General features: G+C 38.6%; 1 protein-coding gene, 3 long non-coding RNA genes and 1 pseudogene across 12 annotated transcripts in view; 2 read left to right on the top strand and 3 right to left on the bottom strand.

Annotated features, from left to right (window-relative positions):
• Positions 1–98,347: 98,347 nt before the first annotated feature.
• On the top strand, positions 98,348–99,761 carry LOC144320633 (uncharacterized). The gene is made up of 2 exons (XR_013386240.1): positions 98,348–98,619; positions 99,432–99,761. It is a non-coding gene; the product is annotated as an uncharacterized LOC144320633 (long non-coding RNA).
• An 8,701-nt stretch (positions 99,762–108,462) lies between these two features.
• On the top strand, positions 108,463–111,648 carry LOC144320632 (3-beta-hydroxysteroid-Delta(8),Delta(7)-isomerase pseudogene; annotated as a pseudogene).
• A 13,885-nt stretch (positions 111,649–125,533) lies between these two features.
• Positions 125,534–237,416, bottom strand: KTN1 (kinectin 1). Of its 9 annotated transcripts, none has more exons than XM_077909397.1 (44): positions 237,262–237,416; positions 194,512–195,064; positions 190,704–190,841; positions 189,153–189,323; positions 187,869–187,999; positions 182,103–182,219; positions 179,423–179,563; positions 176,299–176,405; positions 175,138–175,270; positions 173,678–173,765; positions 170,917–171,083; positions 170,435–170,503; positions 169,181–169,218; positions 168,409–168,499; positions 167,974–168,042; positions 167,428–167,465; positions 167,192–167,273; positions 166,348–166,416; positions 161,438–161,472; positions 160,945–161,035; positions 160,303–160,371; positions 159,676–159,713; positions 158,774–158,864; positions 158,538–158,606; positions 157,434–157,471; positions 156,435–156,525; positions 156,290–156,358; positions 155,813–155,850; positions 153,320–153,410; positions 151,319–151,387; positions 150,297–150,334; positions 148,181–148,271; positions 145,842–145,928; positions 142,299–142,388; positions 137,734–137,814; positions 136,861–136,950; positions 136,638–136,730; positions 135,668–135,739; positions 135,340–135,423; positions 135,102–135,185; positions 132,634–132,717; positions 130,697–130,789; positions 129,729–129,849; positions 125,534–126,011 (listed from the first exon to the last, which is right to left on the bottom strand). In XM_077909397.1, the coding sequence occupies exons 2-44, from the start codon at positions 195,032–195,034 to the stop codon at positions 126,007–126,009; spliced, it is 4,074 nt and encodes a 1,357-aa protein (XP_077765523.1). In that variant the 5' UTR covers positions 195,035–195,064; positions 237,262–237,416; the 3' UTR covers positions 125,534–126,006. The 9 variants fall into 9 exon arrangements, with proteins under 9 accessions (XP_077765523.1, XP_077765515.1, XP_077765518.1 ...); XM_077909389.1 differs by lacking the exon at positions 237,262–237,416 and adding an exon at positions 236,357–236,492; XM_077909392.1 differs by lacking the exons at positions 142,299–142,388; positions 237,262–237,416 and adding an exon at positions 236,357–236,494.
• A 37,821-nt stretch (positions 237,417–275,237) lies between these two features.
• Positions 275,238–278,140, bottom strand: LOC144320097 (uncharacterized). The gene is made up of 2 exons (XR_013385679.1): positions 277,934–278,140; positions 275,238–275,455 (listed from the first exon to the last, which is right to left on the bottom strand). It is a non-coding gene; the product is annotated as an uncharacterized LOC144320097 (long non-coding RNA).
• A 10,076-nt stretch (positions 278,141–288,216) lies between these two features.
• Positions 288,217–288,358, bottom strand: part of LOC144320096 (uncharacterized) — a 19,387-nt gene continuing 19,245 nt past the window's right edge. The window contains exon 3 of the long non-coding RNA XR_013385678.1: positions 288,217–288,358. This exon is cut by the window's right edge and continues 666 nt beyond it. This is a non-coding gene — a long non-coding RNA (uncharacterized LOC144320096).

Raw genomic sequence — 288,358 nt, 5'->3', positions numbered from 1 at the left:
ATAGAGAACCCAGAAATGAACCCTCAACTCTGTGGTCAACTAATCTTTGAAAAAGAAAGAATATCCATCCAATGGAAAACAGTCTCTTCAACAAATGGTGTTGGGAAAAATAGACAACTACATGCAGAAGAATGAAACTGGACCACTTTCTTATACTATACGCAAAAAAAATTCAAAATGGATGAAAGACCTAAATGTGAGGCAGGAACCCATCAAAATCATAGAGGAGAACACAGGTAGCAACTTCTTTGATGTTGGCCATAGCAACTTCCTGCTAGACATATCTTCAGAGGCAAGGGAAACAAAAGCAAAACTGAACTATTGGGACACCATCAAGAAAAAAAGGTTTTGTACAGTAAAGGAAACAGTCAACAAAACTAAAAGGCAATCTATGGAATAGAAGAAGATATTTGCAAATGACGTATCAGATAACCAGTGAAGATCCAAAATTTATACAGAACTTATCAAACTCAACACCCCAAAAATAAAAAATTCAGTCAAGAAATGGGCAGAAAACATGAACAGACATTTCTCCAAAGACATATAGATGGCTAACAGACACATGAGAAAGTACTCAACATCACTCATCATCAGGGAAATACAAATCAAAACCACAATGAGATACCACCTCACACTGATCAGGATGGCTAAAATTAACCACTTAGGAAACAACACATGTTGGCAAGGATGTGAAGGAAGGGGAACCCTCTTACAATGTTGGTGGGAATGAAAACTGGTGTACTCACTCTGGATAAGATATAAGGTTCCTCAAAAAATTAAAAACAGAACTACCTTATGACCCAACAATTGTATTACTAGATATCTATCCAAAGGATACAAAAATAATTATTCAAAGGGGGACATGCACTCCAGTGTTTATAGCAGCAACATCCACAATAGCTAAAATATTTAAAGAGCCCAAATGTCCATTGACAAATGAATGGATAAAGAAGATGTGGTGTGTGTGTGTACAAACACACACACAAACACAATGGAATATTACTCAGCCATTAAAGAGAACAAAACCTTGCCATTTACGATGACATGGATGGAACTAGAGGATATTACCCTAAGTGAAATAAGTCAATCAGAGAAAGACAAATACATATGACTGCACTCATATGTGTAACTTAAGAAATAAGAATAAGAAACAAACTAATGAACACAAGAGAAGGGAAGGAAAAATAAAACAAGATAAAAACAGAGAGAGAAGCAAGCCATAAGAGACTTTTAACTATAGGGGAACAAACTGAGGGTTGCTGGAGGGGAGAGGAGTAGGGGAATGGGCTAAAATAAAATAAAATGATGAAAACAGAAATTTTTTAGCAAAAGACTTCAATATTAAATCAGCACTAAAAACTGAGGGAATAACATAAAACACAATGACAAAACTACCACCAAACCCATCTATTGGATCAGCAACTGTGAATTGGCTAAACTCATCTATTAAAAGATGGGCAAAGAATTTCAATTTTGCAAGATGAAAAAGTTTTAGAGGTATGTTGCACAACAATATGCATGTAGTTAACACTACCATACTGTACACTTCAAAGTGGTTAAGATGAAGAGGGAGGTAAACCACAAGAGAGACTGAACCATAGAGAACAAACTGAGGATTACTGGAGGGGAGGTGGGGGAATGTTACAGTGTGATGGGCATTAAGGAGGGCACTTGCTGTGATGAGCACTAGTGTTGTATGTAAGCGATGAGTCACTCAATTCTCCTGAAACCAATATTACACTATATGTTAATTAGAATTTAAATAAAAACTTAAATTTTTTTTTAATTTATAAAAGGAATGGGCTAAATGGATGACAGACATTAAAGAGAGCACTTGACATAATGAGCACTGGATATTATATGTAACTGATGAATCACTAAATTCTACCCCTAAGAATACACTGTATGTTAACTAACTTGAATTTAAATAAAAATTTTTAAAAAGGTGCAGGCTCTTTCTCATTACCATCTTCCTTGAAAGAAACTTTAAAGAATCTTATTAGGAATCTCAGAGGTCATCTGGAATGTGCATTCCTTCTGATACTTGATAAATATGAGTTGTCACTTTGCCTGGTTTGTTTTAAGCTGAATAAATGACTGTTTGGGAGTTGTGTTAAGTGACTGACTATCACTGAGAATATTTAGACAGGTCTGGGAATTAGAAAAGGCCTCAATGAGTTTTCTGTCTGGAACTCTCTGACTTGGCTCTGCTAGCAAGAACACAAACCAGGTCCTACATTTCTCTAAAGCTTTTAATCCATATGATAAGGACAGAATCTGAATAACATAAACTGGGTTTAGTTAAACAGGATTTCAAAAAATCTCAGGTCAAACATAAATGTATTAAGTGCCTGGTTTTGTGCCCTCTGGTGGACACAATGGTTTTACAAAATGAGAAGGTCATAGTCATTTACCTTCACAATTCTTTTAATTTGATAAAGTTGGCATACTAATAAGGACTACATAACTGTGGTAATCATTTATATGTTCAAAAGTATCCATACACAAGGAAGGATTGCACTTCTCCATCCCCTGAAGAGATATAGCCATTCCATACAGGCAATGGAATGTGAGGAAGAGATAGGTGTCATGTTTTTTTTCCATGAAGGCATTTAATTAGTGGCATTCAGCTCCAACGTCCCTCCCCAGGGGCATTCATCATGAAAGTGCATGTCAAGGTAAGGCCTCTACTAGCCTGGTTCCCTCAGTGATAAGATACAAAAAAGGTTCCCTGTTGACCTACAAGGGAGATTTTGTATGAATGAGAAATAGTTATTTTTGTTATGCAAAACCACAGATATTTGGAGGTTGCTTGTTACTCAAGAGTAACTTTGCCTATCCTGACTGATACGAGAGTTAACTTCTAAAATTTTGGAACCTTAATTATAAGCATAAGGAGGACACAGAGATCAGCATGAAAAGATCAGCAGTCTGAAAAGATAGTTATGCCATAAAAGGTAATGAAAGGGATAGAAAAGAGTGGGAAGAGAACTAAAGGCAGAAAAACCTCAAAAGCATAAAAATAAGAATGTGTTTTTGTCTGTATTAGGGGACTTAATACCACCACTGTATACTTGGGTGGGCTCCTTGAGGGGAAAGAATTCAGCTTCTCATCTTGGTTCCCCCAGGTCCTGGCAACAGTGGGTTCTCAAGTAATGTCCGTTGAATGAATTAGTTAAGGGTATCGAGGTCAAAGGGATGATGAAGCCAAATCAATCAAAAAGGTAAAAGAAAATGAATTTGATTGGTAAAAGCCAATACTTTATCTTGGAAAGACTTTGGCTTCTCCATCCATAAAATGGGGGTTGATGACACCAAAGATTTGCTCTAGTTCTCACAGGCTAGATGTTATTTGTGTCTTTTTGACTTCAGAGTCCGATTTCTTTCTTCATTTAAACTTTAATCACTTCAGTGGTCTAACCATGTCATTGGATTTCTCATAACATTATTTTTGAAAGCTATTCTTTTGAAAGCTTCAAGGTCTTATACAAATAAATCTATGCCAACTTTAAGCCAGGGGTTCTTTACAATGGAATAATATGAATTTTTTAGAAAAATATTCAGTTCATGGTAAGTTCAAGCCAGGCCCAAATTCCTTCAATGCATATTAAGTAAGGTATAGACAATTTCATTTTTGTTTAGGAAAACTGTTTTTAGTGAAGTTATTGGGGTGGCACAGGGGTGGGGGGAGTAAAGGATGACCACTTTGGTAGTTGATACAAATAATTAGCTACAGACAACCTAAATTTTCATAATTATGATTTATTCATGCATGACTTAGGTCATTAAAAAAAAAAACTCAAAGAAAAAATAGATTTTCTCTAAAATTTCCCAAACTTTCCAAACCTTGAAAATCCTTCTCCTATCATTTTTTTTTTCTTAAATATATTTAGGTTTCACTGCTGGTTTTTCTAGCTCATTCTACTGTGTGACTGTTACCACACCTTATACTACTTTTTAACATACATGTAAGGATAGAAATCAGAAGCATCCCACCATGTACATTTCCATCTACCAGAGACAGATACTAGTGCCCTTGGGAATGTCAGTCCTTGGGCCAAGAGCAAAGTGCTTTCTTTACAAGCAAAAGAGAACCAAAGAACTGAAGACACATATCCACTTAACACTCTATTCCCCTAAGCATTGTCCTGCTCCCCATGGCCAGCTAGGGTTTACTATCTGAACTGTCTTTAACTAGGCCTGGGCCAGCCTTTGTTCTGGGTAATATAATTAAGCTATTAAGCAACAATGATGGAGGCTACACTTATTAGAGAGAACTATAACTATACAGGGCACCTGGGTGGCTCAGTGATTTGAGTGTCTGTCTTCCGCTTGGGTCATGATTTCAGGATCCTGGGACCGAGCCCTGTGTCAGGCTCCCTAATCAGGGGTAGTCTGCTTCTTCCTCTGCCTCTACCTCTGCCTTCTCCCTCCTGCTCATGCTCTGTTTCTAACTCTCTCTCAAATGTATAGATAAAATCTTTTAAAAAAGAAAAAAGATAGTTGTACATTCAGCATGGTATGAGAAGCAAGACTCACCCAGAGGGCCTTCAATCTCACAGGACAGAGATTAATTCATGATAAAAATAACCACTGGGACTCTTCTTACTTTGGAGATGTTTTTAAAATAACAATATTTGTTAAGGAGAAAGATGATAAGATAGGGAGGGGAAAAAAGACTTCCAAAAAAGATTAATGAGCTCTGCTAAATTGTTCCATGGCCAGTCAATGCCCCATTAATCTATTTTTACAATAATAACAGAAGATTCTTAGGACAAGCATCTACTATTGTGGAAACTAGATATATGTCCCCAAAGCTAATCTTGGAGAGGTTTAATATGGGGATGAGGGAGAAAGAGAATACCCTTAGACTAATTATATATGGTCAGTTTGAATCATTTCCTTTAATTTGTACTTTCTTGAGGGTGCTCAGGGAAAGCATGCCATAGATTTTTCCCTCTGGTTTCAAAAAGCTTATTGACTTCTCTGTACCAACTACACATCAAAGCATATGCTGTTAGCCTCCTTGGGGGTGTGATGTGACCATCCAGGGTTGGATGGTATCTCTAATATATCTGTTCATCACTTCCAGAAAGATTTCTCAAACGCAATAAGATGCTAGAAAAGTGACCAATACACAAGCTTCCAAGTATTTTCTCCCACAAAGCCTAAAATTTTCTGTTATGGCATAGCTGCACAATGGTAGTTGATATGAAATATTTTACTCTATTTATACCTATAAAATCAAAGAGTTCTAAGCATCTAATGTAAGAAATTCAACTAGAGCCCCCAAGAAGAATTCCTCTAATTTCCCCCCGCTTTTTTTTTTTCTTTGACACCATCAGAGGGACTCCTGTGATGTGATGAATGGTCATTAGGTTTTTTACTATTACCTCTAAATATCTCTTGGATCCACCTATTCCTTTCTACCTTCAAAGCACCACCTTGGTCCATGCTATCAGAATTTCTCACCTGGATTATTACAATAGTTTTGAAGTCTGTTCTTCTAACCCAGCCTCCACATTGCATTCAGAGACATCTGATTTTCATTTTTACTGAGGCGAAATTCATGTAACACAAAATTAACCATTTTAAAGTTTACAAGACTTGGCATTTAATTCGTAATGTTGTGTATGCACCACCTATATCAAGTTCCAAAACCTTTCATCATCCCAAAAGGAAAATCCATACCCATTAAGTAATCACTTCCCATCTTTTCTCCCTCCCTGACTCATAACAATCAGCAATCTGCCTTCTTCTATCTCTATGGATTTACCTATCCTGGATACTTCTTATAAATGCAAAAATGAAATATTTGTCCTTTTGTGTCTGGCCTCTTTCACTTAGTATAATGTTTTCATGATTCACCTATGTTGTAGCATGTCAGTATTTCATTCCAGTTTATGGCTCAGTAATACTCCACTATGTAGATATATCATAATTTTTTTATCCATTCATGGATAGAGGGTGGTTTCCCCTTTGAGCTACTGTGAATAGTGCTGCTATGAATATTCATGTACAAATTCACAGTAATCTTGGACACACATACACACACACACACATCTGAGAGTGACCTCACTATCTTAACAGAAGATGGAGGGAAAAATTGGGAAGGCCAAAGAGACCTGACGCTGAAACAACCTGTCAGTACTGGAGGTGGGCAGAAGTCAATCAAAGCAGCTGGGCAGCATTATGAAAATAAACCTTTCATTTCCAAACAATCCTGTGAAGCTTGCAGAAGACTGTCCAGCCTAGAGCCATTGGGCCCGCACATTTCAAGGGGGTGGGAGGGAGAAACTTAATCCTACCTAAACCAGGATCTTCCAGCCAACATCACCATAAGCTGATGTTGTAGCACTGGGGATTTCTCTTCTCACTCTCCAAAGCTCTCACCAATCAAACAAATATAACCAACCAATAGAATAATGTCAAACATTGATCTTTAATCAGATTCTTGTTTCTGCTTTCAGGCCTACCAAAATACCTATAGAGTACTTAGAAACCAAAAATGGAGACAGATCTCTGATTTAGTGAACTTTTAAAGGAAAATTTACACAGTCTTCTGACTGTATGCCAATGTGATGAACACTTTTATGCTAATATTAAGCCAGACCAGTTACAGGCATTTTGTTCATTAGAAGGCATCATTTTTCAACTCTTATCAGTATGTAAATTAGATTTTGACTCTCTAGTTGCTCACTCCAAAGGCTCACAGCCCCAAAATTCAATTAACATAATTTTCATTCCAGTGTGACACTTCAGGTACTGAGGGCTAGATAGGTAGGGCCCCAGTTAAGGACTGGGCTGGGGTTCCTCCACTTACGGTGAAAGCAAAAATGCTCAGTCTTCCCAAGGTAAAAGCTACCAGAAATCAAACCACAAGGACATGAACCAGATGAGGCAAGTATTTTCTTGCTAAAAGTTCTTTAGCAATCTTTAATGCCAATCCTCTTCTTTGACAAATTAGGAAACCAAGGTCTAGGTGCGGAGACAAGTGGGATCTAAAGCAGAGGTTCAGCATTGGCTATCTGAATAGTGGGTAAAGCTTGCAGTGAATGCCAGAGGCAGCTTCCCAGCTAGGTAAAATCAGAGAAACATATTTTCCATCTACTCTTACTTCCTTTTTTTTTTTTTTTTCACTCTTTCCTTTCTCTGGTGCCACCACTTCCCAGCTGCTCAGCATCTACACCAAGATCCCATCTCTACTCTCTCAAACAATGCCTTAGAACCAAATTTCTCCTTTCCTTCCTTCTCCTTCTCTCCATATAAGATTATTTACACTCTGATGATCTGTTTAATCCAATGAACTTCTCTCAGGAAAAAAAAATGCATGCAACCACACAATTTTGCATTCAATTTGAGAGAGTTCTCAGACTTCCTAAAATCTGATCCATCTATCCCAATTTTAGAACTCTTCTTCTTTTCTGCCTTTCTCCCACTAAGCAATTTTGGGGGAAAGCAGTCAGAAAACTTAAACTTTACACTGAAAAGGATTGCCTAACCCAGGCTCCTTACAAAAGAGACTAAGACAAAGCCTTAAATAAAAGCCAGCACTTGATTAGAAAGTGTGATCCCAGGGACCGTTTGGGAGAAGGGTAAAGAATGCATTATGGAGCCTGCCAACCTAAAAAGTGTAGAGAAACATAAACTGCCTTGGATGGTACAATCTGTAAGCCTAGTAAATACCTGAGGAATCCCCAGCCGAGGCATCAATAAAGAAGCTCTAGGGTGAATGTTGAGAGATACAAAATGTGGGCCTGGGATCCCTGGGTGGCGCAGCCGTTTGGCTCCTGCCTTTGGCCCAGGGCGCGATCCTGGAGACCCGGGATCGAATCCCACATCGGGCTCCCGGTGCATGGAGCCTGCTTCTCCCTCTGCCTATGTCTCTGCCTCTCTCTCTCTCTCTCTCTCTCTGTGGCTATCATAAAAAATAAATAAGAATAAAAAATAAAAATTAAAAAAAAAAGTCTTTAAAATGTGGGCCTGAGGTGAGGCACAGCTCACTGCACCAGCATGAAGTTGGCCTGAGCTCTCCCCAAACTGGTTCCCATAGCAGTAGCCAGAACACGACAAAGGTGAGGCTAAGAGTCTGTCCTTTTTCTTTCTTCCTCCATCTGGCTGCACTGTCCTGTTTATTTCTTGCTGAAAAGCCTTGAGCAAATATGCCAAGATGGTAACCATACAGGGGTAGAGCCAGCAGCAGACAGTAATCTGTCTCCACCATCACCCTCTGGGCAACCCTTTCAGCTGTGAGGTTTCTAGTCACATCCTCCAAATGATTCTCAAGGGAGGCCTCCTTCAGAGTAGGGAAAGGAACCCTGGGCCAGGAAATTGTTGACTTCTGACACCTTCCACCAATTTGTTTAGAGACAGGATTGTTCATTCATTTGATTCACCCAACAAATATTTATTCAGCACCTGTTATGTGCCAAACACTATGCTAGGTACTTGGGATACATCAGTGAACAAAACAAAGATTTCTAAACTGGAGGAGCTTACATTCCAGATGAGAAGACATATAATAAACTGATCAATAAGCAAAGTGTGTAATATGTTAGAAGATAAGAGACATGAAAAATGAAAGTGAAGCACAGAGTGGGACAGGAAGTGCAGTGGCAGGGATGTGAGCTTGTCATAGGGATATGTGGGCAGTCAGAAAAGGCCTCATTGAGATGGGGAGTTTGAAACACAGACTGGAAGACAAGGAGGAGAAGGAGGAGAAAGAGGAAAGGAGGGAGGGAGGGAGGGAGGGAATGTGAGCCATACTTTATCTGGGGAAAGAGTTCCAGGGAGACAATCAGTTTGGATCAGATCCTTGTTCCCCTAATATCTGGTACAGAGCCTCTGGTACCTCACTCAGTGGAATCTGATATGGGGAAGGGAAGTGGAACAAATGGGCGTTTTACAGAAAACCTATTACAAAGACATTATAATCCAGGCCTCCCAACCGTAATAATGCAGGCACTCAGTGGTAACATCTATGATTCACTGGGAAAGGTTTAACAACCAGCACTCCAAAAGGGTCTGTGATGTGTGTCCATCTCCATGGTGTAAATACTTTCCTCATGGCTAGTTTTAAGCTACCAAAATGAGATCACTGAACTTGGATTTGGAGCTGGCTCCAACATACTGATGCTCATCCTCTTCTAGGGAAAATGCCAAAAATGACCCCCAGTGTTTCAGGATTTCTCATCACTACCCTTTCCTTAGTATTTCTTTATTCTGAAGTGAGACCTTCTGTCCTCTGCCTTCACACCCAGTACCAAAGTCAAATTAAGAACATCTCTTTTCCTTTCTGCTCTATGGGGAATTTTCTGGAGATAGGCCTAAATGGAGAAAGAAAAATCTAGGAGACGGAGATGCAAAATAAGGAATCAAGAGGCATATGCTGAGATGAGGGGAGAGGAAAATCTAGCCCCCAATACACAGTTCAACTAGGTGAAATATCAAGAACTTATCTAACTTATCTAAGTCAGAAGCTTGAGAGCTGCAGAACCAGGGAAAAAAAGAAAAAAGAAACAAGAAAACACACTTGAAAGCAAATGTACTTTTTCACTTGACTCTATCCAAAATATGGATAGGGTACAGCTGTTCTCCTGAGCTGATTTTACAAAGAGAGAGAAGGAAAAGGAGAAGGAGGGGAAGGAGGAGAGGAAGAAGAAGGAGGGGAGGAAGAAGAAGGGGGGGAGGAAGAAGAAAGGGGAGAGGAAGAAGAAGGAGTGGAGGAAGAAGGGGGAGAGGAAGAAGGAGGGGAGGAAGAAGGGGGAGAGGAAGAAGAAAGAGGAGGAGGAGAATTTTTTTCTTTTCTACAAAGGACAGTGTGGGGTTAAAACTAGGTTTGCAAATTTGTTTTAATTACAGCCTTTCATAGTAACAAAGGCAACTACATTGCATGAAGCTACCTGCTTTTCTTGGTTTCTTCAGAAAAATCAACCAGAACAAAGGATAAGATTAATGTCCAATTAAAACTGGTAAGAAGATTTTGAGTCTGCCCCTGGCCTCACCCAAAAAAGCTCTGAGTACCAGGGACAGAAAGCTCAGGCATGCAGACAGGTACAGTTTGACTCTTAATACATGGGCAAGGGCCTACACCCTTTGGTTAGACTGTCCAAAACCATTCAGTGTAATAATCCCTTTCCATTTCAGTCAACTTTGTATCCACTTGGAATGTTGAATTGAATCTATCTTGGAAAGCTATTGTGGGATACAGCCATTAGAAGTATTCATAAGTTTGTCTCTGAAATTCCATTCCAATTTGGTTCAAACAGAACCAACTCTGCCCAGCCTTCTGGATCCAATATTCAAGGTGTTCTTTCTGTGCACTTTATGAAGGAGAGAAACAAGAGAAACCATGCAAATGTTTCAGAGGCTTTCTTCAAAGGGATGCCGCTTTTCCTTATTTTCTGTATGAAACATTTTTTACCTAACTACCTCATTGAGTTCCTGTGAAGATCAAGATTTAAATAAAAGTTAAAACACTCTGAGCTTTGGATCAAAGAAGTTTTGATAAATGCATTATTAGTGGCTGTCTTAATGGACATCTACTGTTTGACTTCTAGGAACCTTTAGTACCTTTCACTAAACTCTAAATATGATTAAATGTCAGCACCTGTCGTTTTATAAACATGCCATGCTTCCCTGGCCGCCATGATTGTCTAGAGATGGCTCCTGACCCAAATACGAACAGTCATGGCAGACTGCTCCCTGGGCCATAAAGGAAAGAGTCTAAGTTTTGAGGCTCCATATTTCAGAAAGGCCTTCACAAATAAAAGAAGTCTTAGCTGCATAGCATGTTCTACCTGTGCAGGTTTGAGTTCTAGTCTGAATAAATACTTTTTGTACACAACTCCAAATCTCCTCCTCACCTCTTATCCATCCACAGCTGCTGTCACCAATTCTGCATAGGTTCTGAACAGCTCATACAGGTACTGCCTGATAGGTGCACCTCTATACAAGCTCCTCACATTCTACATGAGGTCTGTCTGACCAGGAACCACAGGTTCACACAAGAACAACCAGATATGCAGGAGAATTAATACCTACAGAGCACCGCCTGACCACAGGCAAGTATAGCAACATATAGATGTTTCCTCCTTCCTTCTCCAGGCAGATAGTCCTGTATCTCTGATGGGCTTCCGAGCTAGAACACACAGTTACCCCTAGGAGTGGCCAGTCAGCTCTGTGATCTTGAAGAAGTTACTTGATGTCTCTAGGCCTCTATTATCCCTTCAAAAATAGGGAGACTATTACTTAACTTGAAGATCTTTAAAGCCACTGACCTCACACATGGTTAGCTATCGTATCAGCTATAACCCTTTGAAACCCACTTACCAACAATAAGCAAATATTATCTTTTGATCTAGTTCTTCCGTTAGTATGCCTAACAGGTCATGCTCACTTTATATTAGTACTTCAAACTCTTAACAATGATCATAATCACTCATACTTTGTTTTTCTCTTGTCTAGATAATTTCTGCTTTTGTCTTCCCTCCAAGCTCTCACTTTCCAACCTCTCTACATAAGCACTGTAAGTAAAATTTTTCCAAATACATCACATTTTTCTAAAAATTCAAGATTGTTTACTGGAAGAGTAGGAAAAGCCTGGACAAAGAACCAGGAATTCTGGGCTCTGGGCCTGACCTGCCAGTGTAAGCCTCAGTGACCTTGGGCAAAAACCTCCACTTTTGGAAAACAAAAGCATAGGCGCCTGGAGGCTCAGTTGGTTGAGCATCCAACTCTTGGTTGTAGCTCAGGTCATGATCTCAGGGTCATGAGATCAAACCCGGAGTCGGGCTCTGTGCTAGGCTACTTAGGATTCTCTCTCTTCCTTTCCCTCTGCACCTCCCCCTGCTTGTGTTCTTACTCTCTCACTCTAAAATAAATAAATCTTTAGAAACAAACTACAAAAAAAGAACCTTCACTTTTTGGTTCAGTGCCCCCAAATGTAAAAGGAGGTGGGCCAGTGAAGTCATTTCTGAAGTTCTTTCTTGCCCTAATTTATAGTATCTGAGCCAGATGTAGTAGGTTGATGAGGTAGTCTCAGGTCAGCCATTTAAACCTGGGTGCCACCATTTGCCTCCTCAACCCCATCTTGCCCATTCATTTCTAAACCATGGGATGCCACACCAAAACAACATCAGATAAATGTTCACATGACCATTATGAATGCATGCAAATGGTGTGGAGCAAGACTGTTCAATAACATGAAAGATATATATTAGAACTTTACAGAGTATGATCTTATTTTTATAGAAGAAAAAGTGGGTTGGGGAGAGGTGTATGTATAGAAAAACATTTTAAAGTACATATACCATGAAAGGATTAAAAGTGACATTTTTTCCTTATGATTGCCTAATTTTTTAGTTTTTGAGATAAAATTTAAATAGGATTATGAATGGAACCTGCTTTGCCCAGACCAGAGCTGGTAGTCTCTGACACTGCCTGAGCCTCCTAACATCCCCAAATATCTCTCTGAGCTGCAGCTCTCTTATAACCTTAAACCCTCACCCCCAATTCCCATCATTCATATCACCCTGTCTGTGCTGAACAACAAACAAAATAGTGTCCCCAGGAGATCCACTGTTAAATGCCTCTGTGTGCTTTTGGAGGAAAGCAGGAGACCTGAGAGCCTTGTCTGGATCATTCCACTGGTACACAAATTTCCTTCTCAGATTAGTTCATTCCCACCTTGGACAGTAATAACTCTTTAATGGTTTGAGGGTGCTGGGGGCTACCTGGGGTTGGGATAGGGGGTCATGAATCAGAAAGGCTAGGCCCTACTGGTGGGCTGTTCAGAATCAGCCTCTGGGTCGAGATAAGGAGGAGAAGGAATAAGAGAGATCAGGGATGGTGAGGAAGAAATGTGATCCCAAAAAATCATTAGGAGGGAAAAGTTGCCTCCAAACGAAGTTAGAAAAGACTGTGAATTCTAAAATCAAATACAGCTGGTTCTAATCCTATCTACTAGCTCTTAGGAAAAGTTACTTAACCACTTTCAACCTTAGCTTTCTTAATCATAAAATGACTAGAAAAAAACATAACTTGATAGGTTATTTTTAAGATTAAAGAAGAAAATGCCTCCTGAAGGGCCTATAATAATATTAAATAAAGCAGGTCCTCCACAACTTTTACTATTAATAATTTGAATTTATTGTTATAATTTATAATATTAAAAATAAGCAAGCTTGCCCTGGGCATTCCAGATGGAATTTGTAGGTAACCACAAATAGTCACAAACCACCACTCACAGTATCTTTCATGGATTTAGTCAACAAAAATTTATTGAACATCTGCTAAGTACCAGGCTCTGGGGAAATAAGTCCATCCCCTTAAAAAGTGACCAGCACAGAGAAGGATCACTGAGTGATAAGTGGGTGAAAGGTGTGAAGAGACAGATGCAGGAGCACTGCAAAGGAGGGGATTCAGTGCCTCGGAGAATCAGGGAAGGCTTTACAAAGGAGGCAAGGCTTTATCTCAGTGTCTGAGGAGGCTGGTTTTGGGCGGAAAAAGAGCGGAAAGGGCATTTTAGTGTGCTCAGTCTGTGCAGAGTTAGAGTTATAGAAGGGTCATGGTATATTTGGGAGATGGAATGACTTTCAGTATGACTGAGGGCATCTGTTCAGGAGAGGTGAGAATTTAAACAGGAAAACAGAACCAGACTGTGATGGCCTTACATAGCATGGTAAGGGGTTTGGCAAGGTGGTGCCAGCACAAATCTTTCAGCAGATAAATAACAATATCAGGTTTACATTTTCACTCTAATAGGAGACTGGAGGCTGGACTGAAGTAAGGAAAGCCTTGAGACAGGATGACCAGAAAGGAAGCCATTGTAATAATCCAGAAAAAGAGACTCACAAAGACCCTAATAAAGAGAAGACTGTGGCAATTAGAAGTGGGATTGGATGTAAAAACTATTTCAGTGATAGAATTGAAAAGATCTGGAGACCAATGGGGGAAATATGAGAAAGGGATGAGTTCCAGATAGAGATGAATTTCAGATTATAGCTCAAAAGGCTAAATAGCTAACTTTACTGGGAAACAAGCAAGGAGAACCCGTTTATAAAGGGAAACTGAATCCAACTTGAGTTTGAGATGACTGTGGGGCACATGGATGAATGTCAGACATAGGGCTGGAAATACAAATCAAGAACTAAAGAGAAGCTGGGTGCACATTTGGGAATCATTAACATGTGGACTGTAGCTGATACACTGACAATATATAAGATCACAGAGGAGAAAAAATTATAAATTGGAAAGGGACCAATGACTAGGGAGACCATATATCCCAGATTGTCCAGGACAGTCCTGGTTTACACCTGTTGTCCTAGCACAATTATTCATAGCAATTTGTTTAATTTCAAAAGTGTCCCAGTTTAAACAATAAATTCATAGTCCCACTAACCAATAACCCAACTCTGGGGACCATCAAACAAGAGTAAAGGAGACAAAGAGGAATATCAAGAAGTATAGGGAAACCAAAAAAGAGGGCATCTTTAACCATATAGGGAATAGGCTCCTAATAAAATTTGTAAATTTCATACTATCAAATAAACAACAAATTTTTTATTGGAACTTGACCATTTTTTAAAGATTTTATTTATTTATTCATGAGAGACATAGAGAGGCAGAGACATAGGCAGAGGGAGAATCATGGCACTCAATTCCAGGATCCTGGGATCACAACCTGACCCAAAGGCAGATGCTTAACCACTGAGCCACCTAGGTGCCCCAGAAACTTGATTATTTAAGCTAAAGACACCTATTAAAAAAAATAAATGTAAGAGACAAGCCATGAAAATTCCCAAATAAAAGCAAAAGGAACAAGAACTTTACCATGTTTTAAATTGATTATAAAGTTACAATAATAAAAGAGTTTGATGAATGAACTGACAGAAACATCAGTGAAACAGAATAAAAGTTAGAGAACCAAATACATATGGAAATTTAACACATGATAGAAATGACTGTCTTATAAATGAAGCTAAGATATATTAATCATTAAATGATGGTGGGACAGTTGGCCAACAATCTGGAAGAAAATAAACTAAATTCTTACACTCTATTTCCATTCCAAATGGATAAAACATTAAACATTTTTAAAATAAATCATATACTAGAAGAAAGCATGGATTTTTTTTTAAATAATCTTGAAGCTGATGACAGGTAAACATAACATATAACATAAAACACCAAACACATAAAAAATTGAAAAATTTATCTCAATAAAAGTTAGCATTTTCTGATGGACAAGAAAACACAAAGTCAAAAGTCAAATAGCAACATAGACTATTTGCAACATATATGATAGATCAACCTTGACCTCTTATGAATCAGTGGGTAAAAACCAACAACCCCATTTTTAAGTGAATGAAAGATATGAAAAGAAAAAGAAAAATTTCTACTATGCAAAAGAAAAGATGTTTAACCTCATTCATAATTTTAAACACTTGCACCTCAGATTGGTTAAAAAAACAGCTTTACTGAGATATAATTCAAATACTATAAAATTCCTCCATTTAAAATGTATAATTCTGTGGTTTATAGTGTATTCATAGACTTGTGAAACCCTCATAGGATACTTTTCTGAATCTCAGTAAGTCTGGGGGTGATTATGGTCCTGTTCTAATGAAGCTGTTGTAAGAGATAATTAGCAATGTGTTTATAGAGGGCTTGGCATAATGCCTGGCCAATGGGAAACCCTTGGGACAGCAGGTATAGTTATGGTTATTAACTAAAGTCACACAATGAATCAAAGGTGAAGCTCAAGGTGGCATGAGACCCACCTCCCCAGAAGGACCTGTCTCCCAATGCCATATAGATACTTCTGGGCAGTCACTTAAGGAAGTACAGGTAGAAGAGAAGCAAGAGAAGCAATGACTGTAACTGTTTAAAAAGCTCGGAGTAGCTAATAATTGAGTCAGGCACAACTCCTCCCCATCAGCCAAGCCACTGATTCTCAAGTTAAGACTGAATGCCATTTGGTACACTTTTAGGAATATTATCCTACATGTACATTTTCATAAATACTCAAAGAGATTTCCAAATCAGTATTAAAATAAATACTTTTATTTTATTTGGCTCACTTGGTTAAGCATCCTGCCCTTGATATCAGCTCAGGTCATGATCTCAGGGTCATGAGATCAGCCCCATGTCAGGCTCTGTGCTCAGTGGGGAATCTGCTTCTCTCCCTCTCCCCTCACTCTCTCTCTCCTTTACTCTCTCTCTAAAAATGAATAAATAAATCTTTAAAATATATATTAAAATAAATATTTTGGTAAAGACAACAAGATTCAATTAGACATTGCTTTTCAAAAATAGGATACTAAACAGGATACAGCAATTTTCAAAGTAGGTGCCTGATAACCAGTTAATCAACTCATGAATATTGAGTATAAAAGGATAGAACTGGAAGATCCCACTGAAAGATTTCAAGAAAGAGCTGTCAGTATGCCAAGTCTCCTTTCCTACTAAGGACTGGGATATACACTGCTTGCCCTTTGACTCAGAAAATTCAGTTTGTATCCCCTGCAGCAGAGGGACATGGTGGACTGACTTCTGGCACGTCTCCCTCAGTACACAAATCCTAAAGTTAGCCATCTCACTGAGGGAAAGGATCTGTTGAGGAAACTTTCCTAGACAACTACAAAGGAAGTTAACATCACCCCCTTTTATTTTTTTTTCATCACCTCCTTTTATTAATCAGGCTAGTTCTTCATTCATAAATGAAAGTAACCTGCAAAAAGCTAGAACTTTTTAGGACAATAAGCCATATGAAACAGAAGGACCAAAATAACTAAACCATAATCAACAAAACCAAAAGGCAACTTTCAGAATGGGAGAAGATATTTGTAAATGACATATCTGATAAAGGGTTAGTACCCAAAATCTATTAAAAAAAAAAAAACCCTCAACACCCAAAACCCAAATAATCCAGTTAAGAAATGGGCAGAAGACATGAGCACACATTTTTCCAAAGAAGACATACAGATGGAAACAGACACATGAAAAGATACTCAATAACACTCATCATCAAAGAAATGCAAACAAAACTACAATGAGATATCACCTTATGCTAGTCAGAATGACTAAAATTAACAACACAGAAAACAACAGATGTTGGCAAGGATGTAGAGAAAAGGGAACCCTCTTACACTGTTGGTAGGACTACAAACTAGTGCAGCCACTCTGGAAAACAGTGTGGAACTTCCTCAAAAAGTTAAAAATAAAAATAAATAAATAAATAAAGTTAAAAATAGAACTACCTTACGATTGAGCAATCACACCATTAGGTATTTACCCAAAGAATACAAAAACACTAACTCAAAGAGGCACATGCACCCCGAGGTTGATAGCAGCATTATCAACAATAACCAAACCATGGAGAGAGCCCAAATGTCCATCGACTGACGAATGAATAAGGAAGATGTGTACACACACACACACACACACACACAGTAATATTAATCATCAAAAGGAATGAAATCTTGCCCTTTGCAATGACACGGATGGAGCTAGAGTGTATTATGCTAAGTAAAATAAGTCAGTCAGAGAAAGGCAAATACTATATGATTTCATTTATATGTGGAATTTAAGAAACTAAACAGATGAACATGGAAGGAAAAAGAGAGAGAGGCAAACCATAAAACAAACTCTTAGCTATAAAGAACAAACTGAGGGTTGATGGAGGGGAGGTGGGCTGAGGATGGGCTAAACGGGTGATGGGCATTAAGGAGGACACTTGTGATGTGCACTGGGTGTTATATGTAAGTGATGAATCACTAAATTCTACTCCTGAAACCAGTGTTAACTAATCAGAATTTAAATAAAAACTTGAAACAAACAAACAAAAAACTAGAACTTTTTAGGGAAATCAGCCATATAAAATGGAGAGACCAAAACAAAGTAATTGAACCCTTCAGGAAACAGAAAATTCAAGGAATAGAAAAAAAAAAAAAAAACTAAGAGAAAAATTCTAAATTAGTATCCTAAGATTCAAGAGGATATTGCATTCATAAAATAAGAACACTGTTACAAAAAGGCAGTATCAGAAAAAAGAGATTACTGGAAACTTAAAATATTACTAGTAATGTAGAATTATTTAACAGAGAGTGTGAAATATTAACACAGACACAGCCAAGCCTGAAATGGTAATGTATAATATAAAGCAAAGAAAATTCCCCAGAACTTCAACCAAAAGACAGGGAAAGTTTGAGGAGAAAGTTGCAAAGACAGAAAGGACCAATACAAGAGGTACAACATTTGCTTAGCAACAGTTCAAAACAGAACAGAAATTGTCATGAGGGAATAATAATAAGATAATCAAATACAAGAATTTCCTGAGCTGAAGACTCAGGTCTTTAGATTAGAGGATCCACAGAGTCTCAAGCAGGTAAATTGGGAAAAAAGTTGACATCCGGACACACACTGATGAAATTTTCAGAATCCTAAGGAGAAAGAGAATTCTAAAACCTTGTAGAAAGGAAAAAACAGGTCACCCACAAAGGAATAAATAATAGGATAACATTACACTTCTCATGTGTATCACAAGCTATCAGAAGGCAATAAAGTCTTCAATATCCCAATGACATGCTTCTGAACCTAGATGTGCCAGTTATTGATTTATTGCCTCTTTGCTCCAAATTTTCCTTTTTTGCTTACTCTATAAAAATTGACCTAGGCCCTTTATTTTTCTTTGACAGCCACCAAAGCTTTGCCAGCAGATGAGGCTGAAGCAACCTCACAGGGCTTTGTGTCCTGCTTTGGGTACTATCACTCAGCAGATGCTGCAGCACCAGCAGCTTCTCTAGCAACCACCTCCCAAAGTGCAAAGCTGGCAGCAGCACCCAGTGGCCAGAAGTACTCTTGGAGTCATTGTTGGAGCTGTTTCATGGTGCAGCATCATCCCTGGTGAGAGACCCTTGAACAGACACATGAACAATTTTCCCTAACAATTCTCCTTACAGGGCAGATTTCTAGCAAGTTCCAGAGGGTAGATTTCCAACTAGCATGGCACCACAGCATCCTCTCTGCTATCCAATGAGCCAAGGCTGTCCTTTCTCCAAAAAGATCTGGATTTCAGCTCTGGGCTCAGGGTGGCTCTTCCTGCGAATTCTCTCAGCAGAGGGGGTAGAACTGTTATTTATATCTATTATTCCTATATTCTTTAGAGAGTTCTCTTTACTTCTTACTAGATAATTTCTCATTGTTCCAGTCCTCCATTAGAGTTAATAATTCTTTACATTATTTACCTTTAAACTACTGTGTGGCTTCTGTCTCCTGATTGGACCCAGAGTGATGCACTAGATTGGGATCTTGATGAGCACCAATTGTGTATGAGGGTGAAAGAAAGACATTTTCAAAAATCCAGCAATACAAAAAGTTATTCTGTACATTATTTGAAAATGGCCTTCAGCAAAACAACAAAAAATATTTAAGAAAGAATAATAAATGGTTTCTGAGAGGGAAAGGAACTATTACAAGAACCCAATAAATAGAAAATTGAAGATGACAACTTTGCAATTGACTTAGAAAGCAATTGATCCAAATTAAAACAAGAGGTTAGAGCTTTCTGTGAAAGTCTTTAAGAACAAGATGGTTCCATTTATGATTAAAAACCTGGAGGCTCTGGGGCACCTGGGTGGTTCAGTTGGTTAAGCATCTAACTCTTGATTTTGGCTCAGGTCATGATCTCATCTCAGGGTCATGAGAAATTAAGCCCTACCTGGGGCTCTGTGCTCAGTGGGGAGTCTGCTTGGGATTCTTCCTCCCTATACCTCTACCCCTGTGCATGCATATGCATACTTGCTCTCTCTCTAAAACAAATCTTAAAAAAAAAAAGAAGAAGAAGAACATGGAGGCTCTTAAGGACATGTCTTTCAGTTAACAAGTGAAAAGAAAAATAGTAACTCCAAAGGAGGAAATAACAAACAAAGCAAGCCTGTGGGGGGAAAAAGTACTTCAGATATAATTGAAAATAAAACAAAACAAAAACCCTGAGTAATTATGACAAGGTAAAAAAGGTAATCCATTTGAGTTGAAACATTGTCTTGATTATGGCATAGGATGGATATACTTCTCTAAAGGTTCATTCATGGGACATCTGGGTGATTCAGCGGTTAAGCGTCTGCCTTCAGCTCAGGGCATGATCCTGGGGTCCTGGGATTGAGTCCCGTGTCAGGCTCCCACAAGGAGCCTGCTTCTCTCTCTGCCTAGGTCTCTGCCTCTCTGTCGCTGTGTCTCTCATAAATAAATAAAATCTTTAAAAAATATATAAAAAAATAAAGGTTCATTCATGTTACTTGATTCTACTGGGAATAATAATTATATAAGTATGATATTATAAATATTTTTCACTGCATTTCAACTTTCAGAATCCACCTACAGGCACAACAGAAAGTTGTTGCATAACACAACAGAATATACATGTTACTAACAAATGTAAATCTTGACAATGTGAAAGTAATATAATGACTGACCAAAGCTAGGAGGGAGCAAGGGTGATGAGAGTGGAGGAAATGCTATATGTGGATGATGTTCCATTTGTATCATTTTACATTTTATGCAGTAGAGAATTAATACATACTGTCTAAAGTTAATAACTTAAAAAATAAATGTATATGTGTGTATACAAAATGTGTTTATTATTTAAATGATGGTGTAGCCAAAATGATTTAAAAGGGGAGATTTACCAACTGTGGTATTTCTTCTACCTACCCACTTCTCCCACTCATGAGTAGAGAAACCATGTAATTTATCATCCAAATAGGACACTTAGGAGAGTGAAATTGGGAGCTAAAAATAATGAACAATCATTAATCCATCAACAAGCATTAACCAGGACTGTCTGGGCAAACCAAAACGTAAGGTCATTCTACTCATAAATCTGTAGAACTTCTTCTATGAGGCTAGCTCAGGGTACAAGAAGGGAAATTACTTTTAAAGCTCTCCAAGTTCTTCATTATCTGGCTGGCAAACACAATGAGGATAGATGTGAGTAAAATCTGGAAAGACAAATAGAGTCAAATTTAAACGAGTATTCAAATTGTTATAATGTACACCTTCTCTAATCCCACATGTAGGCAAGGGGATTTGCATTTGAATTCATCTGCGTTTCCAATCAGTGTAAGAAATCTCCCCTTCTCCAAGCACTAAAGCAGAAATAACGACTCACTGGTGTGCCTGATTATTATGATTCTGTGATGTCCTTTAAATTTTAGGGCTAGTTCCAGATCCATATACGACAAACCAAAATAATACTTTCAGCAAAAACAATAGTAGTTGCTTTTTTTTTTTTTTTTTTTTTTTGGTGATTTTCTGTGTCAAGATGTTTCCAGTTTGCATGAATCACAGAGCTGGATAAACAAAATAAACCAATCTAGATTTAGAGGGGATAATCCATGGGACCTCAATATGTGGGTGAGTGGGAGGCTTAACAGCACCCTTCCTGACCTAGAGACTCCTGGAAGATCTCATTTTCAGCTTTCTAGGTGCAGTAACTGTGCCTACAAAATACATTCTCAAATTCCACTCTGAGCTGGACTCTACTGACTGGCTTCCTACCTGCTACAGTCAGCGAGGACAGGATTGACTTGGGAGCCAGACCCTTTCCATCCCTAGGGCTACAAGGAGATTTGTAGTCCCCTGGTCTGAATAGAAACTCTTTAGTCCCTCATAAACTTCTCTTGGTCTTATAGAGACTCTAGTAAGGTACAAGGGAAAGCAATAGAGACACAGAAAATATCCTTTTTGCTTGTTTGTTCACTTGCTTCTTGGGGTGGGTGGGGGAGATAGACATTTCTCCATATTTCGAAGACTCATGTCAAAGTCATCAGATATTTTCTGCATGATTCCTTATTGCAAGCAAACTTAAAACTTGTGGGTCTTTAAGAATAAATTCCTTATTCTGCTATCACTTTCTATTCTTTATTTTGAATGATAGCATAAAAAAATTCTTGGCCCCCTAGGAATTGGTTTTGGTTGTTGATGCTTGAAGAATCCCATTTATGTAGGATTATAAGAATAAGTGACTGTTAAACCCCAATCACCCATCCAAGAAGATGTCCTCCCACATGCTAAATGCTTTGTGCACCCTTGAATATTTCAGCAGTGCTTGTAGAAAAGCATGCTGTCTCCTTCACCAAGGAGGCCATGACTCCACTAGGAAATTAAGGCAGTTGGTTGACATTTACCCTAGGTTCCCAATTGACAAAACAATGACAGGCTTCCAGAGCAATATTCTCCTGACTAAAAATCTAAGGGATGCAACCTGGATCATTTAAAACAGTATTATATAGGGGTGAATGGGTGACGGGCACTGAGGGGGGCACTTGACAGGATGAGCACTGGGTGTTATTCTGTATGTTGGCAAATTGAACACCAATAAAAAAATTTATTATTAAAAAAATGAAATAAAAATAAAACAGTATTATATGTGTCACACATATGGTCAACTAATCTTTAACAAAGCAAGAAAGAACATCCAATGGAAAAAAGAGTCTCTTCAACAAATGCTGTTGGGAAAATTGGACAGCTATATGCAGAAGAATGAAATTGGACCACTTTCTTACACCATACACAAAAATAAATTCAAAAAGGGTGAAAGACCTAAATGTGAGACAGGAATCCATCAAAATTCTGAAGAAGGACACAGGCAGCAACCTCTTTGACATCAGCTGCAGCAACTTATTACTAGTCATGTTTCCAAGAGGCAAGGGAAACAAGGGCAAAAAACAACTGGGATTTCATCAAGATAAAAATGTTCTGCATAGTGAAGGAACTAATCAACAAAACTAAAAGACAATCTACAGAATGGGAGAAGATATACACAAATGACATATATCTGATAAAGGGTTAGTATCCAAAATCTATACAGAATTTATCAAATCCAACACCCAAAAACAAATAATACAGTTAAGAAATGGGCAGAAGAAATGGACAGACATTTTTCCAAAGAATACATGCAGATAGATAACAGACACATGAAAAGATGCCCAATAACACTCATCATTAGGGAAATGCAAATCAAAACTACAATGAGATAACCACTCCATATCTGTCAGAATGGCTAAAACAACTCAGGAAACAACAGATGTTGGTGAGGATGCAGAGAAAGGGGAACCCTCTTATGTTGTTGGTAGGGATGCAAACTGGTGCATCCACTCTGGAAAACAGTGTGGAACCTTCTCAAAAAGTTAAAAATAGAACTATCTTATGATTGAGCAATTACACAAATACAAAAACAGTGATTCAAAGGGGCACATACACCCCGACGTTGATAGCAGCATTATCAACAATAACCAAACCATGGAGAGAGCCCAAATGTCCATTGACTGACGAATGGATAAGGAAGATGTGTACATACATATACACACACAGGAATATTGGTCATCAAAAGGAATAAAATCTTGCCCTTTGTAATGATGCGGATGGAGCAAGAGTATATTATACTAAGCAAATTAAGTCAGAGAAAGACAAATACCATATGATTTCATTCATATGTGGAATTTAAGAGACAAAACAGATGAATACGTAGGGGAAGCGGGGAGAAAAGAGAAGGAGGCAAATCATAAGAGACTCTTAACTATAGGGTACTAACTGAGGATTGCTGGAGGGGAGGTAGGTGTTGGGATGGGCTAGATGGGTGATAGGCATTAAGAAAAGCCCTTGCTGGGTGTTACACATAAGTGATGAATCACTAAATTCTACTCCTGAAACCAATATTACACTCTATGTTAACTAACTAGAATTTAAATAAAAACTTGAAACCAAAAACAAGACAAAAAAACAGTACTACATATGTTCACAGAACATTAGTTCTCCAAGATGCTTCCACGGCTGTATACATTTGGGGAATTCTACTCACCACAGCATGTCTCAAAGATTCATAATACAGGTCACATATGAAATGTTCTTAGAAATCCTACTACTCAAATAAATCTGTGGTTAAACTAGCATTTCCCAAACTTATTTTAACACTGAACCTTTGTTTTATATATCACATATCATTTTCCCAGAAGACATTTGGGGAAGTGTTCTAAGAGAGGAAAAAAAAAAAAGAAGGAAGAGAGAAAAGGTATATAGAAGGGAAATATGAGAAACATTTTCTTCAGTGACAAAGACTTACACAATAACACCTTTCTGGGAATTAGGAACCAATATCCTGCTAGAAGAACCAGTTTTTAAAATGTGTCCCCTTCTTTGGGCTGACACAACTGCATGGCAAGCAAATAGCTTTGACAATACTGCTAGCTGAATTTTGGCCCCCACATGTACCCCTTACCCAAACATGAAGGCCCTACTTGACCCTATACCAATCTGTGACACATTATCTGTCCTTTCTATCACCAAAACATGGAGACTAAGAGAGCCCATTCCACTGAAAACTCTAACTCCAGCCTAGACTGCAGTGGTTTTGTCAGAACATCAAGTCTTCCTTAAGCATAAAGGAAAATCTAGGCTTATACTGGGACTGGTGTGAACATAACAATTTTCTGGACCCACTGCGAAAGTACCCAAGGCAGATGAGGTTTGATTAACAGCTCTTCATATCCCCTTTACCCCCAGGTAAGTCCTTTGTTTATCTTGGGGCATTTGTTTTTCAAAATAACTCACAGTCCTCTCTCTGTCTCTTTTGGGGTAGGTGTTCCATCTAAGCACCTGGGATATTGATGACTTAACACACCACACATTCCCACCCTCCACAGCAAGGTATTCTATCTCAGGACCTAGAAAGTGAGCTTGGCCTTGGCTATGCAATCTATACATGCCACCAGGAGTATCCTTCTTAACGTGTGAAATGTGCTGCTGGCAGGCGGCTGCAAATCCCCTTTCTCCAGCTACTTGCCTCTCTATGACTGATACCTCAGCAATTCAGCAGGATTGGTCCCAAAGATCACTGGGACAAAAAGGGTTAGAGAATGGGAAGAAACTGTATACGGAATTCGTCCAGAACTAATCAGATCCAGTTACAGTGTTGGAGCTCTCTTGCTCACCCATGCTCTCTCACAAGCAGGATTCATTTGCCCTTCTGTTATTATTATTATTTGTTCTGGGACGTTTTCCTTTCTCTAGAACAGTTTCATACCCTGAAGTTTCCTGGAAACACTCTCTGGGAGGAGTCTGATCCTTCATTATTGAAACTGGCCCAGGCCTGAAATGTTGTGAGCTGTAATCTCAGCCAACGTCACTTTCTCTTCCTTGTTTCCTTTGCAAAACATCACTGCAATCAGTCCCACTGTTTTTCAATACAAGGTGCTGGCACTGAGCCCAGAGGTGGCTGCCCAGGCCTCGTCCTGTCAGGGAGTGGAGATAGTGCCAACCTGACACAAAGCCCTCCCACCAAATCTCTGGGTGGCTCCTAGCCTGCAGCACTGCCCAGCTTCCGGGATGAGGTCAGAGTGCAGCAAGCCAGGGAGCCAGCCAGCTGGGTGTGCCCTAGCCTCCCACCCTGGTCCCTAATCACATTGTTACCCATATGGCTGGTATTATAAGCTTAATAGGACCCCTTGGCCTAATTCCCACTGGGGAGCCCCAGAGCCCCTTTGAGTTTTGAAAAGCCTGATCAAATGAAGAATGGCAACTGGGAGGCTCCAGAAGGGACCCTCCTGCCTTTCCCTCCTCTCACAGAAATCATTCTTCCTCTCTTTTCTGTTTTTGCCTTGACTCTTTGGTTGCCCCAGCTGTTCATCTGCAGAATTTTTCTTCCCCATTATCTTTGGAGTCTGGCTCCTTGTCCTTCAGATAGCAGCTTTAATGTCACCTCCTCCAAGAAGCCTTCCCTGACTTCCCAGGTTGAAGTGGCCACCTTGCAACTCCACCATATCAGCTTATTTTAATTCTCTGCATGGCATTAGTGACTGAGAGACTGTAGAACAGGAAACAAGGGTGTTACCCGTCTTTTTCGCCTGACACACAGGTGTTAAATATTTATTGAAAAATAGGAGTTTGTGCATTGTATGTTCTCATTCATTTGGGGAATATAAATAATAGTGAAAGGGAATGTAAGGGAAGGGAGAAGTAATGTATGGGAAATATCAGAAAGGGAGACAGAACATAAAGACTCCTAACTCTGGGAAACGAACAAGGGGTGATGGAAGGGGAGGAGGGCGGGGGGTGGGGGTGAATGGGTGACGGGCACTGAGAGGGGCACTTGATGGGATGAGCACTGGGTGTTATTCTGTATGTTGGTAAATTGAACACCAATAAAAAATAAATTTATTATTTAAAAAAAAAAGAAAAATAGGAGTTTGTGTACTGGCCCCAGTACTTACTGATTGTGTAACCTTGGGAAGATTACTTAAACTCTTTGTGCCTTGGTTTCTTATCTTTAAAACAGGGATAATTATAGCACCTAATTTCTGGGATTATTAAAGGATTAGACAAATAATCCTTATATAGTCCTTAGCAGGGTGCCTGACACAGAGTGGACACTCAAGAAGCACTAGCTATTATCATCATCAACATGTTAGCCCATTAGCTCTCTGGTCATCTCCCAATATTCACTAGCCTCCCAGCCTAGCAGAGCTGTGAAAGAATGCAGAGGAATCCAGACCACAGAGAAGGACAGCGGAGGCACTGTAGGGAAGTATGCTAGAGGAAAAAAGGTCACAGAAGAGCTCATGAAATCAGACCAGGAAAGTAACACCTTCTATTTCCCAAATAAGGACTACTTCTTTCAAGATTTTATTTATTTACTTGAAAGAGAATGCATGGGGAGGAGCAGAGGGAGAGGGAGAAGCAGTCTCCCTTGAGTGCAGAGCCTGACATAGGGCTTGATCCCAGGCTCCAGGATCATGACCGGAGCCAAAGGCAATTGCTTAACTGACTGAACCACCCAGGTGCTCCTCCAAAGTGACTCTTCCTTTGTTTACATTGTGGTGCTGTGTCTCCCACCCTGGATAAGACAACCCCTCAGGTGGACAAACATACCTGCCAACAGAGGAGAGCGGAGAAGGCTAAGGCTTCAAGAAGTTCTCCCAGCTTGGCCAGAATAACCAGAAACAGGCACCTGATTTCCATGACAAATATGGTAATGCTGTATTAGCTAGTGGAGCCACTTTCTGTATTGCTGTATGGTCATATACAGCAACACAAACTGGAATAGAATGGAACCTGTCCTCTGTTGGCAGAGTCACCCCAAAGGAATGGAGGGATCAGTAATCCCAGCTGGTGTAGTAATGGATTGTTTCAAAACCAACTCATAATTGATGCCAAGTGAAAGCACTGTGCACCCACTAAAATATGGCATGATTTAAGAAGTAAAGTACATTTGAAACCTTCAGAAAAAAAAAAAAAAACCCACCCTTTCTACAATCTAGATATTCCAGCTCAGGCAGAAAAAGATACAGAGGTCTGTCTGTCAAGTCTTATTTGGGTTTCCTCATAAGCCTGACACCAGGATCTGGGTACAAGTTTTATTTGGAGGTGACAAGAACTCATGGTGACAAAACTGGAAACTGAGACAGTGAAGGGAGGCAAGTCAGTTAAGGGGCATAAATGAGAAACTTCTGGCTGCAGATAGCTGGGCTTTATCTCACTGAGACCTCTTAGAGACCCACCTCAGAACTCATTACTGTGGGGGTGAGGAAGCTGGAGGATTTACCCACCGAGTCCTGTCCCTTATTTACTAAGGGTTGCTCCTCGGGTGTTAACTCCCCAACATTGTGTCCAGAAAGCACTGCCAGGGAACATTCTCAGGCAGAGAGCCAGGGAAGCCAATGGACTCATACAGGATCTGTTTGTGGGCAATGTTTGAGTGGGCCAAAATGATCTGAGCTGGGCCAGACAAATCCTGCTATATCAGTCTTTCTAATGACCAGTAGTAAGCTTCTTAAAAATAATGCCCTCATGGATAGAGGCATTTTAGAACATCTATTTCAGATTTGTCTTAACTTCCCTAGAAATCCTTTCAACAACCCTTAAATAGATATGGTTATATAAATTAGCTTATGATTTCTTTGAAAGAAAGATTCACGGGCAAGCAAAGCCTTCTCCACTAGTGGCCAGAATTCTGTCCTCCCTGGAATTGTAGTAAGAGCCCACAGAGTTCTGAGTAGACACTTTGCTTTAAACACTTTGGGAGGAGGTCAGATCTCACCAGTTTTCCATGGCGACGAAGCAGGAAAAGAGATAGAGTAGCCTGTTTTGCAAAGGTTTGAAGTTCAGATTGAAATCATAGCAGGGAGGCACACACCCTTTCCCTAACTACAGGGTAGAGTGAGCTCAGGAACTGGTGAAATAAACTGGATCCTAATGAGAAAAAATAATCTCTCTTCCCAAGTGACTCTCCACCCACCCATCTGGACATGCCTACTCTCACAAGCCCTGGGCAGGAACGGGCTTACTTTGAACAACAGAAGCATATCAGGGATCATTTTCCTGGAATTTAGCCATGGAAAAATTCACCCAACTGCCATTTGACACTTTGATCCCCGGAGCTTCCCCCTCCCCTCCCCAGGCACTCTGTAACCTCCATAGGGTCTTTGGATAATATCCTGCTTTAACTAAATCCACATTGATATTTGCCAACAAAGAATTTTCCACAGGCACTGCTGCCTGTGTTACATTCTCAAAGGGGGCAGGTAATTCAGCATGGAAGGCTCCAAGAAAGAAGGAAAAGTCTCCTTATTCCTGGATTACAGCCCAACTTGAGGGTCAAACCTTTATGAAAGACACACAAGAAGGTCAAGAATTTTTCTACAACTATTAAGTTGCCTAGAATAAAAATGCTTATAATCAGTTCACCAGGTAATAGTGAGAGGGTCATAGGATGGACAATTAGGAAGTCAAGAGTCCTTTGTTTCTGGTTGACACTCTTCTGACTAGTTATGTGGCCTCAGATGAATCATTTGACCTATCTAGACCTGTAAAATAATGAGTCAGTCAGGAGTAACAAAGAGTCAGCTCCTACAACAGTGCCCCTGCACCTACGATAGAGACTAGGGCAACAAAATGCCCTCTCCCCTAGAATAGTGCCATGCATGTAACAAGCACTCCATATTTAGTGGCTAAATGAATGGACATGACAAATATGTCACTGTGTCTGACTTCTACTCCTCTGGCAGGTGCTGCTAATCAATGGTGCAAGTTTTTCATACTGAAATTGGATGCAGAATCATTATTCTTCTCAGCATAAGTCTCCAGACAGGAATAACTATTGGCACTCACATGTGAAATACCTATTGCCATACCAAGACAAATAGGAATTTCCCAATAGTCAACTTTTATCATAAGGAAAATGCTAAAAAGTAGACTGTCAGTCAGAAAAGATAAATACAAACATGACTGAATCTTTCAATCTAGTCTACATAAGAATCTAGATTTTTGTCATCTTGACTAGGGCAAGAAATACATTTGATCAGTGATAAGATCAGACCACTTGGGAGTCTTTACAAGCATATACACATTTTGATACCCTATGGAAGTCATTAAATTTCTAATCCCAACCATGTAGAAGAAAACCAGCTCTGATGCATATCCCCAGCAAGTAGACATATTTACTCAGTGCTAACTCTAGAAGTATCCAGTGTCTGGGATCTGGTACCTCGTCTGGGGAATCATACTTTCCCATCGACTTCACACAGGTGAAATATGAGAATGGGTTCCCCAGAGAAACAGAACCAACAGGAGATTAAATATAAAGAGAGATTTATTGGGGTACCTGGTTGGCTCAGTCATTTAAGCATCTGTTGATCTCAGCTCAGGTCTTGATCTCAGGGTTATGGGTTCAAACCCTCCCTTGAGCTCCATGCCCAGCATGGAGCCTACTTGAAAGAGAAAGAGAAAGAAAGAGAAAGAGAAAAAGAGATTTTTTGGAACTGGCTCCCATGATTATAGTCTGAGAAATCCCATGATCTCCACCTGCAGGCTGGAGACCGAGCAGAGCCATTCAAATAGCTGAGAGTAGATAGTGTAGATTCCAGTCAGAACCTGAACACCTGAGAACCAGGAGCACCACAACAGAAAACTGAAGTCCCAGCTCAGACAGGCAGGGTCAGTTCAACCTTCCTCTATCTTTTTGTTCTATGTAGGCCCTCAGTGGATTGAATGAAGCCCACCCATATTGGGGAGGGTAATCCACTTTATTCAGTCTACTGATTCAGATGCTAACCTCTGCCAGAAACAGCCTCACAGACACATCCAGAAATAATGTTTAACCAGATAACTGAGCATCTTGTGATCTAATCAAGTTGACATAAAATTAATATTACAAATATCAAGGACAACATGGAAAGAAATTTAAAAATAAGAAGAACAAGAAGCCACAGAAAGACAACAGAGAGTGGGACAGGAACAGGAAGGATAGGCCTTCTAGCACAGAAACCCTCAACATTTTAAGCCCTCACTGCCTGAGCTGCCTGCAAATACTTGGTAGCACTAAGCTAAAATACCCTTTGGGAAGCCTAAAAGACTATCTCAAGGCACAAAGATTAAAGCTCACCAAATGGCTTTTGGAACACCATCAAAAGGGCCCTTAGGGTGTGAAGTCACTGATCTTCACATTTGAATACAGAGCTGTTGACATTCTTGGGGGCAGCTGAAGGGTCATATCTACCCTGACTGTCCCATGCTAAATTATCTATCTGCTTTTCTGCAAAAGTAAACAAATGAAGTGGATCCCTTTCCACTATATATGCAAAGCATTAAGGCACAGATGTTCCCTCTGGCCAGAAAAGCCAGTTTTCAATGTGTTCATCTACTGTTCATTATCTCTTAAGGCATGAACCTGGAGAAATAAATCTTCTAGAAATCTCTGGGTATGAAAAGAAATGGATAAGGTTTGAATTCTTAGTAAGTAGCTTTAGTTATTGGAAGGGGTTATTTTATTTGCCCCAATAATTGCCATGAGACCTTAACTGTTACTCATGCTGGCTTCAATTAAAATCCCCAGGGCTGTGAATTAGTAAATTAGTGGATTTAACAAGAGCCCAGGGATCAAAGAAGCAGAGAAGTTGCTAAGGCAAAAAGCGCAGGGGGCCTTCAGTTAATGGCTCCCCCAGGGCTGAAAGGCCACACCTTCAAGAATGGCCCCACTGAGGGAACATAGACCAAATGCAATTCTTGGCTTTAACACAGTACCATGCTTTGTTGACTAATGTTAAGTTTCCTCCTGAAAGGAAACAAAAATGAGACAAAAATGCTAACACGCCCAATCTGTAAGTAAAGATACTCTTAACAAAAGGACACTCTTGGTCAGCACCCATTTTGACCACAGAATTGTTTCTGCCTCTGGAAAACACAGCTTGCTGCCCACCAAAGATTTTGCTCCCCTCCCTAGTACACATTTGTTCTTGGGAAGTAGCAGCCCAGCCAGGGCCTACTCAATGATCTAAAAATCGAAGAGCTTGTCGTAAAGACAGGTCTTCAATAAATGCTCATCTTGTTCTAGAAATTTTTCCTCATGCAAAAGGGGGCCCATCAAGGAATGTAAGTGGAATGGATGTAGTTGAAAGCAAACATGTTTCTTCTATTTGTCCTTCTCCCATTCACTAGCTGGGAATTGATAGGAAGAAAATAAGGGAGCCATGCACTGAAGATAACAGAGCCTCTATCAACCTGAATCCCTGAAAGCCTAGGGAAAGTGGAGCCACCTCACTTTCAGCCAACCAGAAGAAAGTCCTAAGAAACAGGGTATTTATATTAAATCACTGGAGTATGCTATAAAAGCTAGGTTGCTCTAACTAACCCATTGTCCTTGATTAGAAAAGAATTTGAGCCCAGCCATTACTCTCATGGCAAAAAAACAAGACAAACCAACAAACAAAAACAACCAATACACTCCCACACCAATACACAGCATTGCAAATTCTAAACAGTTCCAGAATTCAAGATTATTTCCGTAATCACCTTCATCAATATGGCTTTGCTTCCAGGTATATTATATCTGTAACCTACTACCCAAAAGGAAATGGGTCAGCCCCCTGGAGAAGTGGAGGTTGCATTAGTTGGTTTGCATAGCTTCTCTTTGTAGGGCTGCCAACTTGCCAGACACCTTTGCCTCTCACCTTAACATGCATCCTATAATTCTTAGACATTAGTTCTGTGATTCTGACCTTGTCAAATATGCATGCACTCAATTCCATCAGGCTATAGTGTATGAGGCTTTTTGAGTGGTCTGAATGTGCTGACTCCAATACACCCTCACATATGGTCAAAAAGTCATCTTTCAAACAGATTTAGCTTAAACTCTTAACCATCCTAACCCCCACTCTCCAGTAAGTCCCTGTACAGATTCCTAACCCTACCTCCAAGTTCAGAGTTTTGTGCCTTCCATACTCTCAGGGAAGCATGGGCTCTCAGGAGGCAGAAGACACATGAGAGGTCTCATGCTCTGAAAATCTGTGTGAGGAAACTCCTTCCTGCCTAAGTGGTCATGTCTATAGGCTGATTGGCAGCTCTACTGATCCATGGTGGTATAATTACCTCATAAAGGCAGTGATTGCTGGAGCCCATTCCCCCAACTTGAGAAAACTGATCAGGGGATCCCTGGGTGGCGCAGCAGTTTAGCGCCTGCCTTTGGCCCAGGGCGCGATCCTGGAGACCTGGGATCGAATCCCATGTCGGGCTCCCGGTGCATGGAGCCTGCTTCTCCCTCTGCCTGTGTCTCTGCCTCTCTCTCTCTCTGTGACTATCATAAATAAATTAAAAAAAAAAAAGTAAAAAAAAAAAAACTGATCAGGTGCTTCTTTTCCCAATTCCACAGTCAGTGATATTACATTGGTAGCTTGAAGTCAGCCCGGAGAAAAGATTTAAACCATAGAAACTGGCACGCACTACAAATCAGGACTTTTTTATGTCCCAGAGAATGGACTGTTAACATTTACCAGCATGCCACTGTCTGAAGCAGAAATGCTGCCGAACCACTTAGCAAACAAGAATTAGTGGAATGAGTTCTGTTTGCCTACCTCTTTCCTTCTCAGAAAGAAGGACTGCACTAATCTCCAGAGCAGTGACAAGACCTGTTGGGCATGCTCAGTGATACTGTTAGAACATCTGTTCTGATTATGATGAGAAAAAGAGATGGGACAGTGACTTTCTACGGCAAATAATGCACACAACAAAGCTGCACCACTGCAGACTTCAAGAAGCAGATTCATCATTTTGGATACAACAAAATGTATCCTACCTCAAGTAATCAGATTCTAATTACTTGCTCTGCCACTCACCTGGGCACTGTGCAGGTCTTCCGAGGTAGGAGGAAGAAGGAAAAGGACCAAGCTCATTGTCAGGCTGTCAAGCCCAGAGCTGGGCATTTTTCATGGGCTAATGCAATTGACCTTCACACAGTCCTCTGCCTTAGGTATTAGTATACTCACTTTTCAAAAAAGGGAAATGAGACTTCCGAGGTCAGAAGAGAAACTTGCCTAAGGTTACACAGTGGTAAGGGGCTGGATACTAATCTGGGTGTGTCGGACTCCAACACCACACTATTTGTATCACACCGCACTACTAAAAGGCCTTGTCTTACTTATCTGTGGAACTGCAATAAAAGACAGACCCCCACCCTGCCTTGTGAGAAATTAATGACAAATGTGTATTTTTAGAATAACAGCTTTGTTGAGATATAATTCCCATACCATTCCTAAAGGGTACAATTTAAGCCTCCTGTAGTGGGCTTAGTATATTCACAAAGCTGTACAGCTATAATACTCTCTAATTCACCCCAAAGAAGAAACCCCACACCCATTAGAACTTGGTCCCTGTTCCTTCCTCCCTGCAGGCCTTGGCAACCATGAATCTGCTCTCTATTGCTCGGGATTTGCCCATCCTGGACACTTCATATAAATGAAATCATATATAACGTGTGGCCTTTTCTGTCTGGCTTCTTTCACTTAGTATAATATTGGCAAATCTTCTTTAAAGTTCACGCAGTTCAGCAGATGAAATCCACTAAGTTGAAAGGCAAATATAGGCAGTTTTGATTTAAATAACCACTAGGCAACAGAAGCAAGGCAAAAAAACATGAAGTACTGGTATCGATGTGTTTTTAAATTCAATTCTACTACATTTATTGAGTGCCTCTAATATGCCAGACACAAAACAGAGAAAATCCTTGCCCTCAAAGAGCTAACATTATGGTGGGGAGAAATATACCAAAATAATTAATAATAATAATAATATCATATTAGAATATCTTAATTAACGTGTAGAAAAGAGCAGATTTGGGGAATCATGAATGATGGAGGAGGCCTCTGAGTAGCCTCTAGACTACATGTATACATTCATGTCTCTCTCTCTCTCTCCTTCTCTCTCTCTCTCACTAAATGCCTGTTTGCTACCCAGGTGCTGTCCTAGTGCCCTTTGGGTCTCCAGATGCCTGACAGCAGTGGGCCCCCACGTGACTGCCCTCATCAGATTATCAGGCATCTTTTCCACCAAGGGTAACTCCAACTTCCCTTAGGCCAGGCTCCCTTCCTCTCGGAAATTTCCAGCTCAGAAGAGGAAAGAAGTTCCTCTTCCCCTCATCTCTTCTTACCAGAGCAGCAGTGAGAACACCATCACCCCTGGCCAAGGGAGGGAAGTGGCCAACTCCAACCTCCTCATGCCCCCTTCACCCTGCCCCCATGCTGCACACATTTACCAATGACATGCAGAGTTTCTTGCCAGATATTTCAAGGCATAATATCTGCCTTCATCTAAAGGTTCCTGGAGCCTGGTAAGGCTTCCTTTAGCCTCCACATCCTGCCACTTCACAAATTATTGCCTACGTCAGCTCTCCTGCTGCTACTGTTTCTGTTTCTAAAACACTAAACTTTTTTTCAATCATACATTTATTCTTACAAATAGAACTAGAAACATTTTCCCCCCAGGTAACCTCACCATCTCATACATCAACAAGATTTATTAGGCTATAAGAATCCACACCTATAAGTATGGATGGTGCCTATAGAAATTCTAGTTTTGTTCCACCAAGAAATACACTCCTCCTTCCACCAGCAGTACATATTGATATACTATATATATATATATAATTAATCAGTTTTCAAATAGCTTTTTATTATAAAAACGCTACATGAAAAAAAAAATGATACCACATATCCTTAGAGAAAAAACAGAAACTACAGAAAGGAAAAGCAAAGTCACCTCTTGTAGTGAGGAGTCTATAAGATGGCCCCCAGTGATCCTTCCTCCAGATAATCACGTCCTTGTGAAATCCCTTACCCTTGCCTATGGGCTACACCTTATGACCTTACGACTCACATCTAGTGAATAGACTATAGAAGAGTCAGGGATATCAGTTCTGAGATTAGGTGTGCAAAAAAAAAAAAAAAAAAAAGAGTTACCACAGCCAGTCTGAGACTCTTATCCTCAGAAAGCTCTGCTTATAAGGTTATCCCTTGGCTAGTGCCTGGGAACTTGGATTTCAATAGTTTTCCCACCATTCCCTGATAAGAAGGGCTTACTCCTAAACTGTCTATGCAAATAATATGGCTTAGGCTGAATACCAGTCTTTCCTCAGGGAGTCTGGAATTTTGATACATTCTAGGCAGAGGGTACCTCTATGTGACCAGCTCCTGCTAAAATCCCTGGGCATTGAATTGTTAGTGAGGGTCCCTGGTAGACAACATTTCATGCACACTGTCACAACTTTCTGCTGAGGGAATTCAGTGTGCCCTGACAACTCCACGTTCCAGAGGACTCTTGGAAGCTCATACCTGGTTTTCTCCAGATCTTTACCTTATGCTTCTTTTCCCTTTGCTGATTTTGCTTTGCATCCTTTCACTGGCACTACTGGCAAAAAGCAAAGGCAAAATGAAGAACTACAATTTTCCTTTATTACTATACGAAAAGTTTACATTCCAGAATGACAGCTGGTATTTTCTTTTAGGCAAATTGTCCCTTTATTTTGGGAAGTATGGGGAACAAAAAGAAGGGTCTCTTTAATGGTCACACAATTTATAAGAACCCATTCTGAAATGGGGAGGCTTCAGACACTAAGTTAAATCACTAAGCATAATAATGCAAATGTCATTATCCTCGGTGTGAGTGGAATTAATTTGTACAAATTATGTTTCCTTTTAGGAAAACAGTTTTCCCCTCACCAGAGTCTTTGAGGGATTGATGGCAAAAATTCCTGGGAGGGGACATAAGCTTAAGAGCACTCTTGAGAGAGGAATAAAAGATGGTCCTTGGGATCCCTGGGTGGCGCAGCGGTTTAGCGCCTGCCTTTGGCCCAGGGCGTGATCCTGGAGACCCGGGATCGAATCCCACATCAGGCTCCCGGTGCATGGAGCCTGCTTCTCTCTCTGCCTGTGTCTCTGCCTCTCTGCCTCTCTCTCTCTCTCTCTGTGTGACTATCATAAATAAATAAAAAAAAAAAAAAAAAGAAGATGGTCCTTGCATTAATGATGACCAGTTGGTGGAAAAGGAGAAACACAACCAGTAGAGGACACATGGATACATGGGTGAGACTGAACCAAGCATAAGTTTTCTGGAAGCAAACATACCTAGTTTCCAATTTTAAGCTTTCTTTTTTGCTTTGCCATTCCCACATATTATACCTAAGTACTCAGGAAAATTGCATTGAGCATCACAGCTTACTCTTACCTGTGCTTGGGGCATTACAGGGAACCCAATTGTTGTCCATGATTCTGCAAAGCATCATAAGGAGGGAGATATTAATCTGGAGGAGAAAGTAACAGGTGACCTGCAAAGGAGTGAAATGCCAGACAAAGTAATAAGAGAAAGAGCAAGGAATCTTCTAGTAGAAAGCTCAATGGGGGCTTGAGCCATAGGATATGAATATTAAAAGCAAGTATAGCCTCTTGAGGCTAGAGGAAACTGGAAAAATCAAAGTTACACACATTTTTTAATAACAAATTGTAATCAAACTGAACATACTGTTTATAGCCTAATTCACTTAGCAATATGTTGTATCTTAAAAATTCATCTACAGTTCAATTTGTACTAGCCTCTAAGTATTTTATCATAAGGGAAAACCAAACTTTGCTTTACTAATTTCCTCTTATGGGACATGCAGGTCATTTCTAAATTTTTATCACTATTATAAATAATGCTGCAATGAATATGTTTATATTAAATCTTTGTCCAAAACTGTAATGATATCTTTAGAATGCATTGCTAAGAATGGAATTATTAGATCAAATGATATGCACATTTTATGAGTTTTTAATCCATTTTTCCAAATTGCTTTCCAGAAACATTATACCAATCCAAATTCCTGCCAACAGGAGATGAAAGCATAATTTGCTCCACCACTTAGCCAAAACTGGGTATTATCTTTTTATTATTTTTACATGATACACATGCACGTTCTTACAATACTTGCTTAAACATATTATAAGAAAGATAAGGTTGAAATTATTTTCTTGTCTGGTTTGTACAGGCAGGCCAAGCATAAATAATAAATGTCATTCTAGACAGCCCTCAGAATTACTGAAGCAGACAAAAAAGAAAGCCATATAACCAGTAGTCACACACTGCTCATCTCAGTAGCCATTTCTGAGATGAGTACAAACAGGTTCTATTGACTACAAAAGCTCATTCCTTTTGCATTAAACATCTGCAACTTATACCCAGTTTTTAAAAAAAAAAAAAAAAAAAAAGTTTTTCTTTTGCCAAAAAAAAGAAAGCTAAAAATGGATGAAACATATATAAGTCTTAGAGAACTAAGAACTTCTTTTTAGAAGGAAAGAAAATTATTTTCTAGCTAATGGAAGTGACTACTGCTATTGACAAATAGGGAAAAACTTGGCAAATTTGCAAAACCAGGTTTTGGTAACAAAAGAACCAGAATGGAAAACATTTCATTTTTATGGAATGTTTTATCTCCATCTGAGACTGTGTCCTCTGCTCTTCTGCCATGTTCAGTCACTGTGAAAACTTAACAGTGACAGTTCTACAGAGAAAGAGAGAAAGGTCTCAGATAAGAAACAGTGTCAGAACTGCTGGATTTTAGCATTTCCTCATTTAGTAATGATTTCCATTCTTTGTTTGGGAAATGTAGACCATGCTCAAACATAAAATGTCATTAACCTGAGAACTGTTAAATAACAAGTCAATTCTGCAAAAATGTATTGAACAAATATTAAGTGTCTTACTGGTATTGAGAAGGGGAGATGAGGGTGATCAAGAATAAGGAATGGCTGGCTCCATCCTCAAGGGACTTCCCAACTAGCAGGCATCAACACACACACACACACAGCCAACACCACCACCTACTACAGTGGAGAAGCTGAGCAGCAGTATAAAAAACCACATGAGAGAGAGCAGAGGAGAGAACAATAGAGTGACTAAAAAGCAAAGGCCGACTCAAGGAAGAGACAGGATTGACTCCACCTTGGGAAAAAAAGAAGGGTTGCAGAAAGAGGGGAGTGAACCATAAGAAGAAGCTCTGACAATGGAGAAGACAGCTAGAGCCAAAGAACAAAGTGTGTGAATGGCTGCATGGAGCATAAGGTGTGCTGGCATAGAGGGACACAGGGGAGACAAGGTTGAAAAGAAGGTTGACGCCTACATACTATATGATTCGGATCTGTGACTTTCTGGAAAAAGAAAAACTATGGAGACAGTAAAAAGATAAATGTTTGCCAGGGGCCAGGAGGAGTGGATGTTGATTAAGTGAAGCCCAGAGGATTCTAAGGCAGTGAGATTACTCCCTACCTACTAACATCATGTATACATGCCATTATATATTTGTCTGAACCCACAGAGCATACATTATCAAGTGTGAACTCTGTTGTAAACTAAGGGCTTTAGGTGATTAAGATATGTCAATAAGGTTTGCAGTTGTAACCAACGTACCATTCTGGTGTAGGATGCTGATAAGCAGGGATTCTATATATGGGAGGGGGCAGAGTGTATAGAGGAAATCTGTTACCTCTTGGTTTTGCTGTGAACATAAAACTGCTCTAAAAAAAATAAAATAAATTTAGGGGTTGTAACTGAAGGCCTTGTATGCAATGCTAAGGAAAATGAACCTGATTTGGCAGACCACTGTTCTCCAAAATCTTGATCATACACTCTATTCACTGAAAAAATCTCTGAGCACACACCCTAATACAGGTATATGTATTTATTTACTTATAAAATTATATAACTGATCTACTCTATTAATGTATCATATAATACACATAACATTTATACACATGTAAAATGAAATATACATGAAAATATAAACTAAAAAGGATGAGATTATAATATTCAAATGTCTCACAGGTTGTGATAGCTTCATATTAGCAGAAGCACATCCTCAAGGCACAATGTACATTTACTTCAAAATTGCATGTAAAATTTAAATTTCAAAGAGTCTTCTTGATAACTTTGAATTTGTTTAGCCATTTATTGCCAGGGCTCCTCAGAGGACTGGTAAGATAATGACCTCATTTTTTGGTATGTTGAGCTGGAGACATTCAGAAGGAAATGTTTAAAAGAGAAGTGATAAGATGGATCTAGAGTGGTATATTAAACTGAATAGTGGGGGATCTCTGGGTGGCTCAGCAGTTTAAGTACCTGCCTTCAGCCCAGGGCATGATCTTGGAGTCCCGGGATCGAGTCCCACATCAGGCTCCCTGCATGGAGCCTGCTTCTCCCTCTGCCTATGTCTCTGCCTCTCTCTCCCTCTCTCTGTGTATCTCATGAATAAATAAATAAAATCTTTTTTAAAAAAAATAAAAATAAATAAACTGAATAGTGTTCTCCCAAAATTCATGTTCACCTGGAACCTCAGTACATGACGTCATGTGAAATGTCTTTTTTAAAATTTAAATTCAATAAGCCAACATTTAGTACATCATTAGTTTCAGAGACATAGTTCAGTAATTCATCAGTTACATGAACACCCAGTGCTCATCACATCACGTGCCCTCCTTAATGTCCATCAGCCAATTACCCCACTCCCCTATCCACCTCCCCCTCCAGCAACCCTTGGTTTGTTTCCTATATTTACAAGCCTCTCACAGTTTGTCTCCCTCTATGGTTTCTTTCCATTCCATTTTTCCCTCCCTTCCCCTATGTGGAAATACAATCTTTGAAGAGATATTTATCAAGTTATGGTGAGGTCATACTGGGTTAAAGTGGGCCCTAATCCAATGTCCGGTGTCCTCACAAAAAGACAGAAATATGGACCAGGACACATGAAAAGGTGAAGACAGAGGCAGAAATAGGAGTGATACAGGTACAATCAAGGGATACCAAGGATTGCCAGTAAGCACCAAAAGCCAGAAGAGGCAAGAAAGGATTTCTCTCCTGGAGCCTTGGGAGAAACCTTGAGTTTACTGATATTTGATTTTGGGTTCTGGCCCCCAGAATAGTTAATAAGTGAGTTTCTGTGGAGTTTTTTTAAAGATTTTATTTATTCATGAGAGACAGAGAAAGAGGCAGAGGGAGAAGCAGGCTCCCTGTGGAGAGCCCAATTCGGGACTTGATTCCAGGACCGTGGGATCACAACCTGAGCCGAAGGCAGATGCTCAACCACTGAGCCACCCAGGTGTCCCAGTCTCTGGGGTCTTAAACTGCCCAATTTGTGGTACTTTGTTAAAGAGCCCTTGGAAACTAATATGAGCAGATTCCTCATTAGGGATCAATGTAAGAACCAAAACTGTAGAAGTTGTGCAGCCATCCTTCTAGAAGACTCAGAGAGGGGAGGAAAGATCTAAAACAGAATGAGGGCAAAGAGAATGTGAGAAGCAAGCAGAGCAGCCAGAGTGAGACACTGGATAAGAAATCAGGAAACAGGAAAGACCTTCTGGTTCAAAGAGAATGCAGGCAGAATTTAGTAGGGGAGACAGCCAGGTAAGTGACAGGATGGCAAGCAGCGCTGTGAAGTCAAGGCAGGAGAATTCTGAAGAGGGTTGGGGTAATTAATGGAGACAGATATCCCCAAAATATTGAACAAGATGAGTCATGAGAGAAATGTTTACAAGATAGGTGATCAATGAACATTTTGACCCCCATAATCTGAAGAAAAGAAATTCTGAATACCAGAAAGGTCACATGAACCTGCCAACGTCAGAAAGTTACGAAGTCCAAGATACTTTAGGTGAAAACATTAAATTCCAAGAGAGTACAGAGAAAATCAGACAGAACATACATGAAACTATTAAAATGGTGTTTACTGGAGAGGCTTTCATATCCTGCCTCACATATCCTCAAGTGTTTGCATCTTTTTTTACAATAAGCATTTAATAATTTTAAGCAGCAGAAGAGACTAAAAAAGTAACAGGATACATACCAACATGTGCAGTATCTCACCTTCATAAAATAACACACCTCTATGTGGGTATATGGATAAAAAGAGATCTTGAAAGATGCCAACTGCTACAAGTGTTTGATCCAGAAATGTTTTATCTCCTTTTTTTCTATATATTTTATCTTTTTTCTCTCTTTCATTCTCTTAAATTAAGCAAATATAATTTTCTCCAACAATAAGGTCACTGACATCGTAGTGTAAAAATAAAGGCCTATTCTCTGGGTACTCTTCCTCTTCACTTAGGTCAGCATCACCAAATGGACAAACAAGTACTAAATTGAAGTCCGCCTTGATGTTTTTAATACTTTACCTCTGTTAAAGCTCTTAATGTATTTCAAAACGACTCAAGCAAGGCAAAAATATATCCATGAAGGGGAGCTTGGGTGGCTCAGTCGGTTCAGCGTCTGGTTTCAGCTCAGGTCATAATCTCAGTGACTGAGCCCCACATGGGGCTCCCCGTTGGGTGTGGAACCTGTTAGAGATTCTCTCTCCCTCGGTCCCACCGGCCCCTACTCAGGCATGCTCTCTCTCTCTCTAAAATAAATAAATAACTTTATATAAAAGATTATATATATAATATATATATATTCATATTAACACAAGCATATTCTGGATATTGTCACTCTAGCAAAGGTCATCTTAAAATTATATGACCTCTAACTGTGCAGGGAAGGCAAAAAAAAAAAGTATCCTCTTGTTCTTGTACTCACAATTCCACTCAGCTTCTTCTCTTCCTATAGTATTTTGAAACATTTCTCTCCTACCCCCTTGGAACATGAGCTAATTTTGTACCAACAATTATATTTTCTGGTTTGTTTAATTTTTTTCCTTACTGGCAAGTCTTGTGCACATACAACCATAAATATCTCTGCTTCTTCAACCACATTCAATCCCTTTTGTTAGATCCAATTTTCTTCCCAAAGAAAACGATGCGGGGATCCCTGGGTGGCGCAGCAGTTTAGCGCCTGCCTTTGGCCCAGGGCGCGATCCTGGAGACCCGGGATCGAATCCCACATTGGGCTCCCGGTGCATGGAGCCTGCTTCTCCCTCTGCCTGTGTGCCTCTCTCTCTCTCTCTCTCTCTCTCTCTGTGACTATCATAAATAAATAAAAATTTTAAAAAATTAAAAAAAAAAAAACAAAGAAAACGATGCTTAACTAAGGCAGTAGCCACACCTTTATTACTTTCGGATCTATTTTCATAGGAGATTGCACAAATGCTTCTCGAAGTACTCTGTCTCCCTAAGAGGAGGTTTCACACAGCAAGGAACAAGCTGGAGGAAGGAAGTGTTTGGAAGGAAATGATGAGCCCTTAAGTTAAGAGGTGGTCCAGGATAGCAGAGCAGGGTCCCATTCTGCACCAGTTCAGGATGGAGCTTCACCTCTTCCTTGTTATTCCTAAAACAGATTGTTAATTGCTAAAATAGGTACATTTTCTTCTAACATGCTTTTCATGTTAGAAAAATAAAACAAAGAAAACAAAATCTCATACCACCTCCTATAATGCCTTGAGAAGGGAACCACATCATCTCTTGTGGTATTCTTGCCAAAATTAATAACCTGAATTTAATCATGAGGAGACACCAGACAAAACCAAACTGGTGGACATTCTACAAAATAACTTTTTTTTTTTTTTTGCACTCTTCAAAAGCATCAGTCATGAAAGACCGACAGACTGAGGAACTCTAACCCTAACCCTAACCCTAACCCTAACCAACTGTTCTACGCTCAAGGAGGCTAAGGAAATACAACTAAATGTGCTACAGGATCCTGGATTGGATCCTAACCAGAGAAAGGGCATACATAAGATAATTAGAGAAATCTGAATTATTTAATTTGAAATTAAATTTGAATTTAATTATATGGAATTAATCTTTGGCAATTATAGTATCATATCAATGTTAATGTCCTCATTTTGATCATTTGACCATAATTTTTGTTTTTTTAAAGATTTTATTTGTTTGTTCATGAGAAACACAGAGAGGCACAGACCTAGGCAGAGGTTAGAAGCAGGCTCCCCACAGGGAGCCCTATGCAGGACTCCATCCCAGGACCCCAAAATTACTGAGCTGAAGACAGACGCTCAACCGCTAAGTCACCCAGGCGTCCTTTGACTATAGTTTCTAAGATGTTAATATCTGAAGATGTTGAGGGAAGGGTGTGGGGAATCTTTGTACTATTTTTTCAACTTCTTTTGTAAGTCTGAAATTATATCAAAATAAAGTTTTAAAAATGGATGATGTAAATATTTATTAAGTGAGGGATGACTAAAAAAAAAAAAAAAAAAAAGTGAGGGATGACTGTGTTCCTTCTCCATTCCCTTTTCCTTCCTCAAGATACCACTGCTCATGGGCTATATCCCCTGGCTTCTCAGGGCCACGTCTGGTCTCCTAAATGGGATTCCTAGGCCTGGAACCTCCTCATCCTATTGCTCATTAAAAGGAATCTGTGCCAGTCCCATTCCTCAAGAACTTGTGAGGTTGACAGGGGCTAATCTGATAAACCAGTCTGAGATGGAATGTTAGCAGTGAGTCAAGGTTCTCTGCACCCACCTTTTGAAGCAACTTTGCCTTTCAGGCAAAGGTGAGAACTTCATGGGAACTTTATGCATTTTGTAGTAACAAGAAGTGATATTTGAAGAAGGGGTAGGTGGCACCCTGGTCAAACTACAGAAAAGGCAATAACTGAGACAGGAGTGTTCACACCTGACTGGCTATGAATCAGAATCACCTGAGGAGCTATTAAAACTTCTGATTCCTACCTCCACACTAGGCTACTGAATAAGAAGCCCCTTGAATGAGCTCAGGAATCTGGTTTTACAAATCTCTTCAAGACTCTATAATCAATAGCCCAAAGAAAGAGGGCTACAATCCACAGGAACAGGATATCCTAGGGATTCCTCAGGACAGAAGAAACTCAGATAAAGAAGTTGAGAGAACTAATGAAAGAAAGATCACAGGAAACAGATTCCACATCAGTTTTGAGTGCCCTGTGTGAGCCAGTCTTGAGATGCATCCTGTGCTGGTCTCAGTGAAGCCACACAAAATCTTGGTGGGAGGAGGAGGAGATGGTAAGTCCTGTGCCCATTTTATAGGTGGCAAAAAAGAGGAAAAAGCAGATGTCAGCAACTTGCTTAAAGTCTCTAGATTGAAGGGTTTTGTCTTTTAGCTTTTGTTTTTACTTGCCCAAATAACTCTTTTAAGAATGGGGATGCCTGGGTGGCCCCATGGTTGAGCATCTGCCTTTGGCTTAAGGCATGATCCTGAGGTCCTGGGATGGAGTCCTGCATTGGGCTCTCCACATGAGGAAGGGCTTCTCCCTCTGCCTATGTCTCTGCCTCTGTCTGTGTGTCTCTTATGAATAAATAAATAAAATCTTTATAAAAAAAGTCTCTTTTAAGAATGCTTGAAGAATAAAAGCTCTAAGAATACTTTTACTACCCTCCAAGCGCTGTGGAGAACAAGATAGGGTGGGAGATGCTCCCTCCTCTTCCCAGGGACACTGCCCCATAATCTCACTGGCACCAACAACTCCAGTGGGCCTTCTGTCTTCACAATTGTCTAGGCCCATATGGGAACCAGTCTTATATATATATATATATATATATATATATATATATAATTTGCTCAACTTCAGGGAATGCAGGTTGACCTTTCCAAGAACGTCTTCAACATTCTTTATTTTGGTGCCAGCACACGGTAAACCTGTGGGTTCTGCAGCTCAGCAAACCCCCAGCAGCTGTTCATAGGTCCCCAATCTTTGCACAATGAAGAAGTGAAAGCCCTCCTTCTCCACAGTGAGATACCAGCCCCCTACCACACACACATGGCCTAAGTGCTAGGAAGACCACCCTCCCAGTCCTCTTCCCCAAAAGCCCAGAGAGGGGCTAGTGGGAGGGTAGTGGGTGCTAGCAGGCCTCATCCTGCAACTTCTTGTTAAGCCTGGCATGGAGTGTCTGGCCCAAATCTTTAGGACTTGTTGCTTAGCTTCTTGTTGTAGACTTGGGCCTTAGCCACCACTTAAAACGACAGCACAAGTCCCATCCTATACATGAATGAATGAATGAATGAATGATCTTTGGCATCAGACAATACTGGGTTCAAACTCTGGCTCCTCTACCTATTACATAAGTTGTTTAACTTTATAAACTATAAATTGTTATTCCTTCTGTCTTGGCCTCTAGGAAAGCCTAAGCTAAATTTATGGCTACTTCTAACCACTTTATCAGTTGGTTTGCATTTCTGGGTGGCTTATTATTCCTTCCATGCATTGCCTTCATTCCACTTCTCTGCATCAAGTCTTTATAGTTTTCCTTTTGACTTGCAAGTGCTTTTGTTAACTACCTCAAATCCTTCAAAGAACAGCAGGGAGCAAAATAAATAAACATGACTTCTCCGAGACTGTGTCTCCTCATCTACAAAAAAAATGATAATTCCTACTTTACAGGATGGCTGGAAGGACAGATTAAGTCAGCCTGCACAACGGCCCAGTGGAGGGCCTGGGGCAGGACGGGAAGGGGCTCACCAGGTACTGGATACCTCTCCACCAACCCTGCCTCCCTGTGCCAAGCCTAAGAACCTCAAGGACTCAGTTCACATTTCACAAAGAAACATTTCTAATGGACGTCTTTTGCACATAATAGACCACTGGGGTATGTATGAGCTTGCTGGACAACACTGGGCCAGTCATCCCTGAAACACAAGCACTGGTGAGAAATGGGCAGGAGGGAAGAGGGGACAATGCTGAGACTATGGAGTTAGTGTGAGCCCCATGTAAGTATACAATTTCCCAGTAGAAATCTCCCCATTTAATCATGTTGCAAAAGTTGTCACAAATCTTACTTCCTCTTGTTTATTGATGGGGTCCACCACCCTGTTTGCAATAATAGTTAACCTTTTTTTACTATCGGCCAATGGGCACAAGGCCCAAAATTTCTTCCACCACAGGTCATAAGGCCCTATAAAGCATGTTGTCCTGGAATTCTCAGAGTTGGCCCTTGAGTTCTTTCTGGAAAGTGCCCTGGTAATGACGTAGGGGGAAGTGGTGGGAAAGAATTTCTTCTGAGTTTTGCTCGTAAGTAAATTGGAGCAGTGCTTGTGAGGAGAGCAGGACGGAATGGAGGAAACAGAGTGTCACCTTCGGTCCTGTTCCTGCAGTGTGGTTTGGGAGTCAGAAGATTTCCCCAAGTTCCTTTTCTCATAAAGTTGCACAAAGCTTTGAGATGAAAACATTCCTTTCTCTCCACAGCTCTGAGCTAAGGGATGTTGTCTTAAAACACAGTGGCCCAGATGACCAGGAAAGCTTTATAGGGTTTTCATGAGGCTTATTTAGATAGGAAGTGGTAAGGTAAACTTTCTTTCATCCACAATGGAGCCAAAATCTTTCCTTCTGTGACGCCATCTTCTTACTCGTATAATGCTACACATACAAACTAGAGGGGGTGTCGGTGCCATGGGCAGCAAGAGGCCTCCAAAGATGTGATGCAGCTGACACTGGTTTTCCCATATGTCATCAAGGACTGTTTGGGCTTCATGGTAAAAAATATTCCTCACATTTAAAGAATTACCACTTAATCATGTCAGCATACTGAGGCTTTATAAACATGTAGGGTCAGTTCTAGGCAATTCTAAACTGTCTTAACATGGAAAGTAAGCCAAAACACGTGTTAGCCCTAAAAACTGGCCAACCAGGGAACAGTCTTATAGGAGCACACACCATGTATCTGACAGAAAAAAATTCTTAGGAGACATGGGCTGTAACACCAACGGGGATCCTGGTGACATTATAAAATATAAGACTGGACTCAAATGGTTTATGGAGTCAGCAGAAGGGCCAAGGAGAATAATGGCCCATGATTCAAAGCCCAGCAGGGCAGCAGTTTGTTACTGCCCTCCACTACAGGGGGCCCCGCAGCTGAGGTTCTTAAAAATCACATTTACCTAGGCCTTCCATTTTGCACATAATCTGTCTAGCACTTGGCATTTTTAAAACCATGAGGCAGTTTAACATTCCCATGGGCCCAGCTTTCAAGTCTGGAAAACTTAAATGCTAAAAAGAGCTAGCCACTTTACTGGGCTTATATCATAACCTCCAAATCCTAGTTCTAGGCCTAGGGTATGGGAAGCTCTGAGTTCTTGGAGAAATCTAAGAGCAATGAAAATAAGCCATGGTCAAGCTTACAGGACAGGAACGGCAACCTAAAAGAGAGATGCTGAATCAGTATGGAAGAAAGTGTAGACAAAATCATCGGGTAGATGCACAAGTGCTACTAATATGAAGAACACATGACAAGGGCTGTCAGTCCCAATCAGGTGGCTGATGGAGTCACAAATTCCTTGAGGAAAGACAGGGAAACGCTTTCTGGAGCAGCTGAAGCTAGAACCCCAGGGTCTAGAAACTGTGCATGCCTCCTTTTCAAGACACTTATGGCTCCATGGTTGATGATTTTAGTCTATAGTTCTCTACCTACAAGGGGAAGACACAGCCTTTAAAAATAAGTCATAGCAATAGCCAAAGGGAGAAATAACCAAATAAATGTTCACCAACAGATAAATGGATAAATAACATAGTATATCCACATAGAGGACTAGTTGGCCATTAAAAAGGAATAAAGTGATGATACACACTACAATATGGATAAATATTGAAAAAAATTACACTAAGTAGCCAAACACAAAAGGTTCCATCATTTCATGATTGCTTTTATATGAGATATCCAGAATAGATACAGAAACCAGATTAGTGGTTGCCAGGGGCTGGGAGGTGGGGGGCAGAAGAGAGAATGAGGTGTGACTGCTGGATACAAAGTAAGGGGATTTCTGTTTGGGTGATGAAAATGTTTTAGAACTCAACAGAAGTAATGGTTGTACCATATTATGAATGTATAAATGCCACCGAATTGTTCACTTTAAAGTGGATTTCACAATGCCAGATTTCAGGTTGTACTACAAAGCTGTGGTCATCAAGACAGTGTGGTACTGGCACAAAAACAGACACATAGATCAATGGAACAGAATAGAGAACCCAGAAGTAGACCCTGAACTTTATGGTCAACTAATATTCGATAAAGGAGGAAAGACTATCCATTGGAAGAAAGACAGTCTCTTCAATAAATGGTGCTGGGAAAATTTGGACATCCACATGCAGAAGAATGAAACTAGACCACTCTCTTGCACCATACACAAAGATAAACTCAAAATGGATGAAAGATCTAAATGTGAGACAAGATTCCATCAAAATCCTAGAGGAGAAAAAAAAAAATCCTAGAGGAGAACACAGGCAACACCCTTTTTGAACTCAGCCACGGTAACTTCTTGCAAGATACATCCATGAAGGCAAAAGAACCAAAGCAAAAATGAACTATTGGGACTTCATCAAGATAAGAAGCTTTTGCACAGCAAAGGATACAGTCAACAAAACTCAAAGACAACCTACAGAATGGGAGAAGATATTTGCAAATGACATATCAGATAAAGGGCTAGTTTCCAAGATCTATAAAGAACTTATTAAACTCAACACCAAAGAAACAAACAATCCAATCATGAAATGGGCAAAAGACATGAACAGAAATCTCACAGAGGAAGACATAGACATGGCCAACATGCATATGAGAAAATGCTCTGCATCACTTGCCATCAGGGAAATACAAATCAAAACCACAATGAGATACCACCTCACACCGGTGAGAATGGGGCAAATTAACAAGGCAGGAAACCACAAATGTTGGAGAGGATGCGGAGAAAAGGGAACCCTCTTACACTGTTGGTGGGAATATGAACTGGTGCAGCCACTCTGGAAAACTGTGTGGAGGTTCCTCAAAGAGTTAAAAATAGACCTGCCCTACGACCCAGCAATTGCACTGTTAGGGATTTACCCCAAAGATGCAGATGCAATGAAATGCCGGGACACCTGCACCCCGATGTTTATAGCAGCAATGTCCACAATAGCCAAACTGTGGAAGGAGCCTCGGTGTCCATCGAAAGATGAATGGATAAAGAAGATGTGGTTTATGTATACTATAGAATATTAGCCATTAGAAACGACAAATACCCACCATTTGCTTCAACATGGATGGAACTGGAGGGTATTATGCTGAGTGAAGTAAGTCAATCGGAGAAGGACAAACGTTATATGTTCTCATTCATTTGGGGAATATAAATAATAGTGAAAGGGAATAGAAGGGAAGGGAGAAGAAATGTGTGGGAAATATCAGAAAGGGAGACAGAACATGAGAGACTCCTAACTCTGGGAAACGAACTAGGGGTGGTGGAAGGGGAGGAGGGCGGGGGTGGGGGTGAATAGGTGACGGGCACTGAGGGGGGCTCTTGATGGGATGAGCACTGGGTGTTATTCTGTATGTTGGTAAATTGAACACCAATAAAAAATAAATTTATTATAAAAAAATTAAAAAATTAAAAAATAAAAATGTAAAAATTTTTTTTTAAATAATAATAAAAAAATAAAGTGGATTTCAATAAATAAATAAATAAATAAATAAATAAATAAAGTGGATTTCACCACAGGCACTGAGGGCACTTGATGAAATGAGTACTAGGTGTGATACTCTATGTTGGCAAATTGAATTTAAATAAAATATATTTTTTTAATTTTTAAAAATAAAGTGGATTTCACCTTAATTTTTAACAAAGTCATAGCATCACTCAAACGGATGCTCTCCATGCTTGTGTGGTGGATAGTGGAAACAGGAGCAATTAAAGCAACTGTTGACCCTTAAATGCATCAGAGGGCAGATTGCTGGGAAGAGGGGAGCTCAAGACAAATTTCCCAGGCTCTGCAATCCAGAAGAGGCCTGGGCATAGCCTACGAAACAATTTTTAGCAGGTCTACCCTCACTGGGGAAGGGCTTGAGAAAACGTATTCTTGCCAAAGTACAGACCCTTTCTTGGTGGCTCAGCCAAAGGAGTGTTGGTCACATAGGAAGTTTTGCTCAATAGAGACCTCATTTGCATCAATCACTGAAGAAAGAGAAACACCATGCATTGGATGGAGGCAGAGCCCCATGGCTTCATTCAGGTAAAGCTCAAATTCATGATGTGGAGGGCAGAGCATTGCGTGAATTGGGCCTACCGCCTTATGCAATAGCACACAACTCAGTAGAACCAGCTTCTTCCAACCCAACACACATCTTCTCTTATCAAGTTAGACATGAGCTATGTGTCAGGTGCCTCCTGCTCCCTGTCAGCCCTCCAAGCCATCAGTACCCATCAGAAAGCACCACAGAACAGTAGTCTTGATGACCAAAAACTTACTACAATAATTTCCAAATAATTCTGTCATAGGGTGCTTTATGATCTTCATATAATACCTTTTAATGACTTCTTCAAAAAAAAAGATTTTAGGCAGAAACATGTCATGCTCATCTTCTTAGAAGTGTACTTCCCATTTAAATAAAAAGTTGGAATAAATATATGCAGTTACTTTAAGAGAAGAACATCACATAGCATTTACCGCTCTAAAAGGTATTTTAAACATTTATAAATTTTGACATACACATAGTTGTAAAATGTCTAAAATGAGTAAACTGATTTTCTATGTGTTCTCTATGGCCAATTCTAGGGGAAAAATGTTTAAATAATGAATATAAATGTTTGAAAAATCAATTTTATGACTCCACTAGACTAAATTTCATAAATGATTAGAGTTACTTAACGATCCTCATGAGTATGGAGTATAGTAACTATACAGTGTTACTGGTTCTTAGATTTTTGAGGGCTTTCCCAATATTTGCCAGTTGAGTGGCTGTGGTTTTCTATTGCTATTTATAGTGAGGAAGTAGACAGATACAAAAATGGATGGATTGATGATGATGATGATGATGACTGTGATGATTTATTATTTTTTTATGTTCTTGGAAGTTTCGGGTTTGTGCCCTTTTTTCTCACTTGCTTTTCTTAAATTATTATTATTATTCTCTAACATTGAAAGAACACAAGTTCTTGGGACACTGGCTCAGCGGTTAAGCATCTGCTTTCCGCTCAGGGCGTGGTCCGGGGGTCCTGGGATTGAGTTCCACAACAGGCTCCTCACAGAGAGCCTGTTTCTCCCTCTGCCTATGTCTCTGCCTCTCTGTCTCTCATGAATAAACAAATAAAATTTAAAAAAAAGAAGAACACAAGTTCTCTTTAGACTGAATTAAATGCTAAATGCAAACAGGAAAATAAGAGTAGCTAAGGCTGAGACTATCATGTTCACGTCAATCTAGCCACTTTACCTCACATGGCAGACACTACTTACTGCTGTTACAGGTTGAATTGTGTCCCCCATTCTCCCCACCACCAAAATTCTTATGTTGAAGTCCTAGACCTTTGGATGTCAGAAAGTGACCTTATTTGGGAAGTGGGTCATCATAGATGTAATTAATTAAGATGAGACCATATTAAAGTAGGGTGGGCCCCTAATTCATTATAACTAATGTCCTTATAAAAAAAAGAGGAAATCTGGACAAAGAAATGCACACAGGGAAAAGAGCGATGTGAAGATAAAAGCTGAGATTGGGATGATGCTCTTAGAGGCCAAGGAATGCCTAAGATTGCTAACAAACTACCAGAAGCTATGGGAAAGGCATGGAACCTCAGAAGGGGCTAACCCCACCAACACCTTGATCTCAGATTTGTAGCCTCCAGAACTGTACAGCAATAACTTTCTATTATTTAAGCCACCCAGTTTGTGATACTTTGTTGTAACAGCTTTAGAAACCTGTAACAACTGCCTACCAGTTAGTCACTCCTCTCTTCTTTCTTGGGGCATTGAGTCTTGATAGCATGCATGCAGCTACAAGCTCAGAAAAGGGAGCCCCTCTCTAGACCCAAGAAAGAACCCATGGTTGGTCTAAACCAAAATGGTAACCCTCTAGGCACTGGCTAGTGACTGGTCTGAGGTGAGCACATGTCTTGGTTCTAGTCAAAGGTAAGTAAAGTAAATATTTTATAAGCTTTTGAAAAGGATTTTAATCTAGATAAAAGAGGGAGAGAAAAAAAGGAGGAGAAAGGGAAGAGAGGAGGACAAGATGAGGAAAGATGAGGAGAAAAAGAAAAGGTGAGAGAGAAGTTGGAAAAGGAGGGTGACAGACAAAGGGAAAGAGAGAAAGAAAATACCCTTTCCTTCCCTCTTGGAACTCTGCTGTGGGGAACCTCTGAGCTGTGATGACCATACTATATCAACAGAAAAGCCAAAAGAATTAAAGAATCACCAACTCAGAGGATTAATCTTCTGAACAAACTCTGAAACTACAGACCACCAACTCTTTGTTAAAAGTAAGTTCTCTTTTGCTTTCAGCCCCTCTTAACCTGGCTGACTGATGATTTGCAGACTAAGGCAGACTACCCCGATATGCCCTGACATCCTGTATTACACAGGCTTTGAGAGGATCTCCCATGACATCTCTTTATGCTTTGCACACTGAGTGTCCTAAGGAGCAAGAGAATCAGAGCTGGGAAAGCTAGAGAAAATTCCCAGTCTCTGTCTGCTGTGGCCAACATTTGAGATTTTAAAATGTGTTCTTCAGTAGCTACATTTTTACTGTTTTATTACTTCTGCTCCTATTTACTACAGCACACATTTATGCTATTATCAAAAGTATAATACTCATTTAATGAGACCAAAAAAAAGTCTTCCTACTACAAAATGCCTTCTTTGTTCCTATGGTGGCCAGGAGGAGGTGAGGAGCATCCCAAGCTTTTGAGTGTGAAGATCACATTGCTCTGCTAAGTCTACTTAGGAGGCATTAGTGCAGTTACTTCCTATATCACTTTATCAATACCCCTCTCAGTAGACAGCATCAGTTGTTGCTAAAAACTGCCCACCTGATGCATCCCTGGAGTTTTGCTATTTATTTATTTTATGATTATGTCAGACTGATGTCCAACTTTCAGGTGAATATCAGCTCTGGCTTCATCCCTTGGAAAACCTAGTTTGATTCTAGTTTGTATCCCTGGAATGGCCCTCAAGGAGTTTATAATTCACAGAGGGAAAAACATCTACAATATATGGAGCATATGTTATATACCCTGAGGTGTGCTAAGAAATTTAAATTCATCATCTTATTTAGACACCTAAGCTCATATGATTGACTTCATTCAATGTCTTGTGGAAATACACAGCACTGGTGCCTAGAAAAACCAGACAAAGAAGCACAAGGCACCCTAGCCACCAGTAAATTTGTACAATCCCAAAGTAAGACAAAGAGGTATAGGGTATAGTTCAATTATGCTGTTCTCAGGTAGCTCCAGAGGAACAGCAAGAATCTGGTCTGTAGCAAAGTGGACCCCCAAATGGTCAGGAAGTGGAAGACTAAGAAGTGGCACCAGAATGGACTACCTGAGCCTTCATGGAGGGTCCTCAGAGGAGACCAGGGGCATGGATGGAAATGCAAAGGAACCTGAGCTGATCTGAAGAAATGTTTCCTTAAAAGCTTTAGAATTGCCATATCCCCCTGAGCAGTTTCTTTCCCCAGTGTGTGAGGTCCAAAGGTAACCTGCATCCAAATCCATCAGGGTATTTGTTAAAAATATGGACTTTTGCACCCTTTCTCTGACCTCCAAATCAGGACTTGAGGCTGGTACATGGAAGGACTCTGTTAATAAGCTGTCTTGGAAACCTCTTACAGGCTAAATTGACAGCCACTGTCTGCAATGTCCCAAGCACCAAGCCAAACATTTATCCATTCAACAAACATTTACTGTACATCTCCACATGTTAGTCCTAGTGCTGAGAAGTGAGTAAACTACCCCAATTACCATGAGCAATAAGAAAGAGAATCATGAATACATACATACATGAATAATGAGAATAAAGAGAATCATGAATAATACATACATGAAAGAGAATACATATATTTCTGGAATATCCTATATTTCCAAGGTCACCAAAGCATCCATGAAAAACTATTCTACTAATTATGGCTTAATAATTGACAGCCATATTGAACTGGGAACCTCCTGGCCTCAAATTTGAACACTGAAGAAGTCTGAAAAAGTAGCTCTAGAGGCCTATTCTAAGCTTCATTATAAGATGCCCCTGCTGCAAAGAGTTTTGTCTCATTTTCTCTCTCCTATAAAAAGTGTAAAAACAAAACAAAATCAAGAAATTGCAATTCGGAAAATCAGACTGTTTTAAAAAGTCATTTGCAGAAATGAACAAAAACAAAAGGTATTCTGTGACCGAGTCTGCCCCTGCATTCTAAAATCCCTACTCACTTGCCTTCTGATTTCTTCATCAAAAGTAATATTGCAAGGTAAGGACAGAGTCAGCCTCACTATAAATGGTGCTGGTGTCAGCCTTGGATAACACACTCCAGCAAACAAGAAGCATTCAGGCAGGCACAAATGAATCCCATGAGGCAGCCTTCACAGTTGGGAACAAGTCTGACTAATCTAGTAAAAAGAAATATCTAACCCAAAACATATGCATTTAAGATATAACTCTATAAAGCCAATGCTAATTAATCCTCCTGCTCATATAAAATGGCAAAGGAATTAACAATATTGCCAAGTCTCAAAAAGTCTTTTAATTGCACTGCAATTCTTTCCAAACAGCAGGCATCTGCACCATATGTGGCCGCAACCCTACACCAACATGGATTTGCCCTTCACGCAAAGAACTTGGCACTCGGCCTCACAACGGTGTTTTGTTGACGGCTGGCACACACCCCCCACAAACTTCACAGAAACCAAGCAAGGTAAGTTCCTGTTTACCTTTGTAAAAGATCAACTGCAAGTACCCCAAGAACCCTTCACAGTCTCCAAAGTTCACCTTCCTGGGAAGTTATTTGTGTTTGTTTTTCATGCTAGGAAAGGAATTGATTTAAATTAAAATTGTGGGCTATGGGCACCTTGCTTCCATTTGGAAAAGATCATTAAGTACATTCTTGATTTAGAATAAAACAGGTTTTCCTTTTGATTTAAAGGCTGAAAATGAAAATGAAAGGCAAGGTAAAGAAGGGTTCCCTTAAAATACAATTCTGGAATAGAATTCTGAGCATACTGGATGAATAGTGAGTGCTGGTGCAGTGCTCAGCCCACAGCCACTGAAGGTGAAGAGGGTTCCCAAGAAGCCCCAACCCCTATCTACCACCCCTACTCAGGCAAAGGACTCGGGGATGTCACTAGGATGTGAGTTCTGTTTCCAGCCTATCTTAACCCTGATGCTGGATTTTCTATCTTCCCCAGGTGAGAGCCTCCAGATTGTTCCCAACTCCCAGAGATGGGATTACTCTGCTGGAGGACTGGAAGTCAAACCTTTCTGGGAAGCCCCAGATGAAAAAGCCCTGACTCATAATCACATAAGCTCTGTGAATTTCCAGGTTAATTGACAGAATAAAGTTACTGAACACCAACTATATGTAAGGCAGTGCTGGTCTAGGGCTCTGGGAAGCATGAATGAATCAAAGATTCTGTTCTCAGGCAGCCTAAATTTGAGGAATGAGAGAGAAGGAGGGAAAAAGGCAAGTGAATAAATATATAATATCACTAGGCTGGGAGTGGGAGGGTAGTGCTGATGATACCTGAACATTCCAAGCAATTCATTATATTCGGGGAATTTTGTCAACAGTATCAAGTTTCTGGACTTCTTTCCTGGAACAAACTAGTTAAGAGCCCCTCAAGGCTTTTGGACTTCATGTTTTGCAGTGATGATTCTGTTTGGAAACATATAGGGTTAAAGTTCACAAAACTTGAATGTTCAGATCACCACCATGGAATTTACATGAGGGGCACAGAGTAGACTAATCTGAATCTACGGTCTTCTTCAATCTGCCTCCCCTACCATTATTTCCCTGGTTTGACCCAGACCATTGCATATGATAAAGGGGAAAACCATATTAAAATCCTGGTCTTGGTCAAAGTCACCTTGTACAGTTGTGTTTAATTCAGTCTGTGTGAATGGTGACCCTAAAGCTGTACAAGATACAACCTGGCATCTGAACACACATCCCCCAAAATAGCCAGCTACTTCTTAGGCCATTCTTGATTACGGTCTCCATAAATTGGGCTATGTAGAGTTGGTTAACTCCCAGCAGCTTAGGGAATCTTTAACCTGAGGGCAGTCAGACAAGAACAGCTCTAGGATCATCTCAAATGGGCAGCAGCTGAACTAGGCGGGTTGGAATTTTCTCAGACTACTCCAAGTTAAATTTTTTGAATTATCCCATTCTTCTGAGACTTCTTCCTTGATCTTCTTAGCTAGAGTAGCTCCATTTCTCACTAGTTTATAGCATCCTTCTTGTGTTTCCTTATAATATCTTAACAATTTCTAAATAATGCACTTGACTATTGAGATTTTTCTGTCTCTTCCCTGTATTACCTGTCTTGCTATTATATGCTCAACTGAGAACAGTTCCAGACACGTGATAGGTACTCAGTGAAAATTTTTCTAATTAATGAGTGACTGACAGGAAATGACAAAGGATGTATACCATAAGGGCCTAATTTCCCTTCATTCAGACATGAACCCAGCAGAAATAACAAATTAAGAGGACAGTCACACAGTTTGCATAGAGTGGTTAAACAAGTCTTCATATGTATATGTTATTTTATATCTAGAACTCTGCTTAAGGCTTTTCCTCTGCATCATCTAATTAAAGGATTGGACTAAAAAGCTTCTGAGATCCTTTTCAGCTCTAACATACCATAACCTACAATACACATTTAATGAAACCAGTCCATTGCCTATCTCTGATCTCTTTAAACCAGAACCAGGGCTAATATTGCCATCAATCACAGAGAAGAATGGCTTATTTCTAGGATGACTGCAAAGAGGTCAGCATGAGCTTGATTTCTGAGAAGCTTCTGTCTCTTGGCATGGCTGGCTCTGACTCAGACACGTATTATCATTTTCTCATTAACACCTAAAGGCAGGGTGTGGTTCAATGTATGTATCCTTGGAGGTGTCTAACTATAAGTAAGCTCAAAATAGATTGTTATGTCATGCTCTCTCACGGACTACAGATACCCCAAAATGCTTTTTCTTCCATTTGTCCCCTGAGCATGCTGCTTCTCTCCCCTCAGGTAGTAGACATTTCCTGTTGGGGCCATGAGACATATATCTCCCCTATGTCTTTAGAAAGAAATTTAACTTTCCTTCAAGTATCTACCTCCACCATATACACTGGAAAAACAGACTCTACTCTTGGCTACACTGGTGAGCCTTGACTAGCTTGAGCCACAGACGGGCTGAGTATGCTCAGTGTAGCTAGGACACTCCTGGTCATGTTGTCCTGCAATTCCAGTGAGGACAGAGGTGTCTTCCCTAGTGAGTTATTGTAGCTTCACCCCTGAAAGCTAGATCTCAGGTGTGAATTTTTCTGGGAACTCTGCAGAATTCAAAGCAAAGGTCCAGAGCCTATTCCTGGAGACCAGGGAGCTCTGCCCCTATGTGGTCAGTTTGATAGTAAAGCCTGGATCTAGTCTCAAGATCCATGGGGCCAACATCAGGCAGTGACAATTCCTAGAAGAGAACAAAACCAGAAACAAACAAAATCCCTGTCTTATCCCACTCACATAAAAATTAACTCAAAATAGATTAAAGACTTAAATATAAGACCTAATTCTATAAATCTTATGAGAAAACACAGGGGAAAAGCTCCTTGCAATGGGTAATGATTTTCCTGAATATAATGCAAAAATCATAAGCAACAGAAGCAAAAATCAACAAGTGGAACAAGATCAAACTAAAAAGCTTCTGCACAGCAAAGTAAACAATTAACAAAATGAAAAGATAGGGACTCCTGGGTGGCTCAGTGGTTGAGTATCTGCCTTCAGCGCAGGGTGTGATCCCAGAGTCCCAGGATTGAGTCCCGCATTGGGCTGCCCACAGGGAGCCTGCTTCTTCCTCTGCCTGTAAGAGAGGCAGAGGCCTCTCTCTCTCTCTCTCTCTCTCTCTCTCGACTAAATAAATAAATAAAATCTTTGAAAAAAAAAAAAGAAAAGGTAACCTATGGAATGGGAGAAAAGTTTTGTAACCGTGTATCAGATTAAGAGGTTAATATCCAAAATATATAAAAAGCTCATACAACTGAATAACCAAAAAACTGATTTTTAAAATGGGCAGTAGAACTGAACATTTTGCAAAAGAAGGCATCCAAATGGCCAACAGGTACATGAAAAGGTCCTCAACATCACTCATCATCTGGAAAATGCAAATCAAAACCATAATGAAACAGCATCTCACACCTGTTAGAATGGTTCTCATCAAGAAGATAAGAGATAACAAGTGTTGGCAAAAATGTAGAGAAAAGGAAACATGTGTGCACTGTTGATGGGAATATAAATTGGTGCTACCACTATGGGAAACAGAATGGAGGTTCCTCAAAAAATTAAAAATAGAACCACCATATGTTCTGGGTATATATCCAAAGGAAATTAAAATAGGATATCAAAAAGTTATTTGCATTCCTATTTTCACTGCAGCATTATTCAACAATAGCAAGATATGTAAACAACCTAAGTTTATCAATGGATGAATGGTTAAACATGTAGTACATACACATATACAACGGAATCTTATCCAGTCACAAGAAAGAAGAGCATCCTGACATTTGCAACAATATGAGTGGAACTTCAGGGCATTATATTATAAGTCAGACAGAGAAAGGAAAATACTATATGGTATCATTTATATGTGGAATCTGAAAAAAAAATTGAACTTGTAGAAAAGAGAGTCAAATGGTAGTTATCAGGAGCTGAGGATTGGGGAACTGGGGAAATGTTTTTAAGGTGCAAACTTGCAACTAATAGATAAATAAGTTCTGGACATCTAATGCACAGTATAGTGATTATAGTCAACCATACTGTATTATAAATTTCAAAATTGCTAAGAGACTGGATCCTAATTGTTCTCACCACAAAAAAGGCGATAATTACATGACATGATAGAGGTGTTAGCTAATCCTATGGTGGTAATCATATTGCAATATATAAATGTATCAAATCAATACCTTATATACCTTAAACTTACACAATGCTAATTTCAATTATATTTCAATTAAAAAAAGAACATTAAATTACACCCCACTGTACCCCTGCCCCCCCAAAAAAAAACAAAATTCACAAAGTCAGAAAGGATCAGTGAAAAACAAAAAGGCAATGAACTAGCATTTAAAGGAACCTGTCCTAGCCATCCTCCACACCACACCTGTGTTAAGTGCCCAGACCTACATCTTTATTGCCTGCACTTCTATCAGTATTTATTCAGTACATTGGAAATTCAAAACCATCCCTCCATTCCCACAGTTCCTAAGGATTTGGATTCATTATTAGCTCCTGTCTTTTCCTCATCCCACACAAATAATCCATCAATAAATTCCAATACCTTTATTTTAAATATATGTTCCAAATATAATAATTTCTCACTAACTCACTTCTAACATCCTATTCCAAGCCACTATCTTGCCTGAACTAATATAATACCTCCTTAAGTATGTCCCTGATCCCACTCTTAGTTTCTTTATTCTGTACATAGTACTCAGAATAATTATTTTAAAACTTAGGTCAGTCCTTGTAACTTCTCTGCTCAAAGTCCTCCAAAGTAGTCAACATGGAAGTAAAATATGAAGTCCTCACCATAGCTTCATGAGACTATTGTCCCAACCTCATTCTCCCTTCCACTCTTTCTGTTCCAATCATGCTGGTCTTGTTGCCTGAAGCCTGGAATGCTCTTCTCCCAAATACTTAAATGGTTTGTTCTCTCACTTCACTTAAATCTGCTCAAATACTACCCATTCCAAGAGGAGAAACCTTAATCAGTCTATCAAAAAATGTAATCTCTCTCCTTTCTATCTTCTTACCTGCTTCATTTTCCTTCAAAGTGTTCATTTGTTTGGTTGTTAGGACTATCTCCTACCATTCAAATGTAACTCCTATTTGGACAGGAATCAACATCAAACTCTGCCTTTTCCCAATAATAGTTGAAGTGTCAAAGGGATCCACTTTTAAAAACCAAAACATTTTTAAAGCATTGTGTTCTCCCTCCGAAAAAATAACTTCTTGAAGAACATTAGCTGATTGGAATAAAATAATTGCATTTATCATGTAGGACCCAGGAAAATTCTTCACTGGTGGCAAAGAGTATCCTTGAAATAGAAAGCACCCTGAAAAAGTTACCTTTTTTAATGTTTTCTTTCTCAGGAGGAAAACTAAACATACTCCTTTAGTGTGTGTAAGTGGTGGGGAGGTTGGGGAGTTGCTGTACAAGAAACAAGCTATAAAATCAGAAAATTGCATTAGAACAAGTCGTATCTATCGAAACAAAACCACTGCTCCAAAACTTCTCTTGCATTTCACATCTTATTTTCTCTGGAGAATTTATGTGGGGCTGATCTTCTCAATCCTGTTTTTGGTTTAACAGCTTCATTTTTTGTTTCTTTCCAAAGATCACATTCAGTCTCCAACCTTGGGATTATTATCTGTGTTTTCACACCAGTGCTCTGCCACTTGTATTTTGCTGCTTTTCAAATCACTTGCGTCCTTTTAAAACTCATTAAGGTGCAGTTCTTTTTAAATGTGGGAACAATATGGCCATTCCAGTTTGTGAATCTGCTTTCCAAGAGTCCCATGCATGAAGATGTTTGTGTGAAGGTTGAAGAGTAAGAATAAGGGGTGAAGGTTGTCACCAGCACAGGCTTCTGCCTACCCCCGCCCCAGGCAGAGGAGCCCTGGGACACATAGACCTCCTTCTCACAGCTCAGTTTCTCCCTACAGCTGTCCTAAGCTCCTTCAAAAGCTCCATGAAAGGAAATGGACACTGAAGGATCTAACAGAAACTATTCTACATGTGTGTTAGTTTTTATCTTTACTATTAGTCTAATTCTACTGGCCTGTAAGTACTCATGGACCACAGGTCTCCAAAGAGAGAAAACCAATCTCCCATATGGGAATCTTGACTGTTAAATAGTCTGGAAGATATTAAATGAGTTGCATACTAGTACCCTAATAGGTGCTCCTTACCATCTCTAAGATAAACTTCTGGGGCAAGGTTCAAACTCTAATGACTAAAACAGAAAATACCAATTGTCCAATTTGCTCCCCTCTCAACCATAAACCAACATTTGGAAACACTGTCTTAAAACTGAGGAGCCCCAATGTAATCAATTAGCCCCAAGAAGTTGAGTGACTGGCCCAAAGACATCCCATAGCTTAGGGCCTGAGTCTAGAGTAAAAGTATTAAAGCCCTCTGGTGAAGTGTTCTTTCCTCTGAACCATATGTCCACTAACTTATTCAAAAACTGTTATAGGGGGACACCTGGGTGGCTCAGTGGTTAAGCATCTGCCTTTGGCTCAGGTTACGATCCCAGGGTCCTTGGATCAAGTCCCACATCAGTTTAGCCACAGGGAGCCTGTTTCTCTACCTCTCTCTATGTGTCTCTCATGAATTTATTCTCATGAATAAACAAACAAAATCTTAAAAAAAAAAAAAAAAGACCATTACAGGACACAAAAACTCATTCACCCAACACATAGGTACCTAGTGTGTGCCAGACTCTGTGCTAGAGCCTGGGGATATAGTGATGAACTCAGTGGAGCCGCGTTACAGACAACCTATTCAACAAGCATTTCAGATGGCAATAAGTGCTAGGAAGGAAATACAACAGAATGTAATATGGAGTGAAGGAACGGAGCTGCACTATATGTGGTGATCAGAGGTCTCTCTCTGTGGAGGAGATGTGAATGACAACAAAGAGCCAGTCATGCAAACATCTGGGGGGCAGAGCATTCCAGGCAACGGACATCAAATGCAAAATCCTCAGGCTGGAAAGAACATGCATCAGAGGAGTTCAGCACATAAAGGAAGAGGGGTAAGGAACAACTGGAAGTCAATAATGTCGCATCTTATAACTGCAAAACCTTCATGTGTTAGTCCATCTCTCTTTCTACCTGCTCCCATATCTGAATAGCATGTACACATGGTTGTGGTCAGAATTTATTCCTCAGTACTCATTAATTAAAAGATAATAGCAAAGCACTAGAATGCTGTCACCAAGTAATCACTTTCAGCAAATATGGAAATCCACTTATTTCTCCAAACCAAAGCACTTGATCCTCCTGGCAATACCCAAGGGCACCGACTGCACTTGCAGTGGGCCCTGTGATTAATGCGGATTTAATCAGTTTATCTGATAGATATCAGTACAGAGCTGTGACAGTGCCCCCACGGGCCCCGACACACTGATTGGTGAACACACAGAACTACTGTGTGGCTGAAGCCAATCAAGGACTAGACCGGTTCATCCCAGAGGCTCTGAACTGTGATGAATAAGCTGCCTTCTGACTGGCTCAAGTCACAGTGACAGTTTATTAATTTTGCCAATGAATAAAGCTTATCCACATTCACTGGATCCAATCAGTTGGCCCAGATCCCACAGCACATAAGTAATGCCACACTGCATTGGGATATTTCTGAACTGACATGTGGCAGGCAGAGAGAATCTAAATAAGTTCATCTCCACCTGGGTTCTGACAAAAAAAAAAAAAAAGTCAAATTAATGCAAAAACAATGCACTGGCCAAACAACCAGCTGTTATCTTCCTGCCCTAACACATTCATCTTTGAAAACTGTGCCCAGTTGTTTATGATAAAGAGGTTCTTGAAATACCCCACTGTGTGTAAGTACAAGAATCTTAACTCCAGCACCTTGGTCACCTTCCATTTGGGTAATTATATTCTGTATGTTAAGAATTTCCTCTGCCTTAGGCCTTCAGAAATGTAAATGGATGGGGCCTCAGTGCACTCAATCTCAATGCCTCATCCCAGAAGAATGTTTACTTGTGGTAGTGTTAGAGAAGCTTCTACACACAAACTCACTCAGAGCCAAATATGTTTTTTCCCATAAACACAACAATTTTATACCTACCATTAGAAAGGTATGAGCATATTAAATAAAACAATGCTCAATTGAAGAAATGTGTAATTTGGTTCACTATCAGGTGTTCATGGCAGAGGTTTACTGATTTCTGCATCACAAGGGAGCTCATTATGATAGAAACTTTGTCTAGAGTGCCATACATATAGGGCACTGGCCCCATTTTCCAGGCTTTTTAGGGAAAGGGTAGAGAAAGGGGAGCCATAATGCTGTAGGAATCAAGACACCTGGAGCCAAAAGTAAACTGAAAATAGAGGTGGCCTAGCCAGCTATTTTAAAAACCTGAGTGGCTCATTAAAAAAAAAAAAAAAATCTATATATATAGTATGCAAACACACACATGCACATACAGACATATATATGCATTATACATGTATATACATTATATATGTATTCAGCACGAGAGAGCCCCTCCCCAAGACACCATATACCCCCTCATCCAGCAGACTAACCTTCTGCAACTTCTTCTGGGTCTTCCTCTCTTTCAGAGTAGAGTTTTGATTACTTCTTTCAGCCACATGATTTTGGAGATATTGATTCTATCACCCACAGAGTATGATGGCTTTGCCATGGGTCCAGATTTGGAGTTCAGAAGATATGGCACCTATATAACTCCAAAAGTTCATTTTAGTCTATTTGATCTGCAAAGAAAGATCATCAGGGCAGGAAATAAACATGTATGATTTACATTCTTCTTCATGTCCCAACCTATGCCACAAGGGATGGCCTAGATTACTAAAGGCTATTGCTTCACCTTTAGAATCCAAATATCTGGCAAAGTACCATTTAAAACACCTGGGGCACTTGGGTGGCTCAATTGGTTAAATATCTGATTCTTGGTTTCAGCTCAGGTCATGATCTCAGGGTTGTGAGATCAAGCCCCATGTTAAGCTCTGTGCTGGGCATGGAGTCGGCTTAAGATACTCTCTCCCTCTCCCTAGCCCCTCCTCTCCCTCTCTCTCTCTTCTCTTTTCTCTCTCTCTCTCTCTCTCCTCTTCCCTCACTCTCATTCTCCCTCTCTTAAAAAAAAGGCAGAAAAAAAAAATGACAACACCTAAGCACTCTTTATCATCATAGTGATTCCATACAGGTATAGAGTAATATAGTGCAGTGTTTTAATCAAAGCCTTGGAAGAATGTGTGGCTTGGAGGTCCGGATTTTTCTTTTTTCTTTCCTTTTTCTCTCACATGCTCTCTTTCTAACATCCATTTCAACTAGCTCTCCTGAAGTTTTGAGTGTTCCCCTAAAGATAAAATAGAGTTAGGAGGGGATCCCTGGGTGGCGCAGTGGTTTAGCGCCTGCCTTTGGCCCAGGGCGCGATCCTGGAGACCCGGGATCGAATCCCACGTCCGGGCTCCCGGTGCATGGAGCCTGCTTCTCCCTCTGCCTATGTCTCTGCCTCTCTCTTTCTCTCTCTCTCTGTGACTATCATAAATAAAAAAAAAAAAAAAATAGAGTTAGGAAACCTGGAAGAGAAGGCTTTCTCTGATGCAAGACAGACTTTCCTGGGCAAACTAGAGCCAAGAGAGAAATATGACTCCCCTGGGTCCTGACACCAGCCTTGAGAGTCTTAAGGAATAATGTTAGGTATAAAGAGAAATCTATAGGGAAAAATTCTATAAACAGAAAAAAAAAATCCCCATATATCCTGGCAAGTGAGTGCAATAAATCTGAAATAAAAACAAGTTGGCACTAGGAGTTCCATAAGTGAGCAGACATCAAGGGAAAAAAGAGCAGACACAGACAGAAGGGAGCCCATGACATTTTGGGAGCTGCCTGCAAAGGGTATGCAAAGACAGGGATGAAGAACACCCTGGGGCATGTGACAGATAAACATGATGTCTAGGTCAACACAATATTTTTGTGTGAAATGCAAACTTTTCCAGATTTCAAGAAGCCAAATTGCTTTATTTTACTGGGTTAGGTAAAGTAGCAGTAGAATGGGTCATGCACTCTGTGAATCCCACAGAGCACTCAGGGATAGAAAATGCTAACTACAGTAGGTAATTATCTGTTACGGAACATGGTTAATGATTATGTTCAGAAGATGTTAACAATCACGCTTAGGGAAAAGATTACAAGGGCTTCAAAGGGGTCCCTGTGAGCCACGTGACTGTAATGTGGTTTGAGGAGCCTGCTCTAATGCAAATGATTGTTGTCATGGTGACAGGATAGCACCCGCCTGCTCACCAGCACCACACAAAAGCCCCCTATTTTGGCACAATAAGCTTTTAGTTCAAGATAGACTTTATAAGTAACCAAATATGGAAAGTAATATCCCATATGATTTTATCTATGCGTTGCTCTGTGAGAACCTAAAGTTCCAAAAGTGAAGCTAATCCTAGGAAAGGTTGGGAACAGAATAGAGGAAACTGAGAAGCCCCCTAAGAATCCTCACTCCCCCTCACACACACACACAGATCTCCCATTTTTTTCTGAAATTTAATAGTTATTGCCTGTGGAATTGTCTTTGCATGAAAATACATCATCATTGGGATTTTTGCTCCTTTCTATTTCATTTATACTAAAGGAGATAGCATTTTAAATATTGTGTGATGCCTTAGAGATAAGTACTCACCCAGGGTGAATGATGATTTATGGGGGTCAAGTAATAAAGAATAGGAGTTTCATTTATTTTATTGCCTGTTTACCTCCTAGGGGAAGACACAGCTGGTAAATCATTTGGGTGAGTTAAGTAAAGTGGGGGTCTTTTGTTTGCTGGGTCCAAAAAAGAAATCACAGGATAAAAAAGGAGCCAAACAGTGCCTCCTTCACCCACCCCTCTTGCAGGACTGCTTACAGAGCATATCAGGGAGAAAGCTTTTAAGTCTTCCTTTTAGAAACTCTAGATCAGCAAACAAACAAACTCGGAGCTTCTCTCTGTTGTGCCTTTAAGTCTTCTTATCCTCTCAGTACTTCCTTGTGTCTAACCTAATACCTCTGGCTTTCCCATCTATAGCAGTTAACGTAATTATTTTTATTTTACTTGTGTAGATTAACCTGGATGCAAGCAGCTATTTTTAGTACTGTCTCAGTTCAAGAACTGGATTTCTTTGGGATTTCAGTTTGTAAAGGAACCTCAGTAAATGTCTATTTCCTCCTCTTCTGAAACAGGAAAACACCCCTTACCCTCAATAGCCAGCTAAGAAGACATGGCCATTTCTTTGCTCTTTTATGTAAAGCTCATCAAAACTTAGTTCAGCACTTCCTGAAAGATCAGTACTCAACAAGTGACATTCCTATATTTGTGACGGAATAAGGATAAAAGTTTCCATTATTTTGGGGCACCTGGGTGGCTCAGTTGGTTAAGCATCTGACTCTTGATTTGGGCTCAGGTTGTGATCTCAGGGTCAGGCTCCATGCTCAGCACAGGGTGTGCTTGAGATTCTCTCTGCCCTTACTCTCTCTCTCTCTCTCTCTCTCTCTCTCTCTCAACTAAATAAATACTTTTTTAAAGTTTGTATTATTTTTCAGAACTATTTTGCCCCATAACATTCCATAAATACCCAATATCTCCCTGCTCTGTTCTATTTCTTCTGTGATACAGCCCTCAAGCTAACTCAGTAAGAAGAAATGTTGCACAGGACAAGTATACAATCTCCCACCTATATCTCTTACAGATCTTCTTCCAGAGGCACTGTGTGTGTTTGTTTCAATGCATCAACAAAGTGCCTTTAAATTTATTAAAATTGGGATGCTTGGATAGCTCAGTGGTTGTGCGTCTGCCTTTGGCTCAGGGCGTGATCCCAGGGTCTAGGGATCGAGTCCTACATCGGGCTCCTTGCAGGGAGCCTGCTTCTCCCTATGTCTCGGCCTTTCTCTGTGTGTCTCTCGTAAATAAATTAAAAATCCTTAAAAAAAATTTTTTTAATTAGTTACCAACATTTTATAAATGGGAAATTTCAATTCAAAGTCTAGATTTCAGTATTTTCCTTTAAAAATGTAAAGATGTAAAGATGTAGCACAATTACCAATTGGCCACAAGTGAGGACACAGGGCGGCTGCCCCCTATAATGGGGCCTTCACTTTCCATTTTTCCCTAGTTCTCACCAGTTCCTACTGGATTCATCCTTCCCCTTAACTCATGTTACTTGCCCAGCCCCTTTTTTAAAGCTATTACTTTATCCTAACTTGAACTAAGCCTATTTACCCAGTTGAAGTCAACTTTCCACATACAATCCTCTTTGTCTTTGGCTGCAAAATGTGGGACTGCTCATTCTCCAAAGGACGTGTTCTAGTGGGAACTGAGCATTCAGCACTCTAAGACAACAATAACCAGCTTAGCATATATCAGAATCACCTGAGAGGTTTATTTAGAACACATACTATTGGGCCCCACACTCAAGTTTCTGATTCAATAGGTCTGGGATGGGGCCTAACCATTTGCTTTTCTACAAGTTCCCAGGGGGGGCAGTAGAAAGCCTCTCAGATGGCATGTAATCATCCCTACCTCCTCGTAGGCATACCCTGCTTCAAACCCTGCTCTGAGTGTTACCTGAACTTAGGATATGGCAGAAATAATGGGATGCTAATTCCAAGTTCAGATTCTATAAAACTTCTACCTTGAATGATTTTTTACTCTCTGTTGGAATGCCTACCCTGGGGGGAGTCAGTTATCATGTTACGAAAAGTCCTAAGAGGTGGCTCAGGTGGAGAAAGCCTGAGGTCCAACAACCACCACAAGAGTAAGTTGTGGAAGTGGATCTCCCCCCAAACTGAGTCAAGCCTTCAGAGGAGACTGTAGGCCCTACTGACAGCTTTGCCACAACCTCATGAGATCTTGAGCCTGGACTCCTAATTAAGACACACCCAGTTCCTGATCCACAGAAACTAGGATAATACACACTTGCTGTTTTAAGCCACTAAGTTTGAGGGTAATTTGTTAAGCAACAATATATAACTAACACACTAAGTGACGCTGCGGCTGCTAGTTTGAAGACCATACTCTAAAAATCTTGGCTCTAATGAAACAGCTTCTTCAATCTTCTGACTTGATAAGGCAGAGAAATGTTGGTCTTTAATATTTCCAAGTTCTAGAATGTTATAGGAGAATCTTTCCAGACTCTTTTCATCATATTGATGGCAGAAACAAGTCCGACACATTGACCCCCATCACACAAGAGCCCAGATGAAATGACGACAGTAAGGTGCTACGGGTGAGCTGCTCCACCCTCTTGCTGCTACGGGAGACTGTCAGGAGATGAGAATTCTTGATTAAAAGGAAAGACGCTGGCAAGTCCTGCTTCTGTTGAGAGCACAGCAAGAGTCAGGGCCCAGAAAGACTGGGGAGGTGAATAAAGTATCCCTTTGGAAATCCTCATTGTCTCTCCCTTACTCCACATTCTGGTAAACAGGGGCCTGTCTTATGCCTCATTCTTTCTCTCAACTGAGTTAATCAGCAATCCACAGCAAGCTACCATATGTACATTCCATGCTCACATGAACATTCCACGTTTTTGTATACATTCCACATGCATGTGAACATTCCACATTCATTTGTACAGTCTATATTCATGTATATATTCCATGTGCATGTGTACATTCCATGTTCATGTGTACATTTCACAATCATATGAAAATACCACAAGGGCAGAGACCTTTGCATATTTTATTTACAGCTGTATGCAAGCACCTAGACTTGTGACCAGCATAGAGAAGGCACTCAGGAAATAATTGTTGAAGTTAAGTCTTAACACCTCAGGGCAGGACCCGAGCCCAGGGTACTGGCCACCCACAAGCCAGAGCATGGACATTCCTTTCTTTGCCCTCCTTCTGGCATCTGTCTGCTCATGTCTGGTAGTCAGGACAGATTTGGAGGACACCCCCATTCAGTGTAGCCAGGACCTTCACACTCTGGAGATGGGGGGGTTGGTACAAGGGCATCACACTCAGATCAGCCCATACTCTCTCACTCTTCAAGGAAGAGGAGCACTCCTAGTCCCCTGCAAGGAAAGACCCAGCAAGCCACCTCTGTAAAATTCCAAGCCTGAGGTCTCAGACATGAACTGACTCAGTTCAAGAGACACCAAGGGGCTGAAAACACCAGCGGAGTTCTTCAGTGATGGGGGTCGAAGTATCTAGTGCCAGGAACCAGAAAATAAAAAATACCACTTTTGTGTGCATACAGCAACTGGCCTAGGACCTCATTCTATCAGCTTCAGAGGGAAATAAATCATGTTTGTTTAATAGACACAATGGAAGAATGTCCTGGCACAATGCCTGACACACAGTAAGCACTTAAATAAATATTTACTGAATGAATGAGAAAGACCTTAAACTCAGCAATATATTTCTTGGCTGCAAATGGGAAAGGTAAAAAATCAGATTTGTGAAGCCATATGCCCCCCTCCTCCCCACAATCTACACACACACAAGAGCAGAAGAGAAAGCACAAAAAGTATCATTAGAGTAGGAGGAAGAAGTTATCTCTGCTGTGTGGCTTGGGTCAGAACATTTAACCTCTCTGGACCATAATTGCTTCACTTGTGAAACAGAGTCTGGGCTTCAGGCTCCAGCGCTGAGATCCTGTGGCTTGGTGCTTCTCCTAGGCACTGTCCCTCAAACCTAATTACACTGCTTGCCAGCAAAAGGAGCGGGACCTGCCTTTATGAGAGCAGAAACAATAAGGAAGAGCCACTGTCATTCAAATCATGAAAATGACCTTTTTATCAACTTCAGCTTTGGGTGAGGAGCATACTCACGAGTGGGAGAAGATAATCTCCAGAGTTTTTAGTAGCCACAGGAAGAGTTTAAAAGATAGGTTCTAGTGAAAATATGCCCTCCTTTTCAAGTTTAATTTTTCATGCTCACTAATGGGAACCCCCTCCCCACAAGGCTATGGAAAAAGGCTTTCTCTGTATAGAACTCTTTCTTGATCTGCTGCTGTGGTGGGAGCAGCTGATCTTCAAGAAGCAGGAGTAGCTTTACTAGTCAGGGGAGAGGGAAGAGAGCAGGTGCAGAGAGAGCAGGCTCTTTTGCTTTCCCCTCCATGTCATTCCAGTTTTGCAGACAGTAAAAAATGTCCTTCTGAACAGAGCAAAAGGAAGAGGTGGGAAGAGAAGTCATTAATTGCAAAATTTTATTCAATTTTTTTGGTGAAAATACAGCACTTATTTTCAGTATCTGTAGTATTGGTTGGTGCCCAATACCAGAAACCTTGTAGAAAAGGGGTCAAACAAATAAAAATCTGTGCCACAAAACTTCAGGTATATTAATAAATGTGACATAACAAAAAGATTCCATGTCAACTTAATTTGGGGAAGGATTTATTGTAGGACTTCTCAGAGGCTTTAATGTATGAATGGGCATTGTGACTTGAAGGAGAGGCTTTTTCCTCTGGGGTGTAGAGTTTTCAGAAGACATTTTAGGAAATAACCAACTTTGGAGTTGATAATGTACTTCTCTTATTTGAGAGCTAATCATGCAAATGAAAAAGAATTCTTCTCTATAGTTTGAAAAGGCAAAACAAGATCAACACATGTTTAAAAATCACTCCTTTGGAATTTATAATTTACTTTCAATACTGAACCTTTGCTTGGAATTTAGAGAACAAGAGATCTGGACTTGATATACTGAAGTACTTGCTGACAATAGCAGCTGCTCCCAAATGAAGAAGTCCATCTTCAAGGAGACTGAATAACCTGTTTCTGGAATAGGAATAATAGCCGCTATAAATATCGGGGTGCAGGTGTCCCGGCGTTTCATTGCATCTGTATCTTTGGGGTAAATCCCCAACAGTGCAATTGCTGGGTCGTAGGGCAGGTCTATTTTTAACTCTTTGAGGAACCTCCACACAGTTTTCCAGAGTGGCTGCACCAGTTCACATTCCCACCAACAGTGTAAGAGGGTTCCCTTTTCTCCGCATCCTCTCCAACATTTGTGGTTTCCTGCCTTGTTAATTTGCCCCATTCTCACCGGTGTGAGGTGGTATCTCATTGTGGTTTTGATTTGTATTTCCCTGATGGCAAGTGATGCAGAGCATTTTCTCATATGCATGTTGGCCATGTCTATGTCTTCCTCTGTGAGATTTCTGTTCATGTCTTTTGCCCATTTCATGATTGGATTGTTTGTTTCTTTGGTGTTGAGTTTAATAAGTTCTTTATAGATCTTGGAAACTAGCCCTTTATCTGATACATCATTTGCAAATGTCTTCTCCCATTCTGTAGGTTGTCTTTGAGTTTTGTTGACTGTATCTTTTGCTGTGCAAAAGCTTCTTATCTTGATGAAGTCCCAATAGTTCATTTTTGCTTTTGTTTCTTTTGCCTTGGATGTATCTTGTAAGAAGTTACTGTGGCTGAGTTCAAAAGGGTGTTGCCTGTGTTCTTCTCGAGGATTTTGATGGAATCTTGTCTCACATTTAGATCGTTCATCCATTTTGAGTTTATCTTTGTGTATGGTGTAAGAGAATGGTCTAGTTTCATTCTTCTGCATGTGGATGTCCAATTTTCCCAGCACCATTTATTGAAGAGACTGTCTTTCTTCCAATGGATAGTCTTTCCTCCTTTATCGAATATTATAGCAGCAATGGCCACAATAGCCAAACTGTGGAAGGAGCCTCGGTGTCCATCGAAAGATGAGTGGATAAAGACGATGTGGTTTATGTATACAATGGAATATTACTCAGCTATTAGAAATGACAAATACCCACCATTTGCTTCAATGTGGATGGAACTGGAGGGTATTATGCTGAGTGAAGTAAGTCAGTCGGAGAAGGACAAACATTATATGTTCTCATTCATATGGGGAATATAAATAATAGTGAAAGGGAATATAAGGGAAGGGAGAAGAAATGTGTGGGAAATATCAGAAAGGGAGACGTAACGTAAAGACTGCTAACTCTGGGAAACGAACTAGGGGTGGTAGAAGGGGAGGAGGGCGGGGGGTGGGAGTGATTGGGTGACAGGCACTGGGGGTTATTCTGTATGTTGGTAAATTGAACACCAATAAAATAAATAAATAAAAAATAAAAAATAAAAAAAAGGAGTAATAGCCGCCCCAACACAGTGTTTGCTATTCACTGACTCAATGCTAAATAACATTATCTAATACTACAGATAACAGATATATAACAAATGTGTATATATGCTACATGTGTATTTATATTTACATACAGTTTTTCCATTTAATCTTTCCAAACCTATGTAAAGGAACACTACCATTATTACCATTGTGTAGATATGAAAACGAAGTCTGCAAAACATTACCTAATTTTGCCAGGGCCACAAACAGAGTAAAAAGGCTCAGTCACAATTCAAAAGCAGGCAGGCAGGCTAACTATAGAGCCACACTGCACCAGGCCACCAAGACTGGCCCCTAAAAGTAAGGATAATAGCAATGACTATCAGTTGTGACAGGAATGCCATAGAAGGAGTTTTGGTGTAGAAAAGCTGTGTTCTATGTGATTTATAGGGTCCTTCTGCATAGTTACAATTCTAGCTTTCCATCAATCTATATAGACTACTAATAATAGCATTTACAAAAACTTTTAATTCAATTTTTAAACATCTTAGTGGCTGCTATGTGCCTAGCATCGTAAAGAATGCAACTGATAAGAGACAGGAGAGTAAAAAAGGTCAAAGATGGTATCTGCCTTTGAAATGCTTACAGTCACATAAGAGATGAAATAAACATGTGAGAAGCCATAAGACATCGGAGCCTGCACTGGCTACATTTCTAACAAGTTGGCCGGGCCTCAGATGCTGGTGACACCCAGAGGACCCGGTCTGTGCGGGTCCCCCCCACGACACACACACACACACACACACACACACACACACACACACACGGTGTGGCTACCTTTCTGACATGATTTCACAAAGGACCCCATGACAGATATTGATTGTGCTGGTTGCCTAGTTTCTGAACTTTCTTCCTATGTTTGTGGAAATGTTGGTAAGAGGTAACAAATGTCAGGTGTTTATGCACCATCAGATTCCAATTGCCAGCTCCTCAGGCTTCTTGCCCAAGGGCTTTCCCTGACCCCTACTTTGCTTCCACAGGATGCAGTACAAGCAGGGAGTGCCAGGGAATGTACAGTGCACCCCTTACCCTGCAGCAGCCCTCAACCAATGACTGGTAAGAGCTGATAGGTAAATACCCTAGCTCCTTTGTCCATTAGTGGGATAAGTTTGAGGTACATGGTCTCCACTGTCTCCCAGAACTCCCCAACTGAGTTAAGTTTGGATTGCCCAGAGGGGTAAATTGCTTGGTAACACAACCTCTATTGATACATTCTCTTCCTGCCTGACTTCCCACTTACCCACCATTGTTTCCCTGGACAAGCCTTCCATACAAACCACCTGCACTTAAACTCTTGTTTTGGGGTTGCTTCTGGGGGAACCCCACCTGAGCTTGAATCCCAGCCCCCAGGAACCAGAACGTAAATTTAAGTCCATATGACCTAAATGTCTCCACTTGTAATTTTTACCCTGGAGCAAGTGAAAAATTAAAAACAGTCTATGATTCATTCTGAGACCACCGGTGAGTACCTTCTGTGTCCAACACAGTGGTAGCACTGGTGCTGGCTGCAGAACCAGTGAGCAGCCTTAGGGGAGGCAGTGACTTCTTTATCAGGCTATTCCAAGGACATGACTTTGTGATCCTGATATGTATTACAACAAATTTCTTTCCTGCTTATGTCATCCAGAGTTAGATTTTCCCATCTGCATTCAAGAAGCCAGCAAAATACAGACTTCCATTCTTACACAATGGTGCCTGGACAGGGGACCAATTTTAGAATTGGAATTGTATTCCTAGAATTTTAGAGTTGGGGAGGACATTTGAGGCCATCTAGTATTGTCTTTCTTTGCAGATGAGAAAATTGAAGCTCAGCAAGGTTAAGACACTGACATAAGGTCCAAGAGGAAGGCAGAAGCAAGAGGTAGTTTTTTGGCCATAGTGGGTGAGAGCCAGGCTGTTTGAAAGCATGCGTCTAGATATGAGGTCTCAGTGGTTGCTTGTGTGACTTGGAGAATGCAATTTAACTGTCCAAGCCACCATTTTCTCATCAATATAAAGTTGTGAGAATCATTTGAGATGATCTACATACAGCATTTAGCACAGTATCATTTAGGATGCTTTTAGCTCTAAATAACTAAGAAAACCCAAATAAAAGTATCATAATAAAACAATAAGGAATCATAGTAAGTTCAGAACTGGGGCTGTTCCAAGGCTGGCTGAGCAGTTTTTTACATCATCAAGGATTCACGCTCTCCATCATTCTGCTGTGCCTTCAGCAATGTGTCTCCCCAGTGGTGGCAACATGGCGGGAGATGCTCCAAACAACACTACCTCATGCAACAACAACCAGCAGAAGAGTGGGAAGGCAGATTCTCCCCTGAAAAGGTCTTTATATCAAAGAAGATATAAATCCCCCTTATGTCTCAGGTGTGCATTGTATTCCCAGGTCTAAATGAATCCCTGGCAACAAAAAGGCAGGTAGCACAATTAGCTTTGACCTAAGGAACACAGACCTCCTGATACTGAGGTACAGTCACCTTCCTGGAACACGTGGTGGGGGGGGGGGGGGGTAGCAATTGGACATGAAGGCTCTGCTAGCAAGGAGAGAAAGATAATGTGGAATGACTGATGAATTAGGAAGTATCAATGCTGACCAGAGTTGCCAGGCCCAGAGAAGATGCTAAATACTATTTTTATTGTGATGCACAGTTCTTTCTGATGTACAATTTGCAACTCTTTTTTTGGCTTAAAGGATATATGTCCTCAAAGGGTCAAATTATCAGGGAATATAAGTAACATTCTGTCTTAGCAGTCATTTTGTTTGTTTTTGTTAGTTTGGGTTATTTTTTTAAGATTTAAAGAGTTTAAAGTTCTCAGCAAAATTGAGAGGAAGGTATAGAGATTTCCCCTATACCCTCTACCCCCCCATACATGTAGAGCCTCCCCCATTATCCACCTCCCTCACAGAGTAGAACACCTGTTAAAACCAATGAACCTATGTGGATACATTGTTATCATCCAAAGTACCTTGTTTACTGGGGGCTCACTCTTGATGTTACACCTTCTATGGGTTTGAACAAATGTATAATGACATACAATTGTCATTACAGTATCACACAGAGTACTTTCACTGCCCTAAAAAGCCTCTGTGCTGTGCCTATTTCTCTCTCCCCTCTGCCCCCCAACCCCTCACAACCACTGATCTTTTTCTATCTCCAAAATTTTGCCTTTTCCAGAATGTCAGAGTTGATCAGAAAGCATGTAGCCATCTCAGACTGGCTTCTTTCACTTAGAATTATGTTAACAGCTGCTTTTTACTTTCTTACATCAGGAAATTTTATACAGAGAAAAAGTAGCTGTGGAGCTAGGGGAATAGACAGAAAAACAGAGGGGAAAAAAGGCCTTCCTGGAACTAGAAAGCAACTTCACAGACGTTACAACCTTGCCTAAGGCCTGCTCCAAGCTGGGTTTAAAGAGTGGATTTTACACTTGCTCTGTTCTTTGTGAAATCCAAATTCCCACTTGTACTTGGAGACTTTCAAGCAAAGAGCAAGTCAGAAAACAAATACTGACAGAGCCTCTTCTAATAGCTGTGCCTCTCAGGGCATTGCCAGGGCAGGGGCCTAACTTGTTTTCTCTACCCCAAAGCAGTCAGCACAGCAGATGATCAAGGCAGGAAATAGCATATCCAGACTTCCCAGGTTCTACCATGAATGCAAATCTTAACCCTCACTGAGCATCTTTCATCTTTCAATTTCTTCACCTGGAAAACAGACTGTTAACCTTTATGCTCATCTCAGCCCCTGGGCTGGCAGGATCTTTTAGCTGAATGATCCTTGTACCCCTAGGACTCCTAATTCAAATTTTCCTCAGAGAGAACCTGACAGTCCTTACTCACTGGACAATCTACCACAAAGGACCTCCCTCCAGGTGAGTTATAACCCCTAAACTATCAATAAGATTCAGGCAATACAGATCCATGTCATGCTTGCCAGTGTGACAAGTCCTGTGAATAGGGGCAGATACTCACTCTCTGTGAAGTAGATATTGGGGGCCAGACCAAAGTCTTTGGGCAGAAGGTGGGAGGAAGATGAAAATAGGGCTTTTTACTTGGGGGTATTTAGCCAGAAGAACCAGAGAAAGTTTCTTCTGGCCTTCTCCAGAAGAGCAACACCTTGGGGAGGAGACAGCATGAAGTCATACCTAAAGAACAGTATTTTTGATGGTTCCAGAAACTGTCCACCTCTTTCCTCTCTGTTCACACTCCACTTTCAGTGTTTTCTGCTAATCAATAAAAAGAAAACAAAATAATAAAGGTGAGAAGTTGCAGAGGTCACAGAAGTTTACTAAAGTCTAACCATGGGAGCCTTGAAGTTTCTCCCCCTCTTCTGATTTGGCAAATGAAAATCTCTCTGGACTTTTCCTCTCCATCCCTATTCCTTAGATAGACACTCAAACTTCTCTCTGCCTTGAGCCACAGAATTACAGAGATAGACAAGTGCAAAGAATTGCAAAGAGCATTCCAAGGGAAGAGAATTAATTAAAAATAATTCGATGAGGGTATATAACTTTTGTACTTATTTACAAGGCTACTTCAACTCCCTGATAATACATCTGTAGCTACTAATCTCTGCCTGATAAAACAGTGAGGTTTTCTAAAGCCCAGGACCAGATAGGTTCACAGGGACCCCAGGCTCTTAATTAAACATTGTGGCTGGTCAGTAGCCTCCAGGAGGGCCAACAGACATACACAAGTACATTCTTTTCAGGGGTATTTATCACCTTCTAGTTCAACATAACTAGGGCACTGTTCCAATTCTGGGGGCCTGCATCTACGGGGCACGATGGGGGTCTTATCAAAAGGCACTGACTGGGTGACGGGCACTAAGGGGGGGCACTTGATGGGATGAGCACTGGGTGTTAATACTATATGTTGGCAAATCGAACTCCAATAAAAAAATATACAAAAAAAAGAATCTTAAAAATTAAAAAAATAAAAAGGCAATGACTTAAAAAGGTAAATGAATGAAATGAATGAAAGAATAAATGGCACCTTCCCTTTTTCACATCTGCTGACTCAGACTTACTGAGTGCACAGCCTCTGCCACAGCCACGCCCCCCGCCCCCTTCCCCATTCAAAAAATAGGAGGCTGTGATCAAGACACACTCTTGACCAGGAATGTGTTTCCTTGGTCCCAGCTGGCAGCTCACTGCTGGCTCCTCTGATCACCTTCTCCAGGAATATACCAGGAGAGCCCTCTGAGGCCTGCCAGGGCCCAGTGCCTCAAAAACTGCTTCTTTCCAGGTGCAGGGAGCTAAAGTGGCTCCATTGTGAGTTGTATGTGAGACAACCTTGCATCAGCCACACAGAGATACTTCACTGGCCTGAGACTGGCTGGGACCCAGTGGGAAAAAGATGGGGAGAGAGGAAGTAGATCAGGAAAGAGACTGACAAGGAAAGGGCATTTATTGAGCACGTATTATGCATCTCACAATAAGACCTTCCTTTGACAAGTTACCTCCTTTACTTGTCACCACGCAAGAAAGCTATAATTATCCCCAGTTTCATCAACAATGAACTCAGAGAAGTTTGGCTGAGGCTAAAGCCAGACATGTCCCAAAGCCCATGCTCTTTGCCACATCAAAGGCCCCTATCCCTAGCTCCACAGTTAAATCATTTGATATGGATGCCCAGTCAGAATCCTGGCTGTGGAGCCAAGCACATTATTTTTGGAAAAGCCTCCCTGATGACTTTAGCGTACATTCAGAGTCTAGAACCACTACCATACACAAGGAATAGTGGAAGGAGTATGGACAGAAGGATGACATAGCAGGCAGACATCACCCATGTTGAGTTATCCACCCCTAGAATCTTGCTGTGCTTCAAGGACCCTCCACCCCTCCGCCCTCCACCACAAGCAGTGAGCGCTAAGAAAGGACAATTTTAATGTGTGCTAAACAAAATGGTTTGGGAAAATAAATCCACAAACCTGCATTCTATATGATATATTCCAGCAGAAACTGCTTTTTGCATAGTGGGCTTTTTCCTAACAGTCTGTAGTGCTGTCTCCCTTTATTACCATAGAACAGCAGTTCCCAGGCAGAGATAGTTTTGCCTCCTAGGTGGCATTGGACAATGTCAGGAAGAGTCTTGCTTTTCATCACTTGGGTCACATGGGGAGGTGCTACTGGCATCTAGGAGGCCAGTGATGATACTAAACATCCTACAATGCACAGGGCAGCCCCCACTAAAAGAAAGAGAATAGTGAAGTTGAAACACCCTTCAGCAAAGAACTATAGTCACCACTAGGTAGACACAAAGCCTGAATATAAACCTTCTTTGGATCAGAAGCTTGTCTGTCCCTGGCCCAAGCATCCTTCAAAGAATCACAGAATCTGAGCAATAAGAGACTTCAGAAACAACGAACCCAACTGACACCCTGTTGGGTTTTTATGACAATGAGAGTAATGCTACACAATATTTACCAAACCACATCATAATACTTCACTGGCTTGACTTCCCACCCAGGGAGTACATGTGTAGCAAATTAACTAAATAAAATAAGGAGCCTCGGTGGCTCAATGGTTGAGCATCTGCCTTTGGCTCAGGTCATGATCCTGGGGGTCCTAGGATAGACTCCCTCATCAGGCTCCTTGCAGGGATCCCACTTCTCCCTCTGTCTATGTCTCTGCCTCTCTCTCTCATGAATAAAATCTTTTTAAAAAATACCTAAAATGGTATTTCTTACTGCAAATTCTTATTTGTTGGTTTAACAAATATTTGTTGGGTGTATTCAGGGAACTGTGCATAATTTCCCTGTTAAAATTTTCTGGGTTACCCACCCTGGGATAGCCCTCTCTGTGTTCAAGCCCAATATAAGATCCAGGCAAGATATACAAGCTCAGAACCCAACAAAATCACCCCCAGCTGGGTTTACGGTGGTTTTATTATTTTCCGGCTCATTGGGTAACTTGGCAACCTGGGATCAGGTGTGCAGAAAACTGAAGGAAACTCATCCAAGAATCAGCTCCCCAGGGGCTGCACAGACGTGAGGCTCCATACAACCTCAAGCCCTCGAGCAAGTGCCCAGCATTCCTCCCAAGCTGCCCAAAGCAGCCCTCTGCCCCCAGCCCTGCTCCCAGCTCTCTCCTCCTCTAGGCAAGTTCCAGCCACCCAGCCACCCAGCACAGGTTTCTCCTCCTTCCATCTCCTCCAAGCTACACTATTATCAACAAGAATAAGCACTCTTGTTGCTTGCCACAGAAATGGAAACTGCTCAGGGGAAGAAATTGGGAACATTTTGTACTCCAGGGTCACAAAAGATTTAAAAGTCATTCTCCCTACTGGAGGTCTCATTTATACTGGGCAACAACAACAACAAAATAAAAACCTGTCGAATGGATCGTGCAATAATGGGAAATGTTGCTGAGGCAAAACTAGGGGTGGGGGCAAGGAGGAACAGGAAAAGAAGGAACAGAAGCCATCACCACGTGGAAGAAATTGAGGTCCTAGAGCTGGGGGTGCTGAGCACTGCCCGCTCCTGCAGGAGGGAGGCAAAGGCACCTGCACCCCTCCCCCCACCCCATCCTGCCCGGCTCCCTAAAAACGCCTCCATTGCTTGTGGCCCACTCCTCCTCATGCCAAGGAGCACAGTTTCCCCACATGTCTGTGCACCCCTACAAAATGCTTGGGCACAGCTGTGTCATGAAACCAGACCAGAAGTGTTCCCATTGTAAGGGGAGAACCAGCCAAAGCCACCCAGCCCTGCAGGGCCGGTGATTGCAGCTGAAGCTCCTAATATTTCACTTCTCTCCTCATTCCTTGGAACTCTGTCTGGAAGTTATTTCCTCAGGGAAGCCTCCTTAATCCCCCAGATTCATTCTCTCACTCAACAAATATTTACTGAATGAATAATATTTATTGTGCGGCGCCCAAGGGTAAGGTACCCATAGTGTATTCTTTCATAGCAAACTCCTTCTCCTATTTAATAGTAATGATGATAACTAATTAACTACTTAGGTAATTGCTTCTTAGGCTCCATTCCCACCCCCAACCCACCAGCCTTTCCAAAATATTGAGCTACGTGAGAATAGATGCCAAATCTGTCTTGCTGACTGCTATATTTCATCCTTTGTGCCTCATGGGTTCCAAGACATAGGAACAAATGAGTGAACAAATGATTAAGCAAATGTCAAAGCCAGTGCTGTCCAACAGAAATACTAGTACAAATGTAAGCCATGTATGTATTAAATTTTCTAGAAACCATACTTTAAAAAGTTAAAACCATTTTTTATTTTATGTATATTTTATTTAAATTCAATTTGCCAACATATAGTATAACACCCAGCGCTCATTTCATCATATGCCCTCCTTAATGCCCATCACTCAGTTACCCCATCCCCTCACCCCTCCCCATCTGCAACCTTTTGTGGTGAAATTAATTTTATTTTATTTTTTTTTTGAAATTAATTTTAAAAATGGGTTTTATTTAGCCCAATATGCCCGAATCATTTCAACATTTAATCAATATGAAATAATTACAAGATGTTTTGCGGTTATTTTTTTAGATAGGGAGAGAGGAAGGAGGGGCAGAGGCAGCAGTAAAGACTCCCAAGCAGTAAAGACTCCCAGCCCCTGAGATCATGACCTGATGCAAAATCAAGAATCTGATGCTTAACAAAATGAGCCACCCAAGAGCCCCTCATTCTCATATGAAGTCCTCAAATCCAATATACACTTTATTCTTATAGCACATCACAGGTTGGACTGGCCTCACTTCAAGTGCTCATTAGCCATGTGTGGTGACCACATTTGATGGTGTAAGTCTAGTCTCTACTGGGGTCTTACTAGTGTGCTTGTTCTTTGCTAGAATAGGAGAAACATTATGCTATGCCATACCAAGAGACAAGATAGCTATTGTGCTTATGGTCTCTTGAGTTAGAATAGCTGGTTTGAATCCTGACTACCACTTACTATTTGTGTAACCCTGGGCAAGTTATGTAACCTCTCCATGCCTCAGTTTCCTCCTTTATAGAGTGGGGGTATTAACAATAGCTATATTATGGGAAATAACTCAGAAACAATGAGCTGAGACCCATAAAGCCCTTAGAATAATGCCTGTCACATAGTAAGCACTTGATAACATTAGCCATTTAATATTTTATTTTATTTTATTTTTTAAAGATTTTATTTATTTATTCATGAGAGACACAGAGAGAGAGAGAGGCAGAGACACAGGCAGAGACACAGGCAGAGAGAGAAGCAGGCTCCATGCAGGGAGCCCAATGTGGGACTCGATCCTGGGTCTCCAGGATCACACCCCAGGCTGCAGGCAGTGCTAAACCACTGTGTAACTGGGGCTGCCCCATTTAATATTTTATATGTTTGTATCACACACGTATATTTATGTCTACTTCCTGCCACAAAAGCTAAGAGACAGCTCTAGCCACAACCCATTCTGCTGGTAGGACCAAAGAAAAACCAACATCCATTTTATAACTGCATTATGAACATATTCTTTCATGGATACTACAACATGTATCTCAGTCAAAAAAAAGTGATTATGGATGTGCAAATTATATAGGCTAGAAAAAATTTTTAAATGCACACGGAGAAGAGAATTAGGACTCTGACATGACACACATTATTAGTAAGAATGGGAAGTATTGATTTAAATAAAAAACCTTTTACAACTTTGTACTAGTTGTTTTAATGTTTCTCTCATATTAAATGAGAGTTCCACTGTAGAGAACACACAAGTTTTCTTTTCCAATCCAGCACAGAAAGCAAATGACATTTACACTTGATTTCCTGTCTGGGGGCAGAAAGCCTGTTAGGAAAGCTGAATACTCAGCAGGTCCCAGCAAGAGGGGGGATGGCCTCCTCGAACCTGGTTGCTGTCATAGGGTCCTGCTGCAGGAATATACCACATTTAAAATGAAGTAATAAACTTACTTTGCACGAATGTTGTGAAATTTAAATGAAATAATATAAATGACTAAAATAGGTACTCAATAAACGTTTCCTTAGGGAAACGCAGTCTGATGTCCATGTCTAATAATGATGTCACAATCTCATTAAAAATGTCTTCTTTTGTTTGAGTTAAAAACGTGTTCTAACTCTGCCCTTTCCGACTATATACAATGAGTAATTCCTCTTCCAAAAGCTGTCAAATATATGCCCTCCCCGACCAAACTTTCTCTTTTCCAGCCAAACACTCCCAATTCCCTCTAACAAGACAAGAATTTATTGTCTTTAAAGTAACTGGAGGCATCTGAGCTCTAGTAGGTCTCAAGATACATCCCAGCACCAATATCATGCTTGTAGCACCAGAGCCACTTGGTCGTGTGGGATACAGATAAAGTTAACCTCACAATTAGTCTAATGCTTTCTTCATTATATAAAATTCAAGGAACTTTCTCCATATGTTCTCCCCACCCCCAACACTGACTGCAGATGCTTCTTTGTTTGAAGGAGACTGTTATAGGATTAATACACAGATGAAATCCAGTCCTGATCCTTTGAAGTGACATCAACAGTGGTCTTGGGAAGGGTTCAGTGGAGGTGAGAAGTGATAATTGAGGGTGATAAATCAAAAGCAGCTCAATTTTCATTTAACGGCAAACTATCATCTGGTCAGCCTGGCTGAGTCATCGGCCAGTTCTGGCAGCTTGTGATTTCTTATGTAAATGGTAAACAAAACATTGAATGGTGACAATTTCTTCAACTGCTAGGATGAGCCGTCAGTTTCTGTTCTCTGCTTAAACTTGACATCTTAAGCTGCTGGTTAGAGGAGAGTCATGTTAACAAAAACATTTCAGAACTAATCATACTCATAAAGCCTTTCTTAGAAATGCTGCTACTTGCACAGCATGCTCACAACACATTTTGTCTGCTTTGCCTCCTCAAGCCTTGAATGGAAGACTATAATAACCTAGCACAGACTATTCAATACGGTAACCATTACCCACATATAGCCACTGAGCATTTGAAATCTGGCTAATGTGAATTGAGATATGCTGTAAGTGTAAAATCATACATGTAGGATTTCAAAGATTTAGCACAAAAAATTCAAAGTATCTTATTAATAACCTTTTATATTGATTTTATGTTGGACTGATAATACTTTGGATATATTAAACTAAATTATCAAAATTAATTTCATCTTTTTGCTTTTTGTTTCAATGTGGCTTCTAAAAAATTATTAATTATATATGTGATTTGCATTTGTCATCCCCAATACATTTTTACTGAACAGCACTAATCTGGAAGGTAATAGGATGCTGAAAATTCCAAATTTCTTTGGCTCTTCTTCTGGGTTCTAAGGAATAAATAAGCCTACATCAGAAGCTATCACTGACAGTACTGCTCCTTTATTGGTTAAACTAAAACAGTGGTCCTCAAACTTCAGTGAACATAAGACCTATAGACTGAACTGTGTCTCCCCAAAATTCCTATGTTAAAGCCCTAACCCCCTATGTGACACTATTGGAGACAAGGCCTTTAAGGAGGTAATTAAGGTTAAATGAGATCATAAGGGTGGAGCCCTGATTTAACAGAACGGTGCCCTTATAGAAGAGGAAGAAACACCAGAGCTTTCTCTACCCTGTGAGGACACACGGACAAGGCAGCCATCTGTAAGCCAGGAAAGAGAACCCTTATCAGAGACTGAATCAAATGGAACTTAACTATGGTATTTCCAGATTCCAAAAGCTGTGAGAAAATAAATTTGTTGCTTTAGCCATACGTCTGCAATATTTTGTTACAGCAGCTTGAGTCGACTACTGACAATAAGCATCACCTGGGGAGATCTTAGAATTTTTAAGTTCCTGGCTCCTTTTGCTGAAAGATGCTGATTCTATGGACCTGGGACAGGCCTGAGAATTTACTTTTTTTAGCAAGCACTCCAGGCATTCCGTCTTCACTGACCATAATTTGAGGTTCCCTGGTCTAAAGGAAACATAATTATTCGGATTCCTGTTGGCACTGTTGCAGCCTGAGCTGGAAGCCACGAACTGAATCCCTAGCTCTACCACTTCAGTAGTGGTAGCCAAATTAGTTTGATCGTGAGCGCCCCCTTTTGGTGAAGCGTTTTTGAGCTTGCAACCAGTCAAACCTTTTCGATAAATTACATAGGCCAACTACAAGTCATACACTTAATATTAGTGAAGTTTACTTTTATATAAAACTAAAGGTAAAAAGTGATGCTATTTTCTTCCTGGATCCCAGTGGGTCAGCTTTAGCTGTAGAGGCCTCTCACTGAACAAGTTCTAGCACTTTACATTCCCTTGCTTTTGCACATGCTGTTCCCATTCTGCCTTTTCTATTAGAAAATGCCTATTTATTCCTCAGGATTCAGCTCCTAAATCTCCTCTGTGCGGCTCTCCCTTCCCCTTCCACCTCCGACAGGCGAAGCTGATCACTCAGCCAGCTCTTCTTTGCAGCACCTCTATTCACTTCTCACACAGAATTGCAAATATTTGTTTAACCTGCCAGCTCCTTGAGGACACCAGCTGTGCTTTATCTGCTTCTCCAGTGCCTTGCACACAGTTCCTGGACAGTATGCATTTTTTAAATGTTTGTAAAATGCACAAATCAATGAATAAAAGCGTAATTAATCAACACTTTAAGCAAGTCTTTGCCCGTCTCTGCAGAAGTAGAATCACTGCAGTGTATCATGAAAAATAACCCACATAAAGGAGTGCAGTGCAAAAAGCTATCTAAAGACATAAGAGGTTTTAAGTTGAGGTTTACAAAAGCACGTATAATTCACACCAAGCTGAGGCTAAAAGCTACGTGGACTGCCTAAAGTCACTCACAGTATAAAAAGCAAAGGTTTTAGGGAGGGTTTTTGTTTTTGTTTTGGGGTTTTGTGTTTTGGTTTTTTTAGTGCTCTTTTTAATTGTTTAACGGTCTTAAGGTCAGGATCCTCCTGGCAAAGAAATAACGGATGGTTTGTGTGAGGTCTCAGTGCATCTTTGTGGGGCAGGACAAAGATGAATGGAGAACAAGAGTCCTTTAAAAAGCATTATAATTTGTGATCTACATCCAGGTCTGCACTGCACAAAATGAAGGAATCACCTAGTCCAAGCTCCAGAAATTTTATGGCTAAATTTACCACATTTTGGAAACATAAACCTGGCTTGAGGTATGTAATAGCAAGTGCTCTCTGAACAGCCTCACTATTTAGAAGATTGTCTTCCCTATTCCTTCATGACATGCATCTTCCCATCTCTGTCAAGCTTCTCCTGTTGGTTGAATCATAACAGGTGGCTGCAATGCCCTGGCTGGAAGAATTCTCTGGTGCTCCCTCCCACGTGCTGGGGTCCGAGGCTGATGAGATAAATGTTTTGCCACTTCCCTATTTACACAAAAGCTTTCCCCTCAGCAGGAACTTGAAAGAAATGAAGTTGTACGTAATCGGTTTATCTTCTTAGACCCACTTAAAGGGATTGAGATTGACCCTGTGATATACTGAAAAGTAAAATACACTTCTGTATAGGAATCACTTTTCAAGGTGATTACCAAGCAACATTTAGCAAGTAGAAAGGTTTCCATATTGTTCTCCTAAGAATAGGGTTGCCAGATTTAGCAAATAAAAATATACGACACTCAGTTAAATTTGAATTTCAGAAAGATGATGAACACTTTTTTGGTGTAAGCATGTCCCAAATACTACACGCACCCTGCATTTTATCTGGCAACCCTACCTGAAAGGAAAAGGTCTCTACATAACGCCTGTGGGCAGAATTTCTCTCTGTGTCTTTTTTGGAAATGTTTCCCATTAGCTGAAAGGTATATATTAGTAAAAACATTAATCTAAATGTTGAGGTATCTGAATTCTCTTCTCGTTCATGCTATCTATCATTGATTCACCAATGTTTCATCCCAAATATTTTTTCATATCTACTCTGTGCCAGGTACTGGATTAATTGCTGGGGAAATAAAAATTCTGGAGAATAACATGCTCTCTGACTTCTTGGAATTTATAAAATAACTATGTGACCCTTAACCTCTCTGCACCTCATCTTGCCATTCATGGAATAAAATGGTTGCTTCCCAAAGTGGGTCCTTTGCTAAAAGATATTACATCAAAGATATTATATCAAAGATATTACATAAAGATATTACATCATTTTGACCATGACATGGTCAAAAACTTAATATTGAATTAAACACTTAGTGATATTATACAGTAAACCTCAATATTTTAATGTGTTCATAATCCTTATCATCTCTAAATAGTGCCTAACCCTGAAACTATCCTTTCAAGGAACCACTCTGGGGATTGGTATTCTGTGGAACACACTTGGGGAAACACTGCCCTAGGCTGATGCCTAAAATCCTTTATAAATCTCACTCCTGTGATTCTCTAATTGCCTTTTTTCCCTTCTCTGCTGAAAATCTCCTTCATCCTTCAAGATCCAGCCCAAATGTCCCCTCCTCTGTAAAGCCTTTCCCTCTGATTTTCCTGCCAATCCCCACTGCCCCCTACACACACACACACACACACACACACACACACACCCTGGAGCAGGGACAACACCCTGTCTCACTTCTGCAACCCAGCATCTAACACTAGGCCTAGTCCATATAATGAATTAGGTTTATAAATATATTTTGTTAGTGAATGAATAAATGAAGTAACACATACTGCCAACAGAGTTACCCTGTCCCTATTTTCTCACAGGACTTTTTTTTGTTGTGATAGAATTATTTCTTTAATATCTACTACCTACTTTTCCTAGGAATATTCTGAGGACAGCAAAGAAACATTATTACTTTTTCCGACCCTAGTAAATGAATGCAATCTCTGCACACGATTTGCTCTTAATAATAAATAACAATACTGATTGCATTATACTCTGTACCAGGTACCTACATAAATTATTTTTATTTAATCTTCATAACAATCTCATGAAGGGTGTCTGGCTGTAGACTGGCTTGTTCAACCTCTAGGCTGTAAAGCTGAAAACTGTTTCCAGACTCCTGTGGAGCTCCCGCAGTTTTGCATGTAAATTAGGTTTCACTGATTTTAAGTATTTGCATGAGTTTGGAAGGTAGAAATGAGACAGAGGCTGCTTCTTGCCCTTTTTAGAAGTTTCTTTCTGACAAGCAAGTGTGGAAATGTGAGATTTTTCTGCAGCAGCATTATAGTCATTCTTCCAGCTTCTTGGGCACCTGAAGCAGCAGTGGCAACATGACACTTCAGCTGTATTTTCCTGAACTCAACAGTTCCCATGGTGGCTTCAGGAGTATCGGCTCCTCTGTTGGATCAGTTCTGGGATAGGGAATCTTTCTAGGAGGTCCAGATGAGTGACTGCTCCTCCAACTTTGCCAACAATTGCATAAGTTAATAACTCCCTGTATTAAATTCCTTTCTGCTTAAAATACTTGGGTTTCCAGTCCCAGTACTGAGTACTGAAATCATTATCATTATCTATACTCTCCAGAAAAGAAAACTAAGATATAGAGAGATTACATCTCTAAGGTCCCAATTTATTAGGTGGCATAGGTAAAATGTGAATTCAAAGACCAGATCTCTCTGTTACACTCCTCTCAACAAGATGGAGGAGAAAGGCAAACCTGACAAACTCAAAAAGAAAAAACTGGTTTCATTTACCAGTCAACTACCTTAAAACTACTAGTCAAATGTATGCTAAGATTAACCAAGTTTTTTTCTCAGGCCATTATTTAAAATAGAAAATTATTTAAATGATTATTATTATTTTTTCTCAGGCCATTATTTAAAATATAAAATTATTTAAATGATTAAACCAAGTTTTTTTCTCAGGCCATTATTTAAAATAGAAAATTATTTAAATGATTATTTAGTCAGGAACAACTTTGATGTCCAATAATAGGAACTAATTACATGAATTATGGCCTATCCACAAGACAGATTCATTATGTACACTTTAAAAAATAATGTTGCATACAAAAATAATAAAAGAGTAACATACAGCTATATGTTAACAAATTTGAAAACCTGGATGAAATGAAACATTTTCCTGGAAAAAGCTTATCAGAATTCACCAAAGTGATACAAGAAAAAAAGATAAGTTTGATAGCAATTATAAAACCTGTAAGTAAATGCACTTGAGAAAAACAGCTGGGCTTGATAGCTTCAGGGAGAACTCTCTTAAATTTTTCAAGGAACTAATTCCAAGAATACCTAAATCTGTTGCATGGCATAGGGAAAGCAGAAATTTAAATTCTTTTCAAAAAGTCCAAATACTAGTGACTTCGAAACCTAACAAGCCTTAACAAGGAGAATCCAGCAATACATTGAAAGCAATACCTCAGGGAATTTCTATTCCAAAAATATAAAAATGATTCAATATTAAAAAATCTATTCGTATAAATCCCTACCGTAATAGATCAAAGGAGAAAAACCAAATGATCATATACATATCTATCTAAAAAAGGAATTTAGGAAAATTTAATACTCATCCCTCATGAAAACTCTTAATAAGGTAGGACAATATGGATACAGGAATAGGTGGTTGTATCTGTAACATAATAAGTATCTTATGTATATTTAGGGAAGGATAACTAAATATGTAGATCTCAAAAGAGGCAGCTTAACACTTAATGGTGAATAACTATAGTAATACTTGTTCAGGGGATCCCTGGGTGGCTCAGTGGTTTGGTGCCTACCTTCAGCCCAGGGCATGATCCTGGAGTCCGAGGATCAAGTCCCACATCGGGTTCCCTGCACGGAGCCTGCTTCTCCCTCTGCCTGTGTCTCTGCCTCTGTGTGTGTGTGTGTGTCTCATGAATAAATAAATCTTTTAAAAAAGGAAATATTTGTTAAAATCCAAAAGAACAAAAGTTGTCCATGCCTCTACTATTGTCTAGCAATATCCTGGCGGTTTATTGCAATTAGACAAGAGGACAAATGTGAGTTTTGTAAGTATCAGCTGTAGCAGACCCCTCTATGGAACTAGCAGATTGACAACTAGACTCTTAATGACCAAGGTTTCCTCCAGTCTCTCCCCATTGTCCAAACCTGTCATAGCCCGTTAATCAGTACAACAGTGAAATGAACAGTGATACTCAATCCCTTTCCACATTGTTAGCCCAGCTTTTCCCCAGTCCGTACGCCCCAGTATCAGTTCATGTTTTCTTGGGATGCCTGATAGCCCCACATGACCCACCAGTCCTCTGCAGGAATTCCAAACTCCTGTCCCATCTCCTTAGGACTATGCTCTCAGTCTGACCATGGTCTCAGTAAGGGCCAATCGGTTGAGGTAGGCCTCTTCCCAATAGTATGTTTTCATTGTAAAATAGGAGCTTTCACGAAACCAAATATCTTATCTGAAAGGAGGCACCTGCTGGAATTTTAGGCAATAGTGGCAGATACATGGTACTCAAGAAGGAATTCCTGTCCTAGCTAAGCCTTTCAAATGTAATAGTGACTAATTTTACCTATGTTTAAAGGCCATCCTACATCTAACTGGTTTACTGTTGTTCTTTATTAATATTGTATCTTGAGCCTGCTTCCAAAATGGAAATAACTTCAATAAAAAAGAATTCATTTTTTTAAGTTTTTTTTTAATTTTTATTTATTTATGATAGTCACACAGAGAGAGAGAGAGAGAGAGAGAGAGAGAGAGAGGCAGAGACATAGGCAGAGGGAGAAGCAGGCTCCATGCACCGGGAGCCCAACGTGGGATTCGATCCCAGGTCTCCAGGATCGCACCCTGGGCCAAAGGCAGGCGCTAAACCGCTGCACCACCCAGGGATCCCAATAAAAAAGAATTTAAAAAGTAAATATCATGTGAGGACTGAGCTTCCGGAAGCCAAGGCAGAAAATGAAATGCAGCAATGTTACATACCTCACTGCTTAGTAAATAGCACTATCAGCTTCTCAGAAGAAGCAAAGTTCTTTCCGGCATGAAATACCAAAACATACACATGTACACACATGCACACGCGCGCGCACACACACACACACACACAAGCATGCATGTCCAGATGCTCCTTCAGAACTATCCTTTCAGAACTAACTTTCAAAACAAGGTTATTTGATAAGAATTCTGAAACAGAGATAAAAGATTCTGCCTTTTAAAGTCCTTTTATTGGGAGATACCTCTTTGGGGAGAAGGGCACCGGCATAGTGCAAAGGCAAGCAGAGGGAAGCAAAAAAAAAAAATAAAACTTCTGAGCTTGGTCACAAATGTGAAAGAAGGATTAATTAGTTCATACATGAAAACACTACAGAGCCTGAATAAAGGCTCTCCACAAAGTAGTCTTCATTATTACTATTCATCAGTGTAAATGTGTGGTGTGCTTTCAGTTCTTCTGTATTGAAGCTAGTGAGACATGATGATAAAGTTCCAAGACAACGTTAAATTACTAGTGCCTCTTATTAGAAAGCCACATATTTCTTTTCAGGGTTATGTACTGCCATTTTTCTTATTCATTACTGGTGTAACATCAAGCTGTGAACTTCTGCAAGGCTGGAAATAATTCATGCAACCAATCTTCTTTAACAAACTAATCATCTCTCCCCTTCAGGAGGTACAAGATATGGAACACTGGTGATGATTATGAAAAATAACAGTACTTATAGGAATCCACTGGGCTCCACACTATCTTCAGTATAGCTTAGGAAACTTTAGCTGTGTTTAATGATCTTTCCACTAATACTCTCATTGAGACAGCCTGGGCCTATCACATCATTTTAGAACAGAAGTTCTCAAACATTTCGTCCTCAGAACTCCTTTACATTCTGATCAAAGTTATTAAGTACCCCCAAAGAGCTACTGTTTAGATGTGTTATGAGTATTGACATTTGCTATATTAGAAATTATAACTTAAATTTTTAAATATGTATTTGCTAATCTTATTAAGAAAAAAACCCATTATATGTTAACATTTTTATAAAGCACACTATATTTTCTTTGTGAGAAGAGTGGTATTGTTTTACATACCACTTTAATGCTAACCTCTTTAATACCTGAATTTGCTAGCCTCTTTAATGCCTCTTTAATGCCTGAATTCCTAGCAGATAGCCCATTCTCATATCTGCTCGTGTATTCAGTCTGTTCCAATATTACATGTCATGTAGCACTGGAAAGCCCCAATGCACATTCATGAGACAATGAGAGTGAGAACGGAGGTAACAAGTTGGTATTACTATTAAGACAGTTTGTCCTCACAGATTCCTGACAATGTCTCAGGAGCTACCAGAGTTCCCTCAACATATTTTGAGAACTGCTGATTTGGGATCAGACTGACTCCCATAAAAGTGAAATTAAGTTTAATTTACTTTCTAGTGAAAAAAAGCCTAAGAATTAGAAGAGTAAAAGTCCCTATATATGTATATATGCGCCAAACAGAAGTAGAAAACAGTATCTATTTCAAGAGGCTTAAATTTTATCTTGCCTAGGATAATGAGGTATATACTCTTCATTACTCTTCAAAATATCTGTTGCTGCTCTTACCTGCTACTCCTCAATGGATCTCCCAACACAAACTCTCCCTCTGGGAAGATTATACTCTTCCCACCCTACTGTGCTCATGTCTGGTCATCTGACTCACTTTGGCCAGTGAAATGTGAGTAGAAACAACATGCGCTATTTCTGTGCAGAAGCCTTATGGACTATTACATGATTCCTCCATCCCGCATCTTCTCTCCCATGAGACTTACAATGTTCCAGCAAAGGGCTGCTTCTTCAGCCTACATCCTGAAATGAAGGCAACATACAGCAGAGTAGCAGTCAATCCATGAAGTATATGTAACAAAAATTTTACCTATGTAAAATTATTACTGCAGCACAACTTAGCCTATGGTGACTGAACACAGAAAAACTTACACACTAAAGAAAGTATCATAATAATTATTCCTACATATTAAAGAATAAAAAGCAAAAGTGATCTGTCAGCATCCTCAATTATTTTAGCAAACATTTTATGGAATGTATCAAGCATTATGGAGCCAGACCCTACACTAAACATCAAATATTCAGGGATAAGATATGATCTTAGTATGAAAGGAGATGATGGAAAGCATGGCTTTGATACTAAACCTAAATTGGAAGCCTCGTTCTGCGACCCACAACTATATGACCTCAGGTAAATTTTCTCTGAGTCTTATTACTCTCATCTGTAAGAGGAAAATAATAGTACCTAATAAAGATGATTTTGAAAACTAAAAAATATGATTATATAAAGTATATAGCAGACAGCCTAGCATACTGTGTGTTTTCAGTAAAAACTACTTTCCTTTCTTGTCTCTCCATCCCCCACTTCTGACTTCCAGATGAGGATCTAGGGATTCTAAACTTAGCTCTATCTACAAGGGTTTTTCATTTACTTTTATAAATTTCAGTCCTTCCAAAAATAAAAAACTGTATGTGTACAACGTACATATAGTCATTTAGTCTGTCACTCAACTAATAGTTATTAAATACTATACTCATTTTACAAATTAGATACCTCGAGCAGTAAGAGGTTTCATAGGTTCCCTGAGGTCACATGCCAGAACATATTTATTTACCTAATTTTTAATGGCTTATAATATTCAATGGCATCAATAAGTTACAATTGACTTACCCATTCCCTTTTTGGTGGACATTTTCAAGCTGTTTTATGTATTTACCATCACAAAAAAAGAAACGTCTTATACATACATAACTGTATTTGTAGGATAAATTCTAAGAATTGGATTGCCAGGTCAAAGAGTACAGAAATTTAAATTCTGATAGACACTGCAAAATTGCTTCTCGGAAAGTATCGGTTTATGCTGTCCTAGGGGTAGGAACACGCCCTTTTCCCAGACCTTCATCTACGCTGTCCCCTTAACCAGCAGCAGCTTGTGCCTCCGGATCAATGTTTGCCAAACCATGTTCCCAAGAATACCCTCACTGGGCACTGTTTAGGAAAGGCCCCTGCCTGGAGAGCATCCCTCTTTCTTGTCTCTGGTAGGTTAATGCTTTCCTTCTCTGCTTTCACAGATAATACATTTGGGGAGTCTGGCTGGAAGTGAGCATTGTTCTGCTCCAAACTACTCAAGAATAATTCATCTCTCTGAAAGGTAACTTGTATATTGATCCAGAAACATTGCAGGAGTGTAGCTTTTTCATTGATTATTTGATAATGGGTCATTTCATTTCTATCTACTTCTGACTTCTCTAACTTGGATAAAAAACCAGGTGACCCTGAGCACATAATTCATCTCAGTGGAAAGCATTTTGCCTGCTAATTCACATTAGCTCAAAAAGTGACCCTGCAAACCTCCAAGTCACTTAGAACAATACATTCCAAAGATGCCTCTTCCAACCTGCCTTATTCTTGCTTAATATTTGGGCAAGAAACTAAAGGAGTTTGAAGTAAATTGCCTCTCGTATTTTCTTGGAACAAGGCTGAAGCAGATCTAAAAGATCTTTCAATGGAGTGAGCCCACATTGACAAGAGCACTTGTAATCGCTTCCATTGTGTGTTCTTAGCCAATTTACAACTACAGTCATTGAATTAATAATGTTCAGCTGGGACTCACAGAGGCCTAATACTCAGGGCTCCATTGGGGGTTGCTGGCCAATAAATATTTATTGATGATAATTGGGTGACAGAGAGAGATGGGCTCAGCCAGAAATTCAATCTTCCTGCAAAAGCCAAGATTCCTCCTCAGGCCACACAGATGTAGTACCCAGAGAAATGGAGGTGAAAAGAACTTTGAAGATATGTGAAAAATAAGAAACTGAGTTTTATTATTGCTTTGTTTAGTGAAAAGTGAAGGTAAACTCCTTAAACATCATCTTTTTTAACCAAATTGCCAACAAAATGAAGAGGATCTGGAATTTAACATTTTGCTTTCCTGGATTCTGAATTTTCCTTTCTATTTCAAAAAAACATTTGAATGGCAGTAGGCATTCAAACTGTATAGAGACTAAAAGGAGGCCCAGGGCAAGGAATAAGAGAAGTAAAAAGCAGAGAAAAAAAAATGGCAGAAGAGGGGAAAGAAAACACTGAAAAAATTATAAGCGATCCTTTCAACTCATGACCTATCTCATTAGCACTGAAAAATGTTTAATCATTATTTCTCCCAAAGATGATTCAGCCTGCTGCCTGTATCTGACAAATAGGAAAATACAGAGATAATTTAGCTATCAATGTTAATCATCTTATTGGAAGATGATCAGTTTAGTCAAGATATGGCAGGTTATGCTGCAGTAACAAAGAATTCCAAAATCTTAAAGACCAAAAACCATGAAGGTTTATCTCATGCTCAAACCATCTGCTCATCTCAGGCTGCCAGGGCACTCTGCTCATCAGAGCAACCCAAGGATGCATGTGGACAAAAGAGCCAACTGCCCTTTCAGAAGGAGAATCTTGCATAAGGAATTAAACATTCTGGCCTGGAAGAAAAGAGCACTGATGATTATCATAGAGGCAATGCTTAAGACAGGTCTAGCTCTGAATCCCTTCCTGCTTCTCATTAACCAAGTGAACTTGAACACATCACTTAAACTCGTGGAGGCTCAGATTCCTTATCTGAAAAGTGAGAATAATACAACTTATCATGAGGTTGCTCTGAAGAGTAAATGAAATAATAAACATAGAGAATTAGCACACACTTGGAGCTCAGTAAATGATAGGCTTTTGTTGTTTACGACATTAAAAGTCATCCAAAGAGCCTGGTGGGTTCACACAGATGTGTGCTTCTGCTCATCTGCACATTATATAAAAAATTCTTTAAAACATAAATTAAAACACTATATATATATACACACACACACACATATCAAGGCTCTCACTGCCACCTACTGTGGTTCCTAACAGTTCAGATTCATACATAGGGAAAGGTGACCGGAAGGTGACTGAAGAATTGAGCCAAAGTTGTTCTACAGTAAAGGGTTAACATCCAACTTTGTGTCTCCTGACTTCCAATACAATCTTATTATCTTACTTATATCCCCTACCTTTCGTGCATGGGGGCCTGAGAAGGGAACAATATATTGCACCCCAGGATAACACCTTTGGCAACAAACTTTTAGACAAGGATCAGGTAAATCAAAAGATTATTTTCACCATTCATATACCATGACTATGCTTCACAACTATATTTCACATAACTAAACGAAATTAAAGAAATAAAAAATGATTACAAATAAAATAATCATAATAATAATGACTAACATTTACTACTAAGAATTTACCCTGTGCCAGGTCCTATTCTATAAACTTTTAGAGGATTATCTCATTTAATCTTCCCTCTAACACTATGAGATAGGTAAGTAAACATTACCCCATTTTGCAAGGAACCGAGGCACCATGAGGTGAAGTATTCTGCCTAAGGTATCCTAAATAGTAAGTGGGAGATTCAGGAATCAAGCCTAGGCAATCTTTTTCTGAAGCCCATGTTTTTAGCTTCTTCACTATGGCTCTAATCAAAACAGAATCATCAGTTTTGAAATCCTACTTACAAAAAGAAGGAAGGAAGGAAGGGAGGGAGGGAGAGAGGGAGGGAGGGATCCTATTTACCAGAAAAAGGGAATGGTGGCTGATAGAATTTCTCCATAAGTTCAAAGGCTGTGGTAAGAACTGTAGGTTCATTCAGAGATATTGTGTTACTCTTGTCCATGATAATACTTAGCATCTAAAACCAGACAATTAACCAACAGATAAGCTCCTGAACATACAAAGAAAGAGCAGAAGAAAAGGGGCAGATCAGAGCAAAGGGAAGGTGATCAACTGATAATTACTAAATGAGCAAATGGCAATTCATCATCACCAACTGAAGAAAACTCAAATTCATGCTCTTCCTGTGCTAGTTAACAACATCCCCCTCATAAATGAAATATGAAATTTATCATTTCAAATCTGTCAGCCCCTTAACACAAAATATGTGTGCCTAAATACTGAACCTCCATTGCACCACTGCCTTTTTATAAGCCAAGGAAGAGAGTATGGAACAAAGTGTTTTAGGGAAGTGTCATAAGATAGAGGCAGAAGAGGGAACTCATGATCATCTCCAGGGAGAGGAGACGCCATGGATGGAGCAGGCAAGCTCCATCAGGCCTGAAAGGTACTAATTCCATGCTATGGGACCAATAAATTGGAGAGAGAAATTAGTACCTATTTTCTTAATGCTCACCTAAAGAAAATTTTTAAATTCCATATCTATGAATTTTCAGGGAGGACCAAGTGGTACTAGCCCCAAGATGTCATGCTCTGTCAAATAAAACAAATCTCTCTCCAGATGAAGACAACATTAAATGTAATTCTCTGTGTGTTTTAAAATGCATAACGATTAGTAATCACTCAGTCATGAACTAATAGAATTTACTAGGTTTACTTTCTTGATTTCTCAGAAATATTTGGAAATTAATGGGATATGATTTATCAGACTAAGCCCATAAGCTATTTCCAAGCCTTTTTTCTTTCACGTGACAAAGTGGGCTGCAACTAAGAATTTCTGTGATCACTGTGGTAGTGCTCTGGATATTTCTGTGATATTGCTAAGTAGAAGTTGCAAGGATAATACCAGTTGGCCAGAGTAGGTTAGTATCACACATAAGGCCTTGTCAGTCAACAACCCTCAGATGACACACTTGCACCCGCTGTTCACACCTCCTCAACTGTGCCTGTTGAGAAAGGCAAGTTGGTGAATGGCCCATGGTATGCTCTAGCAATGGGGATCAGAAACATAGGGGCACTGGAAATTTATGGGCGAGGTAGAATTAATTCAAACTCATATACCCTAAAACAATTATGTAACAGCCACCAAAGTTATCAATTTGTTATTCCTAACTTTCAAGTCAAATGGAACAGACCAGCTTCACTGCACCAAAAGTCAACCCAAAAGGAAGCCCTTTGGTTTTCTGACTGTCCAGGAGCCTTGATTCATGGAAGAACGAGGGAAGAAATCCTCCTGCTTAAATGCTGAACTTACACCTCTCAAGACTACAAGTGATCTTCCTAACACCTTTGGGGTTTTCTGGGCTAAGTCATGGTGGCCACTGCGGAAATGGGAACTCTGCACCATCACCATACACATAACTATCTGCCTGTTTTAGGACTTGCTACTTCCCTCTAGGCAGAAACTAACTCTGAACTCTCAAATGGCCTCGTATGGGAGCCATGGTACCTGTATCATCAATATCCAAAACTGCATTTGTTGGGATCCCTGGGTGGCGCAGCGGTTTGGCGCCTGCCTTTGGCCCAGGGCGCGATCCTGGTAGACCTGGGATCGAATCCCACGTCGGGCTCCCGGTGCATGGAGCCTGCTTCTCCCTCTGCCTGTGTCTCTGCACCTCTCTCTCTCTCTGTGTGACTATCATAAATAAATAAAAATTAAAAAAAAAAAAACTGCCTTTGTCAAACTGATAATACACGTAATCTTTACCGGTATCATCATCTTGCCAACAAATACGAAATATATCAGCTCATACATCCGGCGGGCATAGTAGTTTTTCACTGTCCCAGGAAGTGCCAGGGCTTCCGGAAGGCTCATAGAGTGTTGCCAAGACAGGAAGGGGAAAGAGAAGGTCAAGAGGGTGGAGCATTTAACCCACCTCCACAACCAAGGCCTTTGGTTTATCTGTGTCATACACTGGGACTATAGTTTCCCACTTTCCAGAAAAAGTCTGCTTCTTTAAAAAGTGTGGAAACTTTTTAAAGTGTGGAAACTGCTATTCTAGGAGATGCCCGGATTACCAGAAAAATCAGTTTCTAGTGCGCCCCATCCAAGAGAAGCAGCTATGGAGGTTTCACGTTTGCCGCCTCCCCGGAAGTACAGTCCACGTTGGTAACGGTGCCTCCTCCGTGCCCCTCCCTCCCCCTCCTCCTTAAAACCTGGCTCCCCTCCCTCAGGAGCTCTTGGAAAACCTTCCCTGCAGCCTCCACGCCGCACCTCTGACCCGAGCCCAGAGTGAGGGGAAGCCGGGTGCCCCGGCCAGCTCCGTAGGCCGCTCCGCCATTACTCAGGTCCGCAAGGAGGAGGTGCGACCCGCCCGAGGGCAAAGGTGACCAGAAGTCGCGCTGCTCAGAAGCCCCAGAGCCAGGCCATCCGCCCCTGGCTTTTCTGCTCTTCTGCCCAGGGTGCAGCGCCCCCGCGCCCCGCTGGTGGAGGAGGGCGGCGCTATCCCCAAGACCCCAGTCCAGTACCTGCTGTCTGAGGCCGGGGCCCAGAACGCGGAAGGCCTGCGTGGTCGTCGCCCTGGTCGAAGCCCTGGCACACAGCCCCTTCAGCTGGTGAACGCGGCTGACCTCAGCGCCCCCGTGGCCGCTGCCGAGCTGGCATCTGGCCGACGTGCTGAGGCGGGCCCGCGCACGTGACGTCCGGCAGCCAATGGGCGAGCGCGTGTTTGAGCAGGTGCCCCGTCAGCGCCAGCCTCGCCTAGTGCGCAGACTCAGTAGAGGACCTGCGGGACCCTGGCGGGAGCCTGCGCAACGCGGCTGTTTCCCCCCCGGGGAACCGACGAGAAGGACCTGGGCCAGCTGGTGCTCATCCCGGACAACTCGCCGGCCTCCCACGTCTTCCGTCCACACAGCGCCCGACCCGTGGCCTACTGGTTTGTCAACATGAGTGGCACGGAGCCCCCCCTCTCCGAGCAGCCCAGCCGCGTGGATGACGGGTACTCGGGGCTCATGCAACCTCAGCCGGGCGGTCAAGACCTGCCCCAGACCAAGGGCGCCACCCCTCACATGCGGACTTACCCTTAAGAAAACCCAGCGCCACTGCCTCCTCAGCGTCATGGAGAAGTGCTTCTCCCCACCAGCCTGGCCAGCGGGCTGCACAGAGGGTCCTTAACCCCTAGGTCCTCTTGTCAGTGCCCTGGATCCTCCTCCTTCTTAGGGGACTGGTGTGGCCCTGCATGCACTCCCCTTTCTCTGTCTGTATCTATCCTTGCTGCTGTGTTTTTCTGCTACTAAATCGAGCACCTTGGCCCTTTCTGGTTCTGTTTGGGGGTGGTGGTGGTGGAGGGCAGGGTCCCTGCTGCCCCATGCCTTGGAACTGAAGCCTGGGAACAGTTGACAGCGGTGCCTTGTATAGAGCTCTCTTCCTCGCTCTGTTTTCCCAGGTCCCGAAATGCATCAGCCCTTGCCTCCAGGCTGCGGCAATCTAGGCTGGTCCAGGAGGAAGCAGTCTCCCGACCTCCTTCCTCCCTGGGGTTGGATACAGCCCCCACATACCAGTGCCAAGAGGGATGTCAAGTAGAGATTTCATTGCCCCTCCCCCCCCAGAACTGGGGGGTGGGGGGGGGAAGTTTGGCCTAAGTCAGATGACCTTCCCCTTTAAGTGTCTTCTCTGTCACTGAGAGCCCCATGGTGTGATGAGAACTAAAGAGAGTGCCAGGACCTTCCCCTGACCCCTAAGAAAGAGAAGCAGCTATGTGTATAGCAGTGTTCTGGGTTTTCAGAGTAAGGTATTTTCCTTTCTCAACAGTGAACATTGGTTACCCCTCAGCACTCCAGGATGAACCAGCAACCCTGAGTGCCTCAACAGCCTAATGGGGCCCCCACTTGATTAACCTCAAAATAAAAATAAAAAGAGCCGTTAGAAGGAGAAAAGATGGGCAGCCCGGATGGCTCAGCGGTTTAGCGCCGCCTTCAGCTCAGGGTGTGATCCTGGAGTCCCGGGATCGAGTCCCACATCGGGGTCCCTGCATGGAGCCTGCTTCTTCCTTTGCCTGTGTCTCTCATGAATAAATAAATAAAATCTTTAAAAAAAAAAAAAAGGAGAAAAGATATGAACAAAACGAGTAGTAAAACAGAATGATGCCACTATGGAAATCCTATCTTGTCACCTATGTTTCCTAGAAATATACCCAGCCATTTTTATAGAAATGGTTCAACCCAGCCATTAAAAGCTTCATACATACTGAAGGAAGTTGAGAGACCAGAGAACCTGAGTAGAGGCTCTGTCTGCATTCAGAAGGCTTGTGATAGCCTTTCAGCTGACAGTCCTGCTGAGTCTACAGAGAAAGGGAAACTGAACCCCAGGCTGATTTGTCGTTAGTCAATTCTGGACGCATCTCCAGACAAAACAGCAGTCAGACACTCTGGCACCAAAAGAAGTCATCAAGAAAATGCTGAACCCTAGCAAAAAGTCTTTGACTCCAAATGCATCAGACTGTTTTCATTCTGGTTGTCCCTGCAACAAACACATCCACTGACAAGCTCCTTTCAGAGCAGGCCTCAGTAACTGCTGCTTCTGAGGCCAGAGCCCCCAAGACACCCAAATGGAACTTCTTTGAAAAGCCCAGGGAGGATCACTTTAAATGACTTCTCCTCCAAGCTCTGACTCCAGGAGAAGCTCCAGTCTCAGTTTAAGGGGCATAGACCTCACAGTGTACCTCTCTGCGTCAGGGCTGAGGATTTTGAAGTGGAAAAAGACAAAGATGTGGACCATGCACTACTGGTTGCTTTCTCAGTCCCTCGAAGACCTTCCTCCATCTTCTCTGTGATCTGACCCAGCCTAAAGAATTCTGAAGTCATGAACTAATCCTTCTTCTTCTCAAGGGAGCTGCTTTCATACTGACATTACCAAGGCAGCCTCTCATCATTAGCTTGGAATGGAGGTTCAGCAGCTTTGCTATGGGGTGGCTTTGCTCTGGCATTTTCATTATGATATCTACAGAAGAATTTGGGGATATTTTATAAACCCTAAAGACTTAAATTGGATTTCTAGAGAAATTCAAATTAGCCATGAAATCTTAAGTTATGTCATTGTTGTATGAGAGCCAATAGAAAGGGATTTGAAATATGTGTCTCTAGTGACCACATGGTTTCTCACAGTTTGACTTCTGTACAGCCAGGGCCAACAGATGAACAAGTGACGTGCTAAAAGAGGTGGCATTATTAGAGGACACCAGGACTTCTGTCAGCATTTTCTTAGTCCCTGTAGGGAAGAAGTTCCATTTCTTATTTCTTTGTTTGCCAACAAGATGCTCAGTTGTCTAGAATTCATCTGTGAAGAGTCCCACAGGAATCTGGAAGTCACATCAGAGCAAAGGAATTCATTCCAAGTGATTAGAATGGAAAGTTATAATAGTAACTTGCTAATATCATTAATTCACAACAGAGATTTGCCAGCTTTGGGGGCTGAGCCATCATTTTGTTTATTAGGAAGGAATGATATAAGACTCAGAGGAATTCGGATCATCTAAGTACAATACATTTAAAGGCTGAAAGCATACATGCCAGTGCATAGACCAAAGAGAGAAGATGCAGCCTTATCAAGGCAGGTCCGGGTTAAACAGCAAGGAAATGAAAGATGGTCAGAAATGTCATAGTCCTCTGATTCTGAATTCCTAACTTGCCATGGAAACACTGGAGATCAGTCTCCCTGATCAGAGTCCACCTCTCCCATGTAGTTGCTGGGTTCTGCTTCCCATACTTTCTGGTCCATGGATAGAGCCCCTTCTCTTTTTCTTTTTTTTTTTTTAAGATTTTATTTATTTATTTATTTATGATAGACACACACAGAGACAGAGAGAGAGAGAGAGAGAGAGAGAGGCAGAGACACAGGCAGAGGACTCAATCCCAGGTCTTCAGGATTAAACCTCCAGCCGAAGGCGGCGCTAAACAGCTAAGCCACCAGGGCTGCCCTAGAGTCCCTTCTCTAAAACTAAATGGCATAGGACAGTGGCCTAGATGAAAAATTTAGAAGGAACTTCACTTTGAACTCCAAAGCCCATGTTAGATTCCTTGTAGTCAAAAATTAAAGGCTAATTATTTTAGTTGGGAAGTTCAATGCCAGGGCAGTAAAGTGAGGGGAAAGAAGGGTGAGTTAGGGAAGGATGGAAAGTAAATACAAGGTCATGTCTCATGCTGTCCAATATGTCCTGACAATTCTTTTTTTTTTTTTTTCGTCCTGACAATTCTTAAAGAGAGACAACCATTGTCCAATAAGTATACCTGCTTGGCCACACACAACATCTCCATTCAGGCTATAAAGAGGGGGGGAAATGTACCATAGGGCTCTCCATCAAAGGGAAGAATGGAGAGGGAATTTACCCATCTCTAGTCTCACTGGCCAAAATGTGGCCCATTTAATTTCCCTGAATTTCTGAGTGTCATTGAATGGCCCCGACCTCTAAGAAAACTAGGACCCCCAACACACATCTGTGGCGTGATGCTCATTCACATCCAGAGGTGTTGGAAGGAGACAGACTCTGGGCATCAGAACCACACCAGAGCCTTGCCAGAGTCAATCCCCATCACAACAGCTGAGATGAAGTAAGGAGCTGCATCTAGGAGGTGGGTGGAGGCCAAGAAAATAAGAAGGGACTCTGAGATGTGTCAGATAAAATGACATGATTTGTAGTTAAAGGAAATCATTACTCTTTGCTCCTAATTTTCAACATAACTGTCAATTCTGAACCCATCAATTGGCAAAATCTGGAGGATGTGTGAAGGCCAACAGAAAGGAATCTGAAATATGTACCTCCAGTGACCACAATGTTTCTCACAAGGAGACTCCTCTACAGTGTAATGTGAGGCAAGGAGCTCCCTACCCCTCTGCCTCTCTAAGTGACCTTGAGGAATGGAAGACATCTAATCCTTTGTTGCACCTGCTCTCTGAGACAGGCTTTCCACTTTCCATCCACAAACCTAATGTTGACCAAATTAAATCAGTTTTGGCCTATTGGACTATTGTGGGACTCCTCTCTAGTTCTTGGTTTGATGACACATATCAAGAAGCCAGAAAGAAAGAAGTATGCATGCCCTTTTACATATATTGAAGCAGGCAACATAGCATTAGGCCAAGGGTTTTAGGTTGGGCTCTAGAGTCAGCCTAATGTAAGTAGGACCACCAGTTCCCAGTTATGTAGTCTCTCTCTCTCTCTCTCTCTCTCTTCTTTTGTATAAAAATGGGTGTAAAATTAGAACCTCTTCAGGAGCACCTGGGTGGCTCAGTAAAGTATCTGTCTCTTGATTTCAGCTCAGGTCATGATCTCCAGGTCCTGGAATCAAGCCCCACGTTAGACACTGTGCTCAACATGGAGTCTGCTTGTTCTTCCTTTGCCCTTCTGCCAGTATGTGCGCAAGCACACTATCTCAAATAGATAAATAAAATCTTTTTGTTAAAGATTGTATTCATTTGAGAGAGAGAGCGGGGAGGGGGAGGCAGAGGGAGAGAAAGAAGCAGACATCCCCCCCACCCCCCAAGTAGGGAGCCCAACACAGGGCTCCATCCCAGGACCCAGAGATCATGACCTGAGCCCAGGGTAGATGCTTAACCATCTGAGCCACCCAGGTACCCTATAAATAAAATCTTTTTTGTTTTAGATTTTTATTTATTTATTCATGAGAGACAGAGAGAGAGAGGCAGAGACACAGGCAGAGGGAGAAGCAGGCTCCATGCAGGGAGCCTGACGTGGGACTTGATCCAGGGTCTCCAGGACCGCGCCCTGGCCTGAAGGCGGCGTAAACCGCTGAGCCACCTGGGCTGCCCCATAAATAAAATCCCTCTCTTCATAGAGCTGTAGTGAGGACGAAATGAGACATTCTCTGGCAACTGTCTAAACAGCACCTAGAAGTCAAGAAATATTAGCTATTATTAATAATTAAAAATTCTCTTGCCCATTATTATACTCATTTTTTGTCCTAGCTGCCAAGAAGTTGAAAGGTGAATTGTGACTGCATTTGACCTCATCATTTACAAACTTGTTTATTCATCCTGATTTCCTGCTTTATTGTATTTGCTTTGTCATATGAACGTCCTTTATAATAAGCTGCATCTTTTATCGCCATCATCCAGCTTCATCCCATGACCATTTATTCCAGATAAAGAAACTGGCAGCTGGCTTGTGTCCTGCACCCAGAACCCTTTCTAGGATAGGTGGCTGGCTGAGTACTGACCTTTCGATATTTTGTGTCTGGAAATGGCTGTACCCATTAGAAACGACGAATACCCACCATTTGCTTCAATGTGGATGGAACTGGAGGGTTTTATGCTTTGTGAAGAAAGTCAATTGGAGAAGGACAAACATTAGATGGTCTCATTCATACGGGGAATATGAAAAATAGCGAAAAGGAATTATAGGGGAAAGGAGAGAAAATGAGCGGGAAAAATCAGAGAGGGTGACAAAACTTGAAAGACTCCTAACTCTGGGAAACGAACAAGGGGTAGTGGAAGGGGAGGTGGGCCGGGTGACTGGGTGACGGGCAGTGAGGGGGGCACTTGATGGGATGAGCATTGGGTAATATGCTATATGTTGGCAAATCAAACTCCAATTTAAAAAATATACAAAAAAAAAAAAAAAGAAAGAAACAAATGGCTGTTCCCTCCATTAAAAGGTGAGCGTGGGGAGACAGGGTCCAGCTGTCATCATCTGTAATGCCAGGGGCAGCACAGTGCTGAGGCAGAGGAACTTAAGAGTAAGTAAGTCCTTAAAAATAGACAAATCCCTCCTCAGACAGCTTCGACCCCCAAAGGCCAACTCCCCACCCCATGACCATTCTTGAGCCGTTTAGTACTGGTCAACACTCTTCAGAGGATGTAGGAGGCATCCTATTTCCTCCTCCCCAAGGGTGCTTTCTGTTTCCTACAAGGGTGAGTCTCTTGGGTAATGACAGGGAGCTCATTACTCCAAATGTAAAACTCCAAGCCTCAGAATACAAACAGAATTGCAGTTTCCATGGGGCTACTAAAGCTGAAGATTTCTACATAACTTACCTGGGTCCCCAAAAGTCTCACTCACCTGTGTGATTCCTTCACAACTACCAGAAAGTCCCCAACAGCTCAGAGCTAGTGGCTTTTCTGAGATGCAGCCTCCCAACACAGCCTTTCATACAACAGAGAGAGATTGTACAAGGTGCAGAAGAGAGGAGGATGGGAGCCAGCAGCCATGCTGATGCCCACCCTACATCCCCTGCACTCCATGCTGCCACTTCCCCCACGCCCAGGGGCTGCATGCTTTCCCTTATCCTACAGTGCACCATGCTCCAGCATCTTCTCTGCCCAGTGCTCTCATCTGACCACCCCCACCAGCCGGGAAAGTCGTTTGCGCTGCTGAAAGAAAAACTGCAGTAAATGTTCCTGCTGCTGGGGATGGGAGGGGACATCCTGCTTCTTCAGGACCCCAGATGGTCTTCTATTGTGAGCACCTTTGGGTCTCTGTATCTCCAGGACCTTTACAGTCATATCCATCATCTCAGGCCACATGGGCACAGAATGAGAATAGGGAATGAGCCCTGGAGATGTGGAAGAATCCACTGCAAAACACTCAGAGCCCTCCTGGTTCAGGAACCCCACGTGGGCCAGGAGAACTGGGCTAAAATAAAGGGTCTGGCCTCACAGTCCTGAGAAACTTTTTAATCCAGAACAAAGCAGGAAAAGAAAACTCAGGTGCAGTCCACTTTTAATAATACCCAAACAACACCTGCTCATTTGTTAAGGTCCCAGCTAAACCCAACAAAATAAGTAGAGCCATTCAAATTTCATAGCCTTGACTCAGACTGTCAGGGTATAACATTAATTTTATATCAATCATTTTCGGGATCTGAGCCCCCATTTTGCTGAAGGCAGCAAACTTAATCTTGTCAAATTTAAATCAGTGTTAACACACACCATATCTTCATCAGTCTGGACCTTTTTCAGCCCCTCCTTCTCCTTTCAGGGAGGCATAGGACCTTTGTGTACTCTCATTGCACTAAGATGGGATGCCAGGACCCCACCATGCTGCCTCAGGGCCCCCTGGCTATCCCCCTGTAACCTGCGACTTCTCCAACTCTGTGGTATTCAATCAAGGACAGGGAACACAGGTCACCCATGCTCTGGGGTCACCTAGACTTATCTGGGGTTGCTATCAACATCTTTCCTCTCACTGAAATACTCCTAACATCAAATTCAATTCATCTATTAACTCAGAAAACAAAACCAAAGCAATTTATCCAAGGCCAATAAAAAGTTTGCATTTGTCAAAAAAGACTGTCCTTATTTATTGTTTCCAGTCCTATTGTGTATGAAATCAATCTTATGCTCCTTTGGGTTTTTTGACTTTTGGAACTCAAATAACAATAACAGTAATAATAACAATAAAAATGATAATTTTTAAATAGCATTGATGTTTCTCCTCTTGGCAAGGAACTATAGGTTTCACTGCCCACGGTATAGCCCAAGGAACTAAGAGATCCATATGACCAATTTATAGAGCCTCCCTTGTTCTAGGCATCTGCCTTAGGTATTGAGCCTGAAAAAACAAAGAAAGGAAATGCTAGGTTATTTAAATAAGTTACCTTTTGGAACCCAGAGGAAGTAAAAATGTCTTACCCCAAACCAGTGCTATGCAAGCACTTGTCCAACAAAAACAGAAATGGCCTCTTCCATCAAAGGCTGCGGATCTCTCACAATTGTCTCAAAGGGAAACACCAGTTAATAACCCAAGTTGCCCTTCAAATTGCCATTTCTTGGGCAACCCTGGTGACACAGCGGTTTAGCGCCGCCTGCAGCCAGGTGTGATCCTGGAGACCCGGGATCGAGTCCCACGTCGGGCTTCCTGTATGGAGCCTGCTTCTCCCTCTGCCTGTGTCTCTGCCCCTCTCTCCCTCTGTCTCTATGAATAAATAAAATCTTAAAAAAAAAAAAAAAAAACACAAATTGCCATTTCTTGATGATTTTCCCTCTTCTTTGTGAGATCCTTGTAACCAAAATATAAAGCAAAGAAAATTGAAAGAGAATATCAGAAAAGGAGCAAGTAAAGATCACAGGAATATTTACCAGCCTATAAAATTGGGAGAGTTTTAAAAAAAATAGAGATTAGTTTTCTGAGACACAAATGCATAAGTAATAAATGATTTTTTAAAAATTATTGATTTTAGAGGAACAGAGAGCATGAGCAGGAAGAGGGACAGAGGCAGAGAGAGAGAGAATCTCAAGGTGACTCTGGGCTAAGCATTGAGCCCAATGTGGGTGGGGTTCAATCTCATGATGCTAAGATCACAATCTAAGCTGAAACCAAGAGTTGGATGCCCAACCAACTAAGCCATCCAGACGCCCCCAATAATGAATGTCATTTTATTTCATTTTATTTCTAATTTAATTTTAACTTTTCCTCTATTATATAAATTATGATTTCTAACATTGATATAGTACTATTATTGACCATACTCAAACTTCCTCAATTGTCCTAATGCTGTCCTTTAGTATCTGATTTTTCCCCAATATCTAGGGTCCAATCAAGGATCACACATTGCATTTATTTTTTTTTTAAGATTTATTTATTTGAGAGAGAGACAGGATGCATGCATGTGGTGAGGAGCAGAGGGAGAGAGAGAGAATCTCAAGCCAACTCCAGGCTAAGTGTGGAGCCTGCGTGGGGCTCGATCTCATGACCCTGAAATCACGACTTGAGCCAAAAGCTAGAGTCAGACGCTTAACCGACAGTGTCACCCAAGCACCTCCATACATTGCAGTTATTTCAAATGTCTTGTTAATTTCCTTTTCTCTGGTATATTTCCCTGATTTGGATGTTTGTTTCTTCTTGATTAGATTCAGGCTCAACACTTTTGGCAAGAATCCCATGGGGGTGGTATTGTATCTTCATGTGTCACACCAGAGGCCATGAGGTTGATTTGTCCATTATTTATGATGTTTGATCACTTAGTTAAGGTGGTGTCTGCAAGATTTTTCCATCATAAAGGTGCCTTTTTCCTTTTATAATTAGTGAGTGATATATGCTTTGAGACTGTGAGAATATCCTTCATGCAATGGCTCTATTATCTATTAGTAATTCTTACCTGAATTAATTATTATGGTCGTGGTTGAAAAATGATGGTTTTGTAATTCTGTCATTCCTCTGGATTTATTAATTGGCATTCTCCTACAAAGAAAGGCTTTTCCTTCACCCCTCTCCCTTTCATTTAGTATAAATGTAGACTGATAGATTCTTTTGTTAATGCAATGTGTTACTATCCATTACTGTCATCATTAATTTTGATACTCAGGTTATCCCAAATTTGGTTAGGGGAACCCCTTTAAACAAATTTTGTGTCCTGTTGACATATCCACTTCAGTTGTTCTTTGAACATGTAAGAGTGGTATTTAAAATGAAAGATGGGATGAGCACTGAGTGTTATACTATATGTTGGCAAATTGAATTTAAATTTTATTTTATTTTTTAAAGATTTTTTTATTTATTTACGACAGACACACACAGAGAGAGAGGCAGAGACACAGACAGAGGGAGAAGCAGGCTCCATGCAGGGAGCCTGATGTGGGACTCGATCCCTGGTCTCCAGGATCATGGCCCCGGGCGGAAAGCAGCGCTAAACCACTGGGCCACTGGGGCTGCCCTGAATTTAAATTTTAAAAAAATGTAAAAAAGGGGCAGCCCCTGTGACGCAGCGGTTTAGTGCCGCCTGCAGCCTGGGGTGTGATCTTGGAAGCCCAGGATCGAGTCCCATGTCAGGCTCCCTGAATGGAGCCTGCTTCTCCCTCTGCCTATGTCTCTGCCTCTCTCTCTCTCTCTCTCTCTGTGTGTGTGTGTGTGTGTGTGTCTCTATGAATAAATAAATAAAAATCTTTTTAAAAAAATGTAAAAAAGAAAGTGAAAAATCAAATGAAAGAAAAAGATTGAGAGAAATGTGGAAGAAGGAAGAAGAACCATAAAGGATTGGACAAGAGGATACTTATAGTTTCAACTAAAGCAGAGATCTTCTCTTCAGCCAGAGCTTCCCATTGTCCTCTACAGGGGTCCAGATATGTTCAGGGGCCATGGGAATGGGTCTAACAACAGTCTATGTGCGTGAGACATAGTCTTGTGGGAAGAACTCAAGATTTGCCCTCTAATAGATTCAAAAACTGTATTATGGCAGGAGTGTGTGAGAGAGGCTGCCATGACCACACCGCTGGCCATCAGCCTACAAAGACATGACCACCAATGCCAGCCCCTTGCACCCATATTGGCCTCGGCAGCTGAGGCTGGACAACTTTGTGCCTAACGACTGCCCCACTTGGCATCTCCTGGCTGGCCTCTTCTCTGTCTCTGGGGTCTTGGTTGTGACCACATGGCTGTTGTCAGGTCGTGCTGCGGTCATCCTCCTGGGGACTTGGCAGCGACTGTCCCTGTGCTGGTTTGCAGTGTGTGGGTTCATTCACATGGTGATTGAGGGCTGGTTCAGCCTTTATCACAAAGACCTTCTTGGAGACCAAGCTTTCTTGTCCCAACTCTGGAAAGAGTATGCCAAGGGCGACAGCCGATACATCCTGAGTGACAACTTTACGATAAGCACGGAGACCATCACAGCTTGCCTTTGGAGACCACTCAGCCTGTGGGTGGTGATCGCCTTTCTCCTCCAGCAGCCCCTGCGCTTCGTCTTACAACTCATGGTCTCTGTGGGTCAGATCTATGGGGATGTGCTCTATTTCCTAACAGAGCACCGGGACGGATTCCAGCATGGGGAGCTGGGCCACCCGCTCTACTTCTGGTTTTACTGTGTCTTCATGAACAGCTTGTGGCTGGTGCTGCCTGGAATCCTCGTGCTAGATTCTGTAAAGCAGCTTGCTCATGCCCAGAGCGTGCTGGATGCCAAAGGCACAAAAGCCAAGAGCAAGTAGAACTAATCAGTAGTAGGCTGGGCTTGAACATTGGCTGATGAAGAACCCTCCACCAGGAAGAAGAATCCAGTCCTTACTCCCACAGGTTGGAGGAACAAAACAAATTGATCTGTCAAACTCAAGCTGATGGGTAAGGACCAGAAGGACCAAAGGCAGGGGCAAGAAAGGAGTTGTGTGGAGCTACTGCCAGGAGCCACTGGGACAAAGGTGCAGAAGAACCTGGGAGGGCCATGATGGTGGCAGTTTTTAAAATCAGGAAATAAAAGATCTTGACCCTAAAAAAACAAAAAACAAAACTGTATTATGCCTGGCAAATAACCTGTTTTCAGAGCAGCACAGAAAGGTAGGAATCATCCTAAGGGAAAGAGTTCAGCACAACTGACTGGTTCTTAGTTGTTAAAGGAGATAGAGGTTTTCATGATAAAAGTGTGGAGGCTAGTATATGAATCCACCTCCAGCCAGTCCTGAATGTGAGAGAGAGGCAACCTGATATGGAAGCTTTAATGGTACTGCTTTGGGAGTCTTCCAACAGGTGGTAACGTAAAAGTAAGAGAGACACTCTTCTCTTTAGCAACAGAGCCCCACGCAGCTTTGGTTCCAGGGAAGCCACAGAAGAATCTACTATGGCTGAGGGATCATCTGATGAAACATAACAGACTCTGCAGGTGGAGACTTCTTCATGAGTACCTGGGGACTGACTCCCAGAAATATTTCAAAGTAGGAGACTAAGTGGACTATTTGGATAATTCTGCATAAAAGCAGAGACAAGAACCAGATTAATATGGGTTACAAAATAATGGCTTGGAGAGTAAGCATGGAAATTATAATTATCTCTAAAACAAAGGCTCAGTGGGATTCTTCTGTGTCTCATGGTCAAATACCTAGTAAGGGATATTCACTAGGCTTGAACTCTTGGTCCAGCATTCTTTCCACCTAGCAGAAGGGAGCTGAAGAATTCTAGAAGAATGGCAAGAGAAGATAACAGAGAGAAAAATACAGATGACAATAATGTAAAAATAACCATCAAATGGTCCATATACAATAGTCAAAGAGGCCAGCTCAGGAGAACACCATTAAAGGGATGGGAAGGGTCAAGAACGTGCCTTACTGAACTGAAATGAAGTGGAGAGAAAGAAGGATATGCTGAACCTCAACAAAAACAAAAATGATCACAAAGGAGACAGAAGGCAAGAAGCCAGAGGACAAAGAGAAAGAGTAAATTCTTCACCTTTAATATCATCCATTCATTTTGGGGGAAAATACCCACTATTCAAAAGCATTCATAAGAGTCTAGCAGGCGTTTGTGGAAACACCTCAACAAATACACATGATCAAACCTTGATGAGAATGGCTACAAACCTTTGCTTTTCTATTTTAAACTCCTGAGCATCATTTACAAGAAAAATATATTTTCCTTCCAAGACCAAGTTTGCTTATAAACATTGTCTGTTGCCTCCCTCTAGTGATGGCATATGTGATGTACACTCAGAATCCATCGACAGAGTTGGAAAATTAAATGACCAATGACAGCAATAATAATGCTTCTTTTTACTTGGACAGCATTGCATGGTTCTCAAAACGCTTTCACACATGTAATCTCTGTATCCTGACCACAGTCCTGTGAAGTAGGCAGGGTGTTTTCTACCACCAAATTGCCTCACACCAACATTGCTTCGAAGCCTAGTCATCAAACTGGGAAAAGAGAACAAGCTAGGGGTTTAGAGTCAAACCTTCATGGGAAGCCTGGTGCTGCCAGTGGTTTCCAGCCGGTAACTTCTATGCTGGTTTCCAGCCGGTGGTTTCCAGCCGGTGACTTCTATGGTTTGTGGTTTCCAGCCGGTGACTTCTATGCTGTGCCTCCATTGCTGGATGTGTGAAATGGGATTGAGACTGCATATATCACGGAGATGCAGCAGAGACTCAGTGATTCGTATGTGTCCTGGCTTGTGCATGGTGCTTGGGGTGAGCTAAGGCCTGTACAAATTTTACGGTTGTTGTGAACAGCATCTTTGAGGAGTGGTTTCCACTGCCTTAGAAACCCATTTATGGTTTCTGGACCTGCTCAGAGGCATTACCTCCTTGAAACTTAAAAACATGTTGCCACTAAGTACTTAAATATACTTTCTTTTGTTCAACTATCCTCATCTTGCAGTTATTTCTCCTTTTTTGGCCTGGCTTATGTCCTGTTACATACTTCACTTCTGAAGAAGAACCCTGGCATCACAGGGGTCCCCCTTCTTCCATCCCACTCCTTTGGTCTCAAGCCTAGAGCCACTGCAAACCCACAGGACACCCTATCCTGCTATTCCCTCAGCTCCTATGAGAGCTGCTCTGTCCACCCCTCAGGCACACAGGTTCCTGAGCACAACCAGAAGGGCATGTTCAGGCCAGGCTTTGATCAGAATGGATTTCTTCCACAGAGGCTTTATACCCTGGTGGATAAAGAGGAACCAGTGATCATGAGGAGGAGCAGAAAAATCCATAGGGAGCTCTTTAAGACTCTAAATCAGGGGTGCGGGTGGCACAGTTGGTGACTATGACCAACAGTAGATGACTGACTCTTGGTTTCGGCTCTGGTCATGATTTCAGGGTCAAGAGATCATACCCCAAGTTGGGCTCTGTGTTCAGTGGGAGTCTGCTTCAGATTCTCTCTCCCTCTGCTCCTGCCCACTTACTCTCTCTCAAATAAATAAAATCCTGAGGGGAAAAAAAGAGACTCTAAATCAAACTTACTATCTGAGCAAGCTGATAAAGTGTGTGTGCACACACATGCAGAGGTTCAGAGTATTTATAGGCTCAAGAGATCGATTTGAGGATGGTGTGGAGGAATTCGTATCGCTGGCTACCAAAAATAGGTCCAGCACTGGAAAGAGGAGATGTCAGGATGAAGAACAAACCATTTGTTCCTGAGCAATCACCTTTGACACTGCAGGTGTCAGCCAGGCAGCCCTCCTAATCCGTGTAATAGCCTCTGTCTCTACTCCACAGTGGGGTCAAGACCTGCCAGGTCCCTTTGCAGTCTTATGAGATAACAAGTTGGGTAGAAAGGAAAAGAGAAATCAGGGACTACAGAAATGCTTTTATTGTTTGCTAAAGAAAACGCCGCCCTTGCCGCCTCCAAGGTGCAGAGGCCTGGAGTTCTTTTTACAGCACAGTAGGAGGATACTTTCTAAAAATCATGTGCTGAGGGACACCGGGGTAGCTGGGTGGTTGAGCTCTGCCTTCAGCTCAGGGCATGATCCTGGGGTCCTGGGATCAAGTCCCATGGTGGGCTCTACCCAGGGAGCCTGCTTCTCCCTCTGCCTGTGTGTCTCTGCCTCTTTCTCTGTGTCTCTCATGAATAAATAAATAAAATCTTAAAAAAGTAAAAATCATGTGCTGGGATGCAAGACATCAGCGCCACAACCAAGTGCATGCATGCTTCTCTGCAGTGAGGTCAGGGATCTCATTCTTCAGTCCTTAAAAGGGACAGCAGGAAACCCCATCATGGTCTCAATTCCTTCAAAGCTTCGGGTCAGCCCTGCAAGCCCACACCAAGGGCAGCCAGAACTGTAACAAACCGAAGACCCACTCTGCAGATTCACCCCCCACCTCCAGGAGCCAGGGTCACTTGGGAATCAGAAACCATCTACTGGCACACACAAAAGTCTATTAGATTGAGCTGAAGTAGTCAATTCACAGGTATTGCCCATGATTCAGACATGCTTGAGGGTTTATACTCTATTCTTCCTAGAAGTAAACTTCCAGACTGAGTCTGAGCTGAGAAGCACCTCCTGTAATTCAGAGGTAAGAAACCCTCCAATAAAATTCCTGCGCAGCAATGTCATGAGCTATACGATACAGTGAAAAGGAAACAGCCAAATCTTGGCCAGGCCTGGTCTGAATCCCGGTTCTACCTCTTCTTGGTCAGTCAATCTTGGAAATGTTCCTTTTCTCTTCAATCCTCAGTTTTCTCATTCTTAAAATGGGCATAGTAACAGCAGCTCACTCTTGCAGGAAACCGAGAGGATTAGACGAACATGTACAACACTGGACCCTCATAGTAAGTGGAGCTTTTGTCATCGTTCCCCTGTAACCTAATCACAGGCCCCCGGTCGCAGCAGCTAGAGCGTGGTCGCTGCCTTGCCATTTCCGGCGCCTCATCATGCAGGGTCCTCCGCTGCCTCGAGGCTAATGGCCCTCACACGGCGCCTCTTACGTTATTCTTGTTCTTCCCGGCTTCACTAATTGTTTCAGAAATCTGTTAGGCACAGCCCTCCCGAGATTCCTACTGTGCCCCAGAATAGCTTACAATTCTTCACATTAAAAATGAGCATCCTCAACTCTTCATTTCTTGCCCTAAGCCCTCTGGGACATGTTTAAAACAATAATCAAAGCAGCATAACCAGTTGACACCAGTCTTGAATAAAAGCGGGCTGTACCTAATCCCATCCCTCTTGAGCTCATTAAATGACTTTCAGTGCCGCTTTAAATCAAGTCTTTCTTTCTAGGGGCGGAGACCGAGAAGCTGTTGAACATCTTAAAAGTCACCCTGCTAGCTACTTGGGTCCTCCTCCTCATTCTTCCTGAACTCCCCCTTCCTGCTCATCCTCTTTCAACATCCTGCCTGGCTTCTTTTTTTTTTTTTTTAATTTTTTTTTTTAATTTATGATAGTCACAGAGAGAGAGAGAGAGGCAGAGACACAGGCAGAGGGAGAAGCAGGCTCCATGCACCGGGAGCCCGACGTGGGATTCGATCCCGGGTCTCCAGGATCGCGCCCTGGGCCAAAGGCAGGCGCCAAACCGCTGCGCCACCCAGGGATCCCCCTGCCTGGCTTCTTGCCCTCCTGACCCAATAGCCACAGACCATGATGGTGACAACTGATAACATGTATCGAACACTTACAAAGTGCCAGGACTGGTATAAGCAATTTACACATGCTAAGCCATTTGCTTCCTACAACAAGCCTAAGTGCATTACTGTTAGCCCTATTTTTCAGATGAGATGACTAAGGCCCCAACATGTCTGAGTAACTCAGGACCACAGAACTGGTGGACACGCAAACCCACAAAGCATTGAAGTGCTCTCAGGCATCTTAGAGCCCTTCCTCTTCCCCTCTCTTTTCCCCAAGTCCTTACCAAGTCCTGTCCCTTCTGCCTCCTAAATGAGCCCTGGATGGAGCCCTGACTTCATCCACTTTCTTATCTGCATGGTCCTGCTTTGGCTCAGGATTTCATCGCCTCTTGCCTGGATTCTTACCAACCTCTCCCCTGGCCTCACGGGCACTAATGTGTATCTCCTTCCCCACACGTTCCTCCACACGGCCACATCATTCATTCAGTCCTTCACTCATTTAACAAAATAGTACTAAGCAGCTCTTATCTGCCAGGTACTATGATAGCTTTGGGGTCATCCAAGTGGTAGGACAGTCCCTGACCCCAACGAGCTCGGAGTTATTGGGAAAGTCATACAGACAAACCCAAAAGAAGTATTCAGGGATAATGGAAAGGAAGATTGTATGACATGTAAGGCGGAAATTCAGAGCAAGGACTACTAGGTTCTGCTCAGCATCATGTAACAACTGATTTCTGTTGTAAATCACTCTAGTGGTTTAAACATAGCTGGTGTTTTGTTTTTTTTTAAACAAGCCTGGAGGTGAGAAGTCACAGAGGCAAGTCAGAGCTTCAAAGATAGGGGGGATCCCTGGGTGGCTCAGTGGTTTAGTGCCTGACTTTGGCCCAGGGTATGATCCTGGAGTCCCAGGATCAAGTCCCACATCAGGCTCCCTGCATGGAACCTGCTTCTCCCTCTGCCTGTATCTCTGCCTCTCTCTCTCTCTCGTGAACAAATAAATAAAATCTTAAAAAAAAAAAGATTGGGGGTTTCTTTTTCCAGTTTCTTTGGTTTGTCCTACATGCCACAAGATGACTGCCATATCTCCAGCCATGTGTTCAGGCATGAAAAAAAGAGAAAAGGCGAAAGGGCTAGATCAGCTCATGTGTTCCTTTTTTCTTTTTGAATCAAGTGAGATTTTGCTTTCCTAGAAGCCCTATCCTATAGACTTCTACTTCGGGTTCACAGCCCAGATCTGGATTACATCACCACCCTTAGCCAAAAGGGAAGCTGAAAAAGTATTTGGCTTTTCAGCCTCTGTAGTGGGAGGCAGCAAAGGAGAAGGAGGTTGGGTGTGGCTGCTAAGCAGATAGGCTACATATGCTCAAGAAAGTTCCAAGGCAGAGATTATGCTTGCTCTCCCAAAATTCATGTGTTGAAATCTCACCCTCAGGTGATGGTATTAGGAGGTGGGACCTCTAGGAGGTGACTAGGTTACAAGGAGGGAGGCCTCATGAATGGGATTGGTGCCCTTATGAAAGAGGCCCAAGAGAGCTCCCTTGCCCACACCCCCGCCCCCTCCGTTTACCACGTGGGGACACAATGAGAAATCTATGACCTGGAAGCCAGCCCTCACTCCACCATGCTGGCACCCTGATCTCAGACTCAACTTCTGTTTTCAAGCTGCCAAGTGCATGGCATTTTGTTATAGGAGCCTGAACGGACTAAGATACACTTAAGCTGAGTCTTGATTCCTAATACACCATCCATAAATGAGTACCATCACTGATGTGCTGGTTCTCATTCAGAAATGCTGTGAGAGTGAAACTTTATGGACAGAATTGTCTTGTCATCATTATCATGTACCTGCTAAACGATAGGAGATACTTAGATAAGGGTGGAAACACACCTCACATTATCCATCACCATCTCCTGTACCTCCTGCTCCACTCCCTCCTCCCACTGTCACTCCCTGCCCTATATTCCCTTCTTTGCCTATGCTCCCACTTTAAGCCTTAGTTTAGACATTATGTTCTCCTGAGAGCCATCCTTGACTTGGCTCAGTGGACCTCCCACTGGAGTTGCCATGATTTGTAACCCTGTGGGGCCCCCTGAGCTCTGTGAAGACACCACGTCTCTTGTTCTCTGCTGCATCCCAGCCCCAGACCTCCTGTCTCCTAGAAGACTTATGGTAAAAAAAAAAACTTGTTGAATGAAAATGCTCCGTAAACATACTGTGGCATATCCATATTTACAGCAAGTGTCTTTAATCCTAGCCAAAAAGCAAACAAGCAAACACCTGAGAAGTGAAGCCAAGAAGGAATGGGCTTAAACTTGATGTGGTCCAGTACCAAGAAGCTACTTCCTGTTAAGATCTGTAGATAATCCTATCACTGGAACCAAAATTAGAATAAGACAAACCAATAAATTAGGCTGAGAGATGGTGCTCAAAGGATCTAAGTTGGTTTCCTGGCAACAAGGACCCAATTCCCCTGCCTCAGACATACCTCACTGCACAAGCCAGTGTTTACCATATGAGGCTTATCTAGTTCACCAGGGAAGGAAGATTAACATTATCCAGGGCCCAAAATGTGCCAGGCACCACACACATGCCATCTCACTTGCCTCCCCACAACTCGGGGGGCAAATGGCCATGCTGAATAGGCTACAGGGCTGTAACATGCTGTGGGGACAAATTAGCCCCAGTGGTAAACTAAGGTGATTTCTTGCCCACACAGTGTGCTTCTGCACAGCTCTCCTCCAAGCAGATTCTGGGATCTGAGCTCTCTGGTGTGACTCCATCAACCCTATCCTGCATTCCCAGCCGTGGAGATCTCTCACCTGCACCGGCCTTGAGGGCAAGAGCATCTCTATCCCAACTTGCTGCTTACTTCTTCAACTCATAGGCATCTGGAGTTACCTTCAACTTTTGTCTGCTGAGGTCTTTTCCTCTCAGATGGCCCTTCTGGACAGAATCCAAGACTATCCCACTGGCTTTCTCCCTCCTGTGCCTTCTGCCTGGTCCATGCCAGATATCCACATATCTTTCATTCTGAAAGATGTGGGTAATGCAGTCCATCCATCTTAGTCACCTCTCCCCTAACCTGCCTTCAAAGCAACTTCTTGGGTGCTGGGTGGCCCAGTGGTTGAGAATCTGCCTTAGGCTGAGGTCCTGATCCCAGCGTCCTGGGATCGAGTCCCATATCGGGCTCCCCACGGGGAGCCTGCTTCTCCCTCTGCCTGTGTCTCTGCCTCTGTCTATGTCTCTCATGAATGAATAAATGAAATTGTTAAAAAAAAAAAAAAAAAAGCAACCATCTTTTGGTGTTTGTATTTTCCAGGAGTTATTCCCTGGTCCATTCTTTTCCAAATGCAGAGGATGCATTACAAGCTCTAGAGACAGTCTCCTTGAAAGCCCTGCCTCTTGACTGGAGATGAAGGATTCCCTCCTCCTACCACATATTTCTCTCCCTTGGTGGAGATGGAACTCACAACACAAGAAGAGCAATTTCAGAAAAATCCTCTTAATTTGTTTCTAACTTCGAGCCCTTTTATGCCATCAGAGTGGATGTGGGAATTAAGAGCAGCAGCACAATCTCACCACATATAAGCTTCCACTTGAGTATCTTCTACAGATTTGGAGCTCTTGGCCAGGCACGGGATAGAGGTAATGGAACTTAGTATATCACACACACACACACACACACACACACACACACAAAGGAGATATTATGGACCAGAGAGAAAGGGAGGGATAAAATCAATAGGCATTATAACTTTTTTTTCAAATGTTGTCAAGGGGCTAAGCCCTCCATGAGGGCAAATAACAGGAACAGTGGCATTTAGAAGCCAAGAGATCTAGAATGATATGGGATTGTATCAAAGGATAGGATATGGAGAATAACTGCAAGGTTCAACGTGTGGTCATAGGTGTAAAAGAGATGGTCTTTGGAGTTGCAGTAATTTGAACAATGCCCCTCCCCCCAAGACAGCCACATTGTAATGCCCAGAACCTGTGACTATGTTATGTTACACAGCAAGGGGCGTCTACAGCTGTGATTAAGGATTTTGAGATGAGAAGATTTTCCTGGATTATCTATGCGGGCCTTCAATATAATCACAAGAGTCCCCAGAAGAGGAAGGCAAGATGACCAAGTGATAGATGTGACAACAGAAGCAAGTATTTGAAATGACACAAGCAAGGGCTGCTTATCAGCCAAGGAATGCAGGAGGGCCCCGGGGCCAGGAAAGGAAAAGGGACATTTCCTCAAGAGCCTCCAGAAGGAATCAATCCTGATGACACATTTTGTCCAGTGAAATTGATTTTGGGTAATTTGTTATAATGGCCATAATAAACTCTACAGGAGTCAAGATCTAAAAATTGTGAGCCTAGACTGCTGAGTGGGGGGATCCATGTAGAAGAGTTCAAATCACTTGTGATGGTTGTGGAACTTGCACTGGATAGACAGACATAAGGGGGGGGGGGCAGTTTTTAATAAGTGAGGATGAGTGACAAGGAGATGTGTAGTTGACAGCAAAGAGGAGAGGCAATATTTCTAGAGAGCATGCAATTCAAAGGAGCATTCTTTTAGTTCAAGCCTCACAGAAGTCTTGTTGCAGCCTAGTGATGACAAAGAAGTCCCCTGGGTGGACCTGGGCCAGAGCTGGCCTAGTCACTGGATAAGCAGGAACATCCATCCAAGGTGCAAAGGACAGAAAACTATGGGCAGGAGTGGTTGTGTTAGTTTCCTCATGCTGCTATATGATAAACCTAGTGGGTTAAAACAACACAAACTAATTTCTTACAGTCCTCAAGGTCAGAAATCCCACATACGTTCCATTGGTATAGAATCAAGGTATTGATAGGGTTGAGTTCCTTCTGGAGGCTCTAGGAGAGAATCTTTCCTTTGGCTTTTTCAGCTTCTAGAAAGTCTAGTCTTTGAGTTAGCAAAACTCAACTTTGGCATTGGAAAACTCTACAAAGACTACAAAGAATATACTCCCAAAGCAATAATACATCTTCCTAAACTTCAAAAGCAAATCAACAGCAAAATGAAACCTGCACTTAAAACACTTAGCTTTCAAAAATAAAATAAATAAAATAAAAATAAAATAAAACACTTAGCTTTCAATAATTTTGATTGCCACTTTTTATTATCATTAATTGAATGACCCCAAATAAATGGTTAATTAGTTGCTTTATAAGGGCATCAGCCATAATCCAGTTAAAAGTTGTAATATATATTGCCTATTGTAGAGTGTTGGGTGATATATTCTAAGGCAATGGGGTAGTTTATATCATTCTGAGCGTGAATAGAGAGCAAGGCCAATTGTCTGTTAAGGCTACTGATAGCATTAAAACCAGCTGCTCAGCACATGTGAGAAAGTTTTGTATTTTCTATCCAAGTGTGGGTAGGAAATGAAATTCAGGTTTATTCAAAATAGGTGTCAAGTTAGTCAAAACACTAATATTGGTTGTCAGAAAAAAAAAACAAAAACCTGTTCCATGATTGGACATGTTCATCTACAGAAAATCGAGTCTGTAGAGACTATCCCTAAGGGGATATCAAACATTCTCTAAGAGTCTTTATACCTGAGTTTCTATACCATCCTCACAGTGTTGACTGCATAAATTATCCTACCCTTGGTATGAAGAGTAAGAAAAAATTTTATTACAATTGATTCTTCCTTTAAGAAGATAAAAATCCTAACATTAGTCAACATATAGAATAACATTCATACACATTCAGGTTTGGAGTAGTGGGGATAGAGAAATCCACCAAAGAGGGAAAAAACTTAAGATAAACTTGTTTTTTTAAAAAAAAACAATGTGGCATAACCAGGAAATATCATGAAACACCAAGAACATCAAGAAAACCACCAATTAGCACTTTAAGTCTTTTTAGGATTTGGGAGAATTTCTTTTTCAATGTAGCAGGCTGACATACTGCAATTGCTCTCCTCCTTCCCAAATTTATAGAAATTATGGAAAAGACATAAAAATAATTGATAAATATTTAGCAATGTTTGGAAATAAGAACTCTTTATTTGACAAACCACAAAAAAACTTGCACAAGAAAAGGAAATTAAAAACCATAATGCATGATTTTCAAAGTGTGGTCACCAAACCCAAATCAGCATCACTTGAAACTCATTCCAAATTGCAAATTCTTGAGCCCCAATTCAGATCTAATAAACCATAAACATGATGGGAACACATCAATCAACAATTTGTGTTTAATAAATAGAAAATATTCATTCTCTTCAATCGCTTAAAATATTTACAAATATTGGCCATTGGTAACAAAGGAATTAAAGAAAATTCATTGTTGCATTTGGGTTAGAACTTACTAAAGCCACATCATCTTATTACGTGCACAGCTAACAAGGAGAAAAACTAGATGCCCAGGGCTAAAAAGCCTGCACAATTTAGAAGGTGATTAAGATATGCTTATCAACACAATTCATTAATGTAGCTAAATTTCTATTTCCTACAACTATCATCTATCAATTACAACGATACCATGTGTTAGATATTTTGAAATGAATATTGCGCATTGAGCAGATAAACTCTGTATTCTGGCAATGAATGAAATCCCAAGAACTCTGTTGAATAGCTCAAGAAAAACCTGCTCTTAACTCAAAAACCACTAACTTCTTGATTCTTCATAGCAAGAGAATGCACAAATGTAAAGAAGACCTGCCCACACCTCTTTGACTCTGTACCCTAAGATCACCAGAAAATAAGTATTATCCAATTCTTTCTCATTTTCTAACTGAAGAGAATCAGAACTATCCTGGTAATTTGAAATCTCAAATCATATAATGAAATTATTTCCTGCCAAAACTTATTAGCATTCTTGCTGATAACCTCTTTTATTCTAAACCAACTTTTTTTTTTTTTTTTTGGTTTATAATTTCTTTCTTCTAAAGTCACCACAAATTCAGGAAATTGGTGTCATATAAGTCATATTCACAGACCAAATGCAGGATTAGGAAACAATACTTAAAAAATCCATGAGGTCAGCTGCCTGGGTGGCTCAGTCAGTTAAGTGTCCAACTCTTGATTTCAGCTCAGATCATGATCTCAGAGTGGGGAGGTCAAGCCCCACTTTGGGCTCTGTGCTAGGCATGGGGCCTGCTCAAGATTCTCTCTCCCTCTGCCCCTCCCCCCTTCTCCCTCTCAAAAAAAATTGATGTGAAAAATACTCAAAAAAAAAAAAAACCCTCTCTTAAAGGAAATCAAAATTACATAAAATTTTTATAAATTAGTGCTTTTAAATGTCACTTAGAGGGATCCCTGGGTGGCTCAGCGATTTAGAGCCTGCCTTTCAGCCCAGGGCATGATCCTGGAGACCCGGGATCAAGTCCCACATCGGGCTCCCGGCATGGAGCCTGCTTCTCCCTCTGCCTGTGTCTCTGCCTCTGTGTGTGTGTGTGTGTGTGTGTGTGTGTGTGTCTGTCTCTCGTGAATAAATAAATAAAAATCTTAAATAAATAAATGTATGTCACTTAGAGGAGTATATCGAATCAATTGTAGCATATCTACAGTGAAAATAAAGCTTCATATATAAATTTTAAAGTTAATATTGAGCAAATAAAGCAAATAGAATATTTATATAAAGTTCAAAAACATGCATAGTTTCCAGACACATGTATATGTATTAATTGTATAACAACATGAAATTAAATGATAAGCATCACCTTTGGTGCAGCTGCTACCTCTGGAGAGGGAAGGAAATGGGACCAGGGAGCGTTATACAAGCTATTTTTTTTAAAACATTTTATTAAAAAAAAAAAAAAGATTTTATTTATTCATAAGAGACCCAAAGACAGAGACAGAGAGGCACAGACACAGGCAGAGGGAGAAGCAGGCTCCATGCAGGGAGCCTGATGTGGGGATTCGATTCCAGGTCTCCAGAATGATGCCCTGAACCCAAGATAGCCGTTAAACTGCTGAGCCACCCAGGGATCCCCCTATACAAGCTATTTAAACTGTACCTTGTGCTTTAAAACAAAACAAAACAAAAACCTCAATTAGGACAAAACATTAATATTTGATATTGAGGGGATGCATAGGTTTTTTTCCTATCTTCCATTATTTTCTGTATCTTTAAAATATTTGTGATTTTTTTAAAACTCAAGACCTGAAAGACAAAATCCTCATAAATCAAAATCGGTGGATGCAAAGAAGTACAGAGAACTTACAGTCTAAAATGAATCAGGGCAGCCCGGGTGGCTCAGCGGTTTGGCGCCTGCCTTCAGCCCAGGGTGTGATCCTGGAGACCTGGGATCAAGTCCCAAGCCAGGCTCCCTGCATGGAGCCTGCTTCTCCCTCTGCCTGTGTCTCTGCCTCTCTCTCTCTCTGTGTATCTGTCATGAATAAATTAATAAAATCTTTTTTAAAAAATTAAATAAAATGAATCAGAAAACAAAAACTGAAAATAAATTTTAAGAAGTTGGCAAAGTGCAAATAAAGACTGAAAATGTTATCATTTTTAATTCATTAATAAATGAATTAAATATCACACAAAATACAAGAAAGTGCTCATAGAATTGCCCAGTGTTGGGAAAAAACAACACGCTAAGACTAGAAATAATTTACGCTTCCAAAAGCTTTTTTGTTATCTCTATACTATTCAATGTACTAGAAATTGAAACCAAGAACAATTTTTTTTAAACTTTTTTTTTTTTTTAATTTTATGTATTCATGATAGAGAGAGAGAGAGAGAGGCAGAGACACAGGAGGAGGGAGAAGCAGGCTTCATGCCAGGAGCCCAACGTGGGACTCGATCCCGGGTCTCCAGGATCGCGCCCTGGGCAAAAGGCAGGTGCTAAACCGCTGTGCCACTCAGGGATCCCCCGAAACCAAGAACAATTTTAAATGTCCATGTCTTATTTTAAAAAACATAACAGAGGCATTTGAGTGGCTCAGTGGTTGAGCATCTGCTTTTTTTTTTTTTTTTAAAAAAGACTTTATTCAGGACAGACACAGAGAGAGAGAGGCAGAGACATAGGCAGAGGGAGAAACAGGCTCCATGCAGGAAGCCTGGCGCGGCACTCGATCCCAGGTCTCCAGGATCACACCCTAGGCCACCCGGGCTGCTCTCAGGTCAGGATTCCAGGGTCCTGGGATCAAGTCCCGCATCAGCATCCCCATAGGGAGCCTGCTTCTTCTCCTGCCTGTGTCTCTCTCTGCCTCTGTCTCTCATGAATAAATAAAATCTTTAAATAAAAATAATGAACACGTTTCCATGAAATGTAACTTCACTTTCCAAAACAAAACCAACCAAAAAGATATAGTGAGAAAACTAGCATTACTTTACACGTCTGCAAATTTCTTTACTATCTGGCCTAATGGAAGAGAACTGCTTGTGCATGCAGTCTGCTGTGGTATGCTGTTTGGGTTGAAGCATACAAAATCTGACCTCACACAGGTATATCATTGGAAAACAGAGCAGCAGCCATTTCAGACAATTGTGGATATTCTGAGACACAACAGCAAAACTCAACATGTCGTAATTACAAATTACTTGCAACGTGGAGTCTGTGCTTTGGCACAGTTACATTAAAATCCCCTAGTTTATCTTGCTGTTTAGAATGGATCCTGTTACCATGCACGATTTTGTCAACATTGTGCATTGGTCATTCTCCCCTCCCTGTAGGCTCTCCTCGACCTGCGTAGTATTCTTAGGGCTTCCTGCCTCAACTGGCTGCAATAGTGACAAGGGGAGTCCCTCAAGATGGAGGACAGAGGACTCTCTTTTGATGCTCCTTTCCTCTTTCAGTGATCTACTTATAACACACAGGGGGAAAGGTAGACAGTTGAGAACAGAAGAGACAATTATAAAATCCCAAATTGGACCGGCAAGGTTGTGAACTTCCTGAATGTGTATTTGGTTGGGATGTTGAGGGTGGGGACACAAATTAATGACTGAACTGAATCCTTAATTGATTAATTTAAAATTTATTTTAATTTTTAAAAATTTAAACAAATGAAGAGGTTGAAAAATAATACAACTACACATTTCTTCTGAGGAAAAGCTGTGAAGGGAGAGCAGCAAGAGGTTGTAAGATGAAAGGTGGGATTTCCGTCTGCATTTTTCAAATGGCAGAGACATGGTATCTTTATAGGCAATAGCCAAGGAAAACGACTGAGATGATGATGATGATGATGATATGGTATCTGGCCTTCAGATTTGCAGAAAGCAACCAGGTAAGGCTTGGAAGAGTCCAAATCCTCAGACCGGTCATCACTGGCCATGAGCAGCCTCTTTAGTTTATCTCTACATACTTTAAAAATACTGATTTGGTGTAGATGAGGTTATACAAAAAGGTTGGAAGGCACCACTTTAGATAATCCTCAAACTATGAAAATGAATTTTATCCATTCATTCATTTCAATACCTGAGCACAAGTAAGTGTCAGGCACTTGCTCAGGGCTGTGGAAAAAGTGAAGAAAAGACGAGAGGATTCCTGCCCTCATGGAGCTACTTCCTGGTGGGAGGAAGAGGTATACTGGAGACTACAAACATTATAAACAAAAGTAGATAGGTGGATAGGGAGGCCGGGGAGATATGGGATGGTAAAGAAAGGCCTGATGAGAAAGGTGACAAACAGATTTCAAAACGGTAAAGAAGCATGCCAAGCCCAATACCCAAGGGAAGGGAGTTCTAAGTAGAAGCATTACTGAAATAGCAAGGAGACCACAGTACGGCCTAAAAGGCACTTTCATACTCAAGGGCACAGGACAGCTTTCAGTGCTCAGTTAGCATCTGCAGGGTTAGCATCTTAGTGCTTGCATCAAATTATTTAATTAATTAAAACTTTCTTCAACAAAAAATAACACGTGCAAACTGTGTAACACAGTACCTGACAAGGATACTAAAAAGTCAACTATTACTGGTTAAGAAAAAAGCAGAGCTCTTCCACCTGGAGTTGGGAGTGGTGAGTCTGAAAGCTAAATTCTTGCCTCATCCTTTCTGTAGCATACAGCACTGCTGGACACGGCTTACACTGCACAGAGCCACAGAGAAGACCCAGAACTTCTCTTACAGAAGATAAGCAACAATACCTATCTTACCTGTCTAAAAGTTGCAATTAATAAATGGATTCTAAATTACATTGATCTGTACTGCTAATGTTAAAGCGCAATGAAAATTAGAGCAAGTCTGAATAATAAGCATCCCTTTATTTGCTGACGCCATTACAAAAAACAGATTACATTAGCAACAAAAAAGTGTTTTCTTGAAATCAGAGGCAGTTACTCCCCAAAATGTTAAGTAAAACAGTGTACAACATCAGTATTAAAATGTTAAATTTTATATTGTCTTCACCACTTTTGATCTTCTGAACAATTTTATTGAGCAAAATAAGATAAAAGATTACATGTTTATCTTCAGGAATGTAAAGGTCTAATTATTCAAACAGTTTTTATTATAAAACTAAACTCTGAAGGTGTCTACAGAGTTGGCTTTTTTTTTCTCTCTTTAAATCAGTAGTCTAACAAGGATTAGAAAAGACAAAACTCTGTTCAGTGTTTCTGACAAAGTAGAAAGGGTGAAAACATAAATAAGGCTTTAATTTGGCAAAATATAATACAATGCCTTCTGTTATCCTTGAATGAACAGTTTCCCAGTTACTTCACTCTGTAAAAGATCAGAAAGAAAGACATTCATTTTAAGGCAAGAAACAAAAGGCAATCAGAAGACATCTGTCAAACACCAAAAATACATATTCTATTTGATCTAGCATGGCTCTTTCAACTAGGATCAAAGCAATTACAGTAATGGTAATCAAAAACAAGAGAGAAATAGCAAGATTCAGAAGCTTTTGAGGTAGATTTAAAAATATGGGTGAAAATCTCAGACCAAATGGAGAATAATGTGAGGATTTAAAAATATTAGAAAATTTAAGAGAACATTGGGAATCCATTTTTATTAGTTCTACTCAAGAAAATATAAAGCTAATCAGGTGAGCAGCACTAAAATTTACAACTCTCCCCCCATGAATAAACAAAGTTTCAGACAGAAATTTTCTGAGGTCATGTGAAGCTTTCTAAGTCAGAATAATTTTAAGAAATTAAACTTCAAGGATGCCTGGTTTGCTTAGTTGCTTAATCATCTGCTTCAAGCTCAGGTCATGATCCTGGGGTCCTGGGATAGAGCCCTGTTTTGGGCTCTCTGCTCACTGGGGAGTCTGCTTCTCTCTCTCTGCCCCTACCATCTGGCTCTGCTCTCTCTCACATAAATAAATAAAATCTTTTTTTTCTTTTAAAGGAAATTAAACTTCAGAAAGTCATGAGAGAGACTAAAAAGACAACCAAATGCAACGTGCAAATTCTGACTAGATCCTGGTTTGGAAAAAATAGCTAAAAAAATATATGCAGTGTAATTGTGGAAACTTGAATGAGTTTAATGCTGGATAATTTTATATAACTACTGGTTTTATCTGTTTGGACGTGATAATGGTATTATGGATTTATAAGAGAATGCTTTTGTTTTTCAGAAATGCATAATGAAGTATTTAGGGATAAAATGTCACGACATCCAAAAGTTACTTTCAAACAGTTTGACATCAACCAAATACGTATATACGTGTAAAGAGGTAAAGCAGGTGAAGGATGTGTGAGTGTTGCACTATTCTTACAACTTTTCTTTATGCGTAAACGTTTTCAAAATAAAAAGTTGAGAGGAAAAGAATGAGAAAGTTAAAAGGCAAAGTTACCACTGGCTATCATGTTCTTTAATTAAAAGCCAGATTAATGTCGGATCAGGCAGTCTACATAGCCCACCAGAACAGGGCACTATTAAGTGCTGTATAAACACATCACAAAATATGAAAACCTGAGCTATAGGATAGCAAGTGTGAAGTGTAGAAATAAAAGCTAGTTTTTATCTGGAGCACTAATTCTTGTACTTCAATACCACTGTAAAAGAACATCTTTCTTTCAGAAACAAGAAACAACTACATCATAAAAAAAAATCTATTTGCCGCATGGAATAGGTAGAGCACATACATACAGAACACGTACACAAAATTCCACCTCATTTTTTTCCGGATAACATTGAGAGCCTCTCCAACTCACTATTGATAAACCAAATGCTAATTTTAGGAAAAAATGAGAATTGGCAACACAAACTCTAAGAGGCTGGCAAAAAAGGATTAGACAGAATGAGGAGGGAAAAAAGCAGCAACATAAAAAGGTCAGAGCACAGAATGCCTGAATTACAGAAGCAAAGTACCAATTAAGAGCATAGGTAAGCACTGGGCAGAGCTCACCTCAATTTAAATCCCAGCTCACCTAGTTACTAGCCGTATGACCTTGGGTAAATTATAGAAGCTTTGTGGATCTGTTGTAAAATGGGAATAAAAAAACAAATAATAACACCAACCTACGCCCTGCCCTGGGCTGTTGTCAAGATTAAGCAAATGACCCCAAGTCAGAAGCCTGTTCAAGCTTAGAATGATATTCATAAAGTGACTGCTATTAAAATTAACCTTCCTCCACAGGATTCCATAAACTGGTTCCAAGCTAAGAGAACTTGAGTGTTAATGGTCTGAATGTTTGTGCCCCACTTCCCACCAAGTTCGTATACTGAGATTCTAACCCCTAATGAAATGGCATTTGGAAGTGGTGGCCTTTGAAAGATTCCATCACCACGAATGGGATTAGTGTCCTTCTAAAAGGGACTCCAGAGAGCTCCCTTGCGTCTTCTGCCATGCACAGACCGTCAGAAATAAATATTATTTAAGCCACCCACTCTAAGGGATTTTGTTATAAAAGCCCAAACAGACTAAGACTCTGGAGTAGTGAAATCTTCTGAGATGGTCCAATATACAGTTTGAACACTTAGAAGACAAGCAAATATAAAACAAGGAAAAACAGATATCTGGGTACAGAAAAGCATACTTTATAAAGTACTAGTGTTGCTAGTCCAAAGCTTAAAAAAAAAAAATTTCTTAATTCATATAAATGAAGGGAAGGGATGACAATCCAATCTTCTTAGGCTCTCAGAAATGAAACCCTTTCCTTATCACACCAAGGCCTATGGACTGACTTCAGCAGAGTTAGCATGTTTTAGAACTATTTTCAGTCTCTTATACTGGAAACTTATACTTTCTTATACTTTCAGTATCAAAATAAAGGCCTGTATTAGTTCTAGCAATCAGGAAATTACTAATGATCTCAGCAAAAAAGTTTTCATTGGAATGACATTCTAGAGCCCATGGAGCTGTTAATATAGTGAGTAAAGAAGTAGATACTGTGAGAACAGTTTCTTATTTTAAGAATCTCTATGAAACAGTGAGGTAAAAAAAAAAAATTAAGGTGATAACCTGAAGGGAAATGCAAGGTTAAAATAAGACGTTAGAGCAGGTTTTCAAGACCTAACAGAAGAAGCATGTGCAAGGAAGAGAATAAGACTGAAGACATGGGAAAAAGTTACCCAATGAAACAGGAAGGTTATTTTCTAATGTGGAGAAGGGAGGTAATGTAGCAAAAGTTTAACTACAGGCAATGGAGAGGTCAGCTTACCAAGGATAAAAAATAAAGATACTATTATTTTTGCTGACAGGTTAAAAGAATGAGCTGGGTTTATCTACAAAGTCTTATAGAGGTGACTGACCTGAAATAGCATTTTAAAGAGAGTTTGTGTTAAGGTAGGCCAGAGGACAATCATTCCAGAAAAGCGAGACAGAATGGATGCCCCTATACCAAAATGGAGATCCATCCAACTTTTCCAGGACACCTAACCTATCTGGAGGGCAACAAAATTTCATAAAAATGGTTTGGTTAACGACAGGTTTATTTATCCTCAATTAAGCCTCTTACTTTAGGAGTTAAAAAATGGGATTTCTTTGATTATCTTTATTAGCAGACTTAAGTAAAAGTCAGTTAACAATTTAAAGAAATTGTGATGATCGGATATTCAATTCAGCATCTTATCTCAGTAAAAACATTATAGTCACTTTATTTTACCAAGTTATCAAAAAAAAAAAAAATCACACAGATACTTTAACAGAACTAAGATTAGGATAAACTAAAGAAGCAATTGCCCACATTATGCAATGAACAAAACCTAGGTAAACAAGTCATAAGAAAGTTTGTTTTATAAGAAAGTCAGAGGAGGTAAAAATAAAAGGCCCCCTCCCTCTTTCAAATTGCAAGACCAAAATATATAAGAGATGGAAATAAAACCCCAAGAAAGCTAAAGCTGTCAACTGCAGGCGTTGAGAGAACGAGGGACTATTTCTACCAGGGGAACAAGAGCTCCTGTACTCCTAGTAAACCAACACTGCGCATACATTCACACACACTATGTAAATTACCCATAAACAGACAATAGTAGTTCAATTATTCTTACCTAATACCTGGTAGTGTTCTTTCTCCTTTGTGAGCTGTTGGTTTACTGCCTGAAGCAACTGCTGTAACTGTGTGACAGTCTGATTTAGACTTACAGACATCGTCTCCTTCTCAGAAGACTCCTAAAAGAGAAGATCACTTTTGATGAAAAACTCCAAACATAAGGAAAAGGCATTTGCAACCTAAAACAGAAAATACTTTATTGCTCTTTTAAATATAAACATGAAAAATCTTGAAAATGACATTAAAAATGAACAAAAAACCACATACAAAAATAGCATTTGCTATCTATCAGCACAAATTAGGTTGCATCAAAGAAAGCTATGTTGTAAATGTCACTAGGCCAACAAAGGGAAAAAATCCAGACCCTGCCTAATAGTTGTAAATCCATTTCTCCTTTCAGGAAAAAAATCTGCCAGACACTAAAGGGGAGCACATTCATAACAGTAAAAAGAAGTTCACATATATTGAGCTAGACAACAGCTCTGTTGTAAGTGCTACACACTCTTCTAAAATCTTTTATATAGTAACTTCATTTACTCCTTTAAACAATCCTACAGGTGGTACTATTATCATTGCCTTTCTGAGATGGAGCAACTAAAGCACACAGAGGCTAAGGAAAGTTGTCCAAAGTCACACAGCTACTAAGAAGCAGGGTCCGGATTCAAGCACAGGCAGTCTAACAAAGTCCGCGCTCTGAAAGCAGTACACCAAAATACTTCCAACACAAACATTAAATTAATGTAATATCTTACTAAACTAAAGTGAAAAACAAACATTAAAAAGAACACTGTATTTCAGATAAAATATCAGGAAGACAAGACAACCTTCAGTAAGAATGCAACATACCTGATGGAAGTACATTACAAAGTCATTGTTTTAGTCAGAGAAGGATCTTGCACATTTTTATTTTTCACCTAATTTACAAGGTAATTAGCATAGAGATTTAGGGTAAAAGAAAATGCATACCGCTTCTGGGGAAACATCACTATTCTCAATAACAGTAGTGTCTCCAGCAGCTTTTACGATTTTTGACTGGATAAGATCCAGCGACTGTTGAGCCTGTTAGGAAAACAATATGGTAGCTTCTAAATACTACAATGGAGTATTAGGTGAAGAAAAATGAGTGATTTTCTTATTTTGTACAAGATTGAGGTTCATCTCAAAATACAATGTACAGCCAATCTATTAAGATTTTTTTTTTCTCCAAAATGAAGTTTCCTCCCTGACCAGATTGTAAAAACATGCTGTCTTTAAAAAGTTCAAAAGGCAGAGAAAATGTGTAAAGAAATTAAAAGAAGAAATTACCACAGTTGATATTTAGGTTAACATTAGTCTAGATCAAGTATCAGCTGAATCTGGCTACAACCTGTTTATCTATAGCTCATAAGCCAAGAATTGTTTTTATATTTTTAGAGAGTTGTGTTAAAAACACAAAGAAGAAGAAGAAGAAAAAAAAACACCAAGAAGTGTATGTGGGAAAAACCATATATGTCCTACAAATCCTAAAACAGTGGCTTTCCTCTGACCATCTTGTCCAGATCCCTCTTGTACACATATATGTGCTAAGAGAAAATTTCATATAAATGGGCTTTTAACATACACGCTCTTTGATACTTTTTTTACAAAGCATTTTGTTAACTTTTTATATGAATATTTATGTGCATTTCTAATCAAGTGTTGCATAGTATTTCTGGTCTACAGATATGAGGCAGCTATTTTCTACTGCATTATCATTTATAAATAACATGGTACGTCCATCCTTTAGCACCTGTTTACTATCCTTAATACCTGAGAAACTAAACTACTTGGCTAAAACTGCATGCTAGTTTTTTGTTTGTTTGTTTGTTTGTTTAAGATTTTACTTATTTTCTTGACAGAGAGAGTACAAGCAAGGGCAGTGGGAGAAGCCTGACATGGGGCTCAATCCCAGGACGCTGGGGATTGTGACCTGAGCTGCAGGCAGATGATTAACCGAGTTAGCCACACAGACACTCCTAAACTTGCATGTTTTATATTTTGATCAAAGAGGTCAAAAAATAAAATCATCTATCAAAGTAAATCATATTGCTCGTCCTTGACACCATATCATGAATCTACGTTTGAGCTCTGAAATAAACATCCTGAGTTCACATTTTGTCTACTGGTAATAGTAACACCAAAATAACTTGAAACAATTCTGGATTCCTATACTTTTTTTATCATGCTAAATGTACACTTTATGGATTCCTAGACTTTTATATAACAATCAGAAGCTGTATCATACAAAAATATTTCAACTTTAAAAAAAGTGACATTTGTTTTGCTAATGACTCCTACAAACATAATCCTAGCTCTAAAGCAGCTTTAATATAAGCATATGTGAACGGCACGATTAAAAATATCTAAAAACAGAATTAAAAATAACTTGCTAAGCTAATGTAAAAAGTAAGAAATATAATCTTAAAAATTCCCCATTTATACACAAGATTAAGAAAGTCTATTTCCATGAAGAAACAAAAGGAATAAATTTCCGAAACATCAGAGGTCTACACATTTTAAATCTATAAAAATCAAAGGAAACATACTTTGTAAGCAACTACATAGGAAAATCCCAACAAAACAATATATGGATGTGGCCAAATTTTTTTAAAGAGTACCTACAATTACATTTAAAACTTAATCTATACTTCATAAAACAATCACTTATATAAATGTGTTGAAATAATGAAGCAAATTAAGAATGGAAAATAAGCCAAAAAGTTTAGTTCCAAAAATGTAACTGTAGAATAAACAGCTTAAATTTATAAACACATTAATATGCAAAAAAAACCCCACAAATCCAGAATTAGCAGTATGTTTTACTTAAGATTCAAGGCACAACACAGCATGATGATATAGCATCTTCAAGACAAGCAGTGTCTTACCTTATGCAAGTCACCAGCTACCTTCTGTCTTTCACTTTGTTCAGTTCTAAGCTTTGTGAGTGTTTCATTTAACTGTGTCTTTAACTGTAAAAATAAAGGGAATACTACAATTAACTTAATTTGCATTCCTCTTTGATTGAGACCTCTAGAAGAATGAATGAGAAAGAATGGGATCGCTAACAGTTATTATGCACAGTGGATTAGCCAATATGCTGCACCAGATGTATAGAAAAGCTAAGCAGTGGAGGTTTCCATCTGGAAAGCTAAATATAAGAAAAGCTACAGAAACAAACTATGGTTCAGAATAGAAAACTGTAAACGTAAAAACAAAAATTATCACATTCCAGTAAAGTGCTTTTTTTTTTTTTTAGTAAAGTGCCTTTTAAAAGTATTACTGTTCACTATTCATAAAGTATTTCATTCACAGTTAAATTATTTCAAATTAAAAGGCAAGTAGCCAGAAATTTTACTCATTAGTTTAAGGCTTTCTGACCTATACAGTTAAGAGTCAACTGTGTATTTTAAGAGACACTGAACAGATGAATCTGTAAATGAAATCCATAAAATGAAAACTTCAAAAATTTAAAAGTTTTGATCATCTTTTAAATCATCACTAAAAGAGATCAGTGTAAGATCACACCAGCCTAATTATACAAGCGATGTCTTAAAATATACTTCTCAGTAGTCAATTTGTCCAGTTATAAAGTTCTATAAACTCTATTGCCAATACATAATGCCTCTTCTCATGATAAATGTTCCAATTAAATATGCATAAGGGAAATGGACTACACTGACAACAAATAACTTTATTAAATTCATCCAGTTAACAGATTTTGCCACACACCAATAGGTGCAACATTCCAAACAGTTTCTGGAGACCTAATAGAGAGAAATGTAAGATACTAACCTTTTGAACTGGAGAAAGAACTAGTGAGGGACATTTCATTTGGGGAACTCTATCTAAATACTTCAGTTTTTGCTCCTTCACTTAACTCTATTTAGTACATCAGAAAGATTATTCCTTCAGCTCCCAAACACAAAACGTATGTATAGGCAAACAAAGTTATTTTATCTTAAAATGTAGCAACAGTTATCCTGACCTGAGCAAACAAACTGAAAAACTAAAAGATTATGAATTCAAGGCAAAAATAAGAAATACCATTTAAAATGGTGCCCCTTAACAGAAGTAGAGAGGCAAAAATACAAAAAGAACATTAGGCTGAATGAAGACTCAATTATAATCCTATGGGTATGATGCCTCTGTTGGGAGTCAGCTACTAAGCACCAAAGTTAAAAGTAAAATCTCCAATAGTTAAAGTTAAAATGATTTTTAAAAAACACATTCTAGGGTAGAGCTTATGGCTTGTAGGTATGGCATAACCACAGTCCTGATCTGTGCAATATATAGCAAGCATATATATAAAACTTCACACTGCAGTGGGAATTATTCGATTAAATAAAATGAAAATAAGTAAAACCAAAATTTTATTTCGAAAATAAAGAGGGGAGCTCTATGTGTACATTTCAAAGAGCCCTACTTTGAAAACTCATTCCCATAAATCACTGCCATAACACAGAAGACCAACTACAAATGAGTGAGTTAAGAAATTTTTGATACATAGAGTAGTACTAAGAAAGTTCCAAACTATGCAGGGTTAATTTGGGGTAAGGAGAAACTTACTATGATCTTCCTAGAGTTCATTCAGATATTTCAAATTTAGTCAAGTGTTATAACAATTTTTCAGTCACAGAAAGACATAATTATTGTTTGAAACATACAAGATAGTCATATTTATCTAACAGCTAAGCTTGTCATAATCTGTAAATTTCTAGAAAATTTAAGAATGGGAATATAGGGTATTCTATGTCTTTATAAGGCATTTAACTTTATAAGACAACCATAGTTGTCTTTAAGTCTACAGTTTTAGAATTACTATATTCTAAATGTTATGTCGATGATAAAGAACTTCACAAGCTTTCTGTTATCTATAATCAATAGAAAGACCAGTTAAAATAAGAAGCTGGAATGAATTGTTGCCCCTGAATGAAGAATATGTATCTACAATCTTCAGTAATCTCCTTTCAGATTAGAAAATAAGAGGTCCAGTTAACTATCATTAGCTCTGAGAAGAGAATCTTCACAATTCAGGCAATCTTTATTTGTTTCACTTCTTTTTTCACTGAAAATAATGCTAAGAAATTAGGTTTTATAAAACATGAATTTTTTTCTGGAAAAGAGTTGCAAGCCAAACATGCCATTGTTAGGAGCTAAGAAAAAAGGATCATCTTAGGGAGTCAAGAAAAGAAAAGATCATCTTAAGAGTCATCAGAATATGAAGATTATCTTAAACTTACAAAAATGCCAAGCTAAAGATGTTAGCAAGGAGAAAGTTTGGATGGTTTCTCCACATGTCAACACAAGTGTTTTCAGAGCCTACTTGATACCCAGTGGAGAACAAGCTTCTTACCAAATTTAGCTCTTCATTCTGTCTTACTGCTTCAGAATATGAATCATCAAGTTTTTTCTGCAATTCAGTCAACAGATCTTTCAGCTGCAATGAAGTTTAGAGTTTAAGATTGATCTCCTTATGATATCCCATGTTTTGTATGCTACTTGGAAGTTCTGCCACAAACAATGTACACTGAAATATTTTATCACTATTATAAACTTAAATTGAGAAGCAAAGTGGAAAAAATTCTAAGTACCTCTCTGACTTCTGTAACATAGGTAGATCGTTCAATTTCTGCCTTCTCTAGTTCCATTTCCAAATGCTCTCGTTCTCTTCTCAGCTAGCAACGCAACAAAGAAGAAAAGTTATCACATTTAAGAACTCCTTTCATGATGCTCCCCCACAATGGAAAGTTATGACATGTACAAATACAACACTGTATCATCTCAAACACTACCAAGATGTTCTTAAAAGTGTAACAACTGTATCATTAAAGAAGTCTTAAAACACAGATCTTAAGACAACCCTTAATGCTAAAACTGAGTCCACAGGTTATATACAAATCAAGCAAGGAAATAACATACATTTTCAATATCTTTATTTTCTCTTCTTAATCGCTCTAGCTCTTGTTCTGAAGATGTGAATGACAACTGCATCTGAAATATGAAACAATTATATGACCAAGTAATCAAGGATAGAGAGGCTTCTATCTCGTAGAATTTTAATCAAACTTCAGAGGTTTTGAGATCTTATTTAAAGCCATACTGAATTTTAAAAGACCTTGAAAAGGAGAGCATGACATTTAACTTGATCTAAATTGTAGTCAAAACCTACTCCATTTGCATGATATTAAGGCCCAGCTCAAGGTGTGGGTTTTTTTGGGTTTGTTTTTTTTACAACCAACGAATAACTGGTCCTGGCCATATTTAATTCCCAAATACATTAACATAGAATACCACCAACAACCCTAAATTCTGCACAGGCTGGCCCAAGAAAACAAGTGAGCAACAGATTACACTCTTTACTTTCCCTTTAATTGTAATTTTTAATTAAAGTATAATTGACATATCATATCCTGTAAGCTTCAGATGTACATTACAGTGATTTGATACTCTCTTACATTACAAAACGATCCCCACGAAAAGTCTAGTTACCATCTGTCCATACAAAGATGCGACAACAGGACCCATTAACTTTTTCTTGAATACTATATCATGGGGTCACATATCAACATTGCAAAGTTTGTTCTGAACCCCCAATTCTTTGCCTTATATTACCACATAGTAGTTCTACAACCTCCAAAGCACTCTGCATTCTAGATTACCACCTTTCAGTCAAACTTTGAACCACCTATTCTCAAACATGGGTGGGCATCAGAATCAGATGTGGGGGCCCTTCAAAACACACACTGCTGTCCCCACAGAGTTTCAGGTTTAGAAAATCTCAAGTGGGGCCCAAGAAGGAGCATTTTTAACAAGTTTCCAGGTTGTACTGCCACTGCTGATTGAGGGCCCACACTCTTGAGAACCACTAGCTCTATGCTTTTCTAAATACCTGTTTAATAGTCTTCTGTGATTCATCGACCTTAACCTTCCATTTATTTTCTTCTTGCTCCACACTTCTCTGTAGCTTCTGTAAAATTCCTTCCTAAAGCAACAGTATAGTTGTTTTGAAAAATTCATGTGTTAATGACAAGATAAACTATTTAAAGCCACTAAGGAGTAAGTTAATAATTTAAAAATAAAACCAAAAAGTAGATTAAAAAATCATTTCCTACTGTTTCTGCCAGGACAGATTTATATTTTTCACACTCGAGCTGTAACAATGTATGCATTTCATCAGCTTCTTTCAACTTGTGCTCTAGAACCTACAAAGAATGAAATAAAGAAAAATTCTCTAGTTTTGCCAGTTTTGTGTGGTTCAAATTTGCTCCTGTATTTAACGGTATATTGTGACAAATGGTTTCTAACTGTTTTATAGTGAGATATTACATTTCAACCTTATTAGGTAGTAATAAAGTTCAATGACCTTTTTGGTCATTTAGGCTTTACTAATAAAACTCCCTGAGTCTGATTACTACAAAATATATAATACAATTTATAATAAACAGGCTTATCATTCTTTAGCAGGATGGTTAAAATCAAAGCAGAACCACATGTGAAGTCAAGTCACAACGCCTATGCTACACACACGGAAAAGAGGATTTTATTCATGCCACTTGAGATACAAATAAATCTTCCAAATTTAAGCAAAGATAAAAACACATCTAGATTCTGAACTCTTAATGATGTATTTGGGGATACTTTAGCAAACCAGTCAGTTTCTACCTACCTACCTCAACTGATCTTTACTTTTTAAACCCAGGCTAAAAAGAGAGTAAGAGATAGTTAAATACACAGTTTTAAAAATGATTACGATACAGAGTTAAACAGCAAACATTAGCTTTTTGTACTTATCAAAGGCAATGAAGATTTATAGCATTTCTATCAAAATTTATACAAAATGAAACCACTTTCTTATACTTTCTCAAAAGGTCATTATTCTATTCATAATTATATACTTTATCTTTCCAAACTTAAAAGACAAATTCTGATTTATTTCCTTCTTCCATGTCTGGTTATAACACAGATACTTCATTTCTTGAACTAACCTTAACCTCCTCTGAACCTGAAGTTTCAGCCACACATTCTTTTGCCTTCTTTTCAAATCCACGCAACCACTCACCATAATTCTGTAAAAGAGAAGCCAAAATAACCGATTTCCAAAAATATTTAAATGAAATAGGTAAAACATTTTAAACAACCAAATTAGATGACTATAAAAAAACAAAAAACAAAACAAAACAACAACAACAACAACAACAACAAACCTAAAGACAAACACCACCTCCCTGGAAATTTCAAAAAACATAATTGCTGGGGCACCTGGGTGGCTCAGTGGTTGAGGATCTGCCTTTGGCTCACTCAGTTTTTTCTTTTCCCCCCAACTCAGCTTTTGATCCCAGGATTCTGGGATTGAGTCCTACATCAGGCTCCCCCCTCCCCCACCCCCCCTGAGAGCCTGGTTCTCCTTCTCCCTGTGTCTCTGCCTCTCTCTCTTTGTATCTCTCCTGAATAAATTAATAAAATCTTTAAGAAAAAATAGAATTGCTGCATAAATTGTACCTAACCCACCTTGAAAATAAACACTAAAAATATACCTCTATATTACCACCAAAATCATACCTTATTTACTTTGAGCAAGGATATCTACCACTGAACTCTGGACTTACATATAGAGCTTTGCACTCAATTAATTCCAGCTTCTACCACTTACTAGTGCCAGGACTAATAGAGTCAATCTTTAAAACAGAGAAAACTGAAAATAAATTTCAAAACTTTTCTTGGGTAAACCAGTTCTCAAAAACTAAGTATTCTGAGTTTATAAACTAAGAGTTTAACTGAAAATATTCAGAGGATTTCAAACTATGAAGGTACTCCAGGGATTCTGGAAATACTTTCAAAATAAATACTTAAAATGAAGTGTTTTTAAAATCATAATGAGAGATGATAAGAATACATCAACATTTACTTGTTTAAAACCAACAAAAAAATCCTGATAGGTTAGCTGATGCCAACACAAGGCATATATTTTGGTTTTAGTCATTATTCTAAATTTTAGAATAAATTATGCTATATTTTTTATGCTCCTTGTCCAAATTTTAAACTCTGATATAGAGTATTTGTTTAAAAGAGTAGAATAAGAGGAAATTTGATTTAAAATCTCTGGTTTAGTTTACTCTAAGAAAAAATTAAAAAAACAAAAAAACAAATGAAATTTCTATTAACTGCTCACATTTAAAGCTTTACTTATGTGGCCTAATCAGAATCCTCTATACTCTATTAAATAAGAATAAAAAATAAATAGAGCTGGACGCTAAGACCATCCCACAGAACAAATTGTCAAAAAAAAAAAAAAAGCCTCTTTTTTTTTTTTTTTTTTTTTTTAAAGATTTATTTTTGAGAGAGCGCGCGCATGCGCGCAAGCATCTGGTGCGGGAGGGGAAGCATAGAGGGAGGGAGTCTTAAGCAGACTCCACATTCAGTGTGGAGCCCAATGCAGGGCTTGTTCTCACATCCCTGAGATCTTGACCTGAGCAAAACCAAGAGATGGATGCCTAACTGACTGCAAAACCCAGGCATCCCCAAAAAGCCCATTTAAAAAAAAAATTACATTCTTATATTATAAATTTAATCCAAGACCAAATGTATGCTATTAAAGTCCTACTTAGCTTCAAATACCAGGATTCAGTAAAAGTTAAAGTCAGCTGAAAAGCTGATTTAACTGCTTAAAGTTTATAAACGTTCTTCTAGGTTACATAGTTTAGATCTCTCCTATACAGATTTGCTTAGCAGAAAAACAATAGAAAACAGTAAAAAATTTTTTACTTCATGTACAAGACCCCTTTTGTATCTACTAACTATATTAACTTAAGATTAAATTTCATTAACATTGTTTTAATGTAAGTTAAATAGAGGAGCTTATCCTTCACATTTTTAAAAACATAAAAATGCTACACTTTTTAAGTAGTAGAGTTAATATACTTCTCAAATACAGATTACATGCAGAAATATTTAACTTTTAACAAGTGATGAACAAAAGCCAAATATCATCATCCAAGTCTTATGGTGATTTATAAATATTTACAGTGTCAAAAACATGGCTACTGAGGGTAATATTGCTTTAAGAATGAATCTGTTACATTAAGAATTTTTAATGCTGGTGATCTTATACAATCTTTAAAGAACAGATAGTATAATCACTAACTGTTGGCTCATAAAAACACTGCCAAATAAATCTCTCAATTTATTTCCATTAAGTAATAAAATTATAAAGTAGGAATAAAGAAAAAAAAAAACAGGTCATGGCCACAAAAGAAACAAATATGAAATAGATGAACAACAACCTCTTTTTTCTAGGCTCCATGTAACAGCCTAGAACTACTAGGCTCTCAACCACTATAACAAATAATGTATCCTTCAGTCTGTCCAGTACAAGTTGTCTCATCATTTGAACCCACAGAAGTAGATAGCTACTAAAGTGATCAAACCTGAATGTACCCTCAACAGTGACAAAGGAAAAAAAATTTTTGCTTCTTGTACTAGTTAAATGTAGACTGTCTGTAGATATAATCTGAGAGTAACAGCTAAACTCACACTACATATAAAATAGGCTATGAAGTTTACTTATACCACACTTAGCACACACAGAAAGAAGAGCCAAGAGCTCCTTGGATAAACAGCTGATTCCAAGTTTGGGGCAGAAAATGTAAATGATAAATCAGAAACATGTTGTCATACCACAAAGTAAAGCAGCTATGAAAGTTTAGCAGTGCTGTGTCAAAAAGGATTTGAGATTTGATAGCCAGCCTAAATAAGTTCCAATGGGCCAAAGAAAAATATGGAGACATTTACAGACCTCATGATAGAAGTGCACAATACTGCCATGAAGAAGTTTTGCCCCATTCAATCCCACCTCCAAAATACTAAGCCTGAGTTTCATCAGGCCTCTACTAACTACCAATTTATAGGAATAAAAGGACAGACAACACACTGACACTACAAGAATGCAGTTAATTAAATTCAGACTGGGAAATTTCATATGAAACCATTAAGCTTAAAAGGTGGGAGGGGGCGCTGGGGGGCATAGTTAGCTAAGTGTCTGATTCTTAATTTCAGCTCAGGTCATGATCTCAGGGTTGTGAGATGGAGCCCACGCTGGGTGTGGAACCTACTTAAGATTCTCTCTCCCTCCCTCAAGGAAAGAAAGAAGAAAAAAAAGTTGGGGAAGAGAGGTGTAGCTGACATATTGGAGAGGATCTGTGGAATCAAAAAGATCTAAGAGACGTCTTAAACCAATTACATATCGACCTTACTTAGGTCGTGATTATAACAAACTACAGTAAGCGGTTGTTATTTCATTAAAACTGAAAATGTATATGACAAATGGAGAAATGCATTGGCAAAATAAATGAAATTAAGGATTTTTAATGTAATTTTTTTTTAAAAGAGATTTTTTTTTTTAATTTTTATTTATTTATGATAGTCACAGAGAGAGAGAGGCAGAGACATAGGCAGAGGGAGAAGCAGGCTCCATGCACCGAGAGCCCGATGTGGGATTCGATCCCGGGTCTCCAGGATCGTGCCCTGGGCCAAAGGCAGGCGCCAAACCGAGGCGCCACCCAGGGATCCCTTAATGTAATTTTTTAAAGGAATCCTTATCTTTCATAAATACATACTAAAGTAATTTCAGATGATATGCTCTGATGTTTGACTTACTTCCAAAGTGTCTAGGAAGTATAGGAAAGGAGGTAAAACAAGACTGTGTATTGATATATGGGGTACATCAGGCTCATTATGTTATCGGAGTGTGTATACAATTTTCCATTAAAATAAAGCTTAAAGAAAGATATAACACCATTTTAGGAAACTATATGAACTCTCACTGGCTTTCTCTACCCTCAAATATTCACTGTAATAATTCTCTGAATCAAAGCTACTTTTTCTCTCTCATTTAACCTCAAGTAAAGCAAGTTATTCTGTATTATCCTCAAGACTTTTCCTTAAAGAAGTTAACAGATGACCAAAATCTTGAGCCTTGGTATGAAAAAAGCCTGGTTCAAAGTATTAAACATATTTCATTAAAAAATAAAGTGTTCTAAAGCTAGAACCAATCATTTCTATTAAGCTCTATTTTGGGGCTCCTGGGTGGCTCAGTCAGTTAAGTGTCCAACTCAGGTCTTGGCTCAGGTCTTGATCTCACCATCATGAGTTAGAACCCTGTTGGGCTCCATGCCCAGTGTGGAGCCCACTTAAAAATAAATACATAAATATATAGATACATAAAATAAAAATAAAATTAAGCTCTGTTTTGAATAAAGCCATTAAAAACATAACTGGCTTAAACGTTAAGCAATATTTCTTTCCCAAATGTTCATGTTCCCCTAAATAAGATATGTAAATTTTATAGCATACAAAAGAGTATCAGTTGAATAAACAGAAATGAGTTTTGAACCAAGTTATCTTCCCTAATCAAAAGCACCCTAGGTTAAAAATGGAAAAAATTAAGAATAGATGTACTTCTAAACCAAGTGCAGAATGCAAATGCTGCTTATTCGTAACTTCCTTAAATAATGATAAAGAGGACACATTTAAAGAAATGATAAATCAATCTTACCAAATTAGGAGGAACAGACACCTTTGGAAATAATTTTTTGAGAACTTCTTTAGCTTCTAATTCAATAGCTTCTACATATTGTTGTCTTTCCTAAAGCAGAAGATGAACCAAGTCAAACTTACAAGATTATAGAATTTTTAAAAAAAATCTTTCAAGCTCCAAGGGAGGAAAAAGTCACAATATTTAAAAAAAAATCATCTTGATACTGATGAAAGTTAAAATTCCTCATTTCAAAATATTAAAATGCTTGCATAAGAAAAAATCTGCAAAATCTCTAAAGCATCCTAAATAACAATGTCTTATATTAATTAAGCCAAGGCAGTATCTCATAACATGGACATTTTCCTTGCTGTTAGAAATCAAGTGATCTGCTCTTCTAAAAACAATTAAAAAAACAAAGAACAAAAAAAAATTAAAAATAAGCTTCCTATAGCTAAAAGTTTAAACTACATGTATAAAAACCAAAAAACACTTCCTATAGCTAACACTTGAACTACATGCAAAAAGATGCACCTGAGCAACATAACTGAGGCTTACTGGCTGGGCAATCTCTATTTAAAAAAGGCATCACTGCTGGACTATAACGCCGTGAGATTAAAAAGGCAACTTTCACATTTCCAGCTTCAAGGTCAAGTGAAGTTACTTATGCTAAACAAAGAAAAAAATAGGCCATCAAAATTTGATGGGTGGTACTTTATGGGAAAAAGAAAAGAAAAAAGAGGAAAAACTGATGGCAATTAATTCACCAATACCAAGCATCAAGAAGAATAATTATGACACAGGGACTCTGTCAGCTGTAAATTTATGACAAATGCATGTCTAAATCTGGTGATTTTAAAACCAGCTATAATGGATATCAATTATTAACTCAAAACCATGGTTTGTCAAAATTAGGGTAATGACTTGATCACACGCAAAATAAAAATCTAATAAATCATCTCTACAAAACTAAAAAAATGACAGCTAAAAAATGCACATCTAAAACAAGCCAAGAAAAAAAAATACTTGTGAAGTTCAACAGGTGACAAGAAGGCAAGCAAGCTAGCAACATCTCAACCCTATCTTTCCCACATCATTTAAATGTTACTTTTGAAACCCATTACTGAGATAAGATGCACACTCATCAACTGAAATCTAAATAATATGAAAATCTAAAATTACACAATAAAGTTAGAGATTCACCACATGCTATACACACACACACACGAAACTTACTTTATTCAAGATTAGTGGCAGTATTTTTACCAGATGTTTTAATGGAGTATTTTCAGTGATTCAATAAAGTCCACTATTTTTCAGAAACACACCCACCTAACTGGATAAGATACATTCACTCCAGGAAAACTAAATGCTAATTCAGAATGTTATTTCACAATTAAGAGGTCATTTTAATCATCTGACCATAGAAGTCGTAGAACAATCGCTAAAGAAAAACAGGAAGAGAATACTGTGCAACCAAGTGTTTTGGAAAACTTTCCAAGGGAAAAAGAATCTAAGTAAAAGAAGCAACTGTCTAACTTATAACAAGACACAGAAAAATGAGAAGTTACTTTTGATCTGTACTAACTTTCCATTTTTAACATTTAAAAAATATTCCATTTGATATAGCAGCTTGGTTGTGGATAGCAATTTCCATTCCACTTTACTCTGGAAAAGATCTAATATTGAAAATTGCTATCTTTTTCTAAATATAATATATATGAAGTATCTTTCAAGTGAACGTATCATTTATAGTAGCTCTTCAAAAATATTTGCTACTTTAAAGATAATCCTGAAAAAGCAGTGTATCACCCTCTCTCACATTTTAGATAAGCTTATTGTTCCTTATTTATCATCTAATACACAAAAGGAATTCTACAGTTATTTCTCCTTCCAGCATAACTTGTGGTTTTCTGAGTCAATCACTTTATACCTAGACTATTTGAAAACAGTCTAAATTCCATTAAAATAGAGAAAGACTGTAAATTCTATTCTCTTTAGATAATTAGCTATGCAAGAAGCTACTACCATGCACTTGATGATGAGTTTGTTTTGTTTTGTTTTTTGTTTTTTTTTGTTTTTCTTTTGTTTTTTTTGTTTTTTGGTTTTTGTTTTTTTTTTGGTGATGAGTTTTGAAAGAAGGGTCAATTTTTATACTCATCACTGAGCACATGAGGAAACATGGATAAATTTTAGTTCTCTTTTAGAAACAATATGCAAGAATGCCTACACAGTAGCCTGTTAATTTCTTGCAGGAATGGTATAGTAAGGGAGTAGCACTTCCCCAAACCCCAATCTCATGAACAAATAAAAGCTAAAGGTCCAGGTGTTAAGAGTAAAAAACAAAGTAACAGAAACAACCAGAAACTACACTAGAACCCTCACTGTTAATAGAACTGACTTCAGCCACTTCCAATAAAACAATATCCTACCTAACCTAGCTTATTCTGTCCCCTGGCCTAGATTTCTCTAGTCCCAGTATCTGTTCACTGTCTCACATTTAGGTTTTAGTGAAAATTAAGGCAGGGGAATAGGTACAGAAATAAATACAAATCTATCACACAAGAGAAAAAATAACAACATATATGTGATTTAAAAAATTTACAGAAACTATCCTACTTTAAAAAGAAGTCCTCCAAATGTCATTAAGACCTACATTTAAAATTTAACAAGTTACTGCAATCCACAAAATACTTCCAGAACGCTCAACTAAATCACATAATTAACTTTATTAAGTCATCTACAAAATTCAATACTTCTGTTCCACGTTTATTCTTTCCAGGAATTTTCATAATGCTTGACTAAACTGGCACATTAATTTGTCTCCATCTTTAAGAACAACTCTTCTTAATTACAATTCATTAGAATCTTCAAATTCATGGAACGACAAACTCATGGAGAGTATCTTTTATTGTTTTGAAGACAGAGGGAGCTCTATGTTTCAGGAGTACTTTTTACATACTCAGGTCAAGAGAATTATTTCTTCTATTAATAGCCATACTAAACATAACACATACCTCATTACTGTCTAGCCACTTCAAAACCTTAAGTTTAATCTTAACGCCATCTCTTCTAAGAAACCACTCAGAATTGATCCCTTCCCTCTACTTAGCACTTTGATCATTTTCTACCTTCTGTGAATCATCTTGATGCGCCCAAACAACCTCTGAGAGTTTGTGTACATCAAGATATTCAAATGTGTTTGTTGATTCAGTTAGATTTGGGGGGAGGGGTCAGGGTTTTTACCAAAGTGCCCTTAACCAACCCACGAGGCATACAGTGTGACAGGAGCTTACACGGGTAGCACAGGTCTCCTGAGATTCTTCAGCTTAAAGCAGGAATCATCAAAGCTCAGACAATCAGGTAATCACAACAAATTGCATGCCCAAAATTAAAGCTTCAAAGAGTAGATGAAAAAAGCAGAGATGACAGAGATGATATATGTGGATGATAAGGAGATTTTATATTTAAATTGCAGTAAAATTAAATGCTTTAGTCTGATTTTAAGACAAGCTGCAGATTTTCTCTGTTCAATGGATTGCTTCTAGGAGTTAGCATTACAACCTTGGAAGTCTTGTTCACTTTGTCCTGCAGCATTTTTTCAGTTGATGCCAATGCTTCCATTGCTTCCCAGTTTTTCTCCCGAAGGTCCTAATCATTTTTAGAAAGAATGATTTCAGTTTATCCATTATTGAAAGATTTTTGCTTTTTACTTCATCAGTATTTTGCACTGCATTTAAATGCTGGTTACTGCAAAATTATTTCAATGGGAAATATGTATATTAGCAAAAAAATAAAAGGCAATGTTTAGAAGTCTGAATGAGAAAATAAAGATGCCCACTTCCCATGTTTTAGTATACACACCAGATATGCCAGCTATAGAGTAATTACTGTGCACATGTGACAAAGAAGAAAGCATTCAAAAGTAAACACACAAACCAAGATAAAAATATGATTTCAGGTACACCAAATATTAGAGGATTAAAGACAGGGCAAATACACAAGTACAGCAAAAAGCTTTACATGTCATTTTTAAACAAGGCCCATGTTCACTCAGACTTCCACTGCAACATAACATTTTTCCCTCTAAATAGGTTTTATTGAATTAACACTTTTCAAGTCTACCTATGAATAACAGAGTCACTCACTGTGCTTGCCCATCTTTTTTGGCATAGTCAAATGTGTATGCCATAAAGCAACCTGACATGAATGCATGAGCTACTTGATTGAGGTTGAAAACAGGGAGGCTGGAAAGCTCAACACCACATTCTCTTGGAAGAGAAACAGAAGTCATTGGAAACTGAGCTCTGAAAGATCTATTTTAACAGCATTTCATTAGCAAATACCAGTAAGGACAACCTGCTATATTTCAGTCCTTCTTCAGAGTGAAATCTACACATTAGATTAAACAAAAAACCAATCATCACCGTTTACTGAATGCTTACTTATGTGCCCAACACCAAACTTGGTGCTTCAAATAAATTCTCATTAATCCTCACAACAACACTAACGAGTATTTACTCCCATTTTATAGATGGGGAAACCACAGCTGAGGTGGGCTAAGAAGTTTGGTCAAATGTCCACAGCCAGGTAAGTGGCTGAACTAGAATGTAGAATAGACTGCCGCCGCAATCTGTTGGCCTCCAGCGTCCTGGCTCTTATCACACACTTCAATGCCTGCAGCGATGCTGCTGCATTAGACTGGTATTACTATGTCCTCCTTATCTCAGAATCCAGATAATAAAACAGTGCAGATGTTAGCAGTATACTGCCAAATTCACCTCAGGTTTTGTGGCCAAGCGTTGCTGTTAGTAAGGTTACACAAACATACAAAGGGCATATTCACATTCCTAATTTTGACAAACTCAGGGGTGCAAGGACATGTCAACTCGTTAAATTAACAAATTAATGCAAACTTTGAAAAATTAAACTTTCATTAGAAAACACTTATCAATTTCCTATCGATATCCCCTTTAAGAGATTTCAGTAACATTTTTCAACTTTAAGTCTTAGCAATCATACTTTTTTGCAAAAATTCTCTCTCTAGCAAGAATGTTTGGATTCTACTTCTGATTAGAGAGAATTTAAGAAAATCACCTAAATTCACTATTTGTCTGTTCAGCAGAAGTATTAGGATTTATACTTCTCAGGACACTATCCTTTCCCATTCTAGTATAAATGTATTCAGGTTTTGAGGCCCCTACCATGCTTAACTACCAAAATTTGAACCACCTCTTAGTTTAAAAAATGAGGCCAGAAGGCTCTGAAAGGCATTTAATTACTGAAAATACTGAGTTTCAATACTGAGTTGAATGGAAACTTAGTTTACAAAAAGGCTAGCCCAGTCAAATTAAAAGGAGATACCACTGATTTTAAAATATTGAGATGAGGGGATCCCTGGGTAGCTCAGCGGTTAGCGCCTGCCCAGGGCATGATCCCGGGATCGAGTCCCGCATCCGACTCCCTGCATGGAGCCTGCTTCTCCCTCTGCCTGTGTCTCTGCCTCTTTCTCTCTCTCTCTCTCAGTCTGTGTCTCTCATGAATAAATAAAATATTGAGATGAAAAAATAATTTTTTTTCAAATTATAGTTCAACAGAAAGTCAACTGTATTTTAATTAAAAAATTAAAAATCTGAAGCTGTAATAATTATAGTTTCAATATCTAAAGTGATTAGAAGTATACAAATTAGTCTTTTCATTAATTTCATTATTCATTAAAATATCTGTTCTCCAATAAAATGATTACTCTAATAATCCTCCCTAAAAGGTACACATAAAACAGTACTTTCTTATAAAGATTAAGAAAACAACAGTAAAAGTACATTTTTTTTAATAATGGTGAAGCATGATATTTCAGTGAAATAATAAAAAGAAAAGCTTTATTCTGACAAAGATTTGCTTACATTGTTTTTCTTCCTCTGGTGTTCAACAGCCTCCTTCAAAGAATCTAACTCATTCTGAAGACCAGTTATTTCCTTCTCTCTCTCTGAAATTCTAAACCAGAACACGAATACACATAGCAATATTTTAGGTAAACAGCGAACATGATATTTATTACTACAAAATTAAAACAGAAAGTAGACGATGCTTTACAAAATGTATTAACTTAATAGGCAAACACTTTCAAGCTTAGCTATTAACTGTAACCATAGAAAACCTATTTGTGATGCATTTTTATTTTCACAAATGACTTTTACAATATGGCATGCTGATATTTGTGCTAAAGAGAAATCATCCCCTTAAGAAACAGTTCATGAATATATGAACTGCTACAGTTATAGTTGTTTCTATTTTTATCTGTGGCAAGGAAGTAGCTATTTTCAGAAGGGTGAAAACTGATATAGAAACATTCCCTTAAATATTTTTCCCAAAAGGTAATCAGTTATGACTTTCTTTAAATGGCTAACAAACAACAAAAATATATTAATGTGAGGTAGGTATCATTATTTTCATAACATTCTCAGGGCTCAGGTTTTTCTAATCCTAATGAATTATTTAATTCCCAGAAATGCAAAAGCAATGTCAAAAATTCACAATTCAATTCCACTGAAGTTGAGAGCAGCTTGGGTAAAAGTTAAATTACAAATAGCTTATCCTTAAGAACAAGGCTCTATATAAGAGGTTGGCAAATTAGGGCTCTGAGCCCAAACCACAGTCCTTTTTGGTCTGGCTTTCAAGCCAAGAGTTGATTTTATGTTTTTAAAGAATCATTTTTTTAAAAAAAAAAAAAGGCGAGGGGAGGGGCACCTGGGTAGCTCAGGCAGTTACGCGTCTGCCTTCTGCTCAGGCATGATCCCAGGGTCCTAGGATCAAGCCCCACATCTGGCTCTCTGCTCAGCGAGGAGTCTGCTTTTCCCCTCTCCCTCTGCCACTCTCCCCCTGCTAGTGCTCTTTCTCAAATAAATAAATAAAATCTAAAAAAAAAAAAAAAAAAAAAAAAAAAAAAAGGAACATGAAACAGAACTCTATGGCTCACAAAGCCTAAAATATTCACTACAGGCCATTTACAGAAAAAGTTTGCTCACCTTTGTGCTATACAGCCAAACTCCAGACTCAATTTATCAGTAAGTAATTCTAAACTAGTAAACCAATAGCCTTGTAAATCAGTCAAGATGAAAGAACATTTAGATTACTTTTATCACCGAATACACTTAATGTGGTTGACATCCAGCAGTTCAAACATACCAACTTAACAGAAATGACCTTAAATGTACCATCTTAGCAAAAAATACAAGCCAACAATGAAAGAAAAATGCTTCAGTAAAAAAAATAAAGTCTCTTTAAGGGGAGTTTGGGTGGCTTAGTCAGTTAAGCAGCCAACTCTTGGTTTTGGCTCTGGTCATGATCTCATGATCTCCCCCTCTCTCTGCCCCTCTTTTTTGAGCTCTCTCTAAAATAATAAATCTTCAAAAAACAAAGAAGTCTCCTTAAAAGAAAGCAACTACTGGGGTATCTGGGTGGCTCAGTCAGTCAAGTGTGCAACCTCCTGATTTCGGCTCAGGTCACGATCTCAGAGTCTGAGATTGTGCACGGGGCTCCACACTGGACATGGAGCCTGCTTGGGATTCTCTCCTCCCTCTCCCTCTGTCCTACCCCCTTCTCCGCTTGTGCAATCAATCAAGCAATAAAATTAAAAGAAAAAAAGCAACCGTAAAGGTTATGAGATTTTATTTTTTTAATGCAGAAGCAGAACCTTATTTGCATTATTCATTGCCACGATATCAGGATAACTGAGATAATTTAAGGTAAGTAAGTAAAGCTCTAAAATATATTTTAACTTTATTAGATGTTTTCAAAATGCCTAAAAGACCTCACAACTTCCTTCAACAAAACTCCAAGTACCAAAAAAGGTACATCAGTTCATCCAAGGGCATAGCTCAACACTTGTGACCTGAAGAGTTCACATATCAAATAGAATTAGGTGCCATTTGAAATTACATTAAATTGCTTATCTAAGGAACCATGTAAAACAATAAAAACGATTACCACTTCCCAAACTGAATCAAAATTATTACTTACACTTTTAATAGTTCTTCATGTGGGGGAAAAGATGATGCCTATTAAAAAAGTTAAATGTTTTTTCAAAAAAAAGTTTTCTACATGACTATAAACAATTAAGCTCTTCTCATATATAAATTAACAAAGGTAAAAATACTATATATTCTGTATGCCTACCACCAAGTAATTTTAATAAAAATATGTATAAGTTCATAAAATGTACTAAGCACTAAATCAAATCTTCACTGTCACTACATACATAAACTCTTCATTTAACAAGTATTTATCAAATTTCCTACTATGTGTAAGGCACTGAGCTAATGCCTGAAATCTTCCAACTGTACAATTCTTATTTGACTATATTAAGACTCCAGAAGTAAAAAAAAAAAAAAAAAAAAAAAAAGACCGTAAATGAAGTCAAAAGAAAAATTAAGAAAAATTTGCACGTAAACAGAAATTTCACATAATACGTATATACACAGACCTTCACATAAAGTATTTACATTCTTTAATGACTATAATCTTCCAAACTGAACTATTATACTATAATCTTCTCGTTGAGAAGGACACATTCTTTGCCCCCTCACAATACTCTAGTTTACGTCCATCAGAGGGGGAAAAATAAATTTTTTTTTGTAATATCTTAAAAAATTTTTTTTTCAATTTTATTTTTACCAAGCAGAATGATACCTTGAAAAAATATTTAAATAGTGACCAACTATTACTCATAACATTGCACAATTCCTAGCTTCTCTCCAAATACTAATTTGGGTGGGGGGGGGGGGAGCAGAAAAAGAACTGGAATATAGATAGTAATATTATTTGCATACACCTTATAAATTATAGATTATTTTATCTTGGATGTAGCATAGCAAACAGCATAAAAATTACTTTTTTTTTCCCATGACATCTGCTAAATACTTATAAATAAAACAAGATAGTCTCAGTAAAAAGGCAAAATAGTTAAGAATATTTATAGACAGTCATGGTTTATATAACTTTTTACCACATAAATGAAAGGCAAGCTACCTAATAGTACCTACCTGTTGGTAGTTATATTGCTTAAGCTGCTCGATTTCAGATTTGAACAACTTGTTTTCATTCTGTACTTCCTATTTAAAACAAAAATTAAACATGAATACCTGCACAGAGATTATTTTCCATATAAACTTTTGAAACCTTCCATACAAGCCAGGAAATTTCTAAAAGAGTAGTTTTTTTTTAAGTGACAATTTTAAAAGTAGTAAGTTCTACATTAAAAAACAGTATGAAATTAGAATAAATAATTCAGTATCAATCTGGGAATGAGTATGTCTCAATGGAAAAAAAACAGGATCCAGAAACAGATCCAAATACCTATAAGAATTTAGTACAAAGTGACGTTTAGGGATCCCTGGGTGGCGCAGCGGTTTAGCGCCTGCCTTTGGCCCAGGGCGTGATCCTGGAGACCCGGGATCGAATCCCACGTCAGGCTCCCGGTGCATGGAGCCTGCTTCTCCCTCTGCCTATGTCTCTGCCTCTCTCTCTCACTGTGTGCCTATCATAAATAAATAAAATAAATTTAAAAAAAAAAAAAAAGTGACGTTTAAAGGTCAATAGGGCAAGTTCTAGTGACATTTTGGGCTGGATATTTCTCTGATAACAGGACAGTCCTGTGTACTCTAGCATGTTTAGCAGTATCAATAGCCTCCATCCACTATATGCAGTAGCACTCCTCCACCTGCTGTGACTATCTCCAGACAGTGTCCCATGAAGAACAGAACCAGTAAAGTAATAATGGATTCTTTAATAATGTGGCTAGACTTTTTTTTCCTTCAAGGTTGAAATGTTATTCTAACTTATTCAAATAAATTACATATGAATAAGATCTCAAAAAAGTAAGTTTTAATAAACACTGAAATGTGAAAATATTTTTATGATCATAGAGTAAGAGAAATCTTTCATTCTAAGACTGCTCAGAAAATTACTTATATTTGAGTACATAAAAGTTTTAAACTTCCAGAAGTAAGGAGAAAAACACAAATGAAATAAAAAGAAAAGCTTAAGAAAATGAATCACTTCTCATATGACAGAAGGTTAATTTTTTTATGTAAAAAAAAAAAGTTATAAACTGGTAAGAATAAGTCAACCCAGAAGAAAAATGCGGAAAAAATTAAAGGCCATTTAATAGACAAATGAAGTACTTCTCTCATAATCAAGTGTAAATTAAAACAACCCAACCATCTTTCAAGCATAATATCAAATGTTTTCATCTTTGTCAGTCTGGGAGAGGAGGAAAAGGAAATGGCCCTCTGTTGGTGTAAATTTATTAAAAATACTTTTGGAAAGTGATTTAGCATTATCTAACAATATTAAAAATGAATCCACTTGGGAGAGAAAGAGAATGTAACAGAACCAACACTTGGACTATGAAATGTGAGCAAGAGTGGTTGGAGACAATGCGGCCATCTAAATTTGCTATCATTTCAAATCAATGTTCTCTAAGTACTTTCAAAATTAACAACATGGAGATGAAGAGATAAAGAATTTTCAATTTTAACTACCTCTTTTCAAAAAGAAATTGCATAAACCTTTGACCCAAAATGTCACTTCCCAGATTTTTAAATACAGATATACTAGGAAAAGTATTGAAAATGAACAGAGAAGGATATTTGTTATAGTAACAGGAAGCACAAGGTTAAATAATCTAGGCATCTGTAAGCCAGGATTCGTTCTATAAATGATGACAGATGATACAACAGAATACCATGAAGACAGAAATGTGCTTATGTGGAATGATGTCAAAAACATTAATAATTGAGGGAGAAAATCCAAATAAAAACATGTGTATGGCTAAATACAGTGTGTTTAAAACAAGTACACATATACATATTTTATGCATTGGCACTTTCTCAAAAGATACACAAATATTTGATAGTTTCCTGAAGAATGAGACCCAGCATGACTGGGAGGCAAGTTTCTATTTTCTTTTGTGGTAGTTAAAATTGTTTAAAATATGCAAAGACAATAATTAACAATAATTAATTATAACTAAATATATTCACCTGTAACAGCTTTATATTGCTAGAAAGATCATTCTCCTTCTCTTTTAGTATAGTTTCTATTCTCTTCATTTCATTTTCCTTTTCTTTCAACCTAGAATTTTTATAAAGACCTTATATTTAGTTACATATAAAAAAGGACAACCAGATTTCAATAGCATCCCTAAGAAAAAAAAAGACAGCAAAAACAATGCCTCACAACTCCTTCTTTCCATACTACACCAACTTATAAATTTGTTTTAAAAGACATTATTTCCAGAATCACTCAACTCAAAGTACATCATAAAACTGCTACAGTTTATTTCATAGTTAACATTCCTTAAGCAAAAAAAAAAAAAAAAAAAAAAAAAAACCTTCCTTAAGCAAGAATGGCTTTACCTAGGAAGAAAACTTTAAAAATTTTAAAAATGAAGCCATTAATTGGTTGACCCTGGAACTTAAAATATGCCCAAGCCTTTGTGAAATGATTCTACATATAATTTAATCTGGTTTTCCCTTACCCATAATACATTTTAGTCTTACTCTATCTAGCTCAAGTGAATCCCAACTGGCCTTGTCATCCTAAGCAACAGACTTCTAGTATAAACACATTATTTTAATAGTGTTAAGTGTTATTTTCTCAGGGCGAGAACCCATTTTAGCCATTCAGTATTTCTGTGCCAGAGGGCAAACAGGTTCTCAAATATCTGCTGAACTGAAAGTTATTTTTATCCCACCTTAAAATGTAGTAAGAATTTCAAGATGTTTATAGATCTACATGAAAAATGACAATAGACCACACATGAAGAATAGGATTAAAAATTTCTGGGGAGGGGGATTCCTGGGTGGCTCAGTGGTTTAGCGCCTGCCTTAGGCCCAGGGTGAGATCCTGGAGTCCCGGGACTGAGTCCCACATCCGGCTCCCCTGCATGGAGCCTCCTTCTCCCTCTGCCTGTGTCTCTGCCTCTCTCTCTCTGTGTCTCTCATGAATAAATAAATAAAAACTTAAAAAAAAAAAAAAGTTCGGGGGAAAACCCCAGCAAAACTTAAATACATATTGCTAAGTGAAAGATGCCATTCTGAAAGCCTGCATTCTATAGCATCTCAACTATATGACATTCTGGAAAAGGCAAAATTATGGAAACGGTAATTACAGAGATCAGTGGTAGCCAGAGACTTGGGGGGGGGGGGAGGGTGGAAGAAGGAAGGGATGAATAGGTAGAGCCAGGAGATTTTTTTAGGGCAGTGAAACTATTTTGTATGATACTGTAATGATGGATACATATCATTATACATTCCTCAAAACCCACAGAAGTCTCTGGGAAACAAACTAGGGGTGGGGGAAGGGGAGGTGGGCGGGCGGGGGTGGGGGCAACTGGGTGACGGGCACTGAGGGGGGCACTTGATGGGATGAGCACTGGGTGCTATATTATATGTTGGCAAATTGAACACCAATAAAAAATAAATTTACAAATAAAAAAAAAACCCACAGAAGAGTGAACCCTAATGGGAACTATGGACTTTTAGTTAATAACACTATCTCGACGCTGCTTCATCAACTATAACAAATGTACACACTAATGCAAGATATAACAAGAGAAACAGGGGCGGGGTGGAGGAAAATAGGAACTCTGTACTTTTCTCCCAATTTTTTGTAAACTTAAAATTGATCCATCCACAAATTCTATTGATTTTTTTTTTAAAGAAAAATGTGATGCAGAAATACAGCTAAAATCACATACTTTAATGAGTTATATACTACAAATGGGCCGGAATGTGTCCCCAAGCTTTCTATTAGCAAATGAAACAAAAAATACCTTGACAGTTACACAATGTCCCCATGATAAACAATTAGCTATACAAATGAGAATTTTAGTGTCAAGAACAGAGACATCTCCTTTGTCTTCATAAAGACAATGACCTAATATCCTCAATATCTTACTTTTAAAGACACAGTTTCAAAGAGCCACTTCTTAAACATCCATAAAGACTGATGGCAGCACAGCAAAGTAAAATCTCTTAAAAGTAATTTTATAGCATGCCAAAAAAATGAAGTCCAAATATCCTTCTCACCACTGTGGACTCATTTAAGATAAGAAAACAGACTTTTTAAGACAAAAATTTCCTAGGATGAACATCTATAAAGATGGATACCTCCTATGCTGATCAGATTCAATGTTTTTACTCTTCAGCACAGTAACTGATATGACGATATTAGTCTCCTCAAGCAAGTTAGCTTTTTTAGAAAGATTCAATAATCATCAAGATCATAACTAAGATTATCTCTTGGATGATGGGTTTGAAGGGCTTGGAAAGGATTAAGTCTCCGGGTATCTAAAAGCACAGAAAGAGCCTCTGTTTTATAAAATCCAGAGACTTACTAGTTTATTTGCCTCTGGACTATCAATTCCTAATTTAACAAGAAATGACTGAGAAGAAACTCATCATGATATTCAAGTACATTTTAGAAAATAATGAGAAGTCCCTCTTTAAAATGCAGGTGAAAATTATACTTACACAGTCTCAAGTTCTTCCAATCGTGATGCAGAACATGCCTAAGAAACAGATTTACATTTTTAATTCTAATATCAAAAAGATCAGGTAGTCATCAATGAAATAAAAACATTAACTATATGTTAAAATTAGGCCATTTATAAAACAAAGACAGAATGAACTTTATTTAACGAATTTTTTAACTGTAATCCTTTACTTAAAGGATTACAGATTAACATACCAAATAAACATAGATACTTATGTGAGTTTAAGAGTCAATCTCAAAAAGTAAGGACGAGAAATGCTTTTAGGCTCAGGCTGACAAATCAAGGCAGGAAAACTTACAAAGATAAAATTTAACTTATTTTATCAACAACTGCTCAACCATGATACGGTAATTTTTATGGCAAGTAAACTCAGAGAACATAGTTATTTCCTAGCACAGTAAAAAAAAGATTCCTCATCTTTTATGTAATACGTTTGGTAATGTTTATACTATACCTCTTTCAAGTTATGCTGTGCTACCTCCTGAATATGAGTTTTTAAAGATTCATTTTCTTCTTGAAGATCCTGAAAAAGAACTGGTATGAATTGAACTGATACTCAAGTATAAAAAAGTTGTTTACTTTTGTTTTTAATTTCTCACCTGTAACCATTTCCCTCGACTAGCCAGGTCTTTCTCCTTCTCTTCTAAAACAGTCTTCATGGTATTCATCTGTTCCTCTTTTCCTTTTAATCTGACAATAAGGTAATAAGAACTATCAGTGAAAATGTTACACAACTACACAAACCAAAATTATTGAAGACTGGAAAAGTAGACTTTAAGCTGTATTTACAGCCCAAACTAAAATATATAAACTAAAATATACATAAAATAAATTAAAATATATTTTAAGTATAAAGGCCTACAAGATTTTGCAGATAATAAATTAAGAAGTATGGGACAACTGGAGCGCTTGGGTGGCTCAGTCGGTTAAATGTCTGCATTTAGCTCAGGTTATGATCCCAGGGTCCTGGTACTAAGGCCCATGTCAGGCTCCCAGCTCAGAAGGGAGTCTGCTTCTCTCTCATCTTCTGCCCCTCCCCCTGTTCCTCTCCTGCTCACATGTTTTTCTCTCCTGTGCTCTTTCTCTCAAAGAAAATCTTAAAAAAAAAAAAAAAAAAGAGTAGAGAACAATTAATGAAAAAAGTTCATGAATCACTGAAGATCCAAATACTAAATAAATTAGGGTAAGCCCTACTCTCACCCATATCCTATTTAAATCAATACCAGCAAATTTAGTTCATTACTACTGGTTTGGCTATAAAATATATAGCCAGTTTCACAATGACCATCAAAATGGACAAAGAGCAACATCTCTGTCTGAGGTCATATTCAGATTTTAAATTATGAAAAATAAGACTTTCCACTCTATCCCCATTCTCAGTCAAAAAGCCTTTTAAGTGAAATTCTAATGAAAAACTTAAAACCATGATAACTTTGAGATAGATTTTCATATTCCTAAAAATGCTACTTGAAATTAAATAAAAAGCAGCTATAATTTTCATTATAACTATATTTGATTTGTATTTGATTTGTACATACTTGTATTTAACTTGTGGAAAAGACATATTAAAAGGAAATAAGAGAAATGGTACTACTTACAAGTTCTGAAGTTCCTGAATTTGAGAAGTAATAGATAACTGAAATATAAAGAAAAAAAGCAGAAAAAAAGCAATTTATAATCCTTTCAATTTACTGTAAGCTTTAGGATAAGCTTTAAAATGCATTCAAATTACCAACACCCTAGTTGAATTTGCCAAAATGAGATGTGTTTGGATTTTGCCTTCTCTTGATTTCAATGACAGTTACAAAATAAAAATAATACGTCTAAATAATGTGATAATTTCTAAAGTTGTGAAAATTAGAGTATTAACTGTACATTTACCTCTCTACTATGTCAGAGCTCTTCTTCTTTCCAGGCTTCAAAGCCACCTACTCAACAGTACTCAACATTATCCTTTCCTCATCACACACAGTAATTCCAACAGCACTTTTTATCCCCCATATGTCGTCTCATAGTCCCTTCAGATTTTGGCTTAGATGTCTGATCCTTAAGAGACTTTCCTAATCTCTCAATCTATACTAGAGAACCGTGATTTTTTTCATCATAATCTGTTTCATTCACATATTATCTTAAATCACTAACCCAGTGCTTTCACAAGTAGAAGAAACTCAGGAAATACTGTTGAATAACTCTGTTGGATAAATGGCTGAATCATCAATTCCATGCACTCTCACTGTTTTTTCAATGAAGCCTTATCAGATTAAATTCACCAAAACCTATCTATGTCCAACAATGCCAGCTACCTCTGAAATCCCACAACGAAGTTTGTACTTGTTCTATAAGCAAAGGTTGAGCAATACATATTCTATAACAAAATATTTTAATCCATGCAATAAAAAATAAAGGTTAAAGAAAGATTTACCAAACTGTTGTGTGTTCAAGTTGGCAAACTAAAACAAAACATTAATACACAAAACTTTCTAGAAAAGAATCTTTAAAAGTTAAAAAATATATTGATTAAAATATCAAGAACATTTTCTCAAATCAAGCAAAAATAATTAAATAAAAAGCACATAACCCAAAATACTTACAGCACACTAAAAGTTTTTTTTTTTTTTTTCAAGTGACAAGAAAAAAATCAAACAGCTCATAAATACACATACACTAACAAATCTGTCATGCTATGGCTCTGGGATTTTTACCTGTTGAGCCTTTTCAAGCTGGATATTTCCTATTTCTTCTTTTAGAGCCTCTATTTCCTGTTTCAAATCCTTGACAATGACAAAACAGACAAGATTGGACAATGGAAACACAGAAATTGACATAAAATGCAATGTACAGACAAACACGTGAAATTAAATGATATTCACTAAAGTTGATACACACACACACACACACACACACACACACGCACGCACAGTTTTCTCTCTCCCAATACCTGAATAGTTTTCTCCTTATTAGCAACTTTGAGAACTTCTGCTTCCAGAAGCTCTTCCACAGACTTGATCTTTCCATCCTTTTCATGGATCCTTAGATGAAGAAATGCAGTATTTTAAACTTTAATAGAAATCATCAAGATCCACCAATACATAAAAAAAATAGCACCAACAAGGGTCATCCAAAACAACTCTTCCCATTTTAAGTAAAACAGCAACATATCTTGCAGATAAGGGGAAAAAATACTTAAAAGTCTTCCTAAATGAGGCATGCCTGGGTGGCTCAGTCGGTTAAGCGTACAACTCTTGATTTTTGGCTCAGGTCATGATCTCAAGGTGCTGAGATCAAGCCCAGCATTGGGCTCAGCACTAAGTGTGAAGCCTGATAAAGATTCTTACTCTCCCTCGCCCTCCCCTTGTCCTCTCTCTAAAAAAAAGGAGGAAAATAAAAAGAAGTATTCCTAAATGAGAATTAACCAGTAAATACCAGATGGCTAAAGCCTATGCACACAGTATGCACAACAATACTGGCTTCCAGAGTTCTGAAAGCAGTGGCAGAACCTATACAAAATTATGGGATCAAATTTTTCAGAGATCAAGAGAATACATGATCTCTATATCCAGTATAACCTGGTTTTCTTTTTTAACAATTCTTACTGCAAAAACAGAAAATTAACAATTTGATGCCATAAGTTAAGAAAATAAATGGAATTATAGAAATAGATGTTTTAGCAATCATACTGCACTAGGAAAGCACAGCTAAATTTCCTTAATCCATCAGTGAAAAATTCTAGAGTGAAGGCTTAAACTAACACATATATCAGGCTAAATTGCACAAATCATGATTTATAAGCACTAAGAAAATGGACCAAAAAAGAATGACGAATTTTAAAATGTCACTTACACTTTCTTAAGTTCCTCAACTAGAGATGCAAAAGAAACCTGGAAATAAGAAGGTATCCTACTTAGTAATTTGCTCAAAATATAAAAGAATTCAGAAATAGAATAGTATATTACACCCTTAAATTTTCCACTATACCAAAATCCAAAGGAAAACAGTAAACTCAGGAATTGATTCTTTCTAGATTTTTTTAAATGTCATATTATGAAAATGAAAAGCATTCTGAAAGTAAGTAGCTTTAAGTCTACTTATGATAAGTGTAGGCCAAAAGAAAAATCAATAGATACACGTCATAACTAACTTAATAATTCTAACCAGGTAAGAAAAAAATACAAGTTGGAAACTGCCTTATTTCAGATAACTTCTTCTACTGCTATTTAGAGCCTTTACATTTGTACACTCAAAACCTTTTATCATCGCATTAAGCAGCAATGATATCCCATCTAGAGTACTCTATCCGGTGCATGGCATAGTCAGCATTCAATAAATTGCAGCTTCTTATTCAAGTCACTAATCATTCACAGATTAATATTATGATTGACAAATCCCACATCGGTGAAAGGAGGAAAAAACAACAGACTTGCTCTATTTGAACATAACAAGTTTGTGTAGTTGCAGGATCTACATTACCTGATCATTTTGCTTAGCCTTTAAGTCTTGAACTTCTTTCGTCAGAGATGAATTTTCTGTTCTTATTGCCTTTTTCAAAGATACAAAAGCACAACATACTTTCACTTTCTAAAAAGTTACCTAACTTCAAAATATCCTACCTTCTCATTTTTTTTAGCTGCTTCTCCCCCTCTCTGGAAGGCCCAGACATCTCCTTGTCACACCTGTCTACAATTCTACAACTTCTAGAGATAGTCAAATGAATTTTAATTCATTTATCCCCAACAAGTATTTCCACTTATGTTTCCACAACCTCAAGAACACACAGTATACCACTGTCAAGTCATTTCTTCCCCTAACTCAAACTTATGAAGTCTGTTAGTTATCATTCGGTTATACTTTGGGCATAGGTGAAGGTAGGGAAGCATATATTACTAACCATAAAAACGGTATTTCATTAAGAAGTAAATGCTATAATCAACTATGCATTTTTTATTCCTAATAAAATGTTAAATTTAATGGGAAAAAGAGATCATATATTCATAAAATGTGGATAATATTAAGTTTTAAAAGCTGTGGGGAAAAATCTTACATTACAATAAATCCCCTTCAGGATTTTTACTGACTAACCCACAAAGAAAACAAATGCACAAAATGTTTTACATTCAGTTCCTCCTCTTTTGTGGCCACTTGAATAAGTCCAGTTTCAAGTAATTCTTCCACAGTCTTCAATTTTTCATCTTTTTCTTGAATGCTGAAATCATAAATTTAAAACATATTAACTATTTTTCAAGGTAAATGCTATCACTGCTAAATATTGCATATCAATCAACTCCTGTGTCTTTCTTAGGAAATGAATTCTAGGAAGATATCTGAAGGTCTTTGATCATTGTCTAAAGGTAGTTCTTTACCAGTAAGTAAAATGTGTTCAAGTAATTTATGCTTACATGCTAGCCTAAACAAAGTCAATACCATACATAACACTACTAACCAAATGAGATCCCAAATCAAACCAGCTAACAGCATACCACCCTCTTCCATTATGAAGTGCAAAGAGTAATTTAAGAATCTAGATTAATATAGTTAATAATTCTGTTACCTTGAATTTGGTAGAAATGAGTCATTAAAATATAAAAAGAAAAATTTAAACTCTTACCATTTTTCCATTTGTTCCACAACATCTTTATTAGGCTAAAATAAAAATCACCCAAAAAAAGAAAAAAGTTTAAAAATAGAATTGTATGAAAATTGTTTAGTTTTAATTAGATCCAAAATTTAGAAGGCAATCTACACTTAAAGACTGCTAATAATTAAAGAATTAATTCAGAAAACACAAGACAGAAGATAAGCAGCTACACAAACACCACATAAAAAGATGAAATGTAATATAAGCTAGTAAAATGAATTAGTACCTTATGAATAATTTAATTACTATAAAAAAAAACCTTAAGAAGAAGAGAATTTGCCTTAATTCTTCTACATCAATTCAATTCTTAAAAAAAAAAAAAAAAAAATCCAAGGCTCTAAAGCCTTGAAGACCAGGAAGGAGGCTTTGTTCTTTCTTCTAATAAACTGACTTTTTTACTTTTAAAAAACTAACATTTACAAAGGCAAGTGAAAAAAATCTTGTATACAAATCAATTTTTAACATGTAGATATTATGTGACTACCACCTAAACCAATACACGGAAGTTTTAAAATTGATTAAAAACTGCAGGAGCCACACATGAAATATATTCTCCTTGTAAAGCATTAAAACATGACGTAAGCTGATCCCCACTTTAACCACTTCCCTTCTAGCATCTCCTTAAAAACACAAAAGTCTCCACTGCTATAATTTATTTTGTCCAGAAGAGGGGCTTTCCCCCTTAGCATTCCCAAGCCTCCAGGCAGCTAAGCAGCCTATTAAAACAGGCTTGGGGTCTTCTTTGATTATTTTTTTCTGCCCATCCCATTCTCTACCTGTACTCTCCTAATCTTGTTTCTTACTTTTCCCCCAATTTTATTATAACCATTTTTCACAAATACTATTGTTTCCATTGCCAAACCCAAGTCCTAAGACTTCATTTCTTACATATTTCTAAAACTGACTCCCTTTTTTTTTTTTCAATGTCTTCATTCATCTCAAACATCACAATACCAAACAATTCTTCTCCCTGCCTGTTGCCTATAAGGAATATTTTGTGAGGGGTATATGAAGAACTTCCCAATGGGAAAAATTTCTGTCACTGAAAGGAGATATGAGCTATCAAAAATACATGGTCAGGTTTATAAACTATGAAAATAAATAATTCAGTAAGTCTATAAATCTTTCATCAAGATGGGTTTTTGCCCATCTTTATTTCTGATGAATGCCATCTCACATAAGATTTAACAGGGGCATTTGGGTGGCTCAGTTGGTAAGCATTAGACTGGATTTCAGCTGAGGTCATGATCTCAGGGTGGTACGATCCAGCCTTGCATCAAGGTTCATACTGGGTATGGAGCCTACTTGGGATTCTTCCTCTCCTTCTCCTTCTCCTTCTCCCTCTCCCTCTCCCACTCCCCCCTACCCTGCTAGCATGCATACTCTCTCTTAAAAAAAAAATTAACAAAAAATTTATAACTATGTATGGTGATGGATGTTAACTATCAACCAGACATTATTGTGATCATTTCACATTATATAGACATAAATCATTGTGTTGTACACTTGAAACAATGTTTTATGTCAATTACATTTCATTAAAAAAAAAAAACACACATTAAGTCCAAGTTATTTCCACCTTAATCATTCATTGCATTATACCTTTAGTTCTACGTATTTCTCCCCCACACAAATTCAAATACCTCATTGTTATTAGAGTGATCTAAAATGCTAGACAAAACACTCATCCTTGCATTACCCTTAAGGGATTTACCAATATGCTAGATCAAGCTCATGGTCCATACAGCATACAAAGTCCTTACTTCGTGATTGACCCTAGCCAATCCTTCTCTACGCCTTACTTTGCATGCTTTGCATTTCTACAACATGCCAATAAACTCTGATTACACCAGTCTAACCACACTGCCATGACTTTTAACACTGTATTCCCCCAGCCTAGCTTTCCCCTTAGCTGTTGGACAAATTCATGGTCATTTTTCAAAGTCAAGTTTAGCAGGCCCTTCTATGCAGTGCCTCTTCACCCTCGCTGCAGAATTCATTATCTCTTCCTCTAACTCTGTAGCAGAGTTCAAGAATTTTATTCATCATACTTTTCTGTGGTACACATCTATCTCCACACTAAAAGTCATACTCTTGAGGGCAGGAACCAAGTCCTATCTATCTCTGTAGCTTCAGCATATAGCACAATGTCTAGTATATACTTAATTCATAAGCACGTAATGAAATTAATTTCCTTTAACAAGGTTCCAGTTTAACATGTATTCTTGGTCATCAGCTTACCAAATATTCAATTGTAGAAAAGTGACCAACTTAGCATCTATCCAATCCTTTTCCTTTATACATTATTGGCCTAACCCAATCCAATTTTGTTCTCCCTAGATGTTTTTCCAAAACTACACTTTATACAATAAATTCTTTTGCAATAAAATACAACCAGGCAACAGGGCAAAGAGAAAAAATTTCTTACTCCAACAGTTTTTACTTAATAATCTTGATCAGTGAATCTTAGAAATCTATATTTGAATAATACAAACACTCCTCCTCCTTTGCTAAAAAGAGCTTTAAAAAAAAAAAAAAAAAAGGAGGGGATCCCTGGGTGGCGCAGCGGTTTGGCACCTGCCTTTGGCCCAGGGTGCGATCCTGGAGACCCGGGATCGAATCCCACGGGCTCCCAGTGCATGGAGCTTCTCCCTCTGCCTATGTCTCTGCCTCTCTCTCTGTGTGACTATCATAAATAAATAAAAATTAAAAAAAAAAAAGGATAACTCAGAACCCTGCCTCATCAGAAATTTTAATTTATTCTGAATAAATGAGATCCTAGTAACTGATTTATTTGCACCATCTATCCACAGGCCTATATCCAAATGGGGCCTTCCCTTCATTAGTGTAGAAACAAACAGGTTACCTTACCTGGTATTTGCTGTCTTTCTGCTTCCTACACCTGAAGAAACAACAGCTTGGCACCATTACTGGTTTCTGTTTTAATAGGCTCAATCTTTTCCTCCCAGATAAAAATCCATGGAGCAAAAGGACTGAATTTTTCTTTACATAACTAAACTGTTCATCTTTCAACTGTCACTTGGAATCCTAACTGCTGGATAGGAAGGGTTTAAAGAAAGGTGGAAATTGGGCAGCCCTGGTGGCACAGCAGTTTAGCGCCGCCTGCAGCCCGGGGTGTGATCCTGGAGACCCGGGATCAAGTCCCACATCAGGCTCCCTGCATGGAGCCTGCTTCTCCCTCTGCCTGTGTCTCTGCCTCTCTCTCTCTCTTTCTTTCTCTCTCTCTCTCATGAATAAATAAAATAAAATAATTTTTTTAAAAAGGCGGAAATCAAAGAAATTAAGATTATACTAATCTTTATCTTTTCTTTCACTAAAAATGATCAAAGAAGAAGCCAAATTTATGGCACTTTATGCAGCTACTAAAATTTTAAATGCTGTCAGCTAAACTATAACCAGAGACTGTAAAATACATCCAGACTTCAGAGTTAAAAAATTGAGGGGAAAATTCTTACAGTTGATAAAATATATCTCTTATAAGCTATACCACAACAAAGGGAAATAAAAATAAGATTTAAGAATAAGACTTAAATATTTTAGGATTACAGCGGCATGAAGTCATGTTCCTGCACAGCACTAAATATCATCAATTTACATTATCTCCTCCACTGCCTTTTGTTTGCAAGAGTAAAGCATATACAAAGTAATGAAGATTATGCGAGGCACTTACGATCATATTCAAGAGGGGGAGGAGAATAAGTAGATTATTTCTTAAAAAAGTAAACAGATGTTAAATAACTTCTATAGTATTTGGTACAGCTACTTATATCAATACCTGCACAATGTGAATTAAAGAAAGCAAGCATGCATCTGTGAAAAAAGTACTATCATTTGCAATAACTTACATTTCAGCTTCCACTACAAGTCTCCAAATTTAATACTATTAGAGAAATATTCAAAGCTTCTATTTTAATGTGTCATCCAGTATCAAGAGTTTTCAGAACATCTTTACACACTGGATTTTGAAGAAGAGTTGTGTAAGAGAAAAGTCTGAAGGCAACTCTCAGGAACAGCCACAGAACAGACATTGCCAGGGGCTCTAGTTTATGGAGCCATGCTTATTCAAGCTGCTATAGTTTTGATAGCTTGCTATAAATATAGACAAAGTATGATAGCAGTAGGAGGTAGAGAGATGAAAAATATTCTAAGGGAAGGAATTAAGGTTTAAGAAGATGCCTGCCAAGCACTAGCCTATGCACCATACAAAAACTTCTCCATTTAAATCTAACAAGCTTATGATGTAAATAAAATCTCATCATTAGGGCAGCCCCAGTGGCTCAGCGGTTTAGTGCCGCCTTCAGCCCAGGGCCTGATCCTGGAGACCAGGGATCGAGTCCCATGTCCCTGCTTCTCCCTCTGCCTGTGTCTCTGCCTCTCTCTCTCTCTCTATACCTCTTATGGGTAAATTAAAAAAAAAAAATCTCATCGTTAAAGACTTGGAAGGAAAGGTCTCAGAAAGGTTAAGCAGTTTGATCAACATCATTCTGCTTTTAAGTGCTGTAGCAGGTTTCAAATCTCTTTTTAAGAAACGATGCTGCCTTAGAGGAAAAGCTCCAAAAGTGTAAAGACTTTTATCTTGAGAGCCAAATATATCAAAATGACTTAAATGCTTCTAATGTCTTTTATTGCATTTTTTAAGTGCTTATAAACAAGAGATTAGCATTAGTTTCCCCTCAGGGAAAAAAAATATTTTCCTTAATTCAGGTACTTGATAAGCACAAGATGAATAGAAATGCAATGCAAAGATATATCCATACTTAGCAAAACTCCTCAAAAGGAATGAGTTGGTTAATATTTAAGAAGAACTAGATCTTGTTAATATTAGATATTTCTACCTTATAATTCATAAAAAGCCTTACCTGCTCAGAAACAAGAATCTGTAGCTTCTGAACTTCTAATTGCAATGCTTTGTTCTGGTCATTTAGAATCTGGAAAAAGATAAAAGAATCTCCAATTTACTGCTTTATTAAGAAAAGATAACAAAGTAATCATTTTAATAAGTTAAAAAAAAAATCAACCCTCCCTTACCCCCAAACTCAAAACCCCTATTATTCCTTCAAGTATTCTTAAAGTGACAAGTGAATTATGTATTGACATAAGAATGCAAATCTCATGTGGTTTCATTTTCAATGAATTTCCAAAATACAGATATGCAGTACTAGCTATAAGCTACAAGTATGATGATCTTGTGCCAACGGATTCTGGGAAATCCTGCTTTCATAAGCAAATATTTACAAGTTTCCTATTAAATAAAAGCAAAAAGTAAAAGAATGCAAATCTCATGCACATGAAGAGATGGACCCCAGCAATAAGACTGCTTTCCAATACTCAAGCTAAGTGGCCATGACCAGAAACTAGCACTGCATTGACAATGGAGTGTTAAAACCATCACAAACTATCAAGTGAAAATTGTAGAGCAAAGACTGAGGCAAAGCAAATTTCAAAAGTCTATTATAAGAACATGTAATATAATCTAGGCAAAAAAAACAAAAAACAAAAACAAAACAAAACAAAAACAAAACAAAACAAAACAAAAATAATCTAGGCAAAAATTATATGACAACAATTCACTGTCTGTATAAGCCCCCAAATAAGCTACAAAAACATTGCTTCAGGGTGATTTTATGTAAAAACTAGTATTTCTAGACTCATTTCAACTATAGAAAGTTGTTCTAAACTCAGTTGACAAGCTTAATTACACACCTTAAATTCTTCCATTTTGTTTGAAATTTCACATTGTAGCTGTTCTTCAAGCAGTCTTATCTGATCATCTTTAACATGAATACTATGAGAAAAAAAATCAATGAAAATATTTCATATATTCAAAAATATTACATAAGTTATATGCACAAGTATCTGTTATGAGTAGCAATAATTTCTACAATTACACTTGAACATGAATGTATGAACGGCTCCATGCACAGCAATGCTTTAATCACCTTTTTTGCATCTTCTCCAGTTCATGTGCAGCAGCAGCCTGTGTTTGGAATGGGATGAGAATATATAACTTCTTAGAAAGCACTCAAAATTATTTTTTATTTTTATATACTGAAAAACTACATTTGATATATTTGGAGTAAATAAAAGTTAAAGCAATGTCATACACATTTCTGTAATACTTTGTACAGTACTTTGTACTTCTCACTGGTCAAATTTTATCCAAATAAAGGTATATCTCTTTTTGATTAAACAGCAGAAAGCTAAAACAAATCAGCACATTAATGTTTTAATGGATTCCTCTGAGATCTTAAAAATGATCAATTCATTTGATTGAATGTTAGTTTCTACATGAAAATAATAGTATCTAAGTGGGTTGTGAAAATCAAGGTCATAGACAAGGCTTTCAATAATAGCCATGCAGGTAAACACAAGTAACCACTGTATTTACTATGTATACGAATGAAATTAGGGCTTGCGATACCAATGAAAGTAAGTATAGGCAAGGTCAAATTCTGAGTAAATGCTCTATAGCAATAAAAATCTACCTGTTCATTTGCCAGAGCCTGTAACTTTTGAACTTCAGCTTTTAATAAGAAATTCATATTCTGTATATCCTAGAATAAGAATGAAAAATAGTATAAAGTCAATTATATTAAATATTTCTAAAAGTTTGTAAGGCATCTCTTCTACATAAGGTCTCAAAGCAAAGGTCTCAAATCATAATTTCTTAAATCAGAAATCATCAATTCTTGGTATTTAGCATATTTGCCAAATTACTGTGAATTACATCATGTGAGAAAAGCCCTCTGAACATCCCTTCTTAGAAGGCTAAAGAGGATTTTGTAGTTTAGAAAAGAGATGGACACTTTTCAAATGAATTTAGAGTATTTTCCATTCTTCATAAAAGGTCATACTGATTACCTTATCAGGGTAATTCAATGCCTATAAAATACTGTCGCCATTTATCAGAATTACTGTACCTTAAGTTCCTCTTCTTTACTTGTTAAATGATCATGTTCATTTGCTAAAGAATCTTCAGTCTGTTTTATCTGCTTATCCTTTTCAGCAATCCTTTAACAAGAAATACATTTGTATATTCAATAAACGTTTAGAAGTCATCACAAATCAAAGGATTAAAAGCTTTAAGTATGGTCATGCCTATTTAAGGAGTTTCTCATGTATCTGTAACCTCCATTTCTGCAGCTCCTTTCAGTTTAGTAGTAACTATCATATGCATTACTTTAACTCCCTAAAATACATACCCCTGTTTTAAAACTGGAGGTAAAAAGAGGTAATTTACTTAAGCTCACAAGCCTGGTAATACCAAAGCCAGATTTAGGTCTTCTGAACTCAAATGCGCTATGTGTATGTAAATTAAACAATACAATAAAAACAAAACCTTGTTTTGGGAATACTACCACATAGTTAAGATACAGAGCAAGTACAACTACTTATTAGGCACAAAAACTAATTTACTTCCGTTAATCTCAAATCACTATTCTCTCTTCCACTGCTAAAGCCCAAATTAAACAAAGGCTCCCCAACTCTTTTTACAATAAAGACATAAAAACACAAAATGTGCAATGTTTAGGAATTCAACTCACTGAGAGGGAGGAGAGCAAAAGTTGTTCTAGATCTAGTTAGGATTATTTTCTGAACAAGTTAGAATATCAAGTAAATCTTAAGTGCTGATGGAACAGGTATCATTTAGTGGTGACTAAGCAATTATAAGAGAAGTGTTGAAAGGCTTACACTTTATGTAATTCTTCTGCTAGAACTGAAGCGGAGGTCTAAGAAAGAAAAACAGGGTCAAGATAAAAGGATTTAAGTCTAAAAGTTGTACAATAAGCAAACAGAGCTTTAAAAATTAAAAGAAATTAATGTATATCAAGTTTCTATGGCAGTATTGGGCCCATGATGAGTGGTCAATAAACAGTAGCCATTATTCTGAAAACAACTTTGATCACCAACAACCAGTATTAGGGAATTTCATAGCATAAGACAGTTCAAATAAAACAAATTGCCAGGCCTGGAAATTATATAACTGACAAGTAACAAATATACAGGAAAAACACCCACAAAAGGCCATTTTTCCTATTTACCCTTCTTTATCTTAGTAACAACTTCCAATAATGAAATGATACATACAGTTCATGATTAAAATAACAAGTCATCTGGTAATACTCATGTTCCTCTTTACATTTCAAAAGTGTACTTACAGCATTCTCTAAGTAATTGAATTCCTGCTAAATCTTCTAGAGCTACTAACTCAAAATTTCAATTCACTTTGAGTTATAGTTTTATATATACATGTGCATTCACATACACCCACTCTCTCCTATAGTAAAAAAATTTCTAAAAAAAAAAAAAAAAATTCTTACCCAATTCATTTTAGACGATTGTTTTTACAAAGAAACTAACTAGAAAAAAAAAAAAAAATACGTGCAGTCTCAAAGTTTTGGGAGTCTGAATCTGCCTGAACCTTAAAAACAAGTTTTTAATGTTAAAATTATATCTTAATACAGAAAAGGCTACTATTTTTTCTATAATTTTAGAATTTTAAAGTTGAGGAATTAAAAAGAACAGTATGTATGTTATGGAAAATGTACTTCCCTCATGGCTGGTCAGTATTTAGTGAGCATCTTTAATATGTAAACCACTATTCCTAACACTATTTGACCAATTTCTGCTATTTTGTGTCAAGATTATGAACATTTCTTCCTCCTATGGTAAAAACGCTTCATTAGTTGGAGTCGGATTTCTTTCTTGGTGTTTTCCCACAGCACTATACATAATTATCAGGATCATCACTGTTGATTCACTGACTAGTTTTCCAAATGCTAATCCAGTGCTTGGCACTCTACAGGCACTCAAGTGATTAATTTAATGGCTAAGAATTATATTGTTACACTATATATTTCTACATATTATATATTATATAGTTATATTAATATGCTGTTACTATTATTATATTAGCAATGACAAGCAATATGAAAGCACAATTACCTGGGCTGCTATCTGGGAATGGAACTGTTGAATTTGAGCTTTCAAAGCCTCATTCTGCTCCAAAATATCCTTTCAGAAAAAGCAACCAAAAAGGAAAGAGAGGAAAAGTGGGCTGTTAACAAATATACCAACTTATATGAACAAAATGAGGTATAAACTTCTGTTTATCTTTAAAAAGACATCCTTAGATTCCAAAAGGCATAATTTAAACAACAATGACTAGGCACTCTATTCTGAGAGTTGATATATACGGTAAAAAATATAAGTTGTTAACCCTAATCTAACACAAAGAATTTAAGACTGTGAGTGAAGATGTCTTTAAGCATATATTCAAACACACCATTTGTGACAAATGCTCAATGATTAAGTTGTAATTATTCATCACCACTCCAGAATTTGGATAAGGTAGACTATCTCCTTTCTCCCACAGAGACACATCAAGCCATGATCCACCTTTATTTTTTAAAAAGAGAATTAGATACCTGAACTTGCATTTGTAAAGACTCCTCTTTGGTCACCCTTTTTTGCTCCGATTCCATTAACTGCATTAGTCTTTGCTCCAACTGTTGTTTTGATACCAAGGTATCTGTAAGCTTACTATGCAGACTCTGTACTTCACTTTCTTTGGCCACAAACTTACTCTGCAAATCTGTAACAAAGCATTACATTTTACAAAGTTATCTTCCTCTGCCTGGTTACTACTACTACTCATCTTTAGTGTAGGCATTACCTCCTTTGGAAAAAACTCCTTGAATACCTCTTCTTCTTACCCTCCTGCACATGACTCCCCTGAGCAGTCTAGACTTACCTTATCACAGAACCTGTCACACTGTACTAATTCTTCTCTTCGCCCAAGAAGCAAGCTTTCTGTGATCAGAATTGCCTTTTTTCTATATCCAGAGCAGTGTCCAAGTATGTACAAGTATGTATCCAGAGCAGTGTCCAAGTATGTACACAGTACATACTCAATAAATGTGTCAACCGAATGGTACATGAATGTTTAAAAATGCTGCTTCTTGAAAGCATTCTTTATTTCCCCAAAGACACTTTAGTAAGTTATCTAGTGAATTTCTTATAAATTCCCTGTACTCTCCCCTACCTGGAAAACAAAGAAAGATGCTGAGCGCTGACAAGTGTTCTGGTGTAGAATGAAGTACAACTTTTCTGTCTGCTTCTCTTCTTAGCAATGACCCCAAAACAACAGAGAAAATGAGAAACAAACACAAGCTATCTTTGATGCAATCAGAAAATAACTAACTCCAAATCACAGAAATTAAGATATAATGAATAGAGAGATGATCACTAATTTGGAAAAGAAAGGTGTTTCAGAAATCTGGAAAGGCTCGGGAAATGGAGATACTAGGTATTATGAGAGCTATCATCTTGGCCCTAAACATAAACAAGTCTACCACCACTACCACCAAGGAAGAGAGGCAAATACAGAGAAAAAGAGAAAAGGCATGTGTGTGCACATTTTAAGAAAAGATGTTATTACCATAATAAGACATTAATAACAGAATGAAATACAACTCAAAAAGAACTCCTTAATAAATATAATGGTCATATCCAGGATTAGAACTCAGAAGAGCACAGTACTTCTTTACCAGCAACAGTAAAAGTTAAAACACTGAATTAATGCCTTCAAAATTCTGTGGAAAAAAACATTTATAACCTAGAACTCTCCATCCAATCAAACTACCAATCAAGCATGAAGGAGAAATAAAAACATTTTCAAGTATGCAAGGCCTCAACATATGTTCTTAAAAGCATACTCTCATGGGACTAAAAGATATGCGATTAAATGAGGGAGGAAAGCAGGAAAGATGGTGGTGACATAGTATCCAGAACACAGGTAGTCTCAGGAAGACAGCTATGGAGCCAAGAAAACAAGTCCTGAAACAGGAAGATGCCAACTCCAGAGGCACAGCTAACACAGGCCTCTAGAAAAAACTGAAAAGATTCTCCAGTACCTCCTATGTTGAGAGGTGGGGAGAGGGGAGAGGTAAGAGTTTAAACACAGGTAAAATTTTAAATCATAAAACAAGGATCAAACAAGTTAATAACATAAATCAATAATTAGCTCTAGGAAATTAAACAACATTGTTCATGAGATTTACAGTTTTAATATTTATCTTGGCTCAGGACTGAGTTACACTGTCATAATGATGTAAACAATGGATACTGACATAATCAAGAAGTATGCATAATCCTATCAGTAGAATGAGGGGAAGGTGGGAGGAATGATGTAGGAGTGTTAAGTCTTCATTTCCTGTAACAGAAAGTCAACAGATGCCTATTAAGAAATAGCAGTACATGTACAAATAATATGCTTATTTAGAAATAAGATGGAAAATACTAAAAGTAAAAGTGACTGATTCTCGCAAGAGTGAGATTTTATGGTTTACAGAGAAATATATATAGTTTATAGCTCAATTCTTTTGTTAAAATTCATACGTGCTTCATTGATGGAGCATAAAATACAAATTTAAAAAATAAATGTATTTTAACATAAACTTTATACATAAAGAAAAAAGTCTTTAAAGTTCTTGAATATATTTAAATATTAAGCTAAAGGGAAATACAGGGGTGGAAGAGTGGCAGGGATGGGGAATCAGAGGAAACCCAAAGGTCTAAAGAGCCAAAACTCTGTATGATCTATCCTACTGTTTGGAACTGTATTTTACTAGTTCACTGACTCCTGTGGGAGGAAAAGGAGTAATGTAGACAAATGATGCACACAATACAAGCTTCATTATCTATCAGATGGATTCACCAAATTAAGAATAAGTAATAAAAGTTAACATTTAAGTAGATGGTTTTAAGTCAACTATTTGAAATGGTAAAGCTCTTGCTGTTTTTCTCTTCACAATGCAGGGATCCTCCCTTACAAACAAAAAATAAGGAGGTAATCAAAGAACCAAAAGGAGTAACTACAGAAAGGAAACATACACAATTAAGTTCCTATTACCCTATTATAAACTATAATATTATCTGCAACTTAATGCTTCAGGATAAAGCTAGTAGAAAATTTATTTTATTATATGTGCTGCCGAAGCGAGCACTAGAAAATTTATTTTAGAAAGTCTAGGAACTCTTAAAAAAATAAAGGTACTCTGGAAGTGCAAAAGCTATTTTTATTGTCCTCAACAAAAAGGTCAACTCATACTTTCTTCATCTCTAGAGAGGGGAGAAAATCTTACCCAGAACTATATACTGAATGTACATGAGTATCTCTCCCCTTACCTTGCTGTGCTGCTTCATGCTCTGCTGTTCTCTTCCTGATATAGCTCTGGACTTCTTCCCACCTTCTCTCAGCTTCTTGTAGTTGAACCTGGATAAAGTCAGCACAATCAGAGGATTTCAAATTTAAAAAAAAGCATCCTCTCTCTTTATTCGTCAAATAACTGCTTATTCCAATAGTCCCCTACATTAATAAAACATAGATATGCCCAGACTTATTATATACAAAGATATCAGCCACAGTCATTCTACCCTCCAATATGCAGGATTTACAAAAACTGAGTATTTGTGTAGGTGGATCACTATAGCTAGGCTACTATGTATATATCTCATCTACTTAGCTATGATCTGTTTCCATTTTTATCTTCGTCAGCTGATATGCTTTCAAAAGACAGGATAGTATCTTTACTGCCAAATCTCAGTAGGGACCTAAAATTCAAATTCTGAGGTATAGCACATTTCAGTGATGACTTTAGTATCCATGATACTAAAAAATCCATGATACTTCAATGATGACAGTCTTTAGTATCCTTTATCTGCTTATCCATATCCATATGGAACCTCCATATTTGTAAGCACCAGCAGTAAACAAAGCAGCCAGACAAATCTTTTTTTTTTGACACATCTTAATAAAAGACAATTTTATCAATCTCCCAAAGAGACCCATGAAAACTTCAAGAAAACAAATTGTACCATTTTCCACATTCAATTATTCTCAAAGTCCTTTTAACCCCTACCACTCTGGATATGATATCAGGTATAATTCTATCAATGATCTAGGAAAGAATCTAATATATTGGACTTACGCAAACTGAACTGTATGTTCAATAAATCCTCTATTAGAGGAGGAAAGGACAGTTCTATTTATCATTCTACTCAATGTACGTATGCTATGAGGTGCAAAAAAACAAATCTATTCCTCTGTAGTTTGAGCAACCCTGTGCATCACTTCTCAGCATGAGCTTCTCATGGTACTACCATTCTGGTTATCTAAAGAAACTGATTTTTTTTATACTATGGCTCAAGCAAAAGCTACTGGAGCATTTCTCGGTCTTGTGCAAAGAAAAGGAAAGGAAAGGAAAATCATCTAGTCCAATGGTGGAAGAAAAATACACTCTATTGAACTTACTGAAAAATCCAAGTTATGGTGGTAAGTGATATTAAAGGTAATTTTAAACTACTTGATTTTTGCCTCACACATGTGAAACCTAACCTCCCTACAGAGAAATTCTGTTTGTATCCATCAATCAGCAAATTTAATTTTTCCTATCTTCAGTCTTTAACTTCAAACTCAAGCCTATACTCAATTCTCTCATTACTACTATACATGCTTCCATACAAACAGCTCTTAAACTACAGGTCCCTTTAAGCCTCAAATTACATTTCTCAAACCTACATACACATTTAGATCCCTGGATTAAGTATTATTTATGAAATGATAAATAAAGGTGGGAATATATCACCTTCAACTGAGTAACTGCTTGCTCAGCATTCTTCTTTTGGACTTCCTCTTGCTGTAGCTTTCCTGTTTTCTCAGTTAGTTCATTCACCAACCTAGCATAATCCTGGCGTAGTTTATTTAGTTCAGCAGACTGCCTGAAAACAATAAGTGGATTAGGAACCTTCTATTATTATTACAAACACATAAGAAGAATAAACAAAACACATTTAATATTTGTTTTTCTGAGAAATTCCACTTACAGCCAATAGAGAAGGAAATGTTGTAAGAGACTATTAATAATGAGGTCTGGTTGAGTATAATCTCTGAATAATTCTGATAACAATTAAACAAATTCTAAAATCGCCATAAAATAATCAAGGAAAATGGATGACCACACAATCATGAGCATCAGTCAACAGTGTCACCCTCAAACTGGTGTCCTGAAAATCTATTAAAATCAGTCAGTCAGGGGATCCCTGGGTGGCTCAATGGTTTAGCGCCTGCCTTCGGCCCAGGACGTGATCCTGGAGTCTGGGATCGAGTTCCACATCGGTCTCCCTATGTGGAGCCTCGTTCTCTCTCTACCTGTGTCTCTGCCTCTGTGTGTGTGTGTGTGTGTGTGTGTGTGTGTCTCTAATGAATAAATAAATAAAATCTTAAAAAAATAAAAATCAGTCAGAGTGCTTATTCTTGTAAGCATGCTAATTCTTCTCTAAGGCACAGTTCCTCAAAATATGGCCCAGAGACGATTTCATCACTATCACAAGGAATGTGTCTTAATATACAGATTCCTGAGCTCCACCTAAGAGCCACTGAATCATAATCTTTTAAGGGTAAGACTCAACAATATGCTTTTTTAATGAACATGTCAGATGCCCTTCAGAATAATGAATTTTAAGAACTACTGTTAAAGGGGATAGAGGTTTTAAAACTTATAAATTCCATCTCATAAATTTGTAGACAATGTTCCATTGCTGGCACTAGTAGATATCACACAGTTTAGCTAAAAAAGTTCTTTACCAAACAAGAAATTTGTTTTTGAAAATTCACTTTAGAAACAAATGTAAAACACAGAAGTCTACCCAATTACTACCAAACATCATTTTGATGGTTCAAGAAAATATTCTGCCATTCAATGAAAATATTCTGCCATTCAATTAAAAATAAAGCATTTGGAACATACTTGCTTTCTAGTTGGTTTGTAGTGTTGCTGACAGCATCTCTCAATATGCCATTCTCCTGCTTCAAGTGAGCTATCTCTGCCTCCATCTGCTCACGAACTTGTTGGAACTAGAAGTATTTTACAAACATAAGATTTAGAAACAATAACTGCCAAAGCTAACTTAAAAGAAATTTTATTATAATGAGTATGTAAAAAGCATCAATAGAATGAAGTCTGGACCATCTTTCTCAAATAAATATAAACAAATTTAAAAACTGAATTACATTTTGATAGTGGGGAATACAAAGTAAATACAAGTTGCCAACATTCAAGAATGCAAGTAGATGCTAGCTGCTATCATACTGGAAATGTAAAATAAATACAAATAGAAATATAGTTTTAGAAATAAAAGACTTTGAATTTCTTTTCTACCCAATAGACTCATACAAAATAATCCTATCTTTGTCCTCTATCAATTTTATGCCAGCAGTTTTTAATGAAAGATTTTAGTAATCAGAAGTTTAAAAAGTGAAATTTGTCCAATATATTTTTATTAAGTTACAAATTGAGCTATAACCAAATAGATGGAAAATTCGTCATGCAATAATTTATTCACAAAAATATTCTGGCCTCTTATTTCAGAATTACAAAACCAAGAGATGAAGAACAGTGCATCTTACATTCCCATAAGAATAGATCTTACTTTAGAATGTGAAATAATCTTAATTTTAAGAAAACCTACTCAAGTAGAAAAATTAAAGTATATGTTTCTGTTTTTCAGAAAACTTATCATATAGAACCTATATCCTGACCTCTAAAAAAGAAAAATAAAAATGATAAATCACCTGCCACCCTCAATAAAAATACCACAAATATTTGACTAATTTCCAAATTAGTAGTTAAGTAGCAATTAAGAAAAAGAAAAAATCACTTGAGACTAGAAAAATCAGTTCTTCTATAATTTATTTATTAATGGGAAAGAATACCTCAAATGGCTGAGGGTTGGAAAGATAGAGAATTGGGTCAAATGAAAGCACAGAGTAGTGGACACTGTAAGAACCTGAAAACAGATTCATTCACTTCTTCTTTGTTATTAGTGTATGTCCATGGAAAACACTGGGACTTTGCTAGCAATGAAGACTATTTTAAAATTTTTTTTTAGCAGACTAACAATGGGATCAAAGTAATACCTTACAAACAAGAATCTGATACTATTTACATGATAGAATGGAAATCAGAGATTGAAAAGACACTATAATTATGCCAACATGAAATAATAAACTAAGGTGATGGGTGATGTCTAATAACTGAATGCAAGAGTACCTTGAAATAAAGAATCTTAAAGATTTCAGAACTATAAACTGGAAGAGAGAGAAGTCAAAGGATTCAATCATAAGGATAATAATGCTTCAGATATTGGAAAATAAGAACTTGATCAAAAACAAGTTTGATTTTATTTTATTTTTTAAGAGTTTGATTTTAGATGTATGTTAAATTTGAGGTGATGATGAGTTTCCAAACTGAAGCATCAGCTAGCAATAATAATTTTAAAAAATCACTGGTCCAGAAAGTTCAAATAAGGAGAATATTAGATGCCCACTAGACAGCCTGACCCAAATCATGTTCTTCAACACCCTCTTCAACAATGATAAAAGTGGTATTTCAATCTTAAAAAGAGAGAGAGAGATAACAAACCAACTAACCACTGGTCCTGAGCTAGATGGATTCATGAAAATGAATAATTGTAGAAAAGACAATAAGAACTAACACTTCTGAAACAATGAAAGAAGAGAGATTAAAGTAAGACCAGAGACAGATTACTTAGGTCAAAACCTTAGGAGTTATCCTTCAATATCAGCTCGCTCTTACTCTCTCCTCCACTCCATCACCAAGCCCCATCTCTAATTCTTCTCTATCATTCAAACTCAACCCCTCATTCTCAACATCTGATTTTAGACTCTTTTTCTCAGACTTGGAATTCCTGCAAAAGCCTTCCAATTATCTCTTATTCCACTCTCCATTTTGTTACCAGAGTAATAATTTAAAATACTAATATAATCAAACTGCTGAGTTTCTTAATCTCTTCTAATGGGTTCCCACTCTTCAGGTATGCAAGGCCCTTTAAGTCAGGGCCTCTGTTTACATCTCCAAATTTTTTCCTCATCGTAGCCCTTATTTCCAAACACCAAAACTCACATTGCATCTCTCACAAACTGTTATCACTGAGCAATCTCTATCGAAACACCTGGGATGTACTCATTAAAAGATCCATCCTGGGCCCCAAAAATAGACCCACTGAACCATCACCTCTAGGAATGAGACTAAGTAATCACACCGAGTAATAAGCCAGTGCCCATTTTTTCATTCTCTCACCTAATAATGCCTAGTTGTTTTAAAACATTCAACACAGTTTGTATATTATCATTTCTAGCAAGTCTTCACTATCATCTTCCTCTTCCCTACATCCCATTCCAAAGGTTCCAAAACACCCATGCTTACCTCTACAATAATCCCTCCTTATCCATTGGTAATACCTTCCAAGACCCCCAAGTAGCTACCTGAAACTGCAGAGGACTAAAACCCTAGGTATACTGTTTTTTTCCTATACATACATACACATCACAAAGTTTAAGTTATAAATTAGGCACAGTTAAGAGATTAATAACTAAAAACAGAACTGTAACAATGTACTGTAATAAAAGTTACATGAAGGTGATCTCTCTCTCTCTCAAAATATACTATACTGAATTCACCCTTCTTGTGATGATGTGAGATAATAAAATGCCTACATGATGAGATGGGAGGTAAGGATGCAGACACTATGCACAGTCTTGGGCTACTATTGACCTTCTGACAGTATGTCAGAAGGAGAATCATCGGATTTCAGCCACGGCCAACAATGGGTAACTGAAACCACAGAAAGTGATGAGGATAAAGCAGGACTACATTATTGTACTGGAGTATTTCAGCTTCCAGCCTCTGCCTCATCCCCACCTTGGAAAGGTGCTTACTTACAGACAGGGAGCCAATGTAGCTAGCCATTGGATCATCACCCAGCACACAGCCTTGCACATATTAGGCACTTTAAGTTTGCTAATTAAATGAATGCAAAATTTCATTTTGTTTTCAAAAAATAAAAAAATACCTTCATCTGCATCTGCTGAGTCTCTTGATAACTAACATGCATTTTGTTTTGAAATACATTATGTTCCTTTTCTAATGTTCCAATCCGATCTTTCATTCTCGCTATAACCACATTGCTTCTTTCTTTCTCTGACATCATTTCCTAGAAGAATAAACCAGAAAAAAATTATGAAAATTATTTTTTTAAATACCATACGATTATAATAAAAAACATTTTTAGCATCAGCAAAAATGATGTCAATAATCATGAATTTTGAAATAACTACATGCTTGAGATCAAGGGTTTAAAAAAGAAACTGTCAGGCAGCCCCGGTGGCTTAGCGGTTTAGTGCTGCCTTCAGCCCAGGGCGTGATCCTGGAGACTCGGGATCAAGTCCTATGTCAGCTTGCATGGAGCCTGCTTCTCCCTCTGCTGTGTCTCTGCCTCTCTCTCTCTCTCTCTCTCTCTCTCTCTGTTTCTAATAAATAAATAAAATCTTTAAAAAAAAAAAAAAGAAAGAGAAATTGTCTCTGCATCTTACCTACATCTACCCTTACATCAATGACTTTCATAAACACTTTGCTATTCTGTTTACTCTTATTTCAAATGCACTTTCTGGTCTAAGAGTTAAAGAAGTGAACCTAGAATAAATCCTACATTCTAACTTGATCTTAAGCATAGTTTTAAGGCAAAACAATTAATTTTCTATTATTTGCAGATACTAGCTTTTTTAGGGTTTAGAAAAAGGCCTAAAAAAGTAACCTAGCAGGGGAAAAAAAGAAGTCTCTTTTCTAAGAAAGAGAAAAAGACCTGTTTATAGCAGAATAGAAGCTTACAAAAAAGACATGTTTATAGCAAAACGGAAGCTTAGAATAAGACAAAGTAAAAAATCAGAACTCTAAATCTTATTATACTCAAAAGCCAAATCTTAAAAGGGTGATTTCATTTTGTATTTCAACTATCATGAACTAGAATATTAATTATCAAAGTAAAAAAGAGCCAACCAACTTTCAAGTTATCGGCAGGTATGATCAATTTATACACCTCCTCTAAGAAAGTGACAAAATTTTAAATTTTTTAAGAAAGTGAGTGTGCACCCACATGTTGGGAGAAGGCAGGTAGGGATAGAGTGAGAGAGAATCTTAAGTAGGCTCCACACCCAACATGGAACCCAACACTCAATCTCACAACCCTGAGGATCATGACCGCAGCCAAAATCAAGAGTCAGACATTTAACCAAATAAGCCACCGAGGCACTCCCCCAAATTAATATACTTTTATGTACTTGGAAAAAACTTACGTACTTTTATGTACCCATAAGAGTTTACTTACATCTGGAAAGTGTTACACTAATGTATATGAATACACTTAGGAAAAAAAGTACACACATCTTTTAGGTATATGGCTCAATGAATTACTACCAAGTGGTACCCTTCTTAATTTTTAAGTTATAGTTAAGATGCTGTAGCCACAGAAAACTAGTGTCTAATCTTAAGGAAACATGCTTTAAAAAAAAAAAAAAAAGATTTTATTTATTCATGAGACAGAGAGAGAGAGAGAGGCAGAGACATAGGCAGAGGGAGAAGTAGGCTCCCTGCGGGGAGCCTGATGTAGGACTCGATCCCAGGACCCCAGGCCAAAGGCAGACACGCAACCACTGAGCCACTGAGGTGCCCCAGAAACATGCTTATTTTAGTAACAACTTTGATTAACCTTATGCTGACCAAGTTTTTCCATTAACATTTATTTCAAATTCACATAAAGTTTTATATTCAAATGAGGCTATCCTCATAATGTCATCAAGTAGCTTCATGAACAATAAAAAAAAAATAAACCTCACTTCCTGTATCTAATTCCTAAAAGGACAAACAAGTACCTCAGGAAGACTATATTTTCTATAGAATCTCAATTACATTCTCAGTCTATGTAATTTTTTTGAGAGATATAACTGACATAGAACATTATATAAGCTTCAAGTATACAACATGGTTCAGTATTTGTATATACTGCAAAGTGATCACTGTAAGAAGTCTAGTGAACATCACCACCACTATAATTACAAATTTTTTTCCTCGTGATGAGAACTTTTAAGATACACTAACAACTTTCACATATATATAATACAGTATTACTAACTACAGTTACCATGCTGTACATTACATCCCCAGGACTGATCTGTTTTCTACCTAGAAATTTTTATCATTTGACATGGTTTTTACATGAGTTTTTAAAGGTCCTTTTTTTTTTTTAAAGGTCTTTTTTTTTTTTAAACTCTCAGAGTAAAATTTCTGAGGTTTTAAGAACTTCACTGATTAAAAATTATATTTATCACAAGAACCTTTATAAATTACCTATTAAGAGTTTCACATTTATCCAATTGGATTTAAACAAGATCACACCCAATTTTGTGCTTCCTTAGAGACTAATTCTAGGTCAGATCCAAATGAAACATGTTCCCAATGTCCAAATGCTTCTGTTATTTGAAATGAATATATCTAGAAGCACTGTTATTTTAAATGTATAATTCAACTGTAGGCTATAACAACGTGAAAAAGTGAGACACTTCCATAATTCTATAAGAAATTTAATTTTACTGGGTATAAATTTGTTATATAATTAAATCTATAATTAGACAATTTCTGAAATCCTTCACTGCTCCTGATTCAGAATACATATCCCTTAAATATAAGAATGTCTTCACCTGAGTTAACTGCTTACAGCGATCCTTCATAACAGCAGCATCTTCCTTCACAGCAGCAAGTAACTTGTCTTTTTCTTGAAGCTGATGCACAAGTGCAGTCAACTCTCCTTTACTTGACTACAATTGAGAAATCAATATAGAATTAGTAAAAGTTAACATGGGCTAATGAAAATGAAGTATCTAATATCTAACATTCTTAGGCCAATGCAGAATTCACAATACATAAAATAGAATCACAGGCAAGTACTAGTCAGTGAAATATCATTTGTGAAAGTCACTGTATCATTCTATATTCTGATGCATACAATAGGATACATATCAACCAAAAAATAAATTTTTTCAAAGAATTCTAAGACTCCAGTTTTAAACCCATAGTCAAGGTAGCAGTCTCCCCCTTCTCCTCATAAAAGATCAAAAGAGGAATATGAAACCAAAATGCAAACAACCAAAATGACACAATCACCTGTAATATCAAAACATAACATCAGAAAAGACTGCCAAAAGTAGTGGAGATCAAACACAAGTGCTTGACAACCCCATTAAAATATATTCAAGACTACAGAAGTGCCCTGGTGCCTAGTTCTCTGTAATTAACCGGCATATTCTGAAAGGAAAAACCAACAATCTTCCATTTGACATGAGGAACAAAGAAAATACGACTCTTTTTGAAAAAAGACCTCAAGAAGCTAAAGAAGTGGGAATGAAGAAGAAATCATACAGATAAAGTTTACTCCAAGAGAGCAGCTAGTTAGGAAGAGTCGAAAGAAATTCTCTATAGTGAGACTCAGTAGTTAAGTCTTTTACCCAGGAAGACGAAAAGACTAAAATAATTTATTTTCACACACAGCCTGAGGAAAACAGCAGTTAGCCTTGGTCCTTTCATTATCAATCTCCAGGCCAGAGTTGATCCAAGAAGAATATGCTCATCTAAAGAGTAATGATTAAAAAGAAAACAGGGTCTATGCAAGATACATGAAAAAAGGACGGAAAGGAACAAAAAACAAATGACAAGAAAAATCACCCAAAAAAGACTGTCAAAGAGCAGACAAAATTGTGATAAAAAAAAATATCGTCATGATTTTTAAAAATCTTACAGCAGTCATTTCTGGAAAAACAAGAGCAAAGAACAGAGCGCACAAAAAAAGGTAAGCTCAAAGACAGACCAGAGAATGAGATGAAATATGAGCTGGCAAAACCCAGAGTGGAAGTAAAAGTAACACCACCTCAGAAATACAATCCAATTCGAAGCAGAGAACAGAAAATGACACACTGCTGAACTATGGTAAGAAAGAGTCCAGGGTGGAGAGAATAAGGAGAAATAAACAAAAAGCTTTTATTTTTAAGCATTAAAATATAAAAGATAAAGATAACAGGCAAAGGTTTAGTATATGCTTAATCAATACCCATTATTTCAACTATGTTAAGGGACAAATATCATGATTGGAAAGACATGCTTTATCCAAAGAAATACTGAAAGAGGACACAAGAGTCAAGGCCAAAACCATATTAACTTTACTGATGAACTTAAAAGAAGCTGAATCCCTTGATGTCTGTAAATCAAGTTTGTAGGGTAGACACTGGAAAAATCCAATAAATAATAAATACTTAGGTAAATTGCCCAAAGGATGTTTTTGTTGTGAGAGTATAGTCTGACAAAAATACATGAAAAGAGTGCAAAATTCAGTGTGGTCTCAGATCTCTATCCAGCTATAGGTGTAGAGGACGGCACAATGCAAGCATGAAAAATTTTCAAGAGAGTGAAACCCAGAAATATTATACCCCACCAAATTATCATTCAGATATAATGACAACAAAAGAGCATTTTAACTTGCCAGAATTTGAGAAATATAGTTCCTATGAGCCCTTCTTGAAGAAAATAACTTCAGCCAATCAAGAGATGAATACAGAAACTATTGCAAAAAAACTGCTACCAAGCTTTGACCCCAGCATTAACCTGTACAATTATGATTAATCCAAACGTGAAAATCATAGTCACAAAACAAACATTAAATATTCTAATTATCTGAGAAAACAAATGCTATAATTAACAAAAGTTGAGAGGTAAAAAGGAGGATAAGAAAAAATTTAAGTAGGTAGACCTGCTCCTATTATATAGCATAGAGTCAAAAGAGAGAAGTTAAAGTTGAAAAATCACATAATTGAGGCAACTATAAAGAACACTAAGGAATTAATAATCAATTAAAATATAAAATATTTTCTTACTAATAATTACATTAATAGTCTATGGTAGGAACTCTAAGCACCTACTATGTATTACTTCATTTAATTTTCAAAACTTGATTATCATTCCTATCTGGAAGATGAGGAAACTGAGGTATTGGAGTTAAGTCACTCTCTTAAGGCCAAACAAATCTCAATGTGGCAGAACCCAAATTTGAATCCAGAAAATCTGACTCTAGAACCCAGTATATTACCTGGCTCTAATATAAAACACAAGTGTCTTGTAGTTTAAACATAAAGGCACATGCGTGGATGCACACACAGGCACACAACCTAAGATCTCCTCAACTCTGCAACCCGTCTAGCATTTATTCTCCTCTTCCCATCTAAGGTTATTCAAACTGGACACACTATCACCTTTCCTATTTATTCAGTATTTATTTACAGTCCAGTATTCTGATGAAACAGCTTTCACTGAGGATGTCAAATCCATTTTTTCACATCTTTATCCTCCTTTATATCTCTAAAGCATGTCACTGTTGACATTTCCCCTCACCCGTGAGCTCTCTACCTTCCCTAAGCATCTATGATTCCACTTGCCCCCTGGCCTTGCTACTTCTCTTCAGTATCCTTTGTGGTGGCTTTCCTGGCCCTTTAAATGGTGGTGGTTTTCAGGGCTCATTCTTGAACTTTCTTAGAACTCTGCATATATAGAGAGGTCTGGTCTAATACACATCTACCATGTGTATTGGTGATAGCGGGTTACTTTCCTAAATCACACCCATTGTGATCTTTTTCCAACTCCAGAGAAATAGATGTTCAACTGTGAAATGAATACACCCACTTAAATGATCCAAAGGATGCCTAAAACAACTTCCTGAAATTTTTCACAATCGTCTGGTCTCTCCTTGGCAAAGTGTTCATAAACACCACTGTCACCACAATCTATCCAGTTACTAAAGAGACAAAAACAAGCATTCATTCTAGACTCTTCTTTAGCTACCATAGGTAACTGGTCAGCAAGTCCTCTAACTCCTGTATCTCTATCCTATGTTGGTTCTCCTGCACTTATCTTCACCCTTTATCTGAAGCAATCCTTATTAGGTGTGAGTATTTATTTATACCTGGAACCTTGAGATCTAGTAAAAGGTATGACAAAGACAGTTTCTATGACAGGGAAAGGAAGACACTAAACTTACTTTTGCAGATACTGAGTGCCTACAGATAAGAGAACCACTCCATAAGAAACCCAGAACAGTAAAAGTTTAAAAGAAAACCAAAAAGTTCCAAAGATGGGGAAAAATGTGAAGTTGCAAAATACTCTATTTCGAAACACTATCTTTAAGAGGACCCAACTTCCTCCTTGACCTGCCTAAAAGAGCTATCAACCCAGTCTCTAGAGTTCAAAGCTACCTCAGACAATAAAATAATTACTCTTTCCTCCATAAGCCACCACCACCATCCTCACAAGAGAACACTTAAAGCAATTATTTTCAATTTTAAAAAGCAGTAATTTCAATCATTACGTCAGCTGTAGGCTTTTCTCTTATCCCTATCATTTTTTTTTTAATTTTTTATTTATTTATGATAGGCACACAGTGAGAGAGAGAGAGAGGCAGAGACACAGGCAGAGGGAGAAGCAGGCTCCATGCACCGGAAGCCCGACGTGGGATTCGATCCCGGGTCTCCAGGATCGCGCCCTGGGCCAAAGGCAGGCGCCAAACCGCTGCGCCACCCAGGGATCCCCTCTTATCCCTATCAATAACTAAGATATACACTTTTAAGATAAACACTTATCCAATTAAAATAAAGCAAATCAAAGGGCAAATTCTTCCACTAAGAATTTCAAGTCTCTTGCAACAGAATGATGAGATTTTGTACCCAAAGTCACACACAGTTACACACTTTCCCTGATTACACTGGAAGACCTTGTTTACTCTGGGCCATTGCTGGCACCATGTGCAAACTGTCCAACAAGCATATTACATTATAAAATGCCAGAGTTGTAAAATACATTGTCAATACATCCTTGGAGGTATAGACTTAATATGCTATGATAAAAGCTACAAAAAAAAAGTCTAGATAGGAGAAAGAATAGCAGAGTGAACAATTTAGAGTGGGAATTCAGATTAGCCTTATATGAGGAAATAATACAGAAACATCAACTAGGAGACTACTGAAGGTAATCTGGTGAGTGAGATGGCTTGGACTCAAGTGTCTTTAAGAAAAAATGGGCAACACCTGGGTGGCTCAGTGGTTGACTGTCTCCCTTCAGCTCAGGGTGTGATCCCATTCGGGGTCTGGGGTCGAGTCCCACATCGGGCTCCTTGCAGGAAGCCTGCTTCTCTCTCTCTCTCTCTCTCTCTCATGAATAAATAAATAAATAAAAACTTTTAAAAAAAGAAAAGAAAAAAATGGAAGCCACTCATAGTTTTAAAGCATATAAGTAGTTAGGAGTGTATGTGTATGTTTAGAATAACAACAATTAAGTCCAGCGTCTAATATTGAATACCAGACACCATGTCATTTTATCTTTTTTTTTTTTTAATTTTTATTTATTTATTTATGATAGTCACACACAGAGAGAGAGAGAGAGAGAGAGAGAGGCAGAGACACAGGCAGAGGGAGAAGCAGGCTCCATGCACCGGGAGCCCAACGTGGGATTCGATCCCGGGTCTCCAGGATCGCGCCCTGGGCCAAAGGCAGGGGCCAAACTGCTGCGCCACCCAGGGATCCCCATTTTATCTTACACAATATTTGAAAATTTGTCACCTTTCCCAGTATGACACAGTATACATAATACTATTCATGAGAAATTAAATATTAATTCCATCTTTTGTTTGGAGGGATGGGGCTTGGTTTTGTTTTTGTTTTGTTGTTCTTTTTCTTAAAAAAATTCAGTCATAGCAATGATTCTACCATCCAAATCACTTATTTCAGAAGGATGATATCTCTATCATGCTCTCTCTCTCTGTCACACACACACAACTCTCCCAGATTCTTTGATGTATGCTATATTAAGTCACAGAAACATTCCATATAGTCTATCCAGATATCACCTGACCTTGCCTTCAATACCTCCAAGCAGAGCAAAGCAAGGTTAAGTGCCAAATGACCTTAAAATCCTATAAATCATCTTATTATAAGCACTTCACTTTTGTCAAAATATCATATGACTCAGACACCTGACTAAATAAATAAGTATACTGATCAGTATGGTTTAAAAAAATAACTTCTGAAGATATTCTGGAACTTTTAAGTGTGATTATGTGCTTTGGAGTATGAAAGATGGGAATGTGAATTTATTCATTCCTCTAGCAAAGTCTTACTTGGTGCATCTTTTTCCTTTTCTTTTTGAGAGTGAGAGAGCAAGCAGGGAAGAGAGGGGGGAAAGGGAGAGATTCTCAAGCAAAATCCACACCCACCGCAGAACCTGACAGGGGCTCCATCTCCCAACCCCAAGATCATGACCTGAGTGAAAATCAAAAGTTAGACACCTAACTGACTGAGCCACCCAGGTGCTTCTTGTTTGATGAACTTCTAATCACTGTTCCCAAATATGCCCATAACCAAAAATATGCTTACCCTCTTCAAAGCATCCTGTATCACACCAGACTTCTCCTTTAGCAGGTCTACAACACAAAGGGCCTCATCTTCAGAAAACATCATAGTCTTCAAGGACAGAAGAAAATCTTTAAATTTCACTTCAGCATTTTCTTTAAAAAAACAAAGAGGTGCCATTTAAGAGACCCAAGTAATAACTTCAACAAAGGTAAGCATCAAGAATTCTTGACCCAGAAAGTCAATAAGCAAGAGAAAACAGATTTACATCTCACGCCAAACAACAAAAAATGTTCCAGTCAGGAGAGAAAAAAGTGTTCACCGTCTTTAATACATTATGGAAAAATTACACCAACTAAAAAGTTGGCCAATTAGCAAAATACTAAAGTGCCAGTATGCCTTCACTTTAAAAACAAATATTCATGTGTCTAGTATGCTAGTATCTATACCAGACATGTTCACAAATATTCTCATTTAACCTTAATACTCATGGCATATAAATCAAATTTTACAGATGAGAAAATAAGCACAAAGATAATTATAAAAAGGAAATCTGACTTATAAATATCAAATACAAACAATCCTGACACTTAAAAAAATTCATGTATCAAGTATCCTCTGATTCACCCAATTTCCCTGGAGGCTCTTACATCAAGCACAAACTTCTTCTTCTTAAAAAGCAACTGCAACCAATTAGACCCAAAGAAGCTCAAGGCTTTAATAGTTAAGCAACGTCGTAACTTTTAAGTCAGATGTGTGCATGTGTGAGGACAAGGGGTGTATAGGAATTCTCTATACTTTCCACTCAATTATGCTGTGAAGCTACCCTTGCTCTTAAAAAAAAGTCTATTATAAAAGTAATATTAAAAGATGGTTGTGAATTAACATAGAAACTTCACAAGTGACAAGAGTCCAAGAAAAAAAATCACCAGACAGTAAAATAACTGTGAGATCTTGGGCAAGTCAAATTCCAGGGTCCAGCTCTACAAAACTTAGTAGACCAGACTAAAAACTACCAATAAACCTATTACTGCAAAGATTCTATTATTACTTTACAGCTCATTCCACTAGAACTCAAAAATGTATTTTTTGGGATGCCTGGGTGGCTCAGCGGTTGAGTGCCTCCCTTCAGCCCAAGGTGTGATCCTGGAGTCCCAGGATCAAGTCCCACATCAGGCTCCCTGCATGGAGCCTGCTTCTCTCTCTGCCTGTGTCTCTGCCTCCCTCTATCTCTCATGAATAAGTAAATAAAATCTTTAAAAAAGAAATTGTATTTAATACAACAAACTGTTGCATGCCATTTGTTACCTTTGTCAGTTTCAGTCTTCAATTTTTTAGCCCCCGTTTTCTGGATTCCTTCCACTTGGTCGGGTTTAATTAGATCAATAACCTCTCTCTTATCCAGCACAGGATTTGAATCAGCATTATCCATCAAAGGAATATAAGTAGTTGCATGTATAAGGGGCTCATCTACCAATACTGCAATTTAAGTTCAACAAAATTATAATCACTCACGGTTTTAACTCATGTACACACATTTAAGTTTAATGATAAGTGCAGTTAGTTTCAAATATCTAACACCAACTTGGCTTTAAATTCCTATTTTATCATTTAACAAGTCAAAACACTCTAATTAAGCAGTGCCGGTTCAACATTATTTTACAATAAATCACTTACATTATCTAAAAATGTGTTAACATATCTCCTCTCTAATAGTATCTGAAAATTTCTTCTCTATCCTCTACTAAAATGTAGAGTTTACTTAGTTCTCATTTTCTTCCTGTTTTAACTAAAACTCCACTCACATTTAATTAGTGCCCAAGGAAAAATATTAATCTGTATTTATGTTGGTACTTTACTGAATTCTTACTACAAATGATAGCTTTTAATTGAGTCACTTCCTAGTACAAAAAAATCAGTCATTGTTCCTTGCAGATATCGTCTCATTTCTAAAAATTATGTCTATAATTTCCATGGTACATTTAGGTTAAAATTTGCAAAACAACATTAAAAGTGGAAAAAGGAAGCCTCCTTATACTTTGCTCCCAATTTTAATGGGAAGAACTGTAAGAGCTTAAACATTAAAGTCTGACATCTGTTAGCTAGAGATATAAACTTCCACACACATATGAAAATTTCTCTAAAAAATTTTGGGGGCATATGTAGTTTTTATTTAAAATATATAATAAACATTTAATATTACCAAATATTTGTGGGTAATATTTTTCTGTACCTAGTTGCTTCATAATTTTGATACAAATTGAATTTCATATTTTCTCTTTCCAATTGTACTATTTTCTAGCACTAGTTGATACCACAGCCCAATTATTATCTTAATATAACCATTTAATCTACATACATTTCATAATGCTTTCCCTGGACAATTCTGAGCATATAAAAATTGCTCCATCACTCTTCATTGGATGCTTTCATATATACATGCAAAACTATGTTTAGGAAATAATTGGGAGTATAGGGTAATGACAGATGTAGCCAATGCCCTCAAGCATAATTTTTAAATAATACTTAAAAGTACAAACATGTCAGGAATACTTTTCTTCTATAATTTGTATGCTATTTATATTATTTTCAAAACTCAGTTAAGAATGAGAATATTTAATAAATGCTTTGTCCTTTTTAAAATTCAGATAAAATTCTTCATCATAAACTTAGACCCTGGCCATCTGTCAGAGCACTATGATACTCCAAGGCTCTAGAGATCCCTGGACTTCTATTAGCATTAACAGTTATTATAATACATTAAGTGGGAATTAATAAGCATGCGAGGTTTCTAGGATCCTTGTTCTAGTGTACTTCTCTAGAATTAGTATTTATTAAATACATATCTACACATTTCACCATTTTCTGCCTTTTGCTTCTTTGAAGAAACTTTCTTCTTTCCTGATCCACTTTCTTGTTTAGTCTCTTGCTGGAGGGGTAATGATTCTTGCTTTTTTGAAGGTGCCATAAGAGTTTCCACCTTTTTATCCTGGTCATCTTTATTGAAAATAAATGAAAGCCATCATTGAAAACAATGTAAAACATTCAATTACTAATGAATAATTAGTAAACACAGCAGAAGATTCAATAAATGAGTAAGTCCCAGAATGCTTTACCTTCAAATTTTTAAACTCTCTAGTAACATCACTCTAGCTTTCTTACTCTGTTATATCTGTCTTTAACTTCATCAAGACTTCTAAGTACTTGCTCCTTCTTTTATAACCCATTTTTTCAGACACTCTTAATCCTACTACGGGCATGCTCAAATCTCTACCATTTAAAAAATAAAACCCTTCCCACCACTGTAATTCCTACCTTCCCACATCCATTTCCTTATAATGATATAAGAATGATCTGTACTTCCTTTTCTACCAATCATTTCTCAACTAAGTGAGACCTGATTTTTATCTCCTGCATTATATCCATGAAAGGATTTACACAGCAACCTAGTGTCCCAAACACCCACTCTATCAATATCCTTTAATCTTTCCTTGACTATTTCTCATTACTACTGATCTCTACCCTCTTTAAAATTCTCTCCTCTTCATTAGGCTAAGTGAAATCAGACAGTCACAAAACGACAAATATGATTTGACTTATATGAAGTACCCAGAGTAGTCAAATTCACAGAAACAAAAAGTAGAATGATGGCTGCCAAGGGCTGGGGAGAGAGGGTAAAGGAGAATTATTGTTTAATGGGTACATAATTTCTGTTGGGAAAGATGAAAAAGTTCTTGAGACAACTGGTGGTGATGGTTGCACAAGAATATAAATGTACTTAATACCACTATATACACTTAAAAACGGTTAAAACAGTAAATATTATTTTACCAAAATAAAATAAAATTTAAAATTCTCTATCAGCTCCCATAATTCTTTCTTACATTTCAAATATTCCCTTTCAGACTCTTGTGAGCCACTCCTGCAAAATACTTCATATGCTCGTATTCTTCAGGGTAATGTCTTTAATGTAAATAATTTCCTTGGATGCTTTATCTACACCTATGTCTCCAACTACTACTTTTCATGCTTAGGGCTTCTGAATCTATATTCTAGTCTTATGCCTCTCCTTACACAACCTGTTGCATCCTAAATTGCTCCTATGTAAGGGGCCCCCCAGGAAAACCTGAAACAAACTGGAAGCATTTCTCCTCTCCATACACATTCACTCTCTCGCCAATCTTAGTGCTACCAACCACCTCCCAATCAGGGGTTGACAAACTTTTTCTATAAAGGGCCAAACATTACATAGGTTAGGTTCTGTAGACCATACAGTCAAAATTATTCATCAGCTGTTGGCAGCATGAAAGTCAGTCATAGACATATGTTAATGAGTGAGTGTGGCTGCATTCAAAAACACTTTAAATAAAGTGGATGAGGAGGTTTGAATTTCATATAATTTTCACATTTAACAAAATACTGTTATTCTTTGAATTTTTTTCAAAACATTTAAAATGTAAAAACTATTCTTGGATCATGGGCCATGTAAAACAGGAAGCAGGTCAGATTTGGCACAAAGGTTTTTAGTATGCCAATCTTGAGAAATTTAGAACTTCAGTAATTAGCTTTGATATTGCATTCTCCTTCATCTGTCATACTTAATCTAGTAAGATTAGTCATATTGATTTACTTCGTACACCTCTCTAACCTACTTTCTTTTCTTTTTTTCTTGCCCCCCTCACCCCCGAAGTAGGCTCCATGCCCAATGTGTGGCTTGAACTCAGGACCTTGAGATCAGGAGTCAGATGATCGACCAACTGAGCCAGCCAGGCATCCATCTCTCTAATCAACTCTGTATTTCTTCTGTCACTACCATAGCTCAGTCCTCCTATTTGACTTTGTAAAATAACCTCTTAACTAGTCTATATACATAATAAAACTTGCTCTCAAGTTCTGCCAAAGATATAGTTCTAAAATATAAATATGACCATGTAAACTGACCTGCTTGAACTATAACATCCCGCTCCTTAACAGTGTATACAAAAACCATCACAATCTAGCACCAGCATATCTTTTCATCTTTGTTTACTACCACTCCCAACCTCTAATTTCAATACACTGTATTCTTATCTTTGAGCCTTTCTACATGATATCCTGCCAGCATGGAATGAGGTCCACTAGTTGCTTGATAAAGGTCAAGTGAGTCATTAGGGAAGATCTCAGGCACTGCCTCCTCATAAAGCTCTTCACCCCGGTCCCCATAAGTAATAGTCCTTTATGCTTCTTGCAGTTCTTCTGTATTTCATATATCTCTTCCACAAGTCACATTTTATTATTGGCTTACATGTCCTTCTCCTCCACTAAAACAGAGGTGCTTACTCATTTCTCTAGTACCATGCCTTAATCATGCCGGCAAACAAATATTTAGAATCCAGTATAACTGGGGATCCCTGGGTGGCTCAGCGGTTTGGCGCCTGCCTTCGGACCAGGGCATGATCCTGGAGTCCTGGGATCGAGTCCCACAGGGCTTCCTGCATGAAGCCTGCTTCTCCCTCTGCCTGTGTCTCTGTCTCTCTCATGAATAAATAAATAAAATCTTTAAAAAATAATAAAATAAAATCCAATAGAACTAATTTAATACTCCACACACAAACAAGTTAATGTTAAACACAAGTCCTTTCATACAAACTGCAGTTTCACATATCATGACACTATTTCTTATGTGCTTTCCATTATATTTGCTTTTTGTTTTGTCTTGTTTATTAGTAGGCTCCATAGCCAGTGTAGAGCCTAATGTGGGGTTCAAACTCACAACCCCGAGATTAAGATGTGAGCTGAGATCAAGTAGGACGCCCAATGGACTGAGCCATCCAGGCATCCCTCCATTACATCTGTTAACCCCTCTAACTGGAATACCCTTATCCCACCCATCCCCTAACACCCAAAACTCTAGCTAGTACTTACGTTAACATCTAAATTAATTTCAGGCATCACATCCTCTAGGTGATCCATCCACCTTAGAACTATTACACTGGTTCTACATTGGTATTACATACCAAGATCATTATTCTAAACATTTTATAAGAGGGGTGCCTGGCTAGCTAAGTTGGTGGAACATGCAACTCTTGATCTCAGGGTCATAAGTTCAAGCCCCATGATGGGCATGGAGGCTACTTAATTAAAAAGAAAAAAATTGAAATAAGTATTTTATAGTAACTATGTTCATGTCCACAGCTTAAATATGCACTACTTTCATCTCTGTAGTCCTAGTACCTAGTATAATCCTAGTATAAAATAACTACATGATAAATGTTTGCAGAATTAATCAAAGGCAAAAAATGATATCTAATTTATCTTTTCATCTTTAATTCCTATCACATTAATTAGAAAGTATTGGTTGAAATAAATGTAAACTTCTAACTGCTGCTATTTATAGGTCCTTAGTTGTGTTAGTAAAACAGCTGGATTTTATATATTTCCATTTAATGTATTTTCTATGTTTCTAATATAAGTTGTAGTTTTAAATGCTATTTTATGATCAATACTAATTATTTTATCAGCAATTGATGCAAATGAAAGCAAACATATATAGTGAAAATGACAGTGTTCTTGGTTTTTAACTCAGGATTTAATATAGTGGACACACCTAACAAACTATCTAAATTTCAAGTTCTAAAGTTATTAAAACTAATATAATCATATAATAAAGTTAAAAAGATTATAATACCGCTTCCATTTTTAGACTTCTTCTGTCCTGGTTTCTTCTTTGAGGCAGCTGCTTCAGAGGGGGGGGTGGGCTGTTTAGTAACTGGGACAGGTTCTACTTTTTTGCCTGGAATCTTTGACACATCACTTTCTTTGGTGACCTGCTCTTCTAGTACAGGCTTGTGTTTCTTCTCCTTCTTCTTTCTTTCTCTGACACTACTTGAAGTTTCAACTACATTCAGTGGAACAGGTACAACTTGCTCATCTTCTACAGCCAAGGCATCAGATAATTTAAAGTCCCGGGGTACACTCTCAGAATCAGATTCATGGAGGTTCCCATTCTGGATCTCTTTCTTTTTATTCTTTTTCTTTTCTGCCTTCTTTTTATCTGTTTTGGTAGGAATAAGCTTTTGTTCTCTTTTCTGCTTTGCAAGAACTTCATCATATAATGTTTCTTTCATGAAAAGCCAGAAGAAGAGGAAAATTACTGTAATAACTACTGAAGGAATAAGGACAATAAAATATGTTGACTCATAAAACTCCATGGTGCTTTTGTTAATGTAATTCTGTAAAACCTAAATGTGGGAAAGAGAAAAAAACAATCTCGAGTCAGTATTATAAAAGTTAATAAACACGCAAAACTGCTTTTGAAAATAGTATTTCAGATCAAACCTGGTGTATAAATCTAAACAGGTTAATTTATTATTAATTTATTATTTTGCCACCTACAATTCAAATATACTATGAAAGAAAAATTTGTGGTAATAACTAAAAAGAGTGTACACTTCCTTCTACTTTTAAATCATGTGAAAAGATCCTGATGGGAGGAAAAGAACCTAGACACCCATTACTTTTTTCTCCAAGTATCAATTTTTAACATTTTATTAGTATATGGCTTTTTTCCTTTTATTGCACATTGATTAGTACAACTATATGTAGAAATAGAAGAACTATTACCAAACATTGGGTATTTATTAAAAGTATCATACTTTTAACAGAAAGAAAAGAAAAGAAAAGAAAAGAAAAGAAAAGAAAAGAAAAGAAGAAAGGAAAAAGGAAAAAGGAAAGGAAAGAAAAAGAAAAGAGAAGAGAAGAGAAGAGAAGAGAAGAGAAGAGAAGAGAAGAGAAGAGAAGAAAAGAAAAGAAAAGAAAAGAAAAGAAAAGAAAAGAAAAGAAAAGAAAAGAGAGGTTGCTCATTCTTTCATTTAGAGATTTAAGCTCTTCACAAACTCCTAGCACCTTCATTTCAGGACGAACTGCCTCATGATATAATGGGATACAGCACAGACATGGAGCTATAATAAAGTGAAAATCAAAATGTTAGGTTGTGTCATTTGGTATTAAAATTATAAATGAGATGCTTTTCTCCATTTTTGTTCATGGTACTCCTTACTGCAACAAAGTATATACTGCAAAAACAAAGCTGGCCCTCACAATATTTCCCAAATGCTAAAAGATAAAAGAAGACCTCCCTCTACAATAGAGAATAAGTCCTACTTTTAGATTAACCCAATAGCTACAGAATATAATGGTATGAACTATTACCCAGATCTACCTCAAATACAGACACTACAATCCCTCATTCTGAAGGATAGTTATAGCTAAAATTAAACCTCAAAGTAAGAATGATTCTTATGTTTAGATATCAATATTCCTATAAGTAGATATAAGCCACATAAATATGGTTTATATTCTTATAATGCATATCAAATTTATTATGGAAAAAGACAAGGTATGTAATTCATATGAAATTAAGCCTGTGAACATGCTTAAGATAAAGCTACTTAAATACAACTTTTGTCCTTTAAATGTATAAATGAATCTGAGAATTTTAAATTTTTTAATTATCCATCTTAAGTCTCAAAAAAAAAGGTAATGATTAAAGAAACAAAATTCTACCTAAACAGAGGAATCACTGTAAGAATTATTTTAGATCTTATAAAAAATCAGCTTTAAAGCTGAATAAATCTGAATTTAATGAATCACAAGACTTCACCAAAACCATTTTAAGAAGACTTGAATTTTCTAAGACAAAATAAAGCTATTCATAGTGGTCTCTACTGCCAGATAGAAAGACCTAGAAATCCTATACTGATAACATAATAAATGATTTAGCCTTTCAACTTGGTTATAACTCATAATAAATGTGGAATATACTTTTTTCAAGTTACACCAGCAATGACCTAAGTCTGAAAATAGCCAGAAATGGAACCTGAAAACAAAGCTGTTTATTAGGCACACTCTTGGTCTTTATGATTAAAACAGCATTTGTTAACATTTTATACTTCCACAAGCAATTTTTTAATGATATTAACAGAACCCTAGACTTAGGCAAAGTCTTAACAAGCTGAAGGGGAACAGAAATCATGTGCTAATAAAATACTAAAAGAAATTTTATACAGAATTGTTTTTCCCTTATAAAGCATGAACTCTCCAGGTTTTCAATCAATTAGACATATATTACTGTGTGTGTAAATGTTACCAGTCAACCAGAAATGCTTTCAACAAGCAGAGACCAAGTTTTTTGTTTTTTATTTAACATTATCATCCATAGCCTACACATAACCTGTCCAACTTAGCTGGGGAATTAGGAGAAAAAGGACAAAACGAGTTAGAACTCAGATTTTTAATTTGGGGAAGAAAAGACGCAAAGTTACTTAGCAGCAGCCACAGATGCTGAAGAAAAGGTCATGTCAAAGTCAAAGATCTTGATGAACAGCAAACTACAGCCATGTGCAGCTTAGGTTTTAGGAAAGCAAGGAGAGCAAAAAGCAAACATTCAGGGAAAAGAGAAGCCATGAGACCACAAGAACTCTGAAACAGTTTCCTCAAATGTTCTGATGATTTTCTGATTTCCTTTTCCAGGTCCCATATAAGCCTGGAAGAATCAGGATTCTCATCTTTGGATTTTCAGGAAATGCCCTTCACACAATTCAATTCACCCTGTCTTGAACTTGTTTTCCACATCTAGAGGAGCCTAATCAGAACACCAAGACAAATTTAAAGTCAAGAAAATGCTTATGTTTCTTTAATCCAATAATCCCAATTCTTTAACCCAAAACACTTGCAAGGAAAAGTACATATAAAGATGTTCACAGCAACATTGTATATGAAAAATAAAGAGACAGACATAAAACATTCAACATCCAAATGGGTTCAACTAGCAAATATCAACTCAATAAAATATTGCTTTTAAAACTGTAAATATTTTTTAAAATTAAATAAGATTTTTGTCTAATTCAATAAAACTAAATAGTCAAAATCATAATTTTACTTGTATGATCAAAACATTTTATGTATAACAGGGTATATCAAGATCATTAGAGTTGTACCAGAATCATGGGTGGTCTCACCTGCTTTAATATTTTAGTTTTACACTTTGTCTTTTTTAAAAAGGAATCCACAAAATGTTTAATACTTAGCTTATTTTTTAAAATGGCAAATGAGTGAGTACCACAAAAATCAATAATAAACTTTATTTTCACATGTATATGTACCCATATACATGGGTAGAAGAATAATATAAGGAGAGGAGTACCTGAGTGACTTAGCCAGTTGAGCACCTGACTCTTACTAGACTCCGCTCAGGTCAGGATTTCAGGGTAGTGAGATTAAGAGGCATAGCACTCCAGGCTCAGCAAGGACTCTGAGATTCTCTCCTTCTTCCTCTCCACCCCACCTCAAGTACATACATGCACAGGCTCTCAAATAAAGTTTAAAAAAAAAAAGTAACATAAAGAGGGTAGGATAAAGAGGCAAAAAGGAACTGGGAATGAAATCCAGAAAAAAACAGAGAAGAGCAAAGGCAGGAATAGATTTTAGGTGGGGGCAGGGGATAACAATGGAAAAATAAAAAGAACGGGTAGGAGAGGATGCAACAAAGTTAATTTTTAGCTCAAAAAAAATTTTTTTTAGCTCAAGGTGATACTACTCAAGTTGCTAAAATTTTCTCAGTCTGCAATTTGCAACTCAATGTAATGTCTGAGTTAATAAAACATGGAGACAAGCAGCAACTCAGGTTTTGAGATGACAGCAAGTCACTAATATTAATAATTGCTCCCATATTCTATTTCCTTTGTAATATTAAGAGCCTTGAACCTAATCATACCTTAAACCTTAATAAATTCCAATCTGAATGTAATTAACAGCCAAGAGTAGACAACTAAAGCAGGACCGAAATAACCATGGAATCATAAGAAATGGAGTTCAAACTATTCTCAAACCACATTCCAAGCCAGTGGCTTTCATATTTTATTTAGACATACTCCCTTAAGAAACTTATCAAACATCAATGCACTTTCTCAAAAGTGTAACATGCTAAGGTGTACATATAATTCAGAAGGTTCCTGGACTCCCTAAGGGGTATGCATGAATCCCACATTTAAAATCCTGCTCTAGAGTAAGAGAGGAAGAGTTTTTATCCCTCCCCCACTGATAAAGGACTTAAATTTTTTTTTTAAGTTAACAGAATGAAGAAACAATATATATAGTTTCATCTGAGTATTATGAATGCTAATCAAATAATTTTAAGATTCCATTTACTTGTCTTCTTATAACTTAATTTGTTCAGACAAAAATTGAACGGCATTACTCAGTTAAATCTTGTAAATTTCTCAGAAGACTCAAAAACCTTTTTATATTAATAATGTAAAACCTGAAACTTTAAATGATATAAAATCTAGGAGCAATTATTACAATTTCAACCAAACTGCTTAATCAAAAAGGATAAAACTACATACGTAATAACAATAGATTGTTTATAATGATAAGCAATGAAATTATCTAAGTGTGGGACATCTACAAAAACATCACATATTTAAACATCACACCATTTGGGGCACCTGAGTGGCAAAGTCCACTGAGAATGGACTGCTCAGATCATAATCCCAGCGTGGTAAGATGGAGCCTGGCTCTGCACTCAGCGTGTAGTCTGAGACTCCCTCACTCCCTCTCTCTGTCCTTCCCCCTGGCATGCTCACCTTCTCTCTAAAATAAATAAATCTTTAAAAAAAAAAATCACACTATTTAAAATAATGGACAGTGTAATACAGCAAAATACAATAACAAAAAAGCTAAAAATTACATTGAGCACAATTATATACATATAGATAACACCTGAGGTTATACAGAAAAGGAGAAATCATTTTTTAGAGTGAGATTACAAATATTTTTAATGTACAGCTGACCCTCGAACACAGGTTTCAACTGTTTAGGTCTTTACAAGCAGCTTTTTTTTTTCAATACAAACTTTCATTACCAGTAAATATAACACAGTGCTGTAAATGTATTTTCTCTTCCTTACTATTATCTTAATATTTTCTTTAGCTTTCTTTACTGTAAAAATACAGTACATAATCATATATTACACAAAATATGTTAACTCTTATCAAGAAGGCTCCTAGTCAACAATAGGCTATTAGTAGTTAAGTTTGGGGGCAGTCAAGTTAATCGTAGATTTTCAACTGCCTCTAACCTCTGCATAACTGTTCAACTTTTTAAATTTCTTCTACATTAAAACAGATTTAACCATCCTGAATGCCCATTACAGTCTTAAAGGTTTAAGTAAACACACATGAAAAGGAATTGCTTACATGTTACAAGAAGGGAAAACTAAAGCAATTTGATCAGTATATTACTGAATTTCAATTTCAATGTAAGATTTTGAATTCTACTTTCTTACTACTGTAGCATTTCAGTTACTCTTGCTTCAGCCATCATTTTGTTTAAACTAAAAAAGAGGGATCCCTGGGTGGCGCAGCGGTTTAGCGCCTGCCTTTGGCCCAGGGCGCGATCCTGGAGACCTGGGATCGAATCCCACATCGGGCTCCCGGTGCATGGAGCCTGCTTCTCTCTCTGCCTATGTCTCCGCCTCTCTCTCTCTCAATGTGTGACTATCATAAATAAATAAAAATTAAAAAAAAAATAAAATAAAATAAAAAAGATTTAAAACAAAGGGGATCCCCAAAAAACATATTTTATAAATTCTGTTGATAAATTGATAAAATGACGTCAACTGGGATGACTCAAAGAACTACTAGGAAAAATATAACAAAATTTAGACTAAATTCCAAACAAACTGAAAGTCAATTTTTTTCCACTGATGTACACCAAACAACATACTAGTAAGCAGGCACATTTGTAAAAAAGTAATCAATTGAGGGAAAGGCAGTTTTCAACCCAGGAATACTAAATTTCTATATAAATCAATACAGTCTGGACAACTAAATGAACACACCTTTAAAATATAGAGAGACTCTCTCTCAGATTAGCTTACAGAAACTTTATACAATATACAACATAGTTAAAATTTTGTAAGTAGCTGTGAAACAAGCCTAAACTGAAAAATTTTATTACAGATTCTTTGTAAAAATAGTGTTCTTAAGTAAAAAAGAAACCTATCTGTAACCTGACCACACTGAATTGAAATAGTATGCATTCCAAACATACCATTACTCATACCATGTTTCCCTTCCTTCAAATCCGTATCTTCCATTGTTTTTTAAATGAACAAGTTAATCTTTCTATGAAAATGGTTTATAGAAAGTACAATGATAAAAAGTCTATTATTGGTAGACAAGTATCATTTAATCAAATTTCCATTCTACAATAGAAGTACCTATAATATTTTCTGAACTCTTCTTGCTAAAATTTAAGAGTAGGCATTGTGTTGTGGCTAACCTTCTAATACAGTATGCATGCTATAGTATTGATATATCCTAAGCAAAAATAAATTTTAAGACCAATGAATAGCAATATAATAAAGCACTAAAGTGAAATTGAGGGTCCTGACTTTTTATTTTAATCTGCCTTGGCTCCAGGGGTCTTTTCTTACAAAGCTCTTAAGGTCCAAAAAACCTGCATGATCTCAGAATACAAAGCCAAAAAATTTAAGTGGTCTCAGGATGATGGTGCTCACAAGTGCCTGTCACCAGAAGTAAATGCACATTCCTTCTGGTGGAATACCCTCCCAAGTGCAAAGCTCAAGATTTCCCAAGACTGTCATCCAGATAAGAGCTAACAATCCAAAATGACAGAACACAAAATAAGCCACCATGAGCAACAGTCAACAAAAAAACAAAATAAGAAATTAGATCCCTAAAGATTTAAGATACTGGAACCAATAAATTACCACATACCCACATAAACAAGAAAGAGGGAATTGTGAAAATAAGCAAAGAACAGAAACTACCAAAAGTAACTGGGTAGGTGTAAATTAGAACTTCTACAAATAAAAATATAATAAAAATATTAAATTCAATGGATAAGTAAAACATGGATGCAAGGAAGCCAATTAAAATTACTATCTCACTCAGCCAAACAGATCTGATGAGAATGAATTAAGTCAATGCAGATAGAGACACCTGGGTGGAATTAAGGAAGAGGCAACACTCAGAGCATAGTGAAAAGCAAAGGAAGAAACTACTACAATTCATTTCTAGCTTGGAAGAATCCATAAATGGATTCTTGCCAACATCAAGAATACAGGTTCATGTCTGGGAGTTTTAGATACAATTTTGAAGACTATAAAGCATAACCAGCTACAGAAGATCAGCAGTCAATTGAGACAAAATCAGCAGTAAGAAGTTACCACAGGTTCTAAATCATAAACCAAAAAAGTCATTTTTCAAAAAAAAAAAAAAAATCCTATCTCACCTCCTCCCTACTATCCAATCTAAAAAACTTTGCCTTGTCCTTTGCATAAATCTTCACTTATCCTTCAAAACCTAGCTCAAATCATTATCTATGATATTATCTTTTTAACTATGGTATTCCATAATAAGCTGTCATTCATTCATACGGTTACCTGGCACCAATTATATGTCAGCACTGTTCTCTAGGGTTTTCTGAATAAAAAAAGCTAAAAAAAAAAAAAAAAAGGCCACAATCCCTGCCCTTTTATGGCCATCATTCTACTACAGGGAAGACAGGCCAGCAATTAATTTACAGTATGGGAGACAGGAAAACACATGGTATATTCGAGCAAGAATAATAACAGTGTAATTCAAGTATAATAAACAAGATTAAAAGTAGATGAAGTTAAAGAGATGATCTGAAGTGGGCAGGAGCAGTGAACACCATGTACTTTCTTAACTGTAAAGACTATTGCTTGGGCTTTGAGTAATATGGGAAACTAGTGGAGGGTTCTGAATAGAAAATATGTAGGGGAGGCTGAAAGCAGGGAAAATTGTTAAGAGATGAATGTAATAATCTAAGCAAGAGATGATTAGAGCAAGTTGGTGGCATGGGGGGTATTAAAAAGTTGTTAAATTATATACATTTTGAAGGTTGAGACAAGATGATTTGCTGAGGACTATAATGTGGGGTGTGAGAGAACAAGTAAAAATAAAGCCAGGGATCCCTGGGTGGCGCAGCGGTTTAGCGCCTGCCTTTGGCCCAGGGCGTGATCCTGGAGACCCGGGATCGAATCCCACGTCAGGCTCCCGGTGCATGGAGCCTGCTTCTCCCTCTGCCTGTGTCTCTGCCCCTCTCTCTCTCTCTGTCTCTCTCTCTGTGACTATCATAAATAAAAATTAAAAATATATATTAAAAAAAAATAAAATAAAGCCAACTCCAAAGATTTTAGACTATGCCAAAAACAACAGAACTGCCCTTTACTGAGATGAGGGAAATATGGAAAGGAGATATTAGGGCTGAAGATCAGGAAATAGGTTTTAGACAGGTGGAGATGTCCAGGAGACAGCTAAAAAAAAAAAAAAAAAAAAAACAGTATGTGACAGGTGAGACATGCAAGCTGAAAATACAAATTTAGGAGTGTTCAGTACATTTATTATACCTAAGGCAATTAAAGAAAATTAGGAGTACGCTACCCTGGTGGCTAAATGAACAATGTATGAAGGAGAGATCAATCAACTTTATCAAACGGTGTTGGTAATAAAGTACGACGAAACATAGAAAGTGACTGTTGGATTTTGCAACACAGACATCAGTGATGATTTCTGGCCAAAGGCAGTAGAGTAGCTGTGATCAAAACTGAAATGACTTCATCTGTGAGAAGAATGCCAGCAAGTGTGGACAACTCTTTGGAGGAGTTTCTACGAAAAGAAAGAAATGAAATGGAAGAAGCTAGAAAGAAATATGAGCCTGAGAGTTTGATTTTTAAAAACAGAAGAAATTACAGCATGCTAATATGCTGACAAAGATGATCCAGCAGAAAGAGAAAGATTGATGATGCAAGAGAATGAAGGGCAATGTTTTCAAATGGCAAGAACGAACAGGATTTGGTATACAAGTAGAGAGTGACCTTAGACGGAAGCACAAACTTCTGTAAAAACAGACACAGGCAAGGAAGTAGATACGGTAGAGAAGTTTAGTGAAAATTCTCATCCTTGATGATACTATTTTCTTCTTTTTTTTTTTTTTTTTTTTGATGCTACTATTTTCTTAATGCCTAGTCCAGAATAAGGGTAAAAATGGTGGTATGAGAGGTCCTATCAAACACATCCCAATTATTATACTGTTAATTTTTTATTCTTTGTAAATTGTTTGTCCACTTAAGTTTAAAAACGTGAATGGAGGGCACCCTGGGTGACTCAGCGGTTTAGTACTGCCTTCAGCCCAGGGTGTGATCCCGGGTCTCGAATGAGTCCGACTTCGGGCTCCCTGCATGGAGTCTGCTGAGCCTGCTTCTCCTTCTGCCTGTGTCTCTGCCTGTCTCTGTCTCTCTCTGCATCTCTCATGAATAAATAAAATCTTTAAAATTTAAAAAAAAAAAAGGGAATGGAGAATGCTGGATGCTTTAGCAGTGTTGCACAAATTGCTGATATTAAATGAATTCATGATCTTGCTGAGAAAGTTAAGCACACAGTATCTATAAACCAGAGCATAAAAACCAAACATGAGTCTCCATGTGGTTCTACTCTTTCAGCTCAAGTACCATTCCTACAGCTAGTTCCCCTTTTCCTAAAATCCTAGAGTAGTTATTCTTCATGTATACATTTACAGAATTCTGTGACATAGGAGACAGTCTAACAATTAAAGGGAGACTGTAATCTACTGCAATGTGATATAGATAAAAGGACAGATAATAACACAACTCAAAATATAAAACAGATCCAAATAGACATTTAGTCTATATGTTATTTCAAGCCAATAGAGGAGGGCTAGATCATTTACATCAAATGAAGACATCAAAGTTTTATTTTATTTTTTTTAAAGATTATTTATTCATTCATAGAGATAGAGAGAGAGAGAGGCAGAGACACAGGCAGAGGGAGAAACAGGCTCCATGCAGGGAGCCTGACGTGGGACTCGATCCAGGGTCTCCAGGATCACGCCCTAGGCTGCAGGCGGTGCTAAACCGCTGCGCCACCCGGGCTGCCCTCAGACAAAGTTTTAAATATAAGAAAATGTATAAAGTACTAAAGAAAACAAGAAAATTAGACTCACCTTATTTTGTACAGTTGTATGCATATGTTTAAAAGTTTACAAGTGTATTACACCTGAAATAAGAATTTTTTAAAACTTGATTCTACAAATCAAGAAAAATACACCAGTGAGAAAAATCAAGGCATTAGCTGCTTCCTGGAACAGCCATCAAAATACAAAAACTCATCTAAGTTTCCCTTCTCTAGTCAGTTGCTACACAGAAAGTATAATGGCCCCAGAGTCCACAGTAAAACTATAAATTTATCTTTTAAAATAAGAGGAAAAGAATTCAAAGTAACAAAAAGATAAGCCAGTAAATGAAACAATGAGTTGCCTGACATGGGAATTCAACTAACAACAGCTTTTCTAAAATTAACTTCATAGACTACACTGAAATCTCAAAGCTGTGGTGCAATTTCTCCTTTTAAATTGCAACACACACAGTTATTTCTGTGACTCATACCTTACTAACACACCTCTTATTTCAAGCAATATCCATTCTAAAGTACTGCTACCCCAATCTAAAACAAATCCAACTAATGCCAGAGATGAGTAATAAATCTAATTTCTCCACTAGGTATCACGTCACAATACATGAAATGGCCAATTTTTTTTAACCAAACTTACTTTTCTTCTTTAATACAAGAGATAAATCAATTTGAACAGCTTTTTAAAAGAAATTAAAAAGGATCTGCATAACTGAACGTTAAACCAGTATCTTCCAGACTTGTGCTTAACCATCAAGCCCAAACTACTCCACTTTCTCAGCAAACAACCTTGCTCATTTCAAAACATCACAACAGGTGATAATCTGGTTAAAAGTTTATGTCTGTAAAGAAATCTAACTTTTGATAATTAAATCAAAAACTTTAATGCCAAAAGCACACTTTAAATATGCAGTATTTAAAGTAGGCTCCACATCCAGCATGGAACCCAATGCACGGCTTGAACTCACAACCCCAAAATCAAGACTCCAGCTGAGATCAATAATCAGATGCTCAACCAACTGAGCCACCTAGTTGCCCCCAAATACTCAGTATTTCAAATCAATATAGAATTTCTAAAGACAACATAATTCATCAAAACTGTTCAAAAATTAACATTAAAACATGAAATTCACATCAATAATGTAACTATAAAATACTTATACCATATAGAGAAGACTTCCTTCCCCTAACGTCTACAATCTTGACCTACCTTTACTTTTACTACAAGATTTTTGGATTAGAAATTACCATCTAATCCAATTAACCATTCAAAGGTTGGACCCAGCTGAATGGTCAGTAAGTTTCTGCTTGAAACCCTGGAATAAGCACTTCCCATAAGCCCTTTTTATAGATTTTGAAAGCTGTTAGAACATTTTTCCTAGTTATGATCCAAAATCTTATCTCCCTGTAACTTCTTCAACGGTTCTACTTCTTCCTAACCTCACCAAATAGATCCAATCCCACCACCAAAAAGAAGTTCTAATAAATGATGTCTGGTATCAATTCAATTTATCAGCAAACAGAAAACTTCAAAACCTGTCATCCCTTAGAAAGCCTGACTAAAGTTGAACATAACAGGCTGATAAAATAATGCTACGGCGTATCACCTTAGGTCACGCAACAACAAAAATACTAAAACAAAATGTTGTATTTATTTTTGCCTATTCCCAGGAAAGACATAACACTAAAAAACATCATTTCACAAACTAAACATGAAATGCAAATGATGAGACAAGAATGCCAAATATTAAACAAAAAGACTGAGGGAAATACTGAAAAAGCTTCAAAAGCTTCACTTAATGAAAACAAGAATTTGCCCAAGAACAGCCAAGTAGAGGAAACAGACCAAATTCATATGAAAACTTCAGTATATAATCAACGGGCCATTTCAAATCAAGATGTAAAAAATATAGATTATTTAATGAGTAGTACTGACACAACAGCCATTTTCAGGGGAAAATAAGCCATCAATAATACACCTCAATAATACATGAATCAAAGTTTTAAAGGGTAAAAAAAATTAAACCATGAAGAACTAGAAGACACAAGTGTATTTCTTTGCATTTTAAAGTAATCCTTGTCAAAGACTTTTCTGTGTCTCATGTAAAACCAAGCACCATAAAGGAAAAGACTGAGAAATCTGACTAGAAAACATCATAAAGATTTTTATGGCAAAAGAAAAATGACTAAATCCCTAAATTGGTGAAGGTCTGACTGCTTTAACTTACAAACATCACTTAAAATGTGATAAAAATAAACCCGAAAAGGTAAACCCAAAGGACATGTTTTAAAGGTTCTCAAAGGAAATAAAGATATCCAATAAATATGTTTTAAAAAAATGCAACCTCAGTCACATTAAAAAAAAATTCAAGTTTCTACTTAGGTTGGCAGGGCAGGAAAAAGTGGAAATGAGGAATTACAAAGGGGTACAAGGTGATGCATATATGTTCATTATCATGTTGTGGTAGTTTCAGCAATGTACACCTGTCAAAACTTATCACATTATACACTTTAAATATATGTAGTTTATTGTGTGTAGATTATAAAATAAAATCAATTTGAACAGCTTTTTAAAGAAATTTGATAAAGCTGCCTAAAAAAAAAAAAAAAAAAATCAGGCATGGGACACAAAGTACAAAACCCAGTATTTTCATTTAGTGTTAGTTTGATTATTACTAGTGCAATCTCCTTAGAGAAATTTGGAGAAATCTTTAAGTATAAAAACAGTGCATAATCCTTGACAGGGAAAATTATTCCTTTCCTAGAAAAACTACTAGAAAAGAAAAACTACTAGATATCTATATTCTATAGTTATGATCACACAAGTAACACGATATACCCAAGAGTGTTCACTTAGCAATGTAACTTTGTAAAAAATAAAAAGGACTGTATGTCCAGCATTAGGGAAATGACTAAGCCTGTAGAAGAGCTTCACGTGTAATATGGTAAGACATTTAAAAGAAATATTGTACATAAACATATATAAAATGTAAGTTGCAGAAAGTATAGAAAGAAAATTATCTTTTATGGGACAGAGTCATGCTCATACATGCTTAGAAAACATTTAAGACACATCAGAAACCGATAACTCTATGGTGATTTCTGAGTACTTTTCTTGGTAACTTTTTGCTTTATATCCTTCAGAATGTTTACATTTTTCCATCATGCACACATAATACTTTTATAACACAATAGAAATTTAATTATATTTTTAAATTTTGAACTAATTATGACCTAAAATCAAATTGAAGAATCCATGTTTAGCATTATGAGCAAAAATTCTTCCAATTATATATAACAAAAATTGTTTTGCTCTAAAATAGGCAAGTCTTCTGGTATTTAAGGGAAATTCTAAGAAAGGGGAAAAATCAAACAGGAAATGAAAGTGTTAATAGCCATTTGAGAGAAAGAAGACACTGTGCTGCAGTTGGGAAAATGGAAATGAGATAAATATTAAAACTGAGACTTTCAAGGATTCCACAGTCAGTGAAGGCTAAATGAAGACGTAGAAATTCCCTATTTATACAAAGAAAAGAAAGACTTTTGCATGGTAGGAAAAGTGGGACAAGCTAACAAAAAAGTCTTCATAAAGATTTTGCAATCATAGGTTCTGAGATTTGCATCCACAGTCTCTTGCCAGTCCAGGTCATTCCCACTCCTTCAATCAAAAATAATAACACAAAAATGGTGCCAACATCATGAAATTCTCTGGAAAAAAATTCCTCTACCCAGTGTAACCTGCACAGTACAGTATTTGCACATACGCTCCTGATGAAGGTAAACTTACAAACAGGGATTATATCCCCAGAATCCCAAATAGAATAATGTGGTGAGAGTATAAAAAAATTTCAGCTGTTGGAAGCATAAAAGAAATCACACGCAAGAATTAAAAACTTATATATATATAAAAAAAGATCAGATTAGAAAGAATTGAAGAAACTAAATTGTGAGTGAGCATCCATACACATATGCACACACAGAAACACAGACTTTTAAAACTAAATGGACTGATAAGAATAACAGGAGGAGGAGCACCTGGGTGGCTCAGTGGATGAGCATCTGCCTTCAGGTCCTGCATCTGCCCTGGGTCCTAGGAGGGGAGCCTGCTTCTCCCTCTGCCTATGTCTGTCTCTACCTCTGTGTCTCTCATGAATAAATAAACAAAATCTTTAAAAAAAAAAAAAAAAAAAAAAGGAACAGATCTGATAAAAACTGAATGCAGCACAAAAGAATACATTAGAGAAAACATGAAAAAAATACTAATAGACACAAATGAAAGAATGAGAAAGTCCAAAAGGTCAAATGGCAAGTCAAGGAGAGAAGAGAATCAAGTAAGGTAGTATTTGTTGAGATAATAACAGAATTCTCAAAAACTATTGAAAGATAAGAACCTTCCAATTCTGGAAGGGCAACAAAATCTGAACAGGACAAACATATTTAAACATGTAGTAGTAAAACAATATAACAAAAGATGCAATGATCTTAAAGCAATAGAAAAAAAAAACTATAAAGGAACTAAATTAGACTTACATATTACTCAGCAATAGAAGCCAAAGAATAATGAAATAAAATCTCCATAGAAACAATTCCATTAACACGGAATTCCAGATCCAGCTAAACACTGGAATATCCAGTTTTCAGAAGCAATAAAGACTATCAGCTATAAACTGAACACCAATAAAAAATAAATTTATTATTAAAAAAAGACTATCAGCTATGTGTAACAAAAAAACTGCTGTTAGCAAACAAAAATACTTGATGTGAAATTTAATAATCCAAAACATAGTTTTTGTAAATGAGCAATACTTCCTACCAGAATATGACTGAGAATATTACAAAACACTTTCATTACATTAGGGATTACAGCCGATCTTTTTCTTAATGAACTTCTGCGAAAGCCAAGAAAACTGATAGCAAAAAACTTTCTCTTCCTGGCCCCTCAATTACAGTGTTCAGAGCTTCCAAATACAGAACCATATAAAGTTAGAACAAAATTTCACAGTATTTTGCAATCAAGTGCACCAGAAGTCTGATTATTTTTTTTAATATTTATTTATTTACTTATGATAGACATAGAGAGAGAGAGAGAGAGAGAGAGAGAGAGAGGCAGAGACACAGGAGGAGGGAGAAGCAGGCTCCATGCCAGGAGCCCGACGTGGGACTCGATCCCAGGACTCCAGGATCGTGCCCTGGGCCAAGGGCAGGTGCCAAACCGCTGAGCCACCCAGGGATCCCCCTGATTATTTTTTTCTAAGACAATACAATCTATTCTTCAGTCTACATTTCAATTTCTATACTTCTACAGTCTGTATTTCAATTTTTTAAATGTCATTCCACAATTCCTAATTCTTTTACTTAAGAGGAAGATATAAAGTCTATACAAACAGCAAAATTGTGAATAGCAAAATCTTACACATATCCAAACTGCAAGAACATATAAATTGATGGAACTAAAAAAGGGCAAGGCAACTACTTACATGTTTTCATTTTCGTATTTTTCTGCAACAACACTTACATAATAAATTGATTATTAATCCACAGTGATGTTAAACACTTTAAAAAATTAAGAAATGTTCCCATTCCCATTTACCAAAATGAAGCAGTATTTGCTTTTACATTAACAATCTTATAAAGTCACCTTTCTTTCAAACTGTACCTTGAGAACCACAGTTTAAAAAAAATTCACTTAAGACTTTACCTACTTCTTATACAAGGCTTACTCTACACCACTGGAAGTTTAACATGCCAAATGAATGAGTCTCCTATTGATCTGTACCTTCTCTCTTACTGTCTGTAAGCCCAACACGATGCTCCACAAATAGCACAGCATAAATCTATAGAGGAAAAACAAAAAGTTTCCCTCATGATACAAATAATTTCAAAACAGGGGCACCTGGGTGACTCAGTGATTGAGCATCTGCCCTTGACTCAGGTTATGATCCTGATGTCTTGGGACTGAGTCCCACACTGGGCCCCGGAAAGGGAGTCTGCTTCTCCCTCTGCCTATGTCTCTGCCTCTCTCTCTCTCTCTCTCTCTCTGTCTCTCATGAATAAATAAATACAATCTTTAAAAAATTTTTTTCAAAACATAAATAGCTTTATACAGGTAATCCTTATGAGCCCCTCCCTTTGGATTTTCTTTCAAAATAAACCTTCATAAATACAATACACATTAATCCTATCTGTGTTCACTACTACTCTGAAAAAATCAAGGACTTTTAATCACAATATGGACTTCATTATAATGTTCTTGAAGATGAAGACGGAATATATAACAGAACGTTAAAAATCAAATAGTCCAGCTAAAACTACCATAAACTGGAAGTGGAACTTTTGTATTTTAACACTTAAGCCTGCAACAGCCAAGAAAAAAAAGTTTTGTTTTGGTTTTTGTTTGCTGTTGATACAATTCTTTTAACTCCCAATAAGCAACCTAAACAACAACAACAACAACAAACAGTGAGAAAAGTTACCTAAGAACAATCTCCAAGAAAAACTCAAGTCTCTGAAATTTTACCAACTGAATTCCCACACTCTTCAAGTTGCTTTATAAATTATGTAATTAACATAATTGAAAACATTGAATAGTGAACCTTCAAAATTTGTGATTACAAAGCCTCTCTTCCAGACAACAGAAATATTTAATGATTCAAAGGTGACCAAATAACAGAAATCTAAAATATAGCCACAAGAAAACAATCCCATTTATAATAGCACCAGAAACAATACTCAGTAAACATAACCAGGAAGTGTGTACACTGAAAGGTGTAAGACAATGAAAGCATTAAAGATACAGATAAACGGAAAGGTATCACATGTTCATGGCATCCATAATGTCCTAGCCTTACATCTATAGATTCAGTGCAATCTCATCAAAATTCTAATGGTACATCTTATAAAAATAGAAAAAACAATCCTAAATTCATATGGAACCACAAAAGACCCTGAATACCCAAAGTAATCTTGAGAAAGAACAAAGCTGGAAGCATCACACTTCCTGACTTACAACTATACTACAAAGCTATAGTAATCAAAACAGTATGGTAGTAGAATAAAAACAGACACGTGAAGCAATTGAACAGAAACAAGAGCCCAGAAATAAGCTCACACATTATCTCTCTGGTCAACTAACATTAGACAAAGGTGCTAAAAAAAAACTCAATAGGGAAAAGACAGTCTCTTCAATAAATAGTGCAGAGAAAACTGGATATTCACATGTAAAAGAATGAAACTGAACCCCTAATCTTACAACAGTCACAAACATCAGTTAGAAATGAATTAAAGACTTAAATGTAAAACCCCTACAAGAATAGGACAAAGTTCCTTGACATTGGTGTTGACAGTGATTTTTAGATGGGACACCAAAAGCACAACCGACAAAAGCAAAAATCAACAAGACTACATCAAACTAAAAAGCTGCTGCATAGCAAAAAAAAACAGCAAAATGAAAAAGCAACCTACAAAATAGGTCCAAAATATATATAAACTATCAAGGAAGGAGTTAATGTCCAAATTACATAACTCAATAGCAAAAAAAAAAATTTTTAATTTAAAAAATGGGCAAAGGATCTGAATGGACATTTTCCCAAAGAAGATATATAAATGGTCAGATACATGGAAAGGTACTCAATATCACTAGTCATTAGGAAAATGAAAATCAAAACCACAATGATATATCACCTTGCACCTGTCAGAATGGCTATTATCAAAAAGACCAGATAACAAGTGCTGATGAGGATATGAAAATACCTGGTACACTTTTGGTAGAACGTAAATTGGTACATCCACTGTGGAAAACAGTACAGAGTTTCCTCAAAGATTAAAAATACTACTACCGGGAATCCCTGGGTGGCTCAGTGGTTTAGCGCCTGCCTTCAGCCCAGGGCATGATCCTGGAGTCTGGGGATTAAGTCCCACATCGGGCTCCCAGCATGGAGCCTGCTTCTCCGTCTACTTCTGTCTCTGTCCCTCTCTCTCTCTCTCTCTCTCTTTCTCTCTCTTTCATGAATAAATAAAATCTTTTTAAAAAAATACAACTACCATATAATCCAGCAATCCCATTTCTGGGTGTATATTCAATGGAAATGAAATCACTATCTCAAAAAAATAGCTACACCTTCATGTTCATTGGTGCATTATTTACAATAGCTAAAATTGGAAACAACCAAAGTGTCTGTTGAGAGATGAATAGATAATGAAAATGGATAAAGAGGGACTCCTGGGTGGCCCAGCGATTGAGTGTCTGCCTTCAGCTCAGGGCGTGATCCCAGCCAGGTCTGGGGATCCAGTCCCACACAGAGCTCCCTGTGAGGAGCCTGCTTCTCCCTCTTATGTGTCTCTCTCTCTGTGTCTCTCATGAATAAAGAAATTAAATCTTAAAAAAAAAAAGAATGGATAAAGAAAACACACACACACTGGAATATTACTCAGCCATAAAACAGAAGAAAATCCTACCATTTGCAACATGAATGGACCTTAAGGGCATTATGCCAAGCGAAGTAAGTGAGACAGAAAGACAACTACTGTAACATCTCACCTATATGTGGAATCTAAAAAAATAAAATAAAAATAAATAAAAATAAAAACAAAATAAATAAAAAATAAAAAATCCAAACCTGTACATACAGAAAGTAGATTGGTAGTTACAAAGAGATGTGGGAGAAAAAAAAAAAAAAAAAAAAAAAAGAGAGATGTGGGAGATTCAGTAAAGGTGGTCAAAGGATACTAGCTTCCAATTACAAGATGAGTATGTTCTGGAGATCTAATGTACAACATGGTGACTACAGTTAATACTCTATTACATACTAGAAGTTGCTAAAAAGAGTGAATCTTAAGAGTTCTCACCCAGAAACAAAAAACACTGAGGTGATGGATATGTTTACTAACCTTATTGTGATAATCATTTGGCAAAATATATGTATATCAAATCATTACACTCTACACCTTAAATTTACCTAATGTTATGTCAATTACATCTCAGTAATGCTGGAAAAAATAAATAAAATAAAATATAGCCAAAAGAAAATGTTCCAATCCTATGGATACCCTGTTCTGCAGACAGTTCTTAGAAACTTATGTTTACCAACCTTAGATACTGCCTTCAAAAGACAGAAAGTACATAGCTGCCACAATCCTAAATTTCAAGATCCATGAAAGACTTCTATTTTAATTACAAGATGCCTGAGAGGTTTTTTAAGCTATACTGATTCCTATTTTAAGATTTTATCTATTCATGAGAGACACAGAGAGAGAGGCAGAGACATAGGCAGAGGGAGAGGTACCCTGCCTGAAGAGTTTAAAAAAAAAAAAAAAGTAAAACACTCATGTATTGAACATAGCAGGAAGTAGCCAAACTAAAATTGGTAAAGTTATTGTGGATAAATCCTGACAGTGTCACTAAAAAATTTAAGTGTATCAAAAGTCATTCACTATAAAAGAGTCATTACAATGCCTTTTTTTGAGACAAAAGGCTTACTGAATCAGGAAAACCCAATACACATTATAGAATATCTGATTTTAGCAGAACAGTTGATAAAGTAAACAAGCTATCCCTGGAGACAAAATAGGAAAATACTGAACATGGCTGAATGGTAGTACAAATCAGTTAAATGTTAAAAGATTAAATGATCATATCTCAAAGTTGCCATCTAATGGTTAAATGATTAAATGATCATATCCCAAAGTCGCCAGTTAATGGTTTAGAAAATGTTTTAATAACATATCAAAAGACTGTTCTTTGCCTGAACTTACTAACATTTTAATCAATTTTTGGATAGTAATACTTGCCAGTCTATAATGATGTGAATGTAAGAATATTTCAAAAGAGAAAAACAAAGGATAAACCAACTAAATAATATTTCATAAAAGATTTTTAGGGTACTTGGGTGGCCCAGTTGGTAAAGCATCCAACTCTTGATTTTGGCTCAGGTCATGATCTCACGGTGGTGAGGTCAAGCCCGAAACAGGCTCCACACTCAGAGGGGAGTCTGCTTGAGATTCTCTCTCCCTCTGCTCCTCCCCCCACTCACACTCACTCTCTAAAATAAATAAATCTTTTTAAAAAATAAGATTTTTATTTTCTACTTTGCCACCAAATTCTTTTAGTCCCCTAGCTGAAACAGCAGAAATTCCAAGAGCTAGTTTAGATAAGGAAGGATACAACATTATTTCAGTCTACAGACTTACCTCACATAATTAATAGTTCAGTTAACTAGTTTTCATCAAAATGGCTCTTGAAAAGTACTTTACTTTCCTTAAGATTTTATTTATTTGAGATAGAGAAGAAAGAGAGAGCAAGCACGAGCTGGAGATGAGGCAGAGGGAGAGGGAGGAGCAGACTCCCTGATGACCAGAGAACCAAACACAGAACTCAATCCCAGGATCCCAGATTCATGACCTGAGCTGAAGGCAGACACCTAACCGACTGAGTCACCCAGGAGCCCCAAAAAGTACTAATTTTCTAACAAGGGCTTTTTTTGTGTGTGTGTGTGGTATTAGTGATTGCTCACCTAAAACACACACAAAATAAACATTCTATAATGAAATTTCAGTATTATTTCAGCTAAACACACAACTTATTCAACATAATGGCTTCCAGTTATATATATGTATGCTGAACTACACAAATTAGGTGAACCTGGAGCATTCTGCTTTGTATACATATCAAGAGGAATACAGAGCTGTCATCTCCTACAACTCCTTAGTCTTCTCTGCATATGTTCTATTTCCATACTGTTTATAGGACTCGTGTTAGGACTTTATTCCTCTAAAGGTGATGATCTGTGCCATAATTAGACTTTTAAGTGCAGATAAAAATGCAAGATAACCCTGAGCATCAAAAAGGCTGACATTAGTCAATAAAATGGTACAAAAATAATAGATTTTCCAAAGAGTGCGGCTCCACTAACCACCACCACCCAAGTTTTCTCTTCCTCCTTTGGCAAGTACAATATACCTTCATTTTATCAATTACAGTTTACATTCAAAGTGTATTTATTTTCATATTGTTTAAATTTACATAAACTCATCTTCACTGCTAAATTAATATTTTTCTTATGTATGAAACTGGTTGGTTGAGATGGAACAACAGCATAATTCTCCATCAAAATTAATGGAAATATGTCTCCATGTAATGGCTTTTCACTTAGCAAGGTTTTCAAGAATGAACTCAGGACATTAAACAAAGGATAGGTCATGTGATTCTGAGTTTGAGGAAGAAGAAACCAAGAGTTCAGAGAGCAAGAGATACCAGTTTCACCTTGCAAAAATTATTCAGTCTGTTAGACTAGCAAAGGATACCTACACTCCAAAACAGACTAAAGAAACATAAGATGAGTGAGATCAACTACCATGACAAGAATCACACTTCAAGGCTTTTGGATTTTCATTGACTGCAATCACAACAAATCAGTGTGACACTAAAATCAATTTGTTCTTATAGAGTTAAATAATACCCAACAAGATTAAAAGAAGGCAGAGTTTTGCAAAGAGAACAGATAACAGAACTAGGGCAGTCAGGACACTGAGCTAAGCATCAAAAAAGAAATTAGGATTATAAGAAGTAATAATGAAGATGAAGATTTCCAATAAGGATGGTTCTATCCCAAACACTTAAAATGATGGAAAAAAGATAAAGATCATCAAAGATATGGCTGAACTCAAAACTAAGATAACATCTCCCTGAATCAGAAACAATAAAAATCCAAAACAGTAACCAATACCTAAATGCAGTGTAGAAAAGAATGGAGGTGACGACCAGATCCTGGCTCTAGAATAGGCAAAAGTATTCAGCTCCTGCAGGTAACAGCAACAGAAATGAACCAGAATCACTACTTGACACCAAGGAGTAGGAATGGGAACAGGAGTTACACATGTTGTGGGCAGGAGGAAAAAGTGGGAAGGAGGGGAGGCAAAGAGAGAGATGAAAAATAACCAGGCTGCAAACCTATTACCTAGAGTTACAGCTCTATAAAAGCTCTGAACTGGAGAGGAAAAAGGACAAAACATCTAGCCTTACAGAAAATTTTAAACAACTCCTTATTATCAAGTATTAAGCCAGTATTCATATCTCCCCAACTACTTTGTAAATATCTTTTCAGTTATTCTGTGTTGACTGATTCATTTTATCACCTAGGCTTCTCTTTTTATTATTCGGTTTATTGTTCTCAGAATTTGGGGAGGTGGAAGAACCAGGGAGTTGGTCCTGTAGGGATTCCCAGTATGAATTTTGTGGATGGTATCTTCATAGTATTTAACAAGTTTTTATCCTTTTATTTCCCATAAATCGGTAAATTTAAAGGCTCCATCAGGGGGCACCTAGGTGGCACAGTCTGTTAAGTGACTACTCTTGGTTTTGGCTTAGGTTCTGATCTCAGGGTCATGAGATCAAGCCCCTCATGCTCAGGAGTCTCTCCCTCTGCTCCTCTCCTGTGTGAACTACCTCAAATAAATAAATGTTTAAAAAAAAATAAAGACTACATCAGATTCAGGATTATGACTTGATTGTATATACGACTATGGCATAGACAGCATGGCATACTTCTAAAAGTAGGTATCTAATGTCCAGATGTCTCCCCCTTTGTAGTGACAATAGCAGCTACTGGTGATCTTTGCCTAAACATTAAGAGATACAAAATGGTGATATTCTATCATTCTTTCTTGATTTGGTAGACTACATCTATAGAAATTTCTCTCCTGATCCATTTGGTTACCCTGAAACACAAATTGTGGGAATAGGACAAATGTTTATTTACCACGTGTCAAAATAATAAGCTGGACCAAGAGCAACTAAGTAAAGGTTTTTTTAAGGTTTAGTTATCATGAATTCACAGGTTAAACATTTCATTTGTCAATTAATTAATTACTATCTTAATCGATGTTCAAATTCCCCCCCTTCTGGCCAATGGAATTCAAGATGGCTCTTGTGTGTTGTTTTGACACTACTACCCTCATAGCCTAGAGTCTGTCTATTGCTGCTGGTATGTTCTAGGCTGTGACAAACAGACCATATAGAGTAGTCCCCATGGTCCCAGCCTCCTGGTAGTCTCACCTTTGTTCAACCTCCTCCTATTAAGTGTGAGACCTGTAACTTGCTTCTAATCAATAAAGTAGGGGAAAGGTAATAGGATCTAAAGGATTACATATACATGATGTTACCTAAGACTATAACCCATTTTATTAGGACACTTTCTCTCCCTCAACGGCTTTGAAGAAGCAAGCTGCCATGCTGTAAGCTGCCTATGAAAAATGGCCATATGGCAAGGAGCTAAGTCAGCTGCCTGGACAACAACTAGCAAGAAACTGAGGCTTTCACTCGGGCAACTTTCAAGGAAATGAATACTACCACCAACCACTTGAACATGGAAGCAGATCTTTCCCTAGCCTAAGCTTCAGATGGGGCCCCAGCCCTGGTCAACTTGGTAACAGTTTCGTGAAACACTGTAGATCTAGTTAAGCAAGGACCCAGTTAAGCAAACTCCTGACCCACAGAAACCATGGTATAATAAATGTGTGTTGTTTTAAATATATAACATGTGTTCTCTCTATAACCTTATAGTAATATTGTAACACAGAAAGTAATCTTTAATTTGTAGGTTCAGTCTTATACATTTCCTGCCTTAGAAAATGCCCACTCTAAGCACTAGTTTACTTTTGTCATGAAAGGTATTTAAAGACTACAATATAGGTACCAGGAGTGTTTTTTTGTTAATAGGTTGATCATTGCTTCTAGGTCTTTTTAGTCAATAGAGCCAAAAAATGCATACATTTTTAATAAGCTAAATTACTGCATGACTCATACAGATCCTTTCATTCAAACTTAGTACTATAGCATTTCTACATATTTCACTGACCTTAACACTACATCAGTTTTCAACAATGGCAAAAATCTGTTTTCAACAATACCAATGTAATCACTCATTTCATTTGGCCCACAATGCACACATTACTCAGTACTGGAATAACAATGTATATGTTACTACCAAGATTATAACTGTAATAGTTCAACTTGCTTTCCTTTTTTGCCATCCTTCCATTCTCTTCCCAGAGTACATTCTAATTGGGACATATAGTCAAGTTACCAGGTTTTAAAGTCACACGGCATAGTTCACTCTGGTGTTCACCAAGTGAATACGAGTAAGATTCAGTGGTTTCACTTAACTTTGACTTGTAGAGATTTTTAAATTTTTGTTTAATAATTATGTAAAATATTTAAATGGCTCCAAAGTCAAGTCTTAAGAAAAAAGAAAATTCAAAGCATGGATTATACTCTTGTACTTTCTACACTATGCTTCTCTCCCCCATAAGTAACCATCATTTAGATTTCATTTCTCTTCTACTTTTTTAAAGCCATTTTTTCTAAAGATTTATTTATTTGACAGAGAAAGCGAGAGAGCGTGAGAGGCACGAGGCAGCAGGAGAAGCAGGCTTCCCGCCGAGCATGGCTCCATCCTAGGACTCTAACATCATGACCTGAGCCAAAGGCAGACACTTAACCAACTGAGCCATCTAGGTACCCCACACACACACACATTCTCTTCTATTTTTAATAAGAGCAATAGATATATATACATATATACACACACACACATACACACACACATATATATTATCTTCTCCTTTCTTATTCTTAGTACATGATTGTATATTAAAAACACTTATAACCACTTCTTTCTTTTTCTTTTTACTGTGACTAGAGGTATAGTGAGTCTGGGTGAAACTGATAATAACTTAGAATGGTACAGGGAGTTAGCACTGATGGAAAAAAAAAAAAGTGTTAAAAAATCTCCAAGCCTAACAAACCAAAATTCCAAACCACAGGAAGAAATTGATGGGGGTGGGGTCAATAAAGTTAATTAACACCAAATGGTATTAGTTTTATAAAATAGTCTTCACAAAGATTTTTAAATTTGAACACATTGAAGATGTTAGAGAGATAAGAGATTCCTTTTTTAAAGTAGCAAAAAGATTACAGAGAAAAAAAAAAAAGAACGGAAACAGGTGTATTTGGAAAAGCAACTCCCAAATCTAAGAAATGAAAACTGTAGATCCTGGCATATAGATTCAACAGACAAAATGGAAGTCTACGCTGAACAGAGCAGAATTGGAAACTACTACAGAGTACTGACTGAATTCACCTAGTATGAGGCATAAAAAAACAAAGGGAAAAAAACTGAAAGAGCAATTAACATACAAAGACCCCACTTAGGTCTTTCAAAAGAGAAGTGAAAATAACAAGCCATATTTAAAGAGCCAAGAATTTTCCTAACTTGAAAGATTGGATTCCTCAAATTATACATATACCCTTAATACTAGTTGGATATAGATAAGTTTGTCCACACTTACAGGGCACTGTGGTGAAATTGCAAAATACCAAGCACAAAGAGAAATAATTAACCAGACTACTTCACAACAATGTCCATAACAATTCAGGAAAACCACATGCAAACACTGGCATCACTAAAATGTTTACAAATCTCTTATAATGTCACATGGGGTGAGTGAAGATGTTCAAGTTACCTATACTTTGGGCAGCCCCAGTGGCTCAGTGGTTTAGCGCCGCCTGCAGCCCAGGGCGTGATCCTGGGGACCTGAAATCAAGTCCCACGTCAGGCTCCTTGCATGGAGCCTGCTTCTCCCTCTGCCTGTGTCTCTGCCTCTCTCTCTCTCCTCCCTGTGTATTCTCACGAATAAATAAATAAAATCTTTAAAAAAAAAAAAAAAAGTTACCTATACTTTATCCATACTTTAACATTCTTACATAATTATTTTCTTACAACTCTAAAAGCAAGCTATAGACCGTGCACAAAACTATTAACTCAAAGACTTATTTCAAAGCATCTAGTAAATTCACACATTTTAGCCTTAAAAAACAAACTGAAATGCTAAGCAGTAAAATTTTAGAGAAAACAGTAGCATAAAAAAGAAGAAATAAAAATCAATTCTAGGCAAAGAATTGTGAAAGACAACATAAAAGGACATATAAGAGTACCTTTATAACATTGAGGTAGAGAAGGATTTCCTAAGACACAAAGTATAAATCATAAAAGGAAAATACTGATAAATTCAACTAAATTAAAAATTTTAACTTTTATTAACACACTATACAAGAAGACCAAAAAAAAAAAAAAAAAGATGACAAGTCACAAAGTGAGAGAAGACATTTGTGATACTAATCAGCAAAGAACATATTCAGAACATATACAGAACTCCTGTCAATCAAAAAGGAAAAACAGGGGCACCTGGGTGGTTCAGTGGTTGAGCACCTATCTGCCTTTGGCTCAGGTCATGATCCTGGGGTCCTGGGATCAAGTCCCACATGGCGCTCCCCGCAGGGAGCCTGTGTCTCCCTCTGCCTATGTCTCTGCCTTTCTTTGTGTCTCTCATGAATAAATAAATAAAATCTTTTAAAAAAACAAACAGATAAACAGCCATTCCAGAGAAAAGAAAAAACTGGCCAGTACACATTAGAAAATATGTCTCCTCTCAGTAAGCATTAGTGCAGAATCCACAAGGGATCATTTCATTAGGGTATCTAACTTTAGTATTTGCCAATTTGGAAACCACCGAAATGCCCATGAACAGGTAATAAAGTGAAAAATACTCACACAATGAAATCTCCATGCAGCAGTGAAAGTGAATGAATAAGAGCTATATATAACATGGTAGAAGAATATCAGGACCATAAAGCTAAGGGTAAACAGAAGTTGTAAATAAACTCATTCAGGGGGAGGAGCAAGATGGCGGAGGAGTAGGGTCTCCAAATCACCTGTCTCCACCAAACTACCTAGAAAACCTTCAAATTATCCTGAAAATCTATGAATTCGGCCTGAGAATTAAAGAGAGACCAGCTGGAATGCTACAGTGAGAAGAGTTCGCGCTTCTATCAAGGTAGGAAGACGGGGAAAAAGAAATAAAGAAACAAAGGCCTCCAAGGGGGAGGGGCCCCGCGAGGAGCCGGGCTGAGGCCGGGGGGAGTGACCCCAGGACAGGAGAGCCCCGTCCCGGAGGAGCAGGAGCTGCACCGACCTTCCCGGGCGGAAGGGGGCTCGCGGGGAGTTGGAGCAGGACCCAGGAGGGCGGGGATGCCCTCGGGCTCCCCGGGACAGTAACAGCAACTGCGCACCCAGGAGAGTGCCCGAGCTCCCTAAGGGCTGCAGCGCGCACGGCGGGACCCGGCGGGACCCGGAGCAGCTGAAGGGGCTCGGGGGCGGCTCCGCGGAGGGGGCTGCGCGGCCCCGGGAGCAGCTCGGAGGGGCTCGGGCAGAGGAAGAGGCTCCGTGCGGAGGGGCCTGCGCGGTTCCAGGAGCAGCTCGGAGGGGCTCGGGCGGCAGCTCCGCGGAGGGGGTTGCGCGGCCCGGGAGCGCGAATCCACCAGCGCACGCTCCGGAGCACAGGGCGCCGGGACACAGCCCAGGATCCCGCCTCCTCCGGGACAGGCAGAGGCCGGGAGGGCCCAGGACAGCGAGGACGCTCCTGCCCCGAGCTGAGCAGATCAGCGGCCCCGCCCGGAGCCTCCAGGCCCTGCAGACGGAGTTCCTGCCGGAGCTGAATCCAGGTTTCCAGAGCTGCCCCGCCACTGGGGCTGTTCCTCCTGCGGCCTCACGGGGTAAACAACCCCCACCGAGCCCTGCACCAGGCAGGGGCACAGCAGCTCCCCCAACTGCTAACACCTGAAAATCAGCACAACAGGCCCCTCCCCCAGAACACCAGCTAGACTGACTGACAACTTCCAGGAGAAGCCAAGGGACTTAAAGAACACAGAATCAGAAGATACTCCCCGGTGGTTCTTTTTTTGTTTGTTTGTTTTTGTTTTTGTTTTTGTTTTGTTTTGCTTTTTGATTTGTTTCCTTCCCCCACCCCCATTTTTTCTCCTTTCTTTTTCTTTCTCTCTTTTTTTTTTTTTTCGTTTTTTTTTCCTTCTTTTTCTTCCCCCCTTTTTTTTTTTCTCTTTCTCTTTTCTTTCCTTCTTTCTCTCCTCTCTTTTTCTCTTTTTCCCAATACAACTTGCTTTGGCCACTCTGCACTGAGCAAAATGACTAGAAGGAAAACCTCACCTCAAAAGAAAGAATCAGAAACAGTCCTCTCTCCCACAGAGTTACAAAATCTGGATTACAATTCAATGTCAGAAAGCCAATTCAGAAGCACTATTATACAGCTACTGGTGGCTCTAGAAAAAAGTATAAAGGACTCAAGAGACTTCATGACTGCAGAATTTAGAGCTAATCAGGCAGAAATTAAAAATCAATTGAATGAGATGCAATCCAAACTAGAAGTCCTAACGACAAGGGTTAACGAGGTGGAAGAACGAGTGAGTGACCTAGAAGACAAGTTGATAGCAAAGAGGGAAACTGAGGAAAAAAGAGACAAACAATTAAAAGACCATGAAGATAGATTAAGGGAAATAAACGACAGCCTGAGGAAGAAAAACCTACGTTTAATTGGGGTTCCCGAGGGCGCCGAAAGGGACAGAGGGCCAGAATATGTATTTGAACAAATTCTAGCTGAAAACTTTCCTAATCTGGGAAGGGAAACAGGCATTCAGATCCAGGAAATAGAGAGATCCCCCCCTAAAATCAATAAAAACCGTTCAACACCTCGACATTTAATTGTGAAGCTTGCAAATTCCAAAGATAAGGAGAAGATCCTTAAAGCCGCAAGAGACAAGAAATCCCTGACTTTTATGGGGAGGAGTATTAGGGTAACAGCAGACCTCTCCACAGAGACCTGGCAGGCCAGAAAGGGCTGGCAGGATATATTCAGGGTCCTAAATGAAAAGAACATGCAACCAAGAATACTTTATCCAGCAAGGCTCTCATTCAAAATGGAAGGAGAGATAAAGAGCTTCCAAGACAGGCAGCAACTAAAAGAATATGTGACCTCCAAACCAGCTCTGCAAGAAATTTTAAGGGGGCCTCTTAAAATTCCCCTTTAAGAAGAAGTTCAGTGGAACAGTCCACAAAAACAAAGACTGAATAGATATCATGATGACACTAAACTCATATCTCTCAATAGCAACTATGAATGTGAACGGGCTTAATGACCCCATCAAAAGGCGCAGGGTTTCAGACTGGATAAAAAAGCAGGACCCATCTATTTGCTGTCTACAAGAGACTCATTTTAGACAGAAGGACACCTACAGCCTGAAAATAAAAGGTTGGAGAACCATTTACCATTCGAATGGTCCTCAAAAGAAAGCAGGGGTAGCCATCCTTATATCAGATAAACTAAAATTTACCCCAAAGACTGTAGTGAGAGATGAAGAGGGACACTATATCATACTTAAAGGATCTATTCAACAAGAGGACTTAACAATCCTCAATATATATGCTCCGAATGTGGGAGCTGCCAAATATATAAATCAATTATTAACCAAAGTGAAGAAATACTTAGATAATAATACACTTATACTTGGTGACTTCAATCTAGCTCTTTCCATACTCGATAGGTCTTCTAAGCAAAACATCTCCAAAGAAACGAGAGCTTTAAATGATACACTGGACCAGATGGATTTCACAGATATCTACAGAACTTTACATCCAAACTCAACTGAATACACATTCTTCTCAAGCGCACATGGAACTTTCTCCAGAATAGACCACATATTGGGTCACAAATCGGGTCTGAACCGATACCAAAAGATTGGGATTGTCCCCTGCATATTCTCGGACCATAATGCCTTGAAATTAGAACTAAATCACAACAAGAAGTTTGGAAGGACCTCAAACACATGGAGGTTAAGGACCATCCTGCTAAAAGATAAAAGGGTCAACCAGGAAATTAAGGAAGAATTAAAAAGATTCATGGAAACTAATGAGAATGAAGATACAACCGTTCAAAATCTTTGGGATGCAGCAAAAGCAGTCCTAAGGGGGAAATACATCGCAATACAAGCATCCATTCAAAAACTGGAAAGAACTCAAATACAAAAGCTAACCTTACACATAAAGGAGCTAGAGAAAAAACAGCAAATAGATCCTACACCCAAGAGAAGAAGGGAGTTAATAAAGATTCGAGCAGAACTCAACGAAATCGAGACCAGAAGAACTGTGGAACAGATCAACAGAACCAGGAGTTGGTTCTTTGAAAGAATTAATAAGATAGATAAACCATTAGCCAACCTTATTAAAAAGAAGAGAGAGAAGACTCAAATTAATAAAATCATGAATGAGAAAGGAGAGATCACTACCAACACCAAGGAAATACAAACGATTTTAAAAACATATTATGAACAGCTATACGCCAATAAATTAAGCAATCTAGAAGAAATGGACGCATTCCTGGAAAGCCACAAACTACCAAAACTAGAACAGGAAGAAATAGAAAACCTGAACAGGCCAATAACCAGGGAGGAAATTGAAGCAGTCATCAAAAACCTCCCAAGACACAAGAGTCCAGGGCCAGATGGCTTCCCAGGAGAATTTTATCAAACGTTTAAAGAAGAAATCATACCTATTCTCCTAAAGCTGTTTGGAAAGATAGAAAGAGATGGAGTACTTCCAAATTCGTTCTATGAAGCCAGCATCACCTTAATTCCAAAGCCAGACAAAGACCCCGCCAAAAAGGAGAATTACAGACCAATATCCCTGATGAACACGGATGCAAAAATTCTCAACAAGATACTGGCCAATAGGATCCAACAGTACATTAAGAAAATTATTCACCATGACCAAGTAGGATTTATCCCTGGGACACAAGGCTGGTTCAACACCCGTAAAACAATCAATGTGATTCATCATATCAGCAAGAGAAAAACCAAGAACCATATGATCCTCTCATTGGATGCAGAGAAAGCATTTGACAAAATACAGCATCCATTCCTGATCAAAACTCTTCAGAGTGTAGGGATAGAGGGAACATTCCTCGACATCTTAAAAGCCATCTATGAAAAGCCCACAGCAAATATCATTCTCAATGGGGAAGCACTGGGAGCCTTTCCCCTAAGATCAGGAACAAGACAGGGATGTCCACTCTCACCACTGCTATTCAACATAGTACTGGAAGTCCTAGCCTCAGCAATCAGACAACAAAAAGACATTAAAGGCATTCAAATTGGCAAAGAAGAAGTCAAACTCTCCCTCTTCGCCGATGACATGATACTCTACATAGAAAACCCAAAAGTCTCCACCCCAAGATTGCTAGAACTCATACAGCAATTCGGTAGAGTGGCAGGATACAAAATCAATGCCCAGAAGTCAGTGGCATTTCTATACACTAACAATGAGACTGAAGAAAGAGAAATTAAGGAGTCAATCCCATTTACAATTGCACCCAAAAGCATAAGATACCTAGGAATAAACCTCACCAAAGATGTAAAGGATCTATACCCTCAAAACTATAGAACACTTCTGAAAGAAATTGAGGAAGACACAAAGAGATGGAAAAATATTCCATGCTCATGGATTGGCAGAATTAATATTGTGAAAATGTCAATGTTACCCAGGGCAATATACACGTTTAATGCAATCCCTATCAAAATACCATGGACTTTCTTCAGAGAGTTAGAACAAATTATTTTAAGATTTGTGTGGAATCAGAAAAGACCCCGAATAGCCAGGGGAATTTTAAAAAAGAAAACCATATCTGGGGGCATCACAATGCCAGATTTCAGGTTGTACTACAAAGCTGTGGTCATCAAGACAGTGTGGTACTGGCACAAAAACAGACACATAGATCAGTGGAACAGAATAGAGAATCCAGAAGTGGACCCTGAACTTTATGGGCAACTAATATTCGATAAAGGAGGAAAGACTATCCATTGGAAGAAAGACAGTCTCTTCAATAAATGGTGCTGGGAAAATTGGACATCCACATGCAGAAGAATGAAACTAGACCACTCTCTTTCACCATACACAAAGATAAACTCAAAATGGATGAAAGATCTAAATGTGAGACAAGATTCCATCAAAATCCTAGAGAAGAACACAGGCAACACCCTTTTTGAACTCGGCCATAGTAACTTCTTGCAAGATACATCCACGAAGGCAAAAGAAACAAAAGCAAAAATGAACTATTGGGACTTCATCAAGATAAGAAGCTTTTGCACAGCAAAGGATACAGTCAACAAAACTCAAAGACAACCTACAGAATGGGAGAAGATATTTGCAAATGACATATCAGATAAAGGGCTAGTTTCCAAGATCTATAAAGAACTTATTAAACTCAACACCAAAGAAACAAACAATCCAATCATGAAATGGGCAAAAGACATGAACAGAAATCTCACAGAGGAAGACATAGACATGGCCAACATGCATATGAGAAAATGCTCTGCATCACTTGCCATCAGGGAAATACAAATCAAAACTACAATGAGATACCACCTCACACCAGTGAGAATGGGGAAAATTAACAAGGCAGGAAACAACAAATGTTGGAGAGGATGTGGAGAAAAGGGAACCCTCTTACACTGTTGGTGGGAATGTGAACTGGTGCAGCCACTCTGGAAAACTGTGTGGAGGTTCCTCAAACAGTTAAAAATATACCTGCCCTACGACCCAGCAATTGCACTGTTGGGGATTTACCCTAAAGATTCAGATGCAATGAAACGCCGGGACACCTGCATCCCGATGTTTCTAGCAGCAATGTCCACAATAGCCAAACTGTGGAAGGAGCCTCGGTGTCCAACGAAAGATGAATGGATAAAGAAGATGTGGTTTATGTATACAATGGAATATTACTCAGCTATTAGAAATGACAAATACCCACCATTTGCTTCAACGTGGATGGAACTGGAGGGTATTATGCTGAGTGAAGTAAGCCAGTCGGCGAAGGACAAACATTATATGTTCTCATTCATTTGGGGAATATAAATAATAGTGAAAGGGAATATAAGGGAAGGGAGAAGAAATGTGTGGGAAATATCAGAAAGGGAGACAGAACGTAAAAACTGCTAACTCTGGGAAACGAACTAGGGGTGGTAGAAGGGGAGGAGGGCGGGGGGTGGGAGTGAATGGGTGACGGGCACTGGGTGTTATTCTGTATGTTAGTAAATTGAACACCAATAAAAAAAAAAAAATGTCTTTACTCCTAAAAAAAAAAAAAAAAAAAAAATAAACTCATTCAGAAGGATCTCATTTATAAAGTTCAAAAACAAAAAAAAAAGTTAGGAATATATGCGGCAAAACTAAAAAAAAAAATTAAAAGTTAGGATAACATTCTTAACTGGATATTAGGTACAGGCTCTTCACTATATCCTTACTCTTTATCTTACATATATTTTATGAATATTTTTATGTACTTAATTTTAAAAGAAAAAATTTTAAATAAAACTGATGAAAGGTACACAGGTATTTGGTACAGGGCTATTTCTTTTATATTTAATCTTTAAATTCTAGACAGTCTCTTGTATACCTGAATCATTCAATATGTTTTAACTCTCAACAAAATAAAAAGATAACAAGTACAAAGAGGTAAACATAAATTTAAAACTAACAATCTGGGCAGCCCGGGTGGCTCAGAGATTTAGCGCCACCATCAGCCCAGGGTGTGATCCTGGAGACCCAGGATCAAGTCCAGCGTCAGGCTCCCTGCATAGAGCCTGCTTCTCCCTCTGCCTGTGTCTCTGCCCCCGTCTCTGTCTCTCTCTGTCTCTCATGAATAAATAAATAAAATCTTTTAAATAAATAAATAAATCTATGTAACAAGCAAACAGGCATATGCTTTCCTGCTTCTTAATTTTATAAATTATGACAGTGCTAAGCACCTCTCGAAAGTTATACTACAGAACAAATCCAACCCCCACTTCCCTTTTTAATTTTTTTAAAAAAAATTTTTTTTTAAAGCAAATACTTCAAAATATAAGAAAGTTCTAAAATCTTTACAAAAATACCCAGGATTTTCTTGACTAGCACAAAGCTACCTTAAGAAATCAGATATAGTAACCCAAAGTAATAACTGCTGAAACTACCTCACAAAAAGTAGTATGTTATTTTAGAGGCACCACGTGGCTCAGTTGGTAAAGTGATTTGACTCTTGATTTGGGGGTTGTGAATTTAAGCCCTATGCTGGGTGTAGAGATTACTTTTATTTTTTGTAATTTTTTTATTTATTTATGATAGTCACAGAGAGAGAGAGAGAGAGAGAGGCAGAGACATAGGCAGAGGGAGAAGCAGGCTCCATGCACCGGGAGCCCGATGTGGGATTCGATCCCGGGTCTCCAGGATCGCGCCCTGGGCCAAAGGCAGGCGCCAAACCGCTGCGCCACCCAGGGATCCCCAGAGATTACTTTTAAAAAGATAAATAAAATCTTTTGAAAAGTAGTATGTTATTTTAAATGCTGCTGGGATGTTTTGCTTAAATAAAACTGAAAGCATATAGAATATAATTACTCATTTATGCCAGATAAATAATGCGAAACAAGGAGACAAGAATTCAGCCTTACTGAATTTTACAGTTATTCTATGTTTATTTATAAAGTATTTCTTTTATCCCCTACCCCTATCGGAGAAGGTAAATGCATGGGTTATATCTTCCAAGGCTATGGAATATATATGGGTTATATAATTCCAAGGCTAATCTTAAGTGTATATTTTACTTGAAAAGTACCCCAAAAATTTCAAGTCCAGAAAGACTTCATTCAAGTTAAAACTAAATGTAATTTTTCAGACACTCCCCCACCCCCAACCACCAAAGGAGCAAAAGAACGAAGTCACTTTTACAAAGGATCCAATTTAAACTTAAAATTACAGTTAACATCTAGGTCAAGCTCAAAGCGCTTTAAGAAATGACTCCCATTCATCAGGAACAGTGTACCAACCACAAGTATTATACACCATAGTACCTGAAACTACCCAGAAATGAAGAGTACCAAATGATATGACAAGCTTGAGAAATTCACATCACAGAAATCAAAAACGTCAGTCAACCTCAGACATTCAAGTTATAAAAACTGTAGAAGAATTATAGAGCACATTTCAAATAAACATAACTTCCCAATAAACTAAGTAAGTACAGGTCAGAAGCAACATAAATGAATTTAACCTGTGTGTGGATATTAAAAATATAAGAAAACATCTTAAACGTTCAGCAACACAGCATTCAGAACACTTGAGAGCTTTCGATGTACAGCTTAGCTTGTTCAAGTTTATTTCAAAGATAACTAGATCTCAACACATGTAATCACTAAATTATGTATACATTTTACTCAGAACACTTACATTACTGATCAACAAAGTTAACTGGAACTGTGCACAGATATATTTTTGCTGAAACTCGTGTATTAAGTAGTTTTCCATTCAGCTCTCAAGAGTAACCCAGAAACCCTTACTCTCGAAGTCTCATTTTACACGGCATTTCACGTAAATCAACTAGCAATACTATAAAGGAGAATGGCACAAAGAACTAGCAGAAGGCTCAGTGAGTCCCAATCATGTTCAATCAAGCAACTCATTCATCATCAAATCGAATGCCACCCACTTGGGACCCCTGGATGGCTCAGCAGTCTAGCACCTGCCTTCGGCCCAGGCCATGATCCTGGAGTCCCGGGACAGAGACCTGCATCAAGTGCCCTGCACAGAGCCTGCTTCTCCCTCTGCCTGTGTCTCTGCCTCTCTCTCTGTGTCTCTCATGAATTAAAAAAAAAAAAAAAAAAAATGCCATCTACCAGAAATATAATTCAGTAGTAAACAAGACAAAGTTCCTATGTCATAGTGCTTATAAGTGACACAGCTATCAAGCATATAAATAAACAATACTACAATGTTAGGTAGTAACTAATCAATGAAAAAATGTAAGGCTGGGATAAAAAATAGAGTATATATTTTAAATGGGGTGACAACAGTTGGCCTTTCTGATATAACCACTGAGCAATGCCTACAAGATCACATGGCAGTAACTCATAATACATACTCATAGGAACTGAAACTGAAAAGACTTCTTGGAATCTAAAAAGATCACGGTCTACCTATTTTCTAAAAAGAAATATAAAAAAATCTGTAACATTAATGTAGCTTTCTAACACCTAACAGAAAATTGCACAGAGACAGTACTTTATTTACTTTTAAGTAATCTCTATGCCCAACGTGGGGCTTGAACTCATGACCCCAAGATCAAGAGTGGCACACTCCAAAAAAAAAAGGGTGGCACACTCCACCAACTGAGCCAGCCAAACACTCCATTATTATTATTGGTGGTGGTTTGTTGTTATTATTGTTTAGAAAGCATTCTTACAAAACAGCTCAATGAGTGAGGATGGACTCTAGAATCAGAATACCTCAGTTCACATTCAGGTTCTTCCTCTTACTTGCTCTCTGGACAAATTATTAAACCTATCTCCCTAGTTTCCACCAAATAGTACCTGTCTCATATAAAATTGTTTGAAATGACAAAATATAGTTCTGCACCTAAAGTGTTAACAGAGACTTACAGCAAATAAGCACTCTAATAATTAGCTATCCCTTATGTAGCAACTAGTAAGATAATACAAGCCAGGCAAATGAGCCTTAGGGAGGTTAACACACAGTAAGGGGTACTAACTAGCAAAACCAAAACTAAGCTCTTGAGACTCCCTAGTACCCATGCTTTTTCCATTACGCCACACATTATACATAGTGAAAAAAAGAAACTTGCATAAAATCTGGGAGTTATTAAAGTTTAAGACCTGTAGATCTCTACGTATGGACTTCTAGCTTATTTCACTAGACCAGACTGTTTCCCTGGCAACTTAAATGACTCATGCGCAAAAATAAGTAATAATTGTCCCATGTTCTCCAGTGAGAATGTAGCATAACATCAGGCCTCTTGATAGACAATTACTAAAAATCATTTAAGTTCTGATAACTAATCATACATTTTAACTAACCAGTCAAAATAAAGAAATGTGGATTAAGGACATTTTCCTCTAGTAATTGTAGGCTAAGAAGCTATGGCCCTTATGAAATGTATTCAATATGGAAGCTATCTTAAAGGACCTCTCTCACTGGAGTACTGACATCCTTCCCCTTGGTAAAAATACATGGGCTGGTGTCTACAGAAAGCTAAATGTTCCTGGTGAGCAGTCTACTCTCCTATACACTCACTTATTTCTATAAAATCATTAAATAGTAGAATAAAAACAGAAGCTGTTATTTCTTTTAAAACTATGTTACATTCTTTGGAAGGCCTTGATGAATGAGTGGAAAATCCAGAATGATTTTTGACTTGGAAAGTTTCCCAGTGCCTACATTTTCATTCCATTTTAAAGAAACAAATACTAGAAACCAAAGGCAATGCTTTTAGGGTACGATTTATAGAAAAAAAGATCAGGAACCCCTACTAAAGACAAGAGATTGATCCAAATAAAAAGAAAGACAAAAATAAATGTTTTAAGTTAAAACAAAACACTTAAGGTACACAAATATTTGAGTTTGTGTTTTAACCAACTTTTTAAGTTACCTAACCAATGAGCCTAATCACAGAGGGAAGGTCCAGAAGAGTTCCACATCACTACCTCCACCAAGGTATTCCCAGAGGCCTCCTGCCACTTTTCTTTGGTTCTCTGTTCCTAGGAAATGAGCAAACTGAAAACTATATGTGTTCAAGAATGAGGTATCATAGTAAGAAACTGCAGGATAAGGAATTAATTCACATATAATGAACAGATAGTTATTTAATAAATCTTTATTGAACATCTGCCCAAGACTCTTAGGATCCATCAATAAACAAAACAGACAAATGGCCCTGCCTTCACAGAGGTTACATTATAGTATACGTTTGGGGCAGAAAAGAGAGCGAATGAATACAATCAACAAGGAAATTATATAGTGTGTTGGAAGGTGGCAAGTGCCATGAAGAAAACAGAGCAGGATATAGGGACCACTAAATAGGGGAGTGCAGCTTTATCCTTTTTAAAGATTTATTTGAGAGAGAGAACCCATGTGCACATGCATGGGGTGAGGTGGGTGGGGAGGGGGGACAGAGGGAGAGAGAGAGAAAATCTCCAGCAGACTAATTCAAGCAGACTCCCCAACTGAGTGCAGAGTCTGACTAGGGAGCTCCATCTTGCCACCCTGAGACCACCACGTGAGCCAAAACCAAGAGCTGAATGCTTAACCAACTGAGCCACCCAGGCACCACAGGGGAATGCAGATTTAAATAAAGCAGTTAGACTTTTTTAAAAACATTTGGGGCAGCCCCGGTGGCCCAGTGGTTTAGCGCTGCCTTCAGCCCGGGGCGTGATCCTGGAGACCTGGGATCAAGTCTCACATCCGGCTTCCTGCACGGAGCCTGCTTCTCCCTCTGCCTGTGTCTCTGCCTCTCTTTCTCTCTCATGAATAAATAAATAAAAATCTTAAAAAAACAAAAAAAAAAAAAAACATTAGAAGGACAAAGATTTGAAGGAGTTGGCTATGCTGATATCTTAGGCAAAAAGTGATCCAAGGAAGGACAACAGTCAATTTAAAGGCCTTTTGACAGCCAGTGGGGCTGGAGGGAAATAAGCAGGAGGCAGAGTAGTAGCTAACTTGAGAAGTAAAGAATAGGAAGAGTAGATTCTATAAGGCATTGCGGGCCATACGGACTTTGGCCTTTACTCTGCATAGGAGAAGTCACTGCAGTGTTTTGAGAAGTGATAGGATCTGTTTGCTGAGTTGAAAGAGACCTAGGGAGCTAGTGAAGAAGCAGGAAGACCAGTCAGGAGGCTAATTGCAGAAATCTAGGTAAAGATAAAATGGCTTGAACCAACCTAGCAAGCAATACAGGTGGTAAGAAGTGACTTTATTCTGGATATATTCCCCAAGATGAGAAAGTGTAACCAACAAAAGAGTAAATCAGGAGTGACTCCAACTTTTTTTTTTTTTCCTTTGCCTGAATGTTGGGTGGGGCTGCCGTCAAATGCGATAGAGCAGACCAGACCGCAGGGTTTAAAGGGAAAAATGGAAGGTCAGTTTGAGTGGACTACTTCAACTACAAAAGGAAATGCAGAACAGGTTGTCTGCAGTAAAGAAGGAAAGCCTGGCTTGGAAATATAAATATGGAAGCCATCAGCATATAGGTATTTAAAGCCATGACACTGGATGAGATAACCAGGGAATATAAAAAGAAAAGTGAACCAAGGCCTGAACACTTCCACTTCAAGAGTAGAGGATGAATCATAAGGCAGAAAGACCAAAGCAATTAGTGAGAGAAATCCAAAAGCAATGTCCTGGAAGGAGGGGAATATAAACCAATTAAGTTCCACTTACTGTACAAATCATTTTCTGAAACCAGATTTAAGTTAAAAGTTCTTAATCCACTTGTAGCAGTTAAGGTGACAAGTAAAATAGCAAATCACAACGTTTTCAAAAGGAGAACATTTCTTAAATAATTACTAAGAATATTCTATTTCCTATTGGGAGTCTCTACTAAAACTACTCTTAGTACTAAAAGTACATTTTGCCTATTTTATCTTTTTAACATTAAAGTCTATACTAGGGATCCCTGGGTGGCGCAGCGGTTTGGCACCTGCCTTTGACCCAGGGCGCGATCCTGGAGACCCGGGATCGAATCCCACGTCAGGCTCCCGGTGCATGGAGCCTGCTTCTCCCTCTGCCTATGTCTCTGCCTCTCTCTCTCTCTCTGTGTGACTATCATAAATAAATAAAAATTTAAAAAATAAATAAATAAATAAATAAATAAATAAATAAATAAAGTCTATACTATTGGAGGAGAGGATAGCCTAAATGGTTTGCAGTGCTCTCTCTCTATCAAAGACCAATATATATTATATATATATATATTTAAATAGCAAGTCAACAGTCTGGCATGCAAACAATTATAAATTGTCATTACTTTTCTTTTTCTAGAGTTCAGATACAGCAGGTTAAGTTAATCAAACTCCTTAGGTTCATAGTATTTAAGATTTTTCCCATTTAATTCTGTTTATAGAAAAAGTAGCTTATACCCTTATCTAAACCAATGTTTTCCCTTTGATTTGCACATAAACATTTTTCAGATCAGAACATCCAAAGTCATGTTCACAAAAATTGAAAAAGAAAGCAGTGAAACTCTATTTATGCATGAGTGATTAATCTCCTTTATAGAGAACCAGTTACTTGCTTCTAACCTCTAGGCATACTCTGGATTTAACTAAATCTTAACTATATAGTTATATACTTCGAAATAACATAAAAACAAAGAGTACAAGAACAAGCAGTTTCTAAGATGTTAACCTCAAATAATTGAATGTTCCTGCAAAGCACGGTCTCTCCATTTCTTTATTACATATTAGAAGTCAGATTCCCTAAAAAACCCAAAACCTTCCTGGAAACATTAAGTTTACTAACAATTTAAATTTTTACAATGTATTATGAGATCTTTTAGATTACAACTTTCTTTGCTATACAAAAATTATAATAAACATTCAATTAAAAGTACATCTTCCATATTTTTTCAAGTAAAATTCAATTTTTACTTTAGTAACAGTATAACAATCTTAACACGAATCCTTTAGAAGTTAAGCCTCAAAAAAGCTTTCACTTCTCAGGCCCTTTAGAAAAGCTATATTGACTGTTATTTCACATCTAATTATTAAAACGTTTTCCCTACTGAAAGTAGACTCAAGCCTACAAACTAGAAGACTTGGGATGAGAGACTGAAGAAAACATCCACATCAAGCAGAAGCGACACTGATGCTAAGGGATGATACAGAAAAAAGTCCTATTAATGGCTATTCATAATGTTGACCCTGAGTCTTCAAGAAAGAGTTAAGTAATACTGGATGTCCTGTATCATTTTTTTTTTGTCCTTTATCATTTTAAAGTGCTTAAATACATTGAAGAAAATTTTTCATTAGGCTTTCCTGTATTTTAAGTTTCAGTATGAGTCTCAGAAAGGTAAACACTTCATTCTCCAAGCACACCTGACAGAGATACTGTTATGACTGCTCATGCAGCCAAATTAGAAAAGTCATTTCTAATTCAACGTTACAGAGGAAAATGGATTTTTTTCTTAGAACCTACAAACAATAAGCCCAGCTATGTCTTGTTAGATCCTAGAACTAAAAGGAGACGGGGGCAGCTTGTTTCTTAGAGAACACAGTAAACACGCAAGTCGGTAGTAAAGCAGGGTATCCATCCCAAATACAGGTCAACTCCAGAGTGCTCAGTGTTATCCTTGGGAAGATCATTCCGTTTCTCCTAAGAAACCGTTTTTTGGCCAAGCCGGAGACAGTGTTGCCATTTGCCGGCTAGGTGAGGTAGAGAGAAAAAGCGCAACCTAATTTAGCAAGAATTCAAACTTTAGGTCTATTTCTGTGCAATTCGACATGCTTCGTTTACCTCAAGGTACTGATCTACGGCAGGGTACGGGTGTCCAAAATTTTCAGGACTTTCCACAAAGCATCTCAGAAAAAGAAAAAGAGAAAAAGAAAAAAAGAAAAAAACCACAACTTTGAACAGCTACCTCTTTTAGGCAGTGCTTATTCACAGGTCTGCTAAGGAATCCTCTTCTGATCCAGGCCCGACTGCGAATTTCGATTCCTCCCTCCCTCCCTCCCTCCCTCCGGAGCGAAGGAATGGCTAACATTCAACAGCCCTCTTTCACCTGAGCAAGCTGCAGCTGGCCGGGGTCAGGATGCCGCTCCCCCGCGACGGGAGCCGCTCGTCTCCGCGGCACACGCGCTCCTTCGAGACAGACGTGCGCGGCGGCACATCCCACCCCAGGTGTCTGATTACCCAACGACTTTTCTAGGCTGCCGGTTTGGTTTTCGGCCGAGATGCCCAAACGCCAAAAAATCTCATTGTTGGAAAAGGAGGGGGGAGGGGGAGGGGGAGGGGCGGAGGAGGGGGAGCCACTGAGGAAGGACACACCCCTCGGGGAGAGGAAGGGGTAACTTCCCCCGCGTCTCGAGGGCGGGCCACACATTTTCCCCAAGTCCCCTCACGCCGCCTTCCCAGCCCCAACCGCCCCCCGCCGCGACCCGGGGACACGCACTCGGCGGTGGGAGCGGGCCTGGGAAGGCGGCCAGCGCCGGTCCCCTCAGTATCCGGAGGGGCAGCATGGCGTAAGCATGGCCCAGCTCCGGCCCGGGGACGGGCTCCCTCTGTCCGGCGGCCCAGGCGGCGGTAATCCGCCTTCCTCCTGGGGGCCCCGAGGCCCAGCTAAAAATAGGCGCCTCGGTCACCCCAGGGCCCTCTCGGGCCAACCTCGCACCCGGAGACGTCCCCAGGGGACTCCGCAGCCGCGCGGCCGGGGTCGCGGTCGGGGTCGGGCCCTGGGCGGCCCCTCGGAGCCCCGCCGCGGCGGCCCGGCTCAGGCAGAGGCCCCACCAGCGGCGCCCCGGCGCCCTAGGCCTACGCGGCGGCGGCAGGCGGAGTCCGGGCCCCGGGCCGCGCCCCCCGTGCGGCGCGGCCCCCCCCCCCCCCGACACAGCGGCCGGCAGCGCCCTCTCCCCCGCCAACCCCGCGCGGTCCCCGCGGCCGGCGGCCGGCCCGGCGCGGCCTGCTCACCCTTATCCTGCGCAGCCGGGGACGGAGACCGGGAGGACGCGGCGGCGCGGGCAGCACAGCCCGGGCCGCCCGCTCCGAGGCGCCGCCGCCGCAGTTGCTCAGGTGCCGTCGCGCCGCCCGGGAGGAAACGGGCGGCTGCGGGGCGGGGCGGGGCGGCCCCCGGCACGTCCCGGCGTCTGGGCCGGCGGTGCCCGGAGACCGGCCCCTTAAAGGCACAGGCGCCGCCGCCTCGGCCCCGCCCCCCTGCGCGCGCGTCCGCCAGCTCCCGTGAGCCCCGGCGTGCTGCAGGCTCGGGATTCCCGGCTTCCCCCACCCGGGCGGCGTCCGGCCGCTAGGCAGCGGGTGGGAGCGCAGGGTCGGGAGGCTCGGCGCGACTCCCTGCTTCATCCCTTAGCCCCGCTCTGGTCCTCTCGCCCTCTCCCTCCTTCGCCCAAAGCTGGTTCCGTCGTGCACGGCCCTCCCACTGAAGAACCACCTGGCCCCCTACGCTGGATGATTCTTTTTTTTTTTTTAAACCTTAACCAAATGGTACCCGATTTCACCCTGCCCGTCCTAGATTTCCTCCCAGAAATCACTGGGAAACGAAATCTTCCCCCTCCTCCGTCTCCAGAGTTTCTCTGAATTCTCCTTCGGGTAACCCCAGCTTCAGGCGGAGAGAGAGAGATTAAAAACCGACCCAAACAAATTGTGTGCAAATATTATGAAGCTGTTGTGCCTGCCAGCTGGTGGCCGTTCTTTCAGCCAGAGCAAATAACGAGAAGCTGCAGCGGGAAGGAGAGGCTGCCCGAATCCCTGCTGATTAGCTTGCTCTTTGCTGAGAGGATAGCAGCGATCTTCCTAGTCTACCGGCAAAGGCGATGCTCATCAGTCTCTTGCAAAATGCCAGGCACCACCCAGACCATACACAGATACCCCAAACTCTCCTCGAACGTTATGAGAACTCAGAATGATTTAAACGCTTTTAGAGCGTAGACTGAGATCAATAAAATTAGGACTTGTCACTAACTCCTCCCCTTACATCCTGACCCAGGGGGAATAGAAGCAAAATCTGTAAGGAATGAACATCAGAACAGTTCCTACAACAACAGAGGATTTCCTGTATATGAGCTGGCTAAAAACGCCCTACTCATTTGAATCCTATTTTGTCTGAGCTTTCTAGAGCACCTCCAAAGTACAAATGAAAACTGAACAAGAACGTGTTAGCCTGAGATGCTGAGGATTCTGCTGGCCTCCAGCCACTATGTCCTCCAAAGATGCATTGTCTTATTTTAACTCGAGAAGTGTCCTCTTTTTCCTTTCTCAGTAGTGTTACTCAGTCCCTCAGCTGCTCCAATGCCCTCAAAGCAATCTGTCTCTAAACTACTGGCTGCCTCCTGAGTGTGTGCCAAAGGATCCAGCGTTATTGAAGAGTGAAGCCATCAGACCCAATACAAAGGGGGAAATGCATCATTTCTATAATGGAGTTTAAGGACTCTTGATTAGCTTATAAATAGTCACCTAATTTCCTCTGGTTAGTACTAAAGCACGTTTTAGACTAGAATAAAAATTTCTGCCATTTTCCTGACTTCAGTAAAACCTGTGTCATTTTAGAGACAGTAATACTTAAGTACATTTGTACGAAAGACAGTAAGTGGAATTTGGGGACATGTTTACCCTAAATATACTGTTTTCCGGTCAGAGCACGCTTATTTTCGTGTTCCATAGTTTGAAACAAAGAAGCATAAGTGTATCAGCTATTTCAACTTTTCTGGGTGATTGAACTTTGATTTTTAAAAGGAAACTGATTAGTTGCTTCATTTATAAATTTTCTATTTATTCACATGTAAACAAAAAGGCTAACTAGAACTGTTATGCATGATAAACCGTATTAGGAATTAAGACCTACCCTCTAAGTTTTGAAATATAGTATAATTAACAATAATTAACACATAATAATTAATCTAAAATGTAATTAATCTCAGTTGCTGCTTCCTACCTTCCAAAGCTACTGAGACAGCAGCTAACCTGCTAAAAAGGATTAGCATCTGAGTTATCTCTTACTGTAACAGCTAAGAAATTAAATTTGATTGAAAATTGTAAAGAGCGATGGGCACTAAGGAGGGCACTTGATGCAATGAGCACTGGGTGTTACACTACATGTTGGCAAATTTAATTAAATAAAATAAACTGTAAAGAGTAACACCTAAAGAGTACTCATCTCTTTTATTTTTAATTTAACAAAGTGCAGTTTATTGGAGCATACCTTCTGGTAATTATTCTCTCTGTTCTGAATTTTGGACAACTTTTAAAGACACAGTACACATCTCTCCAGCAGAAAGAGAAAGCTGGCTATTCCTGTTTTGTCTAGGGAAGATTTCCCAGAAGTGGTGAGTTATGTAGAGATCTGAGTAATATGTGAGTAACAGATTACATCTCCTACTCCACCAGATCGGGGATGGCAGAGATGAAAGTATAATGAAGCAATTCACCGAACCAAGAGTAAAGATCAGATTCCAGGTATACCTTATCCTCCCACGTAATGGAATGGGGAAGTTCATAGTAACATCTGCAGCTGCAGACATACAAGTAATCAAAAGTGGCACATGACTGGGCTTATTAGAAGTCTGTATTGTGCCCCTTTGACATGTAGTCTCTTCAAGCATATAGTATTCAAGTGCTTTCATGACAAATTATTTGCCACTCTTTGCATGGAGAGGTATGATCTGTGTCCCCTACGCTTGAATCTGGAAGGGTTCTGTGACTGCTGTGACCAATAAGATATGCTAGAAGTAAATACCCCAAGTTCTGGGTCCAGACTCCAAAAGCCAGGCAGCTCCACTTCCTGTCTCTTGGAAGCATTAATCTTAGAACCCTGAGCTACTAGGTGAGAAGCCCAACCACCTTGCTGCAAAGACCACGTGGGGAGGTTCTGAAACTAGGGGAGGAAGAGAGACCTACCTGGGCCTACCCTTCTAACTGTACCTACCACTGTGCCAGATATATGAATGGAGCCTTCTAGAACCCCAGATTATCCATGCCACAAGTTAAATACTGCAGAGTGGCCCTACTCAGTACCCCATGGAGAAAAATCACCCAGCCAAGCCCCAATTGAATTTCTGACCCCATATCATTTTTATGATTTTTAAATGGCTTGTTAATCAATAATAGATAAGCAGAATAATCTTTCTTCTACTTCTAAATAGCTTCAAGAAATATTAGAGCCTCCCAAAATCGCTAGAACTCACACAGAAATTCAGCAATGTGACAGGATACAAAATCAATGCACAGAAATCAGTTGCATTTCTATACACTAACAATGAGACTGAAGAAAGAGAAATTAAGGAATCAATCCCATTTACAGTTGCACCCAAAACCATAGGATACCTAGGAATAAATCTAACCAAAGAGAACTCTACAAACTACAGAACACTTATGAAAGAAATTGAGGAGGACACAAAGAGATGGAAAAGTATTCCATGCTCATGGATTGAAAGAATAAATATTGTGAAAATGTCAATGCTACCCAGGGCAATTTACACGTTTAATGCAATCCCTATCAAAATACCATGGACTTTCTTCAGAGAGTTAGAACAAATTATTTTAAGATGTGTGTGGAATCAGAAAAGACCCCAAATAGCCAGAGGAATGTTGAAAAAGAAAACCAAAGCTGGGGGCATCACAATGCCTGACTTCAGGCTGTATTACAAAGCTGTGATCATCAAGACAGCATGGTACTGTACAAAAACAGATACATAGATCAATGGAACAAAATGAAGAATCCAGAAATGGACCCTCAATTCTATGGTCAACTCCCCTTCAACAAAGCAGAAGAGAATATCCAATGGAAAAAGGACAGCCTCTTCAATAAATGTTGCTAGGAAAATTAGACAACCACCTGCAGAAAAATGAAACTGGACCATTCTCTTACACCACACACAAAGATAAACTCAAAATGGTTGAAAGATCTAGATGCGAGAAAAGAATCCATTAAAATCATAGAGGAGAACACAGGCAGCAACCTTTTTGAACTTGGCCACAGCAACTTCTTGCAAAACACATCAAGGAAGACAAGGGAAACAAAAGCAATAATGAACTATTGGGACTTCATCAAGATAAAAACCTCTGCACAGCAAAGGGAACAGTCAGCAAAACTAAAAGACAGCCTGCAGGATGGGAGAAGATATTTGCAAACGACATATCAGATAAAGGGCTAATATCCAAAATCTATAAAGAATTTATCAAACTCAACACCCAAGAAATAAACAATCTAGTCATGAAATGGGCAGAAACATGAACTGACATTTCTCCAAAGACCTACACATGGCCAAGAAGCACATGAAAAAATGCTCCAAATCACTTGCCATTAGGGAAATACAAATCAATACCACAATGAGATACTACTTTACACCAGTGAGAATGGCTTAAATTAATAAGACAGGAAACAACAAATGTTGGCGAGGATGTAGAGAAAGGGAAACTCTCTTGCACTGTTGGTGGGAATGCAAGCTAGTGTAGCCACTCTGGAAAACAGTGTGGAGGGTCCTTAAGAAGTTAAAAATAGAGCTACCCTAGACCCAGCGATTGCATACTGGGTATTTACCCCAAAGATACAGATGTAGTGAAATGACAGGACACTTGACACCCCAATGTTCATGGCAACAATGTCTACAAAAGCCAAACTGTGGAAGGAGCCAAGATGTCTTTCAACAGTTGAATGGAAGAAGGCTGTAGTATATATTCACAATGGAATATTACTCAGCCATCAGAAAGGATGAATACCTACCATTTACACTGACGTGGATGGAACTGGAGGGTATTATGCTGAGTTAAATAAGTCAGTTGGAGAAAGACAATTATCATATGGTCTCACTCCATATGATATGGTGGAATATAAGAAATAATGAAAGGAACCATAAGGGAAAGGGGGGAAACTGAGTGGGGAAAAATTAGAGAGGAAGACAAACCATGAGAGATTCCTATCTGGGAAACAAAGGGTTGCTGAAGGAAAGGTGGGTGGAGGGATGGGGTAACAGGATGATGGGCATTAAGGAGGGCACATGATGAGATGAGCACTGGGTATTATACTATATGTTGGCAAATTTAATTTAAATACATTTAAAAAAATATATCAGTTTCATATAAGCAGAAGTGAGCTCCAACTTTACCTATACAACCCCAAAATCTCACTGGGGACTTTGAAGGGAAACTTGAGTAGGAATGGGTAGTGAGGTAAAGCTACTTTGTAGCATAATTTAACATTATTGAAACTACCTTGGTGTGTCTCCCATCTTCAAAGGATTGTCCCACAATTGAAAATTGGTGGATTAAATGAGGAAAGATGAACCGGTATTGATTATACCTATGCACTATGCAGGTATTTAATGTACACTAGTTTACACAATTACCAAAACCACCCGATGGTATAGTAAGTTCTAGGCTTATGCTGAGTAACTAGCTCAAGGACACAGAACTCAAAAACCAGAAGCTAAACCCAGACTCCAATTCCCATGCATGTGCCAATGTACTATGTTAATTCCCAAGGTGTAAACCCTTAGAAACACAAACATTTAAAACATTCATTTATATATAGATTTCACTTACTCATGATACCTTTTCTGCCATTAGCATAAATAATGAGTACATACATTACATCCAACTAAATCAGCAATATGAAAATGGCTACCAGCCAGCATCCTATAAACTCTTAACAGAATTCACTATTGAAAAATGTATACTTTGTTCAAGCATACCTAGTAACTGGAAGAAACAATCTCTTTGATTCTTGATCGCATGATTTTATAAACTTCCTCATAAGGATTTTTGTTAAATATTTTTTTAAAAGATTTTATTTATTCATTCATAAGAGAGAAAGAGGCAGAGACACAGGCAGAAGGAGAAGCTGGATCCATGCAGGGAGCCCGACGCGGGACTCGATCCTAGGTCTCCAGGATCACACCCTGGGCTGAAAGTGGCGCTAAACCGCGGAGCCACCTGGGCTGCCCGGATTTTTTTTTTTTTATTATTAAAGATTTTATTTATTCATTCATGATAGAGAGAGAGAGACAGAGACAGAGAGAGAGGCAGAGACACAGGCAGAGGGAGAAGCAGGCTCCACGCAGGGATCCTGAAGCGGGACCCGATCCCAGGACTCCACAGAACCGCGCTCCGGGCCAAAGGCAGGCGCTAAACCGCTGAGCCACCCAGGGATCCCCCCTGGATTTTTGTTAAATGTTGAATTTGCAATCACAGAACCTAGTTTTGCTCCCTAGCTATGCTCCCTCCTAGCTGTGTGACTTTAGACAAGTCATTCACCTTTCAGAGTTTTAGTTTCCTCCCTGATTACAGAGGATAAGAGCACTTAGCTCTAAGACTTAATGTGAGAATTAAATGATATCATGCACTTTTTTTTAAGTAATCTCTACACCCAACATGGGGCTTGCACTTCATGACCTCAAGATCAAGTGTCATACATATGCTCTACCTACTGAGCCAGCCAGGTGCCCTGAGATCATTCTTTTTAAATATTTTGAAACAAAATTATAATATAACTACTCTATTATTATAGACTAACCACATTATAACAGGTTCTTACTCAATATAAATATTAGATAGGATATTGTTTAAATTATATCTGAATTATAACTACAATGTCAGCTTTTTATATACTGCTTATAACTGCAAATTCTAACAGTAGTTAAGTGAGATGTAACTATGCCCATTTTGCAGTTGAGAAAGCAGGTTCGGGAACTCAGATAACTTGCCTAGGCCAAATGGCTAGTAAGTGGCAGCACTGAATTTGAAACTCCAAAATCCAAGCTTCTTCCACTCCACCCCTGATATGCCAACCAACTAGTTGATAAACTGTATAGTTGATACAACTGCTAGTTGATAAACTGCTTGTATAGCATAAAAAAGAGAATTGACATTTCTCCTGTCACCTCAGGCCAAACCACTCTCCTGCCCCTGCCAGATAGGTAGAAATCATTCTTATCTCTAAAGACATTACATATAATCCAATATTCTTCCTCAAACAGCTACTTCAGTTTTAAATATTCAGTGTCCCATCGTCCTTCCCACCACAACCTTACTGTTGTGTAATCCTTCCTAACCTCCATCCTAATCTCCATCTTAGACACCTTTTTTAAAAATTTTTTATTTATTTATTCATAGAGACACAGAGAGAGAGAGGCAGAGACACAGGCAGAGGGAGAAGGAGACTCCATGCAGGGAGCCCGACGTGGGACTCGATCCAGGGTCTCCAGGATCACACCCCGGGCTGCAGGCAGCGCCAAACCGCTGAGCCATCCAGGCTGCCCCAACCACGTTCATTGTTAAAATACACTTGGCAAAGAAAAATAAATAAATAGAAAGAAGCAAAAAAAAAAAAAAATTATTACCTATAGACTTATATCCAGAGGTAACATTTTTACATTTCTTCCATTAAAAAAAATCTGTGTGCATTTTTATCATAAGTACGATTGTAAATGCCAAGTGAAGTAACATATGCAAAAATTTTAGATAACATCCTGTTTTTTATTATCGATTTTTTCTGACTTTTACTCAGGAAGTTGGCAGGACTGCTACATATTAAAGAGAACAAAGAAATGTGATAAGTTATCCTTGATTGAATCATTATGCAAAAAAATGTTACGAAAGACATTTGGGGTACAAATTGGAGTTATCTGAATATGGACTAAGTATAGACAATATTAGAGGACCAATGTTAATTCCTTGTGTGTAACAATATATGTGATTGCAATAAGTAACTATGTCAATCCTTTTATTTTTCAGAAACACCTGTTAAAATATTTAGGTGAAAAATCATGATGTCTATAACATACTTTCAAATGATTCCACAAAACTATACATGGATAAAGGAAATACAGAAAAATGTCAACAACTGTTGAGTCTAATAGGTAGGCATGCAGGTGTACATTGCACTATTTTTCAACTTTTCTCTATGTTTGAATTTTTTTCCACAATAAAATGCTGAAGGAAAAACTCAAAAGAAACATATGGTTATTATAGAAAATTTGCAGAAAACAGAAAAATGTAAGGACAAAAATCAATATGGTTTTAAACCTTTTCTTTTGTCTTTTGTGATGGTCCTATTTCTCTGTATTTGAAGAGTTTATGAAAATCACCCTCACAGCATTTCTCTTTTCTCTAATCCAGTTACTGCCTGGGGGCGGGGGGGGATGTCTTACTTTCCAGTTCTCTCCTCATCTTTGGGGTCCTCTCAACATTTTCATGGCACTCTTTAATAGTGGATATTGTACTTTTACTAATTAGAGATCTAAATAATGCTCAGGGTCAAAGATTAGTTCTTCATTCTTTAGTCTTCACATGACAAACGTCATTTGTTCAGTAGGTTAGATCTGTTCATTAGAATTAGCTATTCAATAAGGCCTAAAGAAGAAATGTTGTCAGCATGAAGGCTGCTTAGTGCCACATAAGAAAAAAACAAAACAAAACTCTTTCACCACTATTGCCTACAAGCTTCATCCTAACCAGCCATGTTGCAGAGATGAACCATGACCTAAGGAGTCTGGCAAGAGAACATGGATATTTTAGCATAAACCATCACCACTACTACCCAAATAATTCTTAAGAGTCTGACCTGGTGAGTTCAGATCAAATCAAACAAAATCAGCAATATTTGCAACATGCATAGCATCACATTAGATGTTTAAATATAAAATGTGCATGTAAAAAATTTTGTCCTCCAGGGACACCTGGGTGGCACAGTCAGTTAAGTGTCCAATTCTTGGTTTTGGCTCAGATCATGATCTCCAAGTCCTGAGATGAAGCCCCATGTCAGGCTCCAACATTCAGCACAGAACCTTGCTTGGGTTTCTCTCTTCTTTTTCCCTCTGCCCCTCCTCTTTCTCACCCTTTCTCTCTAAAATAAATAAGCATATCTTTAAAAAAAAACTTTTTCCTCCAGAATGCTTTTTAAATCACACTTCTTTTTGCTGGTCCATATTCAGCTCCTTGTTATGACCCTTAGATCCCAGCCAATCCTTACGGGGTTTTTTTTCCTCTTCATAGTATGACAACCCTGTAATTAACCTTCCCCAGGTTTGTTCCATTTATTTCTGACCACATCTCCAGTTTACCAATGTGCTTTGATCCAACTCAACAATTTTTAAAAGCCACTTTTTGGTACTTCCAAATATTGTTTTGGAAATTTTATATTTATAAGACAAGATAAACAGATTGCAAGCTTCATTACAGATCATCATTCTGTGAAGGTTATAGAATAATTCCTCTGGATGCCAACTCTCATAACACAGAACTCTGGATGTCAGCCCTTCTGGCCTCCTCAGAGACCTCACTCAATCAGCACACCCTTTCTGTCTGTATCTTCAATCTTTCCTGGCAGCCATTTGTGCATTCAGGGCTCTCTCCACTCAAACAGAGGAAAAAAGGGGAGCTCCTTTAAACTCCAGACCAGGGACACCTGGGGTAGCTCAGTGGTTGAACAGATATCTGCCTTCTGCTCAGGTCGTAATCCTGGTGTCCTGGGAAGGAGTCCAGCATTAGGCTCCCTGCTCTCTGCCTCTCATGAATAAATAAATTAAATAAATAAATAAATAAATAAATAAATAAATAAATAAATAAATAAATAAATAAACAAACTCTAGACCACCCCATCTACCCCATGCCTTGCAAAGTCAGGTTTTTGGTTGGTTAGTTCATTGGTTGGTTAGTTCATTGGTTGGTTAAGAGGCAAGTTACTTAACTGTATCCTCACTACCCATCCACTTATTCGTCATACTACAATAAACTGCTCCTGCAACCACAACTGGATTCTGAAATGCTTCTCATCAATGATGTCTCCACTGCTAACTCCTCTTCGTCCCTTGACACCACTAATTACTTCTGGAAATGCTTCTCTTTCCTTGACCTCAGTGACCATACCCACATGGCTCTTCTGTCTCCTCTTCTCCTTCTCTGCAGCCTGAAACTCCTTCTCAGTCTCCTTTTTAGTTTCCTTTCTCTATCAGTTTTGTGTTCCTGTCCCTCAGGGTTCCAGCCTTGTCCTTTTATTACCTAATTTTACAATTCCTCCCTCATCTTATATTATAGTCTGTATTCTCAAGCAAGGGCCTAGTTGGTGCATTTTGCAACTCCTACCACTAAGGAAAAGGCAATTATGTTAATCTGCATTCTCCAAAGAAATAGGACCAGTAGATTGTAATATTTATTGAGAGAGAGAAAAACAGATTTATTTTAAGGAATTGGTGATTCCTTAACTTATGTGATTCTGGAAACTGGCACGTCCAAAAATTTTATGAGTGGGCAGGCAGTATGGAGACTCAGAGAAGAGTCAATGTTGCAGTTCAAGTCCTAAAGCAATCTACTGGTGGAATTCCTTTTCTTCCAGGGAGGTCAGGCTTTCTCTAGTAAGATCTTCAACTGATTAGATGAGGCTCACCACATTATGGAGGATAATCAGCTTTTCCCCAAATCTGCTGATTTATATGCTAATTCCATCTAAAAACTATTTTCATGGAATCATCTAGAACAATGTTTGACCAAATATTTGGATACTGTGGTTTAGTCAAGTTAACACCTAAAAGTAACCATCATGGGCATCTTTGGACTCTGAGGGCAATATATACCACATTTGGGTTTGCTACGCTAATTTACTAAGTAATTTAGATTGTTAACTCTGAGTGGGGCCCAGAACAAGAAAGAACTCTGTCCAGGGCTTTTGTGTCTCCTATTATCAATTAAGCGTTTTGACCCAGCAGATTCAATAATGCTAGAGGTATCCATAAAAGATGAGAATTCTGTATATAGCCTCCAGCAAGTCTCAATAGAAGAATCACGAAGCAGACTTCTAGGTTTTAGGATATACTTAATGCCACTATGACCTAATCGAGTTCAAATACGTGACTATGAAACAACACCAAGTAACCAGGTGACCTGAGCTGCCCATTATAGATTGAATGTAATCCAACCCATCAACCCATTTTGAATGTGGGAAAGAATGTTCATCATCAAAAAGATATGGTTCATGTAAGATCTAGCATGAGCAGACTCTGAAAGCACAAATGAGTTACATAAACATGTCATCTACTCCAGTGCTACCTCTCCTTCATCACACCCATGGTCTCATACAAAATTCCACTTGATCAGGGAAGCAAAAATTTGAGCCTGGTTTAGAGATACAACTATACATTATGTGAGTATCAGCTGAAAGTCAATTGCTGTAGAATCATAAACCCATCCAAGGAGGGCCCTGAAGCACGATAAGAAGAATAAATCTTCCCAGTGGGAATAAAGTCAAGCCATACATCTGGTGTGCATTTTGCCTGAAAGGAGAGATGCTTTTATGTTTAGATCTACACAGATTCATGGGTTGGAGGTTAGTAACCTAGAAAGTGCAATATTGAAGAACTGATAACAAGGAGATTTGGGAAAGAGGCATGTGGATATGTCCACTTTTACAATAGATGGAGAATGTAAGGACATTTCTTTTCCATGTGAATGCTCATCTAGGGCACAAGGTTGCCATTCTCTATAATCAAGTGAGCAAGATGAGCCACTATGGGTATACCAATCTCTGTCCTCTGCCAACCTACAATTTGTTGAGTGAGCTCATGAATAAAACAGCCATAAGAAGCAGGGATGGAGGTTAGGCAGGGGTTAAAGCATGTGGACTTCTCACCAAGACTAATCTAGCTACCATCACTGCTAAGTGCCCAGCCCACCAACCAGCAGAAACCTACACTAAACCCTGGTACACAGCACCATACCATGGGTGGAACAGTAGTCATCAGACAGCAGGTTGATTTTAATTAACCACCTTCCATCATGAAGGGAGTAGTGATTGGTCCTCACTGGAATAAACACTCATTCTAGATGGGGATTTGCCTTCCCTGCAGGCAATGCTTCTGCCATCACCACCATCTGTGTATTTACTGAATGCCTATTCACTGTCACAGTATCCCACACAATATTGTTCTGACAGAAGAACTCATTTCACAGCAAAAAGAGGCAATAGGCTAAGACCCAAGGGATTTTCTAGAAGTAGCTGACATTATAGAATGGCCAGGATGACTATCAAAGACCCTGTTTTGGTGACAAACAAGAGACAAAGATGATACCTTACATTAGGCTGTTGTTCTACAAAACACACTATATACTGCTAATCAGCTACCAATATGTGTGGCTCCTTTTTTCACTCCACAGGTTATATAGGTGCAGAAACCAAGAGGAAGACAAGAGAGTAGCCTTTCTTGTTATTATACCTAATCATCTACTTATACAAAGTTTTGCTTCTGCTCTCTTCAGGTTTAGAGGTCTCAGTTTCCAAAGGAGGAAGGTTCTACCAGGAGATACAACATGGTTCAGTTTGAACTGAAAATTGAGGCTTCCATCTGGCCATTTTGTGTTTCTTCAAGCCACTGAACAAGAGGAGGGATATACTCTACTGTGTGTTGTGATGGATCTGTACCAAGGATGTCTGGCCTCTATTTAGTTCTATTGTATCTATGTTAACCAACTTATACAAAAAAGCCTGAGGTTTTCCCAATTTTATCACTCAAAGTCTCCCATCCCAGAAGACCCCTCAGTCCTAGGCAAAGTGGAGCAGTTGGATACCTGACTAACTTCCTTGAGACATAGAAAGCATTCAGTAAAATTACTTTAAAGTGGATCTTGTGGGATCCCTGGGTGGCGCAGCGGTTTAGCACCTGCCTTTGGCCCAGGGCGCGATCCTGGAGACCCGGGATTGAATCCCACATCGGGCTCCCGGTGCATGGGGCCTGCTTCTCCCTCTGTCTGTGTCTCTGCCTCTCTCTGTGTGTGTGTGACTATCATAAATAAATAAATAAAAATAAAAAAAATAAAGTGGATCTTGTTTATATCAGACTAAATCCATCACTACCCTCCCAAAATATATCCTTTTTTTTTTAAGTAGGCTCTGCACCCAGCATGGAGCCCCACATTGAACTCCTGACCCTGAGATCAAGATCTAAGCTGAGATCAAGAGGTGGACAAAACTGACTGAGCCATCCAGGCACCCCCAAAATAAATCTTTGAGGACACTCAAACTTATTTTGTATCCCAGGGAGAAATGTTTGATGGTAACATTGCCTTCCCCTCCTTTCACTCACTTCTCATAATTATCTTCAATAGCTTACATGCCTTTGAGGACAGAGTTATGCTTTCTTGGCAAGTTGAAGACAAAGCCCTGGAAGTCACACACTTCAGCTCAGTTTTGCTCTTCACTCATATTTTCCCATATTTTCTAGGGCATGGATGTGGTAGTTTGGTCTTTATCTTTTTTGTGTGAATTTTTATTAATCTAATTTTTCCAGCACTATGGAAAACCTATGTTAGATCTGGAAGAAACCATAGAAATCATCTCATCCAAACCCAACATTTCACGTTCATTTACAATGCTCTGTTAAACTTCTTTATTTTTCTTTTAGTTTATGATTTGTCATGTTCACAAAGCATTCGTTTCCTTAAGTGACCGAAAATTACATTTGTATGTTTAATCCAGTGAGTAATTTATTTTTTGCATGTATAGTAATTGTGAGCTCTGACTTTCAAAACCTAGAAAAAGCTCAGTGTTCTTTAGCATCTCATCAAAAATCACTACTCAATGAGGGCTTGTTGGCAAGGGACCCTGGTCTTTTAAGTATTGCACATCAGTCTCATTTTCTATTGTGTCTGAGTAATGACATCAGTGATTGTCAAAAGATCTGATTGTAGATGGACTTGGCTTACAGCACCAATCACAGAGTAGAACTCAATATTAAGATTTATTTCATTTCAGGCAGCGATAACTAAGGTAAAACAATACCCTCCCACAAAACCTCCATTGGTACTACTCTCCACCAACTAATGGGGTAAAAAGATCATTAGTTTTGTGTTATGTTCTTACGAATCAGTTCTAATGTTCCAATGACAATAATAAAGAGCAGAATTTGCAGAAAAAACAAACTGTGAATTTAAATACTAACCAAGAAATATTCATCTTGCTTAGAAATTCGTTCAAGGGTTTATCAGCATCCACTTGCTGTGAAATTGCCAGGAAAGAAAGGAGATTCCTACTGTAAGCTAAAAGCCAAAGAAAGATTTTTTTCATCCATGCTTTTCCTTCTTTGACTTTAAAATTCATTATTTTCTTATTTTATTTCCTCCCTTTGAGTGCATTGGGACCATTATGGAAGATCTGAATTCCCACTGGTGCCGGAGATTGAAAAGAAACCAAGATTGGAAGAAAACGAGTGTCAACAACAGCAAACTCTTTTCAGCTCCTAGCCTGACAGTAGAAGATACAATGTCAAGAGTGGTAAAAAGCCCAGATCTAAGCATTAATAATGCCCCACTAAGAAGTTCTATAAATACTTTTGTCCAGAGTTATTTAATATTGGGAAAAGAGAAATAACAGATATCTCTGAAAGAAAAAAGCATGTTTTGATTTAAATCAACGGCTGAAGTTGATCAACGGCTGAAATCATTACACAACAGCTTCAGGTTTGAATGATCCCTCAACTTTTTTACAGTTTCTTCTCATAAATCCTGTAGTGAATCTTGTCTCATCAAGTTGTAGGAGTGTATTGTAAGTGGCAAACAATTCTCAAAGGGATCCAGAGCAGAAATCAAGTCTAGGATAGAGCTATAAGATCCTTTATTTAGAAGTCAAGGAGATTTAAGGCAGTGACTCATAGGTCCTTGCAGACAGACAGAAAGGCTTCTAAGGATTTTAAGAGTATATCTTGCAGACTTCTCTGTTTCAGGAATGGGGCTTCTGTGAATCTAAGGTCATTGTCCCACAGCAGGTTTATAGGAAGTACAAGATAGATGAAAGCTTATTTCAAATAGATTTGTGTGTGACTCCTATAGAATGGAATGGATTATAAATTGACACTCAGGAAGTTCACAAAACTTTTAAAGTAATTATCATGATCTGAGACAGACATACAGCACCTGCATGCCTTAACCAGCATTTCTCAAAGTGTAGTTCACAAATTACTTGTGATTACTCCTGATCTGAATGGGGGGGGGGGGGATATCCAGGAATCAGTATTTTTAATAGGTAATACTATGAATGTTAAAGTTCAATATCTACCTCAAACACACCTATTTACTCATTCCTAAATATATTATTGCTTCTGGCACTGTCTTCCATTCTCTTGTATTGGAACACCTCTGCCTTCCATTCCTCACATAATATCCATAGTTTAAATTTTTTGCATTCTGTCCTTTTGGTAAATAGTAGTGGATCAGTTGGACAAGGAAAATGTGATACCTATTTCACATTAGACACACAGAAATTAATTTGAAATGGATTGTAGCCCTAAATAAGAAAAGTAAACTAATGCTTTTAGAAGAAAACATAGGAGAATATCTTCATAATCTTGAGGTATAAAATAAGAGAAAAAACTATAAGCATAAAACAAAAGAATAAAAATTATACTTAATTAAAATTAAGACCTTTCAGTCAAAAAACACCATTAAGAGAATGAAATGCAGGGTAGAGCTGGTAGAGAAATTTGCAATATATATATCCAACAAAGTACTTGTATCCAGAATAGGTGAAGGACTCCTACAACTCTAGAAGAAAAAGGCAGACATCCTATTTTATTATAGCTATTCATGGGTGTGAAGTGGTATCTTCTTGTAGTTTTAATTTGTATTTCCCTAATAATTAATGATGGTAAATATAGTTTTAAAAAAATTTTTTAAAGGAACCTCCACACCCAACATGGGGCGTGAACTCATGACTGTGAGATTAAGAGTTGCATGCTCTACCCACTGAGCCAGCCAGGAGCCCTGGGCACCTTTTTATATCTGTTGGCCACTTGTATATCTTTAGAGAAATGTCTGTTCAAGGCCTTTGTGCATTTTTACTTTAGATTATTCGTGTTTTTACTATTCTATGGTCAGAAGCCTTAATATTTTAAAAATGTTTGTACTAAAAAAAAAAAAAAAAGTTTGTACTACCCAAAGAGATCTAGAGTCAATGCTATCCCTGTCAAAATTCAATGACATTTTTTACTGAAATAGAGAAAATATCCTTAAAATTCATAGAAACCACAAAAGACCCCAAGTATCTAGAACAATCTTAAGAAAGAAGAACACAGATGAAGATATTAGGGTGCCTGGGTGGCTCAGTAGACTAAGTCATTACCTTCAGCTCAGGTAATGATCCCAGGGTGCTCAGCAGGAAGTCTGTTTATCCCTCTCCCTTCACCCCTTCCCCTGATTGTACTCTGTCCCTCTCTCTTATAATAAACATATCTTTATAAAACTATAAAAACTTCCTGATTTCAAAACACATTACAAGATTACAGTAATTAAAACAGTACAGTACTGGTATATTACAGTATAGTACTGGCATAAAGACAGACATAAAGACCAATGGAATGGAATAGAAAGCTCAGAAACAAATCTACATATATATGATCAATTGATCTTTGACAAGAGTACCAAGAATACACAATAGAGAAAAGACAATCTTTTCAATAAATGGTCTGGGAAAATTGGACATTCACATGCAAAAAAATGAAATTGGACTCCTACTTTATAGCATATACAAAAATAAACTCAAAATGGGTTAAAGACTTGGGTGCCTGGGTGGCTCAGTTGGTTAAGGTCCAACTCTTGATTTCGGCTCAGGGTCACAAGATTGATCCCACATCAGGCTCTGCACTGGGCATGAAGCCTCCTTGAGATTCTCTCTCCCTCTCCCTCTGCCCCTGCCCCCACCCCCACTCGCATATGCTTTAAACAAACAACAACAACAACAACAACAAAATGAGTTAAAGACTTAAACTTAAGACCTGAAAGTGTAGGGCAGCCTGGGTGGCTCAGCGCTTTAGCACCGCCTTCAGCCCAGGGCCTGGTCCTGGAGACCTGGGATCGAATCCCATGTGGGGCTCCCTGCTTGGAGCCTGCTTCTCTCTCTGCCTGTGTCTCTGCCTCTCTGTGTGTGTGTGTGTCTCTCATGAATAAATAAATGAAATCTTAAAAAAAAAAAAAAAAAAAGACCTGAAACTGTAAAACTTCTAGAAAAAAGTATAGGGGAAAACCTCCTTGACATTGGTCTTGGTAATGATTTCTTAGATATCATACCAAAAGCACAGGCAACAAAAGCAGAAGTAGACAGGTGAGACTACATCAAACTGGAAAGCTTCTGCCCAGCAAAGGAAGCAATCAACAGACTGAAAAAGCAACCTACAGAATGGGAGAAAATATTTGCAAACCATGTATCTGAAAGAGGGTTAATTTTTAAACACCGATTTTCAGTCTCAGCTGAGACCACAACGAAAAGACACATGAAGGGTCTTCTCCTTGTAAGTGGCACAAGTACATCCGGAACAGCATGGAGTCCACCAATGTGGACCCAACATTACACTGACTCCTCAAGATCATCATGTTTCTGCTGGGGGGAGTCTCCTGGTACCTGGGGTGCCTGAATCTCTGACCTGGGCTGAGATGCAAGAAGTATGACCACAATGGGGAAGGGGAAAAATAACAGAGGGAGTTCTGAGGTGTGGGAAAAAAAGGGGGGGGAACTAACTATATTTTGCTCTCATGCATAAGCACCTCAGTGCATTCTAGAAAAATTTAACAGAAGCCTTTGTTTGGATATCAGCTCAGTTGTGCCCATTAGATCTCTGCTCAAAGCCCCTTCTGCCTGTTCCTCCCTCAGAAGTCTCAGAGTGCTCATAGCCTTGTAGCATGCTTGGTTTTTTTTGTTTGTTGGTTTTTAATCATATCGAAGTACGATGCTAACCAATAATACTACCCAAGAGTGTGAGTGTGGTTGGAAAGATTAATGAAAGGTTTGTATTTTGGTTTGTGGCTTTGGTCGCTGCTTGCCTCTCAAGCTGCCCGTTTCAATTCAAATTAAGCAGCGCTTCTCAGACTGTGTGTGCCAGCATGCTGTACGTGCAGCTGCTGCCCTCCATCCATCACAGCTCAACTTACCCTACTCCAAGCTCCAGGTCAGCATTTCCTGATTGCATTCCTTGTCCCCGTCATGCTTCGAGCTGCCCTACTTCTAGCCATTCATCACCCAGCAATTATTGCTGTTAGCTGTCTCTCTCACATGACCAGTCCTCCAAAGTGTGCCAGATGGGAATGCCAGTGGGCTGCTACAAGCCGGATGTTGCCTGGGATTTGTTAGTGATCTTAAGTATCATAGATAAATGTCACTAGCAAAATCTGTGTTGAAGCTAAATGAAATACCCAAGGACATTGAAGGCCAACTTCCTTTACAAAGTTAGAAAGCATCCTCAAGTCTATGCTTGGGCTGCAGTGTGGACGAGAGCTTAAGCACACAGATTTTCAGGCTACAGAAGTCTGTCACAAATGTGAGACAATCCTTTAGTTCTGCTCAGTCACCTTAGTCTTAGGGTCATTACAAGAACTGAGTTAATTTACGTAAAGCAATTAGAACAACGCCACATTAAGAGTTCTGTAAGTGTTTGCTATGGCTATTTTTCTGCTCACTCTGCTTAGTATGCTTAGGTTGACAACTTCAGATCATTTATTTACTCCTTCAATCAATATTTACTGAGTACCTATGATATTCCTGGTACTGTGGACAGTGATCCATTTCCTCTGCGGTAAGCCTCAGTATGATCATCTGGAAACCCCTTTGCACTCACAGCTGTGCAACTATGGAAATATTAAGATCTCAGAGAAGAAACTGCTGACCAGTGTGCCTAGGAAGACAGATCCTTAGGCAGCTTCTTGATTCCCATGCTCCAAGAATAGCCTAGGAAGGACAGAGGCAGACAGAGAATATGGAAGACACAGTATTGACTTGAACAGATGCTCTCCCCTTCAACTCCCCATTCACCCAGAAACTCTGATACATTCTCAAGCAGAGGAGGAGGTTGGAGAGAGGACAAGGGAAGATGAAGAGGGAGGTGTAAAGGAATCCTGCAAACAGCTAAGGTTATCTTTCCAGCGAATATGGCAAGATGAAGGTGCAAAATTGAATTAAATTGATGTAGAGAAAAGTACTAGGGTAAAGCAGATGAAATTGCTGATATTTGACAATTTTTAACCTACAAAACAGCTTTATATGGTTCACCCTACAAAAGGTGCAATATTTCTTGTGCTTCCTGAGTTTGTAAAGCAGTCATATTTGCCACACCTGTTTTAAATTGTTTGTCTTAGAAAAGCTCAGGTATGAGAAATCATCATCATGAGAATTGGGCCTCACTCTGAAACATCAAGTTTGGGTTACCTGCATTAGAAATTTAATGAATGAGGCCTCGGAAGCCCAGGTAACAACTGATATGTGGAAGGTTTATTTGTTCTGTTCAATAAACCAACACGAACTGATTGGGTTTCTTTCTTTAGTTCACTTTCTAGCTGGATGCTAATGATACTCCTTCATAAAATGGGTTTATTAAAAAGTTCAGGAAGATTTGGGATCTCTAGAACTTCTCAGGGACCAAGGTGGGCTGTATTCCTTGCCAATTTCTTTGTCCTTATTGAGTCGTTAGGTACTTTCGCATCTGGCAGGATCCAGAGTTTAGATTACATATTTTTTAGAGGGTGATGCCCTACATCATCAAGATTATAAACATTCCAACTAAAATGAACACCAAAACAGGTTTCACACATCTTAAAAACAGGTTTACTCAGTGCACTGAAAGGTCCCATGGAACCTTGCTTCAACAATGTTTGGAAGGAAAAGACCCAGGGTCTCCCCTTCTACCAGCTTCCAACCAACCTCCAACTTTTCCTCCAGTCACAATTTTGGGAGCCATATTCTTAGCCTTCTCTATCTCTGGGGTCACCCACACCTTATTTTGAGCTTAGCTCCTTATTATGGATCAACCATGAGCTCCAACATGCCTCAGAACTACTACACCCAGGTGGAGGCCACCATCATCAGCCAACTAGTCAACATGAATCTGCTGACCTTCCACACCTACCCTTCTCAGGGGTTCTATTTTGACCACGACAATGTGGGTTTGGAGGGCAAGGGCCCCTCTTTCTCGAGTTGGCTGAGGAGAAGCTTGAGGGTGCTGAACATCTCTTGAAGAGGCCAAACCAGCATGGCAGCCATGCCCTCTTCTAAAATCACACAGGAACTGACCCAAGATGAGTGGGGTAAAAACCTCGGTGCCATAGAAGCCATCCTAGTTCTGGAGAAGAACCTGAACCAGGCCCTTTTGGAAATACATGCCCTGTGTTCTGCCCACACAGACCCCTACCTCTGTGGCTTCCTGGAGAAATACTTCCTAGATGAGGAGGTGAGGCTCATCAAGAAGATGGGGATTACCTGACTCACCTTTGCAGCCTAGCTGCCCCCAGGCTGGGCTGGGTGAGGATCTCTTCTAAAGTCTCACCTTCAAGCACAACCATGAAGCCCAGCAGCCTTTGAGGGGCCCCTCTGGCAACTCCGTGCTTCTAGGGCTTGTGCCTGAGCCTCTCCTTGCAGCCACTAGGCAGCATTTTAACCACCCTGGAGCTCTCTCACAAGCCATGGACCAAATGGAACCAATAAAGCTTTTTGCAGAAAAAAATAAACAAAACAAAAAAAAAACCCAAATAGGTACACTCAATGTCCTAGCAAATTCTCCATCTAGAAATGTACTTGAAGGACATAATTAAAGATGTACATAAAGATTCAGGTTTAAAGGTTATATTAGTAAGAAAACAACTGGCATGCTCAAACTAGGGTAATTCAAGTGGGGTTAATTTACAAAGAAATGGAGGAGCTGTAGGAAAACCACAGGGGATAGTACAAATATATGTGTATATACATACACATACAATGCTTGCACACACATTCATACAAGATAAAAGGTTTAGAGTGTATACATCAAGATGTAAATGGTAGTTATCACAGAGAGACTATGGTTATAGATGATTTTATCTAGGTTTTGCTTTTTGTGGCTGCTTTTTTGTTTTTGTTTTTTGTTTTTTGCAGGGAACATTTAGTATAAAAAATTAACCATGGCAGGGGATTGGAGTAACAAGGAGTGAAACAGAGAGCTCTAAAGACTATAAGAAGAGCAGATATGAGGGGCAGCCAAAACCCCTAGGTCGGTCTGAGCTAGAGGGCCCAGGGACCCTCTCCACCAAGAGCTGAGGAGAGGTTTTGCTGGGCAGGGTGTGGCCACGGGTTGTCAGGGAAGTTACTGTGCTGCTGTGTGGTCTACACTTACTCAGAATCTGCTCTTTAGGGTGTTGTGGAAAGCTCATCACAGGGCGGTGTCTCATCAGAAACATTCTGTTGCAAAACCTCCGGAGAGATTGGATATGTCTGTTGGGGGAAGTTTCTGGGTAAAGGCGCCTGCCAAGGCAGTCCACTGAAACAAGGGAGGAAAATCCCTTCCGTCTACAATGAGAGCTCCCTGTATGGCTTAAGTTTAACACATGTGTCAGCTGGCAAAGGGAAAATACATATGGGCCCATCTCCATTTTTTGCAGAATGGGGAATGAAGCATGAATTTGAAGCTGAAAAGCCATAAATTGATAACTGGCATACACTCCCAAAACTTACCACCTAGGGGTACTGCATGCAAACACACCCCGATCTGTGTATGGTTTTATAACCTGCTGCTTTCTTGCAGTAAATGCTGTGGACATCTTTCCTTGTCAATAAATATAGATCTGCATCAACATCTTTCATTATTAAATAGTATGTATGCACTTTGTTTTATATAACTGTTTGCCTACTGATAAACATTTAAATTGTATCTTATTTTTACCATTCTGAAGTATACTGAGTTGAACTTCCTTAAATGATTATTTTCTCACAATAAACTATTAGAAATTGAATTGTTGGATTAATAGGCCTATGTTAAATTGATACGGTACCTGTTGAGTACATTGTTTATTTGATTTAGCAAAAAAAAATCATTTTTTGTTTTATGCATTTCTCAAGAATGCATGAAAAAAATGCCACTTAAAATATCTGGTCTGGCATCCAAGTTAAATAAGGTCAAACACCAGTGTGGTTCCAGAAAGAATTTCTCTGAGAGCCAAGTAGACTGGCCAAGAAAGCTAATTGTCAAAGATGGCACCTACTTTGGCTCTTCACTGAAATAGCATATAGGATCTTTTAAATTAATAAACTTTATTTTTTAGAGCAGCTTTATTTAGATTCACAACAAAATTGAGCAAAAGTACAGAGAATCCCCATATACCTCCTGCTCCCTACATATATACAAACTTCCCCATTCTTAATAACCCTTACCGTGGTGATACATTTTTTAAAACTGATAAGCCTACATTGATACATCATTTTCATTCAAAGTTTATAGTTTACATTATATTAGTTTACATCATGTTTACTCTTGGTCTTGTGCACTTTATGGGTTTTGACAAATGTATGATGACATGTATCTACCATTGTGATATCATACAGAATAGTTTCACTGCCTTAAATATCCTCTCTGTTTGGCCTATTTATCCCTTCCTCCCCCACCATACATAGTGACTACTAGTTATTTTACTGTCTCTATAATTTTGCCTTTTCCAGAATGTCATATAGTTGGAATCACTTTTTCAGAGTGGCTTCTTTCTCTTAGTAGTACGCATTTATTTTTCCTCCTTGACTCTTCATGACTTGACAGCTTGTTTCTTTTCAACACCAAATAATATCCCATTGTATATGCCACGTTATTTATCTACCTTGGTTGCTTCAAGTTTGGGCAATTATGAATAAAGCTGCTATAAACACCCATGTGCAGGTTTTTGTGTAGAAATAAGTGTTTGGTTCATTTGGGTGAATACCAAGGAGTATGATTGTTGGATCGTAAAAGAATATGTTTAGTTTTGTAAGAAACTGCCAACCTGTGTCCCAAAGTGTCTGTATTACTTTGCATTCCTACCATTAATGAATGGGAATTCCCATTGCTCCAGATCCTCACCACCATTTAGTGTTGTCAGTTTTGAACTTGGGCCATTCTGATAGTCATGTATTCATATCTCATTTCAATTTGCAATTTTCTAATGACACACAATGTTGAACATCTTTTCTTGTGCTTAGTTACCATCTGCATATCTTCTTTGGTTAAGACCTTTTGCCCATTTTTAAATTGGGTTGATTGTTTTCTTGTTGAGTTTTAAGAGTTTTTTGTACATTACAAATAACAGTAATGTATGAGGAACAAATCTGAGAGCAAGCAGGCTTAGGTTCACCATATTTTATTTTATTTTATTTATTTTATTTTATTCTATTTTTTAATAAGGAAGCCGAGATAACATTTTTTTAAAAAGATTTTATTTATTTATTCATGAGAGAGACAGAGGGAGAAGCAGAGACACGCACAGGCAGAGGAAGAAGCAGGCTCCATGCATGGAGCCCAATGTGGGACTCGATCCAAGGACTCCAGGATCACACCCTGAACCAAAGGCAGACGCTTAACCGCTGAGCCACCCTGGCATCCTTGTTCACCATATTTTAGATAACATTTTTTTCTTCACCAACGAGGCTGGCTTAATAGATAAGTGGCCAGCTTTTTGGTTGCTGTCAAAAATAATGAATTAATTCTGTTTATTGTAAAACAAAACAAAACAGTGATAACACATTCTGTCATGAGAGGAACTCAAACATAATGCAATTACCAGTTGGTTTCCATAATCCTTCAAACCTTGTTTCTCAAATGGGGGCCAGTTAAATTTCTTCTCTTTTGCAGAGAAATATGGAAATGAGGGTTAGGTCAGGCAGGAAAATGTAGACAATCGTATCCTTAAGAAGTACAGAGGTTGAAAGTGAGTCCCTGGGTGTACAGTATATTCTTGGTCCAGGCTCTCTAGAGCCAACCATCAAGATAACCGCCAGCTAACAGAGATTCCTGGAATCTTTGCTGCTGTCCCAGAACACTCAGCCTGCCACAGGCCCAGAATTATCTCTGGCAATGTCAATAAACTGACACCAGGTGATATCAAGCTTCAGCAGGGACCATGATAGATTGACAGAGCACAGTTGTGCTCCTAGACCTCTCTGCTGCCCTGTTCTGTCTGCATTGCTGGCTCACGGTCATTTCATTGACTGAATAACAAGACTGAGTTTTATATAGTTTCAGGCTTTGGAGTCCACAGGCCAGAGAGGGAGGATTTACCATGTTTCAAAACTCGTGCTATTATTTTTAGTAAACATACTGCCACATTTGCTTGCTTCTGTATAACTCAGTATGGCAACAATACCTAAAAGAGAACTTCAACTTTAAACTTTGTGAAGCAAGGGAAGAACTGTTGACAATGATGGGACCAGCTCAGGAATGAGAGCACTACCGTGGAGTGTGACTTACACCTTACCAGTGTGTTGGGGAAAAGCTTGACTACAAACACCCAATTCCCCTCTGAGTGGAAATCCTTAGCAAGCATCACACCATGGAGAAGAATCTGCTCTGGTCCGACTCCAATTTGTGCTGCTCCAGTTCTACTGTGCCTCTTCTGTCTTTGCCCCTCATATATCTTTGGCCTTTTGCAGAAAGACTCCGTCTTTCTTTTATGTGGTTAGTTAAAATTCACCTGAAGGGACATTTCTTGAAGAAGTTTGTTCCCTCTAGTACACCGTACAAACTACAAACCCAAACCCCTATTCCCTGGGAATGACGATTCTCTCTATTCTCCTGTCTGAGGAGCTTTCTCTTCCCTCTGGAATGAATTCCCAGCATTCTCTCTTCAGTCACCTGAAGAATATGCTCTCTGTTCTGCTCTTCCATTTTCTCGTATTGCCAGCTACCAAAGGGTTAACTTCTCCCTTAGTGGAAAGAGAAATATTCTGATTGAGGTCTGAGCTGAAAACCAATGCCTCTTAGGGCAGGGACTTGTGTTATGTAATCTTTAAAATTAACACTTTGACATTTTTCCCAGCTGCTAAAGCTTACATTCTTTTTTAAATTTTATTTTACAAATAACATACAGTAAAATTTACTCTATTTAAAAAAATATATTTCTTTGTGTGTTTTTTTTTTAATTTTATTTATTCATGAGAGACACACAAAGAGAAGCAGAGACATAGGCAGAGGGAAAAGCAGGCTCCCTGGAGGGAGCCTGATGCAGGACCCAATCCCAGGACCCTGGGATCATGACCTGAGCCAAAGGCAGGTGCTCAGCCACTGAGCCACCCAGGTGCCCAAAATTTACTCTCTTTAGCAAACACTTCTATGAATTTTGACAAATAGAGTACATAACCACCACCACTGTCAAGATTCAGAACAGTTCTATAATCCCAAAAAACTCCTTTATGCTGCCCCTTTATAATCAACCCCTCCCAAGCTCTGACAACTACTGATCTTTTCTTAGTCCCTATAGTTTTGCCTTTTCAAGAATGTGATATAAATGACATCATATAGCCTTTTGAGTGGTTTCTTTCAAAGAGATTAATGCACTTGAAACTCATTTACATTGTTGGGTATATCAATATTTAATTCTTTTTTATCACTAAGAGGTATTAGTTTCCTATGGCTGCTATAACAAATTACCACACTTCGTGTGGTAAGTCACTTGGTGACTTAAAGCAATGTACTTTCTCATAGCTCTGGAAGCCAGAGCCTGAAATCAGTATCACTGGGTCTAAATTAAGGAGGTGACAGGGTCGTTGGAGGGTTCAGGGGAGAAGCCTTTTCTGGCCTCTTCCAGCCCCAGCAATGCTTGGTTTATGGCCACATCACTCCAATCTGCAACTTTATGATTGCAGTGCCTCCTCTTATGACTACCTGGAGTCAAATCTTCCTTCATCTTACTCTTAGGAGGATTCATGTGAATCCTACCAGCTCAAATTACTTAATCACATCTTCAGTTCTCTTTTCACTGTAGGGCATAACATTCAGAGGTTCCAGGTTTTAGGACATGAATATCCTCAAATATGGCATTATTCAGTCTCCCACATATGGATCTACCACGAAGTACTTATCCAGTTACCCCATTAGAGGATATTTGGGTTATTTCTAGTTTGGGACAATTATGAATAAAGCTGCTGTAAATATTTGCATAGAAGTTTTTGTAGGAACAATTTTTCATTTCTCTTGAGTAAATAACTAAAAGTGGGATCACTGAGTCAAATAGTAGTATATGTTCAAGTTTATAAGAAATGGTCACATTGTGGGGCATCTGGGTGGCTCAGTTGGAAGCATCCAACTCTTGATTTTGGCTCAGGGTTATGATTTCCAGGTTGTACGATCAAGCCCTGTGTTGGACTCCATGCTACAGCACGGAGCCTGCTTAAGTTCTCTCTCTCTCCCTTTCCTTTTTTTTTTTTTTCTCTCTCTCTTCCTTTCCATCTGCAACTCTGCCCCACAACCCCCTCTCAAAAAAGGAAATAGTCAAACTGCTTCCAAAGTGGCTGTACCATTTCATATTCCCACTGGAAGTATATGAGAGTTCCAATTTCTCCACATCCTTGTCAACACTTGGTTTTATCAGTGTTCCTAATTTTTGTCATTCTAGCAAGTGTGTAGTGGTATTTCTTTATGGTTTTAATTTGTACTCCCTAATGACAGTGATTGTGAGCATTTTTTTCATGTGTTGAAATTTTAATGTTACATCATTTCATGCCCTCTCTCAGTTGGGTACACTTTTATTTAGCTCTCTAAATGTGCTTTAGTAATGATTTAGAAACAACCACTTAACAGGCAAAAATCTTAGAATTATTAACTTCTCAGGAAATTAAAACTACTGAGTATCTTTCAATGTAGAGAAATACTATCAAAATGAATCAATACAGCAACTAAAACCAAACAACTGGCTAAAAAATGGGCAGAAGATCTGAATGGATATTTTTCCAAAGAAGACATAAAAGAGAGGTGAGTGTGCTGCAGGTAGGCATGGGGAAAAGCAAAATAAGACAAAAACAAATAGAAAAAGAAGACATACAGATGGCCAACAGGCATGTGAAAAGATGTTCAACATCACTGATGATTAGGGAAATGCAAATCAAAACTGCAATGAAATATCACCTCTCACCTATTAGAATCATTATTATCAAAAAGATAAGAAATAACTACTGTTGGAGAAGATCTAGAGGAAACACTTGCAGACTGTTGGTGGGATTGTAAATTGGTACAGTCACTGTGGAAAACAGTATGGAGATTCTTTAAAAAATTAAAGATAGAGCTATATGATCCAGCTATTCTACTACTGGGTATTTATCCAAATAATATGAAAACACGAATTCAACAAGATATATACACCCCTATACTATATTCACTGCAACATCATTTACAGTCACCAAGTTATGGAAACTAAACACACACATTGGGATATTACTCAGGCATAAAAAAAGAATGAGATCTTGGGTACCTGGATGGTTTAGTTGTTTAAGCATCTGCCTTTGGCTCAGGTCATGATTGTTGAGTCCTGAGATCAAGCCCCCTATCAGGCTCCCTGCAGGGCTGGGAGCCTGCTTCTCCCTCTCCCATTGTTTGTCATTTCCCCTGCTTTTGCTTTCTCTCTCTCTCTCTCTCTCTCTTAAATAAATAAATAAATAAATAAATAAATAAATAAATAAATAAATAAAGTCTTTAAAAAATGAGATTTAGGCATTTGCTATGTCGTGGATGGAACTTGAGGTTATTATGCTAACTGAAAAAAGTCAGAAAGGGAAACACAAATTCTGTATGATTTCACTCATAGGTAGAATCTAAAAACTAACAAAACTCATTGACACAGAGAATAGATTGGTGATTGGACAAAGGGATAAGGGTCAACTGTATGGTGATAGATGGTAGCTAGAATTTTGGTGATGACCATTTTTAAGTGTATACAAATGTTGAATTATAATATTATATACCTGAAACTTATATATTTTTTAAAAATTAGTCAATGAAATACTCATAAGATGTACCTAAGGTGCATGGTTAGTATGAGATGATTAGCAAGATGATTGGTAAGGAGTATGTCTATAATACACATGTGGGATGTTTTTCTTCTTTACAAACCTATTTGCATTAAGAATCTATATGCACCACAATAATTCAGAAGTGTTCCCTTTAAAAAAGTGAGTGTAATATGATATATCTACCTCAGGAAGTCCATATAATTAGGTCTTCAGGGCACGCTTGGATGTGAAGCCTAACAACTAAATTTGCTTTACAGTAAATTTCTTAACCATGGAAAAACTTCCTCTGAAACTGGCAGAAACTCCAAAAATCACCAGGTTCTGCTGAGGGACCTGGATAATAATAAGAGCCATTTGAATACAAATCAATCCTCTACTGAATGCCAAAACTCTCATAGACTAGTTCATGCATAACATACGCCTTCATGTTTCCAATAGCTTCAGGATAAATTTCCTGTGCTAGAGAAATAAAAGAGACAAGGCATCTACTTCAAGAGGCTTGGAAGTTAGGGGAAGTGAAGACAGTACAAAAGACTCAAGTGGAAAATCTTATTCTCTTCAAAAAATTATTAGAATATTTAGTTAGCAAAAATGGTAGTAGAAATGGTGTCCCAGTATCCTTGTCATGTGTGTTAATAAAAATAATATTACAGAAAGTATCTTTTATTACATGTGTACACTCTTATGCCAGACAGTATTGTAAGTCTTTGGCATCAGTTAATTCATTTAGTCCTTACAATTACCCTAAGAGTAGGTATTATCTTTTTTCCCCATTATAGGAATGAGGCCACTGAGACATAAAGAGATTAAGTCACTTGCCCAAAGTCCCAGTGGAGGATTGGTCATCAGATGGAGGTGGAGAGTCTCTACTACATCAGATGACAGCTGTCCAGGAGCTGATACTGTGTCTCCTGAGCCTGACTGAGGACCAGCCTGACCTGTAGAGCTTTTTGAAATGGTGTTTCCCAGGCCCCAGTCCTAGTGTTCTAGTTCAAATTGTCTGGAATCTGCACTGCTTTTGCTGGTTCCCTGGGTGATCCTGAGCATTAGCTGGGTTACCAACATTAGGTTGGTTTCCCAGTAATAATTTAGCAGTGTCTTTTTGCTGGTTCTATACCACCCAGCAGAGAGATCATAGACTTTTCAAGGAGAATTATTAAGTTCCTCGTCATGGTGATGAGAGATTACACATATTCCAGATCTTAAATGTGTAATTTGCCAAAGGCAGATTACTACTTTCTTTTAAAAGTTTGAAATAATATGAGTAAAAATCAGGATTCATATTTTACTTACACATAATACTTGTCATGTCTGAGCTCAGCTTCATTTGAAGTTTGTTTTCAGTGTTATCCATATTATACTTCTATATTTATTCATGTGATAAAGAGTTATAATCTTGTTATTTTTCTCATGGTTTCCCCCAAATGCTAGTGATAACCAATTTTATATTTCTACCAGAGACCTTGAACTCCTGAACTGAATATCAAATGGCATGCTGGACGTTTCTTCCCAGAAGAAGAGGCTCTGATTGAACTTGCCTGAAACAGATCTCCACTCACCACACCCCAACCAAACCTGTTGCTTCTTCTTCGTTCCCTTTCTTGGCCATCAGCCCTACCACCCACTCAGTAATGCAAGCCAGGTGCTAGAAGTCACTTGGATTCTACTCTCTCTCCCACTTGCCACAGCCAATAATCATCTACGTCTTGTGACTTTCCATTCCCACTGCCATTGTGTCATTGCATGTCCTATCACCTTTTGCCTGGTCTCCCAGCTCCCTCTCTCTGGGCTACCCTGTTGCTTTCTACTTCTTTTCTTTCTCTTTGTGGGAGAAAATGTATACTTTTGGATCCAAGCTTAATTTTTTTTTAATGTTGTATGTCAAATATACAGCTGGGGACAGAGAACAAACAACTGTGTTCTACTAGTTTTATCAAAATCTTAACACTGTCATATTTGTGATTTTGTTTAAAGAAATGCTACAGATCTAGCTATTTAAGACCACTTTGACTAGCCTACCCCCATTCCCAAGCCCTTTCTTTCCCAGCACACTGTCATGAATTTGCTATTATCATGTGTGTTTTGTGCTTTCTCTAGATACTCGAGTTGATAATTTAGTGCATTGCTTTGTAGGTTTTTAAACTTTACGAAAATGACCTCCTGCTACTTGCTTTTTTGACTCGATTTTATTTTTTCTTCCTGTTGACACGTGTTGCCCTAATTCATTCACTTTAACTACCATATGGTACTCATTCTGTGACTATACCACAATTTATTTATTTATTCTCTGTTGAAGGACATTTAGGAATTTTGCTGCTGCTAACAGTGCAGCACTGCTCTCTTTGAGCAGATGTTTGAGAGGCTCTCTAGGCTATATTCTCAGGAGTGGCATTACTTTCCCGCTCTCTTGAGCCAGGGAGACAAATCGTTTCCTGCCTCTCTGTAATCTAACTGCTGCCAGAGTCATTTTTCTGAAATGCAAATCTGCTTCTGTCACTCCCCTGCCAAGTCCCTTTGATGGAAACAAACCCACTATTCCTCAAGAAGACTTTCAAGCACCTCCCCCACCCTGCCCAGCGTCCAGACCCTGGTCTTTTACCAGCCTTCTCTCCTACTCCCCACACCCAATGCCCAGCCAGGCGCTGTTCCCTCAGAATTGCTCCCTGTTTCCCTTCTCCCACCCCCTTGTACATTCTTCTCTCTTTCCAGGACTGTCCCATCCTCACCCCATTCACTCCATCTTTCCTATGAGGAAACACTTGTTTTTCAAGGGTCCATCACGGAAACCTTTCCTCACCTGCCAGCAGCCACTGGTTTGAATCCCAGTTCCTCTACTTACTGACTTGGGCAAACCTTTCAATGTCCCTGAGCTCACCTTTCTCATCTACCAAATGAAGATAATAACAGTGCCTACCTCATATGCCTACCATCAAATTTGATCCTTGATATAGAGCATTTCATTCATACAGTGCTTGACAATAAATGTTTTCTTCTGTTCATTTATCTATTAAAGTATCTTTTAGAATTATTTCTTTTTATTTCTGTTAGTTATTTCTATAAGCATTTAAGCACCGCCCCTCAACTATTAGCTGTCTGGAAACACATCTAATTCACATTTATATCATGAACAGCACAGAGCCAGGCACAGAGAAGAACACGGTAAGTGTTGAGTGAATAAATAAATGAGTCTTTGGGTTCTCAGAGCTGTTAGTTAAAAAAAAAAAAGATTTAATACTTTGTCATAGATGGTATCTTATTTTCATAGAAAAATGCAATCTCTGGTGACAAAATTTTTGTTTTCTTTTTACTATCAAAGCTTTCTTACGATAGCCTCCTGCCCCATTTCTTTAAGTTGGTGAATGATTTATGCAAGCTGATCAGTAAATAGTATTAAAATAATTTATTTTGTCACTTGTGTGTTGCCTAGGGAAAGAGTTTGCTTTAAGACAAAACAAAACCCCAATAGTGTTGTGGTTCGTTTGGTTTTGTTGCTTACTTACAATCTTATCGAGGCATGAATTAGTACTGAGAATTTCAATTTAAAAAAAAAGGACAGTTTCTGAATCTGCAGATCTGTGAATGTAAATTCAACTTTAAATCATGCAAATACAGATGCTTCTGAGTGAGAAGGGAACAACTGAAAAGGAGATATGTGGACAGGGACACATTCTTTTTCCTTCCTTCCTCTGTCTCAGACTTTTTCAGCACTCAGAAACTAGGATCCTGTTGGGCTCCTCAAACATTCTATACAGCTCAAACCAGTGTCTACCCTTGGTTTCTACTCAATTGCCTTTTCCTCACTGTGCTGCTATCTTCCTGCAGTATAGTGGCCTTCTCTGCACCCCTGGGTGGTGACAGCCCAGAAAAGAGCTACTTCTCAAGTGGTTCCTGCTCTCTGCATTCCCCGTGCCACCCCCAGTAGCAAGCCTGCCTCATAGAGACAGCTCTTCTGAAGCCAACTGTCTCTGACTTCTGAAATGTAAATTTAATTGGACATCCTGTATTTTTATTTGCTAAATATGGTAACCCTTAAACAGAGGCAGATCTTTGAATCCCAGGAATGGTAAAGCCTACCCCAGCCCTAGGGTAGCCCCAGTTCTAAATCACTCATGATCTTTTCACTCCTCTTGGTTAATGATTGGTCTCATTATGGCTTATTACCCAGGTATGATTAGTGAGATGAGGAGAAATCTACTGAGAAGAAATGCCTTATGAGAAAGCCCTATACTTTCCCCTCTTCTGTCTGCTTTGTAAACAGCAAGCAAAGGTATAATAGTCCTCCTCTTTTCAGTAGTAGTCAACAGACATGAAGAGAAAGCGTCATCCAATCCAGGGGTTCTCAAAGGGTGACCCAAGGACCTCAGGGTCCCTCAGGCCCTTTCAGGGGGTTCTCAAGGTCATCTCCTTTCCAACCATATATCTATGTGAGATCAGATTTCCCTCATATACTCCAACCAAATAACCATGGCCCAACAGATTGACTGCAGAAGAAGATTGGAAAATCTACTTGTTCTTTATTAAGCCAGAGATTAAAGAGATTTGCAAAACGCTAATCTTCTGATTTTCTTTTTGTTTTGAAAGTATAGTTATTTTTCAAAAAATATGGTCTGACAACAACTTATGCTACTCAGCCAATATCAGTAGCCATAATCCTCTGGATTTCTTACAATGAGAAAAATTAACTGCTATTTGTTTGACTCCTCTAATAACGAGCTGATCACAACTTCAAATGATTTATGAGCCAACTCAATAATGAGTAGTCATTGCTGATGCATTATTTAAAACTGATCAATTGAAGAGGCAATTTTAATCACTCATAGTTACTGACTAGTAATAAAATGAAGTAATAAAATGACAAGGTCACAACCATGTGAAATATGTTTTACAGAAAGAAAGAGCTAGACAAACAGAAATTTTTCAGAGGCAAGAAAGGGTAGCTAGAAAATCTGCCTCATGATTTTCATGGACAGTCTGCCCACCTCTAGAGAGGTATCTTCATAATAGATATTCGGTATTTACATTAAATACATGATATTAAACACATAATAATTAAAAGCAAAGTATGTATTCCATAGTCCTGACCTAAGAAGTTTACTTTGAAGGCTTTGAAGAACTTATTTAGATTTTTTTTATCTTGAAGCTTCTTAATTATGGATAGTAACTTGTGCTCCTTTTTCCATTGCATTTGACTTTCTGAGCTCCTTAATTTTGACACATGATAATGACCTTATTCTTGTAAAATACCAGTGACTTACCTTAAGCTCTCTTCCTTTCCATCTGCACCTTTGTTCACTGTTACACAGTATTAGCAATGAGACTTAAGTGTTGCCCAATGGTTTCATGAAATATTCTTGATTCCTCTCCATTTTAAGAACAAAGACATAGGGCAGCAGCCCCGGGTGGCTCAGTGGTTTAGCGCCGTCTTCAGCACAGGGCCTGATCTTGGAGACCTGGGATCGAGTCCTACATCGGGCTCCCTACATGGAGCCTGTTTCTCCCTCTGCCTGTGTCTCTGCCTCTGTGTGTGTGTGTGTGTGTGTGTGTGTGCGTGTTTCATAAATAAATAAAATCTTTAAAAAAAGAAAAAAAAAGAACAAAGACATAACTTCCTGTCACCTCAACAACAGCAAAACAAAACAGAACAAAAAGCATTTTCACTATAGCAGTATTAAAGCTAATGTAAGATATAAATTTGTTCTCTATTTTCATGAAATTACTCATTAAGGTTTTTGGGCATAGAGAGGAAGGATAAAAAGTCCTGCCTTCAGAGTTGCTATGCTTTTTAAAACCATCTAACAGTATGAAACTCTGCTTTAGGCCATTAAACTGATAAAAGTAAACCGCTGTCAATATGTTTTTACAGCTTCATGTTTGTTTGTTCTGGAAAGAACACATACAACTGCTGCATTCAAACTGTAGATGCTTGCAGGTAAAATGTGGTAAATCTAGCATTAAATGAAAATTTTTCAGCTAGCTTTTTCTATTCAGAAAGACTGTAGCCTTCAAGAACTACTTTTAAAAGAGGAATTAATGGCTGTTGTTATATTTGCATTCTCTTTTTGAAAGGATTATATTTATTTATTAGAGAGAGAGAGAATAGGAACAAGGGGCAGAGGCAGAGGGAGAAGCAGATTCCCCACTGAGCAGGGAGCTCAAGGCTTGATCCCAGAACCTGACCTGAGCCAAAGGCAGATGCTTAACTGACTGAGCCACCAAGGTACCCCTTTACTTTTGCATTCTAAAATAATTTTCATAGACAAGTCAAACATCTTCCCATATACTTATAATAAGTCTTGGTAAAGCTGGATATTTTTTAAAACTTTGATCTTTTTAAAAATGTGGTAAGATACACATAACACAGAATTTACATCTCAACCATTTTTTTCCATCTTAACCATTTTTAGATGTACAACCTAGTAGTGTTAGTATGTTCGTGTTGTCGTGTGACCAATCTCCAGAACCTCTGCATCTTACAAAACTGAAGCTCTATAGTCTTTGAGCAACAAATACCCATTTTCCCCTTCCCCCTAGCCCGAGCAACTACCATTCTGCTTTCTATGTGCTTGACTACTATTCTAGACACCTCATTGAAGTATAAGTAAAATCATATGTTATTTACTATTTTGTAACTGGCTTATTTTAACACAATGTCTTCAAGTTTCCTCCATGTCATATAGCATGTGTCAGAATTTCGTTCCTTCCAAAAAACTTCAGTCCTCTGTTATACTATAGTAAAGGCTTATTTTAGGCTACTTTGATATCAGTGAGAAGGATGAGAGAGAAATATACTGTTTTAGAATAGTGTTTTTCTTAGTCATTAACATTAAATGAACATGTATATGCGTGTACACATACAGACACACACACACATGCCCACACACACAGAGTGTGTGTATTTACATTATAATGACCACTATAGGATAATAAAGTCAAAAGATATTCAGAAGCAATCTTTACTACTTTAGATAATGCAAGAATTTGCTGTTTGGAGGGGCGAGACACTAAAACTTGAAGCGTCTCATCACAGACTGGTCCCATTAGCTCCCCAAAGGGCAGCATAGAGAGTGTGCTTTCTCTGCCCATATGTGGCCAACAAATAATGAAGGTCTACTTGGTAGCCCCACTTTCCTGGGAGACTTACTTTTTTATAAAGTCTATGTGGTTTCATGGTTCCATCACAACTATTAAGGGACACCTGTGTTTTCAAAACTTAACAGGAATTCATAGTTTTGTGTATACTTGTCCATTAGCATGTTCAAGATATGAAAAAGAAATTAATCAGTTCACCAGTTGTGAATTGTCAGATTGAATTCATGTAGTTGCCAATATTTTACTATTTTGACCTGCAAAAACAACCTTTCACATAATTCAACTTAATAAAATCCTACTTCTTACTTTCTTCATCTATCAGAGAGTTAACGGAAATACATTTTATTGTTAAACAAAAAGCATAACTAAGCAAGCAAGAGTGCATGCAACATATTCGAAAGACCTGGTTTGCATCCTGGCTCTGCTTCTTTGTGGGTGTGTGGACTTGGGCAGTTCTCACCTTTCTAGGCCTCCTGGCCCATAAAATGCAGGTGAGACTACCTATAATTAGAGGTAGTCTCTCAAAGGTAGTCTCAGAGGTGACAATGTAGTAAGACACTTCAAGTGCGTAGCAGAGTGCCTGGCACTTAGTAAGCTCTCAGTTAGTACTAATACGGCAAGAAAAACCCAAAAAGTTTCACAGGTGACGGCTTCTATAAGGTAGGTAATTTCAAATATGAGAGTTGGATTCAATTTTGCTAGTCTAAGTTGAGAGACTCTGAAATCATAGCAAAGCACAGCCAGGACCACAATCCTCAGAGTTCGTTTCCAGCACATATTCCAGCATGTACTACTCTCCTTTCTGGAGCTCAAGTCCTCCAGAGATGGAAGCACCAGAATGGCCTGGCAGTGCTGATTTTGTGTACTTCTGGGAAAGAATGCCATAGAATACAAGGACTAAATGACTCTTAGTTGTGATTTTTGAGCTTTCTGCCTCTCTGGAAATCAGCTGGCTTCTGCTGGCTCCATTTACTGTGTACCAGCCAATGCAAAATGAAATGCTCATGCTGTAATTGAAAAATTAAGCATGTCCCAGAGGATCCCCAAGAGGGGTGCACATCCGTATTTAACAGTCTGCGAGTACAATCACAGGAATGGTTTAGAATAATCTGTTCCTCACTGCTCAAAGACCTCAAGCCCTCTCAAAAGTCAGAGCTTGTCAAATGAGGAAATGAAAAAGCTGTATCACATTCAGCTAGCTGTTTCATTTGCGTTATGGGGCAGGGCTGTATTTTCTCACTGAGGCCCTTTGTGTTAGCTTAGCATGCATATTAGTACATTACAGGAGTAGAGAGGCAGTGTGCCATGGTCGTTAAGAAGAGCCTCTCTGGTGGGGCTGGGTTTGATTTGGCTTCACCGCTTACTAGCTGTGTAATGCTTTGCAAATTATTCTACCTCTTTCTGCCTCTATTTCCTTAGCTGTAAACTAAAGATAATAATGGAATCTATTTCATTATTGGCTGTTGGCGGGATGAAATGACCATACGCAAAGCACTTAGAAAAGTGCCTGACAAACGGCAAGCATATTAGAGGTATTTACTGCCATGGTTACTTCTTTTTCGTTTACATTTTTTTTTAAATATTTTACTTCTAAGTCATCACTACACCCAATATGCGTTTCGAACTTAGAACCCTGAAATCAAGAGTCCCATGCTCTACCAACTGAGTCAGCCGGGCGCCCTTCATTTACATTTTTAATTTGGAGATAGGCCCAGTTGTATATAATATAAATTCTTGGTCTTTTTAGGTGGTAAACTGTATGTAGCATAAAATTGACTATCTTAACCATTTTTAAGTGCGCAGTTCAGTTGGCATTAAGTACATTCATGTTGCTGTGCAGCTGTCACCACTATCTTACTCCAAAACTTTCTTTATCATCCCACGAAACTGTACCCATTAAGCAGCAATTCCCCATTCTTCCCTTCTCCCAGCCCCTGGAAATCACTATTCTTTTTTTGTCTTCATGAATTTGACTAGTCTAGGTACCACCTATAAGTGGAATCACACGGTATTCGTCTTTTTGTGACGGGCTTATTTCACTTAGCCTAATGCCTTCCATGTTGGGTCACAATGGATCAGAATTACACTCCTTTTTATGGCTGAATAATATTCCATTGTATGTATATACCACCTTTTATTTATCCATTCATCCCTTGATGGACATTTGGGGTAATTAATTCTACCTTTCAGCTATTGTGAATAGTGCTTCTACAAACACTGATGTGCAGGTATCTGTTTGATACAAGCTTTCATTTGTTTGGTTGTGTATACCTAGAAGCGTAATTCCTGAGTTATATGGTAATTGTATTTTTCATTTTTTGAGGAGCTGACATACCAGTTTCCACAGCAACTGTACAATTTTACATTTCTACCAACAATGCATAAGTGTTCCAATTTCTCCACATCCTTACCGACACTTATGATTTTATTCTTAAAAAAATTTTTTTAGGGGCACCTGAGTAGCTCAGTTGGTTAAGTGTCCAACCCTTGATTTCAGCTCAGGTCATGATCTCAGGGTCATGAGATCAAGCCCTGCATCAGGCTCTGCACCGGGCATGGAACCTGATTAAGATTCTCTCTCTCTCTCCCTCTGTCTCTACCCCATTGCCTAAAAAAAAAGAAAAAAGAAAATAAATTTATAATAGCCATCCTAATAGGTGTGAAGTCATATCTCCTTGCATTTTTAAAAAGATTTATTTATTTTAGAGAGAGAGAGAGTAGGGGTTGGCAGCAGAGGGAAAGGAAGAGAGACAGAACCCCAAACAGATTCCCAGCTGTGCATGGAGCTCAATGTAGGGCTTGATCTCATGTCCTTGAGATCATGACCCGAGCCGAAACTAAGGGTTGGACACTCAACTAACTGAACCACCCAGGTGTCCCTCTCCTTGTAGTTTTGATTTGTGTTTTCCTAAAGATTACTGATGTTGATCATCTTTTCATATGTGTATTGACTATTTATATACTTCCTTTGGTGTAATGTGATTTTTTAGGTACACATTTCCTAATTATCAACCCTAAATATTAATGAGACTTAATCTATTAGCATGTAATGAGTACCTTCTCCCATGCATAATACACCATATGTATGCCTGGCATAGATAAATAACAACCCTAGTAAAGTTACTGTATTTTATTCTTCATTCAGCCAGCTATGATCGAGATAGCCAAGGTGATAATGGAAAGGAAGTCTCTTGAGCAGAGAGAGTCAGACGGGGAATTTTCTAGGCATCCCAGGACTGAATGTTGTGCTCTTCTGCTGAAATGCTTCCAGTTGCCACAGCCCCTGCAGAAGGCAATTGATGGTTGCCAGCATTCAAGGGCATTTCCTGGCAGCTGAAGCAAGGATTTTGCAGAATTAGAGTCACATATGTTATAACAAGAGCCTTAAAAATACCATTCTTTGATACTTTGTCCTTTAAATCTGCTCTCTGAGCAATTTCAGACATGGGAACAAAGGATTCCCTGCAATGAGGGCTTCTGCTCCAACAATAGAAAGTGATGTGATCATCACTGGATGCAGGATAGATCTAAAGACAGGTATAGGCAGATCTGAAGACAAACAGACAAAGGAATGGCTCAGAATCAAGGCAGACACATTTCCGTTAGCCACAGCTGCTTTAAGGTCTCACCAATATCTGAAGGATACAGGACCCCAGAGTAATTTATTCATAAATGTATCCATTACATATGAACACACAGCCTACTATGTGCCAGATGCTGTTTTAGGCTCACAGTGGTGAACAGAACAGCTTCCTGTAATATTAGCACTTATATTTCATTGGAAGAGCTAAGATTATAAGGAGCTATATAAATGAGCAAAAACATAATGTGTGCGGTAGAAATAAGTACTATGCAGAAAGTAGAAAAATTAGAGTCATATTTAATTCTATCTGTAAATTATTATAACTCTATACATACTGAATAGTTATACTAAGCTGTATCTGTACATGGGTTATTCCATAATATGGATTCAATTATCTCAACTAATCTTTCTCTTGTCTTTCACAGCCCTAAGTAAAGAATGTCTACAAGTATTATTAAAAAGAGTAACCTAAGGGGCACTTGGGTGGCTCAGATGTTAAGCATCTGCCTTTGGCTCAGGTCATGATCCCAGCGTTCTAGGATCAAGTCCCACGTCAGGCTCCCTGCTTAAAAGGGCGTCTGCTTCCCCTCTCCCTCTCTCCCTCCCTCCTGCTCATTCTCTCTATCTCTCAAATAAATAAATAAAATATTTTTTAAAAATAGAGTAGGGCAGCCCCGGTGGCCCAGCGATTTAGCCCGCCTTCAGCCCAGGGCGTGATCCTGGAGACCCGGGATACAGTCCCACGTCGGGCTCCCTGCATGGAGCCTGCTTCTCCTTCCACCTGTGTCTCTGCCTCTCTCTCTCTTTCTCTGTGTCTCTTATGAATAAACAAATAAAATCTTTTATAAAAATAGAGTAATCTGAACCCAAGAGTGCCAGCCTATGAGTATACGTGCCAAGCAAGCAACACTCTCAGAAGGGAACCTGATATGAAAAATAATCAAGTAGATGATGCACTGTTAAGTGAGAAAGGACAAGTTGAAAATAAAAGAGGAAGATGAGAAGACTAGCCATAGACTGGGAGAAAATATTTGCAAAAGATACATCCAATAAAGGGCTATTCTCTGAAATATACAAAAAAATTCTTAAAACTCAACAATAAGAAAACAAACAGCCTGATTTTTTAAAATGGGCCAGGGGCGCCTGGGTGGCACAGTTGGTTGAGGGTCTGACTGTTAGTTTTGGCTCAGGTCAGGATCTTGGGAGTTGTGGAATTGAACCCTGTGTTGGGTTCTACACTTGGTGGGGAGTCTGCTTAAGATTCTCTCTCTCTCCCTCTTCGTCTTCCCTTCCCCCTGCTCACACACATGCTCTCTCTCTGTCTCTCTCAAATAAATAAATAAACAATTTTAAAAAAAATAAGTAAAATAAATAATGGGCCAAAGACCTTAACAGACACTCTACCAAAGAAGATATAACAATGAAAGTAAGTCTATGGAAAGAAGCTTCACATCATGTCATCAGAGAAATGTAAATTAAAACAATGAGATATCACTACTGTGTAGGAGAAACTCAACTCTCTTCCCATGTGTCTGTTTTACTCCCAGACTACTGCCACACTCACAACACTGACACCATGTGTTGAGGGAAAGGTGGTTCCCCAACCAAACAATTCTCTGTGATACCAGCTGGAAATCCTGCAATTTAACTCGATTCTGACACTATCTCCCTAGAGATAGCACCAGATCCCACAAGACTGCTGCCCCTCTATTTTAGATGGCAATCGCAAGTCCAAGTTGTCACCTGTGCTTCTGACCCTTTGGCTATCGATTGAAGGTTCTCACTACTCCCATTTTTTTTTTTTTAAGATTTAAAAATTTTATTTTAGAGGGAGAATGAGAGAGAGTGAGGAGGGTAAGGCAGAGGGAGAGAGAAATTCAAGCAGACTCCCTGCTGAACACAAAGCCTGACCCGGGGCGCAATCTCAGGACCCTGAGATCACAACCCGAGCTGAAACCAAGAGCTGGACACTTAACTAAACTGTGCCACCCCGTGCACCTCACCACTCCCTCTTTGGGTTCAATTAGGTCATTAGAGTGGCTCTCAGAGTTCTGGAGAACAGTTTACTTACTGCTTTCCAGCTTATTATAAGAGGATATAATAAAGGATACAGATGAGCACCCAGGCAGAAGAGATACATAGGTAGGGCAAGGTATGTAGAAAGTGGAGTGGAATGTCTGTATCCTCTCTGGACACTGCTCTCCCCACACCTCCGGGTATTCACCAACCTGGAAGCTTTTTGAACAATATACTTTTGGGATTTTTGTGGAGGCTTCCTCAAATAGGCATGATTGATCATTAACTCCATTTCCAGCCTTTCTCTCCTCTCTGGAGAATGGGGCGTAGAGCTGAAAATCACAAGCTTCTAATAATGGCCTCGTCTTTCTGGTGACCAGCCCCCTTCCAGAAGCCCACCAAGAGTTGCCTCATTATTGCAAAAGACACTCCTATCACCTAGGAAATGCCAAGGAATTTAGAATGCTTGTATCGGGAATGGGGGTTAAAGACCGAATATTAGAACGAAAGATGTTCCTATGCTCTTATCACTTAGGAAATTCAAGGGTTTCAAAGCTCTGTGCTAGGAACCAGGGACTGAGGCCAATATATATATTTTCTATTATCTCACAACTACACATCTATTAGGATGGCCAAAATCCAAAGCACTGACAGCACCAAATGCTGGCTAGGATATGGAGCAACAGGAACAGAAAGCTAGTGGGAATGAAAAAAAATAGTACAACTACTTTAGGAGACAGTTTGGCAGTTTCTTACAAAACTAAACATATTCTTACCATAAGATCCAGCAATTGCATTCCTTGGTATTTACCCAAATGAACTGAAAACTTATGTCCACACAGAAATCTGCACATGGATGTTTATAGCAGCTTTATTCGTAATTGCTGAAACTTGGAAGCAACTAAGATGTTCTTTAACAGGTAAATGGATCAATAAATGGTACAATGGAATATTATTCAGTGCTAAAAAGAAGTCGGATATCAAGCCTGGAAAAGACACAGAGGAAATGTATAATATGCATTTAAGTGGAAGAAGCCAATCGGAAAAGGCTACATATTATATGATACCAACTCTATGACATTCTGGAAAAGGCAAAGCTGTGGAGAAAGTAAAAAAGATCAGTGGTTGGCAGGGGTTGGGGGAAGGGAGGGATAAATAAGCAGAACATAGAGGATTCTTTAAAGCAATGAAACTATTTTATATGGCACTGCAATGGTACATAATGTCATTATGCATTTGCCAAAACCTATAAAATGTACATCAAGAGTGAACCCTAATGTAACTCTGGGTGATAATGATGTATCAACATAGGCTCATCAATCATAAGAAATGTACCACTCCAGTGGAGGATATTGATCATATAAAGGGTTATGGGAGGGGAGGGAAGGGGTATATGGGAACACCTGTACTTTTCACTCAGTTTTGCAATGAACCTAAAACTGCTCTAAAAAATAAAGTTAACTAATTAAATAACAACAACACAGCCTCTGAATTCCTGGCCAGCATAAATGGAATGTTTGAGATCTTCACAGAAAAGCACCCCTGCATATACAAAGAACTCAGAGAGCAAGGCAAACAATAATGTGTTTAGGGCAGCCCCCATGACTCAGCGGTTTAGCGCCGCCTTCAGCCCATCATGGCGTGATCCTGGAGCCTGGGGATCGAGTCCTACATCGGGCTCCCTGCACAGAGCCTGCTTCTCCCTCTGCCTCTCTTTCTCTCTCTCTCTGTCATGAATAAATAAATAAAATCTTAAAAAAAATAATGTGTTTAATTGAATGGCAATGACAATCATACAACATCCTCTGCCACCCTCTGCACAGCAAGTACCGCTCTAAAAGCTTTACATTAAGTCCCCACCAACAACAGATGAGGTAGATATGTGCAGAGCAATCATCTAAAGTAAAATTTCACTTAAAAATGTGTAGTAAGAATGAATAACACACTGTGTTGATGAGGATGAGGGGAGACAGGCACTGCCATGCCTAGTTGGCTCCACTCTCTCAGAAGGTTGTATGACACTATTGGATAAATCTTTCACACCCTTTAGCCCAACAGTTCTGGTTCTAAGAATGTATCTTAAAGATAATCACACTAATTACAAAGGATATGTGTATAAGGATATTCATTATAGCACTATTTATAGTAGACGAACCATACACCTCTATCAAAATGGCTAAGATAAAAACAGCTGACAATATGAAATGCTGGTGAGCATGCATAATTCCTGGTGAGGAAGCAAAGTGGAAGAGTTACTTTGGACAAGAGGTTCAACTGCTCCCTGAGTCAAACTTAAAGTTACCATAGAACCCAGTAATCCCACTTTTAGGTATTTACTGAAGAGAAATAAAAACTTATGTCAACATAAAAGCCAGCATGCAATAATGGCAGATTTATCCATCATTGCCCCAAACTGGAAACAACCCAACATCTTATGACTGGTGAATGGATAAACAAACTCTGGTATATCCATACAATGGGATATAACTCGGTAATAAAAAGAACAAATCATTGATGTACACACAGACAAATCTCAATTGCGTTGGGCTCAGTGAAAGAAATCAGACCCAAAAGTCTACATCCTATATGATTCCATTTAGTGACATTTTGGAAAAGGTAAAATACAGAAACAAAACAGATCAGTGGTTGTCTATAAATGTCTATAAATCAGTGGACTGTCAATAAATGCTGGGGATTGTCTACAAAAGGTGCAGTAGGGAGCTTCTGGAGTGGTGGAATTTTATACATCCACCAAAATTCTCAGTGTTGTACACATAGAAGGGTGAGATCTATTGTATGTATTACCTCAATCATCTTGACTTAAAAAAAATATTGGAAGTATCAGTATTATCAGTGAGTGGTTAAGTAAATTATGGTACAGACATAAATAAAATACTGTGGTCCTTCCAAAGAAGACAGAGTTTTAAACATAAATGTAAATAATTATCAAGGTGGTTAGATAGAAATTTGTAAAGGCACAGTCCAGTAGTCGAGTTAAGGAAAGGGGGAAAATGAAGGATTACTTTGCATATACAAGGCATACCTCTGAAAAGATATATAGGAAAGTACATACAGAAATTGCCCCGGAAGGAGGACTGAGTTACTAGAAGTCAGAGACTTGCTTTTTAATCCATAGACTAATTTCAATTTAAATCTTTGATTATGTGCATGAAAATTATTTTAAATTTTAAAAACTTTAAAAACTTAAAAATTTACTGTACACCACCAGCTGTGTACAGGTGCAACTAGATAGCGCCTCCTCTGGGCCCCATTGGTTATTCCTTTCTCATTGTCTGGGGGCCTCTCTGGTACATACTCCAGTTCTGTAGAGGGTCTCCAGGGGGATTAAGCCCCAGGTGCCCAGAATGGGAACCAGCTCACTAACTCACCATTGCATTGGTTTTGTCTCCTTCTTTATTTCATTCATAGAAGAAACTCCCACTCCAGTTTCCTGGAACTCTTCCCCAAATAAACTACTTGCATGCAAAATAAATAAATAAATAATATGCACAGAAAAATTTCACATTTTTAAAAAATTATTATTATAATTCATTGTTAGCGTGTACACAGAACAAAATTAAGAGACGAGGCAGGTTGCCCTGTGGTTCAGACTGAAGGGTCTGGAGTCAGAATGGTCAGTTTGAATCCTACCTCTGGCATCTTCTAGCTGCGAAGATGACTAAGCTAATCCCTCTATACTTCCATTCCTTTATCTGTAAAATGAGGAGAGTAATAGCATTTCTCTCATGTGGTTGCCTGAGCCTATGCCTGAAGGCTCATTTAAATAACTTAGAGCTCAATAAACACACATATAAACACACAAATAAATATTAGTTAATATTATTTTCCAAAAAATATATATATATTATTTTCCATTCTCTGAAGGATAGTAGTCATTAAGGGGATTATATATGTTTACACTACAGAAATTCCATATCATAAACATGTATTTCTTTTATAATTAAAAAAAAGTTAAAGAATAGAGACTATGCAAAGTTTATTGTTGTTTGGGTCTTCCCTCTGTTCTAACCTTTGTTGCTCAAAAATTGATTGGCCTGCAGAGGAGCTGTAGCTTTTTCTGGGAGCTGGTTAGAAATGTAGAATTTAGGAGCAGGCCCAGATCTCTGAATCAGAGTCAGCTTGTGAATAGGCCTTGGATTATTTGGAGCATAACAACATTGGAAGAGTGTTCTCTATAGCCCTGTGAATATGAAAGAGTTGAACCATAATTTTACTACATGGAATTCACAGTATCTTAAAAATTATGAGATGAAATACACCTTATTTATTAGTGCTTTTTCTTTTTTAAACACAAGCTGGGGTTAGAGTCCTATACTTTGTCTTTAAATAAAATGTTGAAGGCACCTGGGTGGCTCAGCGGGTTGAGTGGCTGACTAGATTTCAACTGGGGTCATGGTCTCAGAGTCAGGGCATCAGGCCCACATTGGGCATCATGGAGTCTATTTGGGGTTCTCTCTCTTCTTCTCCCTCTATTGCCTTCCCCTGCTTGTGCTTGCTCTCTCAATAAGTAAATAAATAAATAATCTTAAAAAATAACCCAAATAATAGCTTTGAAACTAGAAATACTATCACTATTTAGAGCTATATATTTTTAACACTCGGTAGATGCTGTTTTTCCAAAATTTTATTTTTCTGACTGAATTAACCTTTTTTTCTTTTTTTTTTTTTAAGGTTTATTTATTTATTTAAGAAGAAGAGAAAGAGAGAGCATGTGCGAACCATGAGGGAGAGACAACCCTAAACCAACTCCTCACTGGACATGTAGACCAATGCAGGGCGGAGCTCATCTCAGGACCCTGAGATCAGGACCCTAAGATCATGACCCTGAGATCATATCCTAGACCAAAATCAAGAGTTGATCCCTAAATTGACTGTGCCACCCAGGGACACCCAACTGAATTAAATTTTAAATGCACTTTGGTGATCATTTTAAGATCATTGTTTAGAACTTGGAATTTAACAGTTCTTGAAAATCAACAGTCATCTCAATAAAATTATTTCCTTTTTACATAAAATTATATTTAATACATAATGTGGTTCTACTTTTGTTTTAAAAATATATTTGAGGGACGCCTGGGTGGCTCAGGGGTTGGGCGCCCGCCTTCCCCGTGATCCTGGAGTCCCAGGATCGAGTTCCACCTCGGACTCCCTGCATGGAGCCTGCTTTTCTTTCTGCCTATGTCTCTGCCTCTCTCTCTCTCTCTCTCTCTGTCTCTGTCTCTCATGAATAAATAAAATATTTTTAAAAAATAAAAAATAAAATAAAAATGTATGTGAACATAGATGCGTGTTTATATGTGGTATATACTGTGTTGGCCACGTGAAAAGGTCTTACACAATGCATGTTTTAAACTCGTTTTAAACAAAATTCTTTGTTGTTTTTCCCATTGATGGTGGGGTCCTCTTCCCCTTGAATCTGGATGAGCTTGTGGCTGTTTTGACCAATAGGGTATGGAGAAAGTGATACTCAGTGGATTCTGAAGTTAATTCATAGAAAGTCATGGAGCTTCTGCCCAATTCTCTTAGAATACTCTCCAGAAGAATGCTCTTAAGACACTTTTCAGAACCGCCTGCCATGCTGTGTAAAGCCCAAACCACACACATTTGGTGGGGAGGCTGAATTTAGATGCTTAGACTCCAGTCAACACCCCAGCCGAGTCCAGCCTTCAAGTACTCCCAGATCAATCAGCAGATGAGTGAAGAAGCCACCAGATGATTCCAGTCCCAGCTAGTGAGTCACCAGCAGTTCTTTCAGCTGAAGCCCTGGAGCAGTGCAGCCACTCCACTCTGAATTCCTGAATTCCACACAGAATCTGTACAACATGAAGTGTGTTATGCCACTAGGTTTGGGGTGGTGTGTTCCACAGCAATGAATAATTATACACATAATATGCAAGTAAACAACAACTAACTAAATGACAAAGTGGTAATAATGGGATTTAGAAGGTTTTCTTCTTTGTATTTTCATTTTCTCTGCATAAATATGTATTATGTATAGGCCAAACAATATTTTACAAGGAACCTCAAGAATAATTACAAAAATACAGTGCTGCTGTCTCCAAGATTGGCTTCCCTATCTTTATCCAAGGTGTCTTACCAAGAGAAATTCCAGAAAGAAAACCCTAAAGAGAAACTCTGAAGCTTCAAACTAAGAATGGAAAACCACGAAGATCGACCTGTGATTGCATAAACCATCTTGAATTATTTTCACCCACATTAAATTTACTTTCTTTTTTCTTAAGAATCCAGATGATAAAGTATGTTTCTTCAGAAATTTTGAAGAATATCTACGTTGTTGAGATGAGGGACTCCTACTCCTCATCAACAAGAAGAAAATTACAAAGGTACATTTGGCATGGGAAATGTCACCAATTAATTACACAAACAAGCTGGAACAAGCTCAAATTATGTGAAGAATGTGTACAAGCCTGTAAAATGACTTTAATTACTACCCAAACTACCTACAGAGGGGAATTAGTGGATCAGGTTTGGAGCAAGAGCTTGAAAGATTTTTTTTTTTATATTTAAAAATAACTTACACTTGTTAAGTACTTAACAATTTAAAGATCGCATTCAGATGTGCTATCACACCAAGCCTCACACCAAACCCAGTATTAGGAGCGATATTTTAGAGACTTTTAGAAACTGTGAGTAGCCTAAGGTCATATAGCAAGTAAATGGCAGAAGACATCAGACTTGCGTAATTTGACTCAGAGGAGGAAAATCCTTTTCATTGGATTCTCATGTAAACATATTCCTTTCCCTCAGCATTTCCAGATGTAGGAATCCACCCAAAGTGAAAGGGAACATTTCCTGCTCCCCGGTTGTGTGGGCCGAAAGTAAAAACCCCTGTCTTGTATGTCAGTCAGGGTCCAAGTCAAAAGCATGAGAAAACCACTTTGGCTGATTTAAGAAAGGAAATCTAGGGGCACCTGGGTGGCTCGGTGGTTAAGCATCTGCCTTTGGCTCAGGTTGTGATCCCGGGGTCTTGGGATCGAGTCCTGCATCAGGCTCACGGTGGGGTGCCTGCTTCTCTGTTTGCCTATGTCTCTGCCTCTCTCTGTGTGTCTCTCATGAATAAATAAATGAAACCTTAGAGAAACGAAGTCTATTGAAAGATATTGGGCACCTCATGGATTCTTTAGGGTCTATACTCATACTGGTGCAAGGACCATTGCACTGGTGCAAACGCTGCAACGTGCACCCCTGCCCCACTGACACTGGACATTGTTGCCAGAGACACCACCAGACAGCATTCTGCTGCATTCCTTCTTCACACCGTAATTTTTGTTTGAAAATCTGGGGTTTGTGTCCTGAGTGATTCGTGCTGTGCCTCCACCCTGGCTGTAAGAGGCTCAGAAAGGGCATTTCTGGTATTTCCAGCTTCTAGAGTGAAGGCCTAACCCATTGCAGATTCCTCTATCCCAGGAGGTTCATAGGATGGAAAGACAGAAGTAATCAATGGCCTCTGCCGATGATGAGGCTCTCCTTCAGAAGGAAACTAAAGTTGGTGGGATCCCTGGATGGCTCAGTGGTTTAGCGCCTGCCTTCAGCTCAGGTCGTGATCCTGGAGTCCTGGGATCAGGTCCCGTGTTAGGCTCCCTGCATGGAGACTGCTTCTCCCTCTTTCTCTCTCTCTCTCTCTCTCTCTCTGTCTCTCATGAATGAATAAATAAAATCTTAAAAAAAGAAAAAAAGAAGGAAACTGAAGTTGGTGTGGATTTTGCAACTATGTGAACCTTCTGACATCTTGTTTGTGCAAATGCTGACTCAATAACAAATTAACAGCTATGTGATTTCATATATGTGGACAAATAATAACATGTAATTTTTTCAACACCTATCATCCATCAGGCATTGTCAGGGGCAAGTTTATTATATAAAGTGAAAGAAGGATAAGCTTTGGGGCTCTCACTTACAGGGGCCCTTTTCAAGGTTTTGGACTTAATTTTGGTTTTGTAATTTTGTATCCTTAAAAAGAGACCTACAGGGACTCCTGAGTGCCTCAGGTGTTGAGCGTCTGCCTTCTGCTCAGGGCATGATCCTGAGGTCCTGGGATAGAGTTCCACATCGGACTCCCCGTGGGGAGCCTGCTTCTCTCTCTGCCTATGTCTCTGCCTCTCTCTCCGTGTCTTTCATGAATAAATAAATAACTTTTTTTTTAAAAAAGAGAGAGAGAGTTGTACAAATTATATAAGCTTCTGGCCCAACAGAACCTGGATCTACCTCTGGGAAGTTTACTAGGTACTTCATGTATATTAGCTCTAATTTTCACAACTACACAGGTAGGTAATAAGGATAAACTATAACCATTTGTGATCACCTGCATACACGCCTACACCCCCACGCTCTTTTCTAAAAAAAGAGGCTCCTTTGTTTGCTGAGCTTGTCCAGCTCATTATATTTCCCAGCCTCCCTTGTGGTTATGTGAATCAGTTAGCTTTTGCTGGGTAACAAATAATCCTAAAAATGTGGTGGCTTAAAAGAATGTTGCAGACATGGAGATGCACCACTCAGATTCTTCTTGCAGTGAGGACCCACTGCTTGACAGGAAGAAATGGAGTTAGATGGCAGCTTTTAAGCAGGCCATTTTCATCTCAGGGTAGCACCTACCCAATGCCAAAGCAAGGTTGTGGTATAAAAACCTAACCATTTCTGTCCAGTTCAGGATTTGGCTAATGGGCAATCTTAGCTTTGGAACTCCTTGTTGGAGACTTGTCAGGAACATGATGCTCTGATGGCTCCGCCTCTTCCCTCCCCCAGCCAAACAGGCTTCCTTCCCTTCTCCTTTCATAGATATTTTGCATTCCTGACTCCATCTCAGCATCCACTTCCCAGAGAACCCTGTGTGCAACCCAGATAACCATTTACTCAGTTGCTAATTCTGTAGGTCATCAGTTTGGGCCAGGCTCAGCTGGGATGGCTCATCACTGCTCCTCATGGTCTCTCATCCTCCAGCAGGCTGGTTGGACTGGTTCACATGGACTCCTTCACTTGTTCACACAGCAGCTGGAGGATTTCAAGAGAGAAAGTAGAAGCCTAAAGTCTAGGCTCTCAACTGTGTGTTAAAATATCACTTCTGCTACAATCTATTAGGAAAGTAAGTCCCAAGCCCACGCCAGATTCAGGAGGAACAGAGACAAAGTCTACCCCTTGATCAGAGAAACTGCAGAGTTACACTGCAAACGGTTTGGATACAGAGCAGAGTGAAGGATTGTGGCCAATTTGCAAACCGCCACAGTAGGTATAGTCAAGTGATTAGGTTATCACGAATAAAATGTTAGCAGAAGTGAAATGTGTAGGCCTGGATCTTCTGACACAAAGCTCTCTTTCCTTCACATTCTCTTCTCCTTTCAAATTTTAAAAAAATTTTTCATTTATTTATTTATGATGGTCACAGAGAGCGAGAGAGAGAGAGAGAGGCAGAGACACAAGCAGGCTCCATGCACCGGGAGCCCGATATGGGATTCAATCCCGGGTCTCCAGGATCGCGCCCTGGGCCAAAGGCAGGTGCTAAACCACTGCGCCACCCAGGGATCCCCTCTCTTCTCCTTTCATTCCAACTAGAATCCACCTGATGTTATTATGCATGTAATATCAAGGCAGAGCAAAGCTTTAAGAGGAACCTGGGAGAACCAGGGAGAAGAGCTGCCAGTTGAACAGGATCATTTACATTCTACCTGTTAGGGAACAGAGACAGAGACAAACAGACAGACAGGCAATTTTTGAACCATTGCGTTTAGGGACTCTATTACAGTCTCTTGTCAATTCTCCAACTAATGGATGTGAAAATTGATGTAGGCATTAAAATCTAGGGGAAAGTAAAAATGTTTAGGAGTTTCAGAGAGCCTTGATATGCATTGTGTAATGTAACCTCCAGTTGACTGGAGGTCTTCATTATTTTTTTTCTGAGTAACCTCCAGTCAAGGTCTTCATTATTTTTCAATGTAGATTTTTGCTTTTTTTTTTTTTTTTCTGTTTTTACCCAGAAATGTCAATATACTAAGCTGGATCTTAAGAAAGTGTGGGGTAGTCAACAAGGACTACTTGCATGTGGATTGCAGAATCATTACCCCATTTTCAGATAGGAGCGCTGAAATTATATAGCAAATAACTGCTGAAAATAGTATTCCAATATTGACTTATCAGATCCCAAACCCATCGCTTCTCGGCCTTTTGGCTAAGATCAAGTGCAGATCCCAAACCCATTTCCCACCTAAACGGTTATTAGCTTTATTAGCTATACTTTCCTTGTAGGTATAATGGAGGTTCTATTCTCTGTGTTGTCATCTTTAGAGCGGGTAGAGAAACTTCTCATTCTATCCAACGGCAGTGGTCTATAGGGATGCATTACAGAAATGTGGCCAGGACTCCAAAACTAATATTCTCTTTGGAGAAAGAGAAGCAAGAGAGTTCAGCCAAGTCATCTTCTTGCCAAAATTACTCCCAGATAAAATTATGACTCATTTAAGATCTTTATTAATTAATTTGATGAAGGAATAGCCAGCTGATGCCATCCATGCAGTACGGTAATGGTGGCTCCTGCTAGAGCCATAAATCAGAAGAGGAATAGAAGCAGGTTTAAAAGTGGCAAAATGCTTTGGATTCTCTCAGTC

The sequence above is a fragment of the Canis aureus genome, chromosome 9 (genome assembly GCF_053574225.1).
Source record: "Canis aureus isolate CA01 chromosome 9, VMU_Caureus_v.1.0, whole genome shotgun sequence".
NCBI classification, from domain to species: domain Eukaryota; kingdom Metazoa; phylum Chordata; class Mammalia; order Carnivora; family Canidae; genus Canis; species Canis aureus.
This window is presented reverse-complemented; position numbering and strand designations above follow the sequence as displayed.

Excerpts from the sequence above, each read along its gene's own strand:
- KTN1 (XM_077909397.1), bottom strand. The coding sequence starts at position 195,034 with ATGGAGTTTTATGAGTCAACATATTTTATTGTCCTTATTCCTTCAGTA. Across the intron at positions 189,324-190,703 it reads GAAGCAAAAGGCAGAAAATG|TATTGGTAGATGAGCCCCTT; the intron begins GTGAAATGTGTA and ends CTTAAATTGCAG. Across the intron at positions 135,740-136,637 it reads CACAGAAGACTATTAAACAG|ATGCAGTTGTCATTCACATC; the intron begins GTATTTAGAAAA and ends TTCATATTTCAG.